Source organism: Vicugna pacos, chromosome 9, assembly GCF_048564905.1.
Source record: "Vicugna pacos chromosome 9, VicPac4, whole genome shotgun sequence".
Classification (NCBI taxonomy): Eukaryota; Metazoa; Chordata; class Mammalia; order Artiodactyla; family Camelidae; genus Vicugna; species Vicugna pacos.
In genome coordinates, this window is record NC_132995.1 from 11,947,958 (window position 1) to 12,167,838 (window position 219,881).

The following is a 219,881-nucleotide window of genomic DNA, read 5'->3' on the forward strand; positions in this document are numbered from 1 at the left end:
ATTAACCTTATTGACAGGAACTAACTTATCCATTTGCATGTTGAAAAATAGGTCCTCACCAGGGGGGAGGGTAATAACTCAGTGGTAGAGCATGTGTGAGCATGCATGAGGTCCTGGGTTCAATCCCCAGTACCTCCATTAAAAAAATAAATAAACCTATCTTCCTCCTCAAAAAAAAAAAAAGTCGTTGAAACAAAAGTTTCTGGCTATATTACAAAGCTATAATAATCAAAACAGTGTGGTACTGTCATAAAAACAGACACATAGACCAAAGGAACAGAATCAAAAGCTCGGAAATAAACCTCCCATGTATGGTCAACTAGTATTTGACAAGGGAGCCAAGAATACCTAATGGGGAAAGAATTGTCTCTTCAATAAATGGTGCTGGGAAAACTGATTAATCACATGCAGAGAATGAAAATTGACCCCTATTTAACAGCAGTCACAAAAATGAACTCAAAATGAATTAGAGACTTAAACAGAAAACCTGAAACACTAAAATTCCTGTAAGCAAACATATGGGGAAAGCATGCTGACATTTGTCTTGGCAATAATTTTTTGGATATGACATCTAAAGCAAAAAGAAATGAATAAGTGGGATTACATCAAACTAAAAAACGCCCACACAGCAAAAGAAACAATAAACAAATAAAAGGCAACCTCTGGAATGGAAGAAACTATTTGCAAACCATCTATCCGATAAGGCGCTAATATCTAAAATATGTAAGGGGTAGAATAGATAAACAAGATTACACTGTATAGCACAGGGAAATATACACAAAATGTTATGATAACTCACAGAGAAAAAAATGTGACAATGAGTGTGTATATGTCCATGAATGACTGAAAAATTGTGCTGAACAATGGAATTTGACACAACACTGTAAAATGATTATGAATCAATAAAAAATGTAAAATAAAATAAAATAAAATAAAATAAAATATGTAAGGGGAAAAAGGCAAACAAATCTGACTTGAAAATTGACAGAGGACTTGAATAAACATTTTGCCAAACATGATATACACATGGCCAACAAGTACATGAAAAGATACTCAGCAAAACTAATCATCTGGAAAGTATAAATCAAAACCACAATGAGTTATCTCTTCACACCTGTTAGAATGGCTATGATCAAGAAGACAAGAGATGACAAGTCTTGGAAAGAATGTGGAGAAGTGGGAAACCTTGTGCACTCTTGCTGAGAATGTAAATTGGTACAGCTACAGTGGAATACAATGTGGAAGTTTCTGAAAGGATAAAAATAGAACTACCATATGACTCAGCAATCTCACTTCTGGGTATATGTCCAGAGGACATGAAATCAGGATCTCAAAGAGATATCTGCTCTTTGGTGTTCACTGCAGCATCATTCACAAATAGCCAAGATATGGAAACAACCTACATTTCTGTCTATGGATGAATGGACAAAGAAGATGTGATAGATAGATAGACAGACAGATACAGTGATATACAGATATATAATATATGTAATAGACATAATAGAATATTGTTCTACCATGAGAAAGAAGGAAATTCTGCCATTTTCAACAACATGGATGGACCTGGAGGGCATTATATTAAATGCGATAAGCCAGATAGAGAAAGACAGATACCACTTATATGTGGATATATATGATATCACTTATATGTGGAAACTTAAAAAGCCAAACTCACAGAAGCAGACAGTAGATTGGTGGTTGCTAGAGGCTGGGAGGTGGGGAACATGGGGAGATATAGACAAAGGGTACAAACTTACAGTTATAAGATTAGTAAGTTTTGAGGATCTAATGTTCATCATGATGATTATAATTAACAATACTGTATTATATATTTGAAAGTTGCTAAGAGAGTAGAACTTAAATGTTTCCACCACTAAAAAAAAAGTAATTATGTGAAGTGACGGAACTGTTAACGAACCCTATTGTGATTGCAAAATATATACGTGTATCAAACCATCACACTGTACAACTTACAATGTCGTTGAGAACTGAGGTATCAATTTCACCTCAATAAAGCTGAGGAATAAAATATACCTTTCTCCCTAGATCTCTTGCTATTTCAAGATCAGGTTTCTGCAGGACTGTGCCCATAAGCTTCCTAGAAACCCTTTTGTCTAGTTGGGAGGCTCTCCTAGGCACTGTCTCTCATTATTGAACTCTTAACAAAGGATCATAAAGCCACACCTTTCATTTGATCTATATTCGGGCTGTCTTTCACTTTGACCATATTTTGCGGCTGGAGAGACTGGATGTGAGAAGAGCTTTCCTTTCCCAACCTAGCAAGTCACAGTCTCTCTATATCTCCTCTAAATTCTTCTGGAAAATCAGCCAGTTCCTTCTATAGGTCAACCCTCTCTTGCTACACCTTATCATACTCATGAGGGAGTAAACAGCATTATGCCTGGGTATCTCCTTAGCCAAATAACACAGTTCATTAGAAATACTTTCCATCTTCTGGGTAATCACAGGCAACAGGTTACCAAATTATTTCACTACCTCATAACGTAGAGTCACCATTTTTCCTGCTCAAATAAAAATATTTCCCGTTTTCCCTATGTATATTAGCCTTTTGTTAGGGCTAAAACTCCTGATGCCAACTTCTGGAGCAGTTATCTATGGCTATAACAATGTTGCATGACAAATCACATCAAACACAGTAGCATAAAATAACAAGCATTTATTTAGCCAATGAGCCTAGAAGTCAGCTGGTAGGTCGGCTGGGGACTGACTGATCTTGAGACCACTTTCCTCAGCTCCATTATTGTCTTCCACCATCCAGAAAGCTAGTTCAGAGTTGTTCTCTTGGTTGAGACAGGAATGGAAGCATGAAATGCCTCGAGGCTCAGTCTCAAAACTGACACCTCATCATCTCTTCCACATCCTATTGGTCAAAGTAAGTCACAAGGCCAGCTCAGATTCAAGGCACGGAGAAAAAGAATCTAGCTTTTGATGAGAAGAGCTGCAAACTCATAGTCCAAAGGGTGCAGAAATAAGATGGAGAATGTGGGCCACTTTTACAATTAATCTAGCACAGTACAATCTTGGGAAAAGAGACAAGGCTTGTAACATCATGTTTAGACCTCAGCACAGCATTTAATATCTCAGGAGAGATAAGCAAATCTGGAAAATCCACTAGTCAGAGCTCAGAAAAAGGACTACCGCTTACTCATAAGTCAGCTCAAGGCCATCTAGTGAGCACGAGACGTAAAGCCTAGAATAATCAGGGGCAATAAAGATGCAAGAATGACATCATGATTTCCCCAACTGTCCTAAGCCAGGTGCAGATTCTGAGTTGTGGTTTCATCCCACAGCCATAAATGTACTGATTCAAGGTCCAAGGTCAACATGAGTATTTATCCTTTCAAGGAAATCTTTGTTCACAGTAAGGACAAATTTCCCACCAGTGTTAATTATTTCAGGCTTTGCAGCCTTTGGGAGAAGCAGATCCTGTGTCTTTCCTTATAAACTCTTCACTCCTCTTTAAAAATATGAATTGATGACCATGGGTTTAAATTCTCTTCTCTATTTTTTTCCTGTAAAAATATATCACGGAACTCCTGATATCAGCTTCCTTAGTTGTTTAGTCTGCAGCGTGACTGAAATTGTCCTCAAATGCTCCTGAAATACTGGCAGTGAGTCAGAGGCAAAGATGCTGCAGCCGCTATGGGAACAGTCTCGGGAGCAAGAGCTAACCTGGAATCTATTTCAGATGTTTGTTCTTATCTCCCCACATGAGCCCTTCTGTTTAATACACCACAATTTTGTTTAAAGCCATTCCTGTTCCCGCATAAGAAGAGGGACTTTCAGCCTCTCCTGGAAGGTGATTTTTGGCCTCAGAAGGCAGGATTCTGTCTGTCTCTGTAGGATTATAGCAAATTACTACAATTTATAGTTACTCCTTGAATAATATACTTTATTACCTAAGTCTGGGAATTCTTTTGTTCCATATTTGTGATTTTCCAGGCAGCCTGAGGATGGGAGCAATGGACCTTGAGCCTCCAGCCTAGCCCGGAAGCTGCCTTTTGAAGGAACCACACATCCAGTGATTGCAGAGATGCTTGGTGGGAAGCCACGTTTGAAGCAGCACGTAGGCTGAATGTTGCGTTTTATAAATGTGGTGCTTGGACAAGGGAAATAAAAATGCAGCCTCATGATCTGCGGATAAGACCTAATGCCTCAGAATAGCTATTCCCAACAAGGCAGAGAACACTGAGTCACTGCAGTAATTTGCTGACATCCATTAATCACGCCATCACAGTGGTAGTCGCCACCAGTGAAATCCTTATATGAGGTTTCTCACGTTAATTAGTATAAAGAGAAAGTAACTGGAGAGTCAATATTTAAGATGCATGTTACAATATTATGGGATACTTAAAAGTAATGGTGATGAATATGTTACTATCAAGAAAATTATTTATAACCACAGTGAAAAATATGGATGAATCTCATAAAAACAATGTTGCGCAAAAGAAGCCAGACACAGGAGTACATAAAGCGCAAAAAACAAGCAAAATTAACTACAGTATCAGGACTGTACCCTTAGGTAGTTTAAAAAAAAAAAGCAAGGAAATGATTACCATAAATATCAGGATAGCAGTCACCTCTGGCTAGAAAGGAGAGGATAGTGATAAGAAGGGGAAAAGGATTTTGGGATACTGGAAGTATTAAATTTCTTGATCTGAATGCTGATTACATGGATCACTTTGTGATAAGTCATTCAACTGTATATTTACATTTTGTATACTTTTTTCTGCACATTATATTGCAGATAAGATTTAACAAATAAGATTTATTTAAAAAATTGATGTCTAAGAATAGCCAAAGCAACTTTTAAAATAACAAGGAAATATTTTTATAAAACTTTAGTAGTTAAGAGGATTGGTATGAAGATAAACAAATGAATAAATGGAAAACAATAAAGAACGTCACCCCACCCCCTTAAAGAAACCCATGAGCCTAGAATATCTTGGTATAGAATAGAGATATCCTAGGCTGTAATCTTAGGAAAGCCAACAGGAAGTGATCTTGTGAGACTTTCCTTATAAACATTTAAACTGGTTGAGACATAAAATACAGCTCTGCCCTTCGACGTTCTGGGTAACAGGGGACGATTTCAGACGTATTGGCTCTCCCGGCCGCTAGGTGGCACCTGGAGGATCGCGGGCGCTTCGGGATGACGCGTGCGCAGTGTGCTCTTAGGGTCGGCCGCGGACGCTAGGCTCTTGCACGTGGGTTTGCACACAGCGTTTACCCGTGTGCATAACGCTCACGCACGCGCATTTACGTGCTCACCCTTAGTCGTGCGGTCCCATTATTCCTATTTTTCTGGGAGCGGCGGAGCTGACCCGGCGGTGGGAGATGTCCAAGCTGCCCGCAGACAGCAGTGTCCCGTCGACGGACGCGGCGAATGACAACGGTGACATCCCGCAGGCGGAGGTAGGCAGAGGGAGGCGGGAGCCAGCCCTGGCGCCGCCTGTGGAGGCCAGGGAAGATCCGATGGCGGCGGCCAGGGAAGTTCCGATGGCGGTGCCGAGGGAAGGTCCCATGGCGGCAGCCAGGGAAGGTCCGATGGCGGCGCCCAGGGAGGGTCCCGTGGCCGCGGCCAGGGACGCCCGGATGGCAGAGGTCGCCCGATTGTTGGCGGACCCAGCGGAAGAAGAGGGGCCTGAGGGCAGACCCCGGTCCAGGCCGGGTAACGGCCCAGGCCTGGCTGCGTTGCCGTATCTCCGTCTCCGTCACCCGCTTCGAGTTTTAGGAATTAATTACCAGCAGTTCCTCCGCCACTATCTGGAAAACTACCCGATTGCTCCGGGCAGAATACAGGAGCTTGAAGAACGCCGCAGGAGATTCGTGGAAGCCTGCAGAGCCAGGGAAGCGGCGTTTGATGCCGAGTATCAGCGGAATCCTCGGAGGATGGATTTTGATGTTTTAACATTGACTATAGCTCTGACTGCATCTGAAGTTATCAATCCTCTGATAGAAGAACTTGGTTGTGATAAGTTTATAAGTAGAGAATAGTTTAGTGACGAAGCTACTTCAAGAAGAACCTCTGCATTCAAGACAGTCATACCAATCCTGCAACTTGACTTTTAAAAGTCAAAGTATATGACAATATAGTTTAAAAAAGAAGAAGAAAGCTTCTCATGAAAAAGCATCAGAAAAGAAATAGAAGAAAGGGTCAAAAGGACTCCCTTAACATCCTTAGAGTTTGTGACTGATCCAGATTCTTTTCCCTGCATTGTAGAAATGTCTTTCAAAATTGCTTCACTAAAGTGAAGAATAGTTTTATAATATTGAGGTTTGATAAAGAAAAATTGCCAGTAACGGAACTAATGATGATGAAAGAAATCCTCAAATAGCAATGATAGAAATATGAGTTCCAGCGGAGTTACTAGGACTGGAAGGCTATGGGAAGAATGTGAAATTGTCAGAATATGTGCTTTCTTCCCGTCAGATTCAACAGAAGTTTTTAGTGTAAGATTGTTTTGTGTTTTCTGAGGCATTTCAAATGGCAAGCAAAATAAATACTGTATATATATTACATGATAAATTATGTGTTCAAAAATATGTGAAATTTCCGAGTTTTATCTTTCATTCAGTTTTTAATACTTTTTTGGGTAAATAATCTATTTATAAGCTCCCAAAATATAAAATGTACAGTGAAAAGTCTTCCATCCCTGTCCCCCTCGCTCCACTACCTATCTCAGTTCCCATCTGTAACCCCAATACCTTGTCTGTCCTTCCAGTGTCCCTGTATACACAAGCAAATACAAATCTGGATGGGGTTTTTCATTTTTTTCACAAAAGTTGGCAAGTTATATTTAGTGATTTATGCATTGCATTTTCAGTAAGAACTTATCTTAAAGATTGTTCCAAACCACGACATTTCCTCATTCTTTTGTAGAGCTGCATTTTATTTCATTCTGTGGTTATGGTGTAATTTACTTAACCAGGAATATATTGATGGTTATTTAGGTTTTCTTCCCATTTTATATTGGCCAAAAAGTTTGCTGTCTTAATCTAGTATGCATATCATAGGGCATGTGCACAAATACAGTATTGCTGTGATTCTAAGTATACTTTTCATATATCGACATCTCTGAAATTGAGGTATATCTTACATTTGATGTCATAATAACAGCATTTTCATAAAAACAATGCTGTACTTTATAACCAGCAGCTTCTTAGATTCTTCGTTGTGTATAACATCTGTAGCATGAATTTCCAAAAGTGAGAATTCTGAGCCAAATGCACTCATTTGAAAGTTTATAGATAATGCTTATTTGCCTTCCATATATGTTGCACCATTTTACACCCCCACCCCCAGCAACTGATGAACACAGACGCTTCCTTACACCCTGGCCAACACAATGTCATCAGATGTCTGGTGTTTGCCAATCTATGTAGTTGAAAAATGGTATATCAATTTTAATTTGCTTTCCTCTCATTCTGAGTGAAGTTAGTTATCTTTTCATTTGAATCATATATATTTCTTTTTCCACAGACTATCTGTTCACATCCTTTTTCCACTTCTCTCCTGAATAATTTTGTCCTTTCTTTATTGACTTTAGTAACTATTACTGAAATAGTGAGATGAGATTTGATAATAGCTTATAATGTGAGTTACAGATTTTTTTTTCCCAGTTTGTCATTTGCTTTTGGTTTTCCTGAAAGACTTTTGGCATGGAGATTTTTGCTTTTGTTTCTTTTAAACCCTCAAGATTTTGAATCTCAGGTTTTCTTGGTGTGTGTGTGTGTGGTTTCATTGTTCATATTTGAATCTTTAAACCTTTTGGAATTTATCCTGATGTACAGTATGAGGTAAGGATCCAAAATTTCCTTTTTAGATGGCTACCTGGCTATCCCAGTACCACTTAGTAACTAGTCCATATTTTCCCCACTAACTTTGCTTAAAGACGCCTCTTCATCATTTACTAAACTGTATTTTAAATTCTCTAACTAGTTTTATGTTTAGTAATGCTCAAACCTCTGATTATACTTCATTTTCAGAGTGTTTCTGGCTATTTTTGTTTATATTACTATTACTACATCAATCACAAAGGCAGTTTATCTTAGTTTACCATGTGTGTCAGTTTCTGGTGTACAGCATAATGTTTCAGTCATACGTATACATACGTATGTTTGTTTTCATGTTCTTTTTCATTATAGGTTACTGCAAGATATTGAATATAGTTCCCTGTACTATACAAAAGAAACTTGTTGTTTAGCTATTTTTATATATAGTAGTTAAGTATCTGCAAATCTTGAACTCCCAACTTATCCCTTCCCACCTCCTTCCCCCGCTGGTAACCATAAGTTTGTTTTCTGTGTCTGTGAGTCTCTGTTTTGTAAATAAGTTCATTTGTGTCTTTTTAGATTCCACATATAAGTGATATGGTATTTTTCAGGGAGGGTATAGCTCAGTGGTAGAGCACATGCTTAGCATGCGTGAGGTCCTGGGTTCAATCCCCAGTACCTCCATTTAAAAAATAATAATTAAAATAAATAAATGTAATTACCTCCCTCCAAAATAAAAATATTAAAACATATGGTATTTTTCTTTCTCTTTTTGGCTTAACTTCACTAAGAATGATGATCTCAAGGTCCATCCATGTTGCAGCAGATGGCATCATTTTATTCCTTTTTATGGCTGAGTAGTATTACATTTTGTGTGTGTGTGTGTGTGCGCGCACACACACACACATATACATATACATACACCACATCTTTATCCCGTAATCTGTCAATGGACATTTAGGTTGTTTCCACGTCCTGACTATTGTAAATACTTCTTAAAGCATTTTTTTAATTTTAGGGGGAAGGGTAATTAGGTTTGTTTGTTTGTTTATATCTAATGGAGATACTAGGGATTGAACCCCGGACCTTGTGCATGCTAAGCATGCTCTCTACCATTGGTCTCTGCCCTCCCCCTCCTCAAAGGATTTTAATGAGCATTTTCTCTTCCTTGAACAATTTAAGCTGCGTGTCAGCATGTATCAGGGTTTCTGACACCAACTCCCCAGACTTAGGTCTGGGAGGACCCAAATACGACATCGCTGTCACCCTTAGGGATGCGTCATCCACCGGTACGATATATGAAAGCATGAAGAACATAACCAACCAGGGAATCTCGCCACTGTGCCCTGAAGTCAGACTGAAATCATGAGGCTCAAACTCTCTAAAACTCTTTAAGTGTTGCCCAGCGGGCCCACCATGAGTAACAAAGACACCCCCTGGAAATTCCAAAGATTTACAGGTTAGCTTCTAAGAATCAGGGGCAAAGGCCAATCAGATTATCTATTGTATAATCTGATGGTTCTTCCAAACTAATCCTGTCCTTTCTATGAATTCTGAGGGAAGTAAGTCTCCATCTCCAAACACTGATGTTCCAGTTATCTATTGCTGTGTAACAAACCACCCTAAAATTTAATGGCTTTAAGCAACAACCATTTTATCCTGGCTCACTATTCTGCAAGTTGACCCTGCTCAGCGCAGCAGTTCTGCTCCACCTGATGTTGGCCAGAAGCTCAGTTGGGCTGCAATACCGAGGATGGTTCACTCACATGTCTGTCACCTGGGTGGGAAAAGCCTAGAAGAGCTCTTGTTTGTGTGGATTGTTTGTCAGTATTTACTAGATTAGAAATTAAGACTAGGGTGGGGAGGGTATAGCTCAGGTGGTAGAGCACATGGTTAGCTTGCATGAGGTCCTGGGTTCAATCCCCTAGTACCTCCATTAAATAAAAATAAATAAATAAACCTAATTACCTCCCCCACCCTTCCCCCCAAAAAAGAAATTAAGACTGAGAGTTTTTGGTTTTTTATAGAGGTACCGGGGGGTCAGGACCTTGTGCATGCTAAGCATACACTCTACCACTGAACTATACCCTCCCCCAAGACTGAGAGTTTTGTTAGTTTTAATTTCTTTTTTTGCTCTGTTTTTGTTTTGGGGGGAGGTAATTAGGTTTGTTTATTTACTTATTTATTTATTTTAATGGCGGTTCGGGGTATTGAGCCCAGGACCTCATGCATGCTTAGCATGCACTCTACCACTGAGGTATACCCTGTCCCCTCAGTTTTTTTTAAATATGTATTGACTTACTTTGTAATATTTTAAAAAGCCATTAAATGTTAACATAACTTTATGAAAAATAACTTTCAGAGGCATGAGCTCAGCAACATGGCAGATGAAAATCTCTCCTCCTCTTTCTTCTTCAGTCTACAACCAGTAAAACATCCACAACACAACAAAGGTGCCTCTGCCCAACACACCAGGCGTCCAGAGTATTCCACACATCTGTACATCTGGAGGCAGGTGTACTGGGACATGTAGAGGAGACGGAACTGAAGGGACAGGGAGGTGGTTCCAGCAACCCCAGCCCTCCTGCCATGGCCGCTGAGCCCGCAGCCCCTGAGAACCACCACCAGCGGCGGCAGCAGCAGGGATGGTGGCACGCACGACTCTGGCCTCCCAGCAGCAGCGGTGCCCACGACCTCGGTTCACTGGGCGGCGGCGGCAGCAGCAGCAGTGGCGCCTGGGATCCGGCCCCTCCAGCTGCAGAGGCATTCACAACTCCGGCCCCTGGCCACCCATCCGCAGCGGTGGAGCCGGCAGACCTTACAACACTGGACACCGCAGTGACGCCCATGCAACACGGGCTCCCCCGCCCCCTCCCCTCAGTGGCTGAGTCTCCTACCCGGGAGATCCCGGATGTAAGGGAAGCGCCCACCATCTCGGTGCCCTAGGCGGCAACACCAGCAACATTGGCAGAAGCAAAACACCAATGACCCCCGAGGCACAAGAAGCAATAGGGAGGGCTTGGAGCAACACCTCTGACAAAAGCAGTGCAGCGTGGAAAATGCAGGCTGAAATATAACCAGAGGCAGCGCAATTAAGAAACCCAAACCTGTGCTATAGCACCACCTACTGGAAAACAGAAGAAACGCTTCAATTTCTAACCTGTTAAATCATTAGAATCAAGCGGAAAGGTGCCCCCTACTTCAGACGCATCAGCAAAGAAACACCCCTCGAGCACCATGAAGAACCACGGTAACATTGTAACATGAAAAAAAATAAGACAATTCTCCAGAAACCAAACTTATATCGGAATATTGATAACTTACTGATAGGGATTTCAAAATAGCTCTGTGAAGAAACTCAAAGGAGCTATGAGAAAACTCAGAAAGGTAGTTCAGCGAGCTCAGGAATAAAATGAAGAGAAGAAATACGTTACCAAAGAGATGGAAACTCTGAAAAAGAGCTAAACAGAAATGCTGGAGCTGAAGAACTCAATAAACGGGATGAAGAATGCATTAGAAAGCATTGGAAATAGAGCAGGCCGTATGGAAAAGAGAATTAGTGAGCTCGTAGAAATCTGTGATGCAAGTAGAAGAAAGAGAAATACTAGTTTTTAAGTGAAGAAACTCTACGAGAGCTACCTGACTCTTTTAGGAAGGGCAACATTATGGTAGTGGGTATCCCAAAAGGAGACGAGAGAAGGGGGTGGAGAATGTATTTAAAGAAATAATTGGAGAGTGGCCAAGATGGTGGAGCAGAGGGTCCCTAGGCTCACCTCCTCTCATGAGTGTACCAGGATCACGGCTGTCTGCACAACAGCCATCAATGAAAAGGAGCTGGTGCCTACCAGAGGGGACCTTCCACAACTAAAGACATAGGGAGGGAACCACGTGGGATGAGTGGGAGGGACAGGCTTGCAATTAATCAAAGCCCATACCCACAACCTGGAGAACTTGTATTACAGAGGTTCTCAGACAGGAGTGAGAGTTCTGGGTCCCCAGTCGGGCTCCTCAGCCTGGGGGTCCAGCACTGAGAATATGGGCCTCCAGAGCATTTGGCTCTGAAGGCCAGTGGGGGTTGATTGCAGGGAGGCCCCACAGGACTGGGGAGGTAGAGATTTCACTCTTAAAGGGCTCACACGGGGTCTCAGGTACACAGGACCCAGGACAAACACAGTGGCTTGAGATCCTGGGCCAGACCTACCTGCTGATCTTGGAGAGTCTCCTGGAAAGGTGGGAGGGGGCTGCAGCTTGCCCTGGGCACGTGGACACTGGAGGAAGACACTCTGAGGCTCCCATGTTGGCTCTTTGGCCCCAGGACCTGGCCCCGCCCAGCGATCTGTGGGCTCCGGTGCTGGGAAGCCTCAGGCCAGGCAATTATGGGCTGCCTGGGGACTGGAGGGCCCCGAGCCGCCTCTAGACACCCCTAGACACGGCCCAGCCCACTAGCAAGCCAAGACCCATCTCCACCAACCACAGGACAGGCGCCTCTAGACAGGCCCCTAGACCAGCCTCAACCACCAGGGGGCAGACACAAGAAGCAATTCTCACAATGAAATACCACCTCATATCTGTCAGAATGGCTACTATCAAAAAGACAGTAACAAGTGTTGGTGAGGATGTGGAGAAAAGGGAACCCTCATACACCATTGGTGGGAGTATATATTGGTGCACCCACTATGGAAAAATTAAGAATGGAACTACCACATGACCCCAACTACCTGACTTCTGGGTGTTTACCCAAAGACTTTGACAATATTACCTTTAAAAGATAATATGCACCCCTATGTTCATTGCAGCATTATTTACAATAGTCAAAATATGGAAACAACCTAAGTGCCCGTGGAATCACTATGCCACCCACCAGAAACTAATACAACATTGTAAATCAACTATGCTTCAATTAAAACAATTGGAGGCCTCTGTTTCCATAAGCTTCTCTGGAAACCCAGGCCTCTTTGGGTCCCCACATGTCCTGGCTCCCCTCCTCCTGCCTATCATTTAATGAATTCATAACCCCTGAATAAGTGGCTCTAGTTTTCAGTCTCTTCCCAGTCAAAACCCTTCAGAGAAATTACAAAGTCCTCAAAGCCATGATTATAGGGCCTGAGGTATTGAGTATACAGAGGAGGGAGATAGGCAGGGGCCCCAATCCTAAGAGGGAGATGGGTCAGGCACCCAGAAATGACCCTTATAATCGGAGGTCACTAACTCAAATTTCTACAGGACCAAAGTGGAAGTGAGTGTGGGACAACAGGGAGTGGTGGGGACTTGCAGATTGTGACTCCAAAGGCATCAGCTTCTTCTCAACTTTGGCCATTTGTGCCATGTGGAAATACAAGTCCAGCACCACTACAGCTTCAAGAAAAGCTGGGAATGGAGATTTTGTGTGAAAGTGCTTTATTTTCCATTTTTGAAAATGAATTCAAAAAAACTTAAAACCATGGGGGTCAAAAGAACAAATCATCTGAAAACAGGTATTGCCATTGCCCAACTCAGGACTATTTTATCTCACACTTTCTTTTTTATTATCATCATCATAGTTGATTTACAGTGTCATGTATCTTCTCCAAAGCCAGATGTTACAGAAATCTACAAAACTGTGAGGCCATGCCACTTTTCTCACTATTTTTTGTTTTGGAAAATGGTTATGTTTTCATTAAACATATTATTTATGTTAACATGTAATGGGCTTATTGTTTTAAATAGTTTGTAGAATTTCTCAGTTCTAATTCCTAAGATGTGAATAACCATACATGAATCCGCAGAAACAAAAACTGGAGGGGAGAAGGCATAGCTCAAGGGTAGAGTGTGTGCTTAGCATGCATGAGCTCCTGGGTTCAATCCCCAGTACTGCCATCAAAAATAATAAATAAACTTAAACCCCCCCTCAAAAAAATGGGAAGATTTTTTAAAAACTGGGGATCAAGCAGTTGGGTGATCAATAACTTTTGCAAGTGTAAGGCAATCCTGAGACCAAATAATTTGAGAATTGCTGCTCTAAATTTGGCAATCCCATTCCTATTTGCAAGGGACTGACTGGCCTGGGATTGGCATGTGATCCGAGGCGAACCAATCAGATTTAAGAGCACACATCGGCTAAGCCTTCTGGAAAGGATTTTTCTCCTTGAAAAAGTAGAGCTTATTTTACAATCAATTCGTATATTTTTACGGTCTCAATGTTCAATACAGTAAATATCAGTAGGTACAGCTCACATAAACAGAAGTGCTTTGTTCCTCAATTTGTGTAAATAAAAAGATTTTGAGACCAAAACGTTGAAACTCTGAATGATCCCAAATGGAATGTTGAAATGGCACACTGTAAGCCCTCCAAGTGTCACCTTTTATTATTATTATTGTTATTATGGTGACTGATATGATCGAATGTCATAGCAAAAACCTTTGGTCAAAATTGTGCTAGTGTTCCATTGTGGCAAAACAAATTCGGTAGCTTGAAACAACATAAATGTATTAAATATTATTAAGCACTTAATAAATATTTAATAAGTATTAAATATTTTATTGTTTATTAAATTTAATAATTATTAATTTTCATAAATTCCATGGTCAGGAATCCAGACTTGGGTTAGCTGGATGTCTGCTCAGGGTCTCACTAGGCTGAAATCACATGGGTGGCCAGGAGTATATCCTCACTTGTGGTTTCCCTGCTTATTCCTATTGTGGGCAGAATTCAGTTCCCTGTAGTTGTAGGACTGAGATCTCCATTTTCTTGCTGCCTGCCAGCCGGAGGTCACTCTCAGCTCTTAGAGGTTGTCCTCAAGACCTAGCCAAGTGGCCTTCTCACAACAATCCACAACTTCTTCAAAGTAAGCGGGAGAATTTCTTCTGATGCTTCTTGTCTCTTGGAAGAGCTCGTCTGATTAGGTCGCGCCCACCCAAGATAATCTCCCATCTGATAGCCTCAAACTCAACGCAAAATTCTTTTTGTCATATGATGTGACACAGTCATGTGAATGATACCCCATTATAGTCACATGTCCCACCCACACTCACAAGATGGAGATTATATGAAGGTGCAGGTCATTGAAGGTCACCTTAGAAGTCCGCCTACCATAAAAACCTTAGAAGTATTGATTACCTTATTATGATTTATCACATTTACCTTATGACATAATAAGAAACCTACAGTCTAATCCTTTAACTCACTCATTGTTCTCACTCACTCACATCCTCCCAATGCTAGTATATGTTAGACTTTGGACTTTGACAGTGCCCCCAACTGTTGCTTCCTATCCCTATTCAATCCATATTGAATTATAATCAAGATGGCTTTGGGTGAGGCCAGGCTGCAGAAAATTGTGAGCATTATCAGTGAGAGCAGAGAAAGGCAGCAGGCAACTGGTGAGCTGCAGGTGAGGTGAGGGAGGTGAGGCGGGTGGGTGGGAAGGGGCCAGGGCACTATCTCAGAGTCACAGCAGAAGACTGGGTGGGACTTCTGGGAAAGTTTTGCTTTTTTTTTTCTTTTAAAGAGGTACTGGGGATTGAACCCAGGACCTCCTACATGCTAAGCATGCTTTTTACCACTGAGCTATACCACTGCCCCACCAAGTTTTGCTTTCCTAAAAAAGATAGTGGTCCAGCAGGCGTGTCCTTACCTTCTTCAACCCTCTTCCGCCTGGAATACAGACTTAATGGGTAAAGGTGCTACAATGAAACAACATGCATGAGCCCTAGAGCCAGCCCACTGTCATACCTTAATGATGGCAGAGAAGAAACAGAGAAAAACCATGGGTCCCTGATGGCATAGTTGGACAGCTGGCTGACTCCAGCCCCCTCCGACCAGTTCACAAGCAAAACAATTTGTTTTTCCTATGGTGTGAGCCACTGGCAGTCCAGTTTGCTGTTACTTGCCGGCAAGAGCACTCCTGATTGAAATCTACGTCTGACCGAAACTTACATATTCTGTGCCAGACTTTGGAAATTTTATGATTAAGGAGAATTACAACCATCATTTGACAGAGGAGGAAATTGAGATTCAGAGAGGTGGCAGCCCTTGTTGGAGGTCACAGAGTGACTCCGTGGTAAAGTTCTGATTCCCATGCCTTGCCTGGACCTCCTGGCACATGCCCAGTGACCCCCCGGAGCCAGGTGCAGGGTAGAGGGTTCATCAATACCCACCGAATGCAACAATGTCCCTCTCCCAGGTCATCAAGTCCCCCTCCAACACTGAGATTCTAAGACCTGTGAAGTGAAGTCTGGGATGTCTTGCCACAATCCCTATTTCTCTTTCAACCTCTAAAAATGCCAATGAGATGGGAAGTTTTCAAAACATATTTTGAACCCGGGCAGGGGAAATAAAAAAGCCACAAAAGAAAGATGCTGACCTCAACAGCATGAGGAGTTGAGGCTAGACCATCAGGAGCAAAGCTCAGGAGCAGGAGGACTAGCCTCATGTTCAAAGCTGGCCTCCTCTCCCCACCACCCAGGTCCAGGACATAGGAGATGCTGGGAACCCAGTAGCAGGTAGCAGGTGACTTCCTCAGATGTCAGGAGTGAATGTGGTGACAGCAAACACAGTCAGACCAAAGCACAGGGAGGCCAACTCTATGTATTTCCCTCTTCACCCCTCCCTGACCCCACCCCAGCCCCAGCCACCATCAGAAAAGGACCTGACTTGGCAACATTTCAGCCCTTCTCGCCATCCTGCTGAGGCTCCTGAGATGGGAAGAGAGGAAAGAAAAAAAAAGTTTAATAACAATGACAATGACAACAACAACTCCAAAAAAAAAAAAATAGCATCTATAGGGCTTACTATGTGTCAGGAACCATTCTAATGCTTTCCATGGATTACAATGCCCAGTAGAGTCTCTCCACCATTTTCAAACACACCAGACACACTCCTACCACAGGGCCTTTGCACATTCTTCAAGGGTTTAAATATCACCTTCCTAATGAGGTCTTCCCTGACCACTCAACTTAGAGTTGCAGAAAACTCCCAGCAGCAACCGTGCCCCTTCCCTGATTCATTTTTCTTCCCACCATTTATCTCCTCCTAAATGTTTTCTATTTGCCTATATGTCTTGTTCATTGTCTGTCTCCCCGGCTAGAACGTCAGCTCCACTAGGGCAGGGGTTTGTATCTGTTTAGTTAACTGCTGTATCATCATCCCCAGGATCTAGAACAGTGTCCAGCACAGAGTAGGTACTCAGCAAATACTTGCTAAATACAATGAAACCCAATGAGGTAAAGACACACGACCCACGATGGGCCAAAGAGAGCACTGCATTCCCTTGGGTCTCAGTGATTGGCTCAGGGATGGACATGTGACTTAAGCTATGCCAGTGGGAATCTTTGGCAGGATTTATGGCACCGAGAGAGGAAGCCTGCCTGAGAGTAAAGTTAGCCCATGGAAAAATGCAGAACCCAGAGTAAAGGAGAGTCAGATTCCCAATGGCAACCTTTTGGCGCTTGGACCCAGCCATGCCTGCAGCTAACTAAATTAGCCCCTAGACTTATTCCCATGAGCCAATTTTTTATTTCTTAAGCCATTTGGAACAGTTTTCTGCTGCAATTAGAAACATCCTGACTGATTCCAATAACAACAGCTGTCACTCACTAAAGGGTTCCTACCTCACAAATCTACCTCACCCCACTTCAGCTTTGTGGGCCTGATGGATCCAGGATTTGAATCTAAGTCTCTGTGACCCTGGAGGCTACGTAGATAACTACGATCATATTCTGTATATTGCAAGTGTGAGAAACAGATCTCTCCTCCGCCTCCCTTGCCCCTCACCCCCAGCTTGGCTGCTTAAAAGAGACCTACTAAAAGCCTGGCACATACTAAGGATTCCAAAAATCCTCTTTATAATTCTTTAAAAACAGCTAATATAACATATGAACCTTGTCTGTGTCCTGATTCCACAAACTAACTGTAAAAAGATCTTTTTGAGACCCTAGGATGGGTATTAGATTGTATTAAGACATTTTAAAATTTTTGTTGGGTGTAAAAAATGGCCTTGTATTTCTGTTTTAAAAACTTATTTATTAGAGATGCATACAGGTGAAAAACATGAGGTCTGGAATATACTTTAAAATAGGACAGAGCCAAAAAAAAAGGAGGCAGGAGAGAAGATGAAATGAGAGAAGAGAAAGCTATACTAGTTGACCTGGGTGATGCGTACATGGAGTTTATCGTACGAGTCTCCCAACTAGTATTTATGTCTAAAAATTTCCACCATAAAGGTTTGAAAAAATTACAGCCTCCACTTACATAAAATTCTAGAAATTGCAAACGAATCTATGCTGACAGAGAGCAAGTTAGTGGTGGCCTGGGACAGGAGAGAGGGTGGGAGAAATTACAGAAATTGCTGAGGAAACTTTGGGGGGTGACAGATATGTTCATCATCTTGGTTTTGCGCTGGTTTCATGGGTGTATTGGTATGTCAAAGCTCATCAACTTACATGCTTTAAACATGTACTGTTTCTTACACATCATTTACACCTCAATAAAGTTGAAAACAACTGTAAGGTAGATATGCAACAGACAAAGTATTAAATTAGTAGCAGCTACAAATACCTATGTACTAAGTGGTTTTAAAAGTCCAGTATTGGGAAGGGGAGAGGGTATACCTCAAAGTGGTAGAGTGCATGCTTAGCATGCACAAGGTCCTGGGTTCAATCCCCAGTACCTCCTCTAAAAAAAAGTAAATAAATGAGTAAATTTAATTACCTCCCTTCCCATCTCAAAGAAAAAAAAAATCCAGGATTGGGGGATGCATTTAGCTCATTGGTAGAGCAAGTGTTTGGCACTCACAAGGTCCTGGGTTCAATCCCCAGTACCTTCATTAAAAATTATAATTAAATTAAAAATATATTAAAAAATCCAGTATTGGTGGCAAATAAATTATTGTGTCTATGCTTTAATATCTTAAAACAATGTTAGCAATAGAACTTTCTGCAATGACAGCTTCCATGTTTTACATCTGCACTGTCCAATACGGCAGCCAGCCACATCTGGCCGTGAGCACTTGAAATGTGGCTAGTGCGACTAATAATGGAATTTTTAATGTGCTTAATTTTAATCGACTTAATTATAAGTTGAAAAGTCACATACCATTACAGCTTTACAACCAAACCAAACAAAACAAAACAAAACACACACACAACTAAAAGCTAAAAAAAAGACAAAAGCTTTTTTGGAAAAAATATATCACTGTAGTACACTGCGCCCTACTCTGAGCCATGCACTATTTATTACCTTATAAGAGGCATCTTATGAAATCATCTCAATAACCCCATTTTATAGATGAGGAAACCAAGGTTCATAAAAGGATGTAGATGATTTGTCCTGACTGTAACACTGAGGACTGGCTGCACTAGGACTGGGGCTAGGGTGTCTTTGACTCCAACACAGGGCCCTGCCTCCTGTCCACCCACCCACCCACAGCCCGGTCTCCACCCCTCCCACCTCACCTCCGGCTCACCAGTTGCCTGCTACCTTTTCTTGATCTCCTCATTGATAAGGCTCACAATTTTCCGCAGCTTGGTCTCATCCACAAAGCCATCACCTTTCTGGGCACGGAGGGGAAAGAGTACAAATGTGTCTGTCTCCCACCCCCTGGAACACCACCCTCCCTCCTTGTCCAGGACCCTTGCTCAGAATCACCTTCTTTGAATGGACCAGTTTCCCGTCCACAAACACTTCAAACTCCCCTGTAGCCTGGGCAGATACGTCCTCCTCCTGGGGAGGGAATATTAGGTGTTGGCAGAAGCTAAGAGCTCCCCTCAAAGCCCCTTTGGGGGTCTTGCAGCCTGAATACCCAACCCATTCCCCTGGGCCACCAGTGCACTCACAAAGAGTAGACAATTTGGAAATTGCTGCTCCAGGCTCTTTTTCAGTAGGATATACTGTGGGGAGGAGATGGGACCGTGTGGTCACAGGATCAGAGGACCAAAGGGTCATGGGGTCACAGGTCTTGAGGGAAGGGAAATAGGAACTCCTTCCAGACCTCATGGTTCACACTCCCCCACCTCCAAAGTTAAAACTACTCACCCTAAGGCCATAGCTTCAGAGGCCACTGGATGTCAAGGGCAAGAGGAGGGAGGCAGAGAGAGATGGAGGGAAGACACTGCTTCAGTAACTCCCCAACCAGAGGGACACTGTGAACACCTAAGTCAAATCCCATCCCTCCCCTGCTCAAAAGCCTCCCAAGACGCCACCTCACTCAGCAAAAAAAGTCCTCCCTGTGGTCCACAAGCCCCCACAGGATCTGGCCCTACCACCTCTCTGCTCCATCTCCTCGCACTGTCCCCCTACCCCGGCCCACTCTAGTCCAGCCATAGGGACTTCATAGCTCTTCTTCCTAATGTTCCAGGCATGCTTTGCCCCAGGGCCTTTGCACTGGCCATTCCCTATGCAGAATGCTCTTTCCTTGGTATCCACAAGGCTCCACCTCTCCCCTCTTTCAAGTCTTTGCTCATAGATCACCTCCTCAGTGAAGACTTCCTGACTACCCCAGCTAAAACTGTGACACCCCTCCCAAGATGCCTTTGATCCATAGCACTGATTACCTTCTAAGATCCTAAATAATTTGCCATGTGTCATATTTATTGTCCATCCCTGCCCCTCCACACCAGAATGTCCATGCCACAGGGATCTGTCTTATTCACTGCTATGTCTCTGATACTGAGAACAAGGCCAGCATCAGAGACACAGCAGTGAATAAGCAGGGATTTACTTAATAAATGGTTGTTGAGGAAACAAAACAATGAATGAATCCATAGAGTCAGAGAGATAGAAAGGAGAAGATGGGGAGGAGGGTGTAGCTCAGTGGTAGAGCGCATGCTTAGCATGCATGAGGTCATTGGTTCAATCTCCAGTTCCTCCATTAAAACAAATAAACCTAATTATCCCCCTCAAATATACAGTGCTGTATGTCAATTGTATCTCAATAAACTGGAAGGGAAAAAGTTTTTAAAAAATTTTTGGAAGGAGGAAATGGGCAGAGAAAGGGGGTGGGGTGGGGAGATGGGGAAAGAGACACACCACATAGGGAAAGGGAAAATGGCTGTGAGTTGGAGAGACAGAAAACAGGACAGAAGGACCTTCTAGAGCAGGAGAGAGGCACAGGGATTAGGGAGAAGACAATGCCCCTCGCCCGGCCACATCCAGCCCTGGGTCTCAGTAAGAGCAAAGGAAGGTCACTGCTGTTACTGTTGTGGGGACACAAAGATTCAGCTCTGGGACCAGGAATGCAGACCAAAGCCAGCTTCCTTCGGCCTTTGCACTGGCTGTTCATCTCCCCTTTTCCCCCCTCCCTCCACCATCCATCCCCCACGCTCCCACCCCCATCACAGGGGCGACCTGATCTCCCTACTCGTACCCCCTTCTCCACTCTTCTTAGTGGCTCCTCACTGAGAAGTAGCAACCTAAGCGCCACCTCCTGAGAAAGACTGTCCCTGAACACCCAGCCTCTGAAGTTCTCCCACCCCTTGTCCTCCCTCAGGGCCCTCTGCTCTACAGGGGAGGAAAGCAGGTGGCTCTGTTCACAGGAGAGTGAACGAGTGAACCCAAAGATCGCTAGTTCCAAAGAGAACGGCAGGTGGCGCCTACCCCCTCCAGCCCTTGCCCCGGGGGAGGAAGCCGCTGTGGGTGGGGACAGCCCCTGACCAGTAGACCACGCGAATCATGATCTTGTTGTCCACTTGGATGTTCTCGCTGGTGGAGGCGAATGCGTTGGCAGAAAACGGTAAGGTGACGGCCAACGGGATGGTCCCAAGGATGGGCGTCGCCAGGCTATGTCCAGAAGTGGAATCTATCAACTTGGTGGCCGATGGGTCTGCCCTCGGGCTGGACTCGAGGGTGGACCCCAGGAAATCGGTGGCCAATGGAGTAAGGGCAGGAAAGGGCTCTTGGGTGGGATCGAAGCCATTGGTGAACGATGGGATGGGCTTCACCCTCAGGGTCGGCGCAGGATCCTGATCAGGCGACAAAGTGAGCTGGGGATCAGGTTCTGGGGGCTGATCCGAAGATAGGCCGGAGTTTGGGAGGGGTTCCAAGGCAGGGACCAGGATCCGAGACGGGGACGGGGTTGGGATCCCAGCCGGAGTCGGGATCCTGACCGGAGTCGGGGAGCGGACTGGAGTTGCGGTCCAGACCGGTGTTGGGATCCGAACCGGTGTTGGGATCCGAACCGGAGTCGGGGTTCGAACTGGAGTTGGGGTCCGGACAGGGGTCGGGGTCCGGACGGGAGTTGATGTCCGGACGGGAGTTGGGGTCCGGATCGGGGCCAAGGTCCGGACCGGGATGGAGTTTCTGACCACAGTCGAACTCGGGGCCGGAACTGAGGCCCGGACCGAAGCCAAGGTCCGGGCCGGGGTGGGGCCTGGGGCCCGCTCCTGGTTGTTCATGGTGGTCAGGGGCGGACCCCAGATAACCCGGGGTGGGATCCCGCCAGGCCCTCCTGCCTTGGGCAGGGAGAGCCTTAACCGCGCAGGGTTCTAAAATGGGAGGCGACCACAAAGGGGCGCTGTTACATGGGGTTCCATTCAGCGCGCAGGTTCTACTGCTTTGGGCCAGGATGGGGCCGGGACCTCCAGATCCCGCCTGATAATTCCCATTCCCTTAATCCTCACCTCCAGGGTAAGGAACACACAGACTGCCAGTGTCCTTAACATTCATGAGTTCAATATCTGATTACTGAGTGCCTGCTATGTGCTCAGTCCTGTGCTGGGTGATTCTGGGGCCAGAGCAGTGATCAGGCAAGCCTACATCCAGTGATCAGGCTCCCTGTCCAGTGCGGGAGATATACCCATCGCCAAACAATGACAGCCCAGTGAGGTCAGGGTGAGGGTGGAGGAAGCACAGGCACGGGGGTCAGAGATGTGGTGAGGAAGCACATGGACCTGTGGGATCCCAGAAGAGGTGCTAGAACCAGTCTGGGGCAATCAGGGAGGGCTTCTTAGAAGAGGGGACAACCGAGAGATCTGCAGAAAATCATAATGAGCAACAGTAACAGATTTTACATTTATACAGAGCTAAGTGCTACACATGTGCCTACAGCTGATAAGCAGTAAAGCCAGGATTCAAACAAGCTGTCAGGCTTCAGGGTCCTGACACAGAACCCCTCTGCCAAGGACTCTATCACACTGTGAGTTCCTCCAGGGTGGAAACCTGTCTGGTTCACTGCTAAATCCCCAGCTCCTAAAACAAGGCCTGGCACACAGTAGGCACTGAATAAATATTTATCTTTTTATTTTGAAACAGTTTTAACACTTGCAAGAAGTTGCGGAAGAGTATAGAAAATTCTTTTGTATCTTTCACCCAGCTTTCCCCAATAACAGCATCTTATGTAACCACAGTACATTGTCAAAACGAGGATACTAACATTGGTCCCATGCTATTAGGTCAGGTCCAGACCTATTTGGATTCATGCAAGATTTCGAGCAGAGGAGAGGTCATGGCCCACTGTGCTTCCTGACCCCTGAGAGCCCTCCCTGTGCTAAATCTTGGGCCTGAGTCCCAAATACCAGGAGGATCAAGAAAGACCCTGAATGTCCTGTGTGATGGTAGGCAAGTCTCTACTCTTCTCTAGGCTTCAGTTGGTTTCTCTGTGAAATGAACTTGAAATAGGCTTTCCTCTTTTAGCATAACATTGAGAACAAACATTTAGTGAGCATCTATTATATGCCAGCCTCTGTTATAAAATGCTTTGTATTTATTAATTTAGCTAATACTCATAACCTTCTGAAGCAGATTCTTTTACTAGTCTCATTTTACAGATAAGGAAATTAAGGCACAGAGAGGTGATGTGACTTGGCCGAATAAGTAGCAGAACCAAGATCTGAACCAAGGCTGTCTGATTTCTGTGCATTTGTAGGCATTTTGATTTTTTGTCTTTTTTTTTTTCTGCTTTTTTGGAGTGATCACTTAGGGTACTTTATTCACTACTGTCATTGTGGTAAATGCAGTAATTCCAGGCCTGAAAGATTAAAAGCCCTGCCAAAAGAGAAAAAAAAAATGACCCGTTGTGGAATGCCTTCCACTTTAGTCCTCTGCGGCTCTGCTTCCTTTCACCTTTAAAGGGAAGGGATATGGACCAGAATAACTTTCCTTCCCTGTGAGTGCTAACCATCTGAGATGGTTTTTCTTGCCCCAGCAGCTGCTACCTTGGGCTCAGCCTGCAGCATCCCGTGAGGCAAAGCCATGGATCACAGCCTGCACTTTAAAGGGCCTGCTGACTTGGGTGCAGGACACTTCCCTTACAGCGGTGAAATCAGAGAACTCCAGTCATCACTCTCTGATCATCCAGTCAGTACTATTCCTGGAATGACTCATGGATGTATACGGTGATGGTGCCAACACTCTGCCACAGGTGACACATCACTGACACCAGGAAGTACATCAAAGGGGGAATCCGTGGGATGCAACTGCCTGCCTTCAGCAGCCATTGATCAAAAAAACCCAGCATGAGCATAACACAACTTCCCATCTTCCTTTTTTTTTTTTTTTAAGTGGAGGGATGGGGATTGAATCCAGGACCTCATGCATGCTAAGCATGCGCTCTACCACTGAGCTAGCCCCCAGCCCCCCATCTTTGCTTTTAAATTGAGTTCTGCTCTTTTGGCAGATTGTATACTCTGTTCAAGGCAGCAAAGACTGGCCTCTGAAGATCAAGTTGTCTTAGAAGGAATAATGGGCTGGTTTTGATGTCTGCCTTTAACCTCAATTTAAATATTACTTTTGTTTTAATGCCCATTTTCTTTAATGCTATATTTAATCTTTATGACATAGAAATTCAACATAGTGAAACCTGAAAGGAGACTTTGTACACATAGCTATTTATTTGTACACATAGGTATATATGGTATCTGCTGACTGAATTAAAAGAATATGTGGATCCCTTGGCTACTGTTCTAATCAAAGGACTCCTTCATTTGGTCACTTGCTGCTACATTCCATTTGTTACTTTTTTCTCTGCTCTCTCTTCTTCAGTTTCTAGGATTCTGCTCATTTCCAAAAGTGTGTGGGCACTGTCCCAGCCTTCTCCCCACTAGAAAATATGGGGAAAGAGGACTGGCGGAAATTGGCTGATGGAGGCTTTTTATATTTTCTGTGATAGAAGTAGTATTAGCTGCGTGATTAACTGTCTTAGAATAGTCCCAAAATTTAAGAAAATACCCCCTCTCTGCAAGATCTTACTAAGATTTGTTCCATCTCATTACGAAGGAGTTGCCGCAATTACTCCACTCTCTGCGCCTCAGATTCCCCTGGAAATAGGTTCTTTCTGCTCTCACTGGTTCTGTTTGTTTGCCTACTAGGTCCAGTACTTCTGTCTAGTAACAAACCCTGTCTTTTGGTAGAGAGAAGGACACTCCCTTGCTCACTATTCCATGTGACTTAGACAAGCTGACCTTAAGTCCTGCCACACACTAGACAAATGACAAAGCCTCGCCAATCAAAATAAGCCATACTGCCTGGCTACTAGTTCAAGTTGTCATGTAGCAAGCCAGCGCCAGTGAAAGTCCATCTACATACGAAGTCACCCAGAGACAGCTGGAGAAAAACACTGAGCCCTTGAATCTAGCCCTGTGGAAGCTACACCTACCACAGGATTTTCATTTTTATGAACTAATAAATTCTCTTGTTTACTTAAACCACTTTGAGTTGTTTCTGACCCCTGCATCAGAGTCCTGTCTCAGGAAACCAAATTGCTCCCCTCAGTACCAACACCACATAGAAAGCACTCAACTTGATGAGTCCAAGTTGATCAAAATAAGAGCCTTTATAGATGTCTCTGGAGAGATGGCGAGAGAAAAAAGATAAGATATAAATAACCATTATGTACAACTTCCAATGGTAAAATCCTCCCAGTCACCCCTTCCAGCTTGAACTCCAAAGTGTCTGAAGCAGAGAATACAAAAGTATCCAGGTTCTGTCTCCAGGTGCTGATAGAGAAGGGGCAGGTTAGGCCTAGAAACAAAACAAGTAGGAGGCATTAGAAAAGGCTGCCCCTCCGCCTCCCCTCCCTCCCCCCAGTGAGCGGAAATCAGTGGAGAAGCTCTGGAGGAGGCTCCCTACTGTGACCTCTTGAAGTCAAAGAGAAGATGCCAAGTAGCTGAGACGATAGCAAAAGAGATGCAAGGTAGAACTAAATTAAGTCAAGACTGAAAAGCGGGCTTAAAGACCTTCCAGAGACTCTACTCTCCTCATTTGACAGATAAAGGAGAGCTACAGGAAAAGCTGGGGCTGCCTCTGCCCAGTACGCCCAATGTGTGCAGACGAGGGAGAGGTGTGTAACTACCTCCCGGGCATATATCGAAGGAGCAGATACGACGTAAATCGAACGAGAGTCTCCATCTTCAGGGCGAGTCCAATCTGAGGACGGGCTGCGGGAGGAAGGGAGTAAGATCCAGACCCTTTAAATTCTCACATCTTGTTTTCCCACCCACCACGGAGAGGAATCCAAAGCCAACCAGAGGGATTGTGAAACGACTCAAACAGAAAAGAGTTGGAGCTGGGAGAAGTGAAAGCGATCGATCAGGAAAGCCCACCAAGGCATCAAGCTAACTGCATTACGGAGACTGATGGAAGCAGCCAAGAGGGACAAGGAATACGTCTGAGGCCAAATCGCTCACCTTGGGCCATCCCCGGACCCCTCGGGCGTCCTCATGTTGTTCAGTGCATCAGGGAGCGCTTGGACCGATGGCTCCGGGGTCCCCGCCAGCAAGCGAGACCCAGCATCTCGGCCAGGGCCACGGCGTCGCACATGAACCAGCAAGAGCGCAGCGCCCGCCAAACCAGCGGCCACCAGCAGTCCCAAAGCCGGCGGCAAAAAGAAGAGCTGCGAGTCCCCACGCCTTGGGCCCGAGGGGGCCGCGGGCAGTGCGCCTGCGCCGCCGTCCGCGCCGTCGGGGTGAACCGGGAACTCGCACCGCGTGCCCATGTAGCCGGGCGCGCAGGCGCAGACGAGGCCGGAGAAGTGAGCGTAGCAGCGGCCGCCGTGGGCGCAGGGGCGCGCAGCGCACGGGTCGGCGCGCTCGCGACAGTCGCGGCCGCCGAAGCCCAGCGCGCAGGAGCAGCGGCGCGCGCCGCCGCCTTCCAAGCACGTGCCGCCGTTGGCGCAGGCGCGGCCGGCGCAGTCGTCCAGGTCGTGCTCGCAGCGCGGCCCCGCGAAGCCGGCACGGCAGCGGCAGCGCAGGGCGTGGCCCAGATCCAGGCAGATCCCGCCTGTGGGGAACTGGGTGTCGAGGGTGCGGTCTGGGAGGAGCGATGCCCCAGACCCGCCCGGGCTTCTTTTTCTCTTCTCAGTAATCCCCGCCCTCCCCTTTTCTCTGGGTCCCCTCTGTCTCATCTAACTCAAGGGCCGCCTCTGGGAGTTTGCTTGGAAAGGCGGCCTGCTTTTTTTCCCCTGATGAAGTCTTGGATTAACTCGGCCTCACCTCTTTGGCTCTGTGTCTGTCTCTTTTTCTCTCGGCTTCACCCATATTTAAATAGTTAACGGTTCCAGAACAACGGGTCTGAACCACCTGGCCTTGGCCTATACCTTCTCCCTTTTCCCTTCCTCCTTTTCTCCCATTCTTTTCACCTGTTCTCTTGAGCTCATCCTTCAGGTGTCCCCTGCTCCAGAAAGCCATCCTTGATTCTTCCTCCATCCCAGTCCTGCCCTCCCCCATCACAGCCCTAGCCGCTCTGGGCTCTGTCTGAAGACGACTCTGCCTTCCCCTCTGGACTGGTACCCCTATGAGTGCAGGGCCCAGAGCTGTCCTGGCCGCTGCTGTGTCCCTAGTAACACTCAGCCCCGGGTGAACACTCAGTGAGTGTTTCGAAAAGAATCAGTATTGTTATAAGAGGGTGCACTGAGCCCTTTGCATTCATAATCTTGTTTAATATTTTAATACCTATATCAAATCAGGTCTCTCCACTGTTGAAAACCTTACTGTGGCTCCATCTCACTCAGAGTAACACCAAAATCTTCCCCATCACCCATGAAATCGTACAGGATCTGTCCCAGTCCCCTCCCTGACCTCATCTCTCACCTCTCTCCCCTCACTCACTCTGCTCCAACCACACTGTCTTCCCCACGATCCTCAACACACCAGACACATTCCTACCTCAGGGTCTTTGCACCAACTCGTCCCTCTACTCTGAACATTCTGGTGCCCCAACTCCCCACGCAGCTCCCTCCCTACACCTTCAGCAAGGTTCTTCCCTAACCACTCTAACTAAAATGTCAACCTGCCCCCATCATACACACTCCCCATCCCCCATCTGGCTTTTACTTTTCTTCTTAGTTTTTATCACCATCCAACCTCCTATATATTTACTTATTTATCCTCTTCATTGTCTACCCCATCATCTCAATGAAGGTAGGGATTTTTGTCTCATTCCTGATCCCATCCCCTGAGCCTAGAACAGGGCCGAGTACTCAGTGGATGATCAACAGATATTTATGAGCTAGGAATATCACCTCGCCTGTTTTACAGAAGAGCAAAGTGAGGCTGGGCTGAGGGGGAGGATCACTTCCCCAGGCTGCAGGGCTACAGGAGTCCCACCTGGGACTATGTGAGCCAAGCCCTGCTCGGGCCCACTGATTGTGCAGGGACCTCCCTCCCCCATCCCTCATTGCTTTGTCCTCCCCACCTTACCATTCCGGCATGGCTGCAAGCTGCACCGGTCCACCCTCTTCTCACAGTTGGAGCCTTGGAAACCCGGTGGGCAGTGGCAGATGTAGGCAGAATCGGGGTCTGTGCCTCCCACACACAAGCCACCATTGAAGCAAGGTCCATCCGCACATGTCACCCCGCTCACCTCACACCGCAACCCGTAGAACCCACGGGGACAGGTGCATTCGAAGGACCCCAGTGTCTCCTGGGCAGAAGCAAGAGGACTTTGGATCAGGGTTTCCTTGGAGCAAAATCCCATCCTCCTCTGCGACCTTGACCACTGTGCGGGCTGCTCCTTCTCCAGTCCCACCTCCTTCCCAGTGTGTAGGGGCCTCACCAGAGAAGTCCTCCCCAGACGACCCCACACTCTGCTCCATATTTCTGGGTCTGCCCATCCAGCCCTGCAGAGGGAAGGCTCTGGAGGCCCAGAGAGATCCCATTCCCACCTACACCTTGCCTAACAAATGCTACTGGCCCTGTCTGCCCTCCCCGAGTCTGTCTGCCTAGCCCAGCCCTAATTCCAGGTCCTAATCTAAGCCCACCTCCTCCAGGAAGCCTTCTTTGGCTCTCGCCTCTCAGCACCCCCCAATTTAAACACTGAGTGTTTCTACTGTCCCATAGTAGTAGCAGTGTCCAGGTGGCCCACCCTGGGCTCTACTTCATCCCAGTACACACAAGGCTCCCTCCCACAGTCATACCTTTGCTTACCCGAGGCCACTCATCTTGTCTAATTTCTCCAGTCACCTCCTCCCAGCCAAATTAAACTTCAGAAGCCCTAGACCCGGGCTCATCTCCAGAAAGCCTTCTCTTGTGCCCCCCATCCCTAATTCTCAACCCACCTGGCGCCACCACCCCTATCTTGAGCCCTGAGTTGTTCTCTACCCCACAGAGGGTGCAGTTTGTGGCCCCACAGGACTCCTTGTCATTCCATGTCCACACCTTTAGGTGCCACCCACTGGGTCTGCTCTTCCCAAACCCATTGCCATCACCTCATCCTACTTCAAGGCCCCAGATGCAGGTCAGAAACCTCCAGGAAGCCCTCCCTGATTGCTACCCCTGCAGCTCCCCACCCCCCGCTCAGCAGCTTAGGCTGTTTCATGGAGCCCCAGACAGAGGGCGGTGGGAACTCCCAAGGGAAAGTACTGCCCGGGAAGAGGTGGGAGGGGTGATACTAACACTACAGCTGCCCCCGTTGGCACACGGGTTCCCATCACAGGGCCCGGGCCCAGGTACTAGGCATCCAGCAGTGGCAGAGGATGGACCCCTGGGGCTGAGGCAGCTGGTGGTGGAGACAGGGATTGTGCAGAGGGGCCCAGTCCAGCCCTCCAGGCATTGACATTCATCAGGCTGCTCACAGAAGCCGTGCTGGGGGCTGCAGCCTGCTCGACATGCTGCTGTGGGGGGAGGAGAGGCAGAAAGAAGAGGAATATTGATGAAGGGCAGAGTCAGAGAATAGGAATCAGAGAAGTTTTTTAGCGCTTTCTATGCATCATTTGTTTCATCTTTGTGACTGACAATCCATTGGGCTAAATGGTATTGTGACTCCCAGTCTATGGGCCAGGAAACTGAGGTTCCAAGAGGCAGGGTGACCCGCCCAGCTAGGAAGTGGCAGAACAAGAATTTGAACCCAGGCTAAGGAATTCCAGAGTCTGAGCTCTTGGAAGGATAATGGAGTGGAGCTCCCAGGTCAGAGCTTGGAAAGAGGAGAATGAAGGAAGAGGATTGGGGATTGGGGAGGGACCCCTGGCATTCTGGGGGAAATGAGAGGGCCTTGGATTAAGGCAAGTCTGGGATGATCTGGATAAGACTGGGAGTCCTAGGAGTTTCACTGGGGCTCAGACATTCGGGGAGGGGTCTGAGGGTATCCAGGGTGGGGTTCGGGGATCCCAAGCTTTAGAAAGAAATGGGGTCTGGAGTGTAATCGCAGGGAGGGAGAATGGTGGAATCCCTTGGGGGGGTTCCAAAGCTCCTGGGTGCTCCTGGGGCAGAATTGATGGAGTTTTGGGGTCTGAGCATCTGGAAGAGGGTGTGGGAATGGGTTAGGGGTGGAACTGGGGATAATGGCATGGGAAATGGGTATGGGATTCCTATTTGGGTAGACAAGAGTGCTGGGAAGAGGGAGTGGGCTGCAGTGCCCAGGCAGGGAAGTCTAGGGTCCTCAGTTTCCCTGAAAGCGGTAGCTGGATCATGGGAGCGGGCTGAAGACTATGAGTGGACCTGGGGAGGGGCCGGGGCCCTCAGCTCCCTGAAGGAGGTAGCTGAGTTGTGGAAGGGAGCTGGGGGCCATGAGGGGAGCTACTGCGCTGCCAGGTCAGCGGCAGTCCCTAGTTCATGGAGAGGTGTGTCTAGGGTAGCTGGGGAAGGGTTCCCGGGCCCCATTTCCCCGAAGAGGGCAATTAGGTTGTGAGAGGCGCCTGGGGATCGTGACGGAATGGGGTAGGGTTAAACATAGGACTCACGCGGTGTCTCGCACTCGTCCTCAACCGGCGCGCAGGGGCGCAGTCCCGGTCCGCACCGTGAGGGGGCGCTGCGCGAGCGGCAGAGGCGCGCGCACGCGGCCCCGACGGTCGGCGGCTCGCAGCGCGCGCGGTACGAGAAGCGGAGCTCCCAGGCGCCTGCGCGCTGCACGTCTCGGGCCCAAGGGCCCCCGGCCGCCAGGCGACGCCGGCCAGCCACCCGCGCCAGCAGGCTCCAGGCGGGCCCTGCGGGGAGAAGGGAGATGTGCTGGCGTGCGACCCGACTCAATATCGCGATAGAGACTGACCGCGCAGGATCGCACTCTCCCACGAGGCCAAACCGCCCCCTTTTGAGTCCTGAGAATGGCAGTTACAGAGCAAGGCTGCAAACTCCCCTAATGAGCCCGGGGACCTTTGATGTCGCGATCCCTATGACCATAATGATAATAACAGTTCTCCCATAGAAGCCCCTGTATTTTGCCTCAGAATCTTTGTATATTAAGTTGTGATGAGACCTCTGTCACCCTGGGACATCTAATATTCTCTATATGGTCAAGGGGCAATGACAGGTCTTTGAAGTGAGGGCAATACACCCCCAAATTGGGCCTCAGGATCTTCCTGTATCAAAATGGTGACAGAATCCCCACTGTGGGCCTTACATAGCACCAAAGTCCACCTAGAATTGATAAAATCACCCCCATATCCCTCCCTGAAACCTCTCCATGAAACTGCAACATCCCATAGGCTCTTTGGGACCTCTGTGCAGATACAGTGACAGAGCTTTGAGTACAAGAACCAGAAAGTAATTCATATTGTACCCTGGGTTCTCAAAATCAGGTGGTGACAGAGCAGGACTATAAGATGCTACATCCAGCTCTGCTGGCATCGATTCCAAAATAGTAAATGAGCTTTCCCCTCTTTGCCTGGTATCAGGACCATGGATTCCTACATCCAATATCAGGACATTTCTACATTGACATGCCAAGAGCCCTGGAGCTGTCAACACCCAGCACCACACTCCAGGAGCTGTGATGACATCATGGGTCCAGCAATCCTGTGAACGCTGCACCCTACAGTAGACAGCCCCGTGTCATTCTCCTGGACCTCACATCAGGCCCCAACCCCTTGGAGCCCCTACATTCTACTCTGCAGTCCCAGGACTGAAGACACTCACCTCCAATCTGTTCTCCTAACTCCTCTCTCCAGGTTTCAATGATGAGAGAGAAGATGCCCTGGTTGGGTGGAGGAGGGGGGAGAGGAAAGAATGAACATAATGATCCGGGCAGGTACTAGATGAAGGCCAGGGGTAAAGAGTGATGATCATTCCAGGGATCAGACAGGCAAGGGACAATTCCCAGAGAGACCGGCTGAGGGAAGGAATGACAGTTTTGGCTTGCTTTATTGAGCACTTACTATGTGGTAAGCACTATACTCAAGATACCTGGTTGAATCCCTCAAAAGGGATCGCTGTGATGTACCATGATGATCCCATTTTACAGATGAGGAAACTGAGACTGGGAAAAGGATAGTCACTTGCCCAAAAGGACAAAGGTCTAGAATTCAAAAATAGGTCTGTTTACCTCTGTGCTTTAGCGGTTGTGGGATGGGAAATAGGGTTTTGGAGGTGCAAGTCATGGACACGGGACCCAACTGGAAGGTCTGAAAAGAGGTAAGATGAGTGGATATTGGGGATCCCCAAGTCAGGGTGTGAGGGTCCCTAAGGGCAAGGAGATTTGGGGATAACTATGAGGATATCAGTGTTTAGAGAGCCCCAAGGAACAGAGGTAGTGTTCTATGAATTCAGGGTTTCTAGAAGGTGGGTTTGGGGTTCTGGAAATTCCAAATGGGGTTCCAAGTGTGCAAGGCTGGGGTCAGAACATTTGAGATCCCTAGAGGGCAAGATGGAATCAGAAAAACTGGGGTCTCCAGGCGGTAGGTTTTATGGGCCTGACTGGTCTGGGAATTTGGAGTCCCCAGGGGGAGGGTTGGGGTCTTGGAAGCTGGAGGACAGATGGCAGTCGAGGTTTGGGTAAGGCCCTCAGCGCGGGAGTGCCCCAGGGCCGGGTCTCACCGGCCAGCTGTCCCGGAAGGGCACGCGCAGGAGGCCGTCGGGCAGCGGCAGGTCAGGCGCTGGCTCTCCGGGCTGCGCAGTATAGAGCGGTCCGCGCGCGCTCAGCGCCGCGCCCAGGGTGCATGGAGACTCGGCGGCCTCCTCGGAGACCCCTGGCTTCAGGCAGACCCTGAAGAAGAGGCGGCAGGGGCCCCTGGCCTTGCAAGGGGACTGCGGAGCCCCCGGGCCTGGTCCCGGCCCAAAAGAGTGGATCTGCAGCTCGAAGACGCCTGCCGGCCGTGCCTGTGACCAAAAGCGGAACAGGGTGAGGGGACCGAGGGGACCCAGGTGTCCCCTTCACCCCGTACCCCCTCCCCAAGACCCCTGGGTTGCACCCCCTCCCTTTCCACTCGGGCTCTGACCTGGGGAAGGAAAAAGAGTGCCAGGATCACCGTCGGGGACAGGAGCTGGGGCATCTGCGGGGCAAGCATGGCCTTTCGGAGGTCTTGGGAGCCGCAGCTGCTGACTCAGAGCCTTATATCTAAGAGGACAGCTCCGCCCCTTCGGGCAGCGGCCCGGTTCCAGGAGACCCTAGGGGAGGAGGTCGCAGGGGAAGGGGAGCCTGCTGGAGAAATGGGAGATCGTGTCGTGGCCACGGGCAACGTAGTGAGTGTATGATCTTGTCTGTGGGCCTGGGCGTGACTTTGTGTGTGACTGAGGACAGGGTGGAGTTTGGGGTTGGGGGTTAAGCTTGTATGTGAGGTTGGATATGGTTTTAAAATTCTGTGAGTGTGTGTGTGTGGCGTGAGAAAGAGCTACTGGAGAGTGTACATGACTGATTTTGTGTCTAGGTGAGATTGTGTGGCATCACGTGTGCCTGAAATTGTGTATGGTTAAGCCTCTTTGTGAGGTTGTAAATAATTCTATGATTCTGTGTGTGTGTGTGTCTGTGTGTAAGCATGCACCTCCATGGGAGAACGGAGGAGTACATGATTTCATGGTTGTGTGACTTTTTGAGATTGTGTGGCTGTGTGGATGCATTGCTGTGCAAGTATATGAATGTATGTGAGCTCCTGGGCCACTGTGTGTAGTCATATGAACTTGTGACTTTGTGCTCTGTGCAGGTGCCTCTAGGTGGCTGTCTGTGTGGTAAGGTCTGTGCAAGGTTGTGACTGAGGGTATGTTTGTGAAGGAAACTGGGTGTGGGAGGTCCATGAATGTAGCCCCATGTAGATATGACGAAGATTCAGTGTTCTTTGTGGACGTGTGTGTGTGTGTGTGTGTGTGCGCGCGTGAGTGCCTGCTCAAGTGTGTTCCCCTCCCCAAAACAAAGCCACCCTCCCAAACCCCACATCAAGGATGCACCAGACGCCAGGACAAGAAGCCCCGCCTTAGAGGGGGCTCCCAGCTGTATGTAAATGCCGCCATCTGCCGGGCGGCCGCGCCCCTCCCCCTGTGGGCCGCAGCTGGGCTGCCCGTTTGGCCTCCGGAAGGTGTGAGCAGCAAATGGGCAGGAAATTCTGTCCTCACACATCAGGGGCCCACTCCCTCACTCCAGGATGAATGGGGGAGGGGGAACCCCCCCAACACACGCACCCTCCAGAAGCCCCTTAGTATTCCAGGACCACAGCAAGGAAAGCCAGTTAGGAGCAGATGTTCCAGCTCTCTGGTCACAATCATTTACTCTGTGCCAGGTGCTGAGCAAAGCCTTTTAGACAGAGTAAACTTTTTTCCCTCCAGAATTAAAAAAATAATAATACTTAAGGCTAATAACTATGGAGGAAAACACAGGTTCAATTATGTAAGTACATATTTTTCTTTTGGAGGTCATCAATAAAGCACAGCCCAGCAGAGCTAGGTATACAGTAAGCGCTCAATAATTTTTTTAATGAATGAAATAACTCAATCTAAACAGTTTTCTTCTCTTAATCTTGAAGACGGGAGTCATGGGAGGGTTTTGAGCAGGGGAGGGCAGCCGTTAATTGTGCAGAACATCCCAGGTGCCTTTGCACTGTTTTCCCCTCTCCTGGATATATACTTATTCTCTTTTCACCATTCAGATTTGACCTTCTGTAGAAGGCCTTTCCTAACACTCCCCAAGGATGTCAGGTACCTTCTCTGAGTCCCCACTGCCCCTATGACTCCTCTATCCCAGCCCAGACCACCCAGGCCTATGAGGCCTTTCTAAGCACAAATCTGACCCTGCCCCTCTCCCACATAGACTCTTCCATGGCTTCCCAGTGCCTTCAGAAGGTCTCCAAGATTCTAAGGTTGACACTTAAGGCCCTTCCTCCACATCTCCCTACTCAAACAGGTTCTGTGGCCCCAAAGCATAGAGCCAGACCTCATGGACCACAGTTACCAGGAGGCAAATTAGGCCCTGTACCGGGGTAGGTGGCAGAGTGAGCCTCTCATCACAGGAGATATTCAAATGGAATTTGGACAGCCATAAGAAGCTGTGGGAGAAGACAAATTCCTGCCCTGGATAATAACTGGGGAGGTAACAGATTCCAGATTTTAAATATTCAAAAACTTTAAAGATTGTAAAAATGGCCAGTCTTATTGAGGTTTGTGCCAGGCATGACAGTGTTCTCTCATGTCTGTATGTGAAATGTACTTTAATGGATTTCCAAGCATCTTTGGCTATTTAGGGCTTTTCCCCCTCTTATGTGCCAAACTTAGAGCCCACAGAAAGCCATGGTGAGGTAACATTTGAGCAAAGACCTAAAGGAGTGGAGGGAGGGAGCCATATGGATCCTGGGGGCTGGGGGCAATTCCTGGCAGAGGGGATAGCAAGTGCAAAGGCCCTGAGGTGACCATGCCTGGCACACGAGATATTCCCATAGCTTGCCTAATTTCATTCTGGTCTCTGCTCAAATACACCTTCCCAAGAGGCCTTCTTGGACTGTTTCATTCAATCTAAAACAGTACCCCAAGACCCCAAATCATTCCATCTCCTCACCATACTTTACACATTTATTTTACCCCGAGAAATAGGATCATTTTCTGTCTCCTCCATGAGAACATCAGCCCCACAAGGGCAGAGCTTTTTATTGAATTTTCTCACTGAGGCACCCTCATGCCTAAAATGAGGCCTGGCAGTCAGTGCTTAGGAAATGTGTTGAGTAGGCAAATGAATGAGATACTATTATTAATCTCCCATGAGTGAGCAAACTGACATGCTTGAGACCTTGCCCAGTGTCACAGGGCAATATGAGAATTCAGCCTCTGCTGGGATATGCCTTAACGCTTGCCCAGCCCTGCCCACTGGATGATGCCCTGATGCAGCCCTAGCACCCAGCATTTGATACTAATATCCTAGGCCATGTTGCCTAAGCAGAGTGTCTCAGAGGCCACCTGTGCACATCAAACCCTCTCTTCCCCTCTTGCCCTCCAGCTTTGAGCAGCTGTGACCTGACAGCACCATCCCTGAACCAGCATCAAGGTTGGGGAGAGGCCTGGGGGAACTCACTGGGCACTGAAGCACGTGCCAGCCAGAGTGCTAGCCTTAACCCCCAGGGTCCAGGGAAAATGGACAAACGTACGTCCTCCTTCCATGCTCCATGTGTGGACAGTCCTCAAACTAGGGAGTCCAGAGAATATGGGGAAACTCTCTCTTGGATTAGAGATGGTATACTTCTGTACCAAATTTTAATTCTTCTTTGTAGACACCTGTGAGTCTTTAAAAATATCTAGTTTAGAGGTTCAATCTGGCCCACAGTTTCAAATACATTTTAATTATTTTATTATAACAAATACCAGGGAAAGGTCGTTTAAAACCTATACCTGGTACTAGCACTAAACGCTGTCTGGAGCAGGAGAGGCTGGGACAGTGGGAGGAGATGCAGCCAAAATGGTACAGGGTATTTCAGTCTGTGAAGAACCAGTATGGCCTGGTAACCAGCCCCACTGAATATGCAAACAGCCTGAATGTGAATTGTTCCATTTACTTGTCACAACCACACTCCTAAGACAGAGATGCCCACTTTAGAGATGATGAAACTGAGGCAGAAAGGTGCCTTGCCCGAGATTCACAGCACTACCACGTGAGTGCCTACACAGGGTGCCTCACTCAGCCCTCAAGCCTAGCCTACGAGGTAGGTACTATTATTTTATAGATGTGGAAACTGAGGCACTGAAGGCTGAAAGAACTTGCCTACTTGCTTTTGATCACACAGGCCAGGAAGTGGTAGCGCTTGGATCTGAACTTCAATAGTCTGAACTCACACTCTTAATACCCAACTGGTGCTGTCCGATGCAAGAGCCAGGAGTCACATGCAGTTATTTAGATATTTGTTAAAGTTAAAACAAAATTAAAAAGTCCATCCCTCAGTTACCCTCACCACATTTCGAGTACTCCATGGCCCCAGGTGGCCACTGGCTGCTGTATTAGCCCAGATATAGAACATGGAGTAAACATCGTGGAAAGCTCCACTGCAGAGCGCTGCTACGGTCTGGCTGCTTGACTTAGGAGCCAACATTTTAAAACTGGCAGATTTAATACAAAAACCTCCATTTCTGTCTTCTGCTGAAAACTGTGCCCACCTTCCCAGGGAGCCACAGCTGGCAGAGCTGAGATGGGGTGATCCCTGCTCCACTGGAGCCCACACCTCACATATTTGCTCAGCAGCCTGGCAGCTACAGTCTTTAAACCCCACAGTGCCGTCCTCTCTCCTCTTTTCTACAGATGGGGAACCTGGGGCCAAAGAGGGAGATGTGTTTTTGCAGATCACATGGCACATGGGAAGACATGGCACATGGGAACACACGGCCGGGGCAGATCCCTACCCAGGTTTTCAGATTCCCAGGACAGGGTTAAAAACCAACCCTGATCCACCAGAGCACCCACTCTGTGCTCAGCAGCTGATCAGCCAGCGTGGGACGAGGAGCCCAGAGTCGCACACTTAACCCCGATGCCCCCGTCTGGAGACTCTCCGGACACAGGAGTGTGGCGTCTGGGATGGACTTTATTGACGTGTGGTTGCTCAAGCTGTGGTCTGGAGCACTGGGCCATGGGCCCAGAACTCAGGTATTGAGTTTGAGGAGGCCCAGAGGTTATGGCTGTTTGGGGCGAGGCCACAAGCGGCTGGTGAGAGAGCCAAAGAACAGGTTCTGCTTGCTGGATTTGGAGAGCTCGGCCAGGCGCTGCTGTTCCTCCTGGAGTTGGGGGGCAGACAGAGAGGATGAGTTGGCCCAGGGTGGGCAGAGCTTCCTCCCAGATTCCCAGGTCCCCAGCCTTCAGCCCAGGGGCCACCTTCTTTAAACCTTTGCCCAGTCCAGACCCCTTTTCCCAAAACCCCAGAACCCCAGTGCTAACATAGGATGAGCCCAGACCCCGAGGACCCAGTTAAGACACTAGCAAAAGCCAGCTCGGAGCAAAAGAAGTGCAGACTCAAATTCCACATCACACTTTCACAATCACCCCGAGCCCTGAGAACCTATCCTTGGCCGCACACCGGACTACATCAGCTCTCCCATGAACCCCAATCCCCTCACTGTGCCCAGTCCTGAGCCCTATGACCCCTGTCTGGAAGCCGAGGGATCCCAGGCCTAAATCTCCAGGGAATCCTCCTCTGGACACTTAGGAGCTCCAGCCCTATTCCTAGGGTCCCAACCTCAAACCTGGTTAACCTCAGCCTAGACTCCTGGGAATCTCTCTCCCAGACTCAATCCATATTCTGAGCACCACTTCCAGATTACCAGGATCACACCATGGTCATCAGAAATCCTTGCTCAGATCCTTGAGTCAAGTGTCCAGGGATCCCTCTTCCTAGACCTGATCCAAACTCCTAGTCCACAAAATACCAGGGCTGCCAGATGTGCTCAGGAACATCAGGGTCTCCAGACCTATCTTATGTGCTTGGCATTTCCTGCCTCCTGTCCTCAGAGCAAGCTGCAGAGTCAACGCACCCCTCACTACAAGGGCCCTCTGCGACAGGAGGTGTGGAAGAGAAGGCAGTCCCACAGCTGGAGTGGAGACAGGCTGTTCCAGGGCCCCTCCTTCAGGAGCCTGGAGAACTTGATGCCACGTCCCCCACCCACACTGGGGGTCTGAGCACTCACCTGCTCCAGCCGGCTCTGCCGCTGTTTGAAAGCCTCCAGCGGGTCTTCCTCCAGGGCGTAGTGCTCCAGCACGGTTCGGACATCCTCCACACCATTCAGGGCAATGGCTGTGGGCACAGCAGGTGGGGGTCAGCCAGACTGAAGGCCGGATGGAGGCAGGGCCCACAAAGGTTAAAGGTCAGACCCTGGGGGCAGCAGGGGGACAGTCAGAGCCACCTGGAACACTTATCAGTAGTCTAAAAGGCTCCCCCTGAATACCTGAACATTCCCAGGCACCCCCTAAACATTCCAGAAGAGCATCCCAAACATGCCAAAGACTGCAAGATGCTCATGGACCTCCTGCACCTCAAGTGCCCAGTTTCACATGAAAAAACAAGCCAGAATCAAGCATCTATCATTCCTCCTGAGGGTCAAGGGTTCCAGGGTCAGAGGCCAACAGGTCAGGGGTCAGTCTCACTCTTGAGGAAGGCAGACAGGTCCAATAAGACCCGGTCATCAGAGTTGCCATCCCAGGGCCGCAGGGCGACGCCATTGTAGGGCTGTAGGCGGAAGGCTTCCTTCTTGCAGTCCACGACTACTACACGGGCTGGGTCCCGATTTAGACACGAAATGTCCTGGAAGTGGGTGATAGGTCAGGTCAAGGGCTGTGCCCCTTCCTTTCCCACCAGGAACCCACAGAGAGAGAGAGGCACATAGACAGAGCATACACATACTTAGCATCACACATTAGGATCACCATGATGGGGCCTCCCACAGACCAGGCTGGGATGATGACATAAAAGCCAGCAGGGAGCTGGGGAGCTAGCTAGTCATACATATTCCTGGACCCAGGGCATGGTACAGACAGGTTGATTCAGAGGTTCCCTGGGGAGAGAGCTGGACACTTGTGTATTTAACCACTGCCTCATTGACTGTGACAAGCTGCAGGTTTGTGAACCTCTCACCCAGAAAAAGAGGTGCAGACTGATCCACAGCAACACACAGGGAGTCACACAAAGACAGGGACCCAGACAGACCCTTCAAGACCCTCAATCACAGACCAAGTCCTTCTGAATCTTGAAAAACCACATAGACTCCTTCAGACCCATAAAGACACAGAAACCAAATAAGACACTGAGACCCACGGATACTTGGACACAGACCCACAAAGAGACTCATTCACAGACCCACAGACCCCTGGATATACCGAGGGTCACAGCAACAGACCCCAAGCCAAACAAATCCCAGAGCAGTCTCATATGAACTATTACAATTACACAGTCCAGAGACCCTTGGCTCCAGACACACAGACAAAAATCATGTCCCTACTCTGTACCCTCAACTGACTTCTTTGGAGAGACCCTACTTCCCCCTGCTCCCATTCCCAGATTCTGGGACAGAGAGAGGGTGTAGAGATCCAGCCCAGAATCAGACATGGACAGAACCAGAAGCAGCTGGTTGCTTCTCAATCAGATGAATGCTGAGGCTGGGGTCAGAGCTGGGTCCTCTTTCCCTCAGGAAGTGCCAGCCCTCCCCCAAATCCCAGAGCCCCACTCAGGACCCCCGTGGCACCTTAACATGGTGTCCATCCATGTATCTCGTGGCATCCCGGAATAGGCGGTAGGAGATGAAGCCGTGGGGGTCCACGCTGTCGATGAGCGGAAATGCAGTCTGGGGTGGGGTGGCCGGGAGAACCAGGTCAGGCTGGGTCCTAGCCAGGCAGCAATCAATCCCTCACCTCCAGCCATGTCAACCCTCGCCCCCTGCCCCGGGGCCTCACCATGCCAGTCTCCGACGTAAAGATGACGATTTCGTATAAAGGGGCGAGCTGCTGGAATAAGGTCTCGATGCCCGGACGCTTCTTAAACCTCCAGCCAGTGGCCAGCTGGGATGGCAGTGAGAACAGTGAAATACTCAGAACCAGAGGCCCCCAGATCCCCAAGAGGATGAAGACCTGGCCTGGAGGACCCTGAGAATCGGAGTGCTCCCCCTGTCTCTGTGGCTCTTGGAGGGGCTCGGGAGTACATGGCTGTGACTGAGGGTCTGGGTCCCACAAAAACAGCTGCTATAGCACTTCTTGGGTGCCAAGGTACCCTGACAACAGCCTACAGGGTGGGAACTATCACAGTTGAGGAAAGCGAGGCAATGAGAGGTGATACCTCCGCCCCAAGATCACAGAGTGGAACTGGGGCTGAACCCCAGCCTGACTCCAGGGGCAATGCTCTTAACCACACGGTCACAATTCAGCCAGCCACCCAGGCCTGTCGTGCATCCCCAACCTGCTGCCTTCCCCAGGACACACCGACCACTCAGGGTGCAAGAGGACACCAGTGAGCTCCAACACCAGTGTGTACGGCGGTTGGTAGTACGGCTCCCGCAGAGGATCTGGGAGAAGGCAGGGGCTGGTGGGCTCGATGATCATCTGCAAAAGAGGGACAAACAGGGGCAGTCAGACAAGCAGGCAGGAGGCTGGGGGTGGAGGGACAGGGACTGGGCCCAGGGCTCCTGCTCACCTGTCTATAATCTTTGAAATATTTGTATGTCCGGCGCAACTGCTGTACCAGAATTGGATCTAGGAGAACACCAGGGCACAAAGGGTTCCAAGATGAGCCACTGCTCAACCTCCTGGACGAGCCAGGGCTTTATTTATCTACCAGATACAAACAAGTCTACAAATCCTCCTGGTTTGAACCAACTAATTTCTAAGTATAAAGTAGAAGGCAATGATGTAACTAACTGCCAGGCAGAGACAAGTGTTTTTATTCATCTGCCCAACCTTAACCTGAATACTAATAGCCACACACCACCACTCCTATAAAACAGAATGTTTATACATCTGCTCCCCTAAAACCTACACATATATAAATGTGCTGATGTTATGCCAGTATATTTAGTCCATTTGGAACCACTAGTTTCCAGATCTGCTGGCTTTAAGCAAGTACTCTGAGTCTAGTTAAGCCACGAGACACATGTACATATGTCTGTAACTAGTGGTTCTCAATCAGGAGCAGTTCTGTTCCCCACTCCTTCTCCGGAAATTCTGCAACATCTGGAGGCATTTTTGATTTTCAAGATACTGGTGCCTAGTAGATAGAGGCCTGGAGTGCTGCTAAACATCCTACATTGCACAGGACACTCCCCACAACGAAGAATTATCTGATTCAAAGTATCAAAAGGACCAAAGCTGACAAATACTGGTTTAAATGAATACACTAAATCCAGTTTAAAACAGAAATCTTACATGACTGCCTATTTCAATACAGTAACTTTAGTTCACTTAAACTACTACTTATAGGCTTGCCTTTTTGAAACCAAAACATCGAAACATCACTTAAACTGTAGTAAGCCCACACATTTTAAACCTACAAGTTTACCTGCTCAACTTATATCAGTATATTGACTTGTTCAGAACAGTATGATTCTACATCTGCCAAAGTAAAACAGCATACTTACCTACCCGTCTAGTTTAAAACAATGTATTAACATGCTGGTTTGCAAACTTCCCCAGCACAAACAAGTGGCTTCCTGGACCTACCAACTTTATATTTCTCTTGGGAAGGGCCAGGTGTGATAGAATTGACAACTACTCTCTACTAGCCAATTTGTCAGAAACTTCCCTGAAGCTGGTAATCAGAAGTGGGAGGGAGGAAGGAGGCATTGTTTTGGAAATGAGGAGCTGGATGGGGTAGGGGCCCATGGTGGGGAAGAGGCTGTCATAAAGAAGGGGGTGAGGAGCTGCAGATGCTCAGATCTAAGGCCCAGGAAGCCATGTGTCTGGCGATAGACAGCCCAGTTCTCCCCAAGCACTCCCACCCATCCGGGTACCCCTCCCCCATCTGTCCCTGACCATCTGCTCCCAGGCTGAGGGGCCAGGGAAGGGGACTAGAGTTCTGTATGCCCCTCCCCTCAAGCCATCCAGCTGCTGACTCCCCCCACCTCCCAATGGAAGGAGGAGCTGGGGCACTGGATGGGGAGGGCAGCATAGGGAGGGTCAGGGGAACCCAGAATTTGCGCTTGTTTACTCACCATTGTCGAATTCATCAGGAATCTGGGAGGTAGAGAGAAAAAAGGAGGGTTTGGGATGGCAGAGGCAGAACCCCATCACACCCAGAAAAGATATCTTCAGGGTCCTGGGAGAAGTAAGCAAATGTCCCAAGGAGGGAGAGGCTCACCCTCGATCAGAAATGAGCCTCAACAGACCAAATGGGAGGAGACCTACAGGATGGGACCCCTAGTAAGGCCTCGGGGTCTCTTTTCCGCTCACCTTGGCACCATTTTCATCCACAGAGTTGTTTCCTGCAAGGGAGATAGTGATAAATCAGAGGACTGAGGCCAGACTCCTGGGTTTTAAGAGAGGAAGACGGCAGGAGCCCTAGACTCCTGGATCTGAGAGACGAGGGCTAGAGGCATGGTCTCCTGAGACAGAGAAAGAAGGGGTCTGGTAGCCAGGATTCCTGGGTCTCTGAGAGAATAGGGGTGGGCAGGGTCTTCTAGGTCTGAGGAATGAAGGGGCTAGGGGGAGGCTGGAGTTTAGGGTGCTGAAGAGGGTGGTCCAGGCCTATTCCTTCTCCTCTTTCAATTGACTCCCCATAGCTTAGTGTGGGAACCAACTAGAAAGAGCAGACCCTTGAGTAGAGGGGTAGAAGGGAGACTTCCCTCATTTCCAAGGTAGATGTTCTAGTTGGATGCCCTATCAAGGGAGGAGCCAGGGAATGAAGATGGGTGAAGCCCTTAGGGAAAAGAGGGGGAGGTTCCACAGAAGAACTGAGGACCAACAGAACAAAACTGGTGGACGGGAATATGTCCCTCACCGAAGATATAGACGATGCTCACAGTCCCACCGGCCCCGAGTAGCCCAGCAAGCCAGAGTGCAACTTTTTTGGCATAGCTGGGACCCTCCGAGCTCTTCTGCTGCTGTGGCCCCTGGGCCTGGGCCTTAGTTCCTGCTCGGCTCCCGATCTCTGCAGCCTGCGATTGAAATGGGGTAGGTTGGCCAAGAGAAGAGAGAAAGAAGGTCACGGTGGTTCGGGCACCCTGGTCTGAGAAGAATCAAGGTTGGGAGCCAGGAAGCAGACACCCACATGGCCTCTGTGTGTTATGCCCCTGGAGGGGCAGCCAGGGGACTTGGTCTCTCAGAAAGGTCAATAACTAGGCTGCATGACACCAGGATCCCAGGGATTCAAAAGCTGACAGCCCAGGTGCCCAGGATCCTAGAGGCAAAAGATTGGAGGGCCTGGAGCCCGGAAAAGTGGGGCAGGGAGGTAAGATCAGGGAGCCTGGCTGGTCACTGGGATTCCTGGAACAAGGCAATGAAGGACATACAAGGGGACAGGTCAGGGAGTTAAGTCCTCCGGATACCTGGGGCTCACAGTAGCGGGGTATGGAGGGGAAGGGATGGGAGTAGGGGCAGAGGGGCAATCGCTTGTCTGGGGCTTGGAGAAGTAAGGCATGGGAGTGATGGACCTGGAGGTCAGAATGGCTAGGTATCTGTCAAGATGGACGCAGGTCAAATCCGAAGCCCGAACATCTACCTCACCACCACCACCACCGCGGGGAAAATATCCTCAAGGCCAGACTGGAACTTCAGGGTCCAAGGGCCCCTCCCCTCCAAGTATTACCTGAGCAGTCACTGAGATGGGGGAAAGGTGACCCCCTCCCTGGCGACCACGTGGGGTCCAGAGTAAGTGGGGTCCAGAGGACGAACTGAAGCCCCCAAGCATCTAGGCAAGGAAGCAAGCGTTGCCTACCCCGGGAAGCGGGGAAGAGACCCAAGGCACGGGCGGCATTCCATTCAGCACCCTGAGGTGCTGCGTCCCAGAACCTCTGGGCGGCGGCAGTCCGCCTGGAACTCTAGAAAGAAGTCCTCGCACCAGGGGGCCACCCCTGTCCCGCTCACCTGGTCCGGGGCCCGGGGCGGCGGCGTCGCTAGCCTCGTGCACAATCCCCGCGCACCTTGTCGGAGCCCGCCCCGCAATCGCAGGAACAGCGCCGCCGAGGCCGCCATCTTGCGCTGACGCCATGTGGCCCCGCCCACTCGCTCCCTCCTCCCCGCCCCGGGCCGGGGCCGCGGCCAATGGGGGTGCAGGGGAGGGGCGGGTAGACGGGAGCCCGAGAGAGACAAACGGCCTCGGGGGTATTGCCTCGGGCGCGGTGCCGCTAGTTCACTCGCCTCTAGTGGCCCTCCTGCTGAGGCGGGCTCACTAACCAAGACCGAGTCAGCCGGCATCATGTGCCCCTAGGGCCAGAGGGCGTTTCACTGCCGCTGCAACAGGACGCGACGGAACACCCACTGCTCAGAGGTCATGCTGAGGTCCTTAACGAAGAAACCCAATGGCTTCTTGATTTGTTTTAAAAGCTCGAAGCCACAAGTCCGGAGCGAGCTGAAAGCCGCCCTCACAAACCCTCTTTTTCATGTGCAGCCAGGAGGCCTAATCCGTCTTCCTTCCCGTTCTCCACGCCCTTTTTTGCCCCTCTTCCCATTAACTTCTTATAAAGGGTCTGGAAAGCAGGCCAGTTTCGTGGAGGCTCAACCGAAGAAACAGCCGCCGTCTGGTGGGCTTGGGGTATTGAGAGAAAAATCCATGAATTAGAGGCTACAGGAGCCTTGATGAATCCCCTCAAATTATTTTGAAAGGAAGAAGAGTCTGATACTGTTTATGTAAATTTTAAAAACATATGGAATCACCAGACAACGCTTAGGGATGAATACCAAGGTAATAAAAGTTCAAAGTTCGACAAAAAGACACAGGATGCAGAGTTAGGTTACCTCGGGAGGGGAACGGACTGTGTGCTGCCTAAGTGGGTCTTTCCTATCTGGATGCAGAGTTGGGTTACCTCGGGAGGGGAACGGACTGTGTGCTGCCTAAGTGGGTCTTTCCTATCTGGTACACACGTGGTTCCTACGCTGGGTGGTGGGGACTTCAGTGTTCCTGGCATCATAACTTTTTGAACAATTTGAACTGTTTTCTAATAAATTTTAAATTACATTTGTGAAAAGACATGTGAATATCAAATGAGGAAAGTGAAGGAGAGTCAGGTAACTAGCTCCCTTCTCTACATTGCTCCCGACCCCGACGCCCAGGCTGGTAAGACAAGCTACAAGCAATTCTGGTGTCACTGCTATGCCAGCTCAGGAGAAACCATCAAATGCTGAATCGTGCACCATAAGAGGAATTTAGGTTTCCTGATGGATACTGACCAACTTTCACTTAACCCAAGCATGAGTAAGATGTAACTTTATCAGTTACATGCAAGCTCTAATAATAATTTCTTTCCAATGACTTCTCATACATTCAAGAGCTCTCTGGGGTAGGTAGTATCGTTTCTAGATGGGGAAACTGAGGCTTAGGTAGGACCGAGTTATTCCTAAGACCACACAGCAAGGAAGTAAGTGGGTTCTGCAAATGACCCCACTTACAAACCAGAACACACATATACACAGGACTTTTGACCAAAGAGCTTTTTATTGAAAGACTGTAACACAAAAGCAAGCTGGGGAAGGAGGGGTATAACAAGGTGGGGACCCTCCCCCAGACTCTACTCTGATTCCCATGAACATCAGGGAGGGAGAGAGGAAACCAGAAAGCAAAATAAAGAAATCCTGACCAACCAGGCTAACCCAGCTCCAGGCCCCAGATCCTGTATCAGAGCCAAAGGCCAGAGGAGGAAAGAGGGACACTCTTGATCTGCCAGGTATCTGCCAAAGTCCACCCACCCTGCCTGCCTCAGGCCTCCAGGAGCTTCCCCAGGAAGCGGAGGTTGAGGATCTTTAGCTGTTCATCAAGGTCCATGCGGACAATGCCATCCTCGCCATCGATGCTCAGCAGGACACCTGTGGCTTCCCGATCTTCACCCAGGATCACCTTCACCTGGGGGTAGGGGACACACGGGGTCAGGGTCCACGGCAGCAGCCCAATGCCCCCACATCCCTTTGCCCTCCCTTACCTTATTGTTCTTGGTGGGGGTGATGGGCTCCAGGTGCTCACTGGAGATGCTGACTACCTTCTCACTGTCCTTCAGGTACACAGAGCACATGCCTCCCTAAAGGTGGGGACAGCCTGGTCAGCCCCACCTGCTCCCAACACAGGACTGATACCCACCTTCAGGGGACACAGGTTCAGGGCTCATTCTAGGAAGCCACTTTCTAAAGGTGACACAGGCACAGGAAAGGTCATGGCTGGACCTGGTTCCAAGGCCTACGGGTCTGTGACATATGGACGGGTGATCAGATCAGCAAGGAAGCACCAGCATGAAGCTTACTTAGGCCAAAAGGGGACTGCTTCTCAGACTCTTGACTCTTCCTGTCCCAAACTGGCTTCCCCACACTTGCTGCCCATCCTGGGTCCCTGCCTCAGGGATGGCCCCACAATCCCCAGTCCCCAGCCAGTGCTCTGGACCTTGTCTTTGTAGACAACTTCACCAACAACTTCTAGCTCTGAGGCCTCTCCACTCACTCTTGTGAGGGTGAATGCCTCTCCCACCTCCCTCCCTCTTCTCCTCCCAAAGCCCCACAGTGCAGCCAGACCTACCCCAGGGCTCCCAGTCCCCAGTCTCACCACATCTAATCCATCTGTGATAGAGCAACATAGTGAATTAATTCCAAACCACAGATCTGATCCTACCACTCCCCTTAGATTCCACCATCCACCAGTGCACTCAGGACACAATCCAAGTTCCCCAGGCTAACATGTGACCTGCTCCAGCCAATTCTTCGGCCTCATCACTCACCTTCTACCTTGACTCTTTGTGTTCCAGCCATAATGAAGAGACTTCAACTCCCCAGATGTGCCAGGCTTTCCCTCACCTCTAGGTCTTTGCACACGCTCTCTATCGGATACTCACTCAACGCATTCCCCAGCCATTTCTCTTGATTCATTCTTTAGGTCTCAGCACACGTCACCTTCTCCAGGAAGCCCTCCCTGATCCCCTCCAAAGTTGTGCAAGGTGCCTCCCCTGGGTTCACATAGCTCATCTTGCCCTCTGGGCTTCCCACATCCTAGCTCTGGCCACTCCGGCTGTCACTGTCTGTGGACATGTCTATCTCCCTCACTGGAATGTGAGATCTATGAGGACAGGGCCTAGAGCTGTCTTCACCTCTGGTGTTTGTTTAATTAACACAATATTTACTGAAGAGCCGACAAAGTTACTGGTCTCTCAGCTAGGAACTGGGGCTATTCAGGAAGAAAACATAGGCTTAGTAATTGAAGAATCACACCAGGATAATCTTTACGCTTTTAGGTAGCAGGTAGATAATATGGAAAAGACGTACATGGACCTATAAGAGACAGACCTCAGAGAGCCCAGGTGCTTCCCTGAAGGACAAGTAAGAGTTAACTAAACAAAGAATGGAGGGAAGGGAGTTCTAGACAGAGAAAAGTGATGAGCAAAGGCCCTGAGGCTGGAGAGAACTCAGTGACTGTGAAGAACCAAGGAGCCAGCAGTGCTGCAGCAGGGAGAGCCCACGGTGCCTGACGCTCAGCCGAAGCCCGGCCCAGAGGAGCACTCAGTCCATGTTACTGAACTGACCTCAGGAGAGTATGTCAAAAAGTAACCATACTCTTGGGCAGTTACTATCTCAGGCTGATGGGGCCCCAGCTGTGAGCACAAAAGGCAGAAATCCCTGCCTTGCAGCTTGCAGGCCAAACCTTTCCACATGCGTTTCCCCAGCTATAAATGGGTACTGGAAGATGTGGTTAGACAGTTTAAAAGGGAAAGAAAAAAGAGAAAAAGATCCAGTAACCACAAAGACTGGGAACCTCAAAGGAGCAGCTGCCTGCCCACCCACCAGCCTGGGCCTCACTTACCGTGACACTGCGGATGACACCGGTCTGCCCCACCACTTGGGTATCCAGGTAGGTGTCCCGCACCTTCACCTGGATGTCAGTGGTTACCCAGTCGCTGGAGTTCTGCTCAATGCCTGAGCCTGGCGTGTGCGGGTTATAGCCACCAGGGGAGGGAGCTCCGGGTGTCATCGGACTGTAGCCAACAGGGCTCGGGCTGGGGCTGGCCTGAAGGGAAAAGGGGAAGGGGTTGTCAGGAACAGGTCATTTGGCCTGACTGTCCCTACAGGCCCGAGGCCCACTCAACTCACCACCCTCAAGGGCATGCAGGCTGACCAGTACCTGATAGGCCATGGGCGAGGGTGTGGGGTGGTAGCTGGCTGGAGAGTGGGTGTTCTGGTAGCCTGCTGGGCTTGGCGCCACCTGGTGGTAGCTCTGGGGGCTGGGGCTGGGCTGGTAGGAGCCTTGCGGGGAGGGGGCCGCATAGGGGGAGAACTGGTCTGTGTTGTACCTGAGGGCCCAAGGAGAGAAAGGGGCACTGGTTTGGGCGGGGGTGGGGGAGGGAAGGAGGCGGTGACAGTGCAGAGGCTTTGGGCAGCAGTTCATAAGGGCTGGCCCCAGTGAACTCACATGGCTGGCGTCCCTGGTGTCTGCGGGTTGTACTGTGGGTTGACCTGCGGGGATGAGGGATCAGGGTAGCCAGGTGTTTGGGGGTTGGGGGTGCCCCCATAGGCCTGTGGGGATGGGGTAGGTTCATCATCGAAGGCGTACTCATATTCTTCCTCAGCCCTGTTGGGGAGAGAAGTCTGTTGATAATGACTGGTGATCACAACAATGTAACGAACGCTTCCAGAGCAGCACTGAACACTGAGCAAAACCAAGGCAACTTCAACCTCACGACAGTCCCATCAAGAGACTGCTGTTTTCAAAGGTGAGGAGACCGGGAAGCAGAGAGATGAGGTTGCCTGTCCAAGATCACACAACCTGTCACATGACCAAGGTCCCACACACAGTCTCCAAGCCCAGGTCTTAACCACAGCATGCCACTGTGGTAGGAGTTGGAGAGATTACTTTGCCCCCAGCCCCGGACTGGCCTACCCTTTCACAGGACTAGCCTGGGGATGAGAGCAGAGAATTCAGGGTGAGCCATCCAGACTCATCCAGCCCACACTCAGCCCACACGGGTATATACACATGGTGGCTCCAGGAACCCTGCCCTCACCAGCCCCCAGCTCTTGGCCCTCACCGTGACGGCGTGTTAGGATTGTTGGGGTCCCAGGCCCCACTCTGGGCAGGAGTGCGGCTGCCATCATGCAGGGGCGTCTGAGAGCCATAATGTGGGGTGCGGCTGCCTGGAATGGGAGAGATGCATGGCCATCAGTTCTGTTCTACCCCCAGACCCCCCATGTGGCTCCTCATCCCCGTCCCCAGGAGCACTCACCATCCTGAAGAGGTGTCTGAGAGCCATACATGGGCGTGCGGGAGCCAGAGCCATACATCGGCGTCTGGGAGCCGTACATGGGGGTCCGCCCATAGGTCGAGGTCATGCCACCAGGACGCCGGGAGCCCCTGCAGACAAAGAGAACACATAGGGTGAGTAGCGCCCTCTCACGGCCCAGCAACCTCCCTCCTGGCCCTGGCCTGGCCCGTACACCGTGGTGAGCCGCTGACGGTCCACTGAGATGGTCTGGCAGGTGGAGTGCAGCTCCACGCGGGCTGTGGACTCCGTGGCGTCTTTTACCACGCCAATGTAGCCTGGTGGGGAGGCAGAAGGTCAGGCCGGGTGGGCTCTCCTTCACCTCGCCCCACCCCAGGCCTCCACGTGGCCTCGCAGGTCACCTTTGTAGGGCCCCTGGGAGATGCGCACAGTCTGGCCGATGAGCTCGTTGTCTCTCCGCCCCCGGCCCCTGCTCATACCGCCACTGCCACCACCAGGGCTGCCAAAGCCACCACGCTGACCTGGGGAGGAAGAACATCACCAGCCTCCAGGGCCATCCCCTCACATACTATGCCCACAGCCAGGGTACCTTCAAGCCCCCTCTTCACCTGACTTACCATCACCCTTGGGTTAGGAGCCTCCTCTGGGGCCTCCATCAGAGCCCTGAGCTCTCCCATCACACCCCTGACCACCCTGGGCTGCCAGTATGAGGTAGGGTCGGGTCTCCCCTAGGCCGTGAGCCCATTCATGGGCGGGCCAGCCCAGAGCAGATACTCAGTGAGTGTGGGCTGAACAACCTCTCTCCTCCATCCCCCAGACACAACCCCACCAAAGCTTCCTCACCTCCAGCGCTGGGGTGCATGGGGCTGCTGATCCGTGGACTCATAGGGGCAAAGCCACCTACTGTGAAGTTGGTCACATCTCGGGGCTGGGGGAAGGGCAAGAAGTGAACTGGCGAGCAGGCCCTGGGTGCCAGGCTCCCAGCCCCTGCACTACACTGCCTGCTGCCTTTTGGGAACAGTTCTTCCTGGAACCTGCCTAGCAGCCACCCCTCTTCCCTCCTTCTGGTCACAATGCCTCAATTTCCCTTTGGGAAAACTGCTGTCCCTATGCTATTGTGGGCCTGTTCCTGGCCAAGGAGTGGAGCTAAAACATTGTAGTCAGGAATTTAAACCCCGAGTGACACAGAAACTGCAACCTACTGGAATTCAGCATTCCATCTGCAGAGCCCTAAGAAAACCATCTCCTGATCCCAGCTCCCCAGATCCCAGGTCTGATTTCCTTTCTGAGATCTGGTTCTATACAACTTCTCTACAAACCCCATGTCAGGACCTTTACACTTGATGTCCCCGGAAATGTTCACGTGGCTCTCAATTCAGGTCTCTGTTCAGGTCTCTGCTCAAATGCCACCTCCTCAGGAAGGTCTTTCCTTAACCTACCTTCTATCTATCCCATCATTTTCCATCTCCTTATCCTGTTTTATTTTTCTTCATAGTGCTTGCTGTCAGCCCAAGTTGTACTATGTATTTATTTATCTGTTCATCTCCAGAGTAGCAGCACTAAGAAGCAGAGATTTTTGTCTTGCTCACTGCTGTACCTCCAGTGTCTGGCACCAAACAGGTGCTCAATAAAACCGAATGAACAAATGATTTGGTAAATAGCTCAGAATCCCAAAAAGCCTTTTTTCTCACTTTGCCAAGGACCTGACACTGCCTTCTGCCCTCCTATTCCTCCACAAGCCCATTCCTGTCACTCCTGGGGCCAAGGAAGGCCAGGTACCCAACAGACAGGGTGCCACCAGGCCTGCCTCACCTTCGAGCCCCCAGCCAGCACCAGGTGGCGGGTCTTGCAGACAAACATGCCCCCATTCTCCACCAGTTTCTTGCAGTGCAGGAAGGCGAAGCTGCGGAAGAGATGGCGAATCTCGCCCTCCCGGCCCTGGACGGGCAAAAGGATAGTCACTCTTGTGCCCACATCCGACTCCAACTCTTTCAGAGGCGACTGGCGGGCAGAAGCTTGTACTCACTGAGTGGGGGCCGTCAATGACCTTGACAATGTCTTTCACATGGATGTTGTTCTGTTCTGAGTCCAGGGCCACGGCAAAGCGGTTGTCCTTCTTCCGGGTCACAGCCTGGTGCCTGACAGTCACCACCTTCCCATACATGTTCAGCACCTATGGAGGGAGGAAGGGATCCTAAGGAGATGACAGTGGAAAGGGGTGACATGGAGCAGAGCTTCCCTAAAGTGGGATGAGCCTTCCTGCAGGAGACTGTCCCGAGCTCTGCAGGCCATCTAGACTCCTCGACTCTGGGGCAGGCAATGTCAGGAAACCACCCCCTAGGCCCTGGGTCAACTGAAAACGTTCCCAATCATTCCAAAGTACCCTGTGGGAAGAGACTCCATTCCGACTGAGCATCAGGGAGCTGGGAGATTGGCAGAGGAGTACTTATGAACATAACCACTAATGTTTACCCATCACTCTGTGCCAGGGCTCCTGCTAAATTCCTCACACAAGATTACACTGAGAACTCAAAACTTTCCTCTGAGATGGATGCTGTCATGATTCTCATTTTACACAGGGGAAAATCACAGGTCCAGAGAGGGCAAGTCATTAGCCCAGGATCACACAGCACAGAGCAGCAGAGCTGAGATGCAAGTCCAGGGTCCTAAGCATTTAGGCTCTGTGGCTCCCACATCCATGAGGAAGGGGTGAGGGGAGAAGGCAGCAGCAGCACCCACCCCTTGAGCAAGCACCGGATGCCTGGGTGCGTGTCTGAACTCAGAGATTCAGTCACAACAAATGAAGTATATGCTACTGTTATTTCCATTTCACAGAGTGTGATTCTGAGGCCCAGAGAGGGTAAATGACGTGCCACTTGCCCAGTATCACATATCTAGCCTGGGTGGCAAAGCCAGGTCTTAGCTGGAGGGAGAGGATGCCCCTCAGTGCTGCACACACACCTGGAAGGTCTCCCGCTCTAGTCGCACGATGACACCCACGGTCTGGGGGTCCAGCTGCACCAGCTCCCCCCATTCGTGCTGGCCCCCAACATCCACACCTGATGCCGTCTCTGAGCAGAGCTGCAGGTCCCGGGGGAGCACCTTCAGCTGTAGGAGATGGGAAAGGGGTAAAGCGGGGTCCACATGGCTCACTGGCCTCGGTCTCCTGTTGGTAAACATCCACCCCACTCCCAGCCTCCCACCTCCTACCTCATGCATTGTGAGGTCAGAGAAGAGGATGACGAAATTCTCCTCCACCCGCACAATGAGGCCTGTGTCGCCCTCAAACCGGCCAGCAATCACCTTCACGTGGTCCCCCATCTTGAAGTACTTCCGAAGTTCCTGGGCCGGGAACTCCAGCATGTCCTGGGGATTGGGTGTGGGGATGAGAAGGTGAGGGCAGGCTACCACAACCCACCTGCCTACCCATCTCCAGATTCCAATTCTCTTCTAGGAAAGACGCTAGCCAAACTCCACTCTGGGCTCAGCCCACCCAACCGCAGATTATCCCGGACCACATGAACAACCCTCAGCCTGCCCCAGAGAATGGGACTGTCAGCCTGGACAACTTTACCCTACACAGAGACAGCCCATCCCCAAGCCATGACACCAGACAAGACACCTCACACCCACCTGGAGACAGCCTCACCCCAGACACACCACGCCAGGACTGGACAAGCCCTCAAACACATACACCACTAAGCAAACTAAAACCAGACAGAGACTTGAGATTACTCCCTGGTTTTGTCACAGCCTCCACCCCCTACGCACGTGCAGGCAGTGGGTACCCACCTTGAGGTCCTCGTGCTTGGGCATGATGGTGATCTTGTTGCCATCCACGCTGAGGATCTTGCCCTGCAGGTTGATGAGCTCGCCCTCACACACCTCCACATTGTCCCCAGGCTGGAAGTTGTGTTCCCGCTCCTTCCCTGCAGGGGCAGACATAGGGCTAACTTGGGGGCTGCTCACCAGGGGCCACTCCCTCCTTGGCCTGGGTCACTGACCGGGACCAAATACCTGTGCTTTCAGTCACCACCTCAAGGTCGATGCCCTCTGGCTGGTCCTCAAATTTCTCCAGTTCGGAGAGTGTAGGCTTCACACCCTCTGTGATCTGAGCCCCAGGAGACAAGAGGAAGAGAAGGAAGTGGACGAAGGTCAGTGTCACAGCCCAGCAGAGCAGACCAGAAGGGCAGTGAGATGCTTCCCCTGCGGTCATTCCTGACTTGAGGACCATCCAGGACAGACTCAGATAATCCATGCTCTGAGGCTGGGACTGTAGGAAGGAAAGCTTGGCCCCCTCGCTCCCCACCATCATTAGCACGACCCCCTGGGGACCCTCACCACAGCAGACATGGCAAAGCTCTTGAACAGAAAGCCCTTCCGGCTGTAACGGTTTCCCTCGAAGATGAGGAAATCACCATCAGAGGCAACATCACCGCCCAGGGACCTGGGATTTTGTAGGGGAGAGAAGATTGGAAGGGGAGGTTAAGAGGAGAATCTTGCTGTACCTCAGTCTCCTCCACTGGCAAAGGGGGAAGAAGACCACAGGATGCCTGAGCCATCCCGTCCCAACACACACCCTCTTGGCAGAGTGACTTCTCACAAAGCCCAAAGGCCTCACCTTGATGGAGCGGCGCACAACTCCCACATCCCTGCACTCCACTGCCCACCTTCCCTTCTTTATTTCTCACTACAGCACATATTACCTCTGATGAGCTACTGTTTGATCCGTCCCCCTAACTAGAATGGCAGCTCCAGAAGGGCAGGGACTCAGCATCTTCTAGTCACTGTTTCCCCTGCAACAGTGCCTGGCACACCAGGCACTTGGTGAGTACTAGCTGGACTAAGCATCAGACAGCACTAACAGCTCTCAATCATGGACACATGTGACCTCGATAACTCCTCCCCAAAGTCTGTGACATCAGTAATACAATCCTCATTTTCCAGGGAAATGATAGAAACAGGCTTGGGGAGGGCATACAGAATGGCCAAGGTGGCCAAGCCCATGAGTCTAAGAGTCAAGATTCAAATGGAGAGGTGGGACTCCCAGGCCTGTGCTTCAGCTCTCTGGGTCCTGCATGCGGGCTGGGGGACACACAGTTCCTGCCCCATGCTTCCAGAGTGGGGAGAAACAGCCTGGGAGTGCGGGGGCACAGACTGAGCTCCTCTGGCTGACTGCTCACTCATCTTCTCACTCACATGGTGAATCTGGGAAGAAGGATAAGCGAGCTCCCACTGGGCACAGCAGAGCACTGCGTCAGATCGGCCTGCTAGTGGGTAGAGAAGGGATGCTCTGGTTTGTTCTCAGTCAGGGGATGTCACTCAGGTGGAGACCAGTGGTGTAAATGAGTCCAAATCAGGCATGTGACGTATGAACCTGGTCTGGCCTGGAGGTGTTAGCCCAGCCTGGTACATCTAAAGGCTCATTCCACAATCCAGCCTTGATCAGAAAGAAAAACTGGACGCTCATGATGTGTTCCAGAAGAGGACCAGAGGGAAGTGTCACTGGCTCTTGTTTCTCCATCTCCTCCTCTCCCACCCTTCCCACTGGAGCCCCCTGGCAGCCCTGGAATGTGGGAATCCCGGGCTGCTCCAATGCTCCCTGCAGCTGGGGAGGCGGAGCGGGAGGGAGACATCCTGAGCAGAAGAGACTCTATACCTTCATCTCAGGTGTCTGGGCATCAGGGAAAGAGACTTTATAAAGCCTGATTTGTCGATAAATCCCATTTCAACATACAACACCATTCATCACACTTACTATGGGGCAAGTGCTATTCTGGGTACACGTGCACATTAATCCTAGGAAGTGGGGGTTGCTACTGTTGATCTTTGCAGCAGAGGAAACTGAAGCACAGGGATGTGAAATAACTTGGCTGAGGCTGTACAAACTATACCATGGGTGAGTCCAGGGCCCAGTCCTGTGGGGGAACCTAGCAAAAGCATATCCTGCACCACAGCTCTGGGCACCCAGCCCAGCCCGTCCCAAGGGCACTCACCTGATCTTTTCTGCATCAAACAGCCTCTGCGGAGGCCGCTTAAACTTCTTCCTTTTGGCAAACCAGTCTTTCTGTGGGGGAAAAGGGTACAGATGGGAAGGGTGAGGGACAAGGTCTTGGCCAGCAGCAGGGATCAAGCATCCTCACTCTCCCCGCTGGCAGCATGTCCTCACGGTACCAAGCTCATGCGGGCCTTGATGCGGTCGTAGTCGATGCGCGGGATCATCTTCAGGGAGATGGTGTTTTGGCTGGGCTCCACATAATCCACCTGACAAGGACGGATGGGTGATCAGCAGGGGCCCGGCCCTCCCTCTGTCCCGACCCCAGACACAGGAAGGGGGAGGGACAGAGGGTGACAGGGAAGAAATGAGACTGCTGACAACTCCCTCGAATTGACTCTCTAGCCTGTCTCCCCTCAGCTCTGAAATGAGATCCACCGCCAGCCTGACATCTCCACTCGGATGTCGGAAAGGGCCCTCAAACCTAGCACGACCACAGCTCACCTGCTGACTTCCCCCAAACCTGCCCCTCTCCCGCCTGGCCCGCTCCTTTCTTCCTTCTGCTCAGCCACATAACATGGGAGTCTTTGTCACCTCTTTCTTTCTCTTACACCCGTATGCAATCTGGGAGCAAATCCTGTTGGCTCTGCCTTCAAACATTCTGACCTCTCCCCTTCTACTACTGCAACTTCGGTCTTGTCGCACTGCCACCTGCCACCCAGACCCTGGCAGCGGTCTCCTCACTGGTCTCCCTGCTCCTGGGGCGCTTCCAGTCTATTCCAGGGTCTCTCAGTCCGGTAATCCTTCATTGTGGGGAGCTGTCTCATGCCTTGAAGGATGTTAGCGTCTATCCACTAGATCCTAGAATCAGCTCCCTCCCCAGCTGAAACCATCAAAAATGTCTCCATACACTGTGAAATGTCCCCTGAGGACACCCCCGCTTGAGAACTAGTGGTCTACTCCCAGAGTAATCCTATGAGAATCCAAGTCACACTGTCCCTCAGACCCCTCCCGTTTACTCCAGTAAAAGCTAAAGCCCTAGGATGGGCCACAGGCCCGGCTGCCTCCCTGAGCTCATCTCCTGCCACCCTCACCCTCATTCTGCTTCAGCCAGTCATGGTCTCAGCTCATGTGCTGTTCCTTCTGCCAGAACGCTCCCCTGAGAACTCCTCAGCACCTGCAGATCTTTACTCAACATGCATCGAACAAGCGCAGGCAATGCTCATCCATTTCCCGGGTGCTCACAACAAAATCCAGGCTCTACTTCACCTAATCTGAGCGGGGTTCTGCTCTCTGTACTAGTTAAGGCGCTGGGAAGGACAGAAAGAAAATAGGGGAGAACAGGACAGAGCACCCGCCCCACCCCAGTTGTGGGCACCTGAGCGATGTCGTCCTTATAGATGCCCCGCTTGAGGCGGACCCAGGATTTTGGTTTCAGGTTGGCCACTTCCTTCACCACTTTGAGCACATCCGTCATCTCCTTGATGGGCACCATCTGCTGGTTCCAGTAGCCAAGCCGCAGGTTGCCCACGCCCTCGATGGCCTGCTTCACGTGGGTCTGCTTGTAGGCCTCCACGTAGATGTAGCCCTTCACGTGCTCTGGTGCCACTACCGACTTAATCTGCAGGGGCTGGGGGCCAAGCCGGTGGAAAGGGACAGTGAGACACAACTGCTCAAAACAGTGACAACTACCACCTCAGCAGCCCCCGTCTAGGAATTTATCCACAGAAACATGTTTGTGCAATGGCCCTGACACAATGACGTTCACTGCAGTTACTTATTAGGGCCAGCAAACAAGACTGGAAACTTTTAACACCCCCAAAGAGGGGTTTGTTAAATTATGGAACAACCATCCAAGCATAACTCATTTCATTGCACTTTAGCTTTACTGCACTTCGTAGCTACTGCATTTTTTTTCACAAACTGAAGATTTGTGATAGCCCTGTGTCGAGCAAGTCTATCAATGCCATTTTCCCAGCAGCAGTTTAATTAAGTTTTGTACATTGTTTTTTTAGACATAATGCTATTGCACACTTAACAGAATACAGTATAGTGTAAACATCAACTGTTATGTGCAGTGGGGAAACCAAAAAATTCATGTGACTTGCTTTCCTGCGATATTTATTTTATTGTGGGAGTCTGGAACTAAACCTGCAGTATATCTGAGGTTTGCCTGTACCATGAAATACAATGTAGTACTTAAAAAATCAACAAAGGGGGGAAGGTATACCTCAAGTGGTAGAGTGCATATTTAGCATGCAGAGGTCCTGGGTTCTATCTCCAGTACCTCCTTTAAAAATAAACAAATAAACCTAACTATCCACCCCACCAAAAAAAGAAAGAAAAAAAAATCAGTGAGATGAATCTGTATGTAATGACCCAGAAAAATATTCAACATATGTTATGTGTAAAATCTAGAACCAAAGAGAGCTGCAGTGGCTCTACTAATAGCAGAATAGACTTTAAGACAATAATTGTTACCAGAGACAAAGGACATTTAATAATGATAAAAAGGACAATCCATCTAAAAGATGTACGGATTATAAACAGACATGAACTTAACGACAGAGTCACAAAATATATGAAACAAACACCAACAGTAATGAAGGGAGAAATTGATAATTCCTTAATAATAATTGGAGAATACAATACCTCACTTTCAACAATGGACAGAAAAACTAGACAGAAGATCAACAAGGAAACAGAACACTCAAGCAACCCTATAAACCAACAAGACCTAACAAGATATCTACAGATAGAACACTCCATCAAACAACAGTGGAATTCTCAGGGGCACTTTCCAGGATGAACCACATGTTAGGCCATAAAACCAGTCTCAACAAATGTAAAAAGGCTAAAATCACATATTCTCCAACTACATGGAATGAAGTTAGAAGCTGGTAACAGAGAAAATTTACAAAGTTCACAAATATGCAGAAACATACTTCTAAGTAACCAACGGGTCAAAGAAGAAATCATAAGGGAAATTAAAAAATATTTTGAGGTGAATGAAATAAAATTTATCCTCTTAAATTTGTTGAGGTTTGTTTTGTGTCCGAAGATGTGATCTATCCTAGAAAATGTTCTATTGCACTTGAAAAGAATGTATATTGGGTTTTGAGGGATGCAATGTCCTAAAAACATCAATTAAGTCTAACTGTTCTACTGTGTCATTTAGGATCTGTGTTGCCTTACTGATTTTCTGTCTGGAAGATCTGTCCATTGATGTTAGTGGAGTATAAGAGTTTCCTATTATTGTATTTCCATCTATTTCTCCCCTTACGTATGTTAGTACTTGTTTTACGCATTTAGGTGCTCCTATATTGGGTGCATCTATGTTAATGAGTGTAATATCCTTTCCTTGATTGATCCTTTCATCATTATATAGTGTCCTTCTTTATGGCCTTTGTTTTAAAGTCTATTTTGTCTGATATGAGTATTGCTACCCTGACTTTCTTTGTCATTTCCATTTGCATGAAATCTTTTTCCATTTTCTCACTTTCAATCTATGTGTGTCCTTTGTCCTAAACTGGGTGTCTTATAGGCAGCATATTGTAGGCTCTTGCTTTGTTATCCTATCTACCACTCTATGTCCTTCAACTGGAGCATTTAATCAATTGACATTTAAGGTAATTATTGACAAATATGTGTTTAATGCCGTTTTAAAATTGTTTTCCAATTGATTTTGTATTTCTTATTTGTTCTTTTTCTTTGTTTCTCCTATTGTGGTTTGATGATTTTCTTTTCTATTATGATTGAGTTCTTTTCTGTTTTTTTTTTTTTGAGATGAATGAAACAGAAACACAATATACTAAATTTATGAGATGCAGAGAAAGCTGTGTTTAGAGGTAAATTTATAGCTATAAACCCCAACTTGAAAAAAAGAAGAAAAAATCTCAAATCAATAACCTAACCTTCCACCTTAAGAAACTAGAAAAGAAAGTGGAAATTAATCCCCAAGCAAGCGGAAGGCAAGAAATACTAAAGATCAGAGTGGAAATAAGTGAAATAAAGGTTAGAGAAACAATAGAGAGGAGCACCAAAAATTGGTTCTTGGAAAAGATCACCAAATTTGACAAACATTTAGCTACACTGATCAAGAAAAAAAAGAAAAAACTCAAATTCCCAAAATCAAGAATTAAAGAAAGGACATTACTACTAACCAATCTTACAGAATTATAAGGCAATACTATGAACAACTGCATGCCAATAAATTAGATAATGTAAATGAATATTTTTTGTAGAAAGACATAAACTACAACTGATTCAAAAAGAAATGGAAAATCTGAATAGACCTATAAGGGGTAAAGATACTAAATACAGATGCAAAAATTTTTAATAAAATAGAAAACCAAATCTAGCAACATATTTTTATATGGTATGTGAATTATACTTCAATTTTTTAAAAAGTAATTAGTTTTGTTTCAGTATTGGTTGATAGTAAAAAAAAAAAAAAGAACATGACCTTATACTTACTGGTCATGGAAAGATGATTATGGTATTGACAAAAGGCTCTCTGCAGAATGATATGTATGTAATACCATTTTATTTTTTTAAAAAGACCTATTTTTCAGTATGCAGAGAAGATGGTCTGGAAAGACACACAAACCGATAGTAATTACTTCTAAAAAATGGGACTTGGATATGGAGAGATTTTAGCTTTTACAATTTACACGTATCACTTTGGTCCTAACTCAGAGTCCCTAGAATCTTGCTCAGGGCACAAGGTAGAGGTTTGAGCACATTTAAAATCATGATTTGCAAATCCTCCAATTGTCCACTTGGTCACACTGACACACATCACTGTTTCAGCAGGTAAAAGCAACGCACTCAGCCTAACACAAATCATATCCAGTGAGAAAGCTACTAGTCAGCAAGCCCTGGTTCCAAAACTGACAATTATGCCTTTGAAAATGATCACATTTGTCGAACACAAGCTATAGAACAAGTCTTGGCTGAGCTGGACAGGTCCATATATACTTAATCCTAATGATGCTGAGAGGCAAGTAATGGGCACAGAGAAGGGAAGCAGCTTGATCAAGGTCACATAGCAAGCAAGTAGCAGGAACAGAATTCAGACCCCAGCAGTCTAAAGAAAGATTGATGACTTTAATACAGTATCTGCTGCCTTGTGTGCAGGCGGCATTACTTCATGTTTTGTGTGCTGTGTGAGTGAGGGGCAAGGACCAGCTCTGTCATGGTCACCGCTGTATCTTCAGCATCTCCCAGTGCTGATACCAGCCAAGAGGAGGGGCTCAGTGGATTCTGATAACTGAGTGAAAGGGAATTCTCCTCCTGACAGACCTGTTACCTGATGCACGCAGCCACACTGCCCCATGTGAGGATTCTCTCCCAAACAGTAAGAGGGTGACAGCTGCCCACCAAGGGTGGTAAACAGGAAGAACTCACTCTCAGGCAAAAAAGGCCCAGGAAGCTAGATGGCTGACTTCCAGAGGGGTGCAAGGGCTGGGGAATCCTGCCAGAAATGCAGAGGGAATGAAGACAGTACCTCTGTCAAGCAGGGAAGAACGCTCCAGTCCCAGGAGTGGCCTTTTCCAGCTGAAGCAGCTCATCCAACAGGCAGTGCTGCCCAGCATAGGGGGCACCCGGCACCCCTGAACCTGTACTGGTCCTCCCTCTGGGCTCTGCCCTGTCTCTCACCCCCAAGCTGCCTGCCTACCCGACTTACCGTGTCTGTGAACTGGTAGGCAATGAACTTGCGCATCAAGGAAATGGCTGTGGCCCGTTCCTCCCCAATCTGGAATAAGAGAAACAGACTTAAGAGAAATACAAGATGGAGAACAGGACACAGAAAAGATGGCAGGAGACAGAAGCAAGAAAGATTCGAAGGGAGAGGCAATATAGCGCCAGTGGACTAAGAGGTACAAACCACTATGTACAGAATAAATAAGCTACAAGGATATATTCTACAGTACAGAGAATTTGGCCAATATTTTACGACAACTGTAAATGGAGTATAATCTTTAAAAATTGTGAATCACTATGTTGTACATCTGAAACTTATATAATATTGTAAATCAACTACACCTCAATTTAAAAAAACAGCAGAGTCATAAGGCAAAAAAGATAAAGTAGGAGAGAGAGAGAGAAACAAGAGAGATGGAAAGATAAAGAGCAAAAAACAAACAAACAAACAAAAAATCAGGAGGGAGACACTCAGTAAGTGAGCAAGAGGAGAAGGGAGAGAGAAGGATGTAGAAGAGGAGGAGACAGAAGGACCAAGAGATTGACAGGCCAAGGAGACCCAAGACAGACAGATGGAGCATTCTCCCCAGCAAGACCGCCTCCCTCATTCCTCTGCCTCCCTCAAGCCATGAGGCCAGAGCACACACCTTACATTTGACAGTCCACAGATTGGGATCCCTGCCAGGAGAGGAAAAGGAAGTTCTTCAGTGAAACTGTCTCCTCCTCATGAAACATACAAATCACCACACCCATCCTTCTTCCTCTCCCTTCTCCATCTTTCCACCCACAAGAAGGACCAACTTGCACTTCCCCTCTTTACCCAACATCCACCACTGCCTGTGTGACTCTGTCCTGATTTATTTCAGGGAGTGACCTGTGCAGGCACATCACCCTATCACAAGATTCCCACCTCAGTCCTCCCATTACCCACTTACTTGACTCCTGGGAGCAGCTGCTGCTGGGTGATGTCATCCGAGAGCTCATCAGAACCTCCATACACTCTGGAGAGAGAAGAGCAGGCAGGAAGGAAGGGGTCTGTCAGACCCAACCCTTCTCAGAAAGGGATCACTGCTCCTAGCCCCTCATCAGCCCAGGCCATGTCCTTACGTCTCTCCCACAGATGACTTGGCATATTTTTTCATGTAATACTCGCCCAGTTCTTCTTCTCGCTGGTCCCTGGGGTGTAAGCAGGGAAAGTAAAAACAAATTGAAGGTCGATGAGAGGAGGGTGGGCTGACCTGCCCCCAAACCTCCCCATGGGAGCCAGTCTCACCCTTTCTCCACCTGCTTACTTACCTCCAGAGGTTTTGTAGGCGGCGAGCCCCAGAACGGTCTTCGTCCAGGACAACATTATCGATATTGGAGGCTGCAAACAAATGGGTAGATGGGGTAAGAAAGGGAAGGTGAAGAGCAGGGGCCTGGAGAAAGCGGTGGGGGCTAGGAGCAGGGGCAGGAGATACCTCACTGAGGAAACCCCCAACCCTCACCCTCCTATTCTGTCCTACTCAGCACCTGCTTCTCAGTGTCAAACTTGGGGATGGGGCCCAGCAGTTGGGGATATCTAGGTGCCCCTGATCTCATAGCCACTGTCTAAGCACATCTTGAACTCCATCCCACCCCATCCGTCACTCCTGCAACCCACAACACTCACACTCACACACACATCCACACACACCCATAAACACATACACATTTTTCCAGGCCAACAACTGCTGGAGACCTGGCCCCAGAACCCCCTGACTCTGGACCCTACATGAGTCAGAGCCCCCAGGGCCAGGCAGGGGTCAGGGGTGAGGGAGGGTGCCACAGGCAGGAAAGAGGAGATGTCAGGATATGGGAGGAGGATCAGGGAATCACACTTTCCAGATTCTTACCTTCAATCTCTTCTACTTGGAGGAAGAGGAGGAGGTGGTGGTGGTGGTGGTGGTGGTGGTGGTGGTGGTGGTGGGCGAGGGCAGACAAAGTATGAGCCAAATTATAGCAGCGAAATCAACCAATGGGTTGGGGGAAGGGGAAGGGGGGGGACACAGGAAGGTTGAAAATCAAAAGTAAAGGCCAGGCACTAGGTGGTTGGGGGAGAAGCCGAAATGTATGAGGCGCACAGAACGGAAAATAACAGGGAAGGGGTGGCACTGGCCCAGGAAGTGGGGGGTATCTTGGGACAGAGCCCACCCACCCCACAACCCCCAGAAGGGATTCACCGGGGCCCTGAGATCCCAGAGTCCTCGCTCTCCCCACACCCACTACCACACGCTCCCCCCCCGCCCCCCACTCATGGGCCTAAAAGGAAAAGGGTGTGGAGCTGGTCTCTCTGGCAACGACAGAAAGAAGCGAGGTGAGGAGGGTGTGCGTTGGGGTGGTACAGGGCATGGGAGTGGGGGACGGGCTCTTGAGACCCTCTTGGCCACACCCCCAGTGGTCTTGCAGAGGCGGAGGCCCCCCACGAACCTTTCTCTAGGATATCCTCTGCGCCATCCTCCCACTGGTCCTCGTCCTCATACTCATCATCCACATCTGAAATGGAAATGCCAAGTGGTCAGAGGGGAAGCCAGGGCAAAGGGGACCTCATGACAATAGCTCCCAGGAAACATCTCTGGGTGACCTCCCCTTACCTGCTCTGAAATACATTAAAATATATATACAGGATTCCAAAGAAAACAATTGCATTGAAATACAGTTATCTAAATACCAAAAGAACATTGGGATCTATGCCATACTGAAATAACAAGATTTAGTTGAGCGTCTGTTAAGTATCTCATTTTGAAGTAGTGCTGATTATGGATAATATTTTGAGACATCTACTGCTGTACTATGTTATGAAAATACTGGATTTCTCCTAACCCTAACCCTAAACACACTTCCACTGGCTTCACCAGACTGTAAAAGGGGCCACAGCATAAAAAAACCCTGGTCTATCGCTTCTCAGCCTTTTGGCCAAGAGCAAGTGAAGAACCCCTGGTCTGAACAATAATTTACATACATATGTCTAAATATATATGAAGTAATCACATCAATACTGCTTGTACTGAAAAATACCAACAACTTCAATGTCCAACAAGAGACTGGTTCAATAAAGCACATTATAGAATGGAACACTACGCAGCCATCAGAAAACGGATATTTCAATGACAATGACAATGATGACCACAGTTAAAATTTATTGAGCACCTGCCAAAAGCTGTTTAGAAAACTTTCTTTGCACAAATTAACTCACTTAACCTAAGCCATCTATGTCATATCCACCTCCACAACAGTTGAACAAAAAAGCAGTTACAGACCAGTTACAACATGGTGCCCCTTGTGCAGAGGGGAAAAGAGGCTGAGGGAGAAAGACAGCCACCTGCCCAGTGCCACGTGGAGAAAAGAGGAGAGCCAGGCCAGAAGGGACCTGGGTCTGCTGGCCTCCACCACCCTGTCCAGCTGCGTACTTCTAGGTCATCCGAACTTTTCGTGACAAGCACAAGTTATTGTCAGGTTTTTTTTGGGGGGGGATTAGTTTTATTTATGCATTTATGTTTCAGAGGAGGTATCAGATATTGAACCCAGGCCCTTGTGCATGCTAAGCATGCGCTCTACCACTGAGCTATACCCTCCCCGCTACTGTCAGTTTTTTTCTTAAGGATAACAGCATTGTGACTGTGTGTTTTAACAAGCATCTATCTTTTAGGATTACGTATGGAAATATTCTGGGGTAAAATTATATATTTGGGATTTGCTTCAGCACCACCCAGTGGTGGGCAGGAGTGAGGAGGAATAAGCAGAACAAGTGTGGCACTGAGCTGTTCGCTATTGACGCCAGGGGCGGGCACACGGGGGCTCCACGCACCATCCTACTATTGCTTGTGTTTCACATTCCGAAAGAAAACGGCACATTCAAGAAACAGAACTGCAGGTGGAAGTCCAGTCTCCACTCAGTACCCGCCAGCCCTGTCACGTACCAGCCTCGTCCAGAATGAAGCCACCATGGCGGGGTTTCTTGGGTGGCCGGTCATCATCTTCCTCCTCTTCTTCCTCATCATATTCCTCCTCTTCTTCCTCTTCCTCTTCTTCCTCGGGTTCTTCCTCCTTCTCACTGCCCGCTGCACTCCGCCGCTCTTCCTCTACCTGCAGGGTCAGGTAGGGTTGGGGCATTGGGGTTCTGAATCCCCAAAATCCAGACACTACACGCTCCACCTCTAAATCTGACCTGAGCTCTGTTTGGTTGATCACAGACCCCTCAGTTCTGCGTACGCACCCTCCCAGTCTTGGCAGGCCTCCTTGGTAGGCATCCTGTCTCAGTGACAGTACCGCCATCCTCCCAACCAGCATCTGGGAGCTGACCCGGGCTCCCTCCTCCACTAGACCTCCCTGCTAGACTCCATCAAGTCTTTACATGTGACAGCTCCATTAGGTTTGGTCCTTGGCTCTCGTCTTTCCATCCTACAGCTCCCCAAGGCCTTCTCACCCACTCCCTTGGCTGTGGTGGACACCCCTGTGACAATGACTCCCATATCTGGTTCCAGTCCACACTGCTTGCCAAGGTCACTGACTGCCTCTTGTGGCTAATTCTGCGGACATTCTTTGTCCCTTACCTACAAGAGCTCTCACACCACTGTCCACTTTCTCCTGAGGGAAATGGTCTTCCCTTGGTGTCTGTCACATCACAGTCTCCTGGGTTTTCTCCAATCTCTCCACCTGCTCCTCTGCAGGCTTCCCTGACTCTGCTCACCCCTCAAATGCTTGCTTCAGTCACCAGGGTTCAGGCAAGGGCCAAATGTGCTTTTACCTCCTTGCATTCTCTCCCTGGCCATTTCACCGTTCACAACCTCAGTTCCTGTCTCTACAGACGACACCCCCATCTGTCTCCAGTCCCTCACTTTTTCCCAGAACTAGAGACTCTCATGTGCCGGCAGCCTCCTGGATAACTTCCCCAGATGTCCTCTGAGCCCTTCACACCAAGCATGTCCCAAACTGACCTCAGTGTCTTCCCCTAGACCTGTGCCAGCCTCCTCTAGCTCCCATCAGGCACCAAATCCTCAACATTTCTGCTTTGTGAACATTATCATCCCTTCAATCTGTTCCTTCTTTCCCATCCCCATATCCCTGAGCCTAAGCCAGAACATTGCCTTCTAAATCTGAATCCTTGCTCCAGCCTCCTTTGTCATTTGGCCTCTAATTCCTATTTTCACACAAATCACAAAAGGAAGTGATCCATACAAAACAGTGTTCTCCAGGCTCCCACCTTTCCCCTATTAACTTCATGACTCTGCCATGTCCACATTGGTACAACACGTTTATCTGATATTTCCTTCAAATTCATTCAAATTTTTACTTAGCTTAAAAGGCAAACTTTATGTTTTGAAATACTTCAGAAGTTAAAACTTTTTAAAGGTTAGCTTGTTATAAATAGAAAGTAACCATAAAGATAAAAGCAGAACAGCGAAAACAATGTTATTAAGTCCCAACAAGACACTGTTGCCTGCTGTGGGCTAAGCCTAAGGCCTGTTCTCCCTGATAAACACAGAAACTAACAAATTTCAGAAAGGTATTCAACACACAGTAGCAGCAAAATGAAACTTTCTCCCATGACCCAATTAAAAGACAGGACGTGCAACTGAAAAGGAAATAACTTTCTCGCTATATGATTCAATGTGGCTTAAGATCTTATCTTTAAGTCACCTAAAAGCACTTCTCATCATCACCACCCCGCCCCAGTCCCCTGGAAAGCATCCTACAGTCCTGGGAAATTATGATCTAAAACTCGAATCTGATCATTTGGTCCTCTGCTTAAAATAAGCCACAGCTCCTCACTGCCCTCAGGTAAAGAACCAGCTCCCTAGCAACCTGGTCTAGAAGAGCACACTGCCCACTGCCTCTCCCTCTCATCCCACCTCTCCAGGCTCCCCCTCCTAAATGCTAGGTCCAAACCTTACAGAACCATTGAGGCACGCTCTTTTATCATGGTCCATCATTCATGCTGGTCCTCAGCATACAAATCCATTCTCCTCTGCCTCTGGCTCACGCTTCAATCAAAATACCCTCTCTTCCAAGAAGTGAGGACTGCCTCTCCCCACCAGAGAAAGTCAGGCACATTCTATGGGCTCTCCACCCTCTGGGCTTCCTCCATCACAGCCCTGACCGCTGTGTGCTAGTTCCCCAAGCGTAAGGCCCATGCTATCTCAGGAACTGCTGGGCCCCCAAAACCACTCAGCCCAGGACTAGGATCAGAAAATGACTTAAGAAACGTAGTTGACCCTTGAACAACGTGGGGGTTGAGGGCTGCAACCTTCTGCGTACTCAAAAGTCTGCATATAACTTATAGCCAGCCCTCTGGATACAAGGTTCCTCCATATCCACAGTTCTGCATCTCAGGATTCAATCCACATGGACCATATGGTAAAATTTACTATTGAAAATAAAATCCTCATATAAGTGGACCCGCACAGTTCAAACGCACTGTGTTCAAGGGTCAATTGTACTTGCTTAATACAGAATCCTGACTAGCCCACAATGGCCCTTATTTTAACAACACAAACTACAACAGAACCACAGCCCAAATTCTCAAAACCCTGTCATCATCCCCCTGGCTTGGTCCCAGCAGTGTTTTTCCCAAACCCATCTCTCCAACCCTCAAGGAGATAGCTCTCACTACTATCTCTGCGTCACCTCAGGGCTCGAACTCACTCTCACACAGTCCGTCCTCAGCATCTCCTGGAGTAACCATTTGTTTATAAAACTATCTCCACCCCAAGACAGAGCGCTCCATGAGGGAGGCTGTGATCCTAATATGACAGGAACTCAAAGAACACTTGTTAAATGAATGAACAAGAAGGTCACTCAGGCTGAGAGTAACATACCAGATGACTCCCCCAACGGCAGCTCATTATTTGCCATCCCTCCTTGTCTATCCACAGGACCCAGTCTTGCAAAGACCATCTCAACGTCTGGCTATCTGAACAGCCCAGCCAGACCTGTCTCTGCAGGTGAGGGCAGCCTTCACACTGCCCTCCTACCTCACCTGGTGACAGCAGACAAGTTGGCGAGTGAATTAAAAGCCGGGTGTGGTGTTAGGGTAGTGAGACTCGCACTGTGCAAACCAGACTACCTTAGCCCGGAGAAGGAACTGGGGATCCTGGTCTCATTACCACCAGGCTTTAACCACAAGCGAAGTGTCTTGAATCCACAGGTCAGAGACCAAGGGCCCAGAGAGACAGCTTGCAGCAAAGGCCCTTCTTGTCATCTTTCCACTTGCCCTGCTCCCACCGTGGCAAGCTGAGGGCTCCCCAAAGGGCACAAGGAGTGACAATCAAATGCCTGCAGAGGGCAAGCAAGAAACATAAATAAGTGGGGCAGCTCCAGGGAAACCTATGGCACCCTCCACCTACCTGATGTTTTCCAGACCACAAGCTTATGAAATCTTTCCTTTTCTTAAATCTGCATGATAACAAATTGCAATTAATACATCCTGGGAACTGGAGAAAGTTCCCAATTTTAAAGGCGGCTGCCACTTCTTGAGCAAAGAGCTGCTGTGTACAACAATACTGGGTCTCATTCAGGTTGTTAGCTCCTCTCATTTTCCCAGAAAAGCAGGTAAAACTTGATTTTTTTCCATGAAATCAACTTTAGAAGCATTGGCAACAAACTTAAAAAGTAAACTGACATTTCTGTAAATCAAAGTAGACATCTATAATCAGTGTTACTCTTCGTTAGTTTGTAACTGTTGCCTACTAAATGTAAACTCCGTGAAAGCAGAAATTAGCCCTGCTCCACTCTCTCCAACACAGCAGTGGATGCTCAAACATTTACTTTTTCAATGAATGAGTATACCAAAAACAAATAAAATAGGATAATAGCTAACAAAAGAGTATCTGAAATTAGGTATGTCCCAGGAAATGTTTGTTTGGTTCCTGAAACAGTGACACTCAGACCCAAAACCATCCTTTCAAAATATTGGGTAACATACCTCCTTTGCACAAAACCTTCTCATAGCTTCATCTCGATAAGGACAAATTCCTCACCACAGCCTTCAAGAGCCTATGTAATTTGGCTCCTGTTACTTCTATGACACACTCACTCTGATCCAGCCAAACTGGACTCCTTGCTATTTTCTGAACACTACTGACATGCTCCCAACTTTACACATACTGTTCCCTCTCATTGGAACACTCTTCCTCCGTATGACATGACTCACTCCCTCACCTGCAACAGGTCTCTCTCCAAATGTCACCCTCTTGGAGGGAGGGCATAGCTCAAGTGGTAGAGCACATGCTTGACATGCACGAGGTACCAGGTTCAATCCCCAGTATCTCCTCCAAATAGAAATAAATCAGTAAGCCTAATTACCACCCCCTCAAAAAACAAACAAAACAAGCAAGTGTCATCCTCTCAAACTGTCCTATTTAAAGTGCAACCAGGACTCCCTATTTGCCTTCTCTACATTACTTTTCTCCACAGTATCTTCTAGCTTACTAAATGATTTACTTATCAGTTATGTTTGTTTACCTTCACCAGGGCAAAGATTTAAAAAAATCTATTTTGTTTACTGGTGTAGCCCAAGGACAAAGAATTGCGCCTCGCATGTAGTAAACACTAAAAGCATACTTCTGGAATGACTGAGCATAGCTAAAACTAAAAATAGTGAGTCCTTACTGTATGCCACGTCCTTCAAACACATCACCTGTTCTCTCAGTGTACCTGAAACATCCCCGGCCTCCAGCACCAGTGCCTCTGCATCACTTGGGCTTGTCTACTCCTCTATCTCTCCCGACTATCTGGAAGCTCCCGGAAACCAGAGCTCGTTCTGATATCCTCTGAGCTCCCAGAGGGGTCGTTCTGCCCTGGTCCTGTGCCCAGGCTCAATGCCTCCCCCAGAGTCCCAGCCACTGACCTCGGCCTCCTCGCCGTCACTGCTGCGCTCGCTGTCCTCCTCCTCGGAGAAGTTGCTGTCCTCGCTATCCGACATCTTCTGCCCGCAAGAAAAGACGGCGGCCTCAGAGCGTCCCCAACGTCTGAGGCTTAGTTTCCCCTCCGGTTCCCCAGGAGAAAAGAAAAAAAAAAAACTTGGCGCACTTCCGGCAGCCTCGTTATGGCAACTGTGAACCCAAAAGGAGACCTCCTATGCCACCTGCTATACCTCCCGAATCCCCGAAGCCGGCCTCTATACCTCCTTGGCCCTCCGCGACCCCCGGGTCTGTCACCTCGGCGGCCAACCCACCCCCTCACCGCTCCGGTTCCACTTCCACCTTCGGTACCAGCTGCTGTTCACACGACGCCTGGCTGGGACTGACGTGACCTCTCGCGAGAGCCTACCCCATTAGCCCCGCCTATCGCGAGACTTCCGGGGCTTGTACTCGGGATGCATGGTCAGGGCGCCATCTTGAGAGTGGCAGAATTATCTTAAAGTTGAGCGTGGAGTCGACATCTTGAGAGGGTCGAAGAAGGGGTAAAAGGGGAAAGTGTTTTAATACCCTGGGATCGGCTTTTTCCAGCCAGAAACTCGTGCTTGAATTTAGTCCATTTCACTAATCAAATAATTCAGACTTTATCTTACAGCACCTCTGACACATTGGTAGGAGGTAGGTAACCCCGTTCTGCAGATGAGAAACCCGAAATTCAGAAAAAGAAACTCTGTAAGTGGTAGACCCAAGACTCCTTCCAAGTTTGGGTGACCCCAAAGCCCTTGTTTTCCATTGCAATCTCCCTAAATTGATTTTAGTTTACTAATGATTATTTGTCAGAGAGGTGGCAAAGGGAACCAGGCATGAGAGAGAAATATGGAAAATTAACCTGATGGAGGAAAATAAATCAGAAGCTTTTAGAACACATTGCTAAAATTTCCCGCATAAGCACTGACACACCTGGGTTCAATTTAAAGAAATTTAATAAGACACCTAGTTAGTTACAGAGGAATGTGGTGCTGTTGGGCTGGCAGCAGGCTCACAAGACATCTACCAGGGAATGAGTATACACCACAGCTTCATCTCTCCATAAGCACACGCTCTCCTTTCCACCCCTAAACTGAAGCCAAAACAGATTAGGGAAGGGGTTGGTACTCTATAGAAATGTCTCCCCTTCTATAAGCTTGGTTCCTTTAAATAGCAGCTGTTTAAAACAGGATTCCACATAAAAATGCCTCTTGACACTTCTGCAGGAAGGCATTTACTCCAGGAAAGAGAGGGAACCGTCATTTTCTCCCCACAGAGATCTCTTCTTTGGCATAGCAGTGGTTCTCAACTCTCAACCTGGCAGCACATCAGAATATTTGAGAAGATAAGAGAGAGAGATGCATAGTCTCAAACTGGACACAACCCAATGTCCATCATGAGGAGAAGGAATAAACAAGTTGCAGTACATACATGCGATGGAATAGTAACAAACTATTGATACACACATGAACGAATCTCAAAAACATTAGCTGAGTGAAAGAAGCTAGACACTAGCATATTCCATTCATATGAAATTCTAGAACAGGCAAAACTAATCTATACAAGCAAAAAGCAGATTAGTGGGTGTCTAGGACTAGAGATGGACATTGACTGGGAAAAGACATAAAGAGATGCTTTGAGGTGATGTAAATGTGGTAGAGTATGATACATTTGTCAGAATTTGTTGAAATGTACACTTCAAATGGGTGCCTTTTACTGTATGTAAATTATTCCCCAATAAAGTTGACTTTAAAAATATAGATATTCAGGATCTACTAGAGACCAATTATCAAATTATCTGGACTGGGGCTTGGCCATCAGCATTGCTTAAACATTCTCCAAGTGGTGATTATTTGCAGCCAGGGATGTGAGCCACAAGAATCTCCCTGTCCTCAAGGGATGGGGATGAGGTTAGAGACACATGTGCAATGCTTTGTCCCTTCCTGGAAGAGGAGAGAGGAGGGAGTATCTGAAAAAGACAGAGAACAATGAGGGCAGGTGGGGGCAATTTATCCAACCCTCTGCCCCAGTAGGTTGGAGACTTCAGGCTTCAGGTCTCACCTTTTATTTCCTCCTTCTCTCCTCTTCTCCTAGTTCCTGAGGCTCCAGGTGGGGTCCTCTGGCCTAGGAGGAGAAGGCTTAGGTTGGGAGCTGGGGCTGGAGACCAGGTCTCCTCTCCATCTCTCCACTCAGCCTCTCCAGGAGTACCAGAGTCTGTGTCCTCCCAGTCTCATGCTGAGGGCAGATGCCGAGCACAAGCCCCCTGTAATAACTCCAAGAGTTTGGCCAAAAAGAGAGGGACAGGTCTCCGCAGGTGTCCTTCACAGGGTGGACAGTGGCCCTGGCCAGTTACCCACAGCCGGGACCCCAGGGCATCCAGTAGGCGCTGTAGCCGGAACACAGCAGTCCCCACGGATGGGCCCTCTTCAAACCCAAAAACAGACAGCTCCAGCTGGAAGCAGCCTAGAGTCTCAGCAGGACACACCTATGGGGACAGAGTGATCTGGTATCTTTGGGCAAGGGACTGATCCCAAATCCTCACCCTCACAATTTCTGACTTGTGACCTGGGTCATGCCCCTTTGCCTCTCTGGGCATCAGTTTTCTCATCTATAAATTGGAGCTCTTAATAATGCCCACCTTCAAGGCTGACTCTAGTGCTCCTGTGTGAGTTAGAAAAAGACACTCTTTCCTTAAAACACTTCTAAGTGCTGATTTTGTTAAAACAAGGTACTTTATTGCCATCTTCCAGAAGTTGACAAGCATAGATGTGATGGAAATGATGAGAATACTGTCCTTGTAGATGTGGGACCCTTGTGCAGTGTACAACCTTCACATCCATACATGACGGTTGTATTTACCTCATAGGGTCAGTGTGAAGAGTCAGTAAGCTAATACACTTAAAGCATTTAGACCAGAACATGGCACAGAGTAAGCACTATTTAAGTATAGCTGTAATCATCATCACCCTTTGTTGTTATTATGTGCCAGTCACTGTTGGAGGTGTTGGTGACAGCAGTGAATAAGTTATATCTGTCAAGGCTAGGGGTGGGTCAGGGACCAGCCAGCCAGAACATCAGCCCACCCACATCCTGTTCTCAACATGTACATATTCTAAGGCTAGTGGATTCTTCCTAACTTTCAACTTCAGTAAGGAGCTAATGAAATACTCACCGAGAGATCATCTGGGGTGTAGAGAGTGCCATCATTTTTGTTTCCCTACAATTGTGGGGTAGGGAGGAAAATCAGACCTTGGAAGGGGAGAGCCTGACCCTTTCTTGAATGTGCCCCCCACCCTGCCCCTGTCTGCTGGCTCTTCCCTCCCTCCTCACCAGGATCTTCATGATGGCAATGAGGAAGTAGAAACGCTCCCGTGGGCAGAGGGGTGGTCCCAGGCTCCCCAAGTGTGGCACCTGCAGAAGGATGGTTTGGAGAGGCCACATGGGCACACTGTCCACCCCTAGACTTTCTCTGGTTCTGGCCCGGGGTCCTGGAAACAAGAGGTACAGAGAGAGGGAGCAAGTTGGAAGGCTGGAGTGGGTGAGGGGAACTGCCTCCCAGCTCTACTCAATCCATAGATATGCAGGAAATCGACTCCAGGAGGCTGGGGGAGACGGTGACCCTAGAGTAGCGAGGGCCAAGGTCAGAGGGCTCCCAGACTCTCTCCCCGCTCCAAGATACCAGACTCAGCAAGGCTGTGAGGATCAGCCTGGAAAGACTGGTGAGTTTAGAAGCTTCTTCTGCCCCCTAAACAGGCCCATAAGGCAATACAAAGTGTGTGAGTGTGTGCTTCTGTGGCCTGTCTTCTCATTGGAAAATGCCAGTGTTACGCTTTCTCTGTGTCTGCAGGTGCATATTTGGGAGTCTCTGCTCTTTCTACTTCCATTTCTGTCTCAAGTGTCTTGGAATCTTAGTGCCTGCCTGTACCTGTCTGTCTTCTGCTCTTTCTCTGAGGGTTGGCCTCTCTGCCTCTGAATCTCGGTCACCTGTTTTCTGGCTCCATCTCTGTCTGACCCAGTGTCTCTTCTTTCTCCTCTTCTCCATTGGCCCTGTCTTTGCCTTCTCCTCCATGTGTGCCTGTCTCTCTCCTGTGCTGGGTATCTGTCTGCGTGTCCCTCTAGGTCAGCCTCTGGATGCTACCTTCCTCCTTCCCCTGCCCCTCGCTCCTTTCCCTCTCACCCTTTTGGAGCTGGACTCTGAGCTGGAGGATCCTCCTCTGGACCCAGACCTGTCCACCAATCTCCACCCTGTCTCCGCCCTCCAGGAATAGGTGAACCAATACACCTCTTTGAACCTTGGACCCCAGACCCAGTGCTGCCAGAGAAACAGGGCTCCCTGCAGCCCTGAGAGGAAGCTCTTGGTTGGGAAGGAAGCATCCTGAGTGGCGGGGAGCTTGAGGGCTACCCAATCCTGAGGTTCCTGGGGATAGAGAATTATGTAGGGAAGGGCCTAGAGAGGAGGGTGACTTGGGGGACTCTGGAGAAAGAGGGGTCCTAGGATAGGGACCCTTAAAAGAGGGGTTTAGAGGAAGGGTTTCCAAGGAATGGGGGATTCTAGTAGGGAGACAAATTTCAGGGAAGACACTTGCTGGGAAGAGGAGACTCTGAAGGGCAGAAAATTCTTGGGAAAGGTAGATTTTCAGAGAGGGGGCTCTGAAAAGGATGAGGATTTTCTGAAAGGGGATTCTAGGGGAGCAGTTCTGGGAAAAGTGGATTGAGGGGAGAGGGAGATTCTGAAAAAGGAGGATTCTGGGGGCCGTGGGTCCTAAGGAAAGATTCTGGGGGAAATTATAGGGGGGAGGACCCCGAGTGAAGGGGGATTCAGGAAAGAGGGAGTCTAGGGTGAGGGTGGGGGATTTGGGAGTGGGCTTCCCAGAGAAGAATTCTGGGAAGCGGAGACTCTAAAAGTAAGGAAATTCTCGTGAAAGCTAGATTCTGGTGGAGGGGGCTCTAAGAGAAAAAGGATTCTGTGGGAAGACTCTCGAAGAGGTGGGTTCTAGGAGGTAGGGATATTCTGAATTCTGCCAGATTTCTTGCTGTGGGTTCCGGAGGGAAGATTCTGATGGAGGAGGATTTGGGGAGGAAGATTGCCGTTGATGAGGCGGTAACACTGGATCTTTAGAAAAAGGAGCGACTCGCTTGGGATTGGGAGCGGAGGCATATAATTAAAGAGCCCAAATGCAAATAAGAACTGGAGGTGACCAATGAGGACCAAGGATATGAAGACCAGCTTGTTCTCACCGTTCTCGGTCCCTACCCAACACTCTCCAGGCCCCGCCCCTCCCACGCCCACGTCACGCCCCTTCCGCTCCTGGGCTCCACCTTCCCGCCGCCAATCCAAAGTTCCGCCCACAAGCCGTAAAGCCGCTTCCTGTCGCGACGCTGCGCACAACGCGCCTGCGCAGACCCTGAAAAGCAGACGGGGTGGCCCTTTTGCTTTCCTTTTCCGGTTGCGGCGCCGCGCGGTAAGGAGCTGTGGAGTAAACTCGTAGCTATGCCGTCCAAGGGCCCTCTGCAGTCGGTGCAGGTCTTCGGACGCAAGGTGGGCCGGGCGCCCGATGGGAGGGGCGGGGGGAGCCCCAGGTCGGGGAGACGCCTGTGGGCAGGGGTCTGGGGTCGACGTGGGAACCAGGGCCCAGAGCTCACGTGGCTCCACTGTCGCCCCCTCGCTTTCCACAGAAGACGGCCACGGCCGTGGCTCACTGCAAACGAGGTAACGGCCTCATCAAGGTGAACGGGCGACCCCTGGAGATGATAGAACCGCGCACACTGCAGTACAAGGTGCTGGGATTCAGGACGGGTATTTGGGTTGAGTGGAGAGTTCTGGAGACGGAGATGTTGAAATAAGTGGGTTCCCGGAGTCCGTCGACCTTAGAAGCTGGGAGGTCGGGTATCTTTAGAAGCTGCGTAGGAGACGGAAGAATGGGATATTTGGCGATGGAGTCAGGTTTCAGAAGTTGTAAAAACTTGAAAGTGGAAACATAGATTGTGAAGATTAAACAGATACTTAACTGGAAGCCCATTCAGTTGGGACCAAGGTTTATGTGGTCTGATTTCTTGCAGTAAGTTAATGGGGGACGTGAGCATGTTTACACCTTACTGTCTGTTTTCATGTCCAAAGTTACAGTCTTCGAGGTCAGGAATCAATGTTTTGTTCTGGAAAACATTGTGAATAAAGTAAGATTTGGATATTGTAGGTACTCGGTAAGCATTAAAGGAACAAGAACGGAATTTGGGCTTGTTGTGCTTGGCTGTGCAAGGATTTCTTTCCTCCCCTCCCTTTTGGGCTTAAGTTTCTTCGGCTCGGAATAGGAAGAACTCTGAGTCTGATTTCTGTCTCTTTTAACTATGGTACTTATGGCAGTAGTTTTCATGCTCTACCTTGAGTTAATCACCTGCCAGATGAGTAATTTTTTACCTTGAACGGCTGTTTTGAGGATGAGTTAGACTCTCTGTAGGCTTGTTGGCACGTGTTGAGGATGCATTTGTTCCACAAAGTCTATTCTAAATGTGAAGAATAACATCTACATTGCAGGGTTAGTTAAAACTTAGTAAGTTGGTGCTGAGATCCCTTTGTATAGCAGGTATTGTGTGTTGTGGCTTATTCTTAATGACTGTCAATTTACTCGAAGGCTTTGTATGTGCAGCCTATGTTGAGTGATGGGCACACAGCAGTGACCCAGACTGGACTCAATACGACACTGCTCCAAAGTAGTCAGGTCTGGGGTAGGGTACCCCAGAGATGGTTTTTGGCTCAAACCTGGGCAGAAATGCCAGGGTAGGCTTAAGGGCACAGGGTTTGGGGGAGACGTGTGCGCTGAGGCCTAAAGTAGGTAAAACAAAGTAGAGTTATAGTGTAGTTGTGATTTTTCTGAAAATCTGTAAGGCTCAAAGGGAGGGCAGAGAGCTCAGGTGGGGAAAGCACCCGTGGGAAAGCCCACGGGTGGTTTTTCTGTTTGAGGCAGCCTTGGTGGCTGCAAAGGTTTTCCTTACCATTGGGCTACAGTGCTACCATTCTAAGGACCAATTTTAAAGATGTGATCAGAGAATTAACAGAGGAGGGAACCCAGCTCAGGTTTCAGATTGCCTTCAACAATCTCTCTTCTGTCTTGGAACCCTCCCTGCTCCACTGGCTGTGTGGAGCGTCTTCAGTAACAGCCCAATCCTCTTCTGCTAGTATTCTAAGGCCAGTGATGGCAGAAGCTACTTGGAGAGACTTTGGAGGAATGCTCAGAGAGGTGGCTCAGCTGCCTGATTGTGATCTAAAATCCTTCATGCTTCGTGTTGCTCTAGCTTCTGGAACCTGTTCTGCTTCTGGGTAAGGAGCGATTTGCTGGTGTGGACATCCGGGTCCGAGTGAAGGGTGGTGGTCACGTGGCCCAGATTTACGGTGAGTCCCAGGAATGGGGCACATGGGTGGAAGGTGGCGCTGAGAGCAAAGCCCTACCCTTGGGTGTTCACAAAGCTGATGTACCCTTTTTGTGTGTGTCTTCCTTACAGCAATACGCCAGTCCATCTCCAAAGCCTTGGTGGCCTATTATCAGAAATGTGAGTGAGGGTGGGTCCTTCCCGTCAGGTGGGTGGGGGCAAGTCAAGGACCACCTCTGGTATTTAGCCCCAGAGAGTGGAAGGACACTTCCTGGTTTATCTAAATCTTCATGCATCCTTTTATCCCCAGACGTGGATGAGGCTTCCAAGAAGGAGATCAAAGACATCCTCATCCAGTATGACCGGACTCTACTGGTAGCTGATCCCCGTCGCTGCGAATCCAAAAAGTTTGGAGGTCCTGGTGCCCGTGCTCGCTACCAGAAATCCTACCGATAAGCCCGTCGTGAAGATCCGGGTTCACCTTTATAATAAAGATGGTTGTGTGATTAAAGGTTTCAAGGGCTATGCTGTGGTCTTGTGTGGTGTGTCTTTGGCTAAAAGGAGTGCAAGAAACTACCCCCGCTCACTGCTAGTCTGGGTTTTGAGCCTTTCTAGAAGCTGTGACTCTAGAGTTAGGGTAGATAGGTGGGAGCAGACCTGGTTTGTTTCCCTGTGTCTCCAGTAGAGTCCAGTGTGAGGGCACAGGGGATAGGGGCTCGCCATTGGTCGCGTGGGGTAATCTTGTGGTTTGTCTTTTTTTTTTCCTTTCAGTCCTTTTGTTGCTATTTTAATGACATGCAGAGAAGAGCAGGGGAAATGTGTGAGAGAATAATCTTTAATACAGAGTGAGAACTGCCTGGAGTCTGAAGTCAGCAGCTAAGGGCCATCCGTGCCAATGTTGGGAAAGGAAGTTTTCTTTTTTTAAAGTTTCTTTTGGTGGGATAATTAGGTTTATCTTTATATTTTTTTAAATGGAGTTACTGGGAATTGAACCCAGGACCTCATGCTTGCTAAGCACACACTCTACCACTTGGGCCATACCCTCCCCCTCCCGAAAGGAAGTTTTCTTAATCCCAACCTGTAGTGTAGATAGGACTGAGAGCTGAGGGGGTGGGATGGCTGTAAGCCTGTTGTGGATGATTCCCCTTGCCTGGTTTCACCTTCAGGATATCAATAGTAACTCCTGGGAAAACCACCTGCCCCCATGGCCTTCTTAAAGCAGGTCCCAGTTACGGTCAGGGTGGTAACTGTCCTTATGGGCCTGAGGACGGGCTCATTTGTGTCTGCCATGTGGTAAGAGCTGACATAGCAGGCTCAGTTGCTACCACTGGACTGTGCAGATGATAAAGCATTTCCATCATGGAAGAAAGTTCTGTGGGATGGCGCTGGTATATGTATAGGGGAGTGAAGTATTGCTTGTGGATCACGTTGCCTTCAGTTTCTTTCCTCATTTTTATAGGAAGCTAGTGAGCATCATTGGAGTGACACGGGTCGGGGGAGGCGTCTGTGCGTCCCATACCAGCCTTTGCACCCACCCTGGACACAGCCATCTGCCCCCCAGTGGGGTAGGTTCCACACTACTCCCCGTGCTGGGAATGCCAACAGGAACTTCATTACACACTCGAATGTTGATCAAGGGATAGTTTCACCAATTTTCTTTATAAAAGAAGGAACTTAGGGTTTACTGATTCACTGCCCATTGTGTGTATCTGCCCTACCTGACAGAGTAGGCACGTGTAGGCACTGCGCAGATGAGGATGTTGCTGTGGTCAAGGAAGGTTCCACGGGAGACACTGATGTACAGGGAATGCCTACAAATAAAGTGCTTACAGATGGAGAGTGGGTTGACTGGGCTCTAACAAGATGCCAGGCTAAGCACTGTCGGACTTAATATTCCCGTGAAGTCTTCTTGTTAGCGGGGGAGAAAGTTCAGCCTGGTGGCAAAATAACCACCACACCAAGTTTTGCACTGGAGCTGGAGTTAACTCGGGTTAACTAAGTTTGGCTGGCATTAACCCAAACACCCCAAGGAGGGCAGCAGTTTCCCAAAGGTGGCAGTGGGCAGCCGCCCTTACTTACCCTTTCCAAGCCTGTCTTAACTGTAGCTCTAAAGACCAAGCTTACAAAAGGCAGGCTGTAGTAGAGCAGCCAGAAACGTCTTCCTGAGGAGGCGTTGGAACTGGGGCCATGAAGCAGAGGTAGGAGTCGGGCTGGCTGGCGGGAGGAATGGAATTTAAGGGCAGGGACCAGGGGGAGGGGTTGAGGCAAAACGAGTGCCCATGGTTTTCCCACAGGGTCCAGAGACCCCCTTATGGAGGCTTCTGGCTCCCTCCCCGAGGCACAGCTGGGGCACAGCTGGAACACATCTGGAGAGGCCGAGGGGGCTCGCCTCGCCTTCTCACTCCAGGCCTTGGAGTAGACAGTCCCCTTCTCCCTCCCGGCCGCCTCCTTAAATACCGGGAATTCCGACGCTGCTGGGAGCCCAGGCTGGGCTGGGAACTTTCCTTCAGCTGGGAATGTGCAGCTGGGGGTGGCTGGGAATGTGCAGCTAGGGGTGGAGGCGGGGAGGGCCAGCCTCAGCCCTGACCTCCGGAGGCTGCAGTGGAGCAGGTCCAGGCTGCAGAGCCCGACTGGGCCCGGGCCCTGGTGTGTGACGTGGTAAACACCCAATAACTGAACAGAAGCCAGCTACTAACGTTGAGCCAGGCCTTGCTCTTTTACCTAGCTAATTAATCAACTACCTAGGGCCTTGGGAGCACAGGGCTGCAAGTCTTAAGTGGGCAAGGAATTGTTCTCTGTTGTGCTCCCAGTGGCAAGAACAGTGCCTGACACAGGACAGACACTCGAGTAAGTGAAGACTCAGGCTTGGCTGCGTGGATGAGCCCCAGTTCTGCTCCTTCCCACCTGTGTGACTGGGCAAGTGAGTCCCTTGTCCTCTCTGTGCCTCAGTTTCCTCATCTCTAAAGTGGAGATTAAAAGCCATCCTCACTTGCCATTTAGGGATATTGTGAGGACTCAAAGAGAATGAGCTTCAGAAAAAGTGACTAATGCTTGGGGTATGCAGTTAGTACTCAATAACAGCATTTTTTTGGTGTTAACTGTTAAAATTTCAGATTCTTAGGGTCCTGCCTTGGAGGTTCTGATTCCATGGGCTGGGACATCTGTGATTTGAACAGTGCCCTAGTGAGTCAGGCTCAAACACTTGGGAAGTGAGGATATACTCAGGGAATCTTTACAACAATCCTACATGGCAGATACTGCCATCCTCATTGTACAGATGAGGAAACTCAGGCTTGGAGGAAGGGAAGTTACACACCAAGTCCTAGAAAAGTTGGGACTTGAACTCAGCTGTAATGCTATGGTGTCTCCTCAGAATGCCAGGGAAGATCCTGAGATGATGTGCTAAATCACAACATGTTAAGTGTTCAATGAAAGAAGCTAATCTTACTGAAGAAACTGCTTAAACTGTGCTTTTCAATGGCCACTGCTGGGAGTGGGAGAGAACGATCTTAATATAAAAGCCTTTGTTTGTCTCTAAGACCTGAATTACTTTTGGGGGGTGGGGCACACTGAGGTACTGTAGAGGTCCCAAGCTAGAGATGGAGTAAAGAGATCTGATGTGTGTGCGGGTAGGTCCAAGAATTGCAGTATTCAGGAGGGTGGAGAGTGGTTGCTAAGAGCAGTAAGACAGATGTGGGGTATTTTTCCCAGAATCCCAAACTTGATCCATTTTGGCGTTAGCATGGAACTGTCTCTGAAGTTTTGTAGTACCAAGACCCAGAAAAATCTAATTAATGAGGAATGGATAGAGAGAGTAAAGGGGGTGGAAGGATAGTGGTACAGATGGTGGTAGGATGGTTGGCTTGAAGGGTTAGGAGATGGCTGAGTGATGAGAAGCATGAATGAATGGACAGAGATGGAAATATGGAGGAACAAATGGATGAATGGAGAGTTGGCTGGAGAAGATGGACAGGTGGGATAGTAGATGGATGAATGGACTGATGAAGGAATGGATGCTAGATGGGAGTTTGGATGAGGGGTGAATAGGGTAGAGATGGTTGAGTAAAGCAAGACATGGGTAGGGGTTTGGGGGTACATCCCAGTGGTAGAGTACATGCTTGACGTACACAAGATCCTGGGTTTTATCCCCAGTGCCTCCCTTAAGGAAGGGAAAAAAAGACACATGGGTGGGATGAAGGATTAGAAGACACACAGAGAGGGAGAGAGAGAGAGATGGAGAGACAGTTAAATGAATAGGTAGAGATGGCTGAGCAGATGAGATGAATGGATGATGGTGGGACCCATGAACTAGATAAATTGCTGACGGAATGAATTTCTAGGGGTCTGCTTGGAACAAAGCATCTTAACTTGGCTGTCCTGGATGGGCACCAAACAGTTCATTAACCCTCTGAAATCATACACCAAATTGCAATGGGTCCAGTTTCCAATAATTCTCAAAGGTGTCTGCGATTCCCCAAATTTTCAAAATGACTGATTTGTGCTGCAATTCCTTCCCATTCATTGTTGTCTTCTATCATCCCCCACTGCCTCCAGAATGGGAAAGACACATAATTTCAAAATATTAATAAACAAAATATTAATGACATCCCCTTTCCCATCCCTGTTGAGTTAATCCAGATAAGTAATAAGGACCATTCACCAAGGAGCTGGGGAGTTGGAAAGTTGCAGCAATTTTCAGACGTGTGTTCAGTGTCTGGACTTCTAGGTGAATTCTGAGGGTCTGTGGCATCTAGTTGAAGTCTTTGCTTTTCAAGAAGCCCAACATCCTGGCTCACATGTGGAAAGGGGCATCAGGAGCCCCCTGGGCTCTGCGAAGGCCCACAGATTCCTGGGAGGGTGCCAAGAGGGCAGGGTGGTTCAACCTGACCTGGGCTTTGGCTGGTCGTAGCCGCCCACCACCCCCGACTTGGATGTTGACCGTGGTGGCATAGCTGAGCCTTCTGGCTGGGGGCGGTGGGGGTTGGGGCTGGGGTGGCGGTGAAGGTGCCCGTGATGTGGGGGCAGAGGAGGACCAAGGGCCCCGGGAGGCCAGGAAGGCCTCTCCTCCAGGCCCCTGCCGTCGAGCCAGGCTCTGGCTGATGTATGAGGCTGCCAAGTATCTCGAGAGGGCAGCTGCGTTGGGGCCCAGGAGCTGACGGGTTGGGAGTGGGGGACTATGGGGTGGGGTCAAGTCTGAAGACCCTGGCCTGGCAACAGGAGGGACTGAGTGGCTGCCTGGTTTGGACAAAGCCACGGTGGTCTGAACTGGGGTGGGGAACACGCCCTGACTGTCCCGGGGACCTCCTTGCTCAAGTAAAGGTGTGGCAGCTGGAACGCGGACGTCTGTGGGATTCTTCTGTTCCAACAGAGGTGTCAGATTTTGAACCTGGAGGTCTGTGAGGCTATGCTCCTGCAGCAAAGGCATGGCAGCTGGACCCTGGATGTCTGGGAGGCCTCCCTCCTGCGGCAAAGGTGGGAGGGGTTGGACCCGGGTGTCCATGAGGCCCTGTGGCTGGGGCAAAGGTGTGGCAGCTGGAACTTGAAAGTCTGGGAGGTCCTGGGGCAAGGATAACGGAGAATTGGCTGGGATCTGATGGTCTAGGTGGCTTCCATGAGCAGGCAAAGGACAGGTCCCCAGAACCTGAATGTCTGGGAGGTCAAGTTGCGAGGGCAGTGGGGTGTCAGCTGGGATCTGACGGTCCAGGCTGCTTCCGTGTGTGAGCAAAGGGTTGATGGCTTGGCCACAGGCAGTGGCTGAAAATTGAACATCCCTGGAACCCCCTTGCTTAGTTAATGGGGTGTTGGTTGGGCTCTGGCTGTCCAGGCAGCCTTCTTGCTTGGCCACAGGAGTGGTGGCTAAAACCATGACATCAAGATAACTTTCTTGCTTGGGCAAAGCTGTGGTGGCTGGATCTTGGATGTCTACCTGGTGGCCTTGCTCAGGAAAAGAGGTGGGAGATGGAACCTGTACATCCACTTGGCTTCTCTGCTCAGGCAGAGGAGGGGTGGCAGCTGGAACCTGAATTTCCATGTGGCCTTCTTGATCAGGCAAAGTTGTAACAGCTGGAACCTGGACACCTGGGGAGTCTTCCTTTGAGGGCAAACGTGTGGTGGCTGGAATCTGGATATTCCAGAGGCTTCCTTGTTCAGGCAGAGGGGTAGGAGCTGGAACCTGGATGTCCAGATGGTCTTGCTCAGGCAAATTTGAAACATTTAGACCCTGGCTGCCCAGGCAGCCTCCCTGCTTAGTCAAGGGTGTGGCAGCTTGAACCCGGGTAGCAGGGCTTAGGGGGACAGATTCCTGGGCACAGGTCAGTGGGAAGGCCAGCTCACATACCAGCACGTGTCCAAAGGCAGGAAGGGGCCCTGCATATAAAGAAAGGTGGATGAGTTAGGACCAATACCCTCTGTGGGCCACCTTTGCCGACCACACACCTGGCCCTCACCTGGCTCGGCCTGCTCGTGGGGCAGGCAGGGCAACAGCTGTGGCTGGGCCAGAGCCCGTGGACGGCGGCGGGGGGCGTTGGCCGATGCCCGGGTCTCTGCCCGCTGCATCTGCTGGATCCGCTCGCTGTAAAGCCGGGCCAACTCTCGCACACGAGACGCCGACCTCTCTGAAGCTGGGGCTCCTGCCTTCCCACTTCTGCTGCCTCCACTCAGATCCGAATCTTCTAGGATCAACAACGGCTCTGGGAAACCTGGCCGGGCCAGCTGTCCCTGCTCCAGTGCCCGCCAGGCACTCCGGATTTCTGAGCAAGAGCGGAACTCCAGCTCATCTGGGAATCCCTGATCTGGGGTGACATGCCGGGGTTGGAAATCGGGGAATGATACTCCTTCATCCTCTTCTTGCTCTGCCCTGCTTTCTGAGGAGGATTCTTCCAGTTTTCCAGAACTGCTCCCAGGGAACAGTTCTCTCCTGGTGGCTGGAGCCTCATCCGGCTCCTGCAGAGGTCCCTGGAGCCAGGAGTCACAGGGGAGGGCAGGAGCGCTGGAAAGGCTGGGAATGTCGGGGACACTAGGTATGGCTGGAAGGCAGGGCATTTCAAAAACACTGGAAATGTCAGAGAGGCTGGGAAGGCGGGGAGTTTTGGGTATTTCAGAAAGGCTGGGAATTTCAGGGAGGTTGGGTACATCAGGATCTTTGGAAAGGCTGGGAATGTCGGGAATTTCAGCTGCACTGGAACTTTCGAGCCCCTCTAGGACGTGGAGTGGGGAAGGCCCCCGGTCGTCCATATCCAGCTCTTCCTCCTCCTCCTCTTCTGAAGAGTCCCGGCTGGGCAGGGCTTGAAATGTGAGGGTATCGCTGTCGTCCGGCACCTGGGTGTCGCCGGGGAACTTGGGGATGTCGTGGGAGGATGGCTGTAGTGGGCACTGAGGAAGAAGCCAAAGATACCAGGGTAGGCTGGTCCCCCCAACCCTCAGTCGGCCTGCCCAAGCCGAGAGCCCCAAGGACACCATGATGGGATGCCTGGCTCACCCCTGGATCCCGGAGGCCCCTCTGGTTCAGCAGTTCCAGGATCTCTTCAGTGATTGAAGTCCCAGAGGGATCCAGCGTCGGGGGTCCAGTGTCCTCCAGGTCCTCAGGGGCTCCAGAAGCTAAAACTGGTGGCTGAGGCTCTAAGGGCGGGAAGAGCTCCCCATCGCTGCCAGTGTGCTGTGAGGAAGGAAAGAAAAGAGGGCAGGAGTCGAGGGCCCCCACCCCCTCCTCCCTCAGACGGAGGAATCCGATCCCCAGCCCCCTTCTTCTTCAGGCCCAGGACTTTGGAACTCAAGCTCCCTCCTCCATCAGAACCGGGAGTCCAGTCCCCAAACCCTGTCCCAGGATATTTCTCACCTTGAGTCTAGGCTTAGCTGGGGATGACGAGATGAGAAAGAGAAAAGAGTGAGATGTAGGAACACGTGTTATTCCTTATGATTGATGAGCTGCCCCTATCACCCCTCCCTCATGAACACAGGGCGTCCCGAGGGAAGAGACGGACAGAGGGATGAACCAGGCTGGGCTGGGTGCTCACTCACCATTCTGTGGGAACATGACATAGGGGTCCTTCAGAGGCTCTGAGGGGAGGACACAGTGATGTCAGGGGTCAGCTCTGACCCAACACCTGTCTCACTTTTAGGTGGCGGGTACTCACCAGACTGTCTGCGGCCACGGCGGGTAGTGGCGGGTCCTGGAGATGAAGCTGTGGGAGAGGCAGATCAGAACCCTGCTATGAGCCAGCTCCAGGCTCCTGGGGGACAAGGGAGCTGGGAGGACCATTCCTAAGTCCTGGGGGAGGGGCTCAGGGGTCCATCTCCTTTACCTGTGTTCCTCCGTCCAGGGGTGAAACTTCTAGCATCTCGAGGTTGGGGAGACCCAAGTGGGGGCGTCAGGGGCTCTGGGATAGGCTTACTTTTAGGAGCACCTGCAGGGAGAGATTTAGGGCTAATAATCTACTTTTTCTTGGACGTGATTCTTCTACTTCCACATCCTCCCCAACCCAGGCCCCAACTCACAGTGCAGGCTGTTTTCAAGGAGAACTTGTTTTGCCTGAAAGAGACAATGGTTGAGGGGGCTGGACCCTGAGCACCCCAGTCATGGTCCCATTCATGGGTGCTGCTCTGTGTCATGTGCGTTAATGACTAATCCTCACCACGACCCTATGAGGCCGGTGCTATTATTCTTCCAGATGAAGAAACTGAGGCCAGAGAGATTAAGTTACTTGCTGAAAGTCACATGGTGGAGCTGGGATTGACACCCAGGCAACCTTAACGCTGCAATTTAACAACCACGTTCTGAGACTGCCTCCCTGCACTCAAAATCTTTTTGTATTATTGGGGTGGGGGGGGTGGGTGTCCAGCACTCTGAGGGCCCCCAGTGGTGGCAGGAGGTGTACCTTGGCAGGGATGGAGGCAGGGTGGTTCTCAAAGAAGAGGCGCTGGAGACAGTGAATCCACAGCCTCTTCTCTTCTTGGTTCTTGGCCTGGAGTTGAGGGTGGAGTGGGGAGCCAGGGGTGAGGGTGGAGAGGGGAGCCAGGGGTGAGGTCTCAGGGCTGGGGGGAACCCTGCCCACCCAGCCCCAACCCATGCTCACCTGGAGCAGGTGTCGGTGCTTGGGGATGGTCAGATCGGACACCTTGAACCCTAGAGGGTCTCGAGGACTCTCGCTCACACTCAGGTTGCAACACTGGGTGAGGGGCAGAGACAGGAGGCAAGCTCAGAGGCCTCAGACTCATCCACATGCCTTCGTGTGCATCCGTACCCCTGCCCCCTACAAAGATGGCCCCCTTTCCCTCTGTGGACCCTCCCCACCAGGCTAGGCTCAGCCCTCCCTCACTAGCTCTCCCACCATCCTCTGGATCAAGAAGGTGTGCTTCCCCCATGTAGAGGCTTCCTGGTGGCCAGATCCAGGTTCTCCCCTCCAGGCCCTCCCAGCTCTGCATCCCACTGGCCTCACCTCTCAAACCCTGCCTCCATCCTCGAACTCAAGAAAACGTGTTCCTCTGAAGCTGGATGGTCCCTCCTTGCAGACCCCGCCCCCAGCCACATCATTAGGTATACAGGTACAAGTGTATAGAAGATACCGTGCTGGTAACATTCTGGCCCTGCCCCCATCCCCAAACTCACGAAGATGTGGCCCTTGTAGGTATATTCTGGCCCCCGGCGCTTGGCCACGAGCAGCATCCGTGAGAATAAAAAGAGCAGCCGTTCACCCCCTCGAAGTCGGGGGCCACTCCCTCCACCACCTCGAAAGGCGCCCTCCAGCACCAGCTCCCCGAAAGCACTGAGCTCCGGACCGGTCCAGCCACCCAGCCGCCGCTGCACCTCCTGCCAGGACCGCATCAGGCACAGCAGGCACAGAAATACACCGGTGGGTGGTGCACACACACCAAGACAGAGGCGTTAGCTACCGGTCCGTGCTGTCCCAGCCCACCCAGTGCCTTGGTACTGACCACCCTGGGGTCACCTGGAGGCGCGCAGCATGCTCCTGTTTGCGTTTCATGTCGTTGATGTACCAGGCGACCGCTGTCATGGACACAATAGCCTCCTCCACCGTCTCACGGCCCCCAGTGCCCGGGCCCTCTGCCCAGTGCTTGCCAAGCTCCTGAATTCAGGGCAGCCACCGGGCACCCAGGGAGGGAAAGACAAACAAAAGAAGAAAGAATGACAATGATAGACGAGAAAGAGAAAGAGAGAGAGAGAGAGAAAGGCAGGAACAGAGATGGAGACCCAGAGATGGAGAGACAAACAGGCAAAGACAGGAAGTGAAATCAGCTGGGCCAGCCCCCATGGCCAGCGAGACCCTTCCCCAAACTCTGGCCTAGTTTCTAGGCACTAGAGGCTTCCCCAGGCCTTGCCCAGCTTGTCCAGTGTCCACCCTCCAGATGCACCACCAGGTGGCCAATGGAAAGAGCTATGTCCCTCCCCAAGCAGCCCCCTAGGGGCCACAGCTGACCTGCAGCAGCAGATGGTACTTGAGGATGCGCTGAACAGGTTTCAGCAGGAAGCTCTGCAGGGGCAGGGAGTGGCGGAGCTGGGCCTGGCGTTCCTGCAGCCACAGGGCTGCTGGTGGAGACAGCGACAGCTCCCGGAGCAGGGCCAGGGAGCTAGGGGCACAGCACAGGTCAGGGGGACTAGAGGCTCCAGTGGGCAAGGCTGGGAGGGGCTGGGGAATGGCCGAGGTTTGGGAACCTTCAGGGGCCGCCAGCGGTCAGGGGCTGGTTAGGGAGAGGGCAGTTACTCTCATGGTCTAGTGGGGGCTGGAGCTGGCTGGCTGGGTTGGGGTGGAGGGAGACTGGCTGGCACATCAGCTCGTGGGCCCAGCCTGGGGTCCAGCAGGGGCTCCTCGCCCCTCACCTCGGGTAGTTCATGCAGTACAACGTGTAGATGTCAAAATCCTCACTCTGTGGGCAACAAGGGAGTCAAGGAGACCTCAGTTCCCAACTCCCCACAACCTGCCTCCCCACCCCAACCCATGCCTTGCCCAGGCCTGGTCTCCCTTCACCCAGGCCCCAGCCCAGGCCCTCAACTCACCCTCTGCACGAAGCACTCGGCAATGCCCCCGGCACTGCTGCTGCTCTCCAGGTCCTCCAGGAGCTCACTGAGGGGGAGAGAGGCCAGGTGAGGGACTGCCCTGGCCTCCGTGGGCCCCCATGGGAGGATTCCATGAGACTGCAGTCTCAGTGGCTGCCAGGATCTTTCAAGGGGGTGTCATGTCCAGACAAAAGGTACTCTGATTGCAACATGGGAGATCGCAACCTGCTCAGACTTTGTCCTGGGTCAGCACAATGTTCCTCAGGCTGAAACCCTGTCACAGCTGGCATGAGCCTGGGGGTCTCATGTCATGACCCAGGGAGATGTGTGTCAGGGTGTTCAGAACTATGATAACTTTAAGATCCTACTGTGACCCTTAGGTCTTGTCACAACTCACAGACATCCTGCAATAACTTTAATTAAGCATCTTTAAGACACTCAGGTGTCATGATCCTTGGATTTCAGCCTCCTCCTCATTGGGTGGCCAACCATCCTGGTTTGTCTGGTACGGAGGGTTACCCTGGGATGAGGTGGTCACACAAATGTTCACACTGTCACGATCCTCGGCCCCACCTAAGTCTTGGATTCGCTGCAATCCCAGACCCACGCTAGACCCATCTCAATGCCTGGACTCATCCCAGCATTTGGACTACATCTGGGTCCTCAGGCTCCTATCTGCCTCACTCTTCCACCACTCTGGACTTTCACTCCCCTTTATGATCTCTGCTCAACTGTACAACACCCCCATGTTCTAGCCTGGACAGGGTGCTATGGGGCTCCCAGGTTTGAGTTAGAACAGAGCCTGCCTCCCTGAACACCCCCCTCCGCCCCAGCCAGTGCCCTGCCCATCCCACCCGTCCCTGACCTGCTGAACTCGTAGATGTCCTCGATGTTGGCAAATAGCGTGCCCACCTGCTCGGCGCTCAGCCCCAGGACCCCGCCGTTCAGCAGAGGGCCCAGGTAGTCCTGTGGGGATGACTGGGGTTACGAGGGTGGAGGCGCTGGCTGAGGTCCCCCACTGCACTCGGGGACCTGCCCACCTCACCTCCACGATGTTGCGGAGGTCCCGGACATAGGCCCGCTCTGTCTCCACAATCTCGCGGGCCACACGCTCCAGCCTCGAGGGTTTCGCTGAACCGGGGGTCCCCACAGGTGACAGATGCAGGCGGATGGGGGGCCCTGGAAGGGGCTCCGGCCTGGAGGCTGAGCAGGCTGGGGCGGGCCCTGGGGCCGGGTCCCCCTCAGAGCCCACTGTGCTCAGAGATGTGGAACTTCCAGAACCCCGGGGGGAGGCCATGGCGGGGGTGGCAGGGGCTGCTGGGGGTGTGGAGCAAGAAATCAGGGGGTCTTTCCCCACACACTCCCCCACCCACCCCTGGTCATCCACCTCTCCCATGGGTTCCCTTCTCCCCCAAATGCCCTCCCTGCGTCCAGCCCTGTCCTCTCCCATGAGGGTCCTCTCTGGACTTCTGGCCTCCATTCTTCCAATCTCCCTCCATGTGTCAGTTTGGGAAAGCTTTACAAATTCACCTGTCTGACTCACTCCCATAAGTATAACCCATTCCTGCCCTCAGGGATATAATCTAAACTACTCAGGTCCACAGGGCCCTGTGCAAGGTGGCCATTACAGACCTTTCCAGTCTGTTCTCCTCCCAAGCCACACCACCTTACACTCTGGACTCTAGTCACACTCAAACTTCTTTCAGTTACTTAAATAAGTAGCCCCGTCACCTCTGTGCTCTTGCACATACTGTTCCCTCTGTGAGGAGGCTGGGGGACCGGATGCCAGGGTCCTTGCCTCTCTCAACTCATTCCTCCTCATCTTTCAATTCTCAGTTTAGATATTCCCTCCTCCAGGAAGCCTCCTTTGACCTCCCAGACTGGTTTCCCATAGCCTCCTGGGCTTTCTCCATCCCAGCTCTGGCCCCTCTGTGCTGGGCTTCCCAGTCTGGACTATCATGGTCTGGGAATGGGTCCGTCTCCCCACCAGATGTGGAGCTCTGTGCAGGCAGGGCTGAGGGTGCCTTGGTCAGCCTGTGTTGCCAGCATTGCCCAGCACTGGGCCAGCCCCAGAGGGCTGCACAGTGTCTTGAGTGATGCCCGGCAGACTCCCACCCTCCCTCGCAGGCTCACCTGTCTGAGTCTCACACACAGCTGCACAGTCACAGGCTTCACCCCTGCGGCCAAGGCTAGGGCTGGGTTTGGACAGGCCCAGTCCACGGGCTCCCTCAGGCATGGCTGAGTGGATCCGCAGCTTCTGCAGAAAGACCCCCTTCTTGGATATCAGGACCCCATAAGCCTCCTTGCCCCCCCCCAACTCACAGACTAGGGGCTGAGAACTAGGAGTGTGGTCTAAATCCAGGGAGGGGGTCCTGGGAGTAACTAAAAAGGGAGACAGAGACAAAGTGACAGAAGGAAAGGGACAAGGAGCTTTAATACTGAAAAAAGATGGATGGAAAGGACGAGACAAAGGAGAGTGAAGCGAGCAAAAGAGTCGCCGAAGCCCCGAGTCTAGTGTGTCTGGGGCCGGAGGTTCAGGGATCCTGGGAACTTTTGGGCTCTGGCTGGAGCCGAGGGCCAGGGGCAGGGCTGGGAAAAAGCCGTAGGCGGGAGGCCGCAGGGTCCCAGGGGAGGGCGGAGGAGGCTGGGGGACCGGATGCCAGGGTCCTGCAGACGGCTCCCTCCCCCGCGAACGGCTGCGAGCTAGGGCGCTGGCCCTGAGTCCTCGACCCCCTCCAGCCAGTCCCTCCGCGATCTGCTCACTGTCCCCATCGCCGCAGCTCCCGCCGAGCGCCTCCCTACACCCCTCTAGCCCCCAACTCCCGCCGGCGCCTCCGCTCGCCCCCCGCCGGCACGCCCCCTCATTGTTCAGCTGCAGCGGCGCCGCCCCCTCCCCCAGCCCGGTGGGGCCCCTCGCCTTCCCCCTCACCTCCCCTGGAGTCTCCAGCCCCGAACCGAGGCAGTCCGGTTCCTATTCGACTCGAGCACGGTCCCCGGGGAGGCGCAGAGCCGGGGCTCCTGGGTCTCTGCAAGTCAGGGGCGTAAACTTCGAGCTTGTAGGCTCCGAGAACCAGAATCCGGCGTCTTTCGGAGATTGGGGGGCAGTGGTCCGAATTTCTTTGGTCCTCTAAATGGAAGATGCTGGGAGTCTCGGCTCTTGGGTCTCAGTTGGGGGTGTTGGGGGCCCAAATTACTGAGTCTTCTAGATGGGGCAGTGAGGGGACCCGAATTCCTGTGAGTTCCCTAAATCTAGGAACAGGGATTAAACCACTTCCAGGCAGGAGCGCAGGGTGTCCCAAATTCCAGAGTCCTCTTGAAGTAGTGGGCGCTTCAACCCAAAACGGGCTGATTGAGGCGCTAGGCGTCTGTAACCCAAGTTCCTCCAACCCCGGGAGTCTTGAGCTCAGCTTTCTGGGAAACCCCAGAGGGAATCTCCAGTCTGGGATCCTAAATTCTTCGAAACCGGGTGCAGGAAGCTCAGCCTCCAGGGTCGCACGGGGCTAATGTCCCGGACTCCGGCACCTCCAGGAGGGGGCGCTGGGCACCTGGCTATCTGGGGTCCTCTAGCCTGGACGCCGGGGCTTGGGCTTCGGGGTCTCTCAAGACGCGGTGCAGAGATTCGGGCGGCTGGAGTCTGAGACTCTGGACCCGTCAGGCTCCGGGATGCGCGGCACGGGGCTCTGGCGGCGGCGGCGGCGGCGCCACATCTGTGGCTGTAAAGTCTGGTCCTAGCTGTGGGGCGGGGGGCGGTCGCCTGGGGCTTCCCCTCCCCCCAGCCGCCCCGGCTCATATCCTGTTCCCGCCCGCGGGGGGGAGGGGCCGCCTTCCGGCCGGCCAGTCAGTGAGGGGTTAAGACCCCCTCCTCCCCGGATTCTGAATATTCATAAGAAGGCGCGTCCCAGGCAGGCTACACCCCCACATTCCTAACGCCTCGCGGACTTTTCCCTTTTACAGCAAGAGCCTTGGAGGCGTGAGAATCCGGAAATGGTGACGTACTTGCTCCTATTAGCCAACCCGAAGATTCTTTTTGGTATATGCAAGAACAAGGCGGGGCTGGCTCAGCGAGGTCACGTGGCCACGAATGACTGAAGGACCCCGCTGCACAAGGGTGCGGCCGAAGCTCCAGTGGCGCAATCGGTTAGCGCGCGGTACTTATATAGCAGTGCGAGCGGAGCGATGCCGAGGTTGTGAGTTCGATCCTCACCTGGAGCAATTTTAACTTTCTATAAATCTATACATCTTTTTAATCAACCCAAACATCTACATCGTTTAGAGGAGTGAACGTTTCGATTTTCTGTATTTTCAAGCTGTAAAGACTCCTGGGACTGGCGACGATCGGTTATGGAGTGTTTTGTGTGGTGAGGTGCCATTTTCCTCTTGGCCGCCAGGGGGTGGTATCGCCTCTTAGATGCCTAGACATTTAATTGCAAATACCAGTTTAAGACTTCTGTAAATGATGTCAGGCTGTAGGTCCTCCGCAAAATGTGTATATTGATGTCACTGCTTCTTTCTCCATCTTTCTCTGTCTTGGATTTTCCCCTCCCCCCAGTCTTATTGAGGTAAAATTGCCACATAACACTGTTAGTCCAAGGTGTACATGATTTAAAATTGTATAAATGTAAAATTGTAAAAATGTATAAATTGTGAAATGATTACCACGATAAATGTAGTCGACATCAATTACCTCACATAGTTACTACTATTTTCCCTGTGTCTTGGAATTTTCTCTTTCCCTCTCCATTTCTGAATCAATTTCTTTTTTTCAACAAATCCTGAAATTTATAACCATTAATGTGACCGGTTCCTGTTTAGGGTTAGGTGTGAGTAATACAGCAGTGAACAAGACAAATTCCAAGTCCCTGCCCCTGAGGATTTGACATTCTAGTGCAGGGGGCAGATAACTACAAACGTAAGATTTAAGTACATTTTGTATGTTATATGATGGTAAACCTCATGGAAAAAGTCGAGCAAGGTAGGGAGGATGGGGGTTGCCATAATAGTACTCAGACACCATCTTACTGAGAAGACATTTGAGCAGAGACCTGAAGGAGGAGAGTGAGCCCTGGGGGAGTATTCCAGGCACAGGGAACAGCCAGTGCAAAGGTCCTGTGGCTGAAACATGTCAGACATGTTGGTGAAAGCCAGAGTGACTAGAGCAAGAGTGACCAAAGATGAGAGCCAAACTGTGTAGGCTGAGACTTTGGCTTTTCCGTGATCTGACTCAGGTGTCATGACAGGTTTCTTTTGGTTGTCGGGGAGCGGGGGAGAGTGGGGAGGAGACCGAGGACAGGGGCCTGAGCCAGGAGACCAGGAAGGGGCTGCCATGATGGTTCAGATGGGAGATGGTGCTGGATAGCACCAGGGTGGGGGCCAGAGGAGGAGACGGGAGGGTGGACTGTAGATCTCATTAGAAAGTGAATCAGACAGGACTGCTGCTGGATTGGGGTGCGGGTATGAGAAAGTCAAGGGGACCAACTCACAGGTAGCTGGTAGTAGGTGCCATTTTCTCAAATGAGGATTTGTTTAGAAGAAGCAGAGAATCTGTTTTTGCTAAGGGAAGGACCAGAGATGTGTTTCTTCTCGTTATTTCAGTGTCTGTAAATGTCTCTGTGTGGTTTGCACTTCCTCTCTGCACCCCCAATGTCTCTGGATCTCTGGGTTTCTGTTTCTCTTTCCCAACCCTCTTCCCCAAGTATGGGGACCTGAGCCCTTTCCCACAAGGTGGTGGGGGGGAGTCCTGAAAGAGGAGATCAAAGGTCAGGGCCTGTCATTGGGCAAGGGAAAAGGGCTAATGCAGAGAGAGCAAGGTGTCAGGACGGGACGGGAGAAGGGAAAGGGACTACAAGGGACGAAAAGCACACTTACAGGCTATAGGGTGGGGAGGGAGGTGGAACCCAGGAGGTGAGTGGAAGAGGGGGAGAAGGGAGAGGAGGGGGAGAACTAGAAGGAAAGAGAAAGTGGGTAAAGGACAGGGGATGGGGGTCAGGAATGGAAGGAGATTAAAAACGGGAAGGGGAGAGGCGTGCTGGGGGAGGGGAAGAGTTAAAGAGGGTGGGGGAAGAAGGTGAGAGAAAGGGCGGCGCAGAAGGGTCCAGCGGGGAGGAACTCAGAGAGGGGAGGAGGGCCAAGAGAGGAAAGTGGGGAGAGAGGAAAAAGAGGGCGAAAGAGACGAGGGGTCGAGGAAGAAAGGGCTGCGGCGGAAGCGGGGCGGGGCGCAGGCGCTGACGCGGGGCGGCTTCCGGGCGCAGGGCGCGCGGCTCCTCCGCCCCGGGGTGGCTCTCGCCGCCTCTTGCCTTGTATGGTCCGAGGACGCTGCTGTCCCGGGGCCACACCCCGACGCCGCCGAGACCCACATACCCTGGCTAGCGACCGCGACCGCGACCCCCTACCCCACCTAGAACGCGGGGCCGCGCTTCCACCGCTCAGAACTGTCGAGAGCCTGCAATCCCGAACTTCTTCGAAGCCCGACAGGGCAAGATTCTGGAATTCCGAGGTTCTAGAGGCCCGGAAAGCCTGAGGCTACAATTCTGCGATTCCTAAACGTTCTGAGACACCACCGATCTAAGTTCTAAGTCGCCGAGAGTCTTACTCTGAGATTCCAGAATGTTGAGATTTTACAATCCTGAGGCTTTCACGCTCCCCCCTCCAAGATTCCGAAAGCGTGGTTTCCCCGCTCACCACCTCCAGTCCTGGAAGGCCGGGCGGTGGGACCCCGGACGCCCCGGCTTCCGGGACAACCCCTCCCCCACGGCCGCGCTGGCTGCCCCCGCCCGCGCTGGGCTCGCGCCCCGGCACATTCCGTCCTCCCCACTCCGCCCCGCCCTCCTCCCTCGGCCCCGTGGGGACGGAAACATCCAGTCCCCGCCCGCGCCTGGCCGAGAGCTGGGTCAAGGAGCCCAGCGGGACAGAAGCGCCGGCCCCCTACCCCCGCCCTGGGAACTGGCTCTCCCGGTTCCTACCGGGTGACCTCACCTGGCCCCGCCCTCTCAGGTGAACGGCCGGACCAGGTGACGTCACTTCCTGCCAGGTAAGCAACGCCAGCGGCTGGGCCCCGGGAAGTTTCGGAGGAGCTATCCATAGATTCTACCCCATTTCTTAAAAAAAAAAGGCCACACCATCCTCCCCTCTCCTCTCACAGCCTCTAGACCGCAGGAAAGCCAGGATTCCAGTTTACACACCGATTTCTTTTATTTAAAAATTCCAAAAAACACAAAAATAAACTTTTAACAATATATTACTTAATATATTATTATAGTATACTTAATTATTTAATCGTTTCCCATATTACAAAAAAGAGGAAGAAAAATACAAGGGAAGCAGACGACCCAATATATATAAATACTATAAAATCTATTAGAATAAATAAAGTCGTCATAAATAAAGGGCCTAAAGGCAGGGGCAGGTAGTGGGGAGCACAGGGGGCTGGCAATGGCTTTGGCTACTTGCTTTTGGAGGGAAATTTGAGCACCAGGATTCCCCTTCAGGGGAGGCTCAGGTCACTGTCTGACACTGGAACCTCAGGATCTAGAAAAAATTGAAAGGGGGTATTGGGAGCCTATTATTCACAGCACTGGGCAAGGGAAAGGTGGGAGAGTTAGAGGGCTCACTGCCTCCCTCAAATTTGCTACATCTTTTTTTAAGACCCCAGAAAACACTCCTTCTCCCAACACCATTAACACTGAGCTTGCACACTGGGGACCTGCCCCAGGGTAGGGTCAGGGGAGTGAGTTAATGCACTTTGGTAGGTGGGGGGGAGCTACTTAATTCAGAGTCCCTTGGTTCCCCACAGCCCTGGAACCCCTAGCATGAGAGAAATGGCCCCCCTTAAGATCCAGCTGATCTGTACTGGGTAGGCATTTGTCACTCAGAAACGGAGATACGATTGAAGATGGGGAGTCGCCGGGGAGCTGCAGGTGGCTGGGGTGGCCCAAAAACCCCAGCCTCAAAGACAGGCGAGTCAGATCCCCCCAAGCTGCTGCCGCTGCTGGCATATTCGTCGGGATCAGATCCCAGGGAGTGTGCAGAGGGGCTCCGTGCCAGGCCGCCCAAGGGCCCCCAGACGCTGCTGGGGGTGGCCCTTCGGCAGGAAGGGCAACAGGCTGGGGTGGGGTCCCTTCGGGCCACAGGGGTCCCAGGGGCAGCAGAGAAAGCAGAGGGTGAAAGTGGAAGGTCCCCAGGTGGTGGTGGTGGGGAGCTGGAGGGCGAGAAGGAGCATGAGGACAGAGAAGGGCCTGCTAGGCCTGCTGGTGGTGGCGAGGGTCGGCGGCCTGAAGGCAGGCCTGAGAAGCTGATGCTCTGGCGCAGCACGTGGGGGTGGCCGGAGGCAGCCAGGTCCTCGCTGAGGTTGTGGATGAAGTGGCAGCGCGAGCCGTAGGGGCAGCGGCCCTGGAGGTAGAACTTGTGGCAGAGTTCCGTCTTGTACTTGGGGTGGCGACTGGCCTGGCGCAGCTCTCCCAGGCCATGGGCAAACTGGCACTTGGCTCCATAGCGGCAGCGCCCGCTCTCAGAGAAGGTCCGACATAGCTCAGTCTTGTAGCGGGATGAGGTGGTGGGGGTCGCAGTAGGTGAGGTGGGCGACAGCTCAGGGCCTGGGCGGGGAGCCAGGGGTGCGAAGCCTGGGGGTGGGGGCACCCAGCCGCAGCTGCGACCCTCCACCAGGCTGGTGGAGCGGCCAGGCAGCCGGGCAGCGACCCCAGCCGGGCTGGAGTCAGATGAACTGAGGCTCCAGGGTCCCGAGGAGGCCCAGACCGGGCTGGACTCAGTCTCTCCATGATCGGATGGCAGGTCAGGGCTCAGCGACAGGAGGCTCTGTGGGAACAGGGATCGGTTAAGACACCGAAAATGCAGGGTGACGCCCCGCCCCAGCTGCAGGGCACCCAAGAGCTTGCCAGTCCGGTTTGTGGGCTCCTGACCTGAGCCCCACCCACCCGCAGACACCCGTGGGTTCCGGATCGCAAGAATCCCGATTTGGAGGTTCTGAGTTTATTCGCGACTGAAGCCTATCCCAGGGGATCCAAGGAACCAAGCTCCCACCGCTGAATCAAGAGGGGCCCTAAAGTCAGGGGACACAACTCTTTTCCAGTTTTAAGCCTCTGGGTCTCTCGGGATCTGATTCCGCACGTCGGGTTCTCCAGTTTCACAACTGGAGGAGCGGACAAAATTAACCTAGGAGTCCCGATCTCTTCTGTTTTAGAGTTCCCAGAGTCGTCCTCTGGGTCGGGGAGTGGAGAGACAGAATTCGGTTCCCTGTACCCTGAGACTCCAGCCCCAGAAACGCCTCCGCGCAAAACCGCGCCCTCAGCAACTACAGGGGTAAGCCAGGTGTGGGGCCATTTCCGCCTCCAGACAGCCCCAATCTGAGAAAAGTCCTTCAGCTTTCCATCTCCGAGGGCCGTCCCACTCATGTTTTCGCCGAGACCCGAAAGTCATGGGCTCCATTTTCACCTCCAGAGGATGACACTGGTCTTAAAAGGGAAGCAGGGACCCCGGGCCAGAATGTCAGGCAGGCGTAAAGGAACCTCAGTTTGAGAAGGAAGCCAGGAGTCCCGGGCGGGAGTTTATGGCGCTAGAGAGCCCTAGTTGGAGAAGGGAGTCAAGCAAGAGGAACCCGAGATGCCGGTCAGCGGGGGCTCACCTCGTAGATGGCGGTGAGATCCATGGCGCGGCGGATGGCCGAAGGCTGAGGGGACGGCCGAACGTGGGAGCGCTGGAGACAGGCTGCGGCGAGCTGGAAGAGCCGCCGCTTTTATCCAGCCGTTGGGGGCGGGGCCGGGGGGCGGGCCCTGGAGGGCAGGCCCAGGAGGGGCGCTTCCCGGACGCGCGCCCCCAGCGCAGCCCGCCAGGTCCCCGCCGGGGCCTGGGCGGAGGAGGACCCGGCCCGGACTCGCCAGAACCTGGCCCGTTGGCGGTCGCGACCCCTCGGGGAGTGCGTGGGGTGGCGGTGTCGGCTCAGTTTTCAAGGCTCGAGACTGAGACGCTGAGAAGGGAACTGGGACGGAGGTGGGGGAAGGGCTCCTGGGGGAATTGACTAGGGCAGAGGCCGAGAGGGCGTGTGCATGAGAGACCGACCGACGGGGGCGGGGAGAGGCGCAGAGGGAGCTAGAGAGAGAAGTGATGGGACGCAAAGAAAAAACAGGGAGAGACACACAGGGAGACATGCACAGAGAGGGAGAGACAGGGTAAGGAGAAGAAGGGAGGTGAGAAGGCATCCTAGAAAAGACGTGATAAGAGACAGTTCCAGAGAGACAAACTCAGAGCGAGAAAGGGGAGGGAGGGTCACATAAAGAAACAGAAAAAAGAAGACACGGAGAAACAAATATCCACAGAGAATCCTCTGGAGCAAAACGGGGAGAGGAGACCAACAGGCTTGGTGGAGAATTCTCTCCTGAGACTTGCCAGTCTGGTACAGTCTCGCTCTCAGATCCAGAGACCTGGACCGCCCTCCCCTCCTCCACTCACGGGGTTTAGGGGGCTGGGGTCCCGGTTACCTGGCAAGGCTGGAAAGGGGCCTCCTTTCCTATTTCAGGGCAGCTGTGACTTCTCACCCTCACGCAGATAATGGCATTTCTGATCGCTTCTTCTGGGCTAGGCACTGTTGCATGAAAGTGCTTTACATACATTAACTCAGGGAAGTATTATTATGCCCATTTTATACACGAGGAGACTCAAGCCGAGAGGCTGTTATTCTGCAGTTGGTAAATGGGAGCAGCCTATAATACCAGGGCCTTAAATTATGTTAAGAGTTCACACTCAGAGAAAACTCAAGATTGGAAAGGAGGAGGTCTTTTATTACGGTGGAGGGTTTCCTTGGTGGAAAGGTGTCTGAAGAGGGAAGAAATGGGTCATCCCCAACTGATGGTCGGATGGGTTTCTTATAAGGAGGTGTGCCTTGAGAGAACTCTAAATTTGCAGAAGCCACTCCCCTTATTGACAGGTCTTTTACTGACAAAGGGTTGCCCTGAGACTTTCTTAAGATCTGGAGAAAATAACTAATTTTTAAAGAAGGTCTTGGTGAGCTGGTTGCCCTCAGAGAAAATACGGGGGTAGAAATAAATCATTGCCACGGAGTGCAGTTATAATGGTTGAAAAGTTCATTCTTGCAAGACTGCAACTGCAGACTGCGGGCTTGTGTTGAGGTGGGGAGATTCTGTTAGGCATGCGGCTTACTCGTCGGACAGAGCACGGGGGAATCCCTGGTGCGGCGCTTTCTGGTGCCGAGGGGCCTTCCCAGCCGGTCCCGTGAGCTGCGGGCGGCTCTGGCACGGTTGCAGCCTCCCTCTCGCCTGTGACTCACTCGCTAGGGGCGGGGGAGGGGGGCTTCCTGGAAGCCGTGACGAGGAGGCTCGGCCCGGACGCCCGGGTTCCTCTCTGTAACCAGGGCTTCTGTCGCCTGTAAACAGAGGCTCGAGTACTACGGGAAAAGGGGGAATGGGGAGGTGCCTGGCACCCGCCGCTCGTTTGGGCTCTAAAATCCCTGTGCCGCTAGCTGGACTAAGGCAGCGGTAAAACCAGAGGGATGGTGGGGGCCACCGTGGGGTACCCGGTGGAGTCCAGCTTGGCTTTGGCCGCGATCTTGGAGGAAGGATACCAATTTCGATTCCCTGGAGACCAGGAGTATTTCCCATCCTTGAGTCAGGCTTGACCCCCTCCCCTCTCCTATCTGCTGACTCATCGGCCCTAGAGCCAGAACGCTTCGGATTGGGCGACTCTCGAAGAGGCTGGAGGGGGCTTTGCGCATTGAAGGACTGACCACCCTTCGAAACAATGACGGGGGCGGGGGTCCCAAAAGTCCGGGCCTCAGGCCCTCCTTGCTCCTATCTAGTGGTCGCGGTCTCCAAGCCACCTCCTCGCTCAGACCCAGGAGACCCGGCCCTCAGCCCCTTCCTTCATCAGACCCGGGAGTCCAGGCCCCTAGCACCACCCCCTGCCCTCAAACCCCGGAGTCCGAGCCCCCAGCCCCCTCCTCCCTCCCATTTAGGAGTCTGGCTCCCATCCTCCCCACCCCCACCCGTCCAGGCCTCGGGCGTCTCAGCCCAGGAGGAAGTTCAGGGCAGGACTCCACCCCACTCCCCACGTAGCCAGCGGGAAAATCCGTGCCCGGGCGAAGGCCGGGAATCCCCTCTGGAATGACGGCGGGGAAGGGGATGGCCGGGGTCCCCCGCGGGGCTCTGAGGGGCAGGTCTTAGGAGGGCCAACCAAGGGGGAAAGGGGCGGAAACCAGAGAGGCTAAAAATACGGCAAGCACTTCCGGCCTGGGGGAGGGGAACGGAGAGCAGAGTTTCCAGAAAAACAAGCGAGGACGGGAAATGCGGGGGTGTGAGAGCTGGTGCGAGTGCGCGGGCGGGTTGGGGACCGTGTACTCGCGGCACGTGTGCCAGGGCCATGTGTCCGCCCGGCACGATTGGCCGTGTGCGCAGCCGCGCGGGCCAAGCAACGCGTGTACCACACAGTGAACAGCTTGAGCACTGCAGGTGCGAAGTGGAGGGGGGAGGGCCTTGGCGTGCCTGGGTGTGCAAACAGGGAAGCAGGTGTGGGACACGAGTGCGCCCAGTTTCCTGCATCAAGGCTGTGTCCTTACAACCCGCCTGACGTGGTTGTGTGAATAAATGAAACCACCGATGCCTGTGTGATTGACCATACCGTGTTTGCTCTAACCATCCCTGGGGGCGGGAGTGTGTAGTCAGCTGTAACTGGCTTTGAGGTGGCATCCATGAGAACGTGTGACATACCTACCTGCACATCTGTGTGTAGCTCTGAACCACCGTGGGATCTGAAGTGACTAAGTGCGTGTAACTCCTGGAGGGAGGCTGGTGAGGGTGACTGTGCGCTTTGGTGTGATGACCTGGGCGCACACAGCTTGTAAGCTGAGGGTGTGTGTAAGCACCTGTGTGACTGTAGGCAGTGGTGGCTGTGTGCAAGGCATCTGTAGCTCACTGTGAGGTCATCAGGTGTGTGAATAGTGTTCCTGTGTGTCTGTGTCCTTGGGGTGTAGCTGAAAACACAGGAGGCCAGTGTCTGGGAGTAGTTCCTCTGTGGCTCAGTCATAAGGCAGTGAAACTGGTGAACTTTGGTTCCTGACGTCTACAGTGCGCAGATGGGGAGGGCAGCTGGCCCACTCCTGGCTCCATGTTGCTGTTCCTGCCGGCCTCCGTGGGCCGTGCTGTGGCATACACGCGCGCACGCACACGCTTGAACGTGAGAAGCCTTATCTAAACTCAGCCCAGGCTGCTTTTGATAATGTTGAGCTGAGAGCATGGCTGAGTCAGCCCATGATGGGCAAAGTCTGCGATGGGGTGAGAGATAGTGGGTTAAGTGGTGGTTAGAGGGTTGTTTGTGTATTCACATGGTTGGATTGTTCCTTTAGAATCTGTTTATGGGACCGTCACTGGGACGGAGACTCTGGGGACAGTGATTGGAGGATGGTGGGTTACACTCTCCTGTGCTAGGGGGAGGGGTGTCATGTGTGACCTGGTCTGTTCTGCCCTGTGTGGCTGTGGCTTTCATCCCCCCCCCCTTTTCAGCGTGGGTGGTTGCACACCAGGCTGTACAATCTCCCCCTGGGTCTAATGATCAGTAAGAATCTTCACTAAGGGCCTCTCCTGTCCCTGTCTCTTCACTGTGGTCCAGGCCTCCACATTATTCCCCAAACACACCAGCACATTTCTGCCTCTGACAGGGCCTCTGCACCTTCCTGTCCCCTCTCCCTGGAAAGCTCTTGCCCCTAGAATGTCCACAGGACTTACTCCCTCTCCTTCAAGTTCACTCCAGTACCACCTTCTCAATGAGGCCTCTGTGACCTAAGCAAAGGATTTTTAAAAGGTTTGAAAATAATCTTGCCATCTATTTAACAAATAATAAATGCATGCAAATCTATTTACAGATCATATTAATACACTTGAACCACTACCCAAACTAAGCTCTCCAACTTTCATGTTTTCCAATAAAGTAATGTAAATCTGTGGGCAAATCTTACATTGAGATTTATTCCTAAGTACTTTTTTTTTTTTCCTATTCTCTCTCTCCATTTCTGATCTCACTTCTCTACTTTATTGTCCTTCTTGGAGCTTCTCACCATCTGACATGCTGTGTTTTACTTTATCACACTTAACTGTCTCTCTCTAGAACATCACCTCCAGGAAGACAGGGATCTTTGGTTCACTGGGTACAGGGCTTGGCCCAAACTAGATGTTCAGCATATATGTGTCAAATGAACCCAGCTTCCTGGTGCACAACTTCCACCCTGTGTGTGGTTGCTGAGCTGTGTATCCATCACCCCATTGCCCACAGGGGTCTCTGTTGCCTCTCTGGGCGTGGTTTTAGGTACTGTTGGGCCCCTATCTTGGCTGCTGGGATGCCATGTCCCCATCTGTGTGTGATGTTGCTGTGTGGATGCCACCTCACAGAGCCAGCTCTACCTCATCCTGAGTGTGTGTCCCCCGGCTGGAAGCCAACAGGCTTTTCTGGGGAAACAGTGCATTTCCGGCTGACCAGAGATAACTGCGTCACCTTAGGTTGAAATTGACTCTGTCCTTGTGTTTATTTGGAGACTAAGTATGGGTAAGGAGGTGGGTACGGGTGCCAAATAGACAAGGACAAGGTTGTGATGGTCAGTTTAATGTGTTAACTTGGCCAGGCTACAGTCCCCAGTTATGTAATCAAACACTAATCTAGATGATGCTGTGAAGGTATTCTGTAAGTGTGATTAAAGTTTATAATCAGTTCACTTTTAGTAAAGGAGATTATCCTAGAAGATCTGGGGAGTCACCTGGGGGTGGGGGCTGATTCAGTCAGATAAATGGGCGGAGCTGTGGCTTCCCTTAAGAAGAAATTCTACCTGTGGACGGCAGCATCAGTTAGCACCCAAGAGGCTTGTCCTATGTGCCTGGCACTTCAAGGAAGGACATGGAGAAAGGGAAGGAACTCCTGAGATGTGTAGACACCCCGGCCCCCCCCCCCGGCCCCCCCGGCTGGCCATTTCCCAGGATTCCAGTGTGGAGACTTGGGCTCTGGGTGAATCACAGGTCGCCATGGTCCCGGGTTTTCCTTGCAGATGTGGGGTCCAGGACAGGAGGCCTCTGGGTGGTGACATGGCAACCAGGGCATAGAAGGTGTTGGGTGGGGCAGTCCCCCAACCTGGCTGAGTCACTTGAGCCTTTCACACCCCCCCTCCCCAGCTGGGCCTGGCCTGGGAGCTCCACCCTGCACTTGCCCAGGCCTGAAGGCCATGGCTGAGCTCCCTGAAGCTCTCACTCTCAGGGAAGTGGGGAACCTGGTGGGGCACCCCCTCCCTGAAGCCCCCTCCCCAAGGTCTGCTTCCCGGAGCTGGGGCCCAGGCGCCTGGGTTCTTCCCCAGGGCTGATGAGTCACCCCTGCTGGGGCCTTTTCACTTCTCCTTTGGGGCTAAAAATACAGGGACCCAGGCATCCAGCTGGGCCAGGCTTCACCGCGGATTGCACAACGCCCTAGGTCTGAGTGCTGCTGACGCAGGCCCTGGGTATGGGTGGGGGCCCAGGCTGGGTTGCTCCCCAACCAGGCATGCTGAGATCAGGGCCTAGACCCCTGTACTTCCCCTTTCCTGGGTCAAGCGCACTGGGGGCTGGGCTGACATGAGAGGTGTGGGGATCCCTGGGTATGGCTGCAGCCCGTGGAAGTGAAGCTCCCTCCCTGAGCCCCAGGAAACCCAGGGGTTCTGGTTCCCATTCTGGCCCCTGCATAGGCAAAGTCCCAGTCCGCTGTGGGGGCAGAAGACAGCAAAGGGTGACTAGGAGAGAGCTGGTCAGAGATAGGGAGACAGGGACAAAAAGAGACTGAATGACACGAGACACACAGAACAGCTGGAAAAAGAGCAGACACAGAGAGCACCTCCAAACTGGGAGAGAATCAAGGAAGGATTGTGGGAGAGCGGCCCAGTCAGGGCTCCACACCCAGGCCAGGTAGGGGGAGAGCCTCTGGAAGAGGTCTGCAACAGGCGCCATCCGGAAGTCCACCCTCTCAGCCAGGAAGGACAGACAGCCGGGAGGCAAGGCCCCGCCTTGCGTGCTCCCTGGCGGCCTCTGCTGCCCCCTGCTGGCTCCGGCCGCAGGGCTCAGGCGGGAAGAAAAGTCAGAGACAAAGCTGCTTTGAGGCCACTCTTCATTCCCTCCCCAACCCCTCCCCACACTGCCTGCCCCCTCCCAGCCCTGCCAGCTCACAGGGTGCCCCCGGGGCCCGTAGGTGGTGCAGGCGTCTTGCCTGTGACCTTGTTGGCGCAGTCCAACAGAGCAGTGTGAATGTCCTTGGCACAGGCAATCTGGGCTTTGATGACCGCCAGGTACTGCGGGTAGGGCAGGCTGTCAGGCTGCACGGCATCAGGCTTGGTGGCTGTGGGCACCAGTGTCGGAGAGTGCTTGGCACTGTCGCAACTCTGTGACAGGCACTCATGTGCCAGGCGCTGTGGAGGGGCAGGCAAGGTGTGACATCAGCCTCACTCCGGGTACTGCCAACCCCACCCAAAGGGCCAGCCTAGGGTAACCTTTTTGGTCTCTGGAATTTTCTGGGGTCTTGGGGTCAGAGCCTGGCCCTACCAATCACTTGCTGGGTGACCTCAGGCATGTGGCTGCTCCTCTGAGCCGGTTTCCTCCTTTGGAAAATGGGTTTAATAACTACCTGTACTACTTCATAAGGTGAGAATGCGGAGAGCAGTACATGAGACACAGATGCAGGTCCTGGCTCTTAAGTGCTAACTGATGAATGTCAACTGCTATTACTGTCACTGTCCTGACCCCAGGCCTGGCATTGGCACTGGCTTCTCTGGTGGCACCTGCTCCTCCTCGTTTTCCTCCTACTTCTCTGGTTGGTCCTTCTAGGTACTTCCTAGTCTTCCTTAAATGTGCCAGTTCCCAGGTCCCGGGTCCTCCTCTCATTCTCACACCCTCTAGGGCACCCACAGGCACCACTCAGTTCCCACCTCTGCACTGATGACACACATATGTGCGTCCAGCTTCCCCTAAAATCCCAGACCTTTCAGACTCTGCCCCTCAAGCTGCTCCTTTCCCTGGGTCCCTGTCTCAGGGATGGCCCTACCATTCCACGAGAGCCCTGGGCCACCTCCTGGAGTCTCCTACCATAGTCAGTCCCACGGCCCTGTGCGCAAAGCCTTCTGAGAGTCTCTCCCATCTGCCTGTCCCCACTTCCTTAGGACCTGCCCTGCTGGAACCTAGCCCTCTTCAATCCTGCCATGGGCTCGCAGCCTCCAATTGCAGCCCCCCACCCGGAACCCACCCCTCATTTGGCAGCCAGAGCATGCGCATGTTCCTAAAAAAGCAAATGAGTCCATGTTCTTCCTTGCTTGAAACCCTCCATGGTTCCGCAGCGCCCTCAGGGCTACGTTCAAAATCCAACAAGCCCCAGTGCCTACCACACTTCAGCCTGACCGAATGTTGTAATGTTCCTAAAGGGAACTTAAAACAGAAGCTGTTCCCTCTGGTTGGAACACCCTTCTACCGCTACCAGGCTTCTCAAACTGAGTTTTCCTTCAAATCCCAATTCAAAATAACGATGATGATGATGATGATACTACAGGAAACATTTACCATGTGCCTAGTACAATGTTATGTGCTTTACATGCAAGATTGTGCTGAGTGTTCCCCCAAAATCCATTTTCCAAAAGAGGAACCCAAGGCTCAGAGGTAGAGATTCATGGTCCCTCTGATTCCAGAGGCTGTGCTTTTAGCCATTTGCCCTCCCCTCAACTCCCGCCCCTCTTCCATTTCTGTTCCAGCCTCAGCTCAGATGTGCTCTCCACTAGTAGCCTACCCTGAGCCACTTCCTCCCTAACCCTACCCTAGGCAGGCTCAGGTGCCTTCTCTGGGCTTCCACAGCCCCCTGAACTTCCCTCATTTTAATCCTGACCCCTCTGCTTATGCCTCCCCATTCCCCATCCCATCCCTGACCCTTCTGCCTGTGCTTCCCCCGACATAGCCTCCATGACCTGAGATTCTCCCATCAGAGCCCTGACTACTCTGGGCTGACAATGTTTGAGGATATATTTGTCACCCCACTGAACTGGAAGCTCTGTGAGGGCAAGGCTCAGGCAACACTATGTCCCCAGCATCAGCACAGGTCTGGGTCACAGGAGGTACTCAGTGAGCATGTGCTGATTGACTGAATCAAGGTTCCCAAAGCCCCAGGAACTAAGGCAGGGCTGTGGCCACCTGGTGTCTAGGAGGCCCCTTACCAGGCAGAGCTCTAGTTGATCACAGAGTGCATAGAACTCCTCCAGACACTTGTCAAAGCGCTGTATGGGTCCGTCGCTGCTTTTCCTACAGTCCAGGAGAAGAAGGTGGGGAATGGATCGCCATCTCTGGGAAATACGTGACTACCCAACCAAATATCCATCAAGAAACCAGGTATAGGCCCAGGAGACCCGAGGCAGGGCCCAGGGGACAGTTAATAGTACAAGGGACAAAACGGGCAAGGTCAGGCGCTAGGGAGCCAGGCTTGAAAATAAGAGAAAAACGGGGGTGAGTGGAGTGCAGGGGGGGATGAGTTTCTAAGACTAGGATAGAGATAGGATTTCCTGGGGAAAGGAAAGTACTCACTGTCCGTTGTCAATGTTAGTGTTCTGAATCAAGTTCTGGGCTGCAACCTTCATCAAGGTCTAGTTACAAAAAAAGGTGTGGGAGATGGAGAAACAGAAGAGGACACTTTTGGTAGACCTCACTCTTCCTTAAGATACAACCAATCTCAGGCCTCCTCTTCACTTCGCACTTGCCCTCCTGTCACTCCAGAGAAACTCCCGCTTCCTCTTCTCTAGGGCAGTAACCACCCGTATTTTTCCAGAGGCCCGCTCTCACCTGGGGTTCTCGCCAGTAACCTCCTGGACATGGTTTAGAGACCTTCTTCACTCAGCAATCACGGTAAGTCTCTGTATAGGCAAGTCCTTTCCCCGGGCTTTAACCACCAGAGCTAGGTTGTTCTCTTTTAAACTCCCTCCCACTCGAATTCCTGTCAATCTCAGGCTCAAGACATCGCACTGTCACTCCACAGAGCATCACTTTGGTCTCACGAAGAGTACCAAGTTTCACTCCTCATTCCTGCCAAACGCTCCTTCTGCTCTCTCCCAGACTAAATAGCCCCTCCGCCCGCCCCAGCGAAGTCGGAAAGCCAAATCTGGCTCGCTTCTCGCAGCTCCTGGCCAATCACCTGCAGGCTCTCCTTCAGCTGCGGGATGAGCATTTTATAGCGCTGCACAGGATCGAAGTCCTGTTGCTGTTGCTGCAGAAGTCCGCTCTGGGTAGGCCCCACCAGCTGTGCCGGTGGTTGCGGCTGCTGCTGGGGACCCGAGCCACCAGCCGAACCCTGACCCGACACACTAGCGGCAGAGGAAGCCGTTGAAGCCTGCTGCTGGGACGCAGCCATCTTCCTCGCTTACGGCGCCGGACGTGCGTCACAAGTGCGTCTTCCCGGTTTCTTTTTAGCGTCTTCGTCTCTAGGCCCTGTTTGCTAGTTAGTTCCGCCTCCCAGAAACTTCAGTCAATGAGGGGAAAGAAACCGCCCTCCAACACTTGACTCTCAAATCCGACGTCCAGACTGAAATACCAATACACCAATCACAAGAAGCTCTCTCTGCCTCGTTCCGCCCTTTACGCAGCCGTTCGCCAATCCGGATGTATACCCAATCAGACTCTATTTCCCAGAAGGCCTCACGGTGTGAGGCGACCTGCGGTCTTCAGCGTCTTGGCGGCAGTTGGTGGAGCCGGACCTGGGAGTCAGTTCGTGGCGCTGCTTGCGCGTTTACCTGAATACTAAGTATTGCTCGTGTTACTGGGACTCTTCTCACCAGTACACCTTACTCTGACCCTATCCCTGAGGAGAGCGGCGCCAACCCGAGCCTTGCCTCGGATTGGTCGTCCGGCACGCCCCTTTGCGTTTTCTTGTACTTTTTTAAGGCTCTTGTCTAGGGCTGCTGTTTCTTCATCGTCATGGCGCCCACCATCCAGACCCAGGCCCAGCGCGAGGATGGCCACAGGTAGGCACCAGGCCTCCTGGCTGTATGGCTTTTCTGTAGGTCTGTACAGGTTACGGCTAGTCGGGAGGGTCGGGCGTGGATATCGGCCTACTACATCACCAGCCCTTCCCCCAGGTCTGTTCGTGAGCTCATGTAGCAGGTTCTTTCGGTCAAGTTCCCAAGGTGTTGCCCCACTTCTCTCTTTGCCATGGAGTTCCGGGATTAGGCCCTTGGAGACTTTACCCAGGAGGGACTTTTTATTCCTTTAGACAATCATTTGGAGATCCCTTTCCCAAAAACAATTGAGTACACGACTCTTTATTAAAGCAGTTGAAGACATCTCCTTCCTAAGGAACTGAATACAGCTTCATTCGTTAAAGCATTTAGGAACGCTGTTTCCGAAGGGAGCTGAATACTTGGCGCTGTCCACTAAAGCACTTTGGAGCACACCCACTCCCTCTTTAAAAAGCTTGGAAAAGTGCCCTTCGCTCTCCCGTCAATCTCTCTCCATCTTTTGTCAATGCCTCTCTTTTTCTCACCAGGCCAAATTCCCACCGGACTCTGCCTGAGCGGTAAGCACCATTGGGTTTTCCCAGGAGAGGTGGGCCAGTAGGGGTTGGGAGCAGAGGTGGGGCAGTAGGGGCAGGGTTTTGAGCCACTGTGTTCCCAGGTCTGGAGTGGTCTGCCGAGTCAAGTACTGCAACAGCCTCCCTGACATCCCCTTCGACCCCAAGTTCATCACCTACCCCTTTGACCAGAACAGGTGAGACTGAGATGGGAGTTAGGGAAACAACTCACTTAGAATATGAGTTCCTTGAGGGCAAGGACTGCATATCTTGTTGACTGTTCAGGGTCTAGAACAGCATCTAGCACATAGTAGTAGGTGCTCCGTAACTGTTAATGAGACAAGCAGTATCCAACTTTCATCCCACTGGAGAGTTGCTAGCCTTCTGACTCTAACACGGGGGACATTCCATTCTGAGTTCCTCCCTGGAGAAGCTTAGCCTCTAGGGAGCAGGGATATGAGGGGCAAAGCTGGAATCAGGAAACCATAGAGGGCATGTTTCTCCACCCAGGTTTGTCCAGTACAAAGCGACTTCTTTGGAAAAACAGCACAAACATGACCTCCTGACTGAGCCAGACCTGGGAGTTACCATTGACCTCATCAACCCTGACACCTACCGCATTGACCCCAATGGTATGTGGGGAGGCACGGGAGGCCTGCTGTAGGTCAGCAGAGACCAGGCCTGGGCTGCCTTATAGTCCTCCTCTCCCCTTGCTCTTTTCTAGTACTCCTAGATCCAGCTGATGAGAAGCTTTTAGAAGAGGAGATTCAGGCCCCCACCAGCTCCAAGAGGTGAGGGAGGGAGTGCTGAGTGGGGACACGGGACTGGCTGTGATGAGAGGAGGGCAGTGGGGTCCTGAGGTGCCCGATCCTCTCACTCCAGATCCCAGCAGCATGCAAAGGTGGTGCCGTGGATGCGGAAGACAGAGTACATCTCCACTGAGTTCAACCGTTATGGCATTTCCAATGAGAAGCCTGAGGTCAAGTAAGTCGTGGTGGGTAGGGAGGGGAGATTTCAAGTGTGTCCAGTGGCCCCTAAAGGCCTTTCTCTTCCTCCCTAGGATTGGGGTTTCTGTGAAGCAGCAGTTCACTGAGGAAGAAATATACAAAGACAGGGATAGCCAGATCACAGCTATTGAGAAAACTTTTGAGGATGCCCAGAAATCGGTAATTGAGGGACCGGGATGGGGGGAGGCAAAGATATGGCTCCAGAGTGCTTTTACTTCTCACCCTGTTTTTGCCCCTGCCAGATCTCCCAGCATTACAGCAAGCCCCGAGTGACACCAGTGGAGGTCATGCCTGTCTTCCCAGATTTTAAGGTCAGACCCAGGGCAGGAGGCAGGGGGATAGCCTGCCATCTCTGCCTGTCCTAGTCTTAACTCCAGTGTCCTCCATCCCGCAGATGTGGATCAACCCGTGTGCTCAGGTAATCTTTGATTCAGACCCAGCTCCCAAGGACACAAGTGGTGCAGCTGCATTGGAAATGATGTCTCAGGCCATGATCAGGTAAGTGGCCCTGCTGCCCACCTTGGCTTGCTCCTTATTGTCCCTTAGTCCTCACTCTTAACTGTTCCTCCTTTCCCTCTCACCAGGGGCATGATGGATGAGGAAGGGAACCAGTTTGTTGCTTACTTCCTACCTGTGGAAGAAACGCTGAAGAAACGAAAACGGGACCAGGAGGAGGAGATGGATTATGCACCAGATGACGTGTATGTGGGTTGGGGTTAAGTTTTGGATCCTGAGAGTGTCTCCTTTTTCTCTCTTGTAGGGAAGACATGGGGCTGACTCTTTGCCCTTCATCCTCAGGTATGACTACAAGATTGCTCGGGAGTACAACTGGAATGTGAAGAACAAGGCTAGCAAGGGCTACGAGGAAAACTACTTCTTCATCTTCCGAGAGGGTGATGGGGTTTACTACAATGAACTGGAGACCAGGTACTCAGCTCAGTCCTACCTCACTCAGATTAGCTTGGGCTTCTGCTTCAGAATTAGGACCCTGGGGTATGCAAGAGCCAACTTGGAGGTCATTTGTACCTAAGGACTTGTCACGTGCATTTGTAAGAGCAGAAGCACATTCACGCATGTGGGCTAGGCCTGGTTCTAACATAAGAATCCAGAAAGAAAATCTTTACCTAACACTGGGAATATTTAGAGCTTTCATGTAGGGTAGATAGCCAAGATAGCCAAGTTTTCTCTGATGTTAAAAAGAGAGTTCACGTGAAAGTAAACACAGCCAAAATATAGTGATACATAGAATCGGTGTGAATATTTTAAACAAAACACTAGGTACTCACATTCAAAAATGTGAACCCCCAAACTGTTCCCTGATGACTAAAAGTTTAGTGCTGTACTGGGACGTTTGGTGTAAAGGTTAGGAAAGGTGACCTTGAGTTTCTGTTTAAAGCAGCGATCACAAATGCTGATCCCATAAGCCCGGCAAGAAATGTAAAAGGCGGCACAGTGGGGCTCTTGGGGTCTAGGTTACCTGTAGAGCTCTTGGCAGCTTCCAAGGGGCACCATGACCCAAGCCCAGCAAAGGGCTCAACCCATTGCTGCTATGCTGGGGTGGGGGTGGGAGGCAGGCAACAAAAGCCCAGTGGGGTCAGATTTATATTTTCCAAAAGCCAGAAATCCATATTCTGTTTTTAAGTATAGGTAACTAATTCACATTAAAATCTCTTTGTTTATACACGTTAAGTGCATATGTACAGGACATACATATACACGTATATAAAGTACAGGGCAACCAAACTGATAACTTAGAAGCTATCATTCCTCCTGTCCTCTGCTCCCAACCCCCAAGTTCAGTTACCCTTATTCAATCGTATTTATTCTCGTCTAAGCACAGATGCATAAAAACAAGTTAGATGAGATTCCCCACTGGGGGTCTTTAACCGAATCTTCCATACCCCTACCCCTCAACTCCACCACTGCAGGGTCCGCCTGAGCAAGCGCCGGGCCAAGGCTGGGGTTCAGTCGGGTACCAATGCCCTGCTTGTGGTCAAACACCGGGACATGAATGAGAAGGAATTAGAAGCACAGGTAATAAGCAGCACTGACCCAGGGCACCCATGGGGGAGGGTAGTGGTTGGTGAGGAGAGGGACAGGAGCTGGGCAGAACACCTTTCTTCCCCTCAACTCTGCTGCTTCCAGGAGGCACGGAAAGCTCAGCTGGAGAACCACGAACCCGAGGAGGAAGAGGAAGAGGAAATGGAGACAGAAGAGAAAGAAGCTGGGGGCTCAGGTATAGCTGGACAGTCCAAACTCTGGGAGCCCTGGGAGGATGGGAAACTGGGTCTCACTTCTCCTTGTCCTGCACAGATGAGGAACGAGAGAAGGGCAGCAGCAGTGAGAAGGAAGGCAGTGAAGATGAGCGCTCAGGCAGTGAAAGTGAACGGGAGGAGGGTGACAGGGATGAGGCAAGTGACAAGAGTGGCAGCGCTGAAGATGAAAGCAGTGAGGATGAGGCCCGGGCTGCCAGAGACAAAGAGGAGATCTTCGGCAGTGATGCTGACTCTGAGGACGATGCTGATTCTGATGATGAGGACAGAGGACGGGCCCGTGGCAGTGATAATGATTCAGACAGCGGCAGCGATGGGGGCGGCCAGCAGAGCCGGAGCCACAGCCGGAGCCGGAGCGCCAGTCCCTTCCCCAGTGGCAGTGAGCATTCTGCTCAGGAGGATGGCAGTGAAGCTGCAGCTTCTGATTCTAGTGAAGCTGACAGTGACAGTGACTGAGTCCCAGGGCCTTCAGGGCTGGTACAGACACAATTATTACGTGCAGAAAGGCACTTTTCGAGTGGTCTATTTTCAAGCCTTTTGCTTTGTTTCCCTCTTCCTTCTCCAAACCTTTGCTGTTAATAAAGCCAACTTCTCTTTACTTCCCCTCCCAGGCCAATGGTCTCCTTCTGCCTTCCCACCCCCCAGGTGCTTAAGGCACAGAAGCAAAGGCCACAGAGGCAGGGCCACTATGTTTCCCATGAAATGTAGCATAACAAAGGTCAGAATCCTTTTTGTTTGTTTGTTTTTTTTTCCAAAATAAGCCCAGACCAATAAACAAGTGAAACTCCAACAAATGTCTTCTCCAACAGCGAGAAAAACTATACAGTTACTCAAAGCTGATTCTGCCAGTGGGGCTGGGGATAGAAGGGTGAAATCATGGCAGAGGGGCCAGGGGGCAGGGAGGGGTGGGAGCGGGTCAGGGTCCTGCCCATCAGAGTGAGGCCGCCTGCGTCCTGCATACTCTGCTGTCAGGTGGGGGGAGGGTGGCAGCTCTTGCCTCCCATTGTGTGTGGGGGTGTCCCTCACCACCTCCCAGTGCCAGGCAGACCCAGCTCACCCTGATGGGTAGTGAACAAGACAGGACTGGCTGGGAAGAGGTGAGGGTCTCTAAGAGGGACACCCTGCTGATACCAAACGAGGTGGCCCCTGTCCATCCCACTTCCCTGGGCTAAGAGGAGGATTGGAGAAGCCCTGGGAGTTGGAGGGGAATGAGCAAAGGCACAGAAACATGGAGGAGCCGGGATGGGGGACTTGCATAGGTTGATGAGTGTGCAAGAGGTACATAAATAAACCTGACACCCCACCCAGCCCGGCACTGGGAGAGGAGGTGGGGACCTAGAGCAGGTCCCCAGGGCCACCCTGCCCCCTGGCTTCCTCCCTCTCCTGGGCTTAGAGCTGAGGGAGGTCCAGACCAGGAGGACAGGGGCAAGAAGGTCTGGGGAACTGGGGGAGAGTGCAGGGAGGGCGGTGGTTTTAAAATTTTTTTTTGGTTTTTTGTTTTTTTCCCAACATTTTGTATCTTTAATAACATACACAATGGTTACCAGCCATATTCATAACAAAAGTTATTCATAAAATGTATCTAAAAATAACATTTTTTTTCCTTTTCGGTGTGAAAAGCTTGAGAATGTCCCAGTGGGGGAGGGGAGGTTAAGGGGAAAGGGGGGAGGAATAGGAGACCCTGGCTTCTCCACAGCCTGAACCCCCAAATCCCCTTCCTTCCACCTGGGCCCTAGCACAACCCCTCAGTAGGAACAGGGATCAGAGGGTCTGTGTAACTCCAGGGCTGGGACGAATCTCTGGGTTATGATATAGTGTTCCACTTAAGTGAGGTCATGACAGAATGGCAGGGGATGGTGGGGGGAAGGTTGAAAGAAAAGGGAGTGGGAGTGGGGAAAAGAAACCAAAAACCATCCCCTTTCCCTTATTCCTTACCCCCAAGTCTTTTCAGCAACCAGACCTGAGAGTGGAGAAGGGTTTGTGTTGGTGGGGGAAGGGGACGTTAAGGCAACAGACTTCCTGACCTCACTGGCTGCCCTGGCTCCCCACCTTCAACCTCTGCATCTTAGGGAGCCAGGGCTGGGGGTAAGTGGGGAAGGGCTAGGGGGTATGGAGGAGGGGGCTCTGCCCTCTCCTCTTGTAAAATTTAGGCTCCCCCTGCCACTTTCTTGGCTCAGAGAGAGGCCTGGGGATTCTAAAAATGAGAGGGAATGATTAGAGAGAAAAACCGTTAAGAACTATATAAATATGTATCTTAAATAGGCCTAAGAAATTAATTGTAGAGAACCTCTGATAAACAGGGCAAAAGGAGGTGAGTGAGAGGAGGGTGGCTCCTGTCCTAGGGAATGATGAGAATGGGGAAGGAGAAGTGGGTGGGAAGGAGGAGAGGAGAGGGAGAGAGGGAGAGAGAGGGAGGGAGGGAGAGAGATGGGCAGACACCCTCCTCCCCTCACCTGCCTTCTCAGCTCCTCTCAAATAACATTCAGGAGAGCAGGCTATGGACCCTGCTGTTCTCTCCCTAAATGTCAGATGGTTCTGAGCAGGCCTCACAAGATGGTGGGTCAGTGAGTCTCTAGAGGAGACTGTTTCCTTGGGAGGGGCAGGTGGCCGGTGGTTTGGAGGAGGCAGGGGTGGGATGGGGCCTGGTGGGGGATGAAAGAGGGAAGGAGAGGCAGGCAGGCTGCCCCCTATCCCTGCTCCCTGGGCCTCAGCAGAGATCCCTCAACGGGCCTGGGATTGAGCAAGGCATGTGCCAATGTTAAACAAAAGTTAAAAGGGTGATAGAGTAGAAAAATATTAGAATGTATAGCTGAGCCAGCCCACCCTCTTCCTGTCGCAGAGAAGCCCGTTGGGGGTTGGCCCCCGCCCGCCGCCCAGGGAGACTATGGGTGCGCTGGGCTGTGGGTCCCGTCAGATGGTGGAAGTTTTGTCTGTCCCATCTGTGGTAAGAAAGGGAGGAAGGGAGGAAGATCAGCAGCTGGCAGGAGGCCCAAGAAAAAGCGCTCAGGTAGCCTGTCATCCCAGTCAGGCCCTCCCTGGAGTCCGGCCTCCCCTAGGGACCCCTCAGGATGACTCTGAGTTGCTCAGTTCAGAGGTGGAGACGCTGCCGGGTAGGTGGGAGCTGGGTCAGGGAAAGAGGAAATGCTCACCACCCAAGGCGTGTTCTGTCATGCTCAGACACAGAGACTCCAGAGTGGGATTGATCTCCAGGTCAGGCCCAGGGACCGGGCAGTCTGGGTAGGAGAAAGGAGAATGGAAACAGTAAGGACTGGATGGATGAAGAGCAGAGACGTGAAGACAAAGGCTTGAATGAGGGAGAGGCTGAGGGGCACGAAAGGGAAAGGGAGAGAGAGAAGAGACAAAAGGCAAGAGATGGAAACAGCAGAGTGTGAGACATGCGCACACTCAGATGGAAGGTGTGGCTGGGCAGAGATGAAGGACAGAGACAGGCCTGGGTGTGTCACAAAGCAGGCAGATGACAAGGACAGAGGCTTGGTGACACAGAGAAAACCTGACCTGCAGACAAAGGAAGCGATGAAAAGCAGGGGGAGCTGCCTGGAGGCCACACATTCACTGCACGTTCCCTCTGTCACAGTCTATGCAGCTGCCCTGAGCACTGGACAGCCCTATGCTCCTTGATGACCTGCTCTGTACCTGGTGCAGAAGCTTCATTAGAACCCTTCCCACCCCACATGGACTTGCTCCTCTGGGCAGGATGTGCCTGAAGCAGGCCTGGCAGGTGGGGCGAATGTGGACAGCAGCCATGGGGCTTGTCCTCATACTACCTCTCAAAGGGCCTCCTATTCAGCCCACCAGACCCCTGGGTAGCCCTAACCCCCATCTACTGCTTAAAACCCTTCCTGGGCTCCTCACTGCTTTGAGAGGAATGCTGATCTTTTTATGTGGGTGTAGAAGATCCTGCTCTCACCCTCCAACCTCACCTCTCACCACGTCCCCTCTGAATCCTGATCTCAGGCCATGTTAGACCATCTACTTGTCTCTCCTTAATGAAAAAATTTTTTGACCTTGGGCAAGTCACCTCACTGAGACTCAGACTCATGACTAATAAGATGGGAATAGAATCAGTGCCTTCACATGTGCAGTTGGGAGGATTTTTCAACACTGCAGGAAAGCTGTCTGACACACAGTCCAGCACACAGCATACCAATAAAAAGAACTGGTCTAATTTTTCACTCCTGTAGTTCATCAATCCAGTCATTTAACATCATTTACAGATGTCTACCATATGCCAAGCCCTGTGCTAGAATGAACATGACTAACAGGGTCTTCTGCCTCCCAGAGATAGCAGTCTACATAATCTCATAAATTAAGAATCTGTAGTGATTTGGCTGTTTGTGACATTAAGAGCTTAGGGTCAAAGGCAAATCTAAGTTTTCTCCCTTTTCCAGACCAGCCTTCTCTGCCTCTGCAGCCTCAGAACCCAGCAGCAGGCCTGGCACAGGATGTCACCTCTGTCTCATTGAGCAATGCAGGGCTAACACTTCTCTAACCTCTCCTTTGCCCACTTTGCCCTCATTCTGATCTCCCATCTCTAGGCTGGTCTGTGAGCAGAGAGAAAACAGCCCTTTCACTTCCAACAACCTTTAGTATAGAATCTGATCCAAGAGCTGAAGTCTACTTCTGAAGCATGCCAGTGGACTGACAGGCAGGGCTCCCCTCCAAAGAAAACTCACTTTGTCTCATCCCCTCTACCCCTTCCAAGCTGAGTACTTAATGATCCTTGAAAGAGATGGTGACAGAGACAAAAACACTAAGATTATGACACAGGGAGGGAAGTAGAGATAGGGCGGCGGGAATCAGGGATGCGAAGATTGGGGGCCGGGGGAGAGGGGGAAGAGGGGAAGGTGGGGATGTGTGGGATGAACACAATGAGCTGGAGAGAGAGAAACACACACACACAACACATGCAAGGGATAGTTCGTACAAGACCCAGAACAGAAAAGAAAGGCAAGCTAGGGGTGTTGAGGCAGAGTCTCAAGGGTGGGCACCTTACCTGGAGGGAACATGAGAATGGCCTGGGGCGATGAGTGGACTGGGAGCGAGTGGGTACGCTGCACAGAGCTGCGGCTCTGGCTGGGCATGCTGTTGCTGCCTCCGGGGTTGGCGAACCACAGGTTCTGCATGGCCATGGGAGACAGAGAGAGCAGGAGGTGAGTGGGGAAGAGGCCCAGACTTAGAGTGGTAGAGTTGGCAAGGGAGTCCTCTTCCCTCTAAACTGGGCCCAGACACAAAGAGAAGGACACACACATCTCAGGCACCACCACCCCAAAACCAGATGTGCCAGGCCCTCTCCTTCCAACCGGCTCACCTGTCGGCCCTGGCCCCCAAGGCTGGGGCTGGTGAGGGCATGTCGGGGGGAGATACCCCCAATGCCCGAGGGGCTCAGAAGGCCCATCCTACCAGGCGGAAGGGCCCGCGGAGGCATTGGGAACTGTCGCTGGGTCCGCCGGGCCACTCCCATCCCCACAGAGCCAGCTATGGGGAGTGAGTTGGAGCCAAATGCCCAGCTGTGAGAGAGCAGAAGGCAGGGTGTCAGTTTAGGTGGATGGGCCCCATCTCTTACTCATCTACCCCTATAACCCTCAGGCGCGGGACAGAACACAGATCTACTCTGTCCAAGTCCCTGCACAGTACGTTCTGTCTCCTCCTGCCCCAAGGGTACTCCCAGGATGGAGATGGGGAGTGTACAAAGGTTTCCTAGAGTCCAATCAAAGCAGCTCTCCTAACTTTAGTTCTCAATATTTCTGTTATTTGAGAAGGGACTTCAGAGCACTCTGCACACAGGTGAGAACAAGGGACAGGAAAGGGGCGGCTATCAGGACATGCACTGGTTTTGCCAGCTCAGCACTCTATTCTAGTGGTAGGAACACCCTGATTTTCTTTTCTTTTCTTTCTTTAAAAAAAATTTATCCAAGGTCTTCGTAGAGCAACATCCAGACTCCAGATCCAGCTGCCAGTAAGACCCTATTATGCTGTGGGTATTGGACACCCTGATTTTCTTATGGGGAAGTCTTCACTGGGTGACCTGTATAAGGTCACCCAGCGACTGAATGAACAGAACCAATTCCCAGCCCAGAACACAATCACCCCTCTAAGCACTATCTGTTAACCAACAAGGGTGTAGGGAAGGAAGGTCCCTGTGCCCTGGCCGCCTGCCCACCCTTTCTGCTGCCGGTAGTTCTGCATCTCTAGTGCGGCTTTGCGCGGGAAGGTCCGGAGGAGCTTCAGCACTTGCTGTTTCCAGGACAGCAGCCGTTTCTTCTGCGTCTCCGTGAAAGCCTAGAATCAGCGGGGGAAGGGGTGTGTGTGTGTGTGCTTCTTGCAGATCTGCTTTCTATCCATTTGCTCAAATATTTATCAACTGCCTGCCCTGTGCTGGGCAATGCTGGGACAAAGAGGTGACCTGTGCTCACGGAGCTTACAGTTTAGTTGGGGAGAAGACACATACACAATCATAACTGTGCTAAGTGCTGTGAGGAGAAGCACAGGAGGCATAAGAAACCTGATGTTATGAGGGCCGGTGAAGATATCCCTGAGATACAAACATCTGAACTGAGAGCTGAGGGACCAGTAGGAGGGAGGGGGGCTCAGCCTTCAGAGAAGATTATGTTTGAATCTGAGAAGGAGAGCTCAGGGCATCCACTGAACACAACGTGGGGGCGATGAGGGCTGGAGAGGTGGGCGGGGCTAGCCAGGCAGGACACTGTTGGCCACATAATGAATGTTGGTCTTGAGAGTGACTGGGCAGCCCTTCCCCTCTTGGAAGCCCTAGAGAAGGCCTTACCTCATGACTCAGGCACTTTTCGATGAGCTGGAGGTAACTGGTGATATTCTCCTCGTCTGGTCGGGACACCAGCAGCTGGGTGCATACTTGGGGACACAGGAAAGGGCAAGAGGTTAGCCCCCAGCATGCCCTCTGCCATGTTCCAGCTTCCCCAGCCACAGCTGGATGGCACAAAGAGTGGGTCAGGAAACTCATGCTTGATAAGTTAAGTACTAGCTATGTGCCAAGCACTGTACCTGGCTTATCACGAGACTATATAAAGTGCCAGTCATAGTGCAACGCAGATACAAAGTCAATGACACCTTTTCTCCTTTTAACTCTTGCAACAGTCTCATCAGTGTAGGCATTTTTAGCCTGAGGAGCCTGAGGAGCCTGAGGCTCAGAGGGGTTGAGTCACTTGTCCCAGGTCACACAGCTGAAAGAATATAGACCCAGGTGTAAAGTTGCCTATGCCATGCTGCTTTAAGAAAGGCCAAGCCCCCATTAAGAGCTTCACCATACCCAGCCGGTAGACTTCAGTTCCCTTTGAAAGAACCAATAGATTTGCCTTATCTGTTCATTGTTTACTATATGCAGTTTCACTAACACACTGTCTCATTTTCTGCTCAGGATAGAGACACTTTTGAGGGTAAGGGCTGTCTCCTACCATCAGCTTGGACACACCTGAGGGCAGGGGCCTTGTCATCCTTAGTCTTAGCCATTCTCTGCAGTGCTCTAGTCCCCAGGGTACTTTAAAAAGCTCTGCTCCCATCATTTAAATTAGATTTGACCCTTGATGCCTGGGTTCACTTGACTCCCTTCCCCAGAATTTCCTATTGGGCCCTGTATGATCTCACCTTTGCCCATCACCCGTGTAAACTGGCTGGGGATGTCTCCGTCGGCGACGGGAGCTGGGGCTGGCTCACTACCATCAGTGGAAGCTGGAGCTGGTGGAGCAGGGTAGCTCTCTGCAGCTGGAGGGTCCTTGGCCTCACTGCCCTTGTCTGTGCTGGGGTGAGCCAGGGGAGGCTCAGCACCTGGCAGCGGTGGCTCCCCCCGGCCCCCATCCTTGACAGCAGGGGTGGTGGCAGCGGCAGCAGCCACAGTGGCCTGGAGGACACTGTAGGCTTTGATGGGGGTGATGATGATCTGCTGTAGCTCCTGCAGAGCGTTTCGCAGATTCCCGCCTTCCAGCACATCCTGAGTGGGGAGGACACAGCCCAGGTCACATGCCAGCCCTCACAGCTATGTATAATGACTACAAAAGTGGGGTCAGACAGCCCTTGGAGAAAGTTGGCAGGACCCTGGGTTCCAGCACATAGAGAAGGCAGGTAAGGGCACTGTCAGAGCACACACATATACAGACACACAACTGTACACACACATTCTCTCTTTTCCCCTTCATGGTGGAATCCCATGGGGCCCAGGAGAAGGCAGGCTAATGCTGGGGCCTCAAGGTCCCACTGAGGATGGAACCAGATTCAGATCCAGAGATATGGACTGAGACTGGGGCTGGGAGGAGAGGGTAAAAATCAGAAGGCAAGTGGGAAGGAAAGGGAAAAAGGAATGCAAATCAAGGCAGGTACGGAAAGAGAGTGAGTGGACGAGAAAGAGAGATCATGCACATAGGGGAGACACTCTGTTCTACAAGAAAGAGCAGACAGAAATGGAAAAGTGCAATAGAAAAGAAGGGATTGAATCAACAGACAGATTCTGCAGATACACACCAGGAGAGACAGGGAGAAGAGCGCCTTATCTTAGCCACAGGCAAGTGAGCCCTGTGATCCGACTGACTTGCACTTGGTCCCCAGAGCCTGGCTCCCTAGGGCTGGGGAGGCCCTAAGGGGAGGCCACATGGGCAGCAAGACTGACCCAGAGCCTTCAGCCACTGGTACCGCTGAGCAGCCAGCTGGCCTTGGAGACGGGGATACCCGGTCCTCACCTTCTCTAGGGATTTGAGAACGCTCTGCCTCTCTCGCAACTTCTGGATACTCAGGGCTATCTTGTGGCGGGCACCTTTGGTGACATTCTGTGGTAGGAGCAGAAGGGGAGAGGGAGCTGGAAATGGGAGGTTGAGGTACTTGGGGTGCCCCAACAAGGCCCAAAGAGATGGAAAAGGTTTGTTTGGGCTGCAAGGGTAATGTCAAAATGGTGCTGCCCCCAACCCTGCCCTAATGGTCCCCTTAGCGTCACCTGAGACTCCAAGTGCTGCTCAGTCAGTGTCATCATCTCCTCGTAGCTCATCTGTGAGAAGAGGGCCGCATACTTGTGCAAGCGGAGGCTCTTGAGCCATGAGGGCACATCTGCAGAAAAGGAGGGAGGGCAGAAGGTCAGGAGTCTGGTCCTGGTGACAGCTGTGGGGAAGGACCAGGCATAAACCACAGACAGCCTTAAAAGCTGAAGTAAATTGGAAGAGGGTATGGAAAAGCCAAGTGTCCATAACCTGCTAATTCTTCTGCCCAGTCAGACCCTTCCAGGTGGCCTTCCCTGACCAGGACACCCGACCCTTCTGAGCTGCTCAGTTGGATATGTACTAGGATGACCTCTGATGTTTTTACAAGTATTCCTGGAACCTCTGTTCCATCAGTTACCTCTGTGTCCTGGCTTTCTTCTCAGACTCGGGTGTCTGAGGGCAGGGGCTTCTCTCCGATCAGACTGGGGCTTGTGAGGGTCTCTCTGCTCAGGCTTGAGCCCTAAGTGCAGGGACTGTCTAATCTCCTTCTCTGGGGGGGAGGGGAGGAATTGAGTTGGGGAGGGACAGGAAGGCAGGGTGGCAGCTCAAGGTCCCTTTAAATTCTGCAGAAGCCTCTGGAGGAGGGTCCTAGTGCTACCCTCCCCCATTGTACCTTTCATGCCACTGCCGTCCTCCTGGAAAGTGTTCCGGCTGGAGCCCTGCTCCTCCGTCTGCTCACTGCCAGAGGAGGCCACGCTGCTCTGGGGCGAGAGGGGTGCGTGGTCTGGTGTAGTGAAAGCAGCCCGGGCCCCAAGCTCCTCTGGACTTGGCCACTCACCAGGGGCCTGGGGGCTTGTGGGGATGAGTGACATGGAGCGCTTCAGCGGGCTGGGGTGGATTTGGCAGGGGAGACCTGGCCAGAGGTGGAGAGAGAGGCAAGAGGTCAGGCTTGGGGATCTGATCACAGGAGACCATGCCCCCACCCCCTCTCCCCGGGCAGTGCTATGGATGGCAGCTCAGCTGTAGAATCCAACAAGGGGAAAGGACCCTAGGGTCTGAGGGGAATCGCCTACCAGGTACTGATGGTTCCCTCATTTCCCCACACCCAACTGGTCAGCCAGCTGTCAGCCACTCCTCTGAACTCTCCATTTTCTCTGCTAGCACCCTGGACCAAGTCACTGGTATCCCTAGTAGGAGTTACTGCCACAGCCTCCTCATCGGTTTCTTGCCTTTGTTCTTGCCCCATATAGTCTATTCACCTCACAGCAGCCACACGGATCCTTTTTAAAATGCAAATCTGACCCAGTCAGTCCCTGATTAGATCCTACCTATAGCTTCCCTTCACACTGAGAATGAAATTCAAACTTTTCCACACACAGGTCCCTGTAGGCCGTGGGCCCTGCTTATCTCTGGCTTCTCACTGACGTCTCATCTCCCGTAGCTTACCCTTTTGGTTCAAGCCTTTCTAGCCTTTGCCCACCCCCACCCCCAATTTGTTCCTAGACACTTAATCTTGTTCCAGCCTCAGGACTTCTGCACTTGCTCCTCCTTCTTATCCTCCTGATCTTAGCAGTTGGTTCCTCCAGGTCTCATCTCAGGCAAGTATTACCTCTTCTGAGGCCTTCCCTGAACCCTCAATAGTAAGCAGCTGCCCCCCAACCAACCCTGGTTACTCTATCACATTACTCTATCTTTCTTACAGCACCTGTCACAACTTCAAGTGACCTTATCAATTATCTGTTCACTTGTTTATTAACTGTACGTTCCTACAAGATCTGTGACAGCAGGGACCTGTCCTGTCTTAAAACATCATTGTGTCCTTAGTCACCACAGTGGAGCCTTGATGACAAGAGGTTCTTCATAACTACTTGTAAAGCAATGAGTGAAGGACATAAAGTGCTTCCTCAACACCTCTGTTATTGGGCTCTATCACCTCCAAATGACTTTTTTCTGTACTGAGCCTGAATCAGGCCCTCTTCCGCAGGATGCTTCACATCCTCCATCCATCCCATTCTGGAGACAGGAAAAGGGATCCAACTTGATTTTTAACCATTCTCAGGACAGGGCAGGTTCCCAGGAGCTTCTAGACCTTTACATGTGCTACTCCCTCTCCTGAGCACACCATTGCCAGCCATGCTCACCTTTCTCCTGGCTCAAGTATGTCCTCTTCTGTGACTCCTTCCTCTGTGTTCCCTGGGCCCCTGTGCTGCTACCTCAAGCCCAGCACTTACTACCCCATTCACTAGCCTGCTTCACTAGACTCTGGGCTTGTGTAGGATGGCAGCAAGCCTACTCAATCATTTCTGCATCCCCCGACCAGGGTATGATACACAGGAGTGCCCAAAGTTTCACGGAGTCCAAAAGGAGGGGACCCACCATCCTAAGGGTGCCTCTGAGCTTGACACAGGAAATCTAGAAGTATCTCAAGTCAAAGAAAGAAAAAGAAATAAGCCAAAGAAGCCTCACCTTGAAGGTGAGAACACCGAGGCCCAGGGAACAGAAGTCCTTTGCCCCAGTTCCCATAGAGGTTGGAGGTAGAGACAGAAGAACCCCCACCTTGTTTCTGATGGAAAGGCTGGGATTCCTGCCAGTGCTACACTGATACTCAACCCTGGAAGGACGACCAGCCTGGGTATAGGCCCCAAAGCATCTTCCCTTATCTGTGGCAGTACCTATGCTCGTAGCCAGGAAGTCACCTGAGGGACAAGGCAGTGCACTGACCTACCCACTAAGGACACCCTCCACCCCTATCTGTGACCTCTAGGGTTCTTCTGGATGGGGCTCCTCCCAAGGCTCTGGACTCCCAGAAGAAGATGGCACCTTCTGAGTCCTGAGGGAGTGGGGAACCCTCAACACAGGACTTTTTTGGCCTGTCTTGGTGCCCCTGGCCTCCTCCTTCCTCCCTTTTCAGTCAAGGGGGCAGGCAAGGCTGAGAGGGCAGGAAGTTATCCTGATTGGAATGACTGTGCAGTTCCTGAGGAGCCCTGCTTGACCCTGCACTGGGGTGGAGGCTGGCCACAGCATGAGAACTATAAAAACAGGAATGCTGGTCAGAGATCCAGGGCCTCACACTCTCCAAGAAACCCTGGTCTGTCCTTGGCAGCACCCCAAACCCACCCTGCCTGCCCTTACAGGCCAATCCTTGCTCCCCACTCAAAAATATTTTAATGGCTTCCTGTTTCCTGCAACAGCTTAAAATTGAAATTGGAAAGCTTCATCCCACCCTTCAAGGCCCCCAGAATGTGGCCCTAACATACTGAGATCTGAGAATCAAGCAGACCTGAGATCAAATTCTGCCATCTATTAACTTCATGATCCTGGGCAAGTCACTTCATTTTCTCCCTCTGCCTCCATTTCCACATGAAGTCCTTGGCACAGGGGCAGGCACATGGTAAACATGAATATTTGCTACTGCTATTACTCATTTGAATCCCTGCACCTCTTTATCCCAGCCAGACTTGTCTGCATACTGTCCCCTCCTATTTGCCACCTCTATGCCTTCAATTCATGCTATGTCCTCTACCTGGAATGCCCAACTCCCTTCTCTCTTCTGGTTCAAATCCCCTATCCAACATTATTCCAGCGTGGTCTTTTAAAAGCTACTGTCCCCATCATGGAGGGGAAGAAATGAATGGGCACCCTGCATGGATGACCCGACCCCTTGATGAGGTCTGAGCATCTTCGGGAAGGTGACTTTTAGATGGAGGCAGTGTAGCAGAGTAGTAAAGAATATGAGCTGTGGAGCCAGACTGCCTGGATTTAAATTCTGGCTACACCACCATGGACAAGTGACTTTTCTGTGATTCAACCAATGAATTTACAGGTATAAACTTCTCGGAACAGCTACTGGCAAAGATTAAACACTGAATATATTTTAGTTAGAATTATCATTATTAATACATCCTCCCAATCTGGACTCAGGAACTGTCATGCTCCAAGACTGGAAAACAAGGTCCAAGACACCTTGGGTTGCTAAAGTTCCCGGAAATGCCCCTCTATTCCACTATCTTCCCTGATTCTTGCCAGCATCTGTGAGGGAGGCAGGTGACCAGGACATCCATATTCAACTGGGGAAAAAATGAAGCTCAGGGGTAACTGATGTGTACCTGGTACAACACAGCTAGGTACCAAAGACCCAGGGTTCACACCACCCACTGGCACAGATGACATTTCACGGTCACCCTCTCCCTCTCCTGGCCTGCTTTAACCAGTACCTGCTGAAGGGGGCTGGCTACCCTGAGGTTAAATCTTGGAAACCCCTTGCCTTGAATAAGTCAAGTCACCTTACTAAGCCTTGGAAATGCCACTCTTCCTTATCCTGTTCACTTCAACAGCTCACTGCAATACCAGCTCCTCCTGCTCACCCCAGTCTTTGGGGGTGCTTACTAAGCCCTTTTGAGACCACTTAGTTAGGACAATAGCATACTGGTCAGAGGCAAACGCTGGCATCAGATTGCCTGGGTCCAAACCTTGGCCAGTTCCACCACTTGTTCTGTGACCTTGAATACATGACTTCACCTCTTTTGAGTCTCAGTGCTCTCATCTGTAGAATGGGACTAATGATATGGCTGTGATGAGGATTAAATGAGATCATGTCTGGAAAGTGCTTATAAAAGAGTACCCAATACAGTCAGTGCTCAACAATGTTACCTACTATTATTAATGCCTTGTAGCATGCGTTACATCTTTATATGAACAGGCTTACAAATATACATTTCTCAGAAATGAGGCTGTAAGCTGGGGCCAGTTACAAAAATCCAGAATGTCTGAGCTGGAAGGGACCTCAAATTATGGTGATCAACTCAATGTCTTCAGAGGCCAGGCAGGTATTACACATGCCCAGAGTGTGGTGGTAGGGGCAGAAGCTGACTGGGACACATGTGCAGGGTCTAAAAGTAGTGACCAATATTCAACTCCATCTTATCATTGTCACCAGGAACACAGGCCTTGAGTTGTCAGATCTTTTGAATTTTCAAGAGAAGCTGAAATCTGGATTTTTAGGGGAAAATTCCCAACTCCTTATATTGGCAAATTTATTTAAAAGCGCAACAAAATGAAACCAAAGTTTTGTTGAGTTTGAGCTCAATAAAACATATCTGCAGGTCAGAAATAACTCTGGGAATGCCACTTCACAACCTCTGCACTGCCTCACAAAACTGAGGCCCAGAGAGGTTATGTGACTTGCTCAGGGCCACAGAGCGAGTAAACAGAGAACCCAGTCTGACCCTTTTCAAGTAAGCACGGTCTCCCAGGACTCCCACCTCCTCACCTGCGTTTGCGTTGCTCCCAATACTGTTGATGGCTGGCGGCACTGAGCTGGGTGGATGGAAGGGCACGTGTCCATTTTCCCGGGGTGGCTTGTCCTGCCAGCCTGGCCCTGCCTCCCCGGGGCCCAGCTCTGCAGGGCCTCCCCACTCATCCGAGCCCTGGCGCGAGTGGTAGGTAGGCTCAGGTCGGGTGCGGAAGCTGCCAGCCAGGCGCTCTTCCAAGTGGCTTAGCCAGAGGGCCAGCGCGTTGCGGTCCTCCAGTGTGGTGGCTGGGTGGATGAGGGCATAGGAGAGCAGCTGGCGGCTCTCCTCGATGAAGGCATTGCTCTCGATTGAGTAGGCCAGCACTTTCTGCAGCAGCCTCATGTACTCCGACTTGGCTTCCGTGTTGCCTGGCTGAAGCAGGGGTAGATGGGACAGCAGGAGGGACACCACCTTTTCTTTGGACTCCTGCTGCCACTGGCTGACGATGGCTACAGAGAGAACAAGAGGGAATGTCAGGGGAACAAGGGTGGGGGACTACTATAAAACTAGCAGAGGTCCCTACCGCCTATTCCCTCAGTTCCAATCTCCTTTCCCTTCCCCTTTCATGACCACGACCTTGTCCCTCATATAGGTGATATCTATACACTCACCCTGCTTTCAGAGTAATTTTTTCTGGTTCTACCACTTCTACTCTCAGAAACCTGCTGTGGCTCCTAATCAGTCCAACTTGCTACTCTGGAATCTGAGCTCCTCCTGCTGCCCCCAGGCCTGTTCTTGCTATCCCCACTTCATCTTCATGACCTCTACCCCCTTGCCCCTGACAATCAAAAAAGCTGCTTTCCTGACTTGGAGGACAATGGAATACAGTGGTTAAAAACTTGGGCTCTGGAATCAGATGGTCTGGACTCCTCAGCTTACTAGCTGGACCTGAACCTCACAGAGTACTGGTGTCCTCACCTGAAAAATTCTGAAGATAGTTAACATTACTCAATTTAAAGTGTTGCTCTGAGACTGAATGAGTTAACAGAGAATGGGAAGTGGCTTGGCATACAGAACATGTTTAATAAATGCTTTCTGTTGCTTTTTAAACGGGACATTCAGCCTTTAGTCTCCCCTTCCAATTCATCCCATACACCCAGATGGATTTATCTTCCTAAAGCACACCAGGATATCTTGTTCCTGACCAGAAGCTTACAGTGGCAACCAGCACCAACAGACTCAAGTTCAAGAGCTCCTAGTCCAACATCACCTTCACTTTCAGGGCACCCCTCCATCTCCATTCCTCCAGATGAAGACTCAGTTTAGGACACTCCCATCTTTCCCAGGGCTCTCTCCATGCCATATTCATCCAAGCTTCCACACGCAGGCTGAGATTCAACGTTTTAGCCTGCAACAGTCTCCTTCCTCTTATCCAAATTCTAAGTCTTTTACAGACTGCCTAAATCCAGCCTCCTCCAGAAAGCCTTCCCTGGCTACTCCATGTCATGAGGATCTGGTGACCTCTCCTTTATATCCCATGGTCTGAGGGCTTGTCTGTCCTATGAAGATGAGTGAAGTTTCTTCTCTCTACCCAGAAGTCAGCTCCCCAAGAGTAAGGCCCCAAGCAGGCCACACAATGGTGGCCTTGGGAAGGAACTGTTACAGGTCTGACTGTCCTTCCTGAAAACCTGTTACCACTTCCATGACTAGCTCAGTGGAGTGGAGGATGGCAGGTAATACTGATGGGGCAAGGGAAAAGGACAGAAATATCAAAACTTGAGAAAAGAAACAACCATCAAGGACTGAGGCCAACTCTGCCCTCACTCTTGGGCCATCGAGCTCTTATCTGTAGCAAAGGTGATGATTTTCAAACACCTAACAAACAGAGGTGAGCTACTGGGCTATTTGTGAGGTCCTGGAAAGGGACAAAGGAGCTGACTCTAACCAAACAGAACTAGGACTCCAGAGAGGTGGATGAGGAAAAGGAACTGGGAGAGATATCGCTATGTCTCTCCTCTCCTACTTATTGATTATGTGACTCTGGGCAAATGTGATCACTTCACTGAGCTCTACTTTCTCTATCTGTAAAGTGGGGCTCAGAATCATTCCTACCTGGCATGGTTGCTACAAGACCATGGCACAAAGTAAGTACTGGGTAAACATCAGCTATCACTCCTAACACCATGGTTATTATATCTTACAGTGGCTCCTTCCTTTCAAATACCTACAGATTCTAAAGGCACAAGCCAACTCTTGGACCAGGAAACAGAGAGGCTGTGAATGAGCATATACATAAGGAGAGCCTCAGAATTCCAGGCATCTGGATTTCAAGCAAGCCCTGATCTGGACCCCTCTGCCTCTGACGGTGTCTCAATCCAACTGCCTTAAGACTTAACATTCGAAGGACCTCTGGTCTCCTCTGCGCACACTATAGGTGAGACACCTGGCCACTGGGAGCCTTGCATAAGAACCTGAGAAATACCTTTTTCACACATCTCTTTCTCTTAAGGACCTGTTTGGAAATCTATGGCCTGGGAATTCACATAAATTTCTAATTCTTACATCTGTAGCTCTAAGAAAATAAATCACATACAACTCCCAACTCCTGGCCATATTTTCTTGGCCTGGGCTTCACTGTCCCAAGCTTCTAGGCATTCATCTATTTGTCTAGAGTCATCAATTTGTGCAATGCCCATAGTACTAGCCAAAATAGAACCAGTAGTAATACTACACAATAGTAATAATGAGCATTTACTATGCATAGACACATGCTAAGAACATGATCATTTTTTATCCTCACTTCAACCTTGTTTTTTTAGCACCCCCATCTTGCAGATGAGGAAATAGATTTGGGAAGGTTAAGTCACTCACCCAAAGTAACAGAGCCAAGATCTGAACCCAGGTCCGTCTGCCTCCACAATTGGGAAAAACTTTTAGCCACAATCCTCTATTCTCTCTCCAATGCCACGTATCTTCTTCCTCAGTCCCTGGCTTTCCAGATCCCTTTGAGGACCTGCCACTCAAGGCTAGGAAGCCTGATCCTCTCCATTCATCTTCTCCTAAACCAGCTCCTCACGACCACAGAGCTGTCTCTTAGGTCATCTCTATATCTAAAGAGCTTCCCATGGTGGGACAATCCTTCCTGACTTCAGGAAGCCTTCACCTTTCACGCTGTTCCACCTCCATATGTCACTGGATCACATGGGAAGGAATTCACTGGTACCCCATTTCCCTGACTTAGTCCCTGAGTTTTCAGTTTTTGATGAGAAGGTAGAAGAAATATAGTGTTTAGATTAGGAACAGAAACTCAAGGACTTGCACCCCAGCTGTATTGTGCAGTTGCCTCGGCAATGTTTCCTCCTTTGTAAAAGAGGGATTGCAGGGCTGCTGAGAGGATTTAGGCAGACAATGCATGTAAAACACCTGACAGAGTCTGTCCACAGTAAGCACTCAGTATGTGATTCAATGATTGGTGTTTTTCTCCCTTCCCCTCCAGCAGAGTCGACTACCCCTTTAGCCCTACCCTGATGCCCTCAATCGCTGTTGTTTTGGCCTTGCAGGGTAGCTCTGGGACATAGAGAAGCCTTGTCTAGTCCCTCCCCCACCCCAGAGTACTGCCAGGACCCCAGGGCTAAGGGACACAGCTTCTCCTCTGGTACTGCCAGGGGATGTGACAGAATAGCCCCAAGGACTGGGCTCAATGAAGGACCTTGTTCTACTGCAGAGAAAGGGGAGAGTTTGGGACGAATGGAGGCTGACCCTAGAAAAATGTGTGTTCATGTATCTGTGAGGTGGTGTGCTGGGGAGGGCGGGCCTCCATGATTGGGAAGCATCAGTGAGCACTGGAATTGGTCCAAGGAATCTGCACAGCCTCAGTCCCCTTGGGGTGAGCCCAGCTGGGGCTGCAGATGATGGGTGGGGATGGAACTTCTAGTTTCCTGCCCAGATTAGAAAAGTCTGGCCCAGAGTTGAGGCACAGCAGAGGCCCAATGAATACCTGCACAATTGAACCCAGATGGCCTCCTGGAAGGTAGTGGTGTCTGTGTGTGTCCTCTCTAGGATCCCTTGACCTCAGGTCACCCTGTCTTATATCCTAGCAGAGCATACTGAGTAAGCGCACAAGTCAGCAGGCAAATTTGCCTGGATTCAAAATCCAGCTCTGCCTCCACGACCTAGGTCAATATAACTGTGGGCCAGTCCTTTAACCTCTCTGAGCCTTGGTCTCCTCTTTTGTACACTGGGGATAGTAAAAGCCCCTACAGCATAGTTAGTTGTAAAGATTCAATAAGAGAATCCTGCAAAGAACCTGACATGTGTTAAGCCCTCCACGAATTCTAACTATTATTGTCCTTGTTCCTGGTTTAAGATCTAGAGCCCATGCTATTTCTGGGCTGGAGGGAGCAATTCACATAGGGCACATCTGGGCCTCCCCCTGCAGATTACCGACAGGGGTGGGGAATTTTATGCAGTTGTTTACCAAAAACAGACACATCTCCAGTTCCTCTGAGCTAGAGACACAACAAGCAATGATGAAATTCCGGAGGTGGGCGGGTGGGGGACGGGACTGGGGAATGCCATGACGCCAGTGACTGCTTCTCACCAAGCTGCAAATCTGGACTCCAGAGGACGAGGGAGACTGTGAATATGAGTGCTCTCCTTAGCCAGGTGACCAGAGTTAAGTGGGTCATGACCCTGGGTCCTGGCAAGTCACAGGAGCCAATATATACCTTGGAGACTGCCATAAGAGCAAACCCATTTTTATGTGCTGGGCTGTTGCAACAAGTGTGGCAGCCTGAGGCACCAGTCAGAGGGGCTGGGGTTTGGCTCCAAACATGCCTTTCTATGCCTCATCCCAGCTCGCACAAACAGGGGAGGGCTAGGGGGCTCACATTTTTGTTTGATGAACTATGTCAGTAGAGCTTGGAAGGGGAGGGTGGAGGCATCAGAGTTGAGCTCGGGTGACTCACTGAGACACAGCACCCTCTTGACCTCAGTTTCCCCACCCAGACTCAGTAAGCCAGAGAGGGAGGCTTAAACCTGCTGGATACAGGGACTCTGACTCAGAGGATAGAAGGAGGGAAGAAATACAGGAAATGTGGTTCAGGAAGCTATAGGACCAGAGAGGCAAGGGGATTTCAGCTTCCCTGACTCCACCCTTCTGGCCCACATCAGCATCAAGAAGGGAAGAAGAGGGTTAGGATCACTGTTAGAGCTCCAAGCAGGCAGGGAAGGCACTGAGAGAAGGAATGGGGATAATGACAAAGGGAAACCTGCGGCTTCTCTTTTCCTGTTCCAGAGACCCTTGGGGTGTTGCTTTTCTGTTCCCAGGTGTTGTCTCAGATTTGGCTTCCATGCAGCTAACACTGGCTGCCTGGGCCGGGGAACTTCGCTACCCTCTCTGAGCTGCTTCAGAGGAAGGGACAGCACAGACCAGAGCCCTCTTCCACACCCCAACTTTCCACTCACAGTAGATCACAGGACAGTACCCTCACCACCTTCCTGGCCCACTCAGAACCAATGTTAGCATCATGACCAGTACTTCTCCACTGGATCAACACAAGAGCCAAACAGCTTAAAAAACACCAGAATCTCTGGAGATAGGACCCAAACCTCAGATCGAGCCCTTTGCACTCCATGCTCTTTCTGAGGAGATGGGCAGGTGGGCAGCTCTGACCCAGACTCAAATCTGAGCCCAGGGTCTCCCTGGGAGAACTGAAGGAAGGAGCAGTTGGGTGGGTGGGACATGGAGTACAAACCCAGAAAAAGACAAAGGATCTGCCTCACTGTTCAGCCTTCCTGGCCTGAAGGGATCTGAAAAGCTGAAGAAGAGCTTCAGATCCTGTATCAGGCAACTCTTATTCAGGAATTGGTGGACCAACTAAGATTCAGTCTGTAGGTAAGTGTACATCTTGGTGGGGAGGACACAGAGATTCTCTGAGGGACCAATCCTATAAAATACTAAGAATTATTCCTATAGAAGAATGTGCTGGGACCCCTAACAAAGAAAGTAATATGCTTGGCTGTGGCTCTGCCTTCTTTGGTGCATTATTTCAGAGCCCAGGAGGCACTTAGAGAGTATCTAGAACAATCTCCTCACTGTCTAGATGTGAATCCTAGGACCCAAGAGGGATAGGGCTGGCCCAGGTCACAAGAGGTGTTAGTGGCAGAGCTGGATCTAGAACTCCTGGGTGTCCCATGACAAATGAATCATCTAGCAGAGCATCATCTCTCAAGCTGCCTGGTCAGCAGAAGAACCTTGGTGCTCATTGCCAGGCCTCTCCTCTCAGGATTCTGATTTGGCGGGTATGGGCTGGGGGCCCAGGAATCTGACTTTCTCTCACCAGGTGATTCTGACGACGCAAAATGGGGTAACACAACGGGATGGGAAAGCCATAATAAACAGAAGAGTTAAAATGGAGGATGCAGAACTCCTTCCACAAGGCAAGCCCCCAAGCCCAGGAAGCAGCTCCTTTCTTCACAAGTAAGACAGGGCGGCTGCTCTACTTGAGGGTAGGAATGAGACAGGAGACATAGGCCTCCTTAGTCTTGGAGCCCACATGTCTCCTAGGGAAGAGGCATTTAAGGCCCTATAGAATTAACCTCTGTGATCACTTCCCTCTCCAGCCATACTTTACTCTAATCCTGGCAGGCTTCCTACTGATTCTGGAACATACCACGACTCTCCCTCTCTTTCCCCTTTCTAAGTTTTCCCTAACTCTCCATCCACCTAAGTATCAGCTTGCTTTATTCTCACCATCTGACATGGGGCTGTAGCTAAAGACCTTGATTCATATATTCACTCATTAGTCAAGTCATTCCACAGCAATTCTCAAAGACAAGCCTTATCCCCAATATCTCAATGTAAACCGTCTGGGATGGTCCTCAGTATAAAGTGTACCAAGTCTTTGAAGGGCAACATGGTAACAAAAAATATTTTAAATGTGCATAACTTCAAACTAGCAGTCCCACAAAAATTCTAAGAATTTACCTTAGAGATCCTTAAAGGGTACTCATTATAGCACTCCTTATAAGAACACACCATGCAGTACAGCCTACTGATCAAGAGCAAGAACTCTGAAGTCAAATTCCAGCTCCACCTCTGACTAGCTGTACGACCCAGGGCAAGTCACTAGTCTCTGCAGACTTCAGTTTCATTTGTAAAATGGGGGATTGTACGACCTTCCTTATAGAGCTGTTCTGAGGGTTATGAGTAATAAAGGTAAAGCACTGCTTGCTACACAGGTCAGGCTCTCTGTTACCTATTCTTACCATCAAGCAGCCGTTAACAACGAGGTACATATGTATGTGCCAAATATGGAATGATCTTCAAGTAATACTGTTCAGTGAAAAAAGCAAATTGGTTAATATGGATGATATTCTGCTGAGTTAAAACAACCAAAAATGAAAAAGCTGGAAGGAGAACATGTATGTACTCACATGTGTACAGAGTATCTCATAAGACATACACAAACTGGGAACATGGAAGTCTGGAAGGGAGACCCCACTTTTCACCTTTCATATGGTTTGATTTCTGGCAAATTTTGAAAGCAAAAGCAAAAACTAAAAATGCTCTAATAAACAGCAGTACCAGTGTGATTCTGACATACAGCCAAGATTGGCACTCAGTGCTCATCCAACTGTCTGCTCAGGATGGGGTGGTGGTGATGTGTAAGACACTGGCCTGCCACAAAGGAGCCCCCACTCTGGGGATGCAGACATACCACAACCACAGAGAGCAGAGGGGAGCTCTTCCTGGTGGGGAGGATGGGAGAGTTGTGAAACGGTTGAGCGCTGAGCCTGCTGTAGCTAAGGTGGGTCACTGCTGCTCACTGTCTATCAGACAGGGACTTAAGTGGATGTGACTCCTGGCCTAAGGAACTGTCTTCCCCCACAACCATGGTGCTTCTGTGATGTATACATAAAGATTTAGAAAAATAAAGACGACTGTTGCTAAGGCAAATGTACCTGGGAAGATGAGGGAAGCCAGGCAACTCTGTGGGTCCCCAGGACCTAAGCCTAGCAGCCCATGCTGATTTCCTTACCTAAAAAATGGGGACAGTTTCACTACTTATCTCATGGGATTGTTGTGAACACTAAACGAGCTACCGACAATAAAAACAACCAACATTTATTGAGTATTTACTACATGCCAAGCACTGTTCTCAGAGCTCACAATTAACCTAGAAGGTAAGCACAGGTATCATCTTGATTTTAAAGATGAGGAAACCAAGGCTCAGAATGGTTAAGATACTTGGTTATACGGTAAGTGACAGAACTGAGATTTAAACCTAAAAGTCTGACTCTAGAGCCACCGAAAAATACTGCTTTCAAAGTTGCTATATAAGTGAAGCCAGTACTTGGCTTGTAGAGGCTCACTGTGAACTGTTATCATGGGGAAGAAGGTGGGAAAGGTTTGGAAACATTCTCCATGAGGTCCCTGGGTCCCTTCCCCAGCTAGCTTTCAGGTGCACATTAACTCGCCCTCTTCTTTGGCCTCCATCTCTCCCACCTGTCACCAAGGTCAACAGCTCTCCATCCAGCCTTGTGGAGGCCCAGAAGGTCAGAATGGCTTCAGCGATGCCCCTGGAAATGGTTCTCTGGACTGACTTCTGTCTACACCTGGGGCCCTAGAGAGAGGTTCTAGAGAACCCTAGCTCATCTATCCTAATGCCAACCTCATGGGATAGAAAGCACTTCTCTACTTGAGTGCTCAGGGAGCTGATGTGGATTATATCTAAATTCAAAACTCTCTTCAAGCTGTTTATACCTTAAGTCCAACCTACCTTTGGAGGGGTAAAGAATAGTATAAGATGACTTGTGAATTTTGGAAGAGTTCTAAAATTCCCTCCTAGCTCTGATGTCCTAGAGCTTGAGAAATGAATTAATGCTCATTTTTCATCCCCCTTTCATAGGTAATGATTTCAGCCTGTTCCTTTCAGCTGCCCAGACACGCCATGCTATGTAATCTTTCCTCTGCTATGAGTAGTTTCCAGTTTGCACTACACTCCCCCAGAAGTCCCCCACTCCATGCCTGAGGATATTTGGCAACAAAGCCCCAGGAGAGCCATCATGATGACTTGGGAGGTCAGGGACTCCCCACCCACTAGAGCCCACATTTCTTATCACCATTGTTGGGTAGGCCTCCTCAGCCACCTGTTCCTGTTCCAGATCTCCCTCCTGCTGTGTTCCCATCTCTAGGGGTGGAGACTCACCAGCACTGTTGGCCTCTGACTCCAGCAGGTGAATGTCATTGCAGTCCGCCAGCGAGTGCTCCAGGCAGAGCTGCAGGAAGCGGGCCTGGGTGCGGGTGACCCGCTTCAGAAGCGACAGCAGGGCCACTGTCTGTTCACACTCATTCCAGCCCTTGAACCAGCCAGCAAGGATGCCCACCTGGTCTCGGAACATCATGGTGCCGGGCCTGGGGCCAGGGTTGGGGGGACGGCGGTGGTGAGGGCCAGCGCCGTCACATGGTCTCGGCTCCGGACTCCTGTTACCTCTCCCCTGAGGACCAGGGTTTGAGGATGTTCCCTGGCGTGGTGGCAATGGGTGGTGAGGGGAGGAGGACACCTGCTCACATTGGGGGAGGTCTTGGTCCAGCCACGCCTCTCCAGGCTCCTGGAAAAGGAAGCAAGGGAGTCAGATAGAATGAAAGGGCTAGAACTAGCCTGGTGAGTGTGGGTTGAGGGGGTAAGGAGGCCTCATGCCTTCCTCTTTCAGGGTATCTGCTTTGCTGAGTTCCTAGGAGAAAGATGAAGCCAACATGAGATACTAAACCAACTCTCTCCTCCAATCAACAGATCCAGAGAAAAGGCTTGACTGGGACTCAGAGACCTAGACTAAGAAGATGCTGCCCCTCCAGCCTCGCTGTCACAGGGCCAAAAGAAGTGGATTTAAAGCAGAGTTAGTTGGTAAGATTTTTTTAGAAACAGGAAATAGGAGAGGCTGCACACTATGGGAAGAATTCTAAATTAATGAAGACCTGGCCCCAGGTGACATGACTAAGCAGACATGTGACCCTGAGCACATGCCCTGACCCTGCTGGTCTCTGGCCACCTCCTCCAGGGGGTTGGACAGAGTGACTGCTCGCCTGCTGAAAGGACCTTATGGGCTCTTTGCATTATTTCAAGCTAAGATGCACAAAGCTAGGATATGAGTGGGTGGTGAGGTAGTGACCCTACTGCAGATCTCAGGTATGTGGATAGCTACCTGGTCAGTAATTGTCTGGGTGCCTAAGGGTAGGGGCATGGATAGAGGCCTTTTCAAAGATCTCCAACAGGCTGGAAGGATCTCGTCTCCTCCAACCCAGCTCTCCCACTCTGATCTAAGATCCCACCTATCTCTGCTCTGAAGTGAATCCCTCCCAGCCTTCTTCCTCATTCCCATGAAGGCTACTTCTGACCTAAGCCCTTTGGACTGGGAAGTCTCCTTGGCTCCCAGAGATGCCAGACTGTCATCCAGACTCCAAAGAGCCAAGAGGATGCCAACCTGAGAAGGGGACACATCAAATGTCAAAACCTCCCAAGCAAGAAGGTGTCCAAATTCCTCTCTTAGGTAGGAACTACACAGGAGCTGTGTCAACCGGGCAGACAACAGGCCTATTCTTCAGCTGACTGTTTTCTGGACAGTACTCTGAAGTCTTTTTCTAAGTTTCTCCAGCTCCAGGTCTCCACTCACATTTCCCTTGTCTGTCTCTCTTACAACCAGTACCCTTGGCTCTATCCCCAAACCACATTCGGCTCCATTCCCCTCTGGCTGCCAAGAGGACTGAGAACTCCATACAAAGACCTATTGAACTTGCTGGGCTCAGGTCTCAGGCAGCTACTGACATCTCCCTGAAGTTCCATGCTCCTGCTGAGGAGGGCTGTGAGATACACCTAACGATGGCTGTGATTCACCTCATAGATCCTCAGTGGGACATCTGAAGAGAGCAAACTCGCCTGGCTGTTAATCCCTTTGGCTATAACAAGGAAAAGCGTGGGGGAAAATGAAGTCTTGCTCCAAGTTAAACAAGTTTCCCAGAAATCTTTTAAAAAGGGAACTCAAAATAAATAAATACATAAATAAAATAAAAAATAAAAAGGAAACTCAAATGTTGCCTCCCTGGCTTAAAATCCTCCAATGACTTCCCACTGCACTTAAATAAAATGCCTACAGGACCCCCTGCAAGGCTCCTGTGGACGCTCCAACCTCATTCTAACAAGTTCTTTCTTGTTCACTGGAATGCTCTTCCCCTAGACCTATCTATGGCTGGCTCCTACTTGTCACTCAGGTCTCAGCTCAATGTCACTTCCTCATAGAGATCTTCCCTATCTAATCTAAGGAGTCTCTCCCTCTCTGTCACTCTACTGTATTAATTCTATTTCATTTATTCTATATAATTTGGCACCCTCAGATATCATCTTATTTATGTTTGTTGTTTCTCTCTTCCCACCAAAATGCAAGCTATACAGCTGTCCAGTGCCCAGAACAGTGACTGGCACGTAGAAGGTGCTCAACATAAATTTACTGAATGAATGAATAAAGAAGAAGGCGAGCATGGAAGCCACACTAGGGACTTCTTCAGCCCTTGAGGGAGAAGATGATAGAAAGAATGGCCCAAAGGATGGTAAAGGGATATGGAAACCTTGTCCCAAGAGAAAAATTTGAAGGCACTGAGGAAATTTCCCCTGGGAAAGAGAACACTCAGGAGGAATGTCATAACTAACCTCAAATATCAAACAGCACACAGAAGAGGAATTAGATTTATTTACTCCAGGGGAGACCCAGGGTAGATGGCTCTAAGTGAGAGGCAACAGGAGATACGGGAAACGCTTAAAGTCAAGAAAATTCAGTTCTAGTCTTGTCCTAGCTACTAATTCATTTTAATCTTTGAGGTAGTCTGTTTTCCTTCTCTAGAATGTGTGAGATAAGGAGCTAGACTGGATCAGACATGACAAATGGGTTTTACTTCACAGGCTAACTCTAATCGATTGGTAGTGGTTGCCTGGAAAACTGTGGTGAGAAGGATCCTGAAGAAATGAAGCAATGGGAATATCCATCAATGGAGAATGATTACTAAATTGGAGTATACCTCACATCAGCGGATATTATGCAGTAATTAAAAACATGCTTGATTCTGATAGCAGAATACACACATAAAACCTATACCTATGCATAGTGTTTGATCTTTAACTACCAACCTGAAGAAATGTCCTTAAGTGGACAATAATATGTACAATATAATGCCATTTTTGTAAAATGAAAAAAAACCCCTTATATATCTTATACAAGAATATCTATGTATGTATATATATAGAGAAATGTGTAGAATGATACATCCTATGTTGTTCACTTTGGTTATCTTGGAGAGAAGGAGAAATTATTAACACTCTCTTTGTATAACTTTGTACTATTTCACTAGTTGCTAGTGAATACATATTACTTTTGTAATTTTTAAAGACAAATTTAATAAAAAAAAAACTAAGGCTGCATTCTTCTTTCTGGTTCAGTGAGAAAGAGTACTGTGATTGATTACCAATGTTTGCCCTGGACACAGGACGAATGAGTGGTAGCTCATATGCCAGAAAAAATCAGTTTCCCTTTCCAGCTCCAGTATTTTGTGGCTTTCAGTCCTAAAGAGACAGCAGCTGCCTCAACAGAAGGAAGAATTTTAAAATAATGTTTCTGTCCAAGAATGGAACTGGCTGCCATGTGAGGAGGTAATAAGCTCCCTGGCTGCTGGAAGTGGTCAAGCAGAGGCTGGATGAACATCCCTTGGGAGTGGGAGGGATTCCTTCACTGGGTGGCAACTCGTAAGATAGAAGGACATGTTACTATTTCAGAAGGAACATTTGTGACAGGAGGTTTGCTATGCCAACAACATTTATGGCAAAAAGATGACCATATCCACAAACAGACCAAAGCTGTGCACACTCTTTCCTATAAACACTTTTACTAGGTTGTTACTTTTCCTAAGCAACAGTACTGTGCCCCCCAAACTGTTGACTAAACATTAATCCAGCTTCTTCCCTCAAGTCAAATGCTAGAAGCAAAGCTTTGGGACACAGCAGGATCTCAAACATGATGCTTACAACGCTAGGGTTTCAATGAAGCAGGCTGGTGAGGACTATGGTAAGTTAGAAAGCACACACCCTGTCTAAAGAGAGAAGTTACTATTTAGCCTTAGTCAACTGCTGCCACGTGGGAAAGTGGGTCTAGTACTGTTAGTGCTTAGATTTTCTTTTTTTGGTTGGGGGGGTAATTAGGTTTTTTTTTTTTAATTTTTATTTCTTTACAGAGGTAAAGAACCCACAACCTGGTGCATGCTAAGCACATGCTCTTCCACTGAGCTATACCCTCCCCCTAGATTTTCTTTTTAAGAGGAGCCAGAAATCTGGATTTTTAAATCAAATTTCCCTATTTTTAAGTGTTGGGAACTAATTCACATTAAAACAGCAACAATGAACCACTATACAGAACAAACAAAGCCTGTGGCCTGCAGTCCTTGGACCAGATAGACACAAACTCAGAAAATACCAGAAGTCCCCTAACTTTCCCTCCCTAGGGCCTAGAGAAGGGCCTACACCTTCATGATTGGTATAGAGGATCTAGTGCCCAAGGTGGTTTGGATAGTCCTCAGTAAACACTGGGGCTTTAGGTAACAGTCATTTTAAGAATTAAGTCATTCCTAAAGGAAGGGTTTCTATGTTTTGGACAGGAAAAGGATGCTGGGTGTTTGGTCTGAATGGTGACTGGAGAGGAGAACTGGTTGGCCTTCTTCCATCAAAGGGTTAGAGGCCCCCAGTTATTTCCTATCCTGGGTGCTTGGCAACAGTGAGAAAGGAAGACCTGGCTTGGTGAGATCAGCCAGGGAAAAGGCATCAGCATTGACTATGTCAAGGCATCGTACTGTGGTAGCACCTTACTATGATATATTCTGAGGGGATTTATCTGCAAAATATCCATTCCTATCTACCGCTACCAGCCCCCTAAGCTCCCTCCAGAGAATTAACTGTCTTTCTTGGATCCAGGAGTAGACATGGAGTAAAGTCTGGCCAAATAAAGTCCTTCTTAGACTTTTGCGGGAACTATAGGGTAAAATAAGTTCTCGGTTAGGGTTGCTCAGATTACACAACGTCTGATATTTCTGATTGCCACTTCTGCCACCTCACAGTGAAAGCCTATCTCAGAATGAAGCCAATACAGATGAAAGCAGTCAAGAGAGGGGGAAAAAAGAGAAACCCATTCACATCATTTGAAGACTATCTCCAGCTAGCCTGTAGCCTCCTGCCCCTCGTCTCCAAGCCAGGCTTTTCAGTTACATGGACTAAATTCCTTTTTGGTTGAGGCCAGTTTGAGCTGGGTTTCTATCATTTAAAGTTTCAACTTTAAGCCTTGACTGCTTCCATACAAGAGAAGTAACTGACCACTGCTCTGGTCTCTTTATCCTCATGTGACCAAAAATGACTCCCTGTCCTTGAGAAAAGACACTAGAGGGGAACCTCTCAAACAGCCCAACAATCTGGCTGCCATATTTGGTCTCTAAGAGACCAAGTAACCTTCTTGAGAAGCATCTTCCAACCCTGGAGGGTGGGAAATGCAGCCAAAAATTGGCAAAGAGGTTCCAGGAAAAACTATCCACTGGGCTCTTTCTTTGGCCCCAGACAGTGAGAAGCAGCTCACAGACAGGAGGCACCTCTGGAGGTAGGCTCTCTTCATTCAGAAGCAGCACTGTGGAGTTAGTCAGACCTGGCTGAAACCTGAGATCTCCTACTGATACTTACTGTGTTGATCTTTGGCAAGTAACTCAGTTTCCTCCTCAGCCAAGCTTGTTTTAAGAATGAAGTGAAACAATGTATATAAAGAAAATTAGCATGATACTTCACCTCTTCATACATCATATATTGTCATATGTCAAGCCTTGTGCTAACAGCTTTCCATGGATGAGTTCATTTGATCTCGAACACTATATACATAACGTACATATGTATACCAAAATTATTTTCATTTTATAGATGAAGAAACTGAGGCACAGGAAAGGTTAAGTCACTTACCCAAGACTACCACAACTAAGCTGAGATTTTCAAGGCTAGGCAGTCTGGCTTTAGAGCTCTTGCTTGCTCCTGCGAATAATGTCACAGTCTCCCGTAAGTTCCCTTCCACAGCCTAGAAAGTTGGGCCTAAGGGCACACCCTTTAATGCCAAGTCTCTGGACAAATAAGGGAGGGTCCTACTAGCCATCCCACCCATTCCAAGCCCTTCTAGAGCACCCACCCAGGCCTCTGAGGAACTGACACTTCGTGAACAAGTCAATAGGCTAGTTACCTAAGGTTAACTCACTATCTTGACTTAGGAACAGGAGAATGTCAGAAGCCAAGGGAGTCCAACTTCTCTCTCCTGAAAATCAACTATTATTTTCAGAAACTCCTGAAATAAGTATATAAAATATGTATATTATTGCCTCAGCCAAGAATGAAGCTTTTGTATGAATGGCCCTGGGGAAGCAAGGGAGAGAAGAGGAGAAGCCAGGCAGGCCTCCTGGAAGATAACACAGTCTGGGAAGCTCTGGGACACCTATATAACTCTGGGCAAGTGATTTCACCTGGCCGTGCCTGTTTTCACAGCTGTAAAATGGGTTTAATAACAGTACCTGAAGGGCTGTGAGGCATAAATATTCTCATAGAACTTTTAGCTATTATCATTCTGGGTTCCTCTTCCTCTAATCCTATCACGAAGTTCTGTTCTCTCTACACCCAAAATATATCAGCATCTCTCCATTTTTACTACCACCACCATATTCAGGTCACCGTCCTTTCTTATCTGGACAGAAGTACTGTCTCCTAACCACCTCCTGCTTCTATTCCTGTCCATTTTCCTTGCAGAAACCAGTAAACTTTCTTAAAAACAAAAACAGGGGGATGGGTATAGCTCAGTGGTAGAGAGCATGTTTAGCATGCACAAGGTCCTGGATTCAATCCCCAGTACCTCAACTAAAAACAACAACAACAGTCATGTCACTATCTTCCTTTAAAAATCCTCTAATAGTTTCCCAATGCTCTCAAGTGGAAATGTAAACGCCTTACCATGGCTCACAAGGCCCCATGTGATCTGGCCTCTGTCAACCACTCCAAGTTTCTATCTCTTCTGCCTCACTTATGTTCCAGCCACACTGATCTCCCTGCAGTTCCTTGAACACATCTCAGGGTTTTTGCACAGGCTGACCCCTCTACCTGAAATGTTCTTCCCCAGATCATCCCGTGGCTGGTTCCTTCTCATCAATCAGATCTGGGTTCATGTGTGCCCCAATCTTCCTCATCTCCCCAGTAAGAAGGAGTCTTTGGCCTGATAATTATTGTCAAAAGGTGTTTCTTCAAAGGCTGTAGCTCTTCCAGAAATGCCTAGACTGTAAGATTCACGAGGGAAAGGAAGGCTGTGGCTGTCTTATTCATTCACTGTTACATTCTCAATTCCTAGCATAGGACCTGGCACATAACAGACCCTTGAAACACATTTGTGAAAAACTTCTCCACCTTAAAGCAGTCCTTTCTCCACATGTAACAACGCTTAGATTAGAATGCCCAACTCCCATATCTTCCCACAACTGGTGCCTTCTCATCTTTCAGGTTATCAGGTTCAATTGCCACCTCCTCAAAGAGGCCAATTCTGACCACCCTGTGTACAGTGGCCAACCCCTTCCCCCACTCCCCGCCTTCAAACTGTTTCACTGTTTTAATTCCTTCATAGCACATATCACTGTCTGATTTCTTCTGTTTATATATCATCCCTCCATCAGAATATAAGCTTCAATAATTTCAAGACCTTGACTGTTTCATTCATTGCTGTATCTCCAGTACCTAGAAAAGTGTCTCCATAAATTGTTTAATTGCTGGAGACATTTGAGAATGCAGATTCTGTATACTGCTGTTCTGGTACTTGCTCTCAACCAGACTCTATTCAACAAATAAAACAAACAAAACTTGACTAACAGTAATCTACTTAACCCTCTATAAAGTTCTGAGCCCTGAAAATCCAAAGCTGAGGTAGGGAACTGAACACCAGTACTCTTGGATTCCACTACCCCAAGGCTACTACCCAACCAGGCCATTCATCTCATTCTTTTCTCTCCCACTGAGATCCTGAAGGAAGGTCTGATTGGATCAGACTAATCACAAACTCTCTTTCTGGATCCAAACAATCATACAGACCTGAATGACTGGGGCTAGGGAACAGTGAGGAGGATTACTATCAATACTCAGAAAGATCATGGGATGGAATCACAGTGCTATCTGGCTCAGCAAGAAAGTTCCAGAGTAAAGAACCCAAAACATGTCTTTAAGGATCTTCTGTCACCATTTCACACTTATCCAGGGAAGAAACTGTTTTCAAACTGGGGCTCCCAGGAAAGAGTTGTCTTTCCACTGAGGCTACTAAGGAGGTAGGGTTTAAGTCACAGGTTGCTGAGGGCCATCTTTGTTGCCATAAGGCAGAAACCAGTTGAGGATGAAGGTTACGTCAGTGGAGAAATGAGGAGAGATTACTGGGAAGATTGTCTGAACTCCTGGAAGCAACTAGGTATGAAGCCATCCTGGTTTTGGACTTTTCAGTAACATGAGCCAATTAATTCTCTTTTTTCATTAAACCAGTTTGAGCTAAGGTTCTGTCACTTATACCTTTAGAGCCCTGACTGATGTAAGCTTTCTTTCTTTCTTTCTTTTTTTTTTTTTTTTTTTGGCTAACACTGAGCACTTAGGTACAGGACATTGTTCTAAGTATTTTCTACATATTAACTTCTTTAATCCATATAATAATTCTATGAAGTAAGATATTATTACTTTCATTTTTTATCTGTGGAAACTAAGAATGGGAGAAGTTAAATAACTTGTCCTCGGTTACAAAAGGAGTAAGCAATGATGTGGGACGGAAAGCCTGTCTGGCCCCTGAGTCTGCATACTTAATCACTACACTACAATGCCCCATTGCACCCAACCATGTCCGAACAGAAAATCCAACTCTGACTTCAAACACTGTCATCTTGGAATGTACAGAACTCAGAGACCTTCTATTTGTGCCACCTGTCCTTAATTTCATCCTTTGTAAAATAAGGATAATCATAATTTACCTACCTTATAGAGTTCTTATGAATATGAGATAATACATGTGAAGCACTTAAACAGTGCCTGGCAGATAGTAATTACTTAATAAACACTGGTCATTAATATTATTACTCCTTGGGTCATCAAAGTGCAGCTGACAAATACAATGCAGATGGAAGAGATCTGTTTTCTTTCATCTTTGTCCTTTAGGTGAAGAGAAGAGATGCCACTGAGTGAGACATGAAGAGTCTTTTTTGTCTTTGACCCATTGCATAAGCTGCTTCCTCTGCCTGGAAGGCCACTCATCATTGTCTCAACTGTGGACAGCACCCAGCCTAAATATCACCTCTTCTGAAGTCTCTCCAATAAAGGGTGTCTTCTCTCACTGCTGAATTTCCACAGTGAGTATATAATTTGTATCTCATGTTCTAACTCATCTACCTGCCCAACCCCACGACTGTACTGTGAGCTCCCTGAAGGCAGGCCCCAGTGTTTACCTTGTGATCTTTGTTTTTTCTTCTCAATCTTAGAGAGAAACAAAATCCCTCAGAGAAAGCTGAGAGCCCTGTAGAGGTCCCAGACATATACAGGCTGAGAGGGGCTGAGAAGTCAACTAGGTTAGGGTGAGACAGATCACCAGGAATAGGACGTGGGGTAGCTCAGAATCAGGGAACAGCACAAACAGAAGTTCCACAGGTAAGAGAAGGTGGGGCAGACAGCCTCTCCTAGGAGAAGACTCAAAAGGGGCTGGAGAGAGAGAAGAAAGGAGGTTAGATTTTATGAGCAGTGAGATCTAAGGAACTTAGAAATTTCTAGGCAGGAAAGAGCTGCCCATTTGCCAATGATTCCCAGTAACATACAGAGGGCAGATCCTACCTTGTGGGATTCAGTAAGGAACAAGCTACATCCCAGTATTTTCTGAACTCCCAGTCCAGTGAGGGTGAGTGTGCAAGTCCATGAAAAACTACAAGGGAGAAGGTGGTGGTGCTCTAAGAAGTACAATGGAGGGCTCTGGGCAGTAAGACATACAGAATGAAAAGATGAGGGTGCCTTAAGGGGAGGGTGCCTATGTGGAGGGTAGATGAGGAACAGATAAGAAGAGATGGACATGTGTGTTCAAGAAGGGAGCAATTTGGAGCAGAAGCACCAAAGGCTAGGGGATGGGTTGAAGGAGTGGAGGAGAAGCCAGGAGGAGAAAGTGCTGAGGAAGGTGTGAAAGGGAACCATTCAAAGGCAGAATCTGAGTAATTGCTCAGAGGGTGGGGTAACCCTATGGAGAAGCCAGAAACCTTTCAAGGAGGGTTAGGAATCTTCTGGAGGGTGGGTACTTCACAAAGGGGACTCCCAGGAAAATGAGGGTGGGTACTAGGGCACAGGGGCACCTTCCAGGGGGCTTTCTGTGAGGAAAGGGAAATCCTCTTAGAGAGCAGTAGTTCTCAAATTTGAGTATGCAACAGAATTACCAGGAAGGTTCCTGGTAGCTGGGCCCTGCTCCCAGGTTTTCTGATTCAGTAGGGTCTGGTTGGGACCCAAGAATCTGCATTTCTAACAAGTTCCCAGGTGATGCTATTGCTGCTGGTCCAGGGACAACATTACTGTAGGGGAAGGGATTCTTTTGTGAGGAGGACTCAAAGGGGAAAAGTACGGAGAAGCCTTCTGAAAGAAAAATGGGGGGCCTTCAAGAAGAGCCCAAGGAGAGTGTTAACAGTCTTTCGGTCTCCAAAGATCTGAAGGGAGGCGTCTATGAAGATGGAACCTAAGAAAAATTGTCTGAGAGAAAGATCTCTGACAGCTGGGATTTCAAGGGGTGAGGGTATCTCTCGAGGATCTTTTTAATAAAAGGGGACACAGAGGCTCTTGAGAGGGGGAATCTGGAGGATGCTGGGGGCCTATGATGAAATAATAGGGAAGGGAAGCTCAGATTTGACAAGGATCTCTAAGCTAATTTCTGAGGAAAGGGAACGGAGGAGATCAGAGGATGTAAATATGGGTTCTAAAAGGGTCTGTCTGATAGGGCCCTGAATAAGGTTTCGTAAGTATGTCAGAGGAAGAATCTGAGGGAGAGGTCTGAGGAAGTCTCACAAAGTGCTGGGGTGGCTGATGTAGAGCAATTTTGGAGAAAATTCTCTAAAGGGTGTCTGGGGAGGTGTGGTCTTCTGCAAGAGATCCTAGGTCTACTGGAGCAAGACGACAGGTCTTTTTAGAAACAACTCTCAGAGAGCTCAGATGAGAAATCTCTTGAGTAAAGTCCTCAAAAGGATATATGCGGAAGGTGAGTCTTCTGAGGGGAATGTGGGAATGTTCAGAGGGTTTTTCAGAAAGAATTCTGGGACTTTCTAAGAAAAGGAGCTCAGAGTTATTCTGAAGCAAGACTAGGTGGTGGTGGGGGTCTTCTATAGAGGGTTCTAGAGGATTTGAAGGAAACTGTGAGGGAGAGTTCAGGGAGGGAAATAATCTAAGGAAAGTCCCTTAGTAAGGCAAGAGGTCTCTGGGTGATGATTCAAGGGGTTCTGGGGGTTGTTGGAAGGGTCTCTTGGAGGGACTTCAAGGGCATATCTCAGAGGACTCAAGGGAATTGCTGGGGTTTCTGAGAAGATATGAGGAGGTCCCAAGAAACTGCACCCCAGAGGTGTCATAAAGAGGGTCTTAGGATTTACAGGGGTTGTGAAGAAGATCTTTAGAAAGCTGATCTGAAAGGAGATCTACAAGGAGGGATTTTGAGAGGTTACCTAAGGGGGGAAGTTTTGAAAATATCAGAGAAAAGGGGGAGAGGGTTAGAAAATATCTAAAGTTAGGAAATTTTTTGGAATCCTGAAGAAGCAATTTGGGAACATTTCGTGTGGGTTACTGGGAAAGATTTGGGATACTTAACAGGGGTCAGAAGAGGCTTGTGGAATATGGGAGAAGAGTTCTCTGTAAATTTCAGGGAATCTCTGAAGGAGATTTTTGGGATAAGTGAGGAGGGTCCCAAGGGGAGACTTTGGGGGGATGCCAGGGTGATCTCTAGGGCATTTCAGGGTGGTGAGATCTGGGGAACATTAGGAGGTCTTTGGCAGAAATTTTTGGGACCTGTGGAAGAGTCCAAAAAGGAGGACTTTTGGGATATATGAAGGGCAATGTTTAAGGGAGATTGGGAGGGAGGGGGGCACCAGGAGAGTTGTGGGGATCCTAAGACATTTCAGAGAGTTTCTGAGGAAGATTTCTGGGGGACACTGGGGGCATCCTGGAGGACTCTGGGAGGGGAGGGCCTCTGAGATTTGGGGGCTATGAATGGAAAATCTCCCAGGCAATCGCTGCTAGGTGGGAGGGAAAATTCTTGGGATGCGTGAGAGGGAGGTCTGGGGGAGATTGTTGGGCTATGCGAAGTAGGTCGTTGGGGGAGATTTCTGGAACATACAGGTCAGGAGGGGGTTTCGGGGAGTCTCTGAAGGAGATTTTTAGGGAGGCTCCTGGAGAAGATATCAGACACATATTGTTGGAATACGAGAAGAAGCCTGGGGGAAAGATTTTTGGATAGAGGAGGACGACGAGGGAGCTGGGGCCAGAGGGAGGTTCTCTGAGGAAGATTCCTGAGGCTTATGACGGGGTCTGGAGCAGACGTGGAAATAGCTGGGGTGGTCTCTCGGGATACCTTTCGGACGGCGTTCGGGCGGATTCGGGGGGGTCAGTGGGCGTGCCCACCAGGAGGTGTCTGAGGTAGACCTGGGGGGTCACGAGGAAGGGCCGGATCCCAGCCATCCCGAGGGGCAAGGATTTCGCGGAGAAGCTCGCGAAGCGGCCTGTGAGGGCGACTCGGAGGCGGGGGATTCTCTCGACGGCCGAGACCCCCGAGGCCCGCGCTCCGCGCCCACCGCCGCCGCCCGCGGCCTGGGGTCCCTGAGGGGGCGGGGCCGCCCGCGGGGCCTGGGGAGCCCCGAGGTTGAGCCCCGAGCGCCCCGACCCGCCGCCGCCCCGCGTCCGCCCGACCCGGACCGTCACTCACCGCCTCGGCCTCCGCCGCTGCCGCCGCCGCCGCCGCCCAGGCCTCCTCGGGCAGCAGCCGCCGCCGTCGCCCCCTCTCCGGCCCGCGAGCTCCCCTCCCTCCTCCCGCACCGACCACCGCCGCCGCCGCCGTCGCGCTGCGTCACCGCGCCGTGCGTCACCGCCCCTGGCTCCGCCCCGACGGGACCGTCGCGCGCCGGTATTAGCTGACGCCGTGGTGACGAACGGCGCGCCCGCCAACGGGCGGCGAGGGCAGCCCGAAGGGCGGGAGGTGTGCGCCGATAAAGGCGGGGTCGCGAAGGAGCGGGGGGCCGCGGGGGTTGAACGAGGCCCACGAGGCCCGCCCCCCGCTCTGTGGGATTGGTTAGCCTCGCGGCTGACGGGCAATCGGCTCGGCGGGCGGGGAAGGGGCGGGGCGCGCGCTGCGTTGCCATGGGCAACGGGCCCGGCAGAGCCCGCGATTGGGCCTCCCGGCCCGCAGGGGGCAGTCTCTCACCGTCTACCTCAGCGACAGTGAGCTAAGTCACAATTCCTGATTCTGGCGTTCAAGGCCCGGTTCCGCCCCACTTGCAAGCCGCGTCCGAGGCCTGGGCCCGACCTGGCCCGGACTGTCCAGGTTCCGAGTTGGTACTCCGGCTGGGAGTCTCAACTTTCCCACCGCACCCCTCTGTGAGCCTGACTGTCAAATGGGAGTAGGAGACGATGCATATAAAGCGCCAGACACAAAGCAGGCCGTCAATAAATGGGAGTTGTTGCTATGACTATTGTAATCTGTTCATTCCACACACTGCCCTGGATTGGAGCGAACTAAGCAGAACCAGGGCCCTCATTCAGAAGGCTCCCAGGTGACCTAGACGTGACTTGTTAGAGGGACTAAAAGAATTGCTGTCGGAGTGGAATGTTGCTTTCAAGGAAGGGAGTGGTGGGAAATAAGCCGCGGCCAGAAGTTTGGCCACTTGGGAAAGTTTGGACTTGTCCCGAGGGCAATGAAGAGCCATGGAAAGGCTTCAAGCCAAGGAGAGTAAGTGGGGGGTTGGAAAGTTGTCCTTGGCTTCTATTTGGATGGAGGGACTAGAACAAGAGCTGTGAGTCCAAGGAGGCAGCTTGGGTGGGAGAGGGGCGTTTGCACCAGGGACGGACTGTGGGAAGGGGAGGAGGAATAGGTAGGAGGAATGAATGCTCAGGAGGCTGAGTGAATCTGCCCTAGGACTAGCTGGCCGCAGAGGGGAAGGGAGGGAGAAATCCAAGACAAGGTCCCCTGGCTGGAAGATTGGGGGTGGGTGGGTTTGGAGGCCTTCCCTGAGAAGGAGACAGAGGAGAAGCAGGTTTGGAAGATGCTGAGCCCAGCATGGGCCACCCAGCATCAGGGTCCAGAAGGCTGCACAACTTCTGGGTCTGGGCCTTAAGGGAGAAACTGGGGCTGGAAACCAAGATTTGAGGATGATCAAAGATGGTAATTGAAGCTGTGGGAGTTAGTGACCTAGCCTGGGGAGGATATGAAGGATAAATGGAGGCAAGGACCAGACTCTTGAGAGGAGACACACAAGGTTTGAGCAAAGGAATTGACACTCAGCGAAGATTGAGAAGGAGCATTCACAGAGAGAGAGGAAGAAACCAGGAAAACAGTGCTTCTTAGATGCTATGATGAAAGGCTATTTAAAAACAGTGTGGGGCAATATCATAAACTCCAAACACTACCGTTTAAACAACAACTTTCACACTATATAGAATGATTGTGCTCCAAGGATGCTGGTTCGTTTATTCAATAGTATTTCTTGAGTACTTTAGACTTGGCAGGCACTGATTAAAGTGCTAAAAATTCAACAATGAACAAGGCAGGCAAAAATCTCTGTCTTCATGAAGCTTATACTCTAGTTGGGGGAAGAAAAATAAAACAATAAAAACCTACAATGTAGCTTGGTGATAAGCACTATAGAGAAAAATTAAGCAAGCTAAGGGGATTGACAGGTAGAGTCAGCACTATTTTAGATGGGGATAGTCCTATTGGATCAGGTGACATTTGAACAGAAATATGAAAGAGTAAAGGGGTGAACCAAGAAGGGAAAAAGGGTTCCAGAAAGAGGAACCTGCAAGTGCAAAGGCCCAGTGGCAGGATCACTCACAAAACCACAAAGAGGCTAGTGTGGCTAGAGAGGAGTGAACAAAGAGGAGAGTATTGAAAGGGACGTTCCAGGAGATAATGGAGGAGGGGTTGGTGGCAGATTACTTCATATTTTAAAGGCCACTGTAAGGACTTTTGCTTTGCCCAAATAATATGGCAGCCATGAGAGGGTTTTGAGAGAGTAGGTATGTCACCTGACTGAGGTTTTATTAGGATCTCTCTGGCAGTCCTATGAAGAATAATGTAGGGAGTGGGGTGAGAGCAGGGAAACAGAGGAGGCTGCTGTGGGAGTTCAGGCAGGAGTTGAAAGTGGCAGGACCAGAATATGAGCTGTGGAGGGGGAGAAATGGGCCGTTTCTGATTATATTTTGAAGTTCAGAGCTGACAAGTTCTAAGATACATTGTCAGAGGAAAGAGAAGGGTCAAGGAAGACCAAAGCATCCAGACGGAGATGTCAGGTTGGCGGCTGGATATAAGATCCTAGAGTTCAGGGTGTGGCCCAGGCTGGAGAAATAAGTAGGGTATCCCCTTTTGGAAACCAAGAGACTGATGCGATCATGAAGAGGAGAAGGTGGCTGGAAAAGAGAAAGGGACCCAGGACTTAGCCCTGGGACACCCCACTATTAAAAGGAGGAATCAGTGTGAAAGGCTGAGATCCAAAGAGCTAGAGGAAGACTGGGTCAGGGTGGTGTCCTCGAAGCCAAGGAAAGAATGTGTTTTGGGGCACAGGGAGTGATGGATGGTATCAGGCGCAGCAGATGAAGACTGAGAATTGACCATTAGATCCAGCACCACCGTGGTCCTTGGTGGCCCTGACACTGTATGCCATTGGAGAGGGACAGGAGTGAGTCTGCTAGGAGAGTTAAAGAGAAAGTTGGGAGGAGAAATTGGAGGCAGCAAGTATGGATAATTCTTTCAAGAAGTTTTCTGAAAAGGGAAGGAAATGAATGGGCAGTGGCTGGATGGGAGATACGGTTTTTTGTTATTGAGATGGAAGAAATAACACTGTGTGTAGTCTGAGGAAAAAGATGGAGTAGAGATGAAGACATGGATGGTGCAGAGAGAAGGAGAGTAGCTGCAGCGATGCCCTTGAGTAGGTGAGAGAGTGGGATCCATTACCCGAGTAGAGGGTAGCGGGGAGGAAAAGATCTACCCACTACTGTAGAGAGAAGCCAGCACAGTGGACCCGGCACAGTGGTCCCGGCACAGGGGCAGGGTGCTGGGTCCTGGGAAAATTCTCTATTGTTTGCTCATATTTTCTCACTGAAATACACAGGGAGTTCTCATAAATTACTTCCCTTTTATTTCTCCTTTATATGACACTTAGGACATTGTATTGATTTTGGGGAGAATTTATGTGTATCAGTAGGTTACCTCATCTAGGAATTTCATTTCAGGTTGGAAAAGGGAGCCATACAAAACGCTCTTAACAGAAAAGGAGGTACTGATCTGACGGAATGGAATACAACTATTGTAGGGCCCATCATAAGGCAGGCCCAGGTGGTTGAATAATTACAGGAAAAAATTCACCATTACTAGGATACTGTGGAGTCACCTCTCTCTCCTCCACTGCCCTATCAATATAATAGATGGCTGTTTGACCATCAAACATCTCTAAGCAACCCTTTTCAGCTCTGAAATTAAAATATCCCAGATGGGGAGAAATCCAAGAATGCTTCCTGGAGGAGGGGAGGAGCTAATGAATTCATTATTCTTTATTGTGTATTGAGTGTGTCCACCAAGCTGGAAGACATGTGAAGCTGTTTTATCCTTATAACAATCCTGAATCAGAGGGGTGAATTTACTTAGCTAGGGCCACACAGCAAGGCAGCATTTGAACCCCGGTCTGGGTGATTGCAAAGCCTGGGAGGTCCTAGCAGATGAGGGGAAGGAAGGAGAGGGAGGAGCCCTCTGTGACAGTTGTCCCAGAATGGGCATAAACAGGATGTGGTATGGGATGAAACCTTTCCCCTACCCCACACTCCACCCCCCGGAACCCTGGTCCCCACCCCCAGAAGACAGCGGAACAGAGAAAAGAAGAGGCCTGTGGATAGAAAAGTCATGGTGGGGGCCAGGGTCGAATGGGAAGAGCTGGGGCTGGAGTGGGGCTGGGGCTGGGAGGATGCCTGGGTGAAAGTCGGGCTGTGGAAGGGAGGTAAGGGGCTGGGGAGAGACCCCACTATGGCAAAGGGCCTGGCTGGGTAAGAGAGGGGTGGTTCCGGGTTTCACCCCAGGCAAGCAGATCCTTCCCTGGGTCTCCCTGGGTGTTGCCCAAGGGCACCTGCTGAAAGAGCCTGAGTCCAGCCTCTGCTCTGCAAGGAGAAGCATCCACCCTGAGGAAAGTGTATCTTTTCCTACTGTTCACAAAGGCAGCCTACAGGCTTTCGGACCCTCCATTAGTAGATAGAGAAACTAAGGTTTGGGGAAGAGGACAGACTGAGGCCAGGCGACTCAGATCTTGTTGGGCTCCTCTGGCAGTCCGACTCCCTGGTGGTGTGCGAGGTGGACCCTGAGCTAAAGGAAAAGCTGAGGAAATTCCGCTTCCGAAAAGAGACAGACAATGCAGCCATAATAAGTGAGTGTCACCTTCCCCCTGGAAGGCTGGGGGGTGGGGACAAGCATGGAGGGCTGGGCTAGTGTCCTTGATGGGTGGGAGGGGCGTCTAACTCCTGTGTACCATCCCTCCCCAGTGAAGGTCGATAAAGACCGGCAGATGGTGGTGCTGGAGGAAGAATTTCAGGTGAGGAGGCTGGGGGGTTGGGACCCCCAAGAAGTGCTAAGGGGAACTGGTGCTAAGAGCCTGGTACTAGGGGCCAGAAAGACCTGGAGGTCAAGTCCCAGCTTAACTGTGACCCTAGGCAAGAGACCTCAACTGTATGGGTCTCTGTTTCCTCATCTGTGAAATGGGGATAACAGTACCTACCTTTCTGGGTTGTCTGTGGATTCAATGATTTAATCCTTACAGTGGGTTTAGAAGAAGGCCTAGCATGTAACATATGTTCAATAAAGTGATGGTGATGATTCTTTATTAGCCCTTGAAAGAGATAGATTAACAAAAAGCTAGCAGAAATCCTTTATAAAGGGTAGACTTCACACTATCTTGGCCTCACTGTCTTTATCAGTAACGGGGATGACAATAAGGCTTACTTCATAGTGTGGTAAGGATTTAGGAGGAAGTCCATGAAGACTGAGGCCAGGGCTATTTGACCGGGAAGAGGGACAGGCTAGGAGTTGGGTTCCCTCAGGGCCTCTGAAAGGATATGTAGTGAAGTGGTTATGACTTGAACCTAGATTCCACTGTGAACTCTGCCGCTATCTGTGCAACCTTGGGCAAGTGTCTTAACACCTCTGGGCCTCAGTTTGCGCACCAGTAAAATGAGGACAATAATAGGACCTACCCCACAAGGTTATGGGAGAGATTGATAGGTTAATCCATGTGTATTTCTTGGACAAGTGCCTTGGCACACAGTTAAGTGTTTATTTAATGGCAGTCTTTTCTTCTCTCCTTCCCACCCCTCGCCTCGACCCCCAGAACATTTCTCCAGAGGAGCTAAAAATGGAGTTGCCTGAGAGACAGCCCAGGTATCCTGGGGGAAGGAAGGGGACGGTAAGGCAAGGGGAGAGGGGTGATGATGGAGGTACAGACCGAGGAACTGCTGGGGGTCCAGTCCTATTCATGGGCTCAGGAGCTATGTGTTTGAGGTCAAGAGTTCACACCCCAGGACTTTTGGTTTGTATGCTAATTTTTTTTAATGAAAGTACAGTCGATTTACAATATTGTGTTAATTTCTGGTGTACAGCATAATGATTCGTTTATATATATTTGTTTCTTAATTATATATATTTCTTTCCATATTCTTTTGCATTATAGGCTATTACAAGGTATTGAATATAGTTCCCTGTGCTATATATACAGCAGGACTTTGTTGTTTATCTGTTTTGTATATAGTTGTGTACTAAAAGTTTATTGCAGAATTTTATACTAATAATCACGTGATGTTAAAGTTTGCTTTTTTGGTATAAACTTTACCAGGTTTTGTTCTCAATGATGCATTTGCTTCATTTTTTTAAAAAGTAAAAATTTCCTTCTTTTTGTGTTTTTTTTTTTAACTTTTTTGAGGGGGGAAGTAATTAGGTTTGTTTGTTTGTTTATTTATTCAACGGTGGTTCTGGGGATTGAACCCAGGACCTCATACATGTGCTCTACCACTGAGCTATACCCTCCCCACCAAATTTCCTTATCTTTCAATGCTTGGGAATATTTTGAGTAACAAAAGATTTACTTGACCTTTAATGACTGGGGAGAATCCTGTGTGAAACCACGGGAGTCTGGTGCTTTTGGTGTGTGCAGGAACTTTTTGACACTTCAATGAAAATTGATCTGTTTAGATTTTTCATCTCGAATGGGGTGAATTTTTGGGGCCCTGGGACTTTGAGCCTCAATCTCAGGGTCTAGATCAGCCGGGACCAGCTGCCCTGGTGTCTGACAAGTGTGGTCACACAGGGCCCCATAACCATAAGGGTGCCTTGAAAATGGGGCTTGATGCTCTGTGGTTGCCTGCTGTCTTGAAATTCTTTATAGTTTTATTTGTGAATCTGAGTTTTGTGTGCTGGGACAGTGGAACATGTGCCGGGGCCTTGGAGCCTCCTTCAGCTCACATGGGGTCCCACCTCCAGCCCTGGTGGGTTCTCAGGTACCCACTCCCACTGCTGCTCAGTTGATGGCTGCTCCCCTCTGCAGGGGGCCTGAGTGCAGATTCAGGGAAGGTCAGGGTCAGGGTTGGCACCCACCCTCCTCATGACAATTTCCAGGGTGCACCTATGAGCATCTCCACTGCCCCCTACTTCTGCCCCATGAGTATCCCTATGCCCAAGAGAGCATGACTTTAACTAGCAAATTTTCAAAGACCATGATCAGTCTGGAGAGAGGCTGCAGAAGAAAGTAAAAAGGCTTTCTCCTGCCTTTATAACAAGAGGCCCTGCATTTTCATTTTGCACTGGGCCTGGGAAATTATGTAGCTGGCCCTGGTCTCAGCCCCAGGTTCTAGAGCACTGGACAGTAAAGCATAGTTGTTGAGCACTTACACTCTAGCACTGAACTTCCTGGGTTCATATCTATCCACAGGGGGACAGGGTCTAGCTCAAGTGGTAGAGCACATGCTTAGCATGCCCAGGGTCCTGGGTTCAATCCCCAGTACCTCCTCTGAAGATAAATAAACCTAATTACCTCCCCACTGCCAAAAAAAATTGTCGATTCTATCTATCGAAACTTGGGTGAGTGACTTCACCTCTCTGAGCCTCAGTTTTCCCATCTGTAGTATGGGGATAATAATAGTACCTACATTGTAGGGTTGTCTATTTCTTAAGCCATTTTTTCTTAAAATTTTTTAATTGAGGTATAGTTGACATATAACATTATATTAGTTTTAAGTGTATAACATAATGATTTGATATTTGTATGTATTACGAAATGTTCACCACAATAAGCCTAGTTAACATCTGTCAATAAGCCTCTATTAACACCATACATAGTTACAAAAAAATTCTGTTTTTCTTGTGATGAGGGCTTTTAAGATCTACTCTCTTAGCAGCTTTCAAATATACAATATAGCATTATTAACTAGAATTATGATGCTGGGCATTAAATCCTTAGGAATTATTTCCCTTATAACTGGAGGTTTGTGCCTTTTGATGCCCTTCATCCATTTGACCTACCCCCCACCCTCCACCTCTGGCTACCACCAATCTGTTCTCTGTGTCTATGAGCTTCGTGGTTTGTCTGTTTTTATTTTTTAAATTTGACATATGAGATCATAAAGTATTTATCTTTCTCTGACTTATTAACATAATAACCTCAAGGTCCATCCTTATTGCAAATGGTAAGATTTCATTCTTTTTATGACTGAATAGTATTCTATTATACATATTATATACATATAATATATATATATAAATATATCTTCTTTATCCATTCATCTATCAATGGACACTTAGGTTTTTTCCATTTCTTGGCTATTATAGATAATGCTGCAATAAACATGGGAGAATGTATATCTTTTCTCAAATTACTGTTTTCATTTTCTTTGATAAATACCCGGAAGTGGAATTGTTGGATCATATGGTTGTTCTATTTAGCATTTGCTATTATTATTATTTTTGGTATATTACTATTATTTTTAAAAAATCACTTATTATGTTTGAGGCCAGTACACTGAGTCTCAGTTGCTAACCGTAGGTTCTTAGACTCAGGAAAGATTTCAAGGTTGTGGACTCAGGCCAAGTCCTGGGTTTGAATTCCCTCTCACCGCTGCAGGTTCGTGGTTTACAGCTACAAATACGTGCACGATGATGGCCGAGTGTCCTATCCCTTGTGTTTCATCTTCTCCAGCCCTGTGGGTGAGACACAGCTCTGCTCATCCTGAGAAGAGGGTCTTGGATTCTGTGTGTGGGTGTGTCAGTGTGCGTTTGAATGCAGGTGTGTGTGTATGCATGTATGTGACTGGTGACTGTGTGTTGTGGGTGAGTCCTGCCTGAGAGTGTGGTGGGTGTGGTGTGTGAGTGCGAGGAGTGCAGTGGGGTGGAGGTGAGGGTTCAGATTCCTCAAGAGTGCACCCATCCAGCCCATCCATCCTCCTCAATCCTGAGGCACCTAAGCAAACCCACCTCTTCCTTTTACCTAGAAATCCCTTGCTGGCCCCCAAACCATCTCCAGGGACCCTAGAATAACTTCAAACACCCAAACAAAACTGGAGACTCTGGATATAGCTTTTAGGGACCTCCTTAGAACAGTTCCTGGGGCCCTCAGAAAACTCCAGGGCCTGCAGGACATTACTAGGGCTTTAGAGAACACTCTGGCATCCCTCAGTTATGTTTCCTTCTCTTATTTGCCACACAGGCTGCAAGCCCGAACAACAGATGATGTATGCAGGGAGTAAAAACAGGCTGGTGCAGACGGCAGAGCTCACAAAGGTCTGGGCCTGGGGCCGAGGCTACTGAGAGTGAGGGAGGAGGGAGCTGGGGGTCTAGGCTCCTAGGTCTGAGCGGGGAGGTCGAGAGTGGGGGCGGTGGAGGGGCTGGGTCTGATGGAGGAGGAGGTTAAGGGTTTGGGCTCTGAGTCTGAGGGAGGAGATGGCTGGGGACCAGGACTCTTGGTCTGAGGGAGAGGGGCCTAGAGATCTGGGTTCCTGAGCCTGAGGATGGAGGGGGCTGGAGTCCTGGCTGTTTCAGTTCCTGAGTGAATCATAATACTGAGCACTTTCTCTGCCCAGGTATTTGAAATCCGCACCACTGAAGACCTCACCGAGGCCTGGCTCCAAGAAAAGTTGTCTTTCTTTCGTTGACATCTTGGTTCCAAGAAAAGTTGTCTTTCTTTCATTGGCCTCTGGGCTGGGGACCTGAATACCTGATGTCTTGAACCCCTAGGACCTGAACATCTGAGACCTTAAAGAAATTAAAACGCAAGAACTCAGAGACCCTCAGTTCTGGTTGGGCTTCCGTTCCTCTTCGAGGCACTAGGTGGCAGTCCTGCAGTACCAGCCTTGGGCCAGCAGAGGGCAAGCAGATCCAGTGGATGCCAGCTGAGACCTGGGAGGAAAGGAGGCTACAATACCTGTTTCTCTGAAAGAAAGGGAGGGGTCTGTAGGATTTCCCAAGGGAAATAGGGGAGGCCTGGGTCTCCTGAAGGAATTGGGGAATATCTAGTTCTGTAGAGGGGTCAGTCCCAAGGGGAAGAAGGACACCTGGGTCCCTGAGAGTAAGAGGCAGAGTGCTTGTCTGGCCTCCTCTTCCCTTCCCACTCCACTTCTAGGGGCTGGCAGGTATTACCTTGCACCTCTGCTAATTCCCTCAGTGAGCCCCCATTTTAAGGAAGAAAAATTGTTGAAGGATCAAATCTAATAGCTTCATGGGCTGGGGAGTTGCTGGGGTGTGTGGTGTGAGTGGTTTGGTAGGACTGAGGGCCCAGGTTTGGGAAAGGCAAAGAGGATCCAGGACTCTCAGTGGACCCCTGAGCAGTCTGAGGTTGAGGAGGCAGGAAAGGGACACCTATCTGCCCCGTCTGGAGATTCTTTTTTCTTTCTCTGTCATCTCTGGGTGTTTGACTCTCTCAGGCTTTCTGTCTGTTTCTGAAGGACATTTATTCAGCACCCACAGTGTACCAGGCTCTGACGATTCTGAGGTGGGCAGGTCTTTACAGAGTTGAATCACTCTGTCTCTCTGCTTCTCCTTCATGCCTCTATTTCCCTCTCTGTCCCCAGATTCAGGGACTTGGGAGCTCCCTCCCCCCACCCCTTTCCAGGTTCCCTGCTGAGAGGTGGCTGTTGCCATGGTAACAATGACACAGTGACCTTGGGCCCAGGGTTCCCCTTCCCCAGCCCTGTCATTCCAGGGAGGGTCCACAAGCCTTGCTCCAAGCCTTCCCCTGCCTTCCTGGCCTTAACACACTATGTCCTCATCACCCCACTCTGTCCCATCCCTTGTCCCCTTGTCCCCAATCAGGACAAGCCCTTGCGTGAGAAATTCAGGATAGAATCACTCTACACTAGACCACAGAGGCATTCCCCACTGCCCTTAATTTTCCCAGGGAGGGGAGAGGTTGTGTTGAGCTCCTCTCCCCTGTCTTTCACCCATGCGGATGCCCCCACCCTGTTTCTCTGCTAGGGATGTCCCTACACCCACCTCTGATCACAGCCTTGTTCCCTGAGAGGGGATAGGAGGGGTCATTCAATAAAGAGGTCAAGCAACTCCTGGTCTGCTGAGGTCAGAGAGGCAAAAGGATTTGTCCAAGGTCATGAACTTACATGATCAAATGGATAATAGTAGCTCTCTGATTGAGGGCTTCCTAGGTGCCAGGTACTTTTATAAGCACTTTACAGGTATTAAGTCATAGTTGCCCAAAGCCACACAAGAACTTTAACCCAAGGCTATCCTGTGGTCAATGGCCACTCCCTCTCTCACGCAGGGGGTTTAGGGGATCTCTTCTCCTCTGCGTCCTTTTCTCCTTTTCCTCCCCATCCCACCCCACCCCCCACACCACAGTTGAACTTCTGTCTGTATCTAGGTTCAAGATTGAAAACAATCGAATGAGAAAGAGGTATGTGCAAGGACTTGCCCAATCAGGAGCAGGGAGTTTGGAAAGCAGGGACCAATCAGAGAGGGTAACTCTGAGGGGCAGTCCAATGCAGAGTAGGTTTGACTAGAGGGCTTGTGGAGGGACCAATCAGAGAGATCAGAACAGATTACGCTGTACAATGAAGAGTGGGCACCATAGGGCGTGGCTTTTGGTTTGGGACCACACCTTTGAAGGGCGGTACAAACTGAGGACCACCTCCTCCCTTTCCACCAACCTCCACTCTAGGTTTCCTCAGATCCAGATTTCCTAGGCTTTCCCTGGGGCACTCCTCCCTGCTAAACTTGAATGTGAGCAATACTTCTGTTAGAGAGGTGAAGCCTGGACTTTAGGGAGGAGCTAAGAATGGGGGACCCAAGCTAGGTTTGAAAGACCAGAACCTAGGCTGGATGCTTTGGGGGTGGAGCCTAGGGTGGAGGGGTGGGGCTAGGGATGATGGATGGAGCTTGGGGCAGAGATGGGGAAACTTTAGAGTGGTGTCTAAGGTAAAGGGGTGGGGCTCAGGCTGCGAGGGAGGGTGGGACCCAGGCTTAAGGGGTCAGTGTCATTTATTTAGGTCAGATAGGGCAGATATTTTGCAATGAGGCGAGGCCTTAGAGACAAGGCGGAGCCTATGCCTAGGGGCAGGGCCTAAACAGTGAAAGAATGAGATTGGTCACGGATGTCTTACTAGCCGGTTTGGGTCAGGAACAGGGCCCTAAAGAAACAATCACACTATCTACTTCCACCTGATGCCCTGTTTTTCAGGCCAACTCACATTCCCCGACCTCATGGGTACTCCCCTGCTGCTGGGGTATACCCCTCTCCTCTAGTGACCCCAGACTGGGAGAGCATGTTTATTCCTTAGTGTGCGCCCTGCAGTGAGTCTTCAGTGGACCAAGCTCCCAAGTCCTCTCCTAAAAGATGTTCAAGAACACATGTTTACTGAGCACCTGCTGGGTGCCAATTATTCTTTGGGAAACTGGAGAAAACTGGTGCCCGTGCCACTTCCCTCCGGTGGCTTACATCTCAAGGACTAGACAATAAGCAATAAATAAATAAATAAATAAGGAAACAATAAATAGGTAAGCAAACAAGCAAACAGGAGCATTACCAGGAGTGATGAGGGCTATGAGGGAGATAAAATGAGTGGTGGAATGGAAAGAAAACGTTGGACCTGTTTGGGCTATTTTTAGTGGTCTCTGGAAGAGTCCTCCGGTTTTTTCCCATCAATGTTTATTATGAAAAATTTCAAATACGCAGCAGAACTGAAATAATTTTACAGTGAACACCCCTATGCCCACCATCTAGATTCTACCACTGACGTTTTGGCAGAGCAGAGTGGAAGGGAAGGGGAAAGAGGGTGAGGGCAGGTATTTAGCCATCCATCTACCCATTCATGAATCCATTTGATTTTTAAAGTATTTCAAAGTAATTTGCCAACATCAGGACAATTGCTGGGGGTCGGGTATAAATTGGTCATGAGAAAGGAAGGCCTCTCTAAAGAGATTACATTCAAGACTAGAATGAAAAGAAGGAACCAGCCAAGGAAGGGGGATAGTGTGCAAAGGCCCAGGGGCTGGAACATTGGAGGAATAGAAAAGTCATTATTTATTGGGGGGAGGGTATATCTCAAATGGTATAGTGCATGCTTAGCAGGCACAAGGTCATGGGTTCAATCCCCAGTACCTCCTCTAAAAATAAATAAATAAACCTAACTACCCCCCGAAAAAAAGGTTAAAAAAGTCATTATTGAGGCTGGAAGACCAGCACAGTTGGGGATGAGGTCAAGAGGTGGGCAGGGGCCAGAGCTCACAGGGCTGGATGCACTCTGGGAGCGAGGCTGACTCTGCCTGGGCTCGGGCTTTTTGTTTTTCTGCCTCTGTGTACCTCTGTCTCTCTTATTATTATCTCTTCACCCTGCTCTTTTCCACTCCAATCCATCCCAGACCTGCTCTCACCCTCTGTCCCCTTCACCTCCACCCTGTTCTGCTATTTACTATCTGAGTGACCTTAGGCAGGTGACTAAACCTTTCTGTGGCTCAAGTGTCTTCATCTGTAAAATGGGGATAGTAAAGAGACCTCCCTATCTGGTAGCTGTGAAGAGTGAATGAAGTCCTATCTGTGAAGCCCTTAGATCCATTCCTAGTACCTAGTAGTGCTGGCACTGACCCACTTCTGCTGCTATTGTTATTATTCTCCCACATTGGTCCTCCCAGTCCTGGACCTCCGCCTCCCAGCAGGGAGCACCAGGATCCAGGGTGAGAGGTGAGGATGGTGCCTGGATGGTGGTGGTGATGGCGAAATATGGAGACTGTGGGGGTGGGACTGTGAGTGTCCCAGGGGGTATCTAATGGTTGTGAGTGGTTCACCAGAGGGAAGTTCTGCAGAGGTGCCCTTGATCGGGGGGGGGGGGGCAGGCTTCGTGTGATGACATGGCTAGGAAGAATTTAGGGAAGGGGTATGGGAGAAGACCTCAACACAGTGGGATCCAAAATGGGAGGGGTTTGGGCTGCCAGGGACCTGTGGGATTGCAAAAAGACAAATTCTGAGGGGAGGACTTGCTGGGTTTAGGGGACAGTGGATATTTCAAAAAGAGGTGGAGGGAGGCCTGAGATACTCAGTCAGATTGGGGAGGAGTTGGGGGACCGATATTCAGTAGGAGTTGGGCAAAGGGGTCTGAATAAGGAAGGAACAAGAAATCCTGGCCTCCACAGAAGTAACAAGGAGGGATAAGATCCTGCAGGGTCCAAGAGAGAGAACAGGAACAGGGAGAAGACAGGGTCCTCATGGGGCAACACTGGTGGGGAGGATGATTAAGAACCTAAGGCAAAGTGGGTGTTCAGGAAACCAAGGGGTGCCTTGGAGGGGAGGATGGTCTGGGTTCTAATGGGGGTAATCAGGAAAGTTTAGGGTCTTCCATGATGATAAGGGACATATTTGGGCCTCAGAGAAGTTGGACATGATTTGGAGTCCCTATTGGGACTCAGGGAATGGTTTGTGGTCCTAGAGGGTAGAAGGACATAGAGGGTCCCCAGGAAGGAGTGGGATATGGTTTGTGGTCCTGAGTGGCTGTAGAACATTATCTATTTGGGTCCCCAAAGGGAGTAAGGCATGATCTGGGATCTCCTTGGATGTTGACATATGGTCCAGGTCTTCTCTGGATGTTGGGGTATGATCTGAGGTCCGTGCAGGATGGTGTGTGGTCTGGGTCCACCTGAATGTTGGGTATGATTTAGGGTCTCTGATGGGAATGCTCTGCGTCCCCTTGGATGCTGGGTTATGATCTGGGGTCCCCCTAGATTTGGGGGTACTGTCTAGGATCCCTGATGGGTGTGGGGCAGAGTTTGAGGTCACCAAGGAGAGCAGGACATGGTTTGTGGTCCTGGGTGGCTGTGAAACATGGTCTGGGTCCTCCGAGGAGGTAAGGCATGGTCTGGAGTCCCCCTGGGGGTCGGGACATGATCCACTGGGGGTTCGAGGGTCCCCATGCCAGTCGGGGCGTGGTCTGGCGGTCTCCGGGGAAGCCGGCTGGGCTGGAGGTGGGACTGGGGAGGGGTTGGGGGCGGGCCTGCGGCTCCGCAGTGGAGAGGGGTCTGCGGTTGGCCCCAGGGCAGGGGTCGGGGGCGCGTGGCCGTCCCGCCCGGCCACTCCGGTGGGCGCCCCCTCCCCCCTTGCGGCGGTGGCGGCGGCGGGGCTCGGGCGGCAGGCGGCGCGGAGGGCGGAGCTCGGCGGCGACTCGGGAGGGAGGGCGGGAGGCGGGAGGGAGGCGGCCCCGCGGCACCGCGCCCCCTCCCCCGGCCCTCCCCCCACCATGGCGCGGAGCGAGGCGGCGGCGGCGGCGGCGGCGGGGCCGGGCCCGGGGCCCCCCCCGGGCTGGGTGAGCGCGGCCCGCAGCGGCCGGGGAGGCGGCGGGCGGGGGCGCCGGTGTGAGCGCGGGTGTGAGCGTGCGAGCGTGTGTGTGTGTCCGCGGCGCTGCGGCGGGCCCGGCGTGCGCTCGCGCGGCCCTGTGTGTGCCCGGCGCCGGCGTGTGCGGCGCTCTGCTTGTGTGGCCATCCGGGTGTGTGCCGGGTGTCGAGCCGAGGTGCTGTGTCCGGCCATGCGTGTGTGTCCCCCCGAGCGGCTGCCCCTCCGGCTGTGTGTCTAGGGGGCTGTCGCGCGCCCATCGGAGGGGTTGCGTGCAGGTGTGTGTGCGTGGGTTGTGTGCCCAGGTGTGGGTCCCCCCCCCAGCGAGTGTGTGCGCGCGACTGGCTGCGTTGGGTGTTTGTGTCCGGGTTGGATGTCCATCCGAGGGTCTGTGTAGCCGGGCGTGCCCGCTCGAGTGTCCATTTGTGTGTGTGTGTGTGTGTGTGTATGTGTGTGTGTGTGTGTGTGCGCGCGCGCACGCGCGCGGGTTGTGTGTCTCCGAGGGTGTGTGTCTGTGCGTCCATGTCAGGTTACCAGCCGGGGGCTGGGGCTCAGTACCTTGTGTGGCCAGGCCTCTGTGTGGGTTTGGGGGAAAGGAGTTTGCTGCTCCCTCGGTCCATGTCAGCTGGGGGGGTCCTTGGCGGTCCTTGGGGGAGACGGCCATGTCTTCCCCTTCCTGGTGGCTGGGTGGGGGGGGATGGGCAGCCGGTAGGTGGACAGATGGAGGGATGAGAGGCCGAGGGATGGACAGATGGGCCCGAGGGAAGGGACGCAGACATGGCCCTTCGGGCCCTTCCCCACCCACCCCACCCCAATCCCCCACTGGCCAGATCTCTGCAGATGGGGCCGGAGTTGCCTGCATCCAGATGGCCAGGCTGGGGGACCTTTGGGTTGCTGGTGAGAGGACCGGTGCTCTAGGACTCAAGCCCCCAAGCTTCTGAGATTCGACCTGCTGAACTCTGACCTGGCTGGGGAAGGGGCTGAGTTGGGAGGAAGGGAGGGATGTTAGGATTTCTTTGGCCTGGGAAGTAGGTGGGGCGGGGGTGCCTCAGGGCTGGGAGGGATGTGTATCCATGACTGTATGTGAGTGTGATTCTGTCCCTGTCTGTTGACTGTGCCACTGTGGTTCAATATTTTGTGTGTATTTGTAAATGTGTAAATCCCTTACAGGGCTGTTGTGTGAGCATGTGTCTGCTATGAGTGAACATCTCTGAGTGTCTGTGCAAAGGTAGGTCTTTTTGTACCTGTGTATCTGAGTGTGTATCAGCCTTGTAAATGTCTGTGCACATTGTGGTTCTGTGTATGTGTGTGAGTGTGTATCCGCTAGTGTGTACATTTGTACATCTGTTGGTGTAGGAATGTATCAGCTTTGTGACCATGCATCATGGGGATATGTGAAGTTGTGTGAGTGTGTTGGGCATTTAAGAGCATGCACCTGTATATCTTTGTGCGAGTGAGTATCTGTTATGTGTGTGTGCCTGTGTGTATTGGTGAATGTGCAAGAGTAGATGTGTTATAGGTGCATGCACCTGGTTGTCTGCAAGGGGGCACATGGGTTTCGCTGTTGTGTGTATGTGTGTGAGTGTGCAAGGGAAAAGGCAGTGTTGTATGTGTGGTTGTGTGCAGGTGTGTCAACCTTGAGAGTATGTGTCTGTGTTGTGAGTTCATTTCTGCATCAGTGTTGGTCTTTGGGGAGTGGTGTTGTGTAAGTTCAAATATATGTGGGCAGGGTGATTTGCACACATATGCCTGTGTCCCTGGTGCAAGGCTGACCCCACTTCTAGGCCCAGTGAGATGGGGGCCTATGTGGTGTGACCTGTGGTATACTGGGGTTCTATAGACACAAGTGTGTCCACATCCTGGGTCAAGAGCTCATGGAGGGGCAGGGCATACAGATCATACCGCTGTGTCCATGGAAATCCAGATATGGAGTCGTAGGCTGTGGGCCCATGTGGGTTTTGGCATGTCCACACATGTGGGTTTGACAGTGGTGTGATGGTGAAGATGGGAACCTCTGGTCCTCCTCCAGCTCTTGGTACTGTTCAGGTCTTTGAAGTTGGCGGTCTGGGATGTGGATTCTGGAAGGAGGAGGCTGGGAGCCAAGAATCCTGGGTTTGAAGGAGAAGGCTGGGGGGCTGGATTCCTGGTTCTTGAGAGAGGAAGGAACTGAGAAGTGGAATCCTGAGTCTGAGGGAGGAGGAGGGTGAGGTTCTTGGCTTCTTAAACCCCCAGAGGACAAAGGACTAAAGTTCTGGACTCTTGGGTTTTGGAGGGTGAACCATCTTGAGGCCCAGACACCTCCGTTTCCAGAGGTGACTTCCTGGGTCCACCTGAGACTATGCAGAACCTGAAGCAGCAGGGTTGAGAGAGTGATCACACCAGGGACTTACTTGGCTGAGATGGTCTCTGAGGCAGGTCTCTAGAGAGGAGCCAGAAGGATGCTAACAGTGTGGTTTTGTTCCTTTGCAGGTTCTGGCCCAGGCCCTGACTCCCTGAAGAGAGGTGAGTGGGGCCCCTCAGGCTGGGGAGAGGGATGTGGAGTGACTGGGCTTGTTCTGAGCCTGCCGGAGGCCTGGAGCCCTGTCTTACATGGATTTCAGTGGAGGGTATGGCAGTGTCCTGAGGGGCCAGGTGCCCCCCAGGCTGGGGGGTTGGTGACAAGGTCAGGAGCATCATGTCTGAGGAAGGGTTCATGAAGCCTGGGCATGGGTGGTAGGTTGGGGTCTCAGCCCTCAAGGAACCCCCTTTCGGGCTGGTAAGGTGGTTGGGAAAGGGAAGTTTCCTTCTATCAGTAAAGATGTAAGATAGTTTCCTGACATGAAGTGACTCTGTATCTGGAGAGTGGCATGGATGTGGTTTACCATTTTGGGTGTGTATGTGTGTGGGAAAATTTCCTGATAGTTGGACCTGCTAATGGCTGAGAGAGAGCCAGAAAAAATGATAATTTAATGCTAATAGCAGCTAACATTTATGCAGTGTTTACTCTGTCAGCATTACTCTAAACATGTCCCTGTATTATCTCATTTAATGCTCACAGTACCCCCCATGAGGTAGGTGTTATCATCCCCATTTCACAGATGAACACACTGAGGCACAAAGAGAGGAAGTTACCTGACTGAAGTCATGCAGCAGGGAAGTGGGGTGTGAACCTGAGCAGTGGGGTCCAGATTCTGTCCCACAATATATTTTCACTGTTATTGTTACTATTTCAACTTGAGTCTCACCCCAGCTGTGGGAGGCGGGGCTCTGGACTTCCTGTTTCATAGATCACAGTCTGGAGACCCTACAGCCAAGCAGGTGCAGAGCTGGGCCTCCTAACTCAGGAGCGTCACTTCCCAGGCCAGGGTTTTCTGTCCCAGATAGACCAGTGCCCCAGAGGGAGTGCAAGACAAGTGAGCTAGGGGCCTCAGAGATGGTGGGATGCCCTGACCCTGCCTCTTTTTCTCTCTTCAAGACCCATCACTGTCTCCATTCAATCTCTCTCTCTCTTTCTTCCTCTGTCTTTGTCTGTCTCTAGCACACATATTCTCTCTTCCTATCTCTCCCCCTCTCCAACTGTCTCCATCTCTCTTTTCTGTGTGTCTCCTCCACTCAGTTTTTCTGTCTCTCTTTTTTGCTCCCTATCTCTTCCTCTTTCTTTCAGATTCTTTCTTTTTGTCTGTCTCTCTCTGAATCTGTATGTGTTTCTGCCCGTCTATCTCTCCCTCCCTGTCTCTTCACCTCTCTCCAACTCTCTCTTTAAAAAAAGTTTTTCTTTGGTGGTGCTGGGGATTGAACCCAGAACCTCGTGCATGCTAAGCATGCACTTTACCACTTAGCTATACCCACCCACTTCTCTCTGACTCTCTTGGTCCCTCCTTCTGTGTCCACAGTCCCCCTTCCCATGGGCTGAAGGATCAGGGCCACATCAGGCCACAGCGCTAAACTGCAGATTCCTGGGAGGTGGGCCAGCAGGGACTGGGGCGTGGGGTGGGGTGAAAACAGTTTCAGGGACGCCCCCTTCCCATCCTTTCCTCTTCACCCCCCACCCACCCCGTGTTGTGATGTGAGCTGACACGTCGTGGGCTGCAGCTGCTGCAGGGGGAATCCCTGCCGGAAGGTTTTGCCTAGAGCAGAGGCATAGCTTGAGTGTGTGTGTGTGTGTGTGTGTGTGTGTATGTGTGTGTGTAGGCATATATGGGGCCTTGTGTGTGCCCATTAATCTGAACACAAAATTCTGCCCCCTGCTTGAGAGCTCAGCAGAGCCCAGGATGAAACCAGGCTCAGAGAAGGACTTCCCAAGACTGAGCAGGGAGACTGATGTGTTTTCCTCAGCCCCTCCCACCCTCAGACCCCCTCTGCCACTGCCAAAGGTGGAGGGGTGTTACCCTTAACATTTATTGAATGCTTACTGTGTGCTAGGCCCTATGCTCAGTGACCCCCATGAATGAGTTCACTGAACCCTTGCAACAACCCAATGAAGATGGTACAATTATCATACCATTTTAAAAATCAGGAAATTATGGCCTAGTTAGGGGAAATCATTGGTTTGAGGTCACAGAGCTAGCAAGTTGGGGGAGGCAGGACTTGAACCTGAGTCTGTTTGATTTCAAAGCCCTTGTTCTTAATAATAGTGCACATTTCTATGCCTGTCATATGTCGGACACTCGATGATGATGATAATAATTACATACTAACATGTATTGAACACATTTTATGTGCCAGGCACTGTTCTGAGTACACCATGCCCATTCATCCATTTCATCCCCACAGAAGTAAGGCCTGTTTTTATCTCCATTTTGCAGATGAAGAAACCGAGATTCAGAGAGGTTCAGACACTTGCCCGAGGTCACACAGCTAGTAAGTGTCAGAGCTGGAATTTGAACCCAGGTGGTATGGCTTTGAAATCCATGACTTTAAACCCTTGTCAGCAGTGACTTTTCAGAATATTTAGTGGGTCCTAAAAGGCCCAGGCTGGGCCAGATGTCATCCCTCTGGTTGGGAGACTATGAGAGGTCTGGGAGCTCCCAGAGGGGCAGGGTGGGGGCAGGACCCTCAGAGGTGGGGCAGTGGTAATTTACCAACCAGCATGGAAATGCTGTCATCTATTAACCAGTGCATGTTAGCTGATGATCAAGCTTGTCACTGTTCCACAGGACCTGGTTGTCAGGAAGGGTGGGATCTGGGTCAGACTCCTAGCAGGACATCCCAGGGTGACCAGGCTGGTGGGAAAGCCTTCTGCCTGGATAACTAATCTTCCCTTGCAGATCTCACCTCCCACTCCTCCTGCCTTCCGCCTGCACCATGGCTCCAGGCCCCTTCTCCTCGGCGCTTTTCTCGCTGCCGCCTGCTGCCCTGCCCTTTCTGCTGCTCCTCTGGGCGGGGGCATCTCGAGGCCAGCCCTGCCCGGGCCGCTGCATCTGCCAGAACGTGGCGCCCACGCTGACCATGCTGTGCGCCAAGACTGGCCTGCTCTTTGTGCCTCCTGCTATCGACCGGCGCGTGGTGGAGCTGCGGCTCACTGACAACTTCATCGCCGCCGTCCGCCGCCGAGACTTCGCCAACATGACCAGCCTGGTGCACCTCACCCTCTCCCGAAACACCATCGGCCAAGTGGCGGCCGGCGCCTTTGCGGACCTCCGCGCCCTCCGCGCCCTGCACCTAGACAGCAACCGCCTGGCGGAGGTCCGAGGCGACCAGCTCCGCGGCTTGGGCAACCTCCGCCACCTGATCCTCGGCAACAACCAGATCCGCCGGGTGGAGTCGGCCGCCTTCGACGCCTTCCTGTCCACCGTGGAGGATCTGGATCTGTCTTACAACAATCTGGAGGCCCTACCGTGGGAGGCGGTAGGCCAGATGGTGAACCTGAACACGCTCACGCTGGACCACAACCTCATCGACCACATAGCCGAAGGCACCTTTGTGCAGCTTCACAAACTGGTTCGCCTGGACATGACCTCCAACCGTCTGCATAAACTGCCCCCCGACGGGCTCTTCCTGAGGTCCCAAGGTCCCGGGCCAAAGCCGCCCACGCCCCTCACGGTCAGCTTCGGCGGCAACCCCTTGCATTGCAACTGCGAGCTGCTCTGGCTGCGGCGGTTGACAAGAGAGGACGACCTGGAGACATGCGCCACTCCTGAGCACCTCACCGACCGCTACTTCTGGTCCATCCCCGAGGAGGAATTTCTGTGTGAACCTCCGTTAATCACACGGCAGGCAGGTGGCCGGGCCCTGGTGGTGGAGGGCCAGGCGGTCAGCCTGCGGTGCCGCGCTGTAGGTGACCCCGAGCCAGTGGTGCACTGGGTGGCACCTGATGGGCGGTTGCTGGGGAACTCGAGCCGGACCCGGGTCCGGGGGGATGGGACGCTGGATGTAACCATCACCACTTTGCGGGACAGTGGCACCTTCACTTGCATCGCCTCCAATGCCGCCGGGGAAGCCACGGCACCGGTAGAGGTGTGCGTGGTGCCGCTGCCTCTGATGGCGCCCCCACCTGCCGCCCCGCCACCTCTCACTGAGCCTGGTTCCTCAGACATCGCCACACCCGGCCGACCTGGTGCCAACGAATCGGCGGCTGAGCGCCGGCTAGTGGCGGCGGAGCTCACCTCCAACTCTGTGCTCATCCGCTGGCCAGCCCAGAGGCCTGTGCCAGGCATCCGCATGTACCAGGTCCAGTACAACAGCTCTGCAGATGACTCCCTTGTCTACAGGTGGGTGTTGCAGCCTCAGGACCTCCCCTCAGCCCCAGGGGCCCTCCCTCCCATCTGCCCACTTCCTAGGTCTTGCTCAGCTGAGGTTCTAGGTGGGCACACAGAGTTGTCTCCAGCTCTCATTTGCCCTATCTCCTACTTCTGTCTGTCTTTGTTTTTCATGCAGTTTGCAAATCTTCGCTGAGCACCCACACAAGCCAGACCAGGGCTGGGCACTGGACTTACAGCAGTGAATGCGCACAGCACGATCCCTGCTCTCATGGGGCTCACTGTCTGCATCCTTGCTCGCCAAAGGGGTTTGCTTGTGTGCCTTGTCAGCTGAACATTCTGGAGCATGAAATATACTCACACACATATATATTTATAGTTACATTTATATTTCGAAATTATATACTAGTGCTACTTACTGTACCATCACGTTGGGTACATTATAGAAATAGAAAAGTATGAGAAAAGTACATAAATCTAAGTTATTTCCACCATCCATTGGGTTAGAAGTCATTGGATGATGTAGACAGACATTAAAGAGTTACTTTCTCCCATCACCTCTGTTATTCTCTTGCTTTCAGCTCTGTCTCTGTCTTTCTGTCTGTACCTTCTCTCCCAACTGCTCTCATGAGGCACTAAGCCCCTGCTCTGTGCTAAGCCCTGAGCTGGGTGCTGGAGGCACAGAGAGACGCAGAGACCAGACCCTGCCCTCAGGGAGCTCAGAGCCCAGACTGCGGAGGCAGGTAGAACACGATGAAGTACTGCCTTGGCCTTGCAGTGTTGCTCTGTCTTGGTAGTTTTTGAGTTTTTGGCACAGTGGGCCGTTGATAGGTGTTTGTGGGCTCTGTGGAAGTCTCTCCTTCTTCCTGGCTCTGCTTCCCTTGTTCACATGGTACAGTGCCTGCTGAATGCTTAATCCTGTTTGACTCTACCTGAGAGTGTCTGAGGGGGTGGAGCCATTTCCCCACAGTGGGGAGCCCTAGCTCTTGGGGATGATCAGACCTCCACCAAGAAGCCTGCCTCTTGGCCTTCATCTTCGCCTTGCCCAGTGTTCTCTTTGCCATGGTCCTGCCACACTGTAGGCACTTTCCTACTGTGGGTTGAATGAGTGAGTGCCTCTTTTCTCTTGTCTCTGTCATCTTCATTTTCTTCTCTTTTCCAATCTGGTCACCAAACACTGAAGAAGTGTCCACTGCATGCCAGCTGTCATGCTGGGCCCTGGGCCTACCGAGATAGATCAGACACTGCCCGGTCCTACAGACATTAGGGCAAACAAATGAACAAAACCTTTTATAAGGTACTATCAAGGATGCTACTGCATTCAATCTTCCCAACTGTGCTGTGAAGCAGCGATGATCCTCCCGCTTTCATTTTAAAGACAGGGAAACTGAGGTTCACTGGGGGAAGTCACTACCTCAAGGTCACACAGAAAGAGGCAGAGCCAGATTCCAGCCCTTACCCTTCTAATCCCTAATCTGCCCTTTTTATGTTGAACACTCATTTATCAAGCACCTCTTGTTTGCCAGACAGGGGTTCGGGGAGATGGATAATACATTCCTGTAAATAGCTCTTGGTTTCTGTGATTCTCCACTTCTCTGTTTCTCTTTTTCCTTCTCTCTCTAGCCCATGGTCACTACATGGTGGGGTTGAGGGAGGTTCACGGGCCCCCTGGACCATGCACGTATGCAGATGTTGATGGCCTTCTGTCCCCAGCTGGGCAACAGACCCTGGGACTCTTTCCTTCCCTGTAGGGCCACAGTTCCAGTCCTCCGTCCCTCACTGCAGATTTCTGTGCTGCGGCACTGTGGGGGTTAACTTCCTCACCGCTGCCATGGGCGGAGGTGACATCCAACCAGAAGCCTGCTCTGCTGCTTGCTTGGGTTTTGCAGCCAATTAGAGACACGGGGGCTCAAGCTTTCTTAAGGAGCCAGCCTCTGTCCTTGAAAGGGGGGGAGTCCCTAGCAACTGGTTATTTGTGAGGAAGGAGCAAGAGGAATGCAAGGCTCTTTGAGAGGGGAGATGAGAGGAAGAGGAAGACTTACAACCAGAGGCCCAAGGTTGGATGGGGCAGGGGCAGTGACCTGTGAAATGGCAGGCAGGGGGCAGGGGGAGCTGTGGAGAGGTGGGTGGGCCTTTATGACAGTGTGGGGCCCTCTCAGTCTTTTGGTGGGAGGGTGGCTCTGGGTGGTAGGGGAGCCTTCTGGAGGTGGGGGAACTGAGGTGGGCTTCAGGATCAGAAGGTGGCCTGGCTGGAAGGAAGGTGATGCTTCTGAGAGGTAAGAGGCCTGTGGAGATGGGGGTGTGGCCTTTCAGAGGAGGTGGCGCTTCTGCTGCCTGTTCCCCACACAGATGAGGAGGTGGTTCCTGTCTCTGGTGACCCACTAAAGAGATTTGTAGGAGAGGAGAGCTTTGTAGGAGAGGAGAGCTTGTGAGGTTGAGTGCATGCAAGTCCATGTGGCTGTGGCAGTCCCAGCTTAGCCGAGGCTGGACATGGAAGGGATGTGCCTAACAGAAGAGGGGCAAGGCCTCATGGGAGCGGTCTTATAGATGGGGAGGAGCGCAACTGGTGGTAGACTGTGAGCCACACAGCAAGGGTTGCTGGCCAGCATCAGGTGGGATGCAAGCTAATAATGAAATTATTAAGTACCAGGCTTTGGGGATGTTAATTCATTCATACTTCACACCATCTCTATGGTATAGGAATTCTTAATACCCCCACTTGGGGGAGATGAGATACAGAGAGGTTAAGAAACTTGCTTGAGGTCACAGAGCTAGCAAGTGACAGAGGAGAAACTCAAACCCTGGTATTGTGGCTCTCAGATTTTAGCAGTTTAATTAACCACTTCTTTACACTGCTGCTCATTAGAGGGCAGGGACCCACAGCAAGACAGAAGCATGCTTTCTCGGCTACAGTTGCCCCAATTATGGCTGACTCTTACCTGGGGACGTGACTTATTGACTTCAGGCAGTATAGGGCAGGGTGTGCACATAGAGTGGTTGCCTCTGATACCTGGATAGGGAGCAGGACATGCAAAGATGGGACATGGTCTTAGACACGGTAGGGGAACCATCTCCAGTGGGCTATTGTGGGGTGTGGCTTGGAAGGCACCTGTTAATCAGAAGGGAAGTGGCCTTTAGCCTTGGACACTTAGCGGCCGGGAATACGTAGCTGTGAGGCTTGGAAATTGTCCCAGAAGATAGATGGAGCTGGAAGATGTGTACACCTAAAGGTGGACTATGCAGATGAGGGGGAGTGGTCTGTATCATGGTTTCCCTGAAAGGGCAGGAATATGTAGAAGAGAGGAACTAGAAGAGCATCCATTGGTCCAGTAGGGTAAGACGGGGGGTGTGAGTTGGCCTCAGTGTCCACTTGAGTGGGAGTGGGGCAGGCAGGTAAGGGGGCATGGCCTTAGCAATGGTCCTGTGAGGGTAGGAATTTGTAGCTTGAATGGCTGCTGTTGTCCCAGTAGAGGGTGAAACACTGGAAGGGGTGCATGGTTTGGTGCCCACAGGTGGGACATGCAAGTGAAGCAGCGTGGTTCAGAGTGGAGCTAACCCCTCACTGATCCTGCCCCCCTCCCACAGGATGATCCCATCCACCAGCCAGACCTTCCTGGTGAATGATCTAGCAGCTGGTCGCGCCTATGACCTGTGCGTGCTGGCCGTTTACGACGATGGGGCCACGGCGCTGCCGGCCACTCGAGTGGTGGGCTGCGTGCAGTTTACCACCGCTGGGGATCCGGCGCCCTGCCGCCCACTGAGGGCCCATTTCTTGGGCGGCACCATGATCATCGCCATTGGGGGCGTCATCGTCGCCTCTGTCCTCGTTTTCATCGTTCTGCTCATGATCCGCTACAAGGTCTATGGCGATGGGGATAGCCGCCGAGTCAAGGGCACCAGCAGGTCGCCTCCGCGGGTCAGCCATGTGTGCTCGCAGACCAACGGTGCAGGCGCGCCGCAGGCCCCGCCCCCGCAAGACCGCTACGAGGCGCTGCGTGAGGTGGCGTCTCCAGCTACTGGGGCCGTGGCTGTCGAGGCGAAGGCCACGGCAGCCGAGATGGCTTCCGAGGAGCCGGAGGCGCTCCTTGGACGCTCCTTGGGCGGTTCAGCCACCTCGCTGTGCCTGCTGCCATCCGAGGAAACCTCCGCGGAGGAGTCCCTGGCCGCCTCAGGCCCTCGGAGGAGCCGTTCCGGGGCCCTGGGACCGCCGGCTGCGGCCCCCCCAACTTTAGCTCTGGTTCCTGGGGGAGCCCCGGCTCGGCCGAGGCCACAGCAGCGCTATTCGTTCGATGGGGACTACGGGGCGCTCTTCCAGAGCCACAGTTACCCGCGCCGCGCCCGGCGGACAAAGCGCCACCGGTCCACGCCGCACCTGGACGGGGCTGGAGGGGGCGCGGCCGGGGAGGACGGAGACCTGGGGCTGGGCTCCGCCAGGGCACGGCTGGCCTTTACCAGCACCGAGTGGATGCTGGAGAGTACCGTGTGAGCGGCAGGCGGGCGCCGGGAGGCCTGTGTGCCGCGGACAAGCGCCCAGCCGCCCGGACGCCGGGGCAGGACTCGGGGGAGAAAGCGCCGAGCCAAGACAGCGGACCGGAGGGGAGACGCGCTTCTCCTCCCTAGAGGGGGGGTGGGCTCTTGGGGGCTGCGGCTCGAGGCCACGCCCCCTCGCCCAGGGGGGGGTCTGAGGGCGGGCAGCCGGGCTCCCCTCCCCCACGGACTCTAAGCCCCTCTCCTGCCCCTCCCCCCGCGCGCTCGCGGACCTCGCTGGAGCCGGTGCCTTACACAGCGAAGCGCGGGGAGGGGCAGGGCCCCCCACACTGCAGCACTGAGACACGAGCCCCTTCTCCCCGCCCGGGACCCGGGGCAGGGGCGAGGGGCCCATTTCTTGTATCTGGCTGGACTAGATCTTATTCTGTCCCGCGGCGGCCTCCAAAGCCCCCACCCCCATCCCATTCTACTCCCTGGTCCCGTCGGGTCTGGCTTGGGGTTCCCCCTTTCTCTGTTCCCGTCGTTTGTCTCAGTCCCGCCCTCTGTCTTCTGTCTTACGTCCTTCTGTTTGTCTCTCTTCTCTGTCCCATGTTGTCTCTTCTTCTGCCCTCCTGTATTTCGTCCAGTTTTCTTGTCTCTCCAGATTATCTCTTCCCAGTACACATTCTCCGGGGCAGGTCCCACTGGAAGGACCAGACTCTCCCCTATTCCTTCCTCTTTCCCTCAGATAAATCCCCACATGAACAAAATCCAAAACCAAATCCCCCTCCCTACAGGAGCCGGGGACCCTCCGCCGCAGGAGAATTAAACTTTTTCTGTGTCTGAGGCCGCTCTGCTGACCTCTGTGTGTGTCCGTGTGTCTTGGGGGGGTGACCTAGATTACAGTGTAAAGACTCTTAAGTGACACTGAAGGCAGGATGGCTACCTGGGACCAGGGAGATTTGCACAATTTCCAGCCTCTGAGAGACTTAGAGGTGGGGAATAAAAAAAAAAAGCTAACATTTAGTCAGTGCTTACTGTGTGCCAAGCCCTTAAATCGTTTAATTCTTATAACCACCCTAGGGCATCAGTACTATTATCCTATTTTATGGATGAGGAAATTGAGGCCCAGAAAAGTGGGGAACTTGTCCCATGTCACATAACCAAAAGGTGGCAAAATTGAGATTTAAAAAAAGGCAGGCAGCCTTCTGAGTCTCTAGTGCTGAGCAACTAGGGAATGTTCATTCTACACACAGGCATTGTGCTAAACATGCCTTATCTCTCTCAAGTCAGACAACTGTTTGAGGTGGATACATTTGGACCCATTTTAGAAATAGGAATCTGGACCAGGGAGAAGTGGTCACTTGCCCAAGGCTCCCCCGGTAAAGATACAGGAGAGCTGGCAGTTTGACCTCAGTATCTGTTCCTCACTGCTACACAATGTTGCCTCTGGTGTCTGTGTCTGGAAGCTGGGGAATGGCACCAAGGCCCTTAGCTGAACCTGGGTATCCAAAGCCAGCCTGGTCAGGGAGGGGACAAGGGAAAGGGTTCCTTGGTCACCTGTCTGGAGTCTGAGGGATCTTAGGTGGAGAAGGGGTCTGCTAGGGGCACAGAGGTTGGTGTGTGGTGGGCAGTTTCTCAGGTGAGCTGCAGGCTGTGGCTGGGGAAGGGAAGTTGTGTTGGGGAGTGTGCCCTGCAGTGAAAACTCTTTGCTGATCCTGGGGAAGAAGGAAGCAGGCTTCACGCCAGCCAGGGGCCCCCTGAGGCCTGGGGAGGAGGAGAGAAAGACAGAAATAGAAGCAGAGCAGGAGGGAGGGGGATGGATCTGGGCTGACAGGGTGGGAGGCAGATAGGACAGAGGCATCAGAGAATCACCGGCCAGAATCACCCCATGGCCCAGCTACACTTGTCTATCTCAGTCATCACGACTCCTGGCTTCCCAGTAACTGAAGGCTTCCCACACACCAGGCACTGTGCTCACAAACCCTCCCTGATGCACGAATAGAGAGCACGCAACCCAGCACGCGACACATAACGCTCACAAAATGCAGTTACTCAGATAGTAAGCGTGACTGCATTTATACTCTGCAACAGATGTGTGCAGTGTATGCACCCTCTTTTCTAGATGAGGAAAGAAGTTCAGAGGGTAAGGAGCTTACTCAAGATCATGCAGCCAATAAACGGCAGAGACATGATTAGAAAGTTTATTGCCTCCGAATCCTGCCCATCTAACCCTTAGACTCTATTGTCTGGTTCACCTGATAAAGCTTTACTGAGTGTGTACTATGTACCTGGCCCTGTGCAGGTGTAACATAGAGAACAAAACAGACAAAACAAGAAAACCCTGCCTTGTGGAGCTCATATTCTAGAGGCGAGAGATAGTAAACAAGAAAATAATGAGTGTCTGGCAGTGAATAAATGTCACAGAGAGAATAAAAACAGGGTGATGGGACAGGGAATGACTGAGAAGCCTACTTTAGATTGGGGTGGGGAGTCAAGGAAGGTGATGCAGCTGAAGAAATCCATTGTGGGAAGAGCCGGGGAAAAGCATTCTTGGCAAAGAGAATATCATGTGCAAAGGCCCTGAGGCAGAGTATGCTTGGTGTGCTGGAGGTAGTATGTCTGGACTGGAGCAAGGGGGAGACTGTGAGGAGAGCAGGTGGGAGAGGCAAGCAGGGAGCAGATTCTGCAGAGTCTTGTGGGCTGTGGTCAAGAGTCAAGATTTTATTCTCAAAGCTGTGGGAAGCCAATGGAGTGTTTTCAGCTGGGGCAGTATAAAGCTTGATTTCCGTGGAGAACTCAGCTTTGGAGCAGGGTGTTCCTGTCTTCAAAACAAAATCAGGAATTGCCACCTCAGAAGTTGGCATCCACCCAATGACATATTTGGGGCCCACATGGTTCCTGGTTCAGCCCTTTGGATGACAGCCACCACCTTCTTTCCCCTGTAACTTCAGGTCCTTCGTTTAACAGAGTAATGTTTATCAATACAAATGCCGTGCTTGCTTTTTTTTTTTTCTTCCAAAATTGTAAGCTTTAAACCCAAGGAACATGTGGAGAGGGCATGGTATCACTCAAGGGGAGTATTGGGGCTTCTGTTCTGTGCCTAGCCCTGTGCTGGACACTAGAGACCTAGCAGTGACCAAGACAGCTCCTGTCCCTGTCCTCCTGGAGCTCAGACAGACAGATACCAATAGGGCTGCGATGGGAGAAACATTTGATAGAGCCTATCAAAGCCCAGAAGAGCTGTCTGACCCAGCCTGGAGGTTCAGGGAAGTGAATTAGTCGGAATCTTGGTAGCAAGTGACAGGAAATTAGTTTAACTGGATTAGACATAAAAAGTGCACATTTGTTGGTTCATGCAGCTAGGAAGGAGACAACTGAGGGTAAAGCTACAAGGAACTTGGCCTTAGAGACTGGGACTCAGACTCAACTTCATCATGACCTTCTTCCCATTCATCTTTCTTCTCTATTTGTCTTGGCGCAGATTTATCCTCTTCAACTGAAAGGAGAAGGGAAAATTTTATTTACAGACACAGACTCAATCCTTTTAGCACCATAGCCCAGAGATAATAATGGCAAAGTCTCCTCCAGTCCTAAATGAAAAAAATCCCAGGGAAGGGCTCTGATTGGCCAGAGTGGGGTCACATGGTACCTCTGCATTGACTGTGGCATCCAAGGGAATGGAAGGCTTTGACTGGCCAGGCTGGGGTCACGTGACCAGATCCTGTGACCTGGGGGTGGGCGTGCTAAAGATATTAGGTTGAACTATATGAAATTCCTGGTTTTGTAGGTTAAAAATGGCAGGATAGTGGCAATTTCATATGGCTGAACCTAAATAGTCACCAGGAAAGTAGGTTGGAAAAGTTTGTTGAGCATATAAAAGCAACAGAAACCCCAGTGCACCACTCAGAAGGATTTTTGGAGGCGGAGAATATTACCGAGACGTAGGGAATGAGTGGAAGTGAGTCAGGTGAAGACATTGGGAGGTGGGTGAGTAGTGGGACATGTCCCTAACAGAGGGAGCAGCTTATGCCAATGCTATCATGAGGGAGGACAAGGGAAGGCTTGCCACTGTGCTCTTGGAGATGGAGTGTTCTGATTGGGAAACCCGAGTCACGTGTCCAACCAATGATGAGGTGGGAAAGGAAGGGGGTCATTACCCAAAGGAAAGGCGAGGCGCTTTACTAGGAGAAATAGATGCTGGGAAGGCAAAAACAAAAGACACCCAGTTGAAAATTTCTTTGTTAGGCCTTGGCATCTCCAAGCAGAGATTTGCAACCTTACTCAGTTAACAACACTCATACTAAAGAGGGTTATATGCCTGAACTCAGACATGTTCTACATGATTCAAATGTTTATTAGCAAATAATAATTGGCTACCTTCTCTGGGTTCTATTTTGAGCATCCAGAGATGGATATTTCAGGATACATTTGGCAGCAAGAAACAGAAACCTAATTAACATGACTTAAGACATTTGGTTATCTCATTGAACAAGTCTGGAGTTGGGAGTTTGGAGGTTTACCATAATAACTTATTAATATCACCAATGACCCAGTTTCCTATTCTTTCCACCTTCCTTACAAGAACAGCTTTATAATCTAGGCTTGTTGCCTTATGGCCACAAAATGGTCACCACTGCTCCAGGTCTCATATCCTCATACCAATGAACTAAGCAGGAAGGAAGAGAACAAATATAAGAATTTTCTTTGTGTTAGGGAAGAAAAATATTCTAAAACAGTGACAGCAATAAATACATATATGGGGCTTAACCTGTGTCAAGAATTGTTTTAAATTCTTTACAGAAATTAACTTGAGCCCTTTAGTTGCACAGCCACTTGAAACTGCAGAGGCAAGCTATCCCCCGGGATAGTGTTGTCCATTTCATGACCCACAGAATCTGTGAGCATAATAAGATAGTTGTTGTTTTACTCCATTAAGTTTGGGATGTTTGTTATGACTTGGAGGATATTACTTGTGTGAGACTGCTTGGGCCATGGCTGCCACCATGAGACCATGAAGTAGCCAGAGTAGGAATCAATCAACAGAAATGGAAAGATGTTATTGAATGAATGAAAGAATCAGTCCTAGAACTGCCCTGCCAACTCACTTTTTGTTATGTGTGATAATAAATTCATTTCTGTTCTACCCTTTTGAGTTGGGTTTCTGACATTTACCATAGGATTAAGCATCCTGATTGATATAGATTTCCATCTGTCCTAGGTACACATGGAAAAGAAAGCTACACAGTTCACACAGACAGGGAGAGACATAAACATGTGTATAAATGCACACACCCTTGCACACACGTGAGCATGAATATACCATTATGCATCTTCAGTTAGACTCAGGTTCAGGCAGATACTCACTTGGATGCCTACACACACAGGGTCAGGCACACACACAGATATACACAACCTGTCACACATTTTGGCCGCACCACACAGACATCCACACTCAGTCACAGCCCCACAGTCATGCACGTACACATACTCATGGATGCACTTATCACAGAAGGTTCCAATTCCTTACTGTTTATCACTGCATATTGTATAAATGGTACAAAAGTAGAAAAGTGAACATTTCTTTTAGGTCTGAGTCAGGGCAACAGCTGCAGAAATAAGGGATGAGAGGAAATAACTTAAGGCAGGGTGTGGGGCTTAGAGCACAAATAAGGTCTGGGGTCCCAGATGGGTCGGGGTTGGTCCTGATTCTCAGCTGCACAGGTCTCCACTGGTGACACAATGCAGGTCCCGTGTGAGGAGGTGGAAGAGGGTGAACGTGACAGAGGCCTTGAGGCAGTCTTGAGACTCCTGTGACACAGATGAGAAAGTTGTTTCCCGTTGCCTGGGCATCAGCCTCCTCCTTACCCAGCACCCCAGCATCCATCCTTCTCCTGGGTCACTCACCTTCTTCAGGGGCTCCTGGAGTTGGTGCAGCCAGTGATGGAGGTGACCCTGGGGCCCGCTTTGGGCTGAACCTGGACCTGAGGACAGAGGAGGGTGGTGTGTGAGACAGGACTTGGTACAGAGCGGTGGGGTCCCATAGGCTCAGAACCCACAGACACAGCCTGGGTGCCCTAAGCACTCACACAACCCTGGATCTTGGAGTGGATGTAGCTTAACGTGAGAAGGGGCCAATCTAGGATATCCTACAGGGATGAGTTAGCCACAGTCTCCAGGACCTTCAGGGTCAGGGCCAGCTCTGCCTCCAAGAGAAAACAGAGCCTTGAGGAGAGGGGAGAGAGAACAGGTGAGGAAGTCTAGGCAAGAAGGCCCAGTGAAGAGAACAGGCTGTGGAGGCAAGCGGGAGGGGGACAGATGGCTGCATAGGTGGGAAGGGTGGATGCGGGAGGATGCAGGGGAGAGATCAGCGGAAGAAAGATGATGAGGGAGAGAGGGGAGAGTCAGTGGCGAGGAGGGCAGGGAAGCGGGGAAGAGGGAATGAGTGTTGAGAGCAGACAGTGACAAGGTGGGCAGGGCAAGGGGCACTGGTGGGAGACATACGGGGAGAGAAAAGAAGAGAGAAATGAGAAGAAACAGGTGAGAGTGATAGGGAGAAGGTGAAGGAGACAGGGAAGTGAGGACAGGCAGAGAGATGATAAACAGGAATCCAGGGGAGGGATAGGGTCAAGGGAGCAGTTGAGGAGGGACAGGGGCAGGGGACAGGGGAGGAGAAATCAGAGAGAGGGAAGGACAGGTAAGAAGGAGGAAGGGAGGGGCTGCCTGCAGAGCCAGGTCAGCGGGGCCTGATTCTCCAGACTCACCTGCAGCTGCCTTTGGTCTCGGGTCCTCGGGAAGAGGCAGGAGCAGCAGTTCCAGTCCTTCTGCAAGAGTGACTCTTCCTAGGGAGCAAGGGCAAGGTCAGCCCACAGCAGGCGTGCTGGAGGCTAGAAGCAAGGATGAAGGTTTAGCAGGAGGGCCTGAGTTTATCCATAGCATAGAGGATAGAGGTTAGTCATAGCAGAACAGTGAGAGGCCACCCCATACCAAGAGGATAGAGGTTAGCCAACAGTAGCAGAGCTTGGCTACAGCAGGAGGGGTAGAGGTTAGCCCACAACAGTAGGGACTTACCAAGGCATCCTTGGCTTTTTTGACGGCCTCCAGCTCACTGGGTAACAGAGATTTGAACCTGACAATGTTGCAGCTCTTCCCAGTGGAACTGGAAGCGGGGACAGAACATACCATGGCCAAGCCCAGCCCCACGGTCACCAGAACTAGGATCCATGCTGCAACTATGGCCAAATGGCCACTGCCTCCCCAGCTGTATGGCTTGCCTTTTAAACCAGGGCAAGTGAGCAATCCTGGCTGTGGTTTGTAAAGAGAAAAGGCAAATGGCTTTGACTCAACTGGCATGAGTGGGTGGAGCCAGCTGCTGAGCCTGGTGAACTGACAGGTGTCTGGGGGCCAGGTGAGCCCAGAACTCTCCAAAAAGGAAAGAGATACTGCAATTAAATCCCAGGCTGGAGCCTGAGAAGTTCCCGAGGCTAGTTTAGGAGTCCCTGGGACTTTGGGGAGCCCCTGATTGAGGCTGAGACAGGAGGAGAGATAGGAAGCTGTCCAGGCAGGGCAGGGGCTATGGCAGGGTGTGTGTGGGCGAGGCTGCTGGAGTGGCGAAGAGGGGGCTTCCTCCACTGGTTTAAGCATGTTCCACAAACTCACTCTTTATATGCTCCAAACATTCTTGTAAGTAGGTATTTTTATGATCATCCCATTTTATCAGTGAGGGAGCTAGGGCACCGGAAGGCAAAGTGACTTGCCTAAGGTCCCACAGGCGTCTCATGGCAGAGACGGAGTTTGGAGTCCCATGGGCTTACTCCCTAGTCTATAGACAGCCAAAGTAGGAGATGGGAACCTCTGGGACTCACAGACGCCCAGCTTTACTTTCTCTCCCTCTGGGTTGCATGCAAGGGTAGGGAACTCCTCATTTGCCATGGAAGGAGCATTTGCTGGGGAGTGGAGGGGCTGCCTGGAAAGAAGGCAATGAGGAGGGCTTCCAGAAGGCAGGCAGAGCCTGGTTACTGTGCTGTCATATCCCCCTGGGGTAATAATAATTGTGTAACAGGTAGGGAGTTGCTCTGATGTGCAGGTACATCATATTTTTTTCGTTCCTTTATTTTTTTCTCGGCCCTGAGGTGCAGAAGAATATTAATCACACCCTTCAGATCATAATATAGGACCACAATTGAAAGACCCTCTAAGGTTTTACCTCTGGCCGCATGCCCAGTCCCCGATCCCACCCCATACTTTAATGCACAGCACTCCTTCACTTATTTATTCCCCCAGTGATGGACACCTAGGTTGCCTCCAGCTCCCCATCACCTTAAGGATCACACACATCTTCTCTGTGGGGGGTTTTCTAGGATTTACTGTAGCACTGCAGCTGGGGCCCCCATCATATCCCTTCAGGTCATTTTCTCTCTCACTTGTGCATAGTGGTGGGCACTTCCCACACACGCTGTCCCTCCTCATGTGCCCGTATCTTTCTGCTCCTCCATCTGAGGTCTTTCTCCTGTCTGCATGCAGAGCAGACCGGAAGTGCCAGGATTAATTCCCCAGGGGAAATCTTCAACCAGTGCGTGTCCTGAGCTTGTGATTAAATAATTCTGTTTCTCTTTTCCTCAATGAGTCAATTCTGAAGTGTGTTAAACATGATTCCTCAACTCCTTAGATGGTCCCTGGTGCAAATGTGTCTAGTTACTCACGGTGGTCACCCTTTCGGGTCTGGGGCTAGCTAGGGTGAGGAAGTGAGGTGTGTAGGGTGACAAATTCAAGAAAGCACTCACCCTGAGGTTCAGGCAAGTGCCCACGTGACTCACTTGTCTCACCTGACTCTCCACCATTTGTTGGCTTTATTCTCTTCCAGTCCCAATTTTCCCACTCATGTGTATTTCCTGGGGATACTTCCCAGAAAAACCACCTCTACCCTTGGCTCAGGGCAGGATTTGGGGAGATCCTAAACTAAGACATATATTCAGAAATCCTTTTCTGAGTCACAGGGCATCCCTGGACTTCTGTTGTCTAGTCAGCAATGTTCAATAGAACTTTCTGCAATGATGGACGTGTTCTGTATTTCTATTGTCCAATACAGTAGTTACTAGCCACATGTGGCTGCTGAGTGCTTAAAACCTGGCTAGTGCAATGGAAGAGTGGAATTTTCAATTTTTTTCATTTAAATCAAATTGCTACTAACTACTATATATAAAATAGATCAACAACAAGGTCCTACTGTACAGCACAGGGAAATATATTCAGTACCTTGTAATAGTCTATAATGAAAAAGAATATTAAAAGGAATATATATAGACATATGTACACTGAATCATCAGAAACTAACACAACCTTGTAAACCGACTATATGTCAATCAATCAATCAATCAATCAATCAATCAAAATCTAATTGCTTTGTGGGACGGGTGACAACCAGAATGGGCAGCGCAGTTCTAAATACTCATCTCTTGTTATCCCAAATAGTTGCATCTGCTTCATTCCCTTTAGAGGTGCTCAAGAGATCCTGTATCCCTGCAGTAGGGTGGCCTCCTCCACACCTGGATCTGACTTAGATGATGAGGTCCTAGACTTCGACTGTGACTCTGATGCAAAATAGATGAGCCTTATGAGGCTGAGGAACGAGATGAGTGAATTTTGCATGTGGAAGGAATATAAATATTTTATGGCCAGAGGGCAGATGGTAGTACTTTTAAAACATGTTTTCAAAGTTTTTGACCCTTTTCCCACGTCCCTTCAATCTGGGTTGGCCTTTGTTGGGCTGTACGCTGCAAGCCTGCAAGACCGATACTTGTTCAGCCTCAAGACTGAAAAAAGAGCTGGAGATGGTGACAGAGATATCAGTGATTTATTGGATAAGGGGGTCTGACATGTCTGAAGCAAGGTCCTGGAGCAACACCCCACTGTGTGTGGGAGACAGCTGGCAGGACATGGCAACAGCAGTCTTTGCTACGGGGTGAGGGATGGGGGAGTTTGGGGGAGGTACTAGTTATAGGGGAGATTCATGTCAGGTTGGTTCTTTGGTTACCAGGGAAACCAGCAGAGGAGCATGCCCCTTACCACCTCCTTGGGTAAGCTATCATGGTGGAGATGATCTGATCTAAAGATCAGAACAATCACTAGTTGGGGCTGGGTGTAATTCTGTAGGCATTGACTGATTAGGCTCTATGATTAAGAGGGGAGGTCAGTCATGTAAGTAGGATGTAGGTGAAGTGGGGACTGGGAGAGCAGGGGATGTGCAGAGAGCAAGAGAGCCGCCATCTTGGGTGGCCTGATCATACAGCCTTAGTGGCTCATGGGTAACCATAGATGCTGCATGACCTCTCGGTCTAAGTCAGAAAAGATAGTCAGTTTCTGCTTGGTTCTCTTGAGACTCTCACTATGGGGAAGGCCAGCTGCCATGTGAGAAGGATGTACCCTGAGACCACCATACTCCCAACTTCACTCAACATCAATGGCCAGCCATGTGAATGAGCCACTTTGGACATCCAGCCCAGCTCTCAGAACCTCCAAATTATGGTTGGGACTCTATCATCTTTAATCTCTACCCCACCAAGGACCCTATACAGTCATTTCTACTTTACTGTTCCTTGGCATCTATGGCCCAGAGAACAAAATAATTATACATGGACACAAACATTCATACATATACAATCTCCACTTTCATATACAAATGGGTGTGTGTGTGTGTGTGTGTGTGTATGTGTGCGTATATATATATATATATATGCACACATATATATATATACACAATTAAGTATATAAGACACACACAAATATATGCACATAATACATACACATCTGTTTACAACTACTATGTAACAAATGATCCAAAACTCCAAAAACTGTGATTCAGCCACTGTACAAGGTGACTGTCACTGAGAATATATAAACAGAGCTCTGATTATTGCCCCGGAAGTAACATTTTAAGAAAGGAATTAGGGCCTCATATTATAATACCCTAAATGTCCAAGACACAAAAGAAAATAATTCATTGTACTTGATATCTCAAGAAACAGGAAAAATGTAAATAGAATGGGAAAAGCCAATAAATAGATACCAACACTAAGATGATGCAGATATTGGAATTATCTGACAAGAATTTTAATATAACTATTGTAAAAATGCTTCAAGGAGCAATCATGAACACTTGAAACAAATTAAAAAATAGAAAGTCTCAGCAAAGAAATAGAAGACATAAAGAACTGAATGGACAGTTTTGAACTGAAAAATACAATACTTGAAATAAAACTCATGGGAAGGGCTAAATAGTGGAATGAAGATGAGTGAGGAAAGAATCAGTGATCTTGAAAATAGACCAATAGAAATTATCCAATCTGAATAACAGAGAGTCAATAGATTGAAGTCCAAACAAAAGAGAAGTAGATTTTTAAAAATTAAAAGGGACCTTTTAGGACAAAAGGAACCTTAGGGACTTTTGGGACAATAAAAAATTATCTAACATACACACCATTGAAGTTCCTGTAGAAAAACAGAAAGAAACTGGATGTGAAAAAAATTTTGAAGAAATAATGGCTAAATATATTGCATATTTGGCAAACCATATAAACCCACAGATTCAAGAAACTGAATGACCCCCAAACAGGATAAATTCAAAGAAATAGATATCTAGGCACAGAATAGTCAAACTTCTGAAAACTAAAGACAAGGAAAGAATCTTGAAAGGAACCAGAGAGAAATGATCCATTATATTTCAGAGGGGACAAGAATTTGATTGACAGTGCATTTCTCTTCAAAAACTGTGGAGGTCAGGAGAAAATGGCACATTTTTCAAACACTGTAATAAAAGAACTGTCAACCCAGATTTCTCTATCCAGTGAAAATATTCCTTAAGAAAGAATGTGAAATAAAGAATTTTTTTTAAATTTATTTTTTGAGGGGGGAGGTAATTAGGTTTATTCATTTGTTTGTTTTTAGAGGAGGTACTGGGGATTGAACCCAGGACCTCATGCATGCAATCTATCACTTGAGCGATGCCCTCCCCACAAGACATTTTTAAATGAAGAAAACTAAAAGAATATGTTACCAGCAAGCCTGTATTAAAAGTTCTGCTGAAGTTCTATAAATAAAAGAAAATAAAAACCAAAGGAAACTTAGAATATCAGGAATGAAGAAAGGCTGATGAAATGAGCAAATATGCAGGGAAATATAATAGACTATTCTTCTCTCAAGTGTTGTTTTTTTCCTTTTTCTTATTTCCCATTTATCTTTGGCTCTGGGGACAATGTCATCTTTTCAGTATGAAAATAAACAGCAAGTTTGACACAAAATAGAAATCTGAAGTGAATAGGACAAAACCCAGGATAGTGGGGAAAAGGCAAGAGCAAAAGTAAGAGATGAGATGTTGCCAAGAGATAGAGGGTGTCCTGTCCCCTCTCGGGGAATTGACAAACATTTAGGTGGCAGGACACACCTATCCATATATGTACAGAAGGGCTGGTGTTCATTTTTTTGTGTGTGTGTGTACAAAAGGATGGGGTTGAGGAGGGCCTTTCTGGATGCTTAGGGACCAAAGCTAGTCTCTCTCTTGCTCCTCTTCACCCTCTTCTCCACTTAGAGGAAAGGAAGGAAGGAATCCAACATATGAAGAAGGTAAAGTGGGAGAGGGAAGGATCCCCCTTAACAAGGTGGGGTCAGATCCCTGCAGAAGGAGCAGCTCAGGACAGAGTTTGGCTCCTGTCAAGTTTTCAAAATAACATTAGATGTTTGAAAGCAAATTGTACTACTGTCCAGTGTAATTCTAAATATATTTAAAGAGACATTTAAGAGTTTATGTACTTATAAAGAAGAGAGAGTAAAGAGACCTAAATAGTGATAAGGTTCCTCATTTCATTTGAAGTGATAAAATGTCAACACTATTATACTGTGATAAGTTATATGTATATGAGTGGAAAAAGATATAACAGAGAAATCTGGAGTGCCAATATAAATACTAGATAAAACAGACTTTAGGAAATTACTAAAGAAAATTATCAGAGGCAGAGAAGAACACTACATAATGATAATAGGGTCAATATACCAAGGAAACAAAACAATACTAAATGTGTATGCACCAAATAACAGAGCTTCAAAATACAGTAAGCAAAAACCAAAGCATAGAAAGGAGAAATAGAAAAATGCACAATTATAGTGGGGTACTTCAGTGTCTCTCTCAGAATGACTAGATGCAAAAATCAGCAAGGATATAGTAGGCTGAACAATACCATCAACCAACAGGAGCTAACTGACATTTGTAGAGCATTCCACCCAACAACTAGAATATACATTCTTTTCGAGGGCATGTGGAACATTAAACAAGATAGCTGTATCCCAGCTTATAAAATCAATGTCAACAAACTTAAAAGAATTAAAATAATATAGAATATATTTTCTGACAATGATGGAGTCAAACTAGAAATTAATACAGAAAGACAGCAGGAAAACTTCCAAACACTTGGAAATTAAATAATGTATTCCTGAACAAACCATGGGTCAAAGAAGAAATCTCAAGGCACATAAAAAATATGCTGAACTGAATGAAAATGAAAATACACTGTATAAAAATTTATGAGATACAGCTAAAGCAGTGCTTAGAAATTTATAGCATTAAATACTTATTCTGAAAAATATTGTTTCAAATCAACAATTTAAGCATCCTCAAGAAACTAGAAGAAGAAAAGCAAAATAAACCCAAAGCAAACACAAGGAAATAAATAAGAAGGATAAGAATAAAGATAAAATAACCAGAAAAACAAAAGGGCAATCAATAAAGTAAAAAGCTGGTTCTTCAAAAGTATCATAAAATTGATAAAGTTTTAGCAAGACTGAAGAATTAAAAAATGGAGAAGACACCAATGACCACAATCATCAGTGAAAGAGGAGATATCACTGCAGACCTCACAGGAAATAAGGGACTACTACAAGTAATTCTAAGCATATACATTCAACAACTTAGGCAAAATCTCAAAAACAACACACTACCAAATTTCACCTAAGATCAAATAGGTAATATAAAAATCTTAACCATTGAAGAAATTTAATCTGTAATTTCAAAAACTTCCAAGAAAGAAATCAGCAGGCCCGGACGGTTTAACTGTAGAATTATACCAAATATTAATTCAAGAAAGAATTAACACCAATTCTTCACAATAGCTTCCAGAAAATAAAAGAGGAGGCAACAGTTTCCAATTCATTTTATAAAGCCACGATTGCATTTCATCCCAAAGCAAGATAAAGATAGAACAAAAATAGAGAAAAGAAAAGAAAAGAAAAAAGAAGAGGAAATCAACTACGCTTCAATTAAAAAAAAAAAAACCGTAGATCAGTATTCCTCATGAACATAGACCAAAAGAATAAAACCCACAAAAATTAGCAAATTGTATCCGGCAATAAAAATACATATAAAAAGCTAGTATAAATCCAGAAAAAATGAAAATAGAAACTCAAAAAGATACTTGTATGCCTATGTTTATAGCGGCATTATTCCCAGTAGCCAAAGGTGGAAAAAAGCCAGAGGTCTTGTTTCTCACCCCAAAGTGGGAACAGATGAGTGGCTAAACAAAATGTGGTATATACACATAATGGAATGTTATTCAGCTATAAAATGGAATTACATTCTGATACCTGCTACAACACGGATGAACCTTGAAAACATTATGCTAAGTGAAATAAGACAGACGTAAAGAACAAATATTGTATGGTTCCTACTTATAGGAAATATCTAGGACAGGCAAGTTCATAGATACAGAAAGTAGCAGGTAACCAGGATTGGGAACATGGGAGAAAGAGGAATTATTGCTTAATGTGTACAGAGTTTCTGTTTGGGGCTTTGAAAAAATTTTGAGAATAGTGGTGATGGTTGTACAATATAGTGATTTTATTTAATGCCACTGAACTGTATAATTAAAAATATTTATAATAGAGAATTTTACTATGTATATCTATCCATCTCTTTATCTATCTATCTATTTATATTTATCTTTTTAACCACAGTTAAGGTGGGGGAAAACTGGAAAAATGAAAGTCCAAAGCAAATAAAGATGTTTTATATTTTTAAAAAAATCATATGCAATGACCAAGTGGAGATTTATTCCATGAATGCAGGTTCAATATTTGAAAATCTATCAGTGGAATCTACCATCTTAACAGACAAAAGAAAAAAAAAGTCATACGATCGTATCAATCAATGCAGAAAAGGTATTTGACAAAATCTAACATCCATTCCTGATTGAAAACTCTCAGCAACCAAGGAATAGAGGGAAACTTTTTCGACCTGATAAAGAAAATCAGTGAGAATCCTTCAGGTAATCTCACAACAGTGAAATACTGAATGTTCTTCACCCTAAAATCAGGTAAGGATGCCCGTTCTCGCCATTCTGTGGTGAAGTACAGATAATATCAAATTTACCATCTTAACCATTATTAAGGGTACAGTTCAGCAGCATTAAGTACATTCACATTGTTGTGCTGTCATAATTGGCATCTATCCACAGAACTCTTTTTATCTCGCAAAACTGAAACTCTGTAAGCAGTAACTCCCCGTTCCCCCTTACGCCTCGCCTCTGGCAACCACCACTCCACTTTCTATCTCTATGAATCTGACCACTCTGTGGCAACCTCACATACAAAGAATCATACAGTATTTGGCCTTCTCTGACTATCTTATTTCACTAGCATAATGTCCTCAAGGTTTATCCATGTTGTAGCATGTGTCTGAATTTCCTCTAATTTTAAGGCTGAATAATACTCCATCACATGTTTATATCACATTTTGTTTATCCAGTTGAGACAAGAAGACAAGAGTGCAGACATTTTGGAAAAGGATGGGGAACGGCCTTGGGCAAAATGGGCTTGGAAGCTTTGATCAGTAGCAGGTGGCTCCGTGGTGGCTGTCAGGAATAGGAAATGCTTCTGTGAGAAAGGAAATCCTTTCTGCCAGAAAGGACAGGAACAGATAAGGTTAAAATTTACAGTTGAGTTTCTGGCAACTAGGTATAATCATTAGTGTAACAGAGATAAAGTTAATCTTTTATTCCTGTGAGCCTTCTTTTTGTCTCTGGGACTCAGGCCCCCAGGGCCTTTGTTCTTTAGCTTCCAAGCTGTAACAAAAGTTAAAAATAAGATAGAGATAATGCCTTCTTTTCCTTGGTTGCGAGTATTCTCAATCAGGATTGGATGTTAGATTTGGTCAAATGCCTTTTCTGCATTGATTGATATGATCACATGACTTTTATCAAATGTTATTCTCCGTTTTGCAACTTTTATTGAATGGAAAAGTATTACCTCTTTACAGGTCACAGCCTTGAGAGTGGGTTACCCTCTGTATTTCAGGCTATAGGTAGCTTTTTTTACAAGTTGAAGAGCCAGTGTGACGAAACACAGGAAACAGAGCACAAAGTTTAGCGCTAAAGGAATAGATTCAATATGGAGTCAGGTTTGTTCCCTTTTACAGAAAGACATCAAAGGAGAAATAAATAAAGGTAAAGATACATGGTGTTAATGAACTGGTATGTTCAGTGTGGTAAAGATGTCAGCTCTCCCCAAACTGATCTGTGAGTCAATGCAAAGCTTATGTATATACAAGCTTATCTTGAAATTAAATGGAAAAGAAAAGGAATTAGAACAGCTAAAAGTATTAAAAATTTAAAAAAAAAGAGGAATCACACTACCTGATTTGAAGACTTATTAGATAGTGACAGTAATCAAGACAGTGTGGTACTGAAACACAGATGCAAATCAGTGGAACAGAAAAGAGAACCCAAAATTGGAGCCATGTATGTATGCCCAAATGAATTTTGACAAAAATTGAAAAACAACTCAATAAAGGAAGGGTAGTCTTTTTAACAAATGGTGCTGGAACAACTGGACATTAATAGATGAAAATATGAACCTTGACCTGAACCTCATACCTTATACAAAAATTAACTCAAAAAGGGTCATAGATCTTCACGTAAAAGGTAAAACGGGAAACTTCTAGAACAATGGAGAAAATCCTCATGACATGGGGTTAAGCAGAGTTCTTAGACTTGACACCAAAAGCACCATCCTTTAAAAAAACAAAAAAGATCAAATGGACTTCACCAAAATTAAAAACTTTTGCCCTGTGAGAGGCTCTGTTCAAAGGATGAGAAGATAAGGAGGTGGGGAATATAGCTCAGTGGTAGAGCACATGCTTAGCATGCATGAGGTCCTGGGTTCAATCCCCAGTACCTCTACTAAAAACAAACAAACCTTATTACCTCTCCCACTGCTGCCCCCTCTCCAAAAAAGATGAGAAAATAAAAGCTGGAATGAAGCTCCTGGCTGGAAGACAGTATTTGCAAACCACATACCCATCATTTATCTAGAATATATTTTGAAACTCAAAACTCATCAATTAAACAAAAATCCAAAAATCCAGCTGGAAAATGGACAGAGAACATTGACGTTTCATCAAACAGTATATTCAGGTGGCCAGTGAACATAAGAAAAGATGTCAGCATCACTAGCCATTAGAGAAATGCAAATTAAAATCATAATGAAATACCACTACACACCCATTAACCTGACCTAACCATAATAATACCAATAGGATTAAATGCTGGTGAGAATTCGAAGAAACTGGAACTCTCTGACATTGCTGGTGGGAATGTAAAGTGGTACAGTCACTCTAGAAAACAGGTTGAGATTTCTTAAAAAGTAAAGCACACACTTATGTCACATGACTCACCAGTCACACTCCTGGGCTTTATCCTAGAGATATAAAAATGCATGTTCACACAAAAACCAGATATGAATGTTCATAGCAGCTTTAATAGCCCATATAACTATTCAATACTAGCTAAACTAGTTAATATTAATAGTTTGTAGTAGCCTCAAACAAGAAACAATCCATATGTCCTTCAACTGGTGGTTAATATTCCATTGTTGGCACTTCCATACAATGGAATAGTACTCAGCAATAAAAAAGAAGGAATTATTGTAGTGATACAACAATTTGGGTGGATTTTAAGGGTCTTTTGTTGAATGAAAAAAGCCAATCTCAAAAGGTTACACACTGTAGGATTTCATTTATCTAATGTTCTTGAAAAGACAAATTATAGAGATGGAGAACAGATTAGTAGTTGTCAAGGGTAACAGAAGAGGAGGGAAGGTGTGACTGTATAAAGGGGTGGCACTTGGGCGTTTCTTTGCGTTGAGGGGACAATTCTGTATCTTGAATGTAGTACTTATACATGTGATAAAATGTCACGGAATTATAAACAAAGTCCAGAAAAAAAGAAAAAAGAGGACATTGGAAAGATAGTGAAGTCCCATTAAAATCTGTGGTCTCATTAATTGCATTGCAACAATGTCAATTTCCTAGTTTGAGATGGTGCTATAGTTCTGTAATGATGGGTGCAGGGAGCCTCAATGTAGTATTTTGGTTTTTTTTTGCAACTTCTTGTAAGACTAAATAATATTGTAAAACTTTAGAAATTTTTATTTTCTTGTGTACTATGTACTAAAATGTACTGAAAGAAAAATGATTCCATGTGTATTTTTCCATTCAGCTTATACTCTTTTCCCCTTCTTTCCACTCCTTTCCCCTCCCTTTCCACCCCTCCCTTCCCCACTCCAACCCCCTTAGATACCCATTGTTAACTCACAGCTTTTTCTGTACGCCTATGTCAAATGCAGGTTCACGCACATATTCTCACTAGCTTTTACAAGAGTGGTGCCAATCATATGTTTTTCTGCAATTTGCTTTTCTTGTTTTGTAATGTTCTTGGAAACAGGCAATCTTGTCCTGGGTGGTCCGGGTAGGTCTGGGGAAGGATTAAGGGGAAGGCATTGGTCCCCAGATGGGGGTGGGAAGAGCTGAGTCCAGGACCCTCATTGGGGTCTCAGCCTCTCTTTTTACTGCCCTTCCCTCCCTCAGTATCTGCCGGGCCCCCTCGAAATCTGGTGTGTCTCTCAGAACCCCCCAGTGCAGGAGGGGGAACCCAAGAGACAAACACGGGGCTTATTTTCAAGGGCAGAGGTTGAGTGACAGGCAGAAAGAGCAAACCTCGGTTCTGTTGGGAGTAGAGGAGGTGGACTGGCTCTAACACCTTGCCCTGCAAAACCTCAGTCCCACCCCCAGATTCCAACCCCAGGGGACCTCCATCTCCTACACAATCCACTGCTTGCCTATCCCTCCCTCACAGGTCTGAGAGATCCCACTGGCCCCATATCCCTGCCCTGCCCTGAGGTCCGCAGCCGTGCCTTGCCCTGCCCCAGGGTGCCCAGAAGCCCTGAGGACCTTTGAGGGGTCCTGGGTAGGAAACAGGAAGCCCCTGCTGGCAAAAAGGATACAGAAGAGGGGACAAGGGGAGAGTAAGTGAAGGGGAAATGATGAAAAAGGACAGAGGTGGAGGGTTAAAGGTGAAGGGGGACATGTATCAGGAGTGACTGAGAGGCGACAGGTGGGCAAGACAGGTGAGAGGAGCCTGGACTAGGTAAGAATGTGATGAGAGAATTAGTGAAGGGGGCAGGGTGCTGGGATAGTGAGTGGAAGAGCTGAGGGGAAGTTAGGGGAGGGAGAGAGGTGAGGGGAGACAGGATAGAGAGGCTGGGGAGGCGGTGAGCTGGGTGAAAGGACCAGGTGAGGCTGCCAGGTGAGGCAGGAGAGCTGGGATGCCCATTGCACTCTCCTCCCTCTCTCTGAATTGCTCGTTGCCTGTGCCCACCCCCTGGGCCACCCAAGTGTGTCTCCTCACACATCTCTCTTCAACCTGACCCTGTGGGTCTCCTCACTAATCACCTGGCCCCCTGTCCTTGCCCCCACATATACCCATCCTGTAAACTCCCCCAACTCCTCACTTGCTACAACAGGTCCCAGCTTTCAGGTGTGGCAGGAGCCACGGCCCACTGAGTCCCTAAGAATTCTCTCATCTCTTCTCTCATCAGATATTAATGAGCCCCTACGGTGTGCCCAGGATGATCAAGTTTACTGCCTTAGTCCCTGGGGGAGTGGGTCTGAGGATAACGGCGGGGTGAGAGGGGTTCTCAGCCCACAGCATGAGGGATGGAGGGGAGAGGGTGGGCCTCAGTAGTAAGAGCTACCACTGTTACCTCCCAACGAGGGAGAGTGTGAGTCCACAGAGGACCTGGGAGGGGCGTGTTGGCAGTGGGAGCACCGAAGGTGAGGCTTTAGCAGGCAAGCGGGAACTCATAAACCACGGTGCCTACAGTTGAATGCTTATCCTATACTAGGCACTGCTGTAAATACGTCACTTGTGTTATTCCCCCTAAAACCTCAGTACAGTCTTAGGAAGTCAGACATATTTATTTATATTTCCCATTTTCCAGGTAAGGAAACTGAGCCACAGAAAAGTAAAGTAACCTGCCCTAGGCCACACAGCTCACAGGTGGTGGAGTCACATTCAAACTCAGGTCTGCCTGGCCCCAGAGCTTGCCTTCTTAAGCTTCATGGGGGAGACTTGCAAAGGTGGTGGCCTCTGCTCTCTTGGATGCTTGGCGACTAGAACCTCACGACACAGCAGTCTCTCCCAGGTGTGCAGGCCCCTGAGGGTGCCACCTGGACCAGGACTGGACCTGTGGTTCTGCCTGTTGGACGGACAGACCGAAGGGATAAAGACATGGCAGGGAGAGGGGAGTCACGGCTGGGCCATGGATTGGGGCAGATGGATGGATGGATGGATGAATGGATGGACATTGATCAGGGGAGGGAGGTCTGCCTCATCTAGCTTTGCCTCTAACTCCTGGCTGTGGAAAGGGTTGGCACTTCTCTATGGTTGTATTTCTCCTCGAGTCTGTGTCCCGCCTTGGGTAAGTCTGGGTTCAGCTTTTGATTTCTTGGGTCTCAGTCTCTGGTGGTTTGCCGCTATCTGTTTTCTATCTGACCTCTGTCTGGGTGTCTGCTTCTCTCTTTCAGTCTGTTTCCATGCTTTCATTGATATCTCCATGGCTCCTAGGGTCCCAGGGGGGCAGGTTTTAGCCTTGCTCAGTGTTTTTCAGCCTCAGCTGCATGTTAGAAACACCTTGGGAGTTGATAATAATCATAACAAAATAGCAAATATTTATTTGATGTATCTTCTATACTAGACACTGTTAGACTTCTGTTAACTCATTTAATCCTGACTATGACCTTATAAGGTAGATATTAGTATTACCCTCATTTACAAATGAGGAAGCTGAGACCTCAGGAAGACACTTCCCAAGCTCATAGTTAATAGGCAGAACTGGGATTGAACTCAGTGCTCCTTAAACTTTAACATATGTCTGAATAACCTGGGGCTATTGTTAAAATGCAGATTTCTGATTCAGTAGGTTGCGTCTGAGATTCTGCATTACTAACACCTCCCAAGGTGATGCCAATGGTCCATGGATCACACTTTGAGAAGCAATATTTTAACCATTACATGTTACCACTCTCAGTACAGAGCAGTGGTTCTCAAAGTGTGGTCCTTGGAGCGACAGCAGCAGCTCCATCTGGGAACCTGTTAGAAATGCAAATTCTCTGAGCTACACTGAATCAGAAATTCTGGCCGTGGGGTCCAGCAATCTACGGTTTAGCAAGACCTCCTGCTGATTCTGCTGCACATTAAAGTTTGAGAACCACTGACAGAGTGCAAGAATCAAAACCAATCAAATCTCTGGGATTGCAGCCCCAATGTTGGTGCCTCTAGACATCCCCAGGTGATTGTAAAGCAAGCCAAGTCCATGACCCATCAGGTTGGCTGGAGGGAGAATCCTAGTTTGTGTGAATAAAGCAAATACACCATCTGAATTTGGAATTTGCTGGCAGGGTTTGGGCAGGCCTGGGGAAGCCCAGGTGGGTGGTGGCCAGGAGATGATAAATGGGAGATGGAATTTGAGAGTTCCAGAAAGGAGGCTAGAACAAGGAGCCTGGGGTCCTTCTAGGACATCCTTGGGCTGGCAAATCCTTAGAACACATGGAATGGTGGCAAGGGAGGAAGTTGCTGTGAGTCACCTCTATTTTCTCTGTGAGGAACATAAAATTAGGGGGTAGATGTTTTGGGAGAAATTGAGGCATGGTGGAGGGCTTTCTTGGCATCTCAGGGGACACATGTAGGGATTTTGGGGTGCCAGAACAAAGAGGATGGGTTTAGATGAGTTGTCTCAACACATCCCGTAATAAATAATGATAACAGCGGTGTATGAAATGTGCTAAGTGCTCTATTCCCATGATTGTATAGACTCCCCATAACCCTATGCAGTAAGTATTGCCCTCCTTTTCCTGTTGATGAAATTGAGGCTTCATTGTAACCCTCAAGTCATCCTTGATCTGTCTTTCTCTCTCTCACTTTCTCTCTCTGTCTGTTTCTTTTTCTTTCACACACAGTCCATGCTATTTTCAATTCATCAACAAATCCTGCTGGCTGTACTTTCTTTTTTTAAAAAAATTAATTAATTAGTTAATTAAGTTGAAGTATAGTCGATTTACAATGTTGTGTTAATTTCTGGTGTACAGCAGGGTGATTTGCTTATACATACACATACACTTCTTTTCATATTCTTTTTCATTAGAGATTACTGCAAGATATTGAATATAGTTCCCTGTGCTATACAGTAGGGCCTTGTTGTTTATCTGTTTTATATATAGTAGTTAGTATCTACTAATCTAAACCTCCCAATTTATCCCTCCCCATCCCCTTTCCATAAGTTTGTTTTCTATGTCTGTGAGTCTGTTCTGTTTTGTAATAAATTCATTTGTGTCATATTTTAGATTCCACATATAAGTGATACCATATGATATTTGTCTTTCTCTTTCTGACTGACTTCATTTAGTATGATATCTCCATCCATGTTGCTGCAAATGGCATTATTTCATTCTTTTTTATGGCTGAGTAGTATTCCATTGTGTGTGTATATATGTGTGTGTATGTATATCTATCTCACATCTTTTTTATCCATTCATCTGCTAATGGGCATTTAGGTTGCTTCCATGTTTTGGCTATTACATCTCTTTTTTAAACAACAAAATCCAACATTTATTGAGCACTTATTATTTCCCAGCTACTATAATCTGCTTCATTTAATTCTCATAATCACTACAAGCAGTAGGTGTTATTATTATTCCAATTTTATAGAAGAAGAAACTGAAGATCAGCAAAGTGAAGCAACCTACTCAAGGAAGGTCAAGTGATTTGTAAGTGGCTCCGGGCTTTATATTCAAGACTGTGTTATGTATTTCATACTCTATTTCCCTCTGACCTTATTTTACATTTTTTTTTGGTGACAGCTTTCTCGAGATATGTAATTCACACACTGTATAATTCACCCATTTAAAGTGTACAATTCCATGGATTTTTAATATATTCACCACAGTCTATTTTAGAACATTTTCATTGCCCCCCCAAAGAAATCCTGTAGTGCTGCAGCAGTCACTCCCCATTTCCTCTCAATCCCCGCTCCCCATACAGCCCTAGGCAACCACTAATCTACTTTCTGTCTCTATGGACTTGCCTAGTCTAGACATTTCATACAAATAGAATCTTATAATATTTTGTCTTTTGTGTCTGGCTTCTTTCACTTGGTGTAATGTTTTCAAGGTTTATCTATATATCGTAGATTGTATCAGTACTTCATTTCTTTTTATGGCTGATGACATTCCATTGTATGGGTAGATTTTGTTTATCCATTCATTGATTGGTGGACTTTCGAGTTGTTTTCACTCATTGGCTGTTACGAATAATGCTGCTCTGAACATCGATGTACAACTTTTTGTGTGGATACATGTTTTCATTTCTATTGGCTATTGTGGCTGACTTTTTTTTTTTTTTGGTGGTAATCAAGTTTATTTATTTATTTATATTTAGGGGAGGTACTGGGGATTAAACACAGGACTTCGTGCATGCTAAGTATGCACTCTACCACTTGAGCTATACCCTCCCTGCTATGCTGGCTTTTGAACCAAAGCTTTTGTGGCTTCTGGGGCTTCTGAAGCATCTGATTGGTGGTGTCCAGGTCACATGTATACAGAAATACTTCCCAGGAGAAAGGGAATCTGGGAGTGTGAGTTTTTTGCCTTTTACCTGAGTGTCATAATGTGGTAAGTTACCAAAATGTGAGAGGGTATTTTTATTAGTTTTAAACGTCTTGCTTCTTGGTTCTGCATTTACTGGTTTTGCCTGCTCTTTGATAACAGAGCTAGGTTTCCTATGTATTTCTCTTTGGCCTGTCAGGAAGGTGTCAGCCAGGCCACTAGAGGGGGCCAGAGGTTGCTTGTAAGAGAAAGGGGCTTTCTCTCCTGGTTCTGGGGTGGGTTCTTTCTTTCTTTCTTCCTTCCTTCCTTCCTTCCTTCCTTCCTTCCTTCCTTCCTTCCTTTCTTTCTTTCTTTCTTTCTTTCTTTCTTTCTTTCTTTCTTTCTTTCTTTCTTTCTTTCTTTCTTTCTTTCTTTCTTTCTTTCTTTCTTTCTTTCTTTCTTTCTTTCTTTCTTTCTTTCTTTCTTTCTTTCTTTCTTTCTTTCTTTCTTTCTTTCTTTCTTTCTTTCTTTCTTTCTTTCCTTCCTTCCTTCCTTCCTTTCTTCCTTTCTTCCTTTCTTCCTTTCTTTTTGCCCCTGCTTGGTCTTGTGTGGTTTCTGCTGGCCGTATTACGCAGGGTACAGCTTTCTCCACCTTTCCTGTGCTTTCTCTCTTGACTTCAGTGGCAGTAGGGTATCTGGGAGCCTCAGGCAGCCTGAGCTGTACCCTGACTGGTCACTGCTTTCACACCCTCTCCTCAGCCCTGTGGAAATTAATAAAGGGAAACCTCACTAAAATGGAATCAGGAGGTACATACTTTGAATCTTCCGCAGGAAGTGCTACTACTTTACTGACACCAGCAAGGGGAAGGAATTTTTCCTCCTTGCCTGGCAATGGCTCAGCCAATGAGAGGCTATCACAACTCAGCCAATGAGATGTTACTGTACTTGGAACTCCCAGTTTCCTCCAATGGACTTTTGTTTATGACGACCCCTCCCCACTTCCCTTCTCCTCTATAAAAGAGTAACCTCTCCTTTGCTTTATGAGACTTGCATGTGATTCACCAGAGTTGCATGTCCTGAATTGCAATTCTTTGCTGCTTCTGAATAAATCTACTTTACTAGTAAAATAACTGGCTGTTTTATTGTTTTAGGTTAACAGCCCCAAGCACATGCATGCTGGGAAATGGGGTGGAATACTGTTGGGGACATGAGTCTGGCTGTCTAGTGAGCTTATGATCCAATTCTCAGCCCATATCTGGCCTGCAGCTGCCTTGGCCAAGCCACACACAGAAGTACACTAGACCCCTGTAGTGGATATCTTCCTAGCTCCCAGTTCCATCAGCATCTGGCAGCCCCCTGACTCCCTCTGTGTGCCCACCCACCAGTTGCTTGCCTGTATCCAGAACATTGTTTCTACTGACCTGATGACTGTTGATGAACTCTGGCCCTGATGACCCAGAAGACTAGCATTTTCATAACAGCTATTTGTGGATGAATGGATAATACACAGTGAAGTGAAATAGCTTACTAAGGTCACACAACTAGGAAGTGCTGATGCCAAGATCCTAGCTATCCTAGCTGCAAGGGAGGCTGGTAAATATCTTTTAGCCTGGTACATTGCCATCTGCAATTAAATCAGGGTTCTGTTACTAAAGAAGTGGAGAATGGATATAGCCTAGTCCAGTAGCAGTCTTTGCCACACACCTATAGCCAGATGGTGAGCGTGCTGCTGTGGAGAATAACAGAAATGTCAGGTTGAGAAGCATTTTCCACAAGACTGTCAATGTTCTATGAGAGCAAGGATTTTTATGTGTTGTGTTCACCACTGTTTACCCAGTGCCTAGAACAATGCCGGGCACACAATAGGCACTCAATAAGAATTGAATGAATGTGCCTCTAGCTAACACTCCAAGGAGCAGAAAAAAAAAGTTATGATTGTTTGGAAAGTGGTAGAAGTTTAAAAAAAACTTGTTGATTTGTCCCCAATTTTTTATTTGGAAAACTTTCACTCCTACAGAAAAGTTATAAAAGTAGTACAATGAACACTCATATACCCTTCACCTCAATTCACCAGTGTTAATATTCTGCCTTCCTTTCTCTCTCCCACTTGAAAGTAAGTTGCAGACATCACAATACTTCCCAGCTAAATACTTTCTGTGAAGCTCCTAGAAACAAGGACATTTCCTACATAAATCACAACATTCCACAATTTTAACATTATAGTAACAGGATCAACGCTATATTGTCTAATATACACTCCATATTCAAATTTATCCAGTTATATTAATAAAAGCTTTGTTCTTTTTATTTTTCTTCAAATTCATGGTCAATGTCATGTCTCTTTCTGTCCTTTGATCTGGAGCAGCTCCACAGCCTTTTTGTTTTGTTTTATTTTTTCATGACATTGACATTTTTGAAGACTTGAAGCTAGTTGTTCTGTAGACTGTTTTTGCTTGGGTTTGTCTGATTCTTTATTCATGATTTAAATTCAGGTTAAACCTCTTGGCCAAGAATAATTCAGAGATGATGTTGTGTCCTCAGTGACTCACATCCTGAAGAACATGATGTCAGTTTATCTCTCCTTCGGTGATTGGGGTAAGGTGGAGTCTGCCAGATTTCTCTGTTGTAAAGGTTTCTTTCCTTCCTTCTAAATAATAAGTCATCTGTGGGATGATACTGGAGATTGTGTGACTATCCTGTGCTCTAACAACTTTCATTCAACGGTTTTAACATACATGGATGATCCTCATCTGTATCAATTATTCTATTGGTGGTTGAAAACTGCCTTGAAGATTTTCAAATACCATTTTTTGTTCTAACATAAACAGTGCAGATTTTCCATCAAGATAGAAAAACTTTTCAGCACTCGAGTATTCTTTGACAACAATGTAGAAACAAGTTTTTCTTCCTTTCTTCTTGACATATTTTTGTAGCTAGATTCCCCCACAGCCTGAATCTCTTTGTCTGTCTGTCTCTGTTCCTCTCCTTACTGGTTTTTCCCTTTCCTTGTTCAAAATTCCTTGGAAAAACTGGCCAGGAGTCCCTATGTTCTAGTGTTTGTAGAGAAATTGTTAAGCTCCAGTGGGTGATGAAGCTTCAGGACCACAAACAGATGATGACGACATTGATGATGGTGGTGGTAAAACTAACATTTATTGAGCACAGACGATGTACTGAGAATTATTCTGTGGCTTATATGTATTAAATAACTTTAGCTTTTCAACAACCTTATGAATTAGGTGTCATTTTTATCCTTATTTCAGAGGAAAGCGAGGTACAGAGAGGTTAGATGATTTGATCAAAGGCACGTATCTAGTAAGTGGCAGATCTGGGACTTGAACCCAGTAATCTCACCTGAGACTATCTATCTGACTCACTTCAACTTTCACAAAGAGACTTTGTAAAGAGAAAGACTTTGAAGCAGCTAGCAGATATCTTGCAAAGAGACTGATATTTATATCAGTCAGGGTTCCTTTCTAGAAGAAATAAACCACTCTAGCTATTCTAAACAGGAAGGAGTTTAATAGTATGGATTAGACACTTAGTGTGATGGCTAATTTTATGTGTCAGCTTGGCTGGGGCATGGTATCCAGATATTTGGTCAAACATTATTCTGGATGTTTCTGTGAGGGTGTTTTTGGGTGAAGTTAGCATTCAAATCAGTGGACTTTGAGTAAAACAGATTGTCCTTAGGTGTCATTTTCATGTGGATGGGCATGTGGATGGGCCTCATCCAACCAGTTGAAGGCCTGAATAGAAGAAAAGGAGTGACCTTCTCTGAGCAACAGGAAGTTCTGCCAGCAGACAGCCTTTGGACTTGAACTGCAACATCCTCTCTTTCCAGGATAAACAGCTTTTCAGTGCACCCTGAAGATTTGGGACTTCCATAATCATGTGAGTCAACTCCTTCAAATAAATCTCTGTCTCTCTCTTTCTGACTCTATCTATATATCTGTATCTATATCTATATCTATGTCTATATCTATATCTATATCTATATCTATATCTATATCTATATCTATATCTATCTCCTATTGGTTCTGTTTCTCAGGAGAATCCTAACCAATACACTTATAAAATCACCTAAAGGATCAGAGGAGAAAGCTGTAGGCTTGCCCGCCAGAAATGACTCTCAAACAATGCTGCAGAAGTTGCCCACAAGAACTTGCTATTTCTGCCACAAACAGCAGATGTGAATTCAACAGGTTATTGTGGGACTGTTGAATTCAGGAGCAAATTGGGAGGACTGATTACTCATCTAGTCTCAGCCTCAAGCTCCTTTGTCTCTGCCCTGTGATTATAGGGTGGAAAGCCTACAAACTACATTTTCCTAGGCTACTTTGCCACTTTCTGATAAGTTCTGCCAATGAGAGAAGAGAGGAGCAGGAACTTTCTTTCTGCCTCTAGCATCCTCTCAGTAGCTGTGTGTCATAGCTGGGATTCCCAGAGAGAAGGGTAGGGAGGGCTTTTGAGATCAACATCTGTAGGAGACAGGGGACTGAAGCAGAATTGGGCAGAGAGGAAGTTGAACTGTGATACATTTCCGATCAAGTCCTCTCTCAACCTTGTGGGAGCTCTGGATCACCCTTCAGAATTGTCTTGAGTTGGGATGAAGGATCTGGGTTTTTATACTCCCATGTTCATCAGTCATTGATGCAGGCTGCCATGGAGTGAGGTGTGAATTTAGGCAAAGCAGTTTTCTTCAGCTTTGACTGCAAATAACTGAAAACCCTATCTCACCTGGGCTTAAGCCTTAAAGAAAAGTGTATGTTGCCACAAGTAAGGAGTCTAAATGTAGGTGGCTCTGGAGGGAAGATAGTGCATTTTAGATCAAGGAAGTATGGAGGGCTTAGATTCCTTCCACCTGTCTGATCTTCTAGTCTTAGAGAATTGGCTTGTCCCCAGATCCTCATGATCCCACGATGGCTGCTGAAGTTCCAGGCTTCACATGCAGACATGGCAACATCCAGGGTAAGAAGGGGATGGAATGATCTCCTAGTGTTGAGGCGGGAAGCCCCATAAAAAGACCGGCTGGACCCCTAGGCAAGGCCACTGCTCTCCTCCCAGCACCATCCAGTTCCTTGGCCCAGAGCCTCTAGCTCACTTTTTGCCTCTAAAGCAGCTAACTTACACCTAAAATTTTATTGGTTCCCTGATCTCATTTCTGATTGATTATTTCCTTCACTCCTGATTGGTTCATTCCCCTCACTCCTGATTGGTTATTTCTCTCACTCCTGATTGGTCTATTTCTACAAAGCTTGTTCCTGATTGGTCAACTTCTGTTATACTTTATTTGCATATGATGTTGCAAAGTGTAAGACTGGCAGCCTATAAAAGGCCTGTGTAAACCTACAGATGGGGTCCACAGCTTGAGGTGTTAACGTTTCTGGGCCCGTTTAGTGTAATAAACCTGAGTTCTCCAACTCTCCCAGTGCTGCTTGCTGTCACAACTGAGCTGTAACACCCAGCTGTAACACATTTTTCTGCAACAGTATCTCCTATTAACAATCAGGAAACCTATCTTGAATATTGTACATTGGTGTTCTGCATTCACTTCAGCTCTCCTCTGTGTGCTGTCCTACTTGCAGGGGCTGAAAGGCTTGAAACTACATTTCTGACTCCTGTGCAGCTGGGAACTGCGTTACATCTGGGTTCCTCTAATCAGATGCACTCAGACAAGATTTGAATGATGGTCGTGGGGTGGAGTCCTGCTTCTGCTGGCCCCATCACTAGGGAGGGGTCCACTTTCTGTGGTGGTTTTCTGATCACAGCAGTTTCCTGATGGCAGTTGTCCCATAATTGTGACAGATCTCTGTTTGTGCTGCCTTCCTGATCATGGTGGTGGAAGCCAATTCTAATTAAGCAGTCAGGATCCTGATCCTAGAAATGTAGTGGGCCCTTGAAAAGCCCTGGTATATGGTTTGGCTCTTGAAGTTATACCTGATGGTCAACACAGAATCTGTTTGTTCAACCTTCCTGACTCTTCTATAAGCCACTTAACACACTTTAATAAGTCTCTTACTGCCAACATTAACTAGAATAGGTCCATATATCTGTAACGAACTGTGTAAGTTTGCCGTGGCTACTGTAACAAATCACCACCAATTTTGATGCATAAAGCCACAGAAATTTATTTTCTCATGTTTATGAGGCCAGAAGGCCAAAATCAATATCCCTGGGCCAAAATCAATGTATCAGCAAGGCCATGCTACCTCCAGAGGCTCTAGGGGAGAAACTATTCCTGGCCTTTTCCAGCTTCTGGTGGCTGCTGGCACTCCTTGGCTTGTGGCTGTACCGCTTTAACCTCTGCTTCCTTGGTCACATCATTACCAAGTCCAAGCTCACTGCAAAACAAACCAGTACATTTAGAGACGAGTTGTTGGGGCAAGAAACGTGACCTTATTTGAAAAGCCAGCAGACTGATAATATGGTGGACTAGAACCACGTTACCCAAGTCAGAATTCAGGCTCCTTTTATAGTAAAAAAGAACGTGGGTGTGGTTCGTTGTTGCAAACTTCTTGGTGTCTGAATCCTTTGTTCTTACAGCTGTCCACTAGGTCAGGTCACCATGTTCCCGTAAACCTCCAACAAGACAAATGTTATTCTCTGTTCTGCAACTTTTCATCTTTCTATGAGTGGGAAAGTGTTATATCCTTAAAGGTCAGAGCCTTAAGAATAGGCTATCCTGTATATTTTAGGCTCTAGGCAACATTTTTCTACAAAAGGTGCAGAACCAGCATGACTAAGCCCAGGAAACAGAGCACAGGGTTAGAGCTAAAGGAACAGATCTAATATGGAGTCAGATTTGTTCTTCCCTGTTACAACATTACCACCTCCCCTTCTGCATGTGTAATCTCCCTCTGTGCCTCTCATAATGACTGCTTGTCACAGCATTCAGGTCTCACCCTGATAATCCAGGGTGAACTCACTCATCTCAAAATACTTAATTTAATCACATTGACAAAGAGGGTTTTTTTTTTCCCTCCCCCAAATAAGGTTACATTTATAGTTTCCAAGGATTGGGACATGAGTGTCCTTGGGAAAGCCGTTGTTCAGCCTATCACACGTAACACTATAAAACCTTTCTGAGAGCATCTACCTCCCTCCAGGCCAAATTCTCCTCCTCATGGGCCCGAATTGGATCACTGTGACACATGTCCTCTCTTTTCCTCTAGGTTCACTCTCCACTCTGCTCTGGGTCCAGGATTACATCAGTGGGGACTCCCTGGCCTTCTGTCTTCCAGCTGGGGTCGGCAAGGGGAGGTGTCAGCAGAAAATTGGAGGTGGGAGAAGAGAGCAGGTGAGTGTTTACTCTGTTGTCTACTTCCCTGCTGGGCTGTGGGCTGGCAGCAGTGTTGTTCCAGAATCTCTGTCGGGGGACTAGTAACCACTCCCTCCCATGTCACTTCTGGTGGCTTAGGAATGGTGATGGCTTCTGGCTGTTGGCTGGGCCTGGGGGCTTCCCTCTGTCGGTTTCCTTTAACCATGCCCCGCTTCTGTACTTTGTTGCTTAAATAAATCCCTTGCCCCATTGGACCATTTGGTCTCCTGCTGGGATCCTGGCAGATGCAGTCACATAGTCTTGCCTGCACAAACCAATCCCATGATTGGTTTAGGTCAATAAAGATTCACCCCGAAAGGATGTTGGGGAGGGGCTGTGCCAAAAAGAACCTCATGAGAAATTTTTGTTGAGCTGACAACTGTGTCTCTTTTATCCATTTTAGAGATAGGGCCTTTGGATAAAGCTTCCTCTCTTATTTGACAGCTCACATGTTAGAAAAAATTTTTAATGATGATAAATTGATTTAATAATGAGTCCTTATGTTGTGCCAGGGTCTGTGCTTGAGTACTTGACATGATTTAACACATTTAATTCCCACAACCACCCGACGAGGAAGGATATTAGAACTATTGTACTGACTGGAAATGAAAAGTTTAGCTGACTCGCCCAAGTCATACAGTAATGAAGTGAGCAGAAGTTGGGATTCTAAGATCTCTCTGACCTCAGGGCTTGCATTTTTAGCCACTAAACTCATACCATCTCCTTTATTGTATTGAGATACTTCTGTCCATCATGTGAGATACTAATTGCTTAATGTATATGGTTTCTAATCTACAGAAGAGCCTCTATACATGAATACATACCACCATCACCTCACACCCAAACTCCCTCACCCATTCTTAGGCACTCCAGTTAGCTCTCCTCTTCCGAGGCCTGAACTTTTAGAAACATACATGGAGCAGTTGCTTCTTTGCTTAAAACTTTGCAGTGATTCCCTATGTATCGTCCAGGAATATCCCAGTACTTAAAGAGCTCACAGACCCAAACGCCCTGGTCTCTGTCTACCTGTCTAACCTCACTCCCAGCCCTTCTGCAGAGCTCTGGACTCCAGCACATCGACCTCCTTTCTATTCCTCAAACTTTGATGACCAGCTTCCCAGTCTGAAACTCCCTGAGGACCAGAGCCTGTGGCTCTGTGTCCCCAATAATGGCAACTAACAGGCAACCAGGAAATACTGTCCATGTAGAACGAACAGACCACTGAATGGTTGCATGGATGAATAAATGAACGTTTCAAAGAGAGGCATCCCTAAGTTATTTTCAGATGAAGAAATCTAGAGGCCAGAAAAGGCAAGTGTATTACTAAAAGTGACTTGGCAGGTCAATGTTCCATCTGAGTATCAAATTCAGATCCGAGTCCACAGTTGGGTTACCCTTCACTCACACTAGTAAGTGTAACACCATTTAATAAATAAAAATGAGTTGACACCAGGAGAAGAGAATTATACCGCAGGTACCAGGGCTTGTAAGCACAAGGCCATATCGATAGCAGAATCCAAAGTATCATAACTGGGACTTGACACCTGTGATCTCCAAATCCCTCAGGGACTGAGATCTAAGAGTGACAGAGTCACAGAATCCCAAAAAGGTACTGAGGGTTCAAATCAGAGGGTCAGCCATGGAATGCTCAGAGGAACACAAGCAATGACATAAGTAATACTGATCCAGGGTGTGTGTGGGTCAGAGGCCAAAGCAACCCAGGAATCAAATCTACTGACCACGCAGGAAGATATTCCAGCTGCTGCTGCTCAAGGCACCTTATCCTGTACAATACTAGATGTTCTCATTATTAAGGCATTTTTAGTTACTATACTTTACTTGTAACAGAATGCAACCTAGTGACACCATCACACCATCACACATATACTGTGCTTGGCTGAATAATAATCCCACAAAAATACCCAGACCATCCCTAGAAGCTATAAATATTTCATGTTACATGCCAAAGGGACTGTGCTGATGTAATTAAGGTTTATTAACTTTAAAATGCAGAGATTATCCCGGGGAACCCGAGAGGGCCCAATATAAACACATGAGTTCTTAAAAGCAGAAAATATTCCCAGGCTGGAGGCAGAGGAGAATGTGGTAGAAGGAGAAGTGGGGGGGGGAGTGTAAGCATGAGGAGGACCTGATCCACCATCATGGGCTCTGAGGTAGAGGGTCTTTGTGCCAGGACCAGAAAGAGACCACCAAGAGTTAAGGATGGGCCTTCACAGCCAGCAAGGAAATGGGACATCAGTCTGACACCACAAGGGACAGAATTCTGCCAACAACTTAGATGGGTTTTCAAGCAGATGGTTCCCAGAGCCTCCCAAACAACCAGCCAACTGCACTATGACTCAGCCTTGTGAGACCCACATCAGGGGAACCAGGCGAGCTCACCCGATCACTGCCCTGTGGAAACGTGAGAGAAGGACTTCAACTTGTGTTGAGATGCTCAGTTTGGGATACTTTGTTAGGGCAGCAAAAGTAGACCAATCCTCAAACACGCAGTCGCAGACCACAAAGTGCATCTTTTCCTCATTGTTTATTTGCAAAATTTTTACAAAAAGTAGAAAAATAAACATTTTATTGGGTATGAGTTTGAGAATTCATACACATAAATACAAAAATAGAGACTTGCAGGCAATAAATTAGGAAAGTGGTTCTGATGCATCAATACGTAAACAATATGTAAGATGCTGGAACAGGTTGCAGGTAGATCTCAGGCTCAGACACACAGGTGTCCGCTGGCGACACATTTCAGGTCCCGGGTGAGGAGGCGGAAGAGGTTGAACATGACAGAGGCCTCGAGGCAGTCCTGGGACTCCTGTGGGGGGGATGGCTCAGTGGTCCCCGTGCCTGGGCTCCCAGCTGCCCCCAGACATCAGTTTCCCCACCGCGGTCACTCACCTTCTTCGGGGCCTCCTGGAGCCGGTGCAGCCAGTGGTGGAGGCGGTCCCGGGGCCTGGGGCCTGCTGTGGGCTGAGCTGGGACCTGTAGGCAGAGGAGGGGGTGTGAGGGGGTGGACAGGGCCTGGGACAGAGGAGGACATTCAGGTGGTCGGAGCCTAGACACGCTGCGGGTGGCCCGAGCACTCACACAAGCCTGGAGCTGGGAGTGGATGTGGCCCAGGGTGTGCAGGGGCTGGTCCAGGGTGCTGTCCAGGGATGAGTTAGCCATGGTCCCCAGAACGGCCAGAGTCAGGGCCACCTCAGCCTTCAAGGCCACGGGGCGCTCCCACACCTGAGGCGGGGAGACAGGGCAGGGGAGAGTTGCACGTGAGAGAGGACAGGGGAGGAGGGACAGGTGGGGAGGACACAGGCAGGGAGAGTTGAAGGGGAAGGTCGGGGTCAGGGGAGAGGCACAGCCGATGTGGTCAGCGGAGGGGAAGGGGTCGGGGACAGGTGGGCAGGGCGGGGAGAGGAGGAGGCGGGAGGAGGAGGAGGGGAGGGGCCGCCTGCAGAGCCAGGTGAGCTGGGCCAGGTGAGGGCAGGTGGGCCTGACTCTCCGGACTCACCTGCAGCTGCCCCAGGGCCCGGGTCCTGGGGAAGATGCGCGAGCTGCAGTTCCAGTCCTTCTGCAAGAGTGACTCTTCCTAGGGAGCAAGAGCAAGGTCAGCCCACAGCACGACCGAGGGGAGACCCCGGTGAGACTGGAGGGAGGCCGACCTCAGGAGGAGGGGAGGTGAAGGTCCAAAGGACGGCAGAGGCACGACCACCACAGGAGGACAGGGCTCAGCCCACTGCGGGGTGGACGGGGGGCCGGTGAAGGGAGAGCAGGTCCCCCTTGAGCAGAGGAAGCCCGGGCACCCACAGCGCGGGGACGGAGGGGAGCCCACAGCAGGCGGGGCTGGGGGACACTCACAAAGGCGTCCTTGGCTCTCTTGAAGGCCTGCAGCTCTTGTGGGGACAGAGACTTGAATTGGGCCAGGTGGCAGCCCCTTGCGCCCGGGAGGGCCCTGAGGGGTGAGGGGACAGGAACTGCTCCTGTCCTGGTCAGCGCTGCGGTCACCAGCAACAGCCCCAGCATGCAGCCCGAGGTCATGCCTGTGTTGTGGAAGGAGAGGAACGTGAGGGGACGTAGGTCACTGGGGACTGAGGGGAGGGCGTTTCGCGGGGCTCAGGTCCCGGGCAATGATGTGGGAGCTCACCCAGCTTCATTCCTGGTCTCTGATCTCTGGTCTCTGTCAGCAGGTGGGGGATCAAGTGTCCACTCTGAGGCTGTCGCCTGAGATCTCTCAGTCTTGTTTGATGTCTCTGACCCCAGTCTCCTCTTCTGGACCTCAGCCCGCTGCTCGTCCGAGTGTCTGAACTTCCAGCTCCGTCTGAGGTCTAATTCCTGCCTGAGCTCCATGGTGTTGCTTTTAGCCTGTGCAGCTGGGCAATCCCAGCTGATGTAGGAAAAGTGAAAACACAGCTAGAGGGTGACACCGGCCACCAGGGAGGCCCAGGCAGGAAAGCCCAGAGCAGGGCGGGGCCTGGGAGCCAGGTGAGCAGCTGAGTGAAAGAGAAACTGACCTCCATTAGGGCTCACCTCCAAGAAAGTGCGTTCTGAACACAAAATCCAGGCTGGGGCAGCTGCAGCCCCACATGGGGGTGTCTTGTGCAGTGGCCAGGCTAGATCTAGGACTGGGGTGCAGAGGGGACAGAGGGATTCCTTGCTGCAGGATGCCCCAGTGCAGGGAGTGGGGGGAAAGAGCATGCCTAGAAGGAGTTGCCGGGAAGAACCTGGACCTTCCAAGTGGGAGGCTGTTTAGGTGATGGGAGAAGATCTGGGGGTGCTGCTGGGGGTGGGGAGAGAGAGTCAGAAGGCAAAACACACCCATTAAGAGAGGAGACCAGCTCCTCCCCACCTTTCGCAACCTGGTACACACAAAGATGGAATGGGGGAGGAGGCGAGCCCGCGCTAACATCTCTAATTGTCCAGGCATAGAAGGACCCAGGAACAGGAGGCTCTGCTCTGGAATTGTGGGCCGACCAAGCCTTCAAGGCAACCAGCTTGGTTTGTGACAAACACCTTCATTCGTTCACCAAATATTTATTCAGCCACCACTTTGGGTCAGACCCTGTTCAAGGTGCCAGGGCAAGAGCACTGAAAAAAGAAAAAGACATACCACAATCCTTCATGGAGCTTTTTGCTAGAGAGGAGGAACACACAGTGGAGGTCGGGGAGTCGGGCTTGTGGTGTGTATTGTGTCAGAGAACGTCAGATAACAGAAAATGAAAAAATGAAACGGGGTTGAGAGCAGAGTGCGGGAGGAAGTTTGCATTAAATGAGGTGTCTGAGAAATGACATTTAGGGAAAGACCTAAAGGAAGTGAGGGAGGGAGCTCTGTGAAGATCCGAGGGGGAGCATTCTGCGAAAAGGGAACAGTCAGTGCAAATGGAAAACAGACACCACCGCCACCCCCACTTTTGGTGTATGTCTCACCCTGTCACAGAGGCTTGGCCACAACGTGGTTAAATACCCACAGTAGCACCAAGGACTTACTGTGCTTTGCCTACATGTCAAATACAGATGGAAGTTTAGAGGCTCAGAGAGGTTAAGAGACTTGTTCAAGGCCACACAGCAAATAACTAGTGAGGGCAGGATTTTAACTGAGTTTTGCCTGGCATCAGGCAATAACCACTGCACCCTCCAGCCTGACTGTAGCGAGACCTCCTGGACCTGGAAGTGATGGATTTCTTGGACAGAAGTTGCTGAGTCCTTTTTGACTGTTACTCCCACCCTCTCTTTCCCTCATTTTAATTCCAGGGAGAGGGTAGACTGAAATCCGTGTTGGGTAATATCTTTGAGGTCTGATATGCAAAAATGTGTTAAAACCAATAGCAGGGATGTGCAAGTCACCGCCGGTGTTCTGGTCAGTTTCTGTCACTTGGAGGAGGCCTTACCTCAGGGGAGGAGACAGTGAAACAAGAATGAATTTTGAAAATTAACTTATTATCTCAAAATCCCTAGACATCATAATGTCTTTCTTAGAAAGAAAGCTCAGGGAGTGGTTAGGAACATGTGATCCAGAGCATGAAGACTCGGGGGCTCCTCACTAGCTGTGTGATCTTGGGAAACAGGCTTTGCAGTTGGCCACAAAGATTACCCATCCTGCCCAGATCTCGATGAATGTAAAAAGTACAATTGTTTGCACTTTTATGTGTGTGATTATTTCATGGAGACCATTTATTAAGATCATTCTGTGACTTCAGCTGGAAGCTTCACGAGCACTGTTTCAATGTGTATTACTCATGGCAAGGGACGTGTAATAATATCATGGCATAGAAGACTAAACGGAGGCTGGGTACACAATTAAGTAACGGGGCAGAATTGAAACTCAGGTCACCTGATTTCCCTCTCAGCATTTTGTGCTGTACAGTCACCCTCAAAATGATCACAGAGAAACAACCAATGCAAATGCAGTAATATTTAATAACTGGCAATAAATTAACCCAAGAAGACAAAAGAGCAAACATACATAGGAACTTCATAAATACAAAACACACAAAAGTAACAGAATTCAAAAAACTACTTTACAGAAGGACTCTTGCCCAGTCCCTCATGGAATGAGGTCTCCCCAGCAGAGAGATCCAACAGTCCCATATTCATGGAATGTCAAAGCGGGCACTGAAGGTTCAAAGCAGGCGTTGGAACCTGTCAAGGGACAGGGAGGTTTCTGTAACCACAGAAGTAGAAACTGGTCCATGGTACGTGGTGGTCAGCGACCAAGGTCGACACGGAATCCAGTCTTTTCCTGCCAGCCCGGGGCCCTGGCAGATCTTAGGGCGACACTTCCCACGGAAATAGAGCGGCTTCCGAGGGGAACTGGTTCTGGCTCTGGGAAAAGGGCGCCTCTGGCTCCAGCGCAGGCGGGTGGAGGCTGAGAGACCCGCCGGGTCCAATGGGGCAGCGGAGGAGGGCGGCGCCCGCAGCCAGGCGACCTCGGAGCTTCGGGTCCCAGGCGGGGCCGCGGCGGGATCACAGACAAGGTCCCGAGTTTGCCACCAGCCGCAGGTCCCACGCGAGCAGGCGCAGGAGGTTGAAGATGACGCTGGCTTCATGACACCGAGGCGACTCCTGGAACCCGGGAAGGAGGCAGAGCCGGCCTGAGTCAGGGCCCCCCCTGCAGTCCGTCACCGCTCCACGGCGCGCGCCCGGCCCGTCTCAGCCTCACGCCGTCCTCCCTGCGGTCTAACCGCTTGACCGCCCGCTCCACTCACAGCTCTGCGAGTTTTGTGACGCCTCCTGGGCGGCCGCGGGGACCTCCTCCAGGAGCCTGGCCGGACCAGCTGCAGCTGGAGGGGAACCGCACGTAACTTGAAGACGGCGAAGAACGGAGCCTCCCTCCCAGGTGGCTCCGCCCCTCACCCTCCCGGCCGCAGACCCAAGCCCGGATTAGGGGACACCGAGCGAGCTGGGCGGGGTGCGGGGCCAGGGCGGGACCGGCACTCACGCAGGCCGCCACGTCCCGCCCCGCGGCCGCCAGCAGCTCCAGGGTCGGGCCGACGCCGGGGAACAGCTCGGGGCTCGGCAGGCTGCTCAGCACGGCCTGGGCGTCGGCGAGGCCGCGGGCCACCAGGCGGAGTCGGGCGCAGGACTGCGGGCACCGAGCGGCAGTTAGATGGGGCCGCGCTCGGGGCCCAAGTCCCCAAGCCCCTGCCGGCCGCGGGCCTCACCGACGGCGGCGGAGGGTTCCTTCTCGGGTGGAACGAGCAGTTGCGCGGCCTCCAGCTCAGCGTCTCTTCCTCCTGCGGGACAAGGGCCGGGATGATGCTGGGGATCCTCGCGGACTCCTGCACGTGGATCGGGCCGGCCCACAAGGTTGTGCTCATCGTGTCCTGACCAGAGAGCTCTCTGAAGGCGCGAGGCAGGCCTGAAATGCACCTGCGCTCCAGGTGCGGATCCTGCGCAGGGACGTGGAGCCGAGTCCACCTGAAGGGGGCGCCCCTCTGTGACAGCCACTAAGGCCCTGTATGAGCTGACCACCAGGGCGGCTGGAAAGGTGTGACCTGAATTCTGGACCCCGAGATCCAGGATGCGCCTGCTGGACGCTAGGACAAGAGGGCCCCTCGGGACAAAGTTTGTCGTCCTGGGACCCGGGGGCCCGGTGGTCCAGGGTCCGGGGGGCAGAGGCGTGTGGGCATCACTCACATAGCGGTTCCTCAGGGCCTTGACTGCCTCCAGTGCCCGGGGATCCAGGGAGCGGTATTGGGAGAGGAGGCAGCGCCCGGGAGCCTCCACACCGGGGTCCACCGCCACGCCCACTGTCACCAAGACCCACAGCCCCATGGCCACCGCGGCTGCGCCACTCGGCCCCATCTCTGCTCCTGCAAGAGGCAACAGACGTCAGGGAGCCCAAGGAGAAAGCCCCCAAGTCCAAGCCCCTGCCTGTGGTCAGACTCGCAGAGGGACTGACGCTCAGAGGGCGGGCACTGAGCCCTCTCAGGGGGAGATACAGGATGGGTCCGGACACCTACTCCTACCTTCAGCCTCCCTCCCCTCACTCCTCACCTGCCATGTCTTCAGTGCCACTTGCTGCAGCAGGGCCTGCCTTCCAGTGTCCCCCAGGTGGTGTCCAGATTGTTGTCCACCTGGGACAGTGGTACCTGCACCCTCCATGGTGGCTCTTAAGTGCGGGGCTGAGAATGATGAGCAGCCGGGCTTCCCCGTGCTCTTTGTTTCCCAATGTCATCCATTGCTGGCTGCTGGCCGGGTGGGATCCTGGCCAGTGTGTGATGACTTTACCTGCTTGTGGGACAGTGCCAGCAATGACTTTGCTGGGACCCTCTCTTCTGGGTCAATTACTACTGTTCGTTTTGTGGATTTTGTTTATCTTTTCTGTGTGTTTCTCTTTCACACTCTAGGAGTGAACTGAAAACAGACTATTTCCTCCTGTTGGAAGCTGCAGACATGGCAGAGGTCCCCATACAAGTGCCTGCCCTGCAGGAGTTCATACTAGGGTTTCTTGTGCTCTCTCTTCAATCACTCTTTTCTTGTCATTATATCCTGTCTTTCTCTCCCTGTCTTTTTATATCTTGTTCTCTGCATGAATATTGCTCTCCTCTGTTTTCTCAGGTTTTTTCCTCATCAAGATCTTAGACAAACTCTCTCTGGCCTCCTCAGTCTGTTATTAAGTGATATTTATGCCTTTACCAATTATAAAACTATTGTTAGTTTGCTGTTGAAAATTGGAATTGCAGACATGTTTTTCTCAACCATTGTCAATAATAATTATAGCTAATACATACTGAGCACTTCTTGTGTGCTTGGCACTGCTTTAAGCTCTTCTCACGTGTTTACTGCTTTATTCTTCCCAGCAACACTGTGAGGTAGGTCCTCTTACTGGCTGACATTTTATAGATGAGGAAACTGAGGCACAGAGAGGCTGTGAGTCTGCCCAAGATCACACAGCTTGTAGATATGATCCCAGGCTGTCTGGGTTAGTGTTGCCATTTCTCATCTATATAGACAGATCTATCCATGTGCAGAATAGCGTAGGTATGTTCAGGGCAAGTTCAGCCAAGCTTCCTTCCTATATGAGACCACCTTTAATTAATTATAATTAAGTTCATTAATAAATATTGATAATTGCAGGAATGTAATGGCTGTTTTTCAGGTATATCTTCCTCAGCATTAATATGAGAAACTTGTTTTGTTTTTCAGTGTATATTTTCCTATTCCAAGGCATAGAAGTTTTAAGAAACATCAAAGTGGTTGAAACATAAGCACTCTGAAAAAGCACGTGAGAAATTCTGCTGAAACATTAGAAGAGTTTCCTCCAAAGTGTCCATGCAGCAAACTTTCCAAGCTTCTGTTACCTCTCCCCTCACCCATCCCAGCATCCCCCACTTCAACTGCAGATCCGAATGGTTTTAGGAAGGTGACTTGACCACTCCCCCCATCCCTGGGATTGGGGTATGTGACCTGGCTGCAGCCATTTAGTTTAGTTCATCTCTCTGGCCACAGTGATTGGGTTTGGGGTTGGGGATTTGACTTAAGCCAATCTAATCAGAATGAATCTCAATCCTGGACTTCCTGGGAGAAAGACGCTATCTCCTTCCTACTGGAGAAGGATGAAGTGTGAAGCCAGGGGAATCACTAGCACTCATCTTGGAATTATAAGGGTAAGCAGTAGTCCCACCAGTGGAAGGGAGACCTGAAAGATAAAAAACAAAATAAAACAAAATTGGGAGTTTCACGATGTCTTACAGGATCAAACTTTACCTGAAGCCTCACCTTAATTTTGGACTTCTCAGTTTTATAAGTCCATAAGTTCTCCATTGTTCAAGCCAGCTTGAGTTGGACTTTTGGTTTGTTTGTTTTTTATTTTTGCTACCAAAAGTGTCCTGATACACATGATGGGGCTGAAGTGAAACCACGTGTCTTCAAAGACTGAAGAACTGGAAGTAAAATTGATAACAGCAGGAAGAGTGGAATATAGTGGGATTGGACACAGGAAAGTACCAGATGCAAGTTCTCAACAATCAGTGATTCAACTCTGGGCACTGCAATGCAGATTATTTGCTTGAGTTAGGTGCAATCACAAATTACATTTAATACAGGCTGCTGTAGTTTGAATGTCCCCTCAAAAACTGTTATGTTGAAATCCTAACCAACAAAGATGATGGTATTAGGAGGTGGAGGTCTTTAGGAGGTGATTAAGTCATGAGATGGAGCCCTCAAAAATGGGATTAGTCCTCCTAAAAAGAGACCTCACAGAGCTCCCTCGCCCCCTTCCACCATGTGAGGACCAAATGAGAATTTTGTCACCTGGAAGAGAGCTCTTACCTGACCATGCTGGTGCCTTGATCGTGGACTTCTCAGCTCCAGAACTGTAAGAAATAAATTTCTGTTGTTTTTAAGCTCCCCAGTCTGTGGTATTTTGTTATAGCAGCCCAACTGGACAAAGACAAATATCATCCTCGTAGAAAAGTTTCTTGAGATCCACTGTTTGAGATGTTCACTCTATTAAAAAAAAAAAACTGCTTCAAGAATTTAGGAAACAACAGCAACAACAAAAAAAGCTCTGGGGAACTTATTTGTGAGCAAAACTTAAAAAACAATCTAGAAACTGGATCCCTCATAAGTGACCTGCAGGAATGTAAAAATTGTACAGCCCCTCCAAAAAACAGTTTGGCAGCTTCTTGTAAAACTAAACATGCAACTGCACATCAACTCAGCAATTGAACTCCTAGGTATTTATTCCAGAGAAATGAAAACTGATGTCCACACAGTCATCTGAACACAAATGTTCATAGCAGCATTATTAGTAATAGCCGAAAAGTAGAAACAGCCCAGAGGTCCTTCAAAGAGTGAACGATTAAGCAAAGTCTGGTATGAAACAGGAATGAACAATTGATATGTGCAACAATTGAGATGAATATCTAGGGGCTATCTGAATAAGACGGGTGGATTGTATCCTTCAGTTTCCTGGTTGTAATATTGTAATTTCGTAAGATGTGACCGACCACTGGGGGAAGCTGGGTAGAGTGTACAGGATCTCTCTGTATTATTTCTGATAACAGCATGCATGATCATCTCAGTTCTCATATGCTTCCCAGAGATACCTTACAGTGATCTCAGTAAAAATTTCAACTAAACAAACTCCGGAAAAAATGATATGTACAGTAAGCAGGGGACCTATTCAAATGTTTAACCTGGGAAAAAGTGAGTAGGATTAATGAAATCAACAAAGGGCGGTGATGCACCTGGAGGCTGGCAACACGGAGAGCTGTTACCATCCTAGGTGAGATGTGTGGCTGGAGACAGAGGAATCCAGCCACTGTCAGATCTCATCCCTGCCAGGAGGGAACCAGAAGGGAGAATAAATTCTCCAACTTTGCTTTCCTTCCTCCCTCAATCTGCTTCCAGCACCTCCTATTGCCTGAAGAGGTTTTTCATAATTTTTTCTCAAAGTTTTATAGCTTTATAATTTATGTTTAAGTTCATGTCACATATTGAGTTAATTTTTATTTTAGTGTAAGGTTTAGGTCAAGGTACATTTTTTTAGCCTATGGGTGTTCAATTACTCCAGCACTATTTGTTGAAAAGGCGATTTTTCTCTGCTGAATTGCTTTTGCATGTGTGAGTACTTATAAACACAAGGAGTGTCACACCATGTGTATTGTTCAGCAATTTACTTTTTTCACTCAGTAATATATCTTGAAAGTTTTTCCATGTCAATGCATATAGATCTACTTCATTCTATTTAACTGCTGCAAGGCTAGCTTAACCTGGGGTTCGTGGACCACCCCGTGATAGGATTCAGGGGAGGGTGAACTTAACACTAGAAAAAGCTGCATCTCCACCTTCACTAACCTTAACTGAAATTTAGCATTTCCTTCCATGATGAATGTAAGTAACAAATCACAATAGTATTAGCAGAATCTGTGACTTTGTCACTAAAAGGAGTCATAAATATTTCATAACATGTTAGAGATGTGGCACACATCTTGAAATATCATTTACTCTCATTACTACCTCAAAAGTATAGTAGTTATTAAACTCATTGCAATATCTTGTTACTTAACACATTAATAAAAAGGCATATGTATTGCTTATCACAAAATTGCTTTTATGTTTTGGTAACTGTGTTTCAATATAGTCAGTTTCCGTCATAGTCCTGTGTATTTAATATTATGCATTTAAAAACGTATTTCTGAACCATAAATGATTATAGCAATGTTGCCAGATAAAGGTTAATATACAAAAGTCTATTTCTTTCTTGTATAACAGCAATAAACAATTCGAGTTTGAAATTTAAAAAAAAGACCATTTACGTCAGCACCACCCAAAAATGAAATGCTTAAGTACAAATCTAACAAAAACTGAACACGATCTATATAAGGAAAACTGATGAAAGAAATAAAAGAACATCTAAAAATGAAAATACTCTATGAACATAGATAGGAAGACTCAATATTGTCAAGATGTCAGTTCTTCCCAACTTAATCTATAGATTCCTTGCAATCCAATCAAAATCCCAGCAAGTTAATTTGTAGATATTGACAAAGTAAAAGTTTATACAGAGATCCAAAAGGCCCAGAATAGCTTTCACAATATTAAAGGAGAAGAGCAAAGTTGGAGGACTGACACTCT

The 219,881-nt window shown here is 49.6% G+C and overlaps 15 protein-coding genes, 2 long non-coding RNA genes and 1 other non-coding gene across 51 annotated transcripts; 7 read left to right on the forward strand and 11 right to left on the reverse strand.

Moving 5' to 3' along the window:
• Nucleotides 1–5,193: 5,193 nt before the first annotated feature.
• LOC102526910 (EP300-interacting inhibitor of differentiation 2) lies at nt 5,194–8,549 on the forward strand. The gene has a single exon (XM_006215029.4). The coding sequence runs from the start codon at nt 5,359–5,361 to the stop codon at nt 6,016–6,018; it is 660 nt and encodes a 219-aa protein (XP_006215091.1). The 5' UTR covers nt 5,194–5,358; the 3' UTR covers nt 6,019–8,549.
• Nucleotides 8,550–16,343: 7,794 nt separating this feature from the next.
• Nucleotides 16,344–22,238, reverse strand: SELENOV (selenoprotein V). Of its 4 annotated transcripts, XM_072968781.1 has the most exons (6): nt 21,425–22,238; nt 19,808–19,832; nt 19,609–19,662; nt 19,421–19,495; nt 19,239–19,326; nt 16,344–16,470 (listed from the first exon to the last, which is right to left on the reverse strand). In XM_072968781.1, the coding sequence occupies exons 1-5, from the start codon at nt 22,162–22,164 to the stop codon at nt 19,249–19,251; spliced, it is 972 nt and encodes a 323-aa protein (XP_072824882.1). In that variant the 5' UTR covers nt 22,165–22,238; the 3' UTR covers nt 16,344–16,470; nt 19,239–19,248. The 4 variants fall into 4 exon arrangements, 3 of the variants coding, with proteins under 3 accessions (XP_072824882.1, XP_072824880.1, XP_072824879.1); XR_012076208.1 differs by lacking the exons at nt 19,609–19,662; nt 19,808–19,832 and having other exon boundaries at nt 19,228–19,326; nt 21,368–22,238; XM_072968779.1 differs by lacking the exons at nt 19,609–19,662; nt 19,808–19,832.
• Nucleotides 22,239–22,322: 84 nt separating this feature from the next.
• Nucleotides 22,323–24,653, forward strand: LOC140698077 (uncharacterized). The gene is made up of 3 exons (XR_012075517.1): nt 22,323–22,396; nt 23,161–23,322; nt 23,916–24,653. It is a non-coding gene; the product is annotated as an uncharacterized lncRNA (long non-coding RNA).
• Nucleotides 24,654–25,519: 866 nt separating this feature from the next.
• On the reverse strand, nt 25,520–33,429 carry DLL3 (delta like canonical Notch ligand 3). Its single transcript, XM_072967068.1, has 9 exons — nt 33,348–33,429; nt 32,947–33,228; nt 32,050–32,107; nt 30,879–31,121; nt 29,596–29,813; nt 28,402–28,624; nt 26,392–26,983; nt 26,058–26,142; nt 25,520–25,726 (listed from the first exon to the last, which is right to left on the reverse strand). Exons 1-9 carry the CDS (start codon nt 33,414–33,416, stop codon nt 25,721–25,723), a joined length of 1,776 nt encoding a protein of 591 aa, XP_072823169.1. The 5' UTR covers nt 33,417–33,429; the 3' UTR covers nt 25,520–25,720.
• A 4,445-nt stretch (nt 33,430–37,874) lies between these two features.
• On the reverse strand, nt 37,875–45,113 carry TIMM50 (translocase of inner mitochondrial membrane 50). Its single transcript, XM_006215030.3, has 11 exons — nt 44,864–45,113; nt 43,779–43,935; nt 43,232–43,263; nt 42,994–43,015; nt 41,481–41,539; nt 41,270–41,389; nt 40,748–40,852; nt 40,540–40,638; nt 39,446–39,602; nt 38,989–39,095; nt 37,875–38,082 (listed from the first exon to the last, which is right to left on the reverse strand). Exons 1-11 carry the CDS (start codon nt 44,969–44,971, stop codon nt 37,981–37,983), a joined length of 1,068 nt encoding a protein of 355 aa, XP_006215092.1. The 5' UTR covers nt 44,972–45,113; the 3' UTR covers nt 37,875–37,980.
• Nucleotides 45,114–46,411: 1,298 nt separating this feature from the next.
• SUPT5H (SPT5 homolog, DSIF elongation factor subunit) lies at nt 46,412–71,162 on the reverse strand. 13 transcript variants are annotated; one of them, XM_072967071.1, is made up of 30 exons: nt 71,087–71,162; nt 70,752–70,826; nt 65,824–65,989; nt 64,334–64,399; nt 63,760–63,774; nt 63,182–63,251; nt 62,993–63,061; nt 62,821–62,886; nt 62,533–62,563; nt 61,869–61,937; nt 57,558–57,809; nt 56,359–56,448; nt 56,181–56,251; nt 54,526–54,631; nt 54,202–54,295; nt 53,977–54,113; nt 53,395–53,550; nt 53,146–53,292; nt 52,211–52,357; nt 51,997–52,122; nt 51,028–51,112; nt 50,586–50,705; nt 50,399–50,501; nt 50,188–50,315; nt 49,993–50,098; nt 49,377–49,535; nt 49,089–49,257; nt 48,771–48,974; nt 46,912–47,007; nt 46,412–46,835 (listed from the first exon to the last, which is right to left on the reverse strand). In XM_072967071.1, the coding sequence occupies exons 2-30, from the start codon at nt 70,824–70,826 to the stop codon at nt 46,692–46,694; spliced, it is 3,267 nt and encodes a 1,088-aa protein (XP_072823172.1). In that variant the 5' UTR covers nt 71,087–71,162; the 3' UTR covers nt 46,412–46,691. The 13 variants fall into 13 exon arrangements, with proteins under 13 accessions (XP_072823172.1, XP_072823173.1, XP_072823179.1 ...); XM_072967072.1 differs by having other exon boundaries at nt 70,752–70,829; XM_072967078.1 differs by having other exon boundaries at nt 63,760–63,771; nt 71,079–71,147.
• Nucleotides 71,163–76,167: 5,005 nt separating this feature from the next.
• RPS16 (ribosomal protein S16) lies at nt 76,168–78,678 on the forward strand. Of its 2 annotated transcripts, XM_006215034.4 has the most exons (5): nt 76,168–76,327; nt 76,465–76,566; nt 78,079–78,175; nt 78,286–78,333; nt 78,464–78,678. In XM_006215034.4, exons 1-5 carry the CDS (start codon nt 76,280–76,282, stop codon nt 78,607–78,609), a joined length of 441 nt encoding a protein of 146 aa, XP_006215096.1. In that variant the 5' UTR covers nt 76,168–76,279; the 3' UTR covers nt 78,610–78,678. The 2 variants fall into 2 exon arrangements, with proteins under 2 accessions (XP_006215096.1, XP_006215095.2); XM_006215033.4 differs by having other exon boundaries at nt 78,079–78,333.
• Nucleotides 78,679–82,660: 3,982 nt separating this feature from the next.
• On the reverse strand, nt 82,661–93,093 carry PLEKHG2 (pleckstrin homology and RhoGEF domain containing G2). Of its 5 annotated transcripts, none has more exons than XM_072967085.1 (19): nt 92,094–93,093; nt 91,298–91,421; nt 90,210–90,478; nt 90,030–90,130; nt 89,165–89,231; nt 88,988–89,034; nt 88,587–88,737; nt 88,098–88,235; nt 87,758–87,958; nt 87,225–87,317; nt 87,027–87,113; nt 86,647–86,680; nt 86,454–86,555; nt 86,286–86,333; nt 86,170–86,208; nt 85,988–86,004; nt 85,631–85,807; nt 84,600–85,524; nt 82,661–84,519 (listed from the first exon to the last, which is right to left on the reverse strand). In XM_072967085.1, the coding sequence occupies exons 2-19, from the start codon at nt 91,398–91,400 to the stop codon at nt 82,946–82,948; spliced, it is 4,173 nt and encodes a 1,390-aa protein (XP_072823186.1). In that variant the 5' UTR covers nt 91,401–91,421; nt 92,094–93,093; the 3' UTR covers nt 82,661–82,945. The 5 variants fall into 5 exon arrangements, with proteins under 5 accessions (XP_072823186.1, XP_072823184.1, XP_072823185.1 ...); XM_072967083.1 differs by having other exon boundaries at nt 90,210–90,481; XM_072967084.1 differs by having other exon boundaries at nt 90,210–90,481; nt 91,298–91,436.
• A 190-nt stretch (nt 93,094–93,283) lies between these two features.
• Nucleotides 93,284–93,376, forward strand: TRNAI-UAU (transfer RNA isoleucine (anticodon UAU)). The gene is given in 2 exon segments: nt 93,284–93,321; nt 93,341–93,376. It is a non-coding gene; the product is annotated as a tRNA-Ile (tRNA).
• A 59-nt stretch (nt 93,377–93,435) lies between these two features.
• On the reverse strand, nt 93,436–95,951 carry LOC140698078 (uncharacterized). The gene is made up of 2 exons (XR_012075519.1): nt 95,458–95,951; nt 93,436–93,576 (listed from the first exon to the last, which is right to left on the reverse strand). It is a non-coding gene; the product is annotated as an uncharacterized lncRNA (long non-coding RNA).
• Nucleotides 95,952–96,327: 376 nt separating this feature from the next.
• Nucleotides 96,328–98,954, reverse strand: ZFP36 (ZFP36 ring finger protein). The gene is made up of 2 exons (XM_006215036.4): nt 98,799–98,954; nt 96,328–97,972 (listed from the first exon to the last, which is right to left on the reverse strand). The coding sequence occupies exons 1-2, from the start codon at nt 98,820–98,822 to the stop codon at nt 97,025–97,027; spliced, it is 972 nt and encodes a 323-aa protein (XP_006215098.1). The 5' UTR covers nt 98,823–98,954; the 3' UTR covers nt 96,328–97,024.
• Nucleotides 98,955–105,278: 6,324 nt separating this feature from the next.
• On the reverse strand, nt 105,279–108,718 carry MED29 (mediator complex subunit 29). Of its 2 annotated transcripts, none has more exons than XM_072967093.1 (4): nt 108,347–108,718; nt 107,743–107,801; nt 107,379–107,463; nt 105,279–105,523 (listed from the first exon to the last, which is right to left on the reverse strand). In XM_072967093.1, exons 1-4 carry the CDS (start codon nt 108,560–108,562, stop codon nt 105,296–105,298), a joined length of 588 nt encoding a protein of 195 aa, XP_072823194.1. In that variant the 5' UTR covers nt 108,563–108,718; the 3' UTR covers nt 105,279–105,295. The 2 variants fall into 2 exon arrangements, with proteins under 2 accessions (XP_072823194.1, XP_006215099.1); XM_006215037.4 differs by having other exon boundaries at nt 105,279–105,593.
• Nucleotides 108,719–108,884: 166 nt separating this feature from the next.
• PAF1 (PAF1 homolog, Paf1/RNA polymerase II complex component) lies at nt 108,885–113,595 on the forward strand. The gene is made up of 14 exons (XM_006215039.4): nt 108,885–109,172; nt 109,694–109,723; nt 109,822–109,914; nt 110,228–110,349; nt 110,442–110,508; nt 110,600–110,701; nt 110,778–110,883; nt 110,967–111,035; nt 111,119–111,222; nt 111,309–111,425; nt 111,523–111,651; nt 112,653–112,758; nt 112,870–112,960; nt 113,038–113,595. The coding sequence occupies exons 1-14, from the start codon at nt 109,126–109,128 to the stop codon at nt 113,451–113,453; spliced, it is 1,599 nt and encodes a 532-aa protein (XP_006215101.1). The 5' UTR covers nt 108,885–109,125; the 3' UTR covers nt 113,454–113,595.
• A 127-nt stretch (nt 113,596–113,722) lies between these two features.
• SAMD4B (sterile alpha motif domain containing 4B) lies at nt 113,723–149,376 on the reverse strand. 2 transcript variants are annotated; one of them, XM_072967092.1, is made up of 13 exons: nt 149,239–149,376; nt 136,576–136,800; nt 127,224–127,694; nt 122,628–122,867; nt 121,975–122,084; nt 121,724–121,810; nt 120,639–120,981; nt 119,803–119,888; nt 119,179–119,297; nt 118,327–118,525; nt 118,012–118,135; nt 116,147–116,230; nt 113,723–115,936 (listed from the first exon to the last, which is right to left on the reverse strand). In XM_072967092.1, the coding sequence occupies exons 3-13, from the start codon at nt 127,585–127,587 to the stop codon at nt 115,908–115,910; spliced, it is 1,785 nt and encodes a 594-aa protein (XP_072823193.1). In that variant the 5' UTR covers nt 127,588–127,694; nt 136,576–136,800; nt 149,239–149,376; the 3' UTR covers nt 113,723–115,907. The 2 variants fall into 2 exon arrangements, with proteins under 2 accessions (XP_072823193.1, XP_072823192.1); XM_072967091.1 differs by having other exon boundaries at nt 136,398–136,800; nt 149,239–149,370.
• On the forward strand, nt 145,482–158,837 carry GMFG (glia maturation factor gamma). 8 transcript variants are annotated; one of them, XM_072967099.1, is made up of 7 exons: nt 145,482–145,657; nt 153,838–153,934; nt 154,050–154,099; nt 154,892–154,941; nt 157,673–157,755; nt 158,255–158,328; nt 158,628–158,837. In XM_072967099.1, coding segments are annotated over exons 2-7 (330 nt in total). In that variant the 5' UTR covers nt 145,482–145,657; nt 153,838–153,933; the 3' UTR covers nt 158,700–158,837. The 8 variants fall into 8 exon arrangements, with proteins under 8 accessions (XP_072823200.1, XP_072823197.1, XP_072823198.1 ...); XM_072967096.1 differs by lacking the exon at nt 145,482–145,657 and adding an exon at nt 147,229–147,528; XM_072967097.1 differs by lacking the exon at nt 145,482–145,657 and adding an exon at nt 149,347–150,082.
• Nucleotides 158,838–160,679: 1,842 nt separating this feature from the next.
• On the forward strand, nt 160,680–176,375 carry LRFN1 (leucine rich repeat and fibronectin type III domain containing 1). 4 transcript variants are annotated; one of them, XM_072967090.1, is made up of 5 exons: nt 160,680–160,776; nt 166,841–166,873; nt 169,156–169,210; nt 169,618–171,060; nt 174,634–176,375. In XM_072967090.1, the coding sequence occupies exons 4-5, from the start codon at nt 169,655–169,657 to the stop codon at nt 175,532–175,534; spliced, it is 2,307 nt and encodes a 768-aa protein (XP_072823191.1). In that variant the 5' UTR covers nt 160,680–160,776; nt 166,841–166,873; nt 169,156–169,210; nt 169,618–169,654; the 3' UTR covers nt 175,535–176,375. The 4 variants fall into 4 exon arrangements, with proteins under 4 accessions (XP_072823191.1, XP_072823189.1, XP_072823187.1 ...); XM_072967088.1 differs by lacking the exon at nt 160,680–160,776 and adding an exon at nt 162,676–162,733; XM_072967086.1 differs by lacking the exon at nt 160,680–160,776 and adding an exon at nt 164,237–164,345.
• A 33,148-nt stretch (nt 176,376–209,523) lies between these two features.
• On the reverse strand, nt 209,524–210,955 carry LOC140685343 (interferon lambda-3-like). Of its 2 annotated transcripts, XM_072968782.1 has the most exons (6): nt 210,946–210,955; nt 210,660–210,841; nt 210,313–210,390; nt 209,895–210,038; nt 209,706–209,789; nt 209,524–209,622 (listed from the first exon to the last, which is right to left on the reverse strand). In XM_072968782.1, the coding sequence occupies exons 1-6, from the start codon at nt 210,953–210,955 to the stop codon at nt 209,524–209,526; spliced, it is 597 nt and encodes a 198-aa protein (XP_072824883.1). The 2 variants fall into 2 exon arrangements, with proteins under 2 accessions (XP_072824883.1, XP_072824884.1); XM_072968783.1 differs by lacking the exon at nt 210,946–210,955 and having other exon boundaries at nt 209,524–209,619; nt 210,660–210,839.
• Nucleotides 210,956–213,195: 2,240 nt separating this feature from the next.
• LOC116278454 (interferon lambda-4-like) lies at nt 213,196–215,102 on the reverse strand. The gene is made up of 5 exons (XM_072967101.1): nt 214,935–215,102; nt 214,460–214,531; nt 214,237–214,380; nt 214,004–214,078; nt 213,196–213,860 (listed from the first exon to the last, which is right to left on the reverse strand). Exons 1-5 carry the CDS (start codon nt 215,100–215,102, stop codon nt 213,762–213,764), a joined length of 558 nt encoding a protein of 185 aa, XP_072823202.1. The 3' UTR covers nt 213,196–213,761.
• Nucleotides 215,103–219,881: the final 4,779 nt, after the last annotated feature.

Excerpts from the sequence above, each read along its gene's own strand:
- LOC116278454 (XM_072967101.1), bottom strand. The coding sequence starts at position 215,102 with ATGGGGCCGAGTGGCGCAGCCGCGGTGGCCATGGGGCTGTGGGTCTTG. Across the intron at positions 214,532-214,934 it reads AGGCCCTGAGGAACCGCTAT|GAGGAAGAGACGCTGAGCTG; the intron begins GTGAGTGATGCC and ends CTTGTCCCGCAG. Across the intron at positions 214,381-214,459 it reads GGAACCCTCCGCCGCCGTCG|TCCTGCGCCCGACTCCGCCT; the intron begins GTGAGGCCCGCG and ends CGGTGCCCGCAG.
- PLEKHG2 (XM_072967081.1), bottom strand. Across the intron at positions 90,482-91,297 it reads TGTGTGTGAGACTCAGACAG|CAGCCCCTGCCACCCCCGCC; the intron begins GTGAGCCTGCGA and ends CCACACCCCCAG. Across the intron at positions 87,318-87,757 it reads CCTACAAGGGCCACATCTTC|TGTTGCAACCTGAGTGTGAG; the intron begins GTGAGTTTGGGG and ends CCCCTCACCCAG.
- MED29 (XM_006215037.4), bottom strand. The coding sequence starts at position 108,562 with ATGGCTGCGTCCCAGCAGCAGGCTTCAACGGCTTCCTCTGCCGCTAGT. Across the intron at positions 107,802-108,346 it reads AGCTGAAGGAGAGCCTGCAG|ACCTTGATGAAGGTTGCAGC; the intron begins GTGATTGGCCAG and ends TTTTGTAACTAG. Across the intron at positions 105,594-107,378 it reads ATCAACTAGAGCTCTGCCTG|CGCCTGGCACATGAGTGCCT; the intron begins GTAAGGGGCCTC and ends GCCCCTCCACAG.
- SUPT5H (XM_072967071.1), bottom strand. The coding sequence starts at position 70,826 with ATGTCGGATAGCGAGGACAGCAACTTCTCCGAGGAGGAGGACAGCGAG. Across the intron at positions 61,938-62,532 it reads TGTGGACTGTCAAATGTAAG|ATTGGGGAGGAACGGGCCAC; the intron begins GTGTGTGCTCTG and ends CTCTTATTCCAG. Across the intron at positions 50,316-50,398 it reads CGTCAGCGGCTCACCACGGT|GGGCTCCCGGCGTCCTGGTG; the intron begins GTACGGGCCAGG and ends CTTTGTCTGCAG.
- LOC140685343 (XM_072968782.1), bottom strand. Across the intron at positions 210,391-210,659 it reads AGAGAGCCAAGGACGCCTTT|GAAGAGTCACTCTTGCAGAA; the intron begins GTGAGTGTCCCC and ends CTTGCTCCCTAG. Across the intron at positions 209,790-209,894 it reads ACTCCCAGCTCCAGGCTTGT|GTCCCAGCTCAGCCCACAGC; the intron begins GTGAGTGCTCGG and ends CTCTGCCTACAG.
- ZFP36 (XM_006215036.4), bottom strand. The coding sequence starts at position 98,822 with ATGGATCTCACCGCCATCTACGAG. Across the intron at positions 97,973-98,798 it reads ATCTCACCGCCATCTACGAG|AGCCTCCTGTCGCTGAGCCC; the intron begins GTGAGCCCCCGC and ends CTGTTCCCACAG.
- SAMD4B (XM_072967091.1), bottom strand. The coding sequence starts at position 136,593 with ATGATGTTCCGAGACCAGGTGGGCATCCTTGCTGGCTGGTTCAAGGGC. Across the intron at positions 120,982-121,723 it reads TTCTCAAATCCCTAGAGAAG|GATGTGCTGGAAGGCGGGAA; the intron begins GTGAGGACCGGG and ends CTCCCCACTCAG. Across the intron at positions 118,526-119,178 it reads AACTACCGGCAGCAGAAAGG|CTGGGCATTTGGCTCCAACT; the intron begins GTGGGCAGGCGG and ends GCTCTCTCACAG.
- GMFG (XM_072967095.1), top strand. The coding sequence starts at position 150,136 with ATGTTGCTTTCAAGGAAGGGAGTGGTGGGAAATAAGCCGCGGCCAGAA. Across the intron at positions 153,935-154,049 it reads AGACAATGCAGCCATAATAA|TGAAGGTCGATAAAGACCGG; the intron begins GTGAGTGTCACC and ends ATCCCTCCCCAG. Across the intron at positions 154,100-154,891 it reads TGCTGGAGGAAGAATTTCAG|AACATTTCTCCAGAGGAGCT; the intron begins GTGAGGAGGCTG and ends CTCGACCCCCAG.
- SELENOV (XM_072968778.1), bottom strand. The coding sequence starts at position 22,164 with ATGAACAACCAGGAGCGGGCCCCAGGCCCCACCCCGGCCCGGACCTTG. Across the intron at positions 19,496-21,367 it reads CGGGGCAAGGGCTGGAGGGG|GAGGAGGACGTATCTGCCCA; the intron begins GTAGGCGCCACC and ends TTCCCTCCCCAG. Across the intron at positions 19,327-19,420 it reads AACTGGTCCATTCAAAGAAG|AAAGGTGATGGCTTTGTGGA; the intron begins GTGATTCTGAGC and ends CTCCGTGCCCAG.
- RPS16 (XM_006215033.4), top strand. The coding sequence starts at position 76,280 with ATGCCGTCCAAGGGCCCTCTGCAGTCGGTGCAGGTCTTCGGACGCAAG. Across the intron at positions 76,328-76,464 it reads TGCAGGTCTTCGGACGCAAG|AAGACGGCCACGGCCGTGGC; the intron begins GTGGGCCGGGCG and ends CGCTTTCCACAG. Across the intron at positions 76,567-78,078 it reads CGCGCACACTGCAGTACAAG|CTTCTGGAACCTGTTCTGCT; the intron begins GTGCTGGGATTC and ends GTGTTGCTCTAG.
- LRFN1 (XM_072967090.1), top strand. The coding sequence starts at position 169,655 with ATGGCTCCAGGCCCCTTCTCCTCGGCGCTTTTCTCGCTGCCGCCTGCT. Across the intron at positions 171,061-174,633 it reads GATGACTCCCTTGTCTACAG|GATGATCCCATCCACCAGCC; the intron begins GTGGGTGTTGCA and ends CCCCTCCCACAG.
- PAF1 (XM_006215039.4), top strand. The coding sequence starts at position 109,126 with ATGGCGCCCACCATCCAGACCCAGGCCCAGCGCGAGGATGGCCACAG. Across the intron at positions 109,915-110,227 it reads TACCCCTTTGACCAGAACAG|GTTTGTCCAGTACAAAGCGA; the intron begins GTGAGACTGAGA and ends TTCTCCACCCAG. Across the intron at positions 111,426-111,522 it reads GATTATGCACCAGATGACGT|GTATGACTACAAGATTGCTC; the intron begins GTATGTGGGTTG and ends CTTCATCCTCAG.
- LOC102526910 (XM_006215029.4), top strand. The coding sequence starts at position 5,359 with ATGTCCAAGCTGCCCGCAGACAGCAGTGTCCCGTCGACGGACGCGGCG.
- TIMM50 (XM_006215030.3), bottom strand. The coding sequence starts at position 44,971 with ATGGCGGCCTCGGCGGCGCTGTTCCTGCGATTGCGGGGCGGGCTCCGA. Across the intron at positions 43,264-43,778 it reads GAGCATCGTCTATATCTTCG|GAAACAACTCTGTGGATGAA; the intron begins GTGAGGGACATA and ends TCTCCCTTGCAG. Across the intron at positions 39,096-39,445 it reads CCTGTCTGCCTTCCTCAAGA|CCATTGCCCTGAATGGTGTG; the intron begins GTGAGACTGACC and ends CTGTGCCCACAG.
- DLL3 (XM_072967068.1), bottom strand. The coding sequence starts at position 33,416 with ATGCTTGCCCCGCAGATGCCCCAGCTCCTGTCCCCGACGGTGATCCTG. Across the intron at positions 31,122-32,049 it reads GTTAGGAGAACAGATTGGAG|GGCCCGCCTGGAGCCTGCTG; the intron begins GTGAGTGTCTTC and ends TTCTCCCCGCAG. Across the intron at positions 28,625-29,595 it reads CCAACGGGGGCAGCTGTAGT|GAGACACTGGGGTCCTTCGA; the intron begins GTTAGTATCACC and ends GCTTCTGCCCAG.